This window comes from Pituophis catenifer, unplaced genomic scaffold (genome assembly GCF_029215685.1).
Source record: "Pituophis catenifer annectens isolate HBS135680 unplaced genomic scaffold, rPitCat1.0.hap2 SCAF_1, whole genome shotgun sequence".
In the NCBI taxonomy this organism is placed as follows: domain Eukaryota; kingdom Metazoa; phylum Chordata; class Lepidosauria; order Squamata; family Colubridae; genus Pituophis; species Pituophis catenifer.
In genome coordinates, this window is record NW_027256881.1 from 312,396,724 (window position 1) to 312,685,081 (window position 288,358).

The 288,358-nt window shown below is 39.2% G+C and overlaps 1 protein-coding gene across 2 annotated transcripts; it reads right to left on the minus strand.

The window, feature by feature from the left end:
* Positions 1-10,870: 10,870 nt before the first annotated feature.
* Positions 10,871-185,158, minus strand: BEGAIN (brain enriched guanylate kinase associated). 2 transcript variants are annotated; one of them, XM_070931561.1, is made up of 8 exons: positions 184,973-185,158; positions 184,015-184,043; positions 113,643-113,732; positions 93,319-93,480; positions 83,991-84,057; positions 25,520-25,627; positions 18,355-18,438; positions 10,871-12,241 (listed from the first exon to the last, which is right to left on the minus strand). In XM_070931561.1, exons 1-8 carry the CDS (start codon positions 185,156-185,158, stop codon positions 10,871-10,873), a joined length of 2,097 nt encoding a protein of 698 aa, XP_070787662.1. The 2 variants fall into 2 exon arrangements, with proteins under 2 accessions (XP_070787662.1, XP_070787663.1); XM_070931562.1 differs by lacking the exon at positions 113,643-113,732 and having other exon boundaries at positions 184,973-185,059.
* Between the last annotated feature and the right edge of the window lie 103,200 nt (positions 185,159-288,358).

The window sequence follows — 288,358 nt, forward strand, 5'->3', positions numbered from 1 at the left end:
TCAAAAATACAAAACTAACGATACCTTAAAAACCCAAAGGGTATAATGTGTACTATGTAGTCTTGCATGTTAGAAGGATTTTAGCAAGAAACTCCTTTTTGAAGCCAAATTGCTAGATATTAAAAAAGAGTTTAGCAAGGGAAAGCAGCTACCATAGAAAATTCAAAGTAGCCTAAATAAACTTGTTACAGAATGCCCTGCTTTTCAGAATCCGTTCAGATGGCATTACAGAGAGGATGATTGGAGAAAGACCATCTGGATCAGGAGTGTCAAACTCAAGGCCCGGGACTGGATCCGGCCCATGGGGTGCTTAGATCTGGCCTGTGGGGCCACCCTAGAAACAGCAAAGGACCAGCCCGCGGTATCTCTGCCAGCACAAACGTAGCTCAGGAGAGCCATGTGCGGTCCTCCCAGCTTCCTTTTTCAGCTGCGACGGCCTCCTGCAGCCTTCTGCCAATGAAAATGGAGTGTGTGCCCCCCCAAGCTCTGTTTTCACTAGCAGAGGGCATCAGGAGGCTGTTGCAGCTGAAAATGGAGTTCTGGTGCCCGTTTTCACTGGCAGAGCGCTTGGACCACCACAGACGCCCCAGACATGAGTGACATCAAGCTGGCCATGCCCACCCTGGCCACACCCACCCTGCCCCTGAGGTCAAGCACCACCCTGATGTGGCCCTCAATGAAATTGAGTTTGACACCTCTGATCTGGATCAATTGCATGGATGAGAATGATCATTAGGAAGGGCCTCAATGTAACAAGGGTACATCAGATCTTCTATTCTGAACAGCTCACACAGATTCAGAAAAGCCACAATTCATTCATTAATAAAATTTTTATGCTGCCCATCTCACCAAAGATGATTCTAGGTGGCTTACAGTCTCTCAATAAAAATAGATATAAAACATTGATAATGAATAGAGATCTTAAATTTAACATTCAATTAATCTCCAGGGTGCCACATCCCCATTGGGGCTCCAAAAGCAAGTTGGCAGAGCCATGTCTTCATGCCCTTTCGAAAGGCCAAAAGAATGGACACAGATCTCACCTTGGCAGAACAGGCTCTTCTGGATCTTATAGTTGAAATTCCTTGACCGATGGGGTTTATAGCATGCTCCTTCCGCCGGCATGGGTGGATCAGGTTGGTTCCATTGGGATGAGATGCTTCCTCAGATACACTTCCTTGGATCTATGCCTTATTTGTCTGTTGCAACAAAACTAGCAAACAATTTTATAGTCTTATCATAACACATTGCAAGGAATTATACTGCAAAAGAAGAATATTAAATAAACACATAAGCAAATACACAACGGTGTAGATAAACCTTTACATTCCTTCTACTAAATTCATCAGCTCCAGATGATCTGGAATACCATTATTGCTCATATTGGCTGGGAATGATAGGCTTTCACCCATTAGTGAACATCTAAAGATATCTGGGAAGTTAAGGCTGCTACTAGGAGCCTGATGGTGCAGCAAACTAAACTACTGTTAAAAGTAGCACTTAGCTGCCAGCTGCCTGCAATTACTGCGAGTTCAATTCTCACCAGGCTCAAGGTTGACTCAGCCTTCCATCCTTTCAAGGTAGGTAAAATGAGGACCTGGATTGTGGGGGCAATAAGCTGACTTTGTATAAAATAGAACACCGCTTAGGGGAGGCCAAAAAAACCCTACTAAGCAGGTATATACAAAAGTATGAACACTATTGCTTAATGCATTGTAAGCCGTCCTGAGTCTCCGGAGAAGGGCGGCATATAAATCAAACTAATAAATAAATAATAAATAAATAAATGAATACAAAAGATGAGAGGAAAGTCCTAGCCTCTAATGTACATTCAGCTCTCAGTTGAGACGTGGCCTTGGTCTATTCACTATTCTTCAGCTCAGTCAATCTCATAAAGTTACTATGAGAAAAAAATGAAAAAGACCGAAAGATAAATCTGAAAACGGAACATGATTTTTTTTGGGTGGGGGGAACCACATTAGGGAAGGAGCCCTTGAAAGATACTTTAAAACCAAACAGTTTTTGTAACACTTGATGAAAAGCTGCAAGCCAAACTTTTGGACCATCTCTTTTTCTCTCAAAAGGAGTCTGTGTTCTCCAGTGCCTCTTTAAACTTCCTTCCTTCCTTCCTGATTTTGAGGTGGGTGGACATCTTCATGTCAATCCCAGTTGTGAGTCTACAAAATGAAAGCTGTCACTTACATGGATGCTTTCTGAGTAGAAGCCAAGAGAGCAAATGGAAAAACCCTCAAGGCAGGCTGTCTCCACTAAATGAGGATCTGATGGAAAGGGTACAGAGCACCATCTGTCCTTTAGCAACAATGAACAAGTGGCCATCATTGGAAAACAGCCCATTAAATCTGCTTGCAAATGCCTCCTTACTCCACCTTACTTGGCAACGAATACTTGGTGATTATCAGCTGGTCTAATAAGCAATAAAGCAGAAAGTTCCAATTGTTTCTAAGTAAGTTTAATTGCCGGCATTGTTGCTCAAAATAAATGCTACGATCAAATTACTCGGTCCTTCCTACCATTAATTGGCATTCAAAGACAATGTGTAATGATCCCAATGATTGATTAGAATTTTTTTTTTATTTGATTTATATGCCGCCCTTCTCCGGAGACTCAGGGCGGCTTACAATACGTTAAGCAATAGCCTTCATATTTTTGTATATTTATACAAAGTCAGCTTATTGCCTGCACAATCTGGGTCCTCATTTTACCTACCTTAGAAAGGATGGAAGGCTGAGTCAACCTTGAGCCTGATGAGATTTGAACTTGCAATAATTCCAGGCAGCTGATGTTAATAACAGTGCTTTAGTCTGCTGCGCCATGAATGAGGTGTTCATTTCAGATTTCGGAGGAAACGCAGCTTAAGGTTAAGGCAGGGCAGAGGGGCTGAGATGGCAATGGGAGGTGGGGGGGCAGCCTTTCCAACAAGCAAAGTCAATGGGGGGGGAGCTAGATTCACTTAAGTTAACAACCATGTGAATCACACCTCCCTGCCTAGCCTAACACAACACACACATACATATCCAAGAGACCCTCTCCCCAGGTGAGAGAGACCCAACCCTGACAGAGCCAAGACAGGCAGGGAAGCCAGCAGCACAAACGCTTGGGCAACCCAACCTTTTTTTGGGAGGGGGGGATCTTTGCAAAGAAAAGGAACGCAGATAAGGCAGGTTTAAAGACCCCTCCACTGCAAAGCCAGGAGCATCCCCTGGAAGTCCCAATCATCGGAGATCCTGGCCCCCCACCCCAAACAAGCCAATCTACAGGCTCAGATTCCCACCCCTCCTCTCCCCGTGAGCCACACAAAACGTGCGTTGAGCATCAGAATCCCCAACTCGTGCCTGTTTTGCAAAAGCCCAGTTGGATAGGACCCCCCCCGCACCCACCCTCCCCACTCCCTCCGCCTGTTCCCTGGCGGCGTAAGTGCAGCAGCCCCGGATGGGGAAAGGAGGTGCTGGCCGTGAGGCTGCTTTGCAAAGACGCACCTGTGCTGCGTGGCGCTTCCTGAGCTCTCATCTGTTGGATCTGCCCGGACGCCGTCGCCGCTGCAGCCACTGGAGCCCCTCCGGCGCTGGTGGGGAACTTTTTCAACCTTGGCCCAGCCCCGCGGAGGAAATGCAGCACACATCTCGCCCCCTCTGCTGCCTTTCTGACCTGGCCGGAGCCTGGGAACCCCCGTGGAAAACTCACCGTCTTTGCCCCATGGGTTCCGCACAACGGCCCTCGCAGGTAGACCCAGGGCCCTAGGAAGGTCGTGGGGATACTGGGCCCTACTCCCATGTGTCTGGGGCGGATGGCTTATCCCTCAGTCGAACCGGCTAAGAGGCAACATTCCTCCTCCTGCCAGCCTCGAGTTCAGCTCTGGGCAGCGTCCAGCCAGCCATACCTGGCTTTTCCCTGCAGTGGCCCATGTGGATCCCAGGCAGCGGAACTCAGGCTAGGGAAGGGGTGGGCAATTGTGGCTCTTTTACAACCTGTGGACTTCAACTTCCAGAATTCCTGAGACAGCTTGGCTGTCTCAGGAATTCTGGGAATTGAAGGCCACAGGTTGTAAAAGAGCCACAATTGCCTATCCCTGGCTAGGGTAGGCTGGCGCCGTGTTGGTGGGAGGCGGGGCGGGGCGAGGGGCGGGCGAGCCAGCAATTTAACAAATGATTCGGTGTGTTGCGAGGCCAATAAAATTACAAAAAAACACTGGCTCGCCCGCCCCTCGCCCACCACTATATATTGGCAATAAATAGTGGTGCGGAGGGGCGGGGCAAGGGGCACGGTGAGCCAGCAATTTAACAAACAGTTTGGCCAAACCGCCTAGAACTGGTAGAATCCCACCACTGCGCATACTGCAGGATGTACCAGCTGTCATTTCTGAATAGTCTTCAAGGGCAGCTCTACGTGGAGCAAACTGCAATGATATAATGGTTAAGTGCACCAGGCTACAAATCAGGAGATCACGAGTGCTAGTCAGTAGTGGGTTGCAAATCCCGTCGCTACCGGTTTGGTTGTGGGCGCTTGCGTGCGACGCTTCTGCACAGGCACATAAGCATCCGGGTGGATGGGCAGAGCCTCCTGCTGCCACCGCTATTGGTTCTCCCAACCTGGGGTAAACCAGTAGCAACCCACCACTGGTTCTAATCCTGTTTTAGGCACAAAGTCAGCTAACTGACTTTGGTATTCTGTCTTAGTCCTAGGAAGGAGACATAGTAAACTAGTTCTAAAAACGTTGATAAGAAAATTACAGGGATTTGTCCCAGCCATTTCTAGGAGTCATGACTGACTTGAAGGTACCAATTTCTTATTTTCTTCCAAAGAAGCCAGGAGTGACTGTAATGAGAAATAGGTTCAGTTGGTACATATGGTACATTTATCCAAAGGCTAGGTACAGCTGCTACCTGCTCTTCAAGCAAGACTCATGAGTCCAGATGGAACTCTGAACTGTACCCCAAATGTGTCTGGGGAAGCGCATGACAAAAGCAGCTCTGTGGCATGGCAAGCTCCACCCCTCTGAGGCATTATGTGATATCACAAAACCTACAGAAGCGCAGGGCTTGGATCAAGATGGTGCAACACTTTTGTCAGCCTGATTTCTTTTGTCTCAAGTAAATGCCATTGCCTTTCATCTTAAAGTCCTTTCAATTTATGTCCTTGTGATAGGAGGCTATACTCTTGTTAAATTAAAAAAAAAAGTTTGTTCATTTACATACAGTACAATTTACAATGTATGTAATTGTACATACATTGTACAATTACATACAGGTTTATTCGGCCTTAGACAGAACCATACTTATGATTTATACTCTGGATTAAATTTAAATTGTTCATTGCAAGGTCCAATTTAATTTGGTTTCTATTCCAGGGCCACACATTTTTACCTTTCGCCTTCAATCAAACCCTAATCTACTTTATTATTAATCTCAAATCAGATAGGAATCAGTATATGTTCATTCTCACAGTGATTTCAGCCATATAGTTAGATGGTATGTTCAATATAACAATTTAACTTTCCTAATAGCAAAGCCTCATTTCTTGTATTTGTCCCTTGTATTGCAGAGTACACAAACCCTTTAAGATTACTTATTATTTTCTGGCAACCCTATTAAGGTTCATATTGTAATATATTTAGTTGCCTTTTGGTTTTCTCTCCCTTCATCTTGCAGCATGTATATATTCCCAAATATTACCCATATATTCACACACACAAATATTACATTTTGGATTACCAACTGAGTTTTGATTTCTGCCATGAAATACCTTACAAATCCAGACTGCTGTTTTCACAAAGTGATTTGCAAATTGTAGCCAGTTTGAAAATATATTGATCCAAGAATTAAATATTGACCCGGACAAATTCACAATCAATTCTCATTATAGTAGTCAAGTTCTTTAAGGAAGAGGTTTTCAAAGGCAAAAGGACAAAAAGAAACTGAATCACAGACAAATTGGATAAAATCTATATCTTGATTGAAAAGCAAGATTAGCTGAAACTGTCCTCAAAGGAGGGATGCCAAATTTAGCTTTGACCGGATTGATGCCATAGGAACAGCTTCAGTTGGCAAACTCGGAATGTTTTATAACCATGAACTGAGGCAAATGTTAAATTTAGATTCCCAATCCTGCATGCCTTAAAGCTGAGCTAAATTGCAATTTTGAAATTTTCATAAAACTAGCATTTTATCAGGGAAGGAGAGAGCACTGTTTGTACACATTTGTATACATTTAATAACTTTAGTTGTTACTATTTAATGTGAGATTTTAAATCTTTATCAGAGATATCTATTAGGATTTGATTTATATTTATGATATGCCCTTGTTTAATCTTGGCTTTCTCCCAAGTGATGTGAAAATATGCTTATCAGGGGAAGGCCCTTTCATTGGCAACATCCCAAGGATGAAATGCCTTCCACAGAGAAGTCATAAATATCAGGGCCTCTAACAGGCTGAATTCAGATTTAATCAAAACTGGAGTTGCCCAGTTAAAATCAACTGGGCTTCATTAGTCTGGAAGGCTTTTTTTTAAATAAAACTTTCTGCGACCTTATTCGTTTAAAGTCACACTCTATCCTACTATTTAAATCAGTGGTTCTCAACCTGTGGGTCGTGATCCCTTTGGGGGTCGAATGATTCTTTCACAGGGGTCACCTAAGACCATCGGAAAACATATATTTTCAATGGTTTTACGAATAATTTTATGGTTGGGGGTCACCACAACATGAGGAACTGCATTAAAGGGTCGCGGCATTAGGAAGGTTGAAAACCATTGATTTAAATGAAGGTGACTAATTTATTTATGTAATTTTTTTCATGCCTTTATTATTTTTTTACAAATAACTCAAAGTAGCGAACATATTCCCAACATATCTCCTTCCTCCTATTGTCTTTACAATAACCCTGAGAGGCGGGTTAGATTGAGAGATTGGCCCAAAATCACACAAAAATAATAGTAAACCAATGTATAGCTAAGAGCTTAGCAAACAAAGATGTATCTCCCAGATTTCCTAAAGGCAGAGAGAGGCAGGCCACGTCTGAGGAGATCCCATTCCATGCCACTAAGGACAAAACCTTAAGAGGGGTTCATGCAAAGGAAGACATTCTGTCAGGCAGATTAGCCAGTGTTACGTGGGTTTCATGACATATTTTGTATCTCATTCAGAAGCCTTTGGGCAGCCAATACTTATTTAAAAACAGGTCCTTTTAGAATAGCCTTTTCAAGGATCTATATCAACTAAATCAGTGGCTACAGTCCAAATGTATGGTCTGAACATAGGGCAGCCTTTCTATTTTATTTTAATTAAATTAAATTATCTTGTGAGGTTTCAGCATTGGAAAAAGATGTACGCTGGTACCTGTCCCATAGACTACCTGCGGTTCTCTTGGGGACCATCAGCAGCCTTAGGGCAAAAGCTTAGAAATGACTGGTTTAGAATTAATGGCACTTGGCATTTATAGATTATAGATCAGTTATAGATCAGCTTCTAATTATACCAAGATCTTATCTTGGTCATCTGAACAAATAATAATACCCCTTATATAATGAGTACTAATTGTCTTTCCTTAGAAAGGTGGAATCTTTTTCCCAATGTTTTTCAGCAGATGACAGAAAGACATTTTGCACAGCTGTTTTTTATCAGTCCTTCCACATTCTTTTATGCTTGATGTCCTGTGCCTGATACAAAAAAGAGGGTTTAATTGCTATTTTGTGTACTTTTAAAATATTTGAAAATGACTCACTTTTTGTCATGCAACTACTGTAGACTATTTCTTTCAGCTTTCCTTGTATGCCATTTACATTAAATCCTTTGATCATATTCACAACTCATCTTGAAAACTTCCTGTTATTTTGTTCTTATTAGACTGCATACTAGATGGTCAGCAGTTGAAAAAAGAAACATGGTTTGTTGACACTCCACATACCTATAATATGCATGATTAATTTACACACTTTATTAAGATATTTTTTTCCACTAAGTCAAGTGTGTTGAATGAACCCATACATGAGGACAGTAAGCTATGATTCATGGTTTAGCATATTCTGTGAATTCAGTCTATAAGGCAACAGATCAATTAAGCAACCCATAGTTTAGTATAATGTCTGAACCCACCACCAGAATGTATCTAATTTGAAACAATGACCCTATCCATAAGCACAAATCAAGGCATTATTAAGGAATGAAGATTATATGCCCATCCTGGTTAATGTGCATATGATCTTTGAGAGTTTGTATTCACAAAAACACAATCTTTTAAACTGTTTTTGATACTTAAAGAGGTCTTAATTAAAAATGAAAGAACAAAACAGAACAGTATCACAGAATCGAAGGTGATGGCTGCAGAATCTACTGTGATCAGAGGTAGTATTCCCTTTAGAAGAATTTGCTTGGAAAGGTTTACAGCAGAGGTCTTCAAACTTGGCCGCTTTAAGACTTGTGGACTTCAACTCCCAGAATTCTCAAGCCAGCATAGCTGGCTGGAGAATTCTGGGAGTTGAAGTCCACAAGACTTAAAGCGGCCAAGTTTGGAGACCCCTGGTTTACAGAATTTGTGTCCTAATTATAACAAACAGAGGGATCTGTTTAGCCTCTCTTGAAAACAGGATGTTGGATTTAAAAAATAGCATTTCGCCTGTCCTTTAAGCAAAAGGGTTCCAACGAACCATTCACCATGAACACAATTCAACAATTAATGTTCTAAAATGTATAATTGAATAATTGATACTCATCCATTTAATTATAAAATTAGCTCTGCCCAATAAATTAAGATAAGGTACAGGAAATGGCCTAAGGCCGACAAGGGATTACAGGGCTGAATAATTACTTGAATCAAGATTTCCTTGAAACCTTAATCCAACTCTCTCTGTTATCTCATACTGAATCTCAACTTTAAAAATAATTTTGAAGAACTTCACCAATTTAATCCAATGCTGTTCATTTTAATCAATGACCATACATTCACGGGTTATAGAAACAAAGGAGATATTTAGTCAAACCTTAGATACTGAAAAATGGAAGCAAAATGGTACATAAGTCCATAGGTAGACCAATAGCTGCAGCAATACATTTCATGGTGACAGGAAAAAACAATTAGTGATGAGTGGCAGATTTTAGGAGGCAGCTGAAGAGCTCTAGATCAGAAACAGATCCTAATGCATCCAATTCTTCAAGAAGAAAATTCCTTCTTAATATTAGAGATTTTGCTCTAGTCAATACTGACAATACTGAGCTCACTTACTCATAAGGTACTCAATATTAAGCTACTTTACTTTACTTTACTTTACTTTTATTTGATTTGTATACCGCCCTACTCCCGAAGGACTCAGGGTGGTGAACAGCCAACGATAAAATACATACATACAAAATTTAAAAAACAGAAATAAAATCGAATTAAATAGTTTGGCCCAGACAGATTAAAACCCCAATCAATTTAAAACAAATTTAAACTTTGAGGAGTAAAAATATTAAAATAGTTTAAAAAAAGGGGAAAAAATTAGGCCAGGCTTGCCATATACTTCCTGTATATGATCCTTTATTGGCTGTCTTTAGGCATCTTCCAGATCAATTGCAATTAAAATGTGCAGAATTCCTAGTCATGATAATTCCTGTTCTGAGTGTGCAATTTTACTATATTATGGAGTTCATAAACAGAACTGCATAATAGAAACTGGTAGGCATCTCCAAGTACTGTGCTGTTGTTGAAAAATTGTAGTAAACAGAGGGCTTCCCATGAACATGGTTGCCTGGTTTATAATTTTGCATTTATTCATCACTTGAGTTCATTATAAACATCATGGGGGGCATTGCTTACCATCAGAGGCCATGAGGCTTGGTCTGATGTAGCATAAGTACCTTATGTTTTGTATATAGCTTAACCATTGAATACACAGTAACAACTTCCTGTCAGAACATCTTTTAATGAGAAAAAAATCAAAACATTTTCACTGGTGCCTTTTATTAAGTAATGCAAAATACAGTACTAGTTGTGACACTCCATGCAGTTGAGACGATATAAATGCAAGCTTACAGAAAAATAAGTGACCAAAGAACCCCTCAATTAATTTTGAGGTAGTGTACAGTGTGGGGAAGTTGAAACACAATGGGACAGACAAACCAAAATATCTGTATCGCTTTGTGCATTCATTTCCCCCCAGTTTTTTTTTCTCTCCTAAATACATATGTATTAAATAACTTTGTGGTTTGTTTTGATTCCATTTCATTTAAAAATAGATTTCTTTATAATATCACATTCTTGTATATCTTGCACTGCACACAATCTACGTTTTAAAATCTTATAGGGTCTGATTTGTCCTTGCAAAAGTTTTTCCCTTCTTTTTCTCCCTTGCTCCCTCTTTCTCTTTTAACCCTTTCCCTCCAAGAATTTAGGCACATGTGGCCTCATGCACAAAAAATAAATAAGAAACTTACTTGAAGGGGACAAAAAATGTCACTCAAAGTGCTTGAGAGTACTAAGGATAATCTAATAAATACCATTTTGTTTATAAAAATATATTAGGTTATAAAAGTGGGCAAAGGGTTAGTATCCAAGATGGAAAAGTCATTACTGTATGTGAAAAGTGTCTTGTAATATTTTTCTTTCCCTTTATCAGGTTTTATCATTTTTCCTGCTTAAAACAGTACCGTGACTGTTCGTATGTGAATGTTTCCTCTCTGTGTCTCTCTATATATACATGCACACATATATATGTATGTGTATATGTATATATATGTATAGACATACATGTATATGTATATACATATACATATATAATATATATATTCTCAGAAACCTACAGGGTACTAGACGTGTCAAATGTCATTATAGTTGCTGTTCTGTCTCATTCTATCTCTTTATTGCAGCTTTGGAAGATGTTTCAATTCAGGAGGGTTCCATACAATTGTGCTTTTGTGAGGCTGTCCTTTCGACTTAAGCCTGTACTTCCAGTCCGTTGAAACTGCTGCTGTTTGCTATGGAGGCTTGAATGGCTTCCTTGCTCGATGGAAGACTGATGGATATCTGAAGCCTCCATAGAACTATGGTTGAGGGACTCAGCTGAACTGTTTGGACTAACATCGACGTATTCTCTTTTCAACACAGGACTCCCATCAATGCTTTTGCTACTGCACACCTGGACTGTGATTCTTTCACTTTTTTTGTCCCTCAGTTCTTTTGTTTTATAAGAGGGCAATTTGTCCTGCTTACAACTGGTACTTATATCAATATTCAGGCCACTGTCTGTCCTCAGGAAGCAAGAGTCCACAAGTCTACTTTGACAAATATCATCTCCCTCTGAGAAGCTATCACCTTTGTAACTAGCATAAATGGGACTTGATCGACTGTCTCCTTTCTTTATAGGACTTCTGTAATACTGCTCTGAAAAGCTGCAGGGAGAAAGTCTGCCACTGTTCCTGTAAGAATATGCACCAATATCTTCCACACTAAGCTGTCTCCACTGTCCAGGTAGATCTTCTTCTGACAAATGGGAGTTTCTGCTTTCACTGCGCATCTTTTGTGATGCTAAAGCTTGTTGAGTTGTTATGGCCGAGAAATGATAAGGCTCGCTTGCATAAGGTGACATAGTCCTAGTGAAAGTAGGGGAATTCTCATTGTCATCTGCCAGCTCCATGTGCTGAATAGATTTAGCCTTGGCAAACCTTGGACTCCCCTGCTCATAACCTGAAGATGGCTTTCTTTCAAACATCTCATCGCGGCTGCTCAGGTAAATGGCTTGCTGGGAGGCTGTCAAAGTGCTAGCTTGGGCATTCTCCTTCTCCTCAGACGTTACACTAAAGCTGGAGTAGGAACTAGAAGTAGGTAGAGAGGTAACATATTCTGGAAAAGCTTCATGAGAGAAGCTGGAATGGAAGCCATCTTCTTCAACTGTGCTGTCAGTGGAATTTTGGGACCTCAAGAACCCAACGCCTTTTACTTGCATGTCTACACTCTGCCTTCTCTCCCGCCTTCTTTCCTCAGGGCAGTAAAGAGCTGTATCACTGCAGTAAATGTCGGACTTGTACTGAGGTCTTTGGCCAAGTTTTCCAATAGATTCCTGGAAGGCAAGATCTCTGCTTGATGGGCTTGACATGTGGGGAGAAAGATTGTTTGGATCAGGCTTTTCCAGGACTTTTGCAATGACACAAGTTGGTATGTTATCGGCAAATGATGTATGACACAGAGGTACTGAGAGGCTGCATCCATGCTTTTCTAGGTGAAGGCTGACACGTTCCTGAAATTCAGCTGGCAGCTGAAATAAATATAGGGAAGGAGAAGAAAAATATATAAAAGGGTTGTCAACAGTAAAGCTTATGATCTAGAAATCCCAGTTACGGTACTGAACCCTATAAATGTGGTTTTTAAAGTGAAAGAAAACAATAATAAATAAAAAGGCTCCTATCATGAATGAATTATTAACTCAGATGTTCGAACATGGCAGATTGCCCTGGTTGACTAAAGGAGTTAGCTATTTGTTGTGTGTTTATGTGTTATATGCTGTCCTGCCTCATAGAGGGAAGATGTTTAACATTCAGATGTTTAAATATATGAATATCTTCCCCTTTGTCACTTTTTGATTGATATCAATACACTAATATACCGTACACACCAATTACTGTTAAATAAGACACATTTGCAAATTAACGATCAATATTAATCTTGAGGATTGCAGGTTGTATTTCCACTTACTTCCACTGCCAAAATAAGCTTGCTCTTGTGACATAAAGTTATTCCTCATTGACATGATTGTGAACAATCATGTCAAGCTAGGTTAAAATAGCCACTTAAGGGGAGAAACAGTGCTGCTTATTCCAACTGGCAGAAGCTGACTGGGCTTGCAATTGAACCTGGTTTTTTAATAAAAAAAATACACAAGTAGCAGGCAAGTCCTGGATGCACAAGAAAGATTGTGTGGCATGGACAGTGCTGTCCTCCATTTGAAACTGAAAAGAAACAGGAAGGAAGCAACCACACACAGCAACCTGAAGTGTTCCTTTCAATTTGCCTAACAAGATGCCCTAAATGTTGGACTCGGTAATGGCTCTGCGCATAAAATCCAAATGGCAAGAATAAGACACTGGTACAGCTGTACTACAATAAAGCCAAATGTAGCTTTCAGGAAAAAGCCTTCATCACAGAACCACAATAAATCAATAGGGCAGAGTTCTATGGTAGCTAGAGCTTCTTCTTGTAAAGAAGCTTTTTGCAAGTGTGATGTGCTAATGGAATTGACTTCTAACGAAATGCATTCATCTGGATAATCAGTCACTGTCAACATAAAGGCAAGTTACAGCACTCAGCAAAGAAAGCAAATTAAAAATATTTTGATATGGCCATACTTTTTTTTTTTACAAGATAACTCAATGTCCCTAATCTTCCCCCAAAGCCCAATCTTATGGTATATGAACATCTGCAGCACAGCAGCATGCATTTCACATGCACTGCAACCATACCCTTCATAGGCTATGAAGCCATGAAAGCAGCTGTTCTCGTTTTCTCAGCTGTAATGAAGAAAGAGATGGTGACAAAACATGCAACCTGAAAGGTAATTTAGGGCCCAGAAGTGCAAAGACTCCCATACTCATTTTTTTGTGAGTCCACAAAACTAAGTCTGCAATCCTACAAATAGTTTTGCTTGGGGGAAAAAAAAACAACACACCACTTTAGATCCCAGTGAAACTTCCAGCCTAGCAAATAGGCATAAAATGGTGCTATAATGCAGTGATTTGGGATTGTTTTCAAAATTAATTTGTGAAGGATGTCTATCCAGGTGATTATGCTAACAGTTAAAAAGCAAATAATATTGACTAGGGATGCACAATTTTATTGATGCAATTTCCCCCCCTCTGATTAGATTCCACAGCTGTACTAAATCTCACTGGTGATGCCTTACTTCAGCAGAGTGGGGAAAAGTAAAATCTCCCTTAAACACGTTTAACTCCTAGTAATTTCATGAATAGGTATATATGGTTTCCTTGGCAACAATATGGTTGTGGGTTTTTTCCCCCTCTTGGGATACTTTTTCCAATTCCCAATTTAGCTTGTCGCTTTGAGATTTCCTTGTGGTGTCTTATCCAGATACTAATCAACTCTTCTTCTTTTTTTCCTTATCAGCCAAGATTGATATTTTTGCACCTCTCCCTCCTCTTATGTTTGTGAAAGATAATGTGTGCTCCTTGAGATAATTGAACCCCATAATTACTGTTGTAAGCTGGGATGGTCATACAGCACATCATCACATGACTAGACCCAATTTCATGACTTTGGGGGGGGCAGTTGTAAAGCGAACATGGAAGTCATAAAGTGAATGCCACACTCACTTAAGCAAATGTTGTGATTGTTAAATGAACCTATTGCTCACTATGGGGCAGTTTTGCCAGAAACCAGAAGTAAAGACTGGTTTCAGGGGAAAAAAGCCATAAACGATGGACTCTCAGGGGGCTGCAAACACTGTAAATCCAGGTGGTTGTAGTGATGTAGAAATGTAGTCATGTCACTGCAGGAAGAGGATATCAGAACTTTGAAACTGGGTTGTAAGTCCTTTTTTTTTGCCGGGGGTGGGGTGGGTGGGGGAGGTGGTCCGTCATAAGTTTGATTGATTGTTAATTGACCAGTCATAGTTGAGGGCTACTTGTATCAGTGTGCAAAACAATACCTTAAATTGTAGATTTTGAGGGGTTTTAGGATTATTAAAGAGTTGCAATAAAACACAAAACTTATAGAGCCTTGGTAGCGCAGCAGACTAAAGCACTGTTAAGTAACACCAGCTGTCTGCAATTATTGCAAGTTCAAATCTCACCAGGCTCAAGGTTGACTCAGCCTCCTATCCTTCTGAGGTAGGTAAAATGAGGACCCGGACTGTGGGGGCAATAAGCTGATTTTGTATAAAAAAGAACACCGCTGGGGGGGGGGGGGCGGGGGGCAGGCGAAAGCCCTACTAAGCAGGTATATACAAAAGTATGAAGGCTATTGCTTAACGCATTGTAAGCAGCCCTGAGTCTCCGGAAAAGGGTGGCATATAAATCGAACCAATAAATAAATAAAACTTAAATTTACAGTACTTATTTAGCAATTTTAAATTCCCCCTACCTATCCAAAAAGGTTGAGAACATTTATCTTGACTAATTAGAAGGTATTTTGGATGCCAGAAGAGGGCACATGGTCATCATATGTGGACTGTGACCAAATGTGTGTTCTAGGAGCTCTACAAAAATTGATAGCTAGGCATATACATGGTTTCTTTTCTTTTAATACAACCTGGGATAGTTATTAACTGTGGGGTCCTTGGTGCTCTCTGAGCTTGGTTGTTTTCTTGAAGATGTTTCATTACCAAACTAGGCAACACCATCAGTTAATAGTTATTAACACAATCCACAGGACCTGTTATTACAATCCTTTAACTAAAATGGAAAATATAAAAAAAAGCAGTGTTGTAGTTTGGAGCGCGCACTTCTGAACTGGTAGGGAAGGTAAATAGATTTCACCCCTGGGCTCAGGCTGGTAGTATAATGGGGGAGTAAAGCTCTTCTATTTTTTTCAGAATGGGAGAATAAGGATTATCAATGAATTTGCTTTGGTACATGAATAAATTAAGTTAAATCTTCAACATTTATTCATCTTTGCAGAGTAAAAGTCAGAGACTGAAGAAAAGATTGAACTAGAGGCTGGATTCTTTATTTTTATAGTGTAACATTTGACACACTTTGCAGTATTATTAGCTCTGCATTAGCTGAAGAAGTTTTGGCGAAACTAAATATGTTTATGATTCCTGATAAAGTGTGACAGTATGTCTTGTCCCTGGACCATCCAAGTGTTGCTTTGTTTTATTTGAAGACTTTACAAATCTGGATGGGAAGGAACAGTCTTAGGCCCAATTCTGACAAGACCAAGTGACTGAATATTCAGGCCTTCTGGTCCTGGGGAGCTTCCCTCTCTCATTTTGGGTGGAGCAGCAAACCCCCATTTGAGAATGGTACACAATCTGGTGTATTCACCATATCCATCTAGTGCATTGGTTGCACTTGCTCCTCAACTTGAAGGCCCTTCAGATGGTCACTCATGTCCTAGTCACCTTATGATTGCAATGTTATAATGCATTCAGCATGACATTGCCCTTGAAAATCACTTAGAAGCTATAACTTCTAAGGAGCTGCGGTGGCACAGTGGTTAGAGTGCAGTACTGCAGGCTACTTATGCTGATCACCGGCTGCCAGCAGTTTGGCAGATCAAATCTCACCAGGCTCAAGGTTGATTCAGCCTTCCATCCTTCCGAGGTCGGGAAACGAGGACCCAGATTGTTGGGGGCAATATGCTGACTCTGTAAACCGCTTAGAGAGTGCTAGAAAGCACTGTGAAGTGGTATATAAGTCTAAGTGCTATTGCTATAATTGTTCCAAAATGGGACAGTGTGGGGAGCAATGACCATGCCTCAATATGCCATGGGAAACCACTGTTCCATGAGCTGCATTGGTTGCCAATTGAGTTTTGGGTACAATTCAAGCTATTGTTTACCACCTGTAAAGCCCTCCAGGGCTAAAAGCCTGGTTATCTGAGAGACTACTGATTAACAATTGTTTCTGCCTGTCCTGTACAATATGGCAGAATGGATGTTTTTCATGTTTCCTCGATTAAATGATGTCATCCAGTGTGCTTTCTCTGTTGCAGTGTTACCCTTTGGGAATAGCATTCACCCCAAGGTCTTTACACACTGATGAATTTCAGTAAGATACTGAAAACCTGGTTATATTCTCTGACTTTAGGACAAGATGGTGAGTGAGCCCTGTGAGTTTTTGTTTGGTATTTAGTTGGTTTTGTTGTATTTAGACTTTCCAGAAACATATCATCCATTTCTTTTTTATTGTTTTTCCCCTTTTAATTATGTATAACGCCCAACGTAATCTGCAGTTGGGCATTCTTTAAATGGATGCAAACAAACAAATAAATAAATAAATTCTATGACTTTTGAAATAAACATGAAATAAACATGACTGAGTCCAATATGAAGAATGCATAGCGTTTTTTTAAAAATCATATCACGAAAGTTTAACGGTAAGGTTTTTATTTATCCTTTACTACTTCTTTCTTTCCCTTTTCAAGTTTAATTAGGATTTTTTTTAAAAAAAAAACCCTGCAATTTAGATTTCAAATGAGCATACTGTGCAAATGTAATTGCTAGGTCTTTAACTGACCTGGTTAAGTAGGTTAGGCAAGCACAGCAATGAGATGTCTGCAGGACCCTCAAAAGGCATCCTGGCTGCTCCATAGCAAAATAAAAGAAAACAAAACAAAACAAAAAGTACTGAAATCCCACGAGGTTGCAAGATCTTGCACAAGAATGCCAAAATCAGAATTATATCTAAGTCTATGCATAGGCATATGTCTGTGCCTCTGCAGATAAACATATACACATGTGCCCAGGCATTTCATATGATGCTTTGACAGGTTCCCAGTTCAAAGACAAAACTGCTAATCTCTAGGAATTGCTGAACTATACTGAACAGATGCTTTCCACATATGACAGGGCTCCAACTTCCAGAATCCAAAATTGCCATAATCATCTAGAGGAGTACAGTTGGGCAAAGCTAGATTTTTAGATAAGTCTAGGAAAGTACTTCATGTCTCCCAAACTTGTGAATTAGATACTTTTGGGAGGGTCACAAGAATAGCTAAATGGATATGCAGATATACAGTATGTTATTGGGTAGAATGTCCTTAAATATTTTGTCGCTGCAGGCAAAATACTGAATTTCCCACCATTTACACTGTTACAGTTGAGTTTGGGATAGTCTCTACTCTAGTAATACTCAGGATATCCTTTTCGGCAGACTTTCTGGTAAGAAAAATCCCATTTAACCATGTAACACTATTAAAAGGGGGTGCAGCTAAGTGATTGGATTGTTTTTATGATTTATAAGCAGCCTAGAATCCATGGAAGTTTGTTTACGACAATATAAGCAAATCAAAATAATATACAGGAGACATGGAGCTTCTTGAACATTCTTCATTCTTGCATTTTGGCCTTGCAGCTATTGGGCTCAAACATGGTTGCATTAATATCCACTCATCCTTAGTATTTTGTCATCCAGTTGTTTCGATTTAGGATCCCACCCAGATTCTCTTCTCCATTCCAGTAAGTGAATGTTACTGTCAAGGCATTATATCTTAGTGACCTTCTCATGATAGTTAGTGAATGTGGACTTGCCCTTGGGTTCCTTGGTTACTTCTCCCTCTGCTGCCTATTTCTGGCCTAGGCACTGCATCAGAGCATCCATCCTGCTGTCTCCATCTCACAGTTCTTGCGAAGAAGAATTAGGCCTCGATAGCAAGCACATTGATGAGTTTTATTGATATATTTATTTATGTTACCTCAGAAAGCTTATGCGCCCTGTCGTAATTCTTGCTACACTGGAGCAGCTGAGCAGCTAAATTGCAATCCTTTCTATAGAGCTCCTGAAAAATAACATAAAATGACATTTAAAATTATTAGTTCTATCACAACATCCAAAAAGCTGCCATAAGAGATCTGAGAAAGAACCGAATAAATTTAAAGTTTCATCCCAATGATGATGTGATAACAAAAGGTTTATTGTATTAGAATCCAGACTCCAGGTGCTTTCACATGAGCCTGGAAGGTTGTATTGGACAATGTCCATGCTCTCAAATGTCTCATTTTAAAGGGACAAACAGTCTCCATGAATTTATTGTCATCCTCCCAAGTAGAATAATAATAAATAGAAGTCAGCCATTGACCAAGACAATCATGGCTATATTACATATAGTTATCCAGTGCAATAAAAACACAATTGAATGTCAATGTAAGCCTGTTATTATTCTATCCAGCAATTTCAATTTTCAAAATGAGTATAACAAAGACATTTCCACAAATCCAATTTCATTCTTTTTCTTTTTATAGATTAAGATTTTTGTTGTCTCTATAAATGCTTATTTTGAAAAAAAAATGAAAGAAACACTGATTAAAATCATGGATACATGATTGCATCACAAAAAATATGGGCAATCTTTAATTCAAAGGGTCCCCTCCCCCCCTATTTACTTATGGTGCTCATAAAACTGAATGGCAACAATCTGGAAAGATGTGGGAATACATATTGACTCCCAGGGATATAGGAAGTATATTTCTGCCCTGCTCAGTATTTCCGTCCTGCATTTAATGTCTATTTAGCTCTTATAGCTACTGAACCTTCTAATTTCACCTAAGACTAAGAAAATTGCCCCAAAGACACCTGAAACACTAATTTAATTGAGTGGCACACTCCAAATATTGAATCCAAATCTTCAAAAATGTCTTATGCAAAATGTCTTCAACCATGATCACATGCAAAGGTGATCATGGTTGAAGATCTATCCACTCACATGAGTTCTTAGTTAGGTCTGTTCAAGAGCAGGCAACTACCCATGTGGCTAGCTCATTTAGAGAAACAGGAATAAAAACATTTTGGAATACTCCAATTTTAACCAATTTGGACTTAAATGAATATGTGAAAGTAGTTGGAGTCTACATTTACTTTTTGAGACTATAGGGAAAAATAATTTTACACTGACCAAGACTAATAGCTACATAGGTTAGTGGCTGGTGGGTTATCACATGTAGGAGAACTACTTCAACCATGATAGATTCAGCCATTGTTTCTCAGAATTGGCAGATATATTTATTAGAGTAATTATCATTCATTTCACCCCTGAAGAAAATGAGAATTTTTTATTTTGGCAATTTGGTGAAAGGGGTGATAATAGCAACCTAGCACCTTAATTGCAACATATTTTCAATTCAATCTGCAGAGCTATTGAGCTATTCAAATGTCACTTGTATGGTGGTTTTTCATATGAAAACTGATTTGGCTGAAAAATAACCATGCACATTAAACACATTTACATTTTTTCCCTTTCTTTAGATACAATGTAAAATGTCAGTATTTACAAAGATCTCAGTTTGGTCCAAGAATGCAATTACTTGGAGGAGCCTAAATTAAATTAAGGAAATACACAAAAGGAACATTTCTGCAGAGAGTTGGAATGAATGGCTGAAAAGGCTACTTCCAATTCTAAGACTTACAGATCCTTCCATCTATAATTATTACTTGCTCCTGATCCCCCCCCAAAAAGTCAGTAACCAATGCAATCCTAAATTGCATTAACAGAGGGGTACAATCAAGTTCAAGTGAGGTACTAATACTACTCTATAAAGCCTTAGTAAGACCAAACTAGAGTACTGCGTCCAGTTTTGGTCACCACACTATAAAAAAGATGTTGAGACTCTAGAAAGAGTGCAGAGAAGAGCAACCAGGATGATTAGGGGACTGGAGACTAAAACATATGAAGAATGGTTACAGGAACTGGGCATGGCTAGTCTAGTGAAGAGAAGAACCAGGGGAGACATGATAGCAGTCTTTCAATATTTGAGGGGCTGCCACAGAGAGGAAGGGGTCAAGCTATTTTCCAAAGCACCTGAAAGCCAGACAATGAATAATGGATGGAAACTGATCAAGGAGAAATTTAATCTGGAGACATTTTCTAACAGTGAGAACAATCAACCAATGGAACAGCTTGCCTTTGGAAGTTGTGGGAGCTTCATCACTTGAGACTTTCAAGAAGAGATTGGACTGCTATTTGTCAGAAATGGTGTAGGGTCTCCTGCTTGGGAGGGGGGGAGTTGGACTAGATGACCTACAAGGTCCCTTCCAACTCTGTTAATCTGTTAAATTCTCCTGAGCAACATGGGAACCCAGATCCAGAGGAAGAAATGGACAAAAGACTCCCTTCTATAAATGCAGGAAATTATCAACATCCCAGCTCGATTATGAGCAAATCTCCATGTTTCCAGCAGTTCTGCCATTCTCCACTTGGTTTAAGTGGCTTCTACAAGTCTCCTAAGCAGGTTCTTTAGGAGTTCAGTGACTGTAGAGAGATGGCAGTATGAAAAACTTTTCTTTTGTGAATTTCCTGATAACCCCTATCATGCATTTAATGCGTAGTAAACCTCATTCAATTCAATGAGTTTTGCTGAGCAGATATGTACAATTGTGCTGTTCAAATGATCTTACTTCACATGCACAAAGCATGACAAGCAAAAATATAAAAAAATATTGAGCCACGTTTGAATCAAGTTTGAGTGTTTCTATGTTGCCCTCAAAGTACAGACTGATGCTGTTTGCTTTAATCAGTGTAGCTCTTAGAATTTTTCCATTCAAAAAAAATCAAAACACTTGGTTTTGCTCTGAAAATATTGTTTATTATTATCACTAAAAATGTTGGGTTGATTTACACATAAAATGGGCTTAAATGGTACTTCCATGAAAAATCTGGAGACAATGTCACCTGATATTTTGATAAAATTCATACCTTGTAGAGCAGGGCTGTCAAACTCGTGTCCTGGATGCATCATGTACTGCTCCCCCTTCCCCCGGGTTTAGCAAAGGGGAAAAGTCCCGATATGTCATGTGATGCCACCGTGATGCCGCGAGTTTGACACCGCTGTTCTAGAATGATTCATATAAGATATAAATAGCATTCTGTCTATCATTTAAACATCATCTCTTTGTTTCTCCTGTATAGCTACAGACCCAACTAATAACTTTAATGTGACTTCCCAGCATGATGACACTGGTGTAGATGTCCCAACTGAGTAAAGACCACCAGCATTAAAACCAGTTATTGGCATATGAATCTTTTTCTCTGAAGCACATTCTTTCAATTTTGGTAGAGCTAGAACAATTATAGGAAGGCAGTTTTTGGCAGAATGTAAGGAAAAAGAATGTAAAGATAAGAGCATTTTGATGATGGATCCATCCAATTATATAAGTGGTAGATGTTCTTTTGCTGTACAACCATATAATGAAGATGGTTCGTCTGAATTCCTCCAATCAATAGAGGGTTGGTCACCATCATGTAAATTACTCCTTGCCACTCAGCAGGTTTATGCTTACAGCGATACTCTTATTTTAATTTTATAGGTTAGATTGAGATTGTCATCTGTTTGTGGAAATAGCTTTCCCTGAAGAAACCAAAATAGTTTGGAAGCCAAGAATAATGAGTTACTTGAGCATAGAACAGTTTCTGTCTGCCTTTAACTATGTGTTCTAATGTACAAAGAATATCCACACAAACAACTTGAGTTGTGCATGAAAGCTCTGGTGAATATCTAAATGAATTCTGCATGAAGGCTCTTGTGGTATTTGCCAAAGCATCCCACTCTAAAAATAAGTGGATTCATGATAATGTATAGCAGCCTAACCCTGGCACCTTTATTGGGTTTGTTGAAACTGCAGTTTCTAGAAGTTGCACCTACCATGACATTGAGAAAATATTGTAAGAAATTAACTGAGAGCCAGCAGTTCTCTGCACAGAGATATCACTTATGCAAAGAACCAGCCATTGCTGTCCTTTAAGTTCAGTCTCCACTGAAATCTGAGAAATGTACACAAAAAAAGCAATGGATTTAACCTGCCATGGTTGTAAGAAGGGAACTATACCCTTACATTGACTAAGGGCGAACAATTGTTTAATAACAAAATGGTTGAAGTTGATGAAATAAGAATTTCGGATTCTCATGCTCAATGATTCTCATTGGTACAGAAGGGCTAGATGACATGGCAGAGAACTTCAAGCCTGAGAAAAGAGCAGCCAAGATATAGGAAGAGGAGGTCCAAAATTTGAATCTTGGAACTCTTTCTCTCTCATTAATACAATTTTGACACATCAAAGAGATTTCAGGCACATCTGAGCTTGGCAACCAAGTGAAATCATGTAAACTTGGAAAACAGAATTACAGATGAATTTTAGTCTAAGGAGCCCTGGCAAATGCAATCCACATTCATCTATGGGTTGCCAGACTAGGGAGTCATTTCACATAGAAGAGAATATATGTAGCGTAAGATTGAACAATCAAGAACTTTGGTGCTCTCAGTCCTTGGTTGTTGAGATTGTTGTTCAGAGAGCCCAAAGGACTCCATGCAAAATTCCTACTATACAGAACAGTGTCTTGCATGTCTGTATCTACTGTTTGATTGTTGATCAAACAGCTAATCAGAGTTTCATGATTTTTCTATTAATCTCTTGGTAGACTATTTTCTTCAAGCAGAAAAGAACTTTGAAGAATCTCTATAAGTATTCCTCGGTGATGAAAAGCTTCTTCTGACATGCCATTTTCTTTTCAGAAAAAAGGATGGAGAAAATATTACAGTATTCAATGTGAGTATAATGAGTTGGTGGGGATCAATGCAAAGTAAGAACTGAACTATATATTACATTGAAAATATGGTGGGTCATTGGAACTAAAGAAATAAGTTACAATCTTCAAAGGGAGAAAAGGATATTGCTGAACAGGAAATGGGATAGAAGATCACTGAAGAACATACACGATTCAGAGTTCTGAGAAACTAAAATGAATGTGTATTGCCTAGACTTTAATTTCATCGGAGCAAGAGCATGGATCAGAATGCAGCAGAATAACTGCCATGAGTTAACAAATCTGCTAACACTTATTACTTCCTGCTAATCAATGTGGAGGTTGCAAGAAAGTGCTACAATTTACATCATTAGGGACATCGAACATCTAGGAAGGAAGGGGGGAAAGGACTGTAAACAGAAAGAAGAATATTGCCAAGGAATAACTGGCTGTGCAAGTTATGTTACATTTGACTTCCTAGATCATAAACTTGATGATCATCATAAGTTTCTTGGCACAAGATGAATTATATCTTAGAAGGTCTGAAAAAAAAAAGTGTTTGCCTAAAACTAATGAGCTTGATCAGGACGGCTTAAATTGAATCCTGTAGGAATTAGAGAAGAAAATATATAGTATCAATATCAGATAATGACTTGTACACTAAAAATAAGGAAGAACATTGAAACGTGTCCTAGTAAACCATTAAATAAAAAATCAGAAAGATTGGCTAATAATATTCATGCATTTTATAGTACATGTTATTTAATAATTTAATATATATGTAACAGAAAGCTCCATGATTGGAATATAGCAATGAAAGGATGCAATTAGTTCAAAGAAGTAAAAGCAGTAAAAAGGAATGGTATGGTAAATAAATGCATCCATGCTTGTATAGAAATTGGAGTGAATGAATTCATTTGGTGATGCTCTAAAAAGCATCTGGGTTAAAATATATGGAGGGATGAATAAAAGAAGTACACTATCACCTGCCTAATCAAGGAAAAGATGGGGATGATGCTTTCCAGGAGCAAATTACTCTTCTTTCAAGAAGACATGGGGTGGTAGTGATGGGGACTTTACTTTTCCTAGCATTTGTTGGATAACGAACTTGGCCAAGCATTGTCTTCTGAGGAAATTATTGGTTTTTTTTGCTAGTGGCTTTCTTCTTCGGAGGGTAGAGAAAGGCACAAATCATTAACTTGATACTAACCAACAAGGAAGGCTTCACTGATGAAATGAAAGTCATGAGAACACTGGGGAAAACATTTAATTAAATATTTGCCAATTAAAATTCTGTATAGAAGAAGGTAACCCATTGTTAAAGTTAACTGATCCCATAAAATTATTTTAAGGGAAAGTTAACCTGAATATTGTCAAACAGAGACTATGATAGTTCTGAATCAGAGGCTGGATGCTTTCAGAATAGCAGAGTCGGAAGAGACCTTGGAGGTCTTCTAATCCAACCCCGTGCTGAAGCAGGAAACCCTATAACATTCCAGACAAGTGGCTCTCCGGTCTCTTTTTAAAAGCCTCAAGTGATGAAGCACCCACAACTTCTGAAGGCAAGCTGTTCCACTGGTTTATTGTTCTCATTGTCTCCTTAGTTCTAGGTTGCTTCTCTCCTTGATTAGTTTCCATCCATTGCTTCTTGCCTTGCCTTCTGGTGCTTTGGAAAATAGGCTGCCCTCTTCTTCTTTGTGGCAGCTCCTCAAATATTGGAACACTGCTATCATGTCACCCCAGTCCTTCTTTTCACTAGACTAAACATACCTAATTCCTGCAACCTTTCCTCATGTGTTTTAGCTCGGACAGAAAAAGTAACATTTAGAACAGTAGACCAGCATATAGCATATAATTAGAATTTAATGAAGATGTCAGTAGTTGCTGGCTCCATTTGATACTGAGATCATTGTCTCATTTGTTAGGGAAAAAAAGCAACATATTTTGCTAAATCTTTAATAATAAAATAAGTGTTCTGTACATAAGTGGAGTACAAATAGTCCTTATCTAGTGACCACAATTTAGAGACCAACAATTTGGTCATTAAGCTAAGAAATTTCTCAGTGAAACTATAACTGTACTTATGATTTTACTTCAGCTTTCCTTTCCTTTAGACTGAAAGACTGAAAAGGTTGTAAATGCAAGAATTGGCTGTAAGGTTACTTTTTCATCATGTTGTAATTGCAAATTGTTGCTAAATGTAGTAGTCCCTAAACAAGGACTATCTGTAGTTAATAGCTGAAGATAACAAAAGAGTACCAACATTACTTGCGACATTATATTTCTATCCTATGTCATAATTTTTACCTTCATTTTTCTATGTACTGTAGTAGAGAAAATACTTACATTATCTTCTGATAATTTATCGATTGTCACCTTGGCTTCTATCAAATGGTTATTGAGGGCTATTATTTCGTGGCTTAATGCTCTTTTTTCTTCTTCATAGTGTTGAGCCTGGGTACAAAACAGTTCAATCAACATTTTCCCCTTCTAAAATGAGCTACTGAGCTGTTTTTTCCCCAAAGAATCATTATATGAAAGGTCTTTTCTCTAATATTTCTCCTTTTTCCTGTTATATTTCTTACTAAGAATCATATAATAGAGACTTGAAAGCTGACATTTCAAAACATCCAGGTTTCATATAAATTGATTCTAGTCATTGTTTTCGGGTACCAGTGTCAGGCATGTACAACTGCACTGTAATATTTATATAGGACCTTCAGAAAAATATTCTGTGCTTTTCTTTATTAGTAGCATGTTTAAGCTTCTAATGTGAGAGCATGTTTATATTCTTATGGTCAATGTTTTCAAGACAGAGATACAATTTAAGGGTAATTGTTTAAGTTTGCTTTTATAGATCCATCACAATTATGTAATATACCTTCCACACTTGACCTCAAAATCTGGCCCTGAATGTTCCCCAATCCTCTAGAGCAGATTTTGAAAACATATAAAGGAGTTGCAGGGTGGAAGAAAGTTAGAAGAAATCCCAGCAGAGGTGTGGAAGTTTGTAGCACAATGTAGATTTCCCATTCCTTCCTCAAAAACCTCTGATATATCATATTTTGGCTAATTCTTCTCAGTGTCCTGAGCAGTTTCCTTATTTGTAAGCTTTCAATTTTGCCAAATTAGGGCAGTGCCTTGCCAGAAGTGTTTATATCTAAAGAATACCAAATATTCTCTCAACAATCATTTAAAGTCCACAGTTCTTGATCTTTGCACTGCAGCCTTCAGGGCTCCATGGGATATTTTTAGTTTGTGAGAAAAACACAGCAGTAGCTCACAGTTTTAGCCTACAGGTGCTGTGAAACAATTACTGAGGCACTTAGGGTGCCATGAACTGAGAAAGTTTGGGAACCTCTGATTTAAAACTTTCTTTAAAAAAAAATCCTATAAAATACAAGCAGCAGTAAGTAGTGTGATATTTTGATATACCTCCTTTGGTGCCAGACTCACGTGGCTAATAATCTAAAAAATAAATGTGAAGCAAGCAGGCTGCAAAACAACAACATCTTTACTGAGAAAAGATGCCCTGAACTATAGTTAAGTAAACCTCTTAAACCTTCTCAGAAAGTCAAAATGCAGCCTAGTTGCTTTGTGACTATATGCCCAAAAAACAAAGTAGGATAGACAGGAGAATCTTGGGGAACTAGAAGGGGTAGTGGGGAGTAGCTTCACTTGCTTACTGTCTTGTAAACACAATTCTTTTGTGGTTGACAATATGCATCATGGTACCCATCACATGAAGAGACAAACTTCCATGACAACTATTTTGTGAGATACTATATGATCTGTCTTTAGCATTGCAAATATACTCATAGGCCTTAAAAGACCACCCAAGCCTCTATTAAATTAAAACATTACAAGACATTGTGTATCAAAGCTGACTGAAATAACTTCTATAAGCATGAGGTACAAAGATTTTGTGCTTCATTCCGGTCAGTTGGTGGAGGGACCCATAGCTAGCCTTATTTTCTTTAAATTCGAGTCAACGTGCAATTATTTGCTGGCAGAAGAGCTTCTTCAATTGGGACATCTGCACTATTTTATCTGCCAATCAATTGGGGTAGTGGCTCAAGGCAATTTTTCTTTCGGTACAGCTGGAGAAACAGATGGGAGCGTCAGATGCATCCTGAGGGTTCTGACAAAAACGTCCACAAATTACATCCAGACAAAATACTCATACAATATTTTTTGCATTTATTTCACAATTTTTAAAGTGTACCTAGGAATACCACTCAATGCAACCTGAATATTGCAAATGTGTATCATAACATGGCAAATTAGAGTGTTTGGGTGGTTTGCCTTGCTCTGCTCCAGGGTGTTTTACCTTACTTTTACCTGCTTTTCTGTCTAGGTTTACAGGTGCTTAAAGGTGTAAACTAAGCCGGGAGTGAACTCTGCATGTCTACTGATAAATAATGAAATGTCACAATTGCAATCAATTAATAATAAATTAGGGTTTCAAATTATGCTTTATTCATAGAACAGGTGTCCCTATTTTCATATTAAATTAAGGCCTAAAGCAACCAACCACTTATGGTTTAGCATAATATGGGAGCCCAGTGGTTCCCCCCCCAAAAAAAATCCTTCTCCTCCTCCTCCTCCTCATCATCATCATCATCTCCCAGCCCCCAATAATACTATTGCTATTATTATTTCATCTCCTTTATGCAGCTTTTTATTTCTCTTTGGAAAGAAATGATGGAAGATAAGCAGAAACACCACCACACATATTCCTTTTAACAACTTCCTTCTCTGCAAAAAAGGATTCCTCAGATATACACATATCTTCACTTTCTTTTTATTGCAAGACTGAAACACATTTCTCCACTGCATTGTATCCCTAGGAATACGACTGTCCACTTTCATCAAGCTCCATGACAAAACAGGGAGTTGGATTTTCTCTGATATGCTAAGCACTGTCCCACATTTGTTCTCTGTTAAATGAGATAGCACAGGAAGTTCCAAAGTCCTGTTTTTAGCTGACAATTTCTTATTTATATTATTATGATGAAATAAAGTAATATCATATTTTATTTTGTCTTTTAATGCCGAATTCTTACAGCATTGAATAAAATCGCCAAATCATTTCAGCGTAACAACCAAGTAAAAAAATCAAGGAAAACACCAGAAGAAAAGTTTGAAGAAAAAACAATGTAAAAGACAATATTTTAAAAGACAACTGTTATGGAGAGGCGATAGGCAAGATCCATCCAGCATCATTATTTTTATTCCTTCTAATTGGTTTAGGTATTCATGGTCCTTTACCTCCCACTTTATTGTATCCTGAAGTAAGAGAAAGGTGCTGCTTTTTGAGGCGAGTGGAGGAGAAAACCACATGCTCACAGCAACGCTGTAATTTTTTTTTCATTTTATGTCTTTTTTTTAGAAGGACTTCTTGCTTTGAGAAAATATTTGTATGCTATTCCTTATTTTGATGTTTATCGTAACTAGCTGAGTAGGAAATGTTTATTTGTATATATGGAACGCAGTGCAAAGGTAAAATGTGATTATAGAAATCAAAATGTGACAGACTGCTTACATGAAGCAACACATAAGTGACTTCAAGACTTTATTTTTGGGCGGATGAGAAATTATGCATCCCCAAATTTAACTGGTGGCAAAAAAACAGGGCAGGTCTCTACTGTTTCCATATGAACTATGTAGCATGTAAGTTGAAATGGCAGCAAATTTAGCTGGTTAACTTATTTCAAATAAGGCAATTCCAGTGGAAGACATAAAAAGAAGGGAAACTAATAAATTATTACATGTGGAAAGAACATGTTTTTTTTTTGTCTGTAAAGAAATAGGTATGTCTTACAGGTCAAGCCCAGGATAATAGTTCAGCATGAATGAACAGTGTCTCTAATATCCTCTGGAAATTAATTTGAAATGCTTGACAAAACTGATGCCACTGGTGAATATCTTTAACAGGCATAAAATGAAAATAATTATGTTAATAAATGCAAAGCAATGTCCAGATAACCATAACAATAACAACAGTAGCTTGGTTTTGTGGCTTCACTTTATAAACAGGATTTGCTTGAATGGAGTTCAGGGATGCAATTTATTAATACACACTTTTCTTATGCAGGCTACATGCAATGTTTCTCATGTACTTTTTTGAATACTACTCTAAAATATACACATTTCTATAAAATTTACTTAAGGATTAAACAATATATTCAATTCCTACACTTGGAGCACGTGGATTAGAAAAACATTATCTGGTCCAACTTCTTTCATATGTGTAGGTTTCTACCTTCACATTGCTTTTTCCTTCCAAATGCTATATTTAAAGATGAACAATAATATCATTTCCCACCCCCTTTTTAAAGAAACCAAGGTAATTTGTATTTAGCACTGATTTGCAAAAAAATGCTTACTTTCAGACTATATATTTAGAATAGAATAGAATAACAGAGTTGGAAGGGACCTTGGAGGTCTTCTAGTCCAACCCCCTGCTATACCATTTCAGACAAATGGTTGTACAATCTCTACTTAAAAACTTCCAGTGTTGGAGAATTCACAACTTCTGGAGGCAAGTTGTTCCATTAGTTAATTGTTCTGTCAGGAATTTTTTTCTTAATTCTAGGTTGCTTCTCTCCTTGATTAGTTTCCATTGCTTCTTGTCGTGACCTCAGGTGCTTTGGAGAATAGCTTGATTCCATCTTTTTCATGGCAACCCCTGATATATTGGAACACTGGTATCATGTCGCCCCAGTCCTTCTTTTCATTAAATTAGACATACCCAATTCCAGCAACCATTCTTTATGTTTTAGCCTCCAGTCCCCTAATCATCTTTTTTGCTCTCTTCTGCACTCTTTCTAGTGTCTCATCATCTTTTTTACATCGTGGCAACCAAAACTGGATGCAGTATTCCAACTGTGACCTTACCAAGGCATTATAAAGTGGTATTAACACTTCTCGTGATCTTGATTCTTTTATGCAGCCTAGAACTGTGTTGGCTTTTTTGGCAGCTGTAGCACACTGCTGGCTCATATTTAAGTGACTGTCCATTTCTGCAATATTTTGTACCATTTCAACAGTTGCATAGAAAAATCTATGGTTGGAAGCATTTCCAATGATTTTCCCCATGGAAGGTTAGGAGGTGTGTTTTTTTTTTTAAAAAAAATTATGCTCATTTTTTTTTTTGTATATTTCTTCCTTCAAAAGGACAAGTACTATCAATTTTCAGCAATTGCAGTCAGGGCAATGCAAAATGTCATCACCGACACCGGGACCACTGTTGTCACCAAAAGGGGATTGTAAAAGTTCAGATACAATTAGATGTATCAATACAAGATGCTTGCTTAGAGGCACATAGAACTGGCTGTGGAAAATTTCTACTCAAGACTTTCTCTTCTAATAAGTCTTAATAAGTGGATCTTAAATGGCATATGATGTGCCATATGAGGCTTGTATAATTGTAGTTCTCAAACCATCTAAACCTTTTTCGTGCTATTAAGATGAGAGAAATCATGTGGTGCAGGTTTTTTTTTTTGTTAGTTAAATCTATTAGCAAGTTCCCATGAAAAATGTGTGAATGATTGCAAATTGAAACATTTCAAACTACTTAAGAAAACATGTTTCTGATCCAACTTTCTTTTGGAGACAGCTCTACTGCGACCTCTAAACTTTGAAGAGCTTTGCACTGTTTTATTTTGCACTACATTCCATTATTTTATGTCATTAATATTCATCTAAGCCAGTGGTTCTCAACCTTCCTAATGCTGCGACCCTTTAATACAGTTCCTCATGTTGTGGTGATCCCCAACCATAAAATTATTCCTAAAACCATTGAAAATATGTGTTTTCCGATGGTCTTGGGCAACCCCTGTGAAAGGGTCGTTCGACCCCCAAAGGGATCGCGACCCACAGGTTGAGAACCACTGATCTAAGCAATCATGATCAAGGGAGATCTAAGGGTTTAAAAATGCACCGGGACCTCCAGGTTGCACATCTCTGTTATATGAAAAGTGAGGAACATGATTAGGAATGGTCATATTCCTAACTTGGCACCCAAAATATGCACAATATGAAAATACAGATGTTCCACTGCACTTAAACCAGGAGAGGATAGTAGCTATTAGTACTGGTAAGACCTCGACATATGATCACAATTGAGCCCAAATTTTCTGTTGTTAAGTGATACATTTGTTAAGTGAATTTTGCCCCATTTTGCAACCTTCCTTCCCACAAATTGTTAAGTGAATCACTGCAGCTGATAAGTTAGTAACCCGTTAGTAAAAGTTGTTAAGTGAATCTGGCTTCCCCATTGACTTCGCTTGTCAGAAGGTTGCAAAAGAAGATGACATGACTTTGGGACACAGCAATGGTTGTAAATTTGAACCGCTTTCCAAGCGTCTGAATTTTGATCACATGGCCACAGGGATGCTTCAAAGTTCATAAGTGTGAAAAACGATCTTAAGTCACTTCTTTTAGTGCCCTTGTAACTTTGAACAATCACTAAATGAACTATTGCAAGTCAAGGACTATCTGTAGTGAGTGAATCACTCAAGTTCTGATTCAATTTATCATTTTTTCTTAAGGGGGTTAGGTCAACTGAATCGCTTTTGAAATATCAGATTGAACTGATAAATAAGTATGGGATACATCAAACTGCCAAATCCATTCAAGGGTATCCGATTGGTTTTGAAGGAGAGATTTGATCATAGCACCTTCAGATCAAATCTTTGAAGCAAAGCTTGAGAGAGTCTTAAGCTAAGTAAAACTTCTGCGACTACGTCAAAGGTATTAGCATGGTAATACCATGTGCCCCTACTATCGTCTGGAATTTCATGATGGCCCTATCCAATATTACCTGGGCCAGTGATGGCTAATCTTTTTGCCATTGTGTGCCAAAAGTGGGGGGAACACAGGGGGGGTCGTGTGCATGCGTGCCTACACCCATAATTCAATGCACCCCACCACCCCACGCATGTGCGCGTGACTTACCCCACTTTTGGCACAGTGGGCCTGGTAGACCTGTTTTTCACTCTCCCCAAGCTTTAGAAGCTTTCTTGGAGTCTGGGGGAGGGTGAAAATGGCCTTCCTCACCCCCCCGGAGGCCCTCCAAAGGCCAGAAACAGCTTGTTTCTCGACTTCCAGTGGGCCCGGAAGGCCCGAAAATCAGCTGACCGGCATGTGCATGTGTGCTGGAGCTGAGCTAGGGCAACACTCGTGTGCCCACCGATATGGCTCTGTGTGCCGCCTGTGGCACGCGTGCCATAGGTTTGCCATCACGGACCTAGGCCCAACTTTAATTTCTGAGATCAGTCAAAAGTAGATGCCACAATTTGTTGAGGCTTATGTGGCTAATAATTTTTGGATATTTCGGGGTAGAACTAATCGCAAAGATAAAGCTGAAGCAACCAGTAACTTAGGATATATGGCATCCTTCATAACGATTGACATACTGTGTAAAAAGAAATATAAATATTATTAGAACTTAGAATCAGTATAGTGCCATACTTAAAGCTCTTTGGTATTTTCAGGAAAAAGCAAATCAAATGTGGGTCTGTATCCTTCCAAAATGGAAAAGTATGAAATTACATGTTTCTTTAATATTTTTCTCATTAAAAATCCTCTCCCTGTGCATAGAATGCAAGATAATTGGGGAACATTCATTGATCTACTCCCTATTGGCTTGTGAAATGGTACAGTCCTAAAATATTTTATTGAAAATTTATATTTTGAATGGTAGTGATTATTACTTAATATATTATTAATTCTCGGTGACATTTAAAATTATTTTCAGTTCAAGTTTATGCATGTTTGCTTAAAAGGAATTCTTACTGGAATAAATGGGATTTCTATACCATAACTGGGGAATTATAAAGTCCCCCTATGCAAGATCGAGCACAGTATAACTTGCAAATTAATCCTCCTATATATACATCAAAAGCAGCAGTGCTTTTACATATGAATCCTTTGAGCTCCTTCTCCAGTCTTTTGTAGTCTATTTGATTATAGCAACTAAAATAACTTCTCCAGTAAATGGTGGTTATTTTTGTATTTGTAATTCTATAGAAAGAGCTCTATTTTCAGTTAGACCAAATGGAGAATGCTATATATGCTTCAAGGCTGTTTTGCTTTTGCAACAACATTTGTAGCTTTTGGCAATCGCAGCTTTAATGGTAATGGATTAACAGAAATCTGAAGGTTCACAGGAATGCCATTAACAGCAAAGTAAAAACAAAGGCAAAGGTGCTGATTTTCCAGTTTAAAAATCAGCCTTGATTTCAGAGCTTTATATGCATCCCACAACTCTTTTAATTTACTTTTACTTTCATCTCCATTAAATATATTCCTAGCCTCTCATTAGCATCCTCTGACAACATGAACGTTCTCAAGAGTACATATCTCTGAAGCAGGGAAAATAGAGCAGTGGCCTTCCAGAAATCAGAGAACGACAAGTACTAGCAGCCCCAAATAGGTGAAGGATGAGCGGTGTGTATGGGTTTTTTTATGGTCTCTTATTGTATATTATTCATATTGTCTTTGTTGTAAGCTGCCCAGAGTCCTCGGAGAGTTGGGCGGCATAGAAATACAAATAATAAATAAATAAATAAATAAATAAATAAATAAATAAATAAATAAATGATAAAAGACATTATGTTCAATAAGATTTGGTGTTTCTGCCCTTGCTCCATGATCCGATACTTACACTGGACAATACAGATGCTATAGCAACCTGTTCATTGCACAACAATATTTCACAGCCAATCTGAGCATGACTTAATAATGTGGTTGACTGGTTCTAAGAGGAATGTATGCAGCAGGGCTGGCCAGAGACAAGATCCCACCCTTCTTTTTTCAAATGCTGATTTGAGCTGTCAGACTACTTCTAAGTGTATACCTGTGATGGGCTCTCCTTGATGACTATAATTGTGGGAAAGATTTTGATTACACCTTAGGAGAAGGTGTAGCAGTAAGAGCTATTTGGTAATGGAACAGACTACCTGTGGAGGTAATGGGGGTTTCCTTTGCAGGGCAGTTAAGCAGAAGCTGGATAGTTATTTATCAGTATGGTGTTGGGTTTGATCAAATGACTTCCAAAGCACTTCCAACTGTACAGGCAATGTATTCAATGGGCCAACTGTTACTTAGCCACCTGGCTAAGTAACAAGCTGTTTCCAATGCTGTTAATCCACTGCATGATCATCAGCCAGAAACTTTCAAACCAAATATTATTTCTTGAGACAGGAAAAACCCCAGATCACATTTGCTTTTGCAATAAGAAGAGCAAAGGTCAGTTGAGGCTTCCAGCTAATTAGTGTTTGTCTTTGCAAATACTGATCTTAGGTGACTGACAGATATCACCATCCCTATACTTTGTATTTTTTTAGCATAAGAAAGCCCATTTTAAAAAAAAATGGTGCACAGATCCCACAATAAATCATAATTACAGAATATGCATTTCTTCTGATTTTTAAAACAGTTTTATCTTCTGATAACTTTAATATTTCTAAGCCTAAAGAAAACACTGACATTATTTTTAATGTGGAAATCAAAGACTCACAGAGAGTTATTCCGTCAGAAGAATTCTAAAGGTAATTTGACATGGATTTCCCCAGGAGACTGTTTAAGAGATTTTGGACTTTCCTGGAACCAAAATGATAAAAAGAAAAGGACAATAACACTAAATACTACCAGTTGGCTACCCTTTGACAGTCCTATTCAAAAAACTGGGGCCTGATACACAGATATTTTCTTCTTGGATTCAATATATGAAAAACAGAGAATCATCAATTTGGAAAGGGCTTGGAGGTCTGCTGGTATAATCCCTATTCAAGTGCAGGAAATACAGAGCAAGGTTGTTCTCAATTGATGGCTATTTAGTCCCTGCTTGAAGGTCTTCAGCAGTGGTGGGTTGCTACCGGTTCGCCCCGGTTCGGGGGAGCCGGTAGCGGCGATGGTGATGTGAGAGCAAACCGGTTCGCTCTGACTATCAGCTGGGCCCTCTTGCCCGCCCCTGCAGTATACCTACCTATATTCATTCGTTTTTAGCCCAGCTGACAGGCGCGGCAGAGCAGATTGCCACGCTTCAGCTGTTCTGAAATGCAATGTGCTTGCATAGAGCGCAAGTTTGCCGTGCGTGCGAGCAAAGCAAGCAAAGCCTGTGTGCGAAGCGAACCGGTGGTAACATCGGTTAAAACCCACCACTGGTCTTCAGCAAGAAAGACCCCAATCAATCATTCCCAATTGCTTCCATGATGAAATGGTTTTTCCTAGTAGAAAGTTTTTCCAATGCCACTCATGCCTAAGTTTTTCAGGAATTATCAAGTCTCCCTCAGCTTTCTCCTCACCAAGCTAAGTATACCTAGTTTTTTCAGTCACGAAAATGCCTACACAGCTTCACTTTTCTCTTTTTTACTCACCCCAATTTGTCTACATCTTCTAAATGTGCAGGAACGGGACCTAATTCAGTATCAATAAAGGAGAATATTTGTAGTTTAGGATTGAAATGAGGGGTCCTTGGTTTTCTCTGAGCTTGGTTGTTTTCTTGCAGACATTTCAGTACTCAAACTACCGTATTTTTTGGAGTATAAAACGCACCGGACTATAAGACGCACCTACCTTTTTTGGTGAGGAAAACAAGAAAAAGAAATCTGCCTCTGCCTCACAGCAATTTTGCCTCATTGAAGCAAACAGCAAACAGCCTGCTTTACTTTCATTTTCGTTTTCAGCATAGCTTGATTAGTACAAGAAAAAAAAATCTGCTCCCAGCAATTTACCTCCTTGCAGCAAGCAGCAGAGGCCCGGGCAGCAATAGGCAATGGCAATCCCTGCAGCCTGACACAGCTGAGAGTCGGGGGCAATCAACTTCTGCTAATTAGGCTGTGCTGAAGCTGAAATGGGCTGTTTCTTCTTGCTGCTTGCTGCAAGGAGGTAAATTGCTGGGAGGCAGAGGTCAAAGACGTAGGGACGTAGAGACTAGTAGGTGGGTAGGGCTACATTCGGTGTATTAGACACACCCAAATTTTCACCCCCTTTTAGGGGGAAAAAAGGTTTGTCTTATACTCCGAAAAATACGGTAGGTAACATCGTCATGATTTTGGAGATTTATCTTTGACTTTCCCTTAAAAGATGAGGTTTGCACTACTGGACCCAATAGCGATGCTGGTTAGCTTAATAACATCACTGATAGGATGAGCTTCTTACCAGCTTCAGTTATTAATTCAAGCAGATGCATCCTTATTTGCAAGAAAGTTATAGGTACTCATGCTTAGGCAGGCTTATTCCAATGTATACTTTGTTGAGTGGACCATGAAGGCAATTCAGAATTTCAGCTGTCTCAGAATGAGGGCATAAGAATGGTCAGCAGGACCTTCTGGGTTTCCAACATTATCTACATGTTGAAGTAGCTTCACTGGCAACTGCCTGGACTAGTCACTGCCTTGGCAAAGGTTTTTGGAAATGGTTTGCCACTGCTTTCTTCCTAGGACTGGGAGAGAGTGACTGACCGACCCAAGGTCATCCACAGAGGACTAGAACCCCCAATCTCCTAGTTCCTAACCTGATGCCCAAACTGGCTCTTCAAAGCTGCCTACTCTTGTATAATCCGTTTTGTAATCTTAGATCATCAGAGCAGCACTTTCTAGAGGCCCTGCCATACATGAATTTCATCCATGACCCATTAATCTTTTTTTATGGCTTTATGGTCAATGAGACATGTCTTCTCTACACAAGAGCAAAGAATAAATGCGATACAAGAGTCATTTGCTTTAAATCCCGAGAAACTACCCAAGGGAGATAACATAACCCTGTCAATCCAAATTTCAGGAGTCAGGCTGGGCTAAGACTACTGAGTCCCTGAGAATATCAGTGCCTGAGAATAGATTGAGGCTTTCCAAATTAAAATCTGTGTAACCAATATCAGCTATGTTTGAATGGAAGCTGAAAGAATCTGAATTTAAAATCTGACTAGACACACTAAGATGCTGAAATAACTTATCAGTGACTGCCTCCTATAAAGATGTATTATGTTATGCTGCTGTGTGGCTGTTATATGGACTCTGCTTCCCACATATCTTAGGTACAGATACAGATTAACAGAGTTGGAAGGGACCTTGTAGATCATATAGTCCAGCCCCCTGCCCAAGTAGGAGACCCTACACCATTTCTGACAAATGGCAGTCCAATCTCTTCTTGAAAGTCTCAAGTGATGAAGCTCCCACAACTTCTGAAGGCAAGCTGTTCCATTGGTTCAGAAAATTCTCACTGTCAGAAAATTTCTCCTTATTTCCAGGTTGAATCTCTCCTTGTTCAGTTTCTATCCATTATTCCTTGTCTGGACTTCGGGTGCTTTGGAAAATAGCTTGACCCCCTTTTTTCTGTGGCAGCCCCTCAAATATTGGAACATTGCTATCATGTCTCCCCTGGTCCTTCTCTTCACTAGACTAGCCAAGCCCAGTTCCTGTAACTGTTCTTCATATTTTTTTAGTCTCCAGTCTCCTGGTTGCTCTTCTCTGCACTTTTTCTTGATATGTGACTTGCTCTTCTATCCCCTGTATGAATTTGGGATGGATGTATATGTTTTTCTGGGTTAGTAGGTAGTACAATGGCAATAGCATTTAGGGTTATATACCGTCCATACATACTATTATATACCACAGCACCTCATAGCACTCTAGGCAGTTTACAACATAAGCATTATTTGCATATTGTACCCAACAATCTGGGTCCTCATTTTACCAATCTCAGAAGGATGGAATGCTAAGTCCACTTCGAGACCCATCAGGATCGAACTCCAGACTGTGGGCAGAGTTTGCCTGCAATACTGCACTTTAACCATTCTGCCACCAGGCTCATTGTGCATCATACACAATGGTTCAAGCTGAGTATGGCTGGTATGGATTTTTTAACGAATCAGATTGCAATTAGAACTAAAGCAAGGCACTTTCCTATTACAGTTTAATATTATATTTGTCTTCCTAGGCTTTTTATGCCACTGTTTTAGTTTCTCTGTGTTTCTCATATACTATAATAATTATCTATTCATCCAACAATACCAGTTTTGCCATGGTGTTGGTATTGAAAAATAAAAATAAAATGCACAACATTCCTTTAGATATTTTCAGTGAATTACTTTCCCCACAGAAAATCCAATTAACAATCTCCCTGGTTCTTAATTAGATGCCACCGAGTAAGGGAAAAGCTGAATTTCTGTAGTGAGAACTCATTATACGCATAACACTGAACCCCTTAAATAGTTCTGTGTTTATCATTTCAGAAGAAAAATATGTCTAGCCAAAAACAGAGGAACTATATTACAGCATATAGAGCAAAGTAATAAATAAACTTAAAAGAATAAAAAAATAAAAACATATAAAACACGCAATCCCCAGAATGTTAGAAGTAAATATTTAATGTCAATAAAGGCTTATCTTCTGAAACGATCTCAAGACATACAGTTCCCATGGTAGCTAGGTCTCTCTAAGATGGAGATTTTGCAAAACTCCCATCACTTTGAAAAGGCTTTGCTCCTGGTAGATTTCCACTCAACAAGGTCATGCTGAACAGTTCCCAGGACTGAGGATCTAAAGAACAGAGGATCTAAAGAACTTGTAGGGGGGCATGACTTGGGAGGCAGAGCAAAGAGAAGCAGCTATGGGAATGGTCAGATAAAAGGTACCGGTAATTGATAAAAGATAAAAGGTAACAGCCTGAAGTAGACATGTGAATGGGGTAAGAGGCTCGGAAGGATCCACCCTAGCTGGGATGACGGGAAGAAATGTACCTTCACACTGCAAGATTGATGTCAACTTTGTAAGGCAAACCAGGCAGAAACATGGCCTGATAACCTAATTCTACCTCATGTAAGGTTATAGTAACAGAATTTTGCACATCTGAAATGAGACTTCTTCTCCATTCACCTTCATAGCCCAAGAAACTAGTAGTGTCCTATCTGAGCCACTTGTCCTGCCCATATTACTACTGGGGGCTAGTTACCTGTTACCTGATCATTCCTTTGGCTGAGTCTCTTCACCCTGACTCCAAGGTCAGTCCTACATACCATTACAGTAAGTCTGTTCCCATTACAGGGAATGGCATGGGAAACATTTCAGAGGGACCCTCCCTAGTTTTCAGGAACCTAAAAAGGAGAAAAAATATTTTCAGTCTTGCAAGATTGATGTCATTTTTGTGAGACAGATTAACAGAATAACGAAGTTGGAAGGCCTAGAAAGCCTCTGGAACCTGGGAAGAGAGAAAAACAGGCCTTCCCCACCCCCTGAGACCTCCGGAGGCAGGAAACAGTCTGTTTCCCTACTTCCGGTGGGCCCAGAAGGTTTGAAAATCAGCTGGCTGGTGTGAGCATGCACGCCGACCAGCTGGCATGCATGCTCACGCCAGCCAACTAGAAAATGCAACTAGAAAATGCAAATTTTCTAGTTGAAAATTATTTTCAACTAGAACCATCCGTTGAGTTGGTACTTAAGCAGAACATGCAGCTGCTGCTAATCCACAGTTAAGATGGTATAGATTTGTTCAGTAAATGAATATGACAGCTACTGAGAATCTGAGTATTCTTGGATTCAATTATAGGAGAAAGGTGAGACATGTAACAATATGCAATTAGAATTGAATTATGATGGCCTACTAAATTTTAAAGCTGCAAGTGTATCAGATTTGAAAGTGATTACAAAGAGGGAAGTGAATAAGGACTCATCCCAGCTTATATACATTCTGTCAGCTTTTGAGTTTGGCTGTTTCAGACATTAGGACAATCCAACTTTGGAAATAAGCAAAAAGTGATAGGGGATTAGGAGTATTGCATCTGAGTTTTTTAAAAAAGAGAATACTGTACAGAGGGCTTGTTTTCACTAATATGTCATAGCCAGTGTAGCATGCAACAAATTTCCCCCTATCCCCCAAGTACCACATTAATACCTGGAACTAAAACAGCCTTTGCCACTGTGGGAGCAGAATGGTACATTGAGCTAGGATATATATCGCCATGGCAAATGAAAGTGTTATTGATTTACAGTCTCACGGGATACTGTTAAGCACGCCTACACACAATAGTTTAAAGAGAATGCTCATCAGCCAAATTGATTATTTTGTAACACCAGACAGGGTATTTAAAAGATGCTATTACTGCTGCAGAGGGTTTTTTTGTACTTCATACTGTTAAGTACTACAACAGTTTTCAAAGAAAACATTTTGATTCTGATATAGCCTGAACATTTTCAAATGCTTGAACCAAAATGTAAATGTTTCTATATTTGCATTTATTATTATTAACACAATGATGTGAAATTACAGCTGCCAGTTTTTTAGCTGGTCTTCATATGCATTCCCCCCCAAGAACCTAGTGTGTCATAATGTATCAGTGTAGCATATATGTGGACCTAAGTAGTTTGTCCATTTGTAGTTCAGAGATGCAGGTTTTCTAAGAACTGTCCAATATTTTTTTTGGTTATTATACCCAGTGTAAAATAATAACTGGGACTACCATGGTGGGTTTATGGCATAATCTTTCAACTTTGATTTTTGGATCTTGATACTTTGTGATCTTCTCCAAATTCTTTGCCTTCCATTTTACAATCATCTGGTATTGCCACATAATTATCCACACTTTCTTCTTTTCCACAACTTTATGATGTGCCAACGCTTTATCAGTTTGCATTTGGAATCCTCATGATATTTTAATTGTGTAATTTTATTTTCAACTACTCTTTCAACTCTATGTTTCCACCAACTTTTCAGTAAAGGCATATGAAAGTTTTTACAGATGTTCAGTGAATCATTTTGGTGACTGTGTTATGCTGTTGTTTATCAGCAGTTTGTGCAACCGTCTTGCATGGGTTGAGAATATGATCTACTGTTTCTTTCCCTCTTTCCACAATCTACACTTTGAATAATTTGATTTTTTGTTAGTTCTTGCATTGTTTGCATTAGTTTGAATAGCTTGCTCTTGAGTAGCCAAAATCAAGCCTTCAGATTATTTTTGTAATGGTCCAGTTGTAAGCCGTTGCCAGCTTTTATCTTTATTCACTTTCCCCTCAATCTTTTGTAGAAATTGACCATATAATGATTTTCCTTGCCATTATTATGTATTATTATTTCAATATCCATTTTTTGTTTCCTTTGAACATTCAGTAAGTTCCATTTTTTTTTTATTTGCATCAATGCTTGTTTTTGGCTGTCTTTCACATAATCAGCCAATGAATGCTTTTCTTTTTTGAGAGTTTGTTTGACCTGAAGTAAACCTCTGCCTCCATTTCTGCAGGGCATCAATATCAATATCATTATCAGGATATTGTAGTGAATAGTAATCAGTTTTCTTGTTTTTGAATCCAAACTGTCCACTTCAGTTTGTGTCCAGTTAATAATTCCAGCGGTGTACTGTATCATGGGAATTGATTACTTTGAAGATGTTGTCTTTGAAGATGTTGAAGATATTGTCTTTGTCTTTGAAGACAAAGTTTTTGTCTTTAGCAATTTTCTCACTCTTTGGATGTATTATTTATCAATCACATCTTTAACATGTCCATATTTGATGTTATCCAACTATAAAATGCCAAGATACATGTAATGTAAGCTTCATGTTTCCTGATGGTTTGGCCATTTGGCATTTCAATTCAGTTTATTGTTCATTATTTTACCCCACTTTATTGCTATTGTAGCACATTTATCTATGCCAAATTGCCTTGCTATATCTGTGCTAAAAATTCTTACAGCCACTAGATTTTGATTTCTGATTTTTCATAAAACTTCAGATCATTCATATGCTATAAAGCAAATGTGAGATTTTTCTCAGCAGTTTTGCTGTTTGGTAGCCAAGATTTGCTTTCTTCAAGATAACTGACAGTGGGATCATAGCAATGACAAATAAGAAGAGTGATAAATAGTTTGTATTAGTTTTTAATCTTGTTTAAAAAAGTTTTAATAAAAATTATATATAATTATAAAACATTTAAGGACATTATAATAAAAATAATATATATTAAGTGAAGTTATGTCAAAAACAATTATATAACTGGTTTTTCTGATTTCTGGAGAGCTGAAAAAGGAATGGCATTTGCTTGGCCTTCAGTAAAGACAAACAGGAATCTGAGTTTGGTTGTAGAGGAATTGAGCTCTTACCTTAACAGGAGGTGAGGGACATGAAACAATTAATCAGATTATAGAAGTTAGAAAGCAGGAGAAAGATAGAACAGCAATCCCATTTTGATCCTGTTGTCCTTAAAAAGGATTGTCAATGATGTCAACTCCTATCTTCAAAACGACACTATAGAGCACTGCACACAAGAACAACTAGACACAAGAACAGTTTTTACCTGAATACCATCGCTCTGCCTAGACCCTGGTCAATCGGTTGGAGAAGAAATGTAACTTAACAGTAATAATTCCCTCAACACTGTCAAACTAGTTATTAAGTCTGCATTACTATTAATTTTCTCATCATTCCTATCACCCATCTCCTCCCACTTATGACTGTAATCTTGTTGCTGGTATCCTTACAATTTATATAGACTGTTTCCTAATATGATTTGATTGCTTATTTGTTCCCTATGACTATCATTAAGTGTTGTACCTTATGATTCTTGACCAACGTATCTTTTATGTACACTGAGAGCATATACACCAAGACAAATTCCTTGTGTGTCCAATCAGACTTGGCCAATATTCTATTCTATTCTATTCTATTCTATTCTATTCTATTCTATTCTATTCTATTCTATTCTATTCTATTCTATTCTATTCTATTCTATTCTAATATATTAAGAGTCTCTTAATATATCCTACAAGAATAAAATAACATTCCTGGAATCCCTGCGGTGTCTGTTTCTTTACCTTGCTTACCTCAAAGGATGGACACTGTTAGTTCTTTGGTCCAATCCAAAAGGGATCTTCTCTTGTGATAACAATTGTGATAATAACAAAATATCAGTTATGTTATGAAGTTTAACACCAATAGACAGAAAAGCTGAACTACAAGTAATAATTATTTTCATCCCTATATTTATCCCTCTTCAGGGATACTATTAAAAACAGTGTTTCTTTATCTGAAATCTTGTGGTTGTCTGAGCATTTTTTTTAATGTTTACACAGTTGCTGTAAAAATGTATTGAATAATCAGTGTTGCACAATTATCCATATTCATAGTTTTTCCACACATTTTACCAGCATATTAATTTTGTATGACATCTATCTTGATAATCAGGGTAACTGTTTGTATAGGCAGGAAAACAAGATCTAGTAAGGTCTAAAGAGCAAATTGTGCACATATTCAAGGTTAGGCAATGGGAAAACTGCAGCAATTGATTTTAACAGCAGCTGTTGTGGCTATTTATATCTCACAGAGAATCAAAAATGTGTCAGAAGTTTGAGTTAGAATGAATTGACTTCCAAACAAATTATATGGACATTTATGTCATAGAGAGATTCTGGCTGAAACCTGAGGATTTCTTGGATACCATCTGACGTCCCTCTTGGCCTTGAGGTTTGCAATGTGAACTGTTTTACTCTGGCTTTTCTTAATTGGGAGATATGGCTAATTTTTCTTCTGGTGTGTTGCTGCTTTATTTATAACCAGAAATGCAAACTGCAGTCCATTTTTGCAGAGGTATATTCTGGTGGGCTTTTAAAAAACTTTTTTCTTTAAGAAAAGATCAGCAACGGAATGCGCATCTATTTTTCTTGTAAGATTTTTGATAAAATTTCATCTAAAATGCATTATTATAAATTATTTAAGAAAAAAGAATGCCCTTGATGGCATAGACAGGGCTTTCCTTATGAACAGGTGACATTCTTAGAGGGTGTTTACAAATCCATTTTTAAGCCCAACCAAAAACATGCACAATACTGTTAAATTACATTTCTTCTCTATCTGATTGACCAGGGATTAACCCTAACCTCATGCCCTCTGAGTAGCAACAGTGAATGCCTTGGCTTCTTTTTGCACCTCATTCCTGGATGAAGGCCAAGGGAGTATCCTCCAGGTGATGGTGGGAGTCTGGCTTCAGGGAACTTTTCCAGGGCTAATCCAGTCCTGATAGCCATTCTTGCACCACCATGTTTCCCTCTTTGGGGTGGGTCCATGCTTGCCTTTGCTCTGCTTGGCCAATATCTCTGTTAGCCCCACTCCCTTGAGTGCAGGGACAGCCATCGTCCTTGTTGAAAGACGACTCACACAACAGCACTGCCAAGCATACATATGCAGCATGTTGTAAACTATCACATTTCTGTTGCCTCCTGACTTCCTGAACCTTTTAGGTTGAAGTTTCGGACAGGTCTATTCATATCAACAAAAGTTCGCAACTCAAAAGTTCATATGTAGGGAAAAGTTCTCAGCATACCCATGTTTCCCTGAAAATAAAACCCTGTCTTATATTTTTTTGAACCTCAAAATAAGTGCTTGGCCTTATTTTCGGGGAGGTCTTATTATTTTGGGGCACATGGAGCAAGATGGGGCTCCTTTTGCTGCCTTACCTGATTTGGCCTGTTGTTCCTCCAGGCCGGACTATCAACACAATAGTTTTAAATTGGGGTATTTAAATTTTTTGGGGGTTTTAAATTTGAGCCAATTTATTTAATTATTTTAAATTTTACATTGTTGTTTTGTCTGTGTTTTTAAATAGGCTGTACACCGCCCTGAGTCCTTCGAGAGAAGGGCGGTATAGAAATAAAATAATAATAATAATAATAATAATAATAATAATAATAATAATAATAATAATAATAATAATAATAATTTACAGCTCTGTCTTCCTAACCCTAACCAGAGGAAATGGCGGGGACCGGCTGAGCATGTGTTTAAATATTTTTGGGGAGGGCTTATTTTTTTTGGGGGGGGGCTTATTTTAGAGCATGCGCTCAAAAGCCCGATTGGGCTTATTATCAGAGGATGTCTTTATTTTGGGGGAAACAGGGTAGACCCAAAGCACATGATATCTCCATTACCCATGCTAACTAGGGAATTCTGGAAGTTGAAGTCCATACATTTTCAAGCTGCCAAGATTGAAAAACACTGCTATGCCTATTCCCATCAAGTACCTTTTCTTTTAAGCAGTAGCCAGAGTTCCTCTATATCCCCCTCATATGTAAATTATCCTTGGTAGCCTTCTAAGATAATAATCAGGTATCTTCATTATTCTTTTTTAAAGATCTTCAATATGGCTAAAATTATTTAAGATTCCCCACTCTCCATTGTCTGAAGCTCCCTAAGGAAATGAGGGGAGGGGGGGAAAGCTCTCTACAAGCATTCTGTCCCAACCGAGTTAGAGAGAAAGAGATTCATTAATATAAATTGTTCTGTTTCAGCTTCCCCTTAATTCAAATAGCTTTTTAAATATGTCAGTTTAAAAATCTACAGCCAAATAAGTATATTAGCTAATTTCTAATGCAAATAGACTTGTTAAAAAGGTAAAGGCCATTATGCAAATTGCTGGCTAAAAGTGTGTATCTGTGGGGAGATTTGGCTTCCAAATTTATTTAATATGTTTCTCAATTCTATTCCAGCATTGCTTCCCCAGAATAACCAATAATTTATATAGCCTTTTGCATTTTTATACTGAAGGTTAGTTATTAAATGGAAGAGAGGAACCAGATGAATGATTTAGATTAATCCTTATGCATCTGTAGTGGAAAGTAGTTAGGAGTTGCAGGAGGGAGAGGCTCTTTCCTAGAGGCAAAGAGAAAGCGGAGCTTGGAGTTTCTGATGGGAAGGAAGAGAGCAAGACTGGAGTCTCCCTAGCAATTCCCAGAGTATATTTACACTTATGGCAGATCATTGCTTTAGTCTGGCAAGATTCTGTTTGTAGGCAAACAACAATACGAAAAGTACTCAAAAGCAATTCCACTTGTCATTCTTGGTTCTTTGCACCTGACAGCATCTTAGACATAAATGTTGTGATGTGTCTTATATGAGCTATTTCTTTGGCCCTGGAAGGCTGTCTTAGAATAGCGTAGAATCTACACAGTACATTCAGTGTACATAACCTCTAGCCCATGGGCTTAATCAGATTTGCAAAGCCAATTGAACTCAAAATAGAATTTACAGTGTTATAATCTTCCCGACAGACAAGCATTGCTAATAAATTAAATTTCTCCTTTGGGAGATCATGTGACCAACTTAGGCATGACTTAAACTATGGACCCTTCATAAATGTTCATCCTACAGTTTCTCCTACAGATTAGATGATATAGATGGCAATAATAAAAACAGAAGCACCCTGTTGGTAGGACAACTTGCTTTAAAACACTTACTTGGAACCTATGTTATTATCATTCCAAACATTTTAATATCTGTGCACTATTTCACTGCTTATTATGATTTTCTCTCCATTACTGTGCTGTGTTTACTGTTCATTTTAATTGTTTTGTTGATATAACTGATTTGTTCAACCCCAGAGAACTATGGTTATTGTTCTTTAGAAATATAATAAATAATTAGATTTCTTTGCGTGCTCATAAGCAAGACACACCAGTGTAGTAGTCATCATTTCTTGCTTAGTCCTAGCAGCTCTTATTCAGAAATGCAGTCTCCCTTAATATGGCAGTATTGATCTATGCTTCTATCTCCTTATTCTCAAAAGCTGACCTCCCATGGATGCTTGGCATCCTCCTCCTTTTCCATCACAGCTAAGTGACAGGGACATGGAAACCATAAAATGGGTATTATGAATTACTTTCACTAATGAGTCACAAGCATGACCAGCTGTTAAACTAGCACTGGAATAAAGATAAAAAGCAAGAAGTGCATTTCTTTCAGCTTATGAGCAAAAGGTCCTTTGTTCTTCAGAAACAAATCCAAGCAACTATCTTCACACCAGCTTGCAAATAAACATAAAGAATTCTACTTGCAGGGCCCAAGGTAGATTGAGGACACACAGCTCATTAATTGCCTTGTATCTCAATTGTGGGTGAACATAGTGATGAAGAATGAACCCATTAAGAGCATTTGGGAGGAGACAAGGTAGAGCTCGTGATCCCAGCAAGGGATACATTATAGAAAGCATAAGATTTTTTTGTGCATTACAGAGTGGAAGAGCTACCAAAGTGGGCAGACATTCTTGGAATTTTGTTTTTTGTTTTGCTTTTACTTTTTTTTTTTTTAACCCATGAGGGCTGCAAGACAGAAGCAATCATGCAATGGCATCCTTGGTGGCACTTCCCAAGAATGACTGAGATTTACTCCAAACCTGATACATCTCATGACATTGTTCATTTCTGGGAACCACTTCATTTTCACTGCTGATTTATTTCTGACTTTGTTCTAAACTCTTGGAAAGTATTTTCTTCAACATGGGTGAGACTGGCCTCAAATCATTCATTCATTCTTTCAATTCATTCATTCAATACATTTATATAACTGCCCAACTCACACACAGTGTCTCACATTAATTTCTCAATTTCTTCATCCCTCTCAAGATTCAGAATCCTGTTCTTGGAGCCTGCCTTTTGTCCCAAAGGTAGTTTTTCAAGAGGCAACTGAACTTTCTGGTTTTTCTTTCAAGACATTTCATTTCTTATACAAGAAGCTTCTTCAGCTCTGACTGGATGGTGGGGAATGGAAGGATATATACTCCTTGAAGACAGCTGGTCATTTGCATTCTTTTAGCGAGTCATTAAGGCCACCTGGATGTTTTATCTATGTCATCAGGGTCACCTTAGTAGTGCAAATGGACATGGAACTTTCTTGGAACTGTTGAAAGGATTGTGTTGTAGACTGGCGAAAGATGATGTCATATTCCTCCCCCTCTGTTGAGAGTGGGCTCTTCAATTTTGACATAGATGGCCTCTTTGACCTCTCTTTCAAATCAGAGGTCCTCTCCATCCAAAATGCAGACTTTGCTGTCTTCAAAGGAATGGCCGTTGTCTTTTAAATGCAGATGGACTGCTGAATCTAGTCCTAATGGGTTTGTTCTCCTATGTTGTGCCATGCATTTATGAAGTGGTTAAAAGAAAAACCAGAAAGTCCAGTTGCCTCTTGAAAAAGCACCTTTGGGACAACCATGAACTGGATGACTAAGAATCTCCATAGAGACATTGGAGCCTGCCTTTTCTTCCACCCACTATAGCCACACACATGGTTTTAATCATGGATCTTGAGAAAATAATGTCCCTACAAAATCACCAACGTACTAACATTTACCTTCAAATGTACAGATATTTTAAATGTAGAGGATAAATAATGGTCATTTTACAAGAAAACTTTGGGAGATTCCAATGCTTCTGTCTACATTTAACATTTTTGTACGATACTTTTCCTCACGTTCCTTTCCATCACAGCAAACTCTCTCTCTTTTTTAAAAAAAGCCACCAAATAAAGGCAAACAAATATACTCATGAAAAAGATGGCTGTGAGAAAGGCACTAGCAATTTACTTTACTGATTGGATCGCAATCTTCACATCCTTCAGCTGAGAAAGCGAAACTGAGAACTGACTGGCTAGCAGTTTTCTCTGCAATTGTGGATCAGCTGTTCTGTGAAGGTCAGGGGCACAGAAACACTGTTGCTATGAAATTGCCCTGGAACAGATGGAGTATGAGTATTTTCTCATTCTACTATACAAGATTTTAAAAAATATATTTTAATCCAATTTTACTTTTTGCGTTTTAATCAGACAATTATGTTACCCAATTTTGGTGTTTTGCTGCTGCATTTCAATGACCCAATTTTGAAGGAAAAAATGAGAAAGGTAGGGTGCCACAGGAAGCCTATGTAATAGTGTTAATTCTGTTTTGGGGGTAGGGAAGGGCTTTTTCGATATTATGGGAGAAATAGATGAGAGAAATATTAGAGAAGATATTTACAAACTGAAACTATGCCATCCAGAATTAAATCCGAATGTACAATGGTTTTAAGCTGTATTATATTAATAGTACTCTTGGGGACCTTCTGCTTTGTGGAAAAGCCACTTCGCTTTCACTTATGTTCTGAATTTATTCTAAGAGTACAGCAACTTAGTAGGTATACTTGAAAGTAATGTGTATTGCTTCTATGCTGACTTTTGCCCTCTTCTCTTCCTTTTAAATGAAGTTATAAGCATGTCAGGGCATGGAACAGCTTTCCTGCAATCTATACTGCACTACTGTATGCATATTGATAGCCCAAATAAAAAATACTTGACCTCACCCATCACAGGCCCTATCACAAGACCCTGACTTGATGTAACCCTGACCAGATCTGATCATCACAAGCCCTTATAAACAGAGGAACATTGACACATTGACATCCCCTAAACTCTGCTGAAGATGTTTCCTAGCCTGGTAATGAAACATTCGGAAACCAACGCACAAGCTTGGAGAATGAATCTCCACCCTCATCCTTCACTCGAGTTACAGATATTCACCACTATCATAAAACAATAATGCCACTGTCCTATGGATATTTACTGAGCACAATATAGCTCTCAAATATGCTAATGCATTTACCTTAAGATAAAGGTAAAGGTTCCCCTTGCACATGCGTGCTAGTCGTTCCCAACTCTAGAGGGCGGTGTTCATCTCTGTTTCAAAGCCGAAGAGCCAGCGCTGTCCGAAGACGTCTCCGTGGTCATGTGGCTGGCATGACTAAATGCCAAAGGCGCAGGGAAAGCTGTTACCTTCCCACCAAAGGTGGTCTCTATTTTTCTACTTGCATTTTTTACGTGCTTTCAAACTGCTAGGTTGGCAAAAGCTGGGACAAGTAACGGGAGCTCATTCTGTTATGCGGCACTAAGGATATATACCTTAACAATGCTGTAAATGTCTGCTCATCCCATTTGAGATCAGTGACCTTAATCTGAGGTAGAATGGGGGGAAATGTTGAATTCTCATAACCAGTTTTTAGTTAAGAATCTTGCTAAATTTCCAAATCAGTTTGAATTTTTTAAAAAAGAATAAATAATTGTGTGCTGTTATCTGCATTTATTCTAATATATGCATTATATAATAATTATATAATCTAATATATATTACATGCATGTTTATAAGTATAATATATTGCATTCAGTTGATTAAAATAGATAATTTTGTATTCGCATTATTTACAGAAACTTTTTCCAAATGTATTTTAATAGTAGAAAACACAACAATATTGAGAAAAATGTGAATTTGAATAATATCTGCATTTTAGATTGAGTGCTTCACTCTCTTTTTGCCCATCTCTATTTTCACATAAATTTGCATAGGACAGAAGTTTAAACATTACTAAAATACCCTAGAATTTGTCACAACAACAGGGAAGTGGTAAGAATGTAAGTATACTATCTGTCCCTTACGAGTATTTGCTGAAAATTTCTCCTCTTTTCTAATCCTTCATTCCAAAGCTCTTTGCCTTCTTGCTTTTAGATGTATTGGGCTATATTATTATTATTATTATTATTATTATTATTATTATTATTATTATTATTATTATTATTATTATTATTATTAACACTTCATCAGGTACCCAATGACATATATCAGGGATTTCCATTACCACACAAAAATGAAAAATAATCACAATAATTTAGATAAACATTTTCCCCCAACTGTCATGTTATCTTAACAAAGAAGGCCATATTGTTAACAATAACTATAATAGGCTCTGCTCTAAAATTAGGAATAACAATGTAACAAAATACAGCTTGAAAATGCAGATTAAAGTGGACAAGAGTTTATCCAGTGACTTGATGAAAGAAAAATTTTGGAATGGTCTTCCAAAATTTATATCTACATTCCAGACAGAGAGGACAGCTGGTTTGAAAGAAGGGTCAAAGAGGCCATTAACGTTAAAATTGAACAGCCCTTTCTTACCCAAGGGGAAGGAATACACCACCATTTATCTCCTGTTTACAACACAGTTCTTTTAGCAGTTCCAAGAAGGTCCCACACCCATGTGCATTATTCAGGTGACCCTGAGGGCACAGATAAACCTCCAAGTGGCCTTAATGACTCTCAGAAAGAGTGCTAACAACCAGATGACTGCGAGGGATATAAATCCTTCCATTCCCCACCATTCAATCAGAGCTGAAGAAACTTCTTGGAGGAGAAGTAAAACTTCTTTAAGGAAAATAAAAAAAAGCCTGGTTTGCCTTTTAAAAAAGCACCTTTGGGACATTTGACAGACTAGTAGGTAGCAGTAAAGATGGCCACCCAGATATGATAGTCCAGGCCTCCTTCTCCAAGGAACCTTTGTCAGATAAACTCAATCCATAAATTTAAAATATAGTTGTTCTTTTTTCCCTTTAGAGTGAAAAAGAAGGACTACATACAGCTGTGTAATTAATCATCAACACTTGTATCATTCAGAATACGAGGCATAATTCAAGCTACCAGTTCTGCCTGAAATTCCTATTTGCTTTTTGTACTTTGTGCAAATACAAATGCAAGATTGTTTTTAAATCAAAGCTTCCTGGCACTCACCCAGAGAGGATAAGTTATGTTTGTAGCAGGTGGCTCATTGATAAATATATACTCAATCTCAGAACAAATATGCATATTTAATCCTTCTTAATGAGATTGTTTCTTTCTGCCTTTTGGTGGACTTCTGCATGTCCTTTTCATGTGGTTTGTATTTGTTTGTGTAAGATCATCATCCCACTTGTGGACTGCTAAATTAAACTGATAACCTGAGGGGATCAAGCTGATAAGAATATTTACATTAGGGAGCATTAGCAAAGAGAATCCCTTTGTGCCATGCTTCCTGTTTCTGCTTGATATAATTTCCTCACAGAAACGTAACACACACGTACTATCACATATGGTGGACATGTGTTAAAGCAAAGAAATATTGGATAAAAATAGATGCATGGTTAGAAAAATATTAAAGCTACATATAGATTATAAGCCAGAAATATTTTTGTTAGGTATAATACCAGAAAAGTATGATAAGCAGAATTTGTATTTAATATTACACATTTTGACAGCAGCAAGGACTGTATTAATGAGCCGAGGTGGCACAGTGGTTAGAGTGCAGTACTGCAGCTACTTCAGCTGACTGCTAGTTCAGCAGATCAGCGGATCAAATCTCACCGGCTCAAGGTTGATTCAGCCTTCCATCCTTCTGAGGTGGGTAAAATGAGGACCCAGATTGTTGGCGGCAATATGATATTTAGTATACTGCCTTTGATGTAAGCCGCCCAGAGTCCTTGGAGAGTGGGCGGCATAGAAATATGACTAATAAATAAATAAATAAAATAAAGTATTTGCACAGTATTGAAAAAATGAGGAAACTCCAAGAGAAGAAGCTGTAATTAAAAAAATATTAGATTGTGCAGAAATGGATGGACTGACATTAAAGATAAAAGAAAAAGAAGATACAGAGTATTTTCAAACATGGGACTTATTTTATAAATGGTTGGATAATAGAGGTAGAAATTAGGAATGGGCTAAATATTATGATGTAAACAAATTGACCCAGGCAATACACTGTTCACAAAGCACTTATGTATGTTAAATGAAAATGTATAAATAAACTGTTAAAAAAAAGAAACCTAACACATGTATGTATACATGTATAAACTATTTTTTCATCCACCTCATATTTGGTTTGGTAGTGGCTGGTCAAATTCACAGGCATAGATAAGTATCTTCTATCACTTTCTGATGGGGTCTTTTATGTAGTGATGTCAAGGATGGAACATGGGTCCTTTAGTACATTGCTTCAAGAAAAAAATAACTGATCCCCACCAAGTCAGTGTTTGTCTTGACTGTATTATTCTACTACTACTACTACTACTACTATTATTATTATTATTATTATTATTATTATTATTATTATTATTATTATTATTATTATTTTCTGGCAATTTCAACGCAAGAGTAGGATAACGCTGCCTGGGATGGCGACATTGGAAAAAATGGAATTGGCAAATGTAACAGCAATGGCCTATTACTACTGAAGACATGTGTGGCACACGATCTGATCATCACCAATACCATCTTCCATCTGCCCACTCGCAAAAAGATTTCCTGGATGTACCCACGCTCCAAGCACTGGTATCTTATTGATTATGTCATTGTGCGGAGGAAAGACAGACAGGAGGGTGTAAGGGTGACCAAGGCCATGCCGAGCACTGACAGGTGGACTCACCATAGACTCATCATCTCTAAATTAAGCTTTCACATCAAGCCAAAGAGACGTCCAAAGGGAAACAAAGCTGTGATGAAACGGATCATTAGTAAACTGAGGAACCCCAATACAGCAGCTTCACTAGCAGAAGATCTTGACAACCAACTCTCAGAGCTGCAATTAGAGGAAAATGCTGAGAAGGACTGGGAACGCTTCCAGGATATTGTGCACTCTTCTGCACTAAAGGTTCTTGGACCCTTACACGGGAAACAGCAAGACTGGTTTGACAACCATAATGAGACAACAATGAAGAGATCAAGGCCCTACTTACTGAAAAGCACTGCCTTCATCATGCTTATCAGAACGACCCATCGTCAACAACTAAGAAAAATGCCTTCAACAACATTTGCAGGAGTGTTGTACAGAGCAAGCTCTCAGGAATGCCGTGCGAGACGCAATCAAAACACAGCTACAGCCTTATTCAGCTCTTTTGGCATGCTGGTTTATTCGCATCCGCATCCGGCTACACACTGTGATTCATAAACATGATTGAAATCGGCACTATGTTACACCAAGAATGGGGCGTTTATATAGCCCATCTTTCCATTAACTCATTAGGACCGCGCCCTTGTTTGTTACTACACCCCTCGTTTAGGGGCGTAGACCGCACCCTTGTTTATTACCACGCCCCTCTTTTAGGGGCGTAATTGGTCTTCAGCGTGTTCTGGAAGGTGCTGCCGCTGTGTCCTCCGGAACGGCCCTAATCCCGTCGCACCCGATACCACCACCCCACACCCCGCATACGGCCGCCTTCACCCAGTGCCACCACCACCAAGTATGTATATGTCCCTCGATGCTTTCAGCATGCGTTAGCGATGTCGAGCAGGTTGCCAGGCTCGACACAAGCTTTGCAAGATGCAGGACTCCTGGTTGAGTGCCAAAGCAGATGAAATTCAGCAGTTTGCTGATAGAAACAATGCTAAACGGTTCTACGAAGCCGTCAGATCCTTGTATGGACCTCAGCCCTCATGGAGCTCCCTTCTACTGGACTCTACTGGATAGTGGACTGTCATTACTGAGAAGACTCTGATTCTACAGCGCTGGGCTGAGCACTTCCAATCTGTACCGAACTGCCCATCTTCCGTCAACAAGAAGGCAATGGACAGAATGTCCCAGGTGGATATCAACCATAGCCTGGATGCCCCACCATCAAAGACTGAAACCCTACAGGCCATCAGCCAGCTGTCCAGTGGCAAGGACCCAGGATCTGATGCGATCCCAGCAGAAATCTATAAGAATGGTGGTGCAATGCTCATTGATAAACTCACTCAGCTGTTCCAATCCTTCTGGAATCAAGGATCCATTCCTCAGGAACTGAAAGATGTGTCCATCATACACCTCTACAAGAGGAAAGGGAATCGACAAGTCTGCAACAATCATAGAGGAATATCATTGCTTTCCATTGCAGGCAAGATCCTTGCACCAGTGTTGCTGAACCGCCTGACTGATCACCTGGAACAGTGTCTATTACCTGAGACACAGTGCAGTTTCCACAAAGAGCGTGGCACTGTGGACATGATCTTCGCAGCCCAATAGCTCCAAGAGAAGTGTCAAAGAGCAGAATCGGGAATTGTACACCATCTTCGTGGATCTCACTAAGGCTTTTGACCAGGGGTGAAATGCTCCTGGTTTGGACTGGATCGCCTGATCCAGTAGCGATGGCGGCAGGTGGTTCGGAGAACCGGTAGCAAAAATCCTTGCGGGCCCCTCCCCGCCATGCCCAGCTGAGTCACACGATCATCAGAGGCTTTTTTTTTTACTTTTAAAAGCATTTTTTCTACAATCTCTTCCGACGAAAAAATGCTTTTAAAAGTAGGAAAAAAAAGCCTCTGATGATCGCGCGGCTCAGCTGGGATCGTCAGAGGCTTTTCAAAGCATTTTTTTCTGCAACCTCTTGGCTGAAGAGGTGGTAAAAAAATGCTTTGAAAAGTCTCGGACGATTCCAGCTGAGTTGCCTGATTGGCAGAGAGGCTTTTCAAAGCATTAGAAAAAATGCATTGAAAAGTTAAAAAAAAAAAAAGTTGGCCAGTCACATTACACCCCCCCCCAAGCCACACCCACAGAACCGGTAGTAACAAATTTTACATTTCACCCCTGCTTTTGACACTGTCAGTCACAAAGGTCTGTGGCACATTATGTCGAAGTTTGGGTGCCCTGACAGATTCATCCTGATGGTACGTCAGTTCCACAATGGATGACAGCTCGAGCTTTGGATGATGGAGAAGCTTCAGAGACCTTTCCCGTTACAAACAGCATCAAACAAGGGTGCGTATTGGCACTGATCCTGTTCAGCATAATGTTTTCAGCCATGCAGTGGTGGTATTCAAATTTTTTCCCTACCGGTTCTGTGGGCGTGCTTGGTGGGCAGGCATTGTGACTGAGGGGCGGCACCTTGCTGTGAGTGACATCTACTTGGCCATGCCCACTCAATCACATGACCCCCACCAAGACATGCCCACAGTAGTAAAAAAAAATTGAATTAATACTATATTTTAATTTAATTTAAAGCAGTACTTTACAAGCCTAGAGCTGATTTTCAAGGGTGCACCCCCACTCCCCTATTCAAACACCGGCCCTGGTTCACATGGCTGTGAAAAAGACTTTTAATTTAAAGCAGTACTTTACAAGCCCAGAGCTGCTTTTCCCTCAGCTGGCTCGCTGGAAGATAAGGCCCATGGTGAGGGGCGGGGCTTAATCCCACCACTACTTTGCATTGGTGGGTCGTATCCAGCCTACACGCCATAGTTTGAGGATGCCTGCCCTACTGCATTTCCAACAAAACCAGTATTGTATTTTATCATCCTTAATCTCTTCAATCAGCTCACCAACTATCATGGATGAAAGAGAAATTAACACAGATTTCCAAGGAGAAATTAGAAGAGATTTCCAAAGCAGAAGCATCAGACTTATATCTTCCACACCAATGTGTGTATTGAAGAACTGATCATTCCTCCAAAAGCGGCTCAAAAACCATTATTATACAGATACAAGGCCAAATGCTCCTGAGAGTTACTGGAAATATCATCTCTTTGCTCCTAGCTGATTTTGAATACTTCCAGTTTCTATTCAAGTAGAAACAATACTATTTTCTTGCTGCTGTTTCAAAAGCGGATGCAGTATTAATGAATTGAGCCATCCCTTGAATTGTCTTGAAGGAACATTTATTTAAAAAGAAATGGCATAGATTTTTTTAAAAAGCGTATCTTCTTAAAAATTTGCAGAGGAATGGAAAGGTATGGATTTAAATGCAATGCATGTGAAACAGAAACAAACTGAATTAATACTTCCTCAATCCACTAAAATGGCAGATTAAGTTTGATGTAGAGGTCTGGGATTGTCTATGTTTCTTAAGAAAGAGGTGGAAAACATGTTTTTGTTAAACCCATTCCAAACTAAATGGAGAGAGATCAGTAACTATCCCTACTATAAACTATAAGGGACATTTGGGCTACAGTTAATATAAGAAATATGTGAATGGCTGATAATTCCTGCCAATGTGACTAGTGATTAGGAAAGATGGGACACTCTATTCAATAGAACGTAGCATTAAGTTTTGGGATTTGGAAAACGCTAGAATACCACTTCTGATTATGGCTGCTTGAATTAGCATTCACATCTCATAGTCCTTGATAGTCTACCTTAATGTAGCAGGGGCTGGAAACCCTCAGTGATTTTCACTGCAGATTTTAAACTTGACTTAAATTTAATCTTTGACTTCCTATATCAGTGTTGGTGAACCTTTTTGGTACTGAGTGCCGAAATGGGAGCGCACACGCATGTGCGTGCAGGAAACCGGAAGAGCAGCTGCCTGGTGCGCATGCGCATGCCGGGAAGATAATCATCTGCTTTCCGGTGCATGTATGTGCACCAGCCATCTGGTCTTCTGGTTTCTGGTGTGCATGTGTGTGTGAAGATCAGCTGGTTGGTGTGCATGCGTGCCAGAAACCGGAAGATCATCTTCCTGGTGCATGCATGTGCACCTGGTGGCTGCTCTTCCGGTTTTTGGTGATCCTGTGTGTGTGAAGACAATCTGGCCGGCGCACTGGAATCCGGAAGAGCAACGGGCGACAGCTCAGGTGCCCAGAGAGATGGCTCTGTGTGCCACTTCCAGCATGCGTGCCATAGGTTCGCCATCACTGTCCTATATTATCATTCCAAGTAGTTAATATAGAGTCAAAGATTATTCTCTATCCTGTTGTATGCTGACCTGCTGACATGGGATAATGTAAAATCTATGAACGAGGAAAGGGAAAATCCAGAGTTGCATTTTCCAATAAGATTTTTTTGGTGTTGTTAAGCAAGAAAACTCTGCATAACAATGAGCCAGTTTGGAAAAAAATATGTGAAAAGAATCAGGCTGTTATCCTTCAACATCATTATGGTTGTGCGTAGACTCGAATATAATTTATTCAGTATGCCTTCTATATAAAAACATCATTTATTTTTACTTTGGATAACAAGCTAATATGTTTCATTTAACCAAGCAAACTACATCTGTTTACATAGGCCTTGGGATTTGTCTCAATTTGTTTGTTTCTTGTTTGTTTTTTTCCCCTTTCATAAGCAGATCCCTCTGCCCCTTTCACAATTCTACAAGCTGAAATTGTTAAGAATTTGAATGAAGAATCTTCGCAATTGCAAAGCATTTCGGAAAGTGCTCTGTTCTCAGATCAAAGAAACATGCTGACTCAGTGAGCAATATTAGGATGCATATTTGCCTGTACATCTGGAAGATCATAAAACTGAGAATCCTGAAAGATTTATTGATTTAGGCAAACGTGTGTGCTGCTGTAATTACTGGACTCTCAATAGGTAAACAAGATATAAACATACAGTAAAATGAAAAAAGAATAAATGAGATTAAACAACTTAAAATGCTTGAAACGTGACAGCTTGCAACAACGCACATTTCTAATTTGCCAAGACAGGCCAAAGGTACACTCCCTTCCACTATAGGACCAACAATAATGTTCTCTGGGGCTAGCAATGTTATTGCTGCATTGTCCAGAGCATGAAGCTAAAGACAAAAGTTTGATGATTGGTGAATAAACAAACCGGACAAAAATAGTCATATAAATTGAGTGGGATGTTTCCAGCCATGGTGCACGCATCCACAGAACTTTCCTTAGGAAAGGAGTTAGGACCTTCCTTTTCAGCCAAACATTTGGAAATGAACCAATAATTATTTTACTTGCTGTTTTCAGTTAAGTATTATTTACATTTAGCTACATTGCTGTAGGATGAGAGGATGAGAGGTGGGCTCCTTTTGCTTTGCACATCCTTGGGATGAAAAAACGGAGTATAAATGGAATCAGTTACAAAGTTAAGATGCCTAAGGAGTCTCAATCTTTGAAGTGAGCTGACCACTCAATTTCAGAGTGACAAATTAATTCCAGTTCTGGATCTTTTCTCTGGTTTTCCCCCCTTGAGATATGTTTTTTGATTGCAATACTACAGAACCATAAAATTCGACAGGTTAGAAAGGGCCATGTTATCCAAGCCCATATGCAATGAATGCATGAATCCATTATTTTGAGAGATAGCTATTCAGCCTCTATTAAACACCTCCACTAAAAGGATGCTCACCATTTCCTATGGTAATCTATTCCATTGTTAGACAGCTCTTGAAAACCATTTGATCTTTTTTTCTGATCTCCAATCAAGATCTAGTTCTTATTAACTAAAATCCATTATTTTCTGTCCTACTTCTAGAACAATTTCTGAACAATTCTGCCTCTGCACATCTCATCAGAAAAAAAAATCCCTCTAGAAATGCTTTCTTCGTTCAGAGCTTGTGTTTGACTACTACCCTAGGACTTCCTCTTATAAGATAGAAATATTTGCTATGAAACAATTACTACTTTCCCCATTTTTTTTGTTTTCTGATTATGTCAATCATATCTTCCCTTCCATTGTATGATACATCTAAAGTCTTACTCTTACAGCCAATATAGGAAAAGACAGAAGAGAGACTGACTAAACTATAAATTAATAATAAAAATATGCTTTTATCCCCCCCCTCCCAATTCTCAGTATTTCACCTTGAGTTACTAGGATTTTTAATTCAGGTGGCAGGGTTCAGAAATAAGATCATGTCTTTGCATGATCTTATATTAGTAAAAATTAGCAAAGGAAAGAACATGCTCGATGTGCAATGGAGTCCAGAAAATAATGTATAATATATGCCTAATCACTACCGAAAGGCATTTTATTATTAAATTTTGCATATTCTAAAATAATTCCAGGTACTCACAGCATCAGCTCTCTCCCCAATGTAAAATCTATATTCCTACAACATATTAAGATTATCTGCTTTTTAAATTTCCTTTTTTCTTAACTTGCAGTATTATGCTTACTATATGAAAAACCAATTATAGAAGCCAACTAGTTTTATAGGGATTATTTAATTTAAAATACTTCTGGGATGTACCACTAGAAGTACATTTCTATCCATATTTTGGTTAATTAAAAGTTTTCTTTTGTCCTATTGGCAAGAAGAACATGTTTCTACTATGCTGATTTTACACATTTCTTAATTAGGCTGCTCAATGAGAAGGTATTTGATTTGAACATCGTATTTTCTTATGGAATCTATGGGGGATTCGTTAGGATAAGATTAAACCTATAGAAATCCAGCTATGTTTACTCTAAGGCTCATAAAGGAAGATCATCTTTTAAAGACAAAGATTTATCTGGAAAATATTCTCAGAGCTGGTGTCTTACAACTAGGCCAAACGCTCACGGATTGGACCGATTGCCCAGTCCAGTAGTGATCTTGGCTGTTGGTTCAGCGATCCGGTAGCAATGGCAGAGCAAAGCTCCGCCCATCCACCTGGGTGTCATTACTTCCTGGTTTTAACCTTTTTTTTTACCTTCTGCGCATGTGCAGGTTTTGCACATGTGCAGAAGGTCTGTGTGCACGTGACACTTCTGAACTAGTAAGGAAGGTAAGTAGATTTCACAATGGGTTTGTTTAACAACTGCAGCATTCAATTAACGACTACAGTGTTCACTTTATGACTGCTGCAAAAAAAAAATTGGATTGGTCATGTGATGACCCACATTACAACTCTCATGACTTATTACTGTAATTGTTAGGATCAATTACGGTCATAAGCCGAGAACTACTTGCCCAATTTTCTGTCCCTCCATTGCAGTGGTGGGATTCAGCCAGTTTGCACCACTTAGGGAGAACCGGTTATTAATTTTCTAAGCAGTTTGGTGAATTGGTTGTTGGAAGAAATCATCAGGGCAGAGAACTGGTTGTTAAATTATTTGAATCCCACCACTGCTCCATTGTATTCCGTAAGATCAGTGACCAGAAGTGGAAGGGTAGAAAGCACTAAGTAATGATAGGACAGCATGCATTTCAACCACGACACAGTTGAGGGGAGACGCATGAAGAAAACATTGCCATTATGAAATAACATCTATGCAACATTTCCCAAGCTATCATCTCAGGCACAACGTAACTTGTCAAATTAGGTGATCATCTTGGATACATCCATAATTCCATGAGTATCAAAACATAAGTGTTCTGTGAAGGCTTGATTCTCCTCTATGGAGCAATGGTAGACTATGCATCATTTCTCTCTCTTTTTAAAGTGGCTTGTGGGAATAATGGTAGGCTACAGTGAAATAATAACGTGAGCAAGTTCATTCATCATCCTAATACCTTTACGGTTTGTCTCATAAACAAAGACACACTTTTTATTGCTCACTAGATAATCCTCGATACTGTTAATGAAAAACATTTTAGCTATTTTTCTAATAACTTCTGAAGAAAATAAACTCTTGTCTTTGATTTATCCCCTTCATGATATGTAGTGCTTGCATTATTTAAGGCTGATCATCTTCATAACTCATACTGGAGACAGCTCATTGAGTAAGTAAACCAACAAATGAACATAGACTGCTGAGTTCCACCAAGTGAAAAATCAAGAAATAGTCTTGTAAATTAAGATGGAGCCTTAAGGACAGCATTCTGCTCTTATGGTAGACCGCCAATGGCTATTGGGCATGCTTTGAAGGAAGTCCAGAAGCAAGACAGGCTGTTCTAGTTCTCTTCCACAGCAACTCAGCACAAGAGATCTGTGATAATGGAGATTACATTCATAGGTAGTCCTCGATTTATGACAATTGAGCCCAAAATTTATCTTGCTAAGTGAGACATTTGTTGTGAGTTTTGCCCCATTTTATGACCTTTCTTGCCGCAGTTGTTACGTGAATCACTGCAGTTGTTAAGTTAGCAACATAGTTGTTAGGTGAATCTGGCTTCCCCATTGATTTTGCTTGTCAGAAGGTCAAAGAAGGTGTTCCCATGACCCCCAAGACCCTGCAACCATCATAAACATGAGTCAGTTGCCAAGTAACTGAATTTTGATCACGTGACTATGGGGATGCTGCAAGTTGTCATAACCATGAAAAACGGTAATAATAATAATAATAATAATAATAATAATAATAATAATAATAATAATAATAATAATAATTTTATTTCTATACCGCCCTTCTCCCGAAGGACTCAGGGCGGTGTATAGCCTATTTAAAAACACAAAACAAAACAATGATTAAAATTTAAAATCATTAAATGATTAGGCTCCAATTAAAATCCCAGAAATTTAAAATACCCCAATTTAAAATTATTATGTTGATAGCCCGGCCTGGCGGAACAGCAGGGTCTTCAGTGCGCAGCGAAACACCCGGAGGTCGGAGATCTTACGTATTTCCGGGGGCAGTTCATTCCACAGGGCTGGGGCTCCCACAGAGAAGGCCCTCCCCCTGGGTGTCACCAGCCGACATAACTTGGCCGATGGCACCCTGAGGAGACCCTCTCTGTGGGAGCGGACTTTTTTCAGCATCACTGTAACTTTGAACGGTCACTAAATGAACAGTTGTAAGTCGAGGACTACCTGTATACAAATATACATACATGAAAGTGTTTCATGACTTGGCTTAATGCTGGACCAGAATCTGCATCACATTGCTGAGTATTTCTTCTTCTTCTAAGGAACAAATTCCTACTTCTCTACCTTTTTATCAGGGGTGGTATTCAGCCGGTTCAGACTGGTTTGCCCGAACCGGTAGCAGAAATCCTGGGTGGATCTGTCCCTCCACCCTGGCTCTATGCTATCCTATTTAGGCACATACATGGAAGGTGCACGTGTGAGCAAAGCACATGCACGGAAGGCCGGGCACATGTGTGGAAGGTGTGTACACATGTGAACTGGGCATGTGCATGCACGAAGTAAGCGTGCGCACGCAGGGCAATCTGGTAGTAACATAATGTGAAACCCACCGCTGCTTTTTTTTTTTTTAATTGAAAAGTTTTACAAAAAGTTTACGTATTTCCCCCCTTCCCTACCCCACCCACCCTCTCCCCTTCCCAACCACCCCCCTCCCCCCTCCTCTTCCCAGAACAAATTACAGGGTATAACCTTCAACAATCATGATCAATCCTAGTCTAAATAATTATAACATTCCACATCGCTTATTCCTTCAATTCCCTAATTACCCCACTAACTTAATTATTTAAAGACACACCAAATATCTATATAGTCATTCATAACCTATCTGCAATTTCTTATTCCGGTATTTATTTTGAATATAATCTATCCATCTTCTCCAGTCTCTTAGGTATCTTTCATTTGAATGATCCTTCAAGTATGCGGAAATTTTTGCCATTTCCGCTAGGTTTATAACTTTCATTGTCCATTCTTGGATTGTAGGTAAATCTTGTTTCTTCCAATATTGTGCCACCAACAGTCTTGCTGCAGTTATTAAATTCAAAATCAATTTAGTCTCTATAACTGTACAATCCGTAACTATACCCAGCAGAAACAGCTGTGGTGTAAATTTCAACCTCTTTTTAAGAATATTTTGTAAAGTCCACCAAATTTTTATCCAAAACGCTTTAACCTTTTTACATGTCCACCAAATATGGAAATAAGTGGCATCCTCACAATTACATCTCCAACATTTTGGTTGTACATTCGGATACATATGAGATAACTTTTTTGGATCTAGATGTCATCTATAAAACATTTTATAAAAGTTCTCCCTTAAATTTTGCGCTTTAGTAAATTTCACATTTGTCACCCATATTTTTTCCCAAGTTTCCATCATTATTGGCTGTTCAAAATTCTGCGCCCATTTTATCATACAATCCTTAACTAGCTCTGTTTCTGAGTCCATCTCTATCAATATATTATACAATCTTTTTATATGCATTGGACTTTGGTCTCTAATTTGTTTAATTAAATTTTCATCACTTTGTATAACACCAATTTTCTGGTCTTTTCTCCATCTGGCTTGTAATTGTACATATTGAAACCAAGTTTGAATTATTTTCTCCTCTTTCAACACATTCACAGGTTTTAATTTTAATATACCTCCCTCCATATTGAGGATATCTATATATGTAATTACATCCTGTCTTATTTTCTATGCTCGTGTTCTCTATTGCGTGCCTGGATACTGTCCATATAGGTATCTTTTCATTTAACTTATATTGATATTTCTTCCAGACACGCAATAAAGCATTTCTCAGTATATGACTCTTAAATGCTCTATCCACCCTTTTTTCATACATTAAATAAGCATGCCAACCATAAACCAAATCATGCCCTTCAATATTCAATATCCTTCCATTTGTTAAATTAATCCAATCACTAAGTGCTGATAAAACAGCTGCTTCATAATACAATTTTAAATTTGGCATTTTCAATCCTCCTCTTTCTCGTGTATCCTGCATTATTTTCAATTTTATCCTTGGTTTCTTACCTTGCCATATGAACTTATTAATACCTTTCTGCCATTCTTCCAGGTTGGCATCCTTTTTTAGTATTGGTATCATTTGAAAGAGGAATAAAAACCTAGGTAAAACATTCATTTTTATAACTGCTATTCTACCTAACAAGGACAGTTGTAATTTTTTCCATTTATCCATTTCAGCTTGTATTTTATCCATCAAAACCTTTGCTGATTCCACTGGATGAGTTAAGGTCATAACCAAATCATCTGCAAATGCCCGTACCTTATATTCATAGTCTCTAACTTTAATTCCCTCTATCTCATCTATATTACGTATTTTGTTTAACAACAATTCTAGAGTTAATATAAATAATAATGGCGATAAAGGACATCCCTGCCTCGTACCTTTTTCAATTTTGAAAGTTTCTGGCAAACTGCCATTAACAATTATCTGAGCTGTCTGTTCCTGATATATTGCTTTAATGGACTGCATAAAGCAATTCCCAAATTGCATCCTATTAACCACTCTCAATAAAAATTGCCAATCCAATCGATCAAAAGCTTTTTCCGCATCCAAAAATATAAGCACCAAAGGGATTTGGTTATTCCTTTCCAAATATTCCAATATGTCAACAATTTGTCTTACATTATTTTTCATTTGTCTACCTTGTATAAAACCAGTTTGGTCAGCATGAATCATTTTTTGCATTACTAACATTAACCTATTTGCCAATATCTTAGCAAATATCTTATAATCTGTATTCAATAATGATATGGGTCTATAGTTCTTGGGATGTGTCAGATCTTGATCTTCTTTTGGAATTAATGAAATAAAAGCTGTTTTCCATGAAGGTGGTACCCCTTCACCCAACTGAATTCTATTAAATAATTCTTTAAGAGGTACAACCATCTCCAATTGTAAATATTTATAATACACAGCTGTTAATCCATCCGTACCAGGAGCCTTGCCAGTTTTTAACTGTTTAATTGCTAAGAGGATCTCCTCCTCTGTTATTAATTGATTCAACCATTCTCTTTGTTCCTCTGTGACTACAGAAATATTCTGTCTATCCAAATATCTCTCTATCTCCGCACCTTGTATTTTATCTGCAGTATACAGTCTTGCATAAAATTCTAAAAATGCCTTTTTAATCATATTTTGGTAATAAACCTCTTTACCTTTGTACTCTATTTTCTCTATGGTACGAGATTTTTGTTTTTTCCTCAACATATATGCCAACCATCTACCTGGTTTATTTGCATTACAAAAAGTATTATGTTTAGCATATTGTAGATAGATGTTAGGAATAAGTAGATCAAGAGAAAATAATAAATCATGAAAGAAAAGCTGTTCATGGCAATTATTAATCTCAATGGAATAGCAATAGCACTTAGATTTATATACCATGTTACAATGGTTTATAGCCCTCTCTAAGCGGTTTTACAGAATCAGCATATTGCCCCCAACAATCTGGGTCCCCATTTAACTGATCTTGGAAGGGTGGAAGGCTGAGTCAACCCTGAGCCTGGTGAGATTTGAACTGCCAAACTGCAGTCAGCCAAAGTAGCCTGCAGTACTGTACTCTAACCACTGCACCACCATGGCTCATACAACCTTTACATTCCCATATTACAATGTGCACATCATGGAGAATGTGGATACCAATAAATATTCTTCTCTATCTCTAAAATCTAGAATCCAGAGATATTCAACGAAGCTAAAGATGGAGACAGGCAAAAAGGAGGTTTCATTCATTCATTCATTCATTCATTCATTCATTCATTCATTCATTCATACACTACTTGTCTGTCAAATTTGATTTCTCAAGATGTGGTAATGGCCACCAATTCATGTGGCTTCTAAAGGAAGGAAACAAAGTCAAGACAGATTATTAAGGGCTCCTAGCAATTGTATGTTGGGAATCAGATGGGAACATAATTTGGAGAATGTTATTACATTCATCTCCTGCGTTTGAGTCTCCAAGAAGTACTTGTTAAGGCACAGTGGGAGGAAAGTACAGGCCCACAGCATTCTTGGTTTGATTCAGTACAGATTTTCTTGGGTTTTCTTGCTTTTAAAGCAAGTATGTCTTGGAATATAAATTATTGGGAAGCAAAAATAGTGAGAGGAATTTTGGTGGAATTTCCAGAAAATAAGGTGAAATAGTCTGTTGAGGAACAAGAATGAAAATCAAAGAAAGAATTTTATAAGAATAGCCAAATTATATTTATCCTCATTGTATCCAGGAAAAATAACTTTCTCCTCTTTAGAGTTAGGCTCCTGCTCTCCCCCCAAAAAATTTTCAAGGGAAGCTTTCCAGCAGTTCCTATGGAGAAGAGTGTTAAATGCAGTTCTCACCATCCATAGTCATGAAACCATTTGAGGAAGGCTGGGTTAAATAGGACTTTGACCTGATCAGTCAGGTTCTTATTACTCAAGAACAAGGCTTGTTACACTCTACTTAAGAAGGAAGTTCTTTCATATCATTTCAAAATTTATACTTTGTCCCAATCTTTGTTAGGTGTGTGGACAATATATGGACAACATGTGACCAATGTGTGTGGACAATAAAGGGAAAAACTTCCCCTTCCCCTTGGGATAATTCTAGGTTAGGACCAATCAAGGCCATGTGAGATCAAGATAAGACAATGCTATTCAACACAAGAAAAATAAGACTGCCCAAGCTGTAGCCTGAGGAAATATTAACGTTTTCCAATTTCTTAATCTAGCCTAAAGCCTGGGATTTCCTAGGGATTCCCATCTAAATACCGAATAAATCAAACCCAGAAGTCAACCAAGATTGGATAGGTTCTACTATCTACACATGGAGGGTTTTCCTGGTTCAAGAGGAAAGTCATTTTTCCTGTTCTATCATCCTGAGTATAGCAAAATTAATGCAGTGCTTACTTTGCCAGTGGATATTCCTTCCTCAGTACAAAATTAAAGACATAAAATATCAGTCCTCTATAAATACAAAATATAAAGCATAAATCTTTGGTTATATGGTTAAATTTCTTAATGCCTGTAGAAAAATCCTCTTATATAAATGCAAAGAATGAAATAAAACTAAATATGCACCCAGTGTACTCTGAAATAAGCAGGTGTTTGACCTAAGTAAATCACAGGGGAATGTCTCAGTACTATTATGCAAGTGTCATGTCCTCCCCTTCTGCCCGTTAAAAGGGTCAGTACATTGATACACTTAAGTTTGCTGTATTGCAGTGAATTCTTCCTATTAATCCTCTAGTCATCTACAGTACATAAAATGTCTTTTTGGAACACCACTCCAGAACATAATCTGAAAATGATCATATTCCAATTAATTGAAATAAGTTTAATTAGCATCACTGCTCTATTGAAAAATCATCCAGGATGATGTTGACTAATGAAAAGGGATGCTGATTGACCAATAGAAAAAAGTTAGCATCTGCTCAGCATAATGAGGATGGACGGCTTAGCAAATCAGTTCAAATGTGTCTCATTAATTCACTGCTTCCCAAACTTTTTTCTTCATTACCCAAAACCACTTATCAGAAAGTCCTTTCTACCCAATAGAGATAAAATGCTTTAAGTCAATTTAAATGTCCCTGTTGTGATTGGGTAATGGATCCACGTGTTGTTACCCAAAGAAAAATCACTTTTAGCAATTTTGAGTAATTTACCTAGACTTGGAAGTCTAGATAAAGTCATTGCACTAATTACTCCATTGTTTACAATTTTGTCTCACAGTGTCAGAGTTTAATAGAAAATAAGCAGACATGAGGCTTGCAAATTGATTTATTTTCAAAATAACTCTGAGGTTTGCTGATAATATAAACTGGCTAGATTCCCCCATCATATTAACCCATAGTTTATTTAACAGAATAAGAAGATTTGGAAGGGACCTTGGAGGTCTTCTAGTCCAATCCCCTGCTCATGCAGGAGACCCTATACTATTCCAGACAAGTGGCTGACCAGTCTCTTTTTAAAAGCCTCCAATGATGAAGCCCCTACAACTTCTAAAGGCAAGCTGTTCCACTGGTTATTTGTTCTCACTGTTAGGAAATTTCTCCTTAGTTCAATGTTGCTTCTCTCCTTGATTAATTTCCATCCATTGTTTCTGGTCTTGCCTTCTGGTGCTTTGGAAAATAAGATGACCCAGTGGTGGGCTGCTGCCGGTTCGGACCGGTTCAAGCAAACCGGTAGTTGCGACCTGCGGATGAGTGTGCCCACCTGCCCTGGCACTATGCTGTCCTATTCAGCCGTGTTTAAGCCATGTGCATGCATGCAAGTGGCATGTGAGCAAAATGCATGCATGGAAGGCTGCATGCATGCACAGAAGGCCACGCGCCAGTGGTGGGTTGTCCCCGGTTCACAAGAACCAGTAGTAAAACCGGTGGGAGGCTCCGCCTTTGACCCAGACATCATCATAGGTGATCTGTGCATGTGGGCGCGATGTGAACCAGTAATAAAGGTAAGTAGAAATCCCCCCGTGCCATGCACATGCGCGGAAGGTGCACATGTGAGCGAAGCAATCGTGCGTGCGCGTGCTCACATTTTCAGTGAATTTTGTGTGAACTGGTTGTTAATTCATGTGCCGCCCACCTCTGAGTTGACCTCCTCTTCTTTGTGGCAGACCCTCAAATACTGGAATACTGCTATCATGTCACACCTAGTCCTTCTTTTCTCTAGATTGGGCCAGACCCAATTCCTGCAAACGTTCTTCATATGTTTTAGTCTTAATCATCTTAGTTGCTCTTTTCTGCACTCTTTCCAGTCTCTACATCTTTTTATATGGTGAACAGAACTGAAGGCGGTATTCTAAATGTGGTCTTATTAAGGCTTTACATATAGTTTGTTGAATAAATCACAATTATCTTGGTACCAATAAAAAGAACATACGTAGCTCAGGGTTGAACTGTGGAGTCCTTGATGCTGTCTGAGCTTGGTTGTTTGCTTGCAAACGTTTCACCACCCGAATAAATAATATAATCAGTGCTGAGTTCATACATGTTAAAAATAATTATGGTTTATCAATCACAATGGCTGAATTCTCAATCATGCAACCCCCTCCTCTTGTGGCTTAGTACAATGGATAAACCTAACTATACTTCAGAATTAAAAAATATTAGCTGCATTCAAATATTGAACTTAGTCATAATGAGATTTATTTGATTTTGGTTTACATATTGTTTGAATCCAAAACCCAGACTTATTACACATGCCATTTTCACGTATTTAATAAAGCATAATTAAAATTTTGTTTAACATAATGTTAGGCACATTCAGTCTAAGAACATTTTTTTTCAGTATTCGAATGGAAAAGAACTCGCTGTTGTTCAACAAAGAGTTCCAGTCTTGGGACCTCTGGGTGGAAACATGGCAGTCTTCAGAAAGCAGCAGGAATGATGCAATGGCTGAGTGATATGCTTGAGTTAACACAGCTTCCTCAGACAACAGAAGCTGCTTGCAAGGAAGCCTGAAGGTGACCTGAGAGTAGAGCACCAGCAGCTGTGGAAGAAGACGCCACACTCAAACCTTGAAGAACGCCTGTTCAAAGACGCTAGGCCTGCCCAATCTAATTTCTAAAGCAAGATTAAATGGAACAAACTTGTGTAGTGCAAAGAGACCTTCAGAGAAGCAAAGCCCCTAAAGCTACCTGGATGAATTTATTTATTTATTTATTTATTTATTTATTTATTTATTTATTTATTTATTTATTTATTTACCTTTGACCTGAGAAAGATTAAATTAAAAAGGAAGCAACTAGTTACAAAGATTTAAAAAAGAATTAAATGCAAAAAGCTTACTAGGATTTTGGAATGAGAATATGTTTTTTAAAAAAACAGATTAAAGGGACATTTAAATTTGGAATATTGCTTCAGTTAAAATATTTTTTGAAATAAACAGAAAATATACAGTATATCTCTGTGAGAAAGAAGAATGTTTAAATTTTTAAGGAAGCTGATGGCTAACTGTGTTAAACAAAGAGTTGAATTGAAATCAAATCAAATATTGCATTTTTATTATAGTCTTTAACCAGCCTTTGCAAGAAAAGGAGTACAGTAAAAAAGAAAAAAAAACAGTTTAACAACAATTTGTTACTGGAAAAGGGAAAAAATAATAGGACAGTGATAAATAGAAAGAGAAGAGAAACGTTAAGCTAAGTACCAGTACTAAAAGGGACTAAAATGTTATGGACAGGGGGGGAAATGCCTCTTTTATTTTTTACTTCCCTTTTATGGAATAAAGATCAATGGTTATTACTAAAGGGAGTAAAAGTTACAGAAAGAAAAATATTATTGATAACTCCAGAAGAATGTATTTCTTTACAACCTACATTCACAGAAGGGGATAATATTTTGTTGTCCAGTAAGATTAATATGTGTATAAAATTGAGATATATTGAAGTAAACACAATGGATGATAAAACAGTAAGTACTTTTGCAGAATACTGACACTTAAATGAACTTTTTGTTGAAAGTAGAAAGAGCCAAAATGATGATTTTTAGGCTAGATGATTGTAAAGTATTGAATAAGGGAGCAAAGGTTATGGTTATGTTTAAGAGGAAGGAAAGACAATAATTTTGATTGTAACTGCTGTAATGAAGGTCAGAACTCACTTCTTTGATTATTTTTTCCCCTTTTTTCTCTTCCTTTGTGGTGTCCTTGGTGTTCTATACTCTAAATAATATATTTATTATTTTTCTTTTATTCAAGTAACACTTCTTAAAAAAATATTTAAAATCCACTGAGCTCCAATTTTGAATAGCCCAAGTTTTGTTTATTTCTGTATTAATTTATTCTTAATATCAAATGTTTGGAAATCAGGACTCATTATTTATCTACAGAAAAAACATACATCTATCACTATTTCCAATCTGTTTTCCTGTTATATCTATCTAAGCTCTAGGAGACGCGGAAATCATGTGATAAAAGTCAGGAAAGATGTGATCTAGTACAAGTATGGCATATGCTTTGCTGGTGTGAGTGAGTGAGTGAGTGAGTGAGTGAGTGAGTGAGTGAATGACTGACTCAATATGCAGTCTTTGAAATATGATGTCTGTATAAGGGATCATATGGTCTTGAAGACAAGGGTTCTATCCTTTCTCCTTTCTATCTCCTTTTTTCCTGGGTCTAGTCTCACCTATAAAAACAAGAAAATGAGATTTCGTGAGACTCATGTGAGGGTATATTGGTACTTCTAATTATAGGTTTCGGATGCCATTTTGAGTGGTCATATCTAGAAAATGTTATAAAATTGTAAGATTTATAGTCTGTCCTAATCCTGGCAAACTCTGAGAATGGTCCAATGAGGTCAACAACAATAATAAACAGCTCAGTACAAATATGCGAAAAATGGTATCATTAATAAACAATCAAGAAATCTCTATAAGCAAGCAACAACAAAACAAGCACAAGGGTAAAATGCTTATTAAATTTTCACCTTGAAAATTTATATTCTCTGCTAATTTTCTAGTGATGGCATTCAAAATTTGATTCCCTCTCTCCTTTCTCCATCTGGTATAGGAGCTAAACAGTATTCCAGCACTTATGACTCAGCAGAGAATATCCTCTTGATACTGCTGAAGAAATCTGGACTATAAATTTGATATTTATAATATCAAAGATGAAATATATCTTAGTGTTGCTTATTTTGGTCTTGTCATATTCAGTATTCCTTAGAACAGCCTTCTTCAAGCTGGTTCCCTCCAGAACATCTAAAGAATCTATCAGCTTCTTAAAGGCTGTCACAGAATTTTCCATGACCTTGGCTATAGGAGTCCTTACATATAAATCAGAGTTTTGAAAATGTTAATTAATGAGGTAGATATAATCAGATAGATTAGTCATAGTTCTCACCTCAGCTATGAAATCAAGTTTCAATACAGTTTCTAATTACATCTCTTTATAAGTGCTCATAATGGTCAGAGGTAGTGTATTGAATTGCATAGGCAACTGACAATCCCTTGTGTGACAGCATAATAATAGCATAATGTGAAAGAGTGATGTGCATATTAAACAACTATAAAAAGTGTCTGGCATTTCTATCTATGATCAATTCATATTTGGATACTGCATGTATACACTGAAAGCCTTCTTTAAATTGGCCCCATCCAGTTGTTTTTGAATGGAAGCTCCCAGAATTCTAAGGTCACATGGGAATATTCCCAAAACATCTGGAGGATGCCAGTTTGTAGGAACAGTGAATTGTGATTATGAAATGAATAAGATTGCCTTGCTTTTGGGTACAGATCCGGGGCGAACTGGTAGCAACCCACCACTGGTAACAGGTATAACCAACAGCTAAATTAAACTTCAAAAGCCTCTGTTAACAGTGTCTTTATTGTATTTCACTTGCACAAAGTACACAATAGCTTCTGGTGTACCATAAGTCACCACAATCATTTTCTCTGACCTGTCCAGGATCAAATATCTTCGATTGGTTCTGATTAATAACGCTTTTCTTTCCTAGCATTTGGAGAGTCATAAATCTCTGTTGTATATATCTCCACAGCATTTGTTATACCAAAAGGTTTCCTGTAAATTGTAACATAACATCCCTTAACATTTGTTTTCTGATTGGGTATGATAAATCCATTCCCCTATTTCTTTTTTTAACTGTAATGAAAGTTGAGTTCATTACAGCATTGTTATCTCGATGGGTTTCTAAGAGTTACCCTCCATTGCACATCAAGAATGTCCTGACAAAATATTCTTTCAGTGTATTTAGGCATTTTATGGTTATAGCTTCCTAACCACTTGGTACTTATGTTTAGTATAACTGAGCTCTGGATAGGAGACAAATGTTGGCACTTTTAAGCATTGCTAAGATATCAACAGTTGAACCTGCACTTGTTCTTAGTCCAGTTTCATTATTTCCCAAGTTCCTTTGGATACGTAAGCAGTCATACACATTAATTCTCAAGATTTCTGAAGAGTAATAGTTCTAATAACTTTAGAAAACCCCCACGTTGAAAAAGGTTGTATTATAAAACTATTTAAGCAAGAACTGATTTGAGTATTTTGTCTGTCTCTCTGTCTGTCCCTCCCTTCCTCCAGACCGTCCCTCCCTATAAATTCTACCAGTAAATGGGATTAAAATGAAATATTGGCATTCATTATTAGTGGGGAATAGATTGTCAATAACTCCTGTAACAATTACATAACCAAGAACAGATTTTTCTTTTAGCATTCTGTTTAGTAGTATTGATCAGAGCTTTTCATTACTGCAATGTCAAGAGTATTTTACATCCAGGCTGACAGAAAACAATTTAAATTTTCAAAGAACACTCATACTTGAACTTACATTACTTACAAATTGACTTATGCTTTGTGTAGGTGTTCTATCCTTCACTATACAATAATTTCCCTAGCCATCTGCAGCCAGCATGCCTGCTCAGATTTCAATTAAATCCCGCAGGAAGACATCATGCAGGGATCCTTCCCATGGGCTTTTTTTCAGATAGTAAGCTCATAACATGATATAAATTAGGGGCTATTTAAGCAACTAGCATCTCTGGCAGATTGCGTTTCAACTTGCAATTGAACAGATCCAGTGAAAGAGATTTCATAATTACTGTATCTCTAGGCACCAAGTCCCACTGTCAAAGTCATCTTACTTTTAAGGCTTTTCTTATCATTTGATCAGAATCAGATCTTGACTTTATTCTAATGTGACGTCCTATTACAAATTTGAAAAGGACTGTTTTTATTCCCCCAGGTCTCCTCTTCTCATTCGTAATCCTTTCAGTCTCTTTTCATAGGATATAAAGTTTAGCCCCGATTGCTTTTGTTGCTCTTCTTTGAATCTGATTTAATTTCTTTGAATTCTTGTTAACGCGTGGTGCCTATTAATTGATCATTAGGCCCACTCAAGACCAAATAAAGTAGAATGGTTATTTCCTATGACTTGAAAATAGGCAAAACCAACCTGAAGTCTATCAGCAATGTGACAGACTCTGAATATTTCTCAGTTTTTCAGCCACGTTTTCAGCAAACAAAGTTAAGTTAGAAACAGAGTAAAATCAGAAGCTGTTAGTGACACTGGCCTATTCTCACAACCTGATACGTTGATATGGATAACAGCTACTTATAGTAATTGAATAGATGTAAACATTATATTTAGCTCCAAACCAACCCAGTCTTGCAGAGAATTAAATTAGCTCAATTTAGTCAGCCATGATATGGGAACACTGAAGCCCAATTGATTAATTCAGTGTTTCTCAACTATGGCAACTTCAAGATAGGTAGATTTCAACATGGCTGGCTGAGAAATTCTGAGAATTGAAGTCCACCCATCTTAAAGTTGCCAAGGTTGAGAAATATTGGGCTAATCTGTTTTGTTTAATTAGTTTTCCAAAAAGACGACCAAGAGAAAAAAGCTGAAAAGGCAAAGCTTTCCATAGCTTTCTTTCCCCAGTACTCTCTGCCAAGTCTTATCAATAGAGAAGACACTTTGCAAAGATAGATTGCCTGCAGTGGGCTATGCCATGTCCATTAATAGCTAGGAAAAAGGCTAGCAAAGCCTTGCCAATGCATCTTACAAGAGCACCAAAGAAAGCATGGACGGACGTTTTATTCACCCAATGGAAACTATCTGTTTATTTAATAATTTTATATAGTCACCTAGGCACATAGTAAAAGTACAGAAATCCAATACAAAAAAAAATTGAGCTCAACCTCCTAGAAATCACTTATCAACTTTTGATCCAGTTACTTTAGGTACTGCCAGAACTATTGATAAGGAGATTTGAGACTGCTGGAACAACTCCTAGGACAGAAATCTAGGCAAATCTGTGCCCACAACCAACAATAAATAATGATGGCAATTACAGTCTAACATTATCTAACACCCATGTTTCCCCTTTTGCTTCAGGGCATGGTTCTGTCCTGCTAATATTTGGGCTTATAGAATACCAGCTGAGCTTAAAGAGTGGAACCTTGGAAACTCAAACTTCCTTCTTCAGATCTTCACACTTTGGCCCAGTCCCATTTTCTGACAGCGAGTTGATATTTTGCCCTGTCACCATCTATCTCCTAGCTACCCCATAACACTAATGTGTGTGTGTGTGTGTGTGTGTGTGTGTGTGTGTGTGTGTGTGTGTGTGAAGCTAACCTTATGGCTGTGTAGTATAGAGATAGGTGATTTGATGATTCAACCCTTTCCTCCATTCTTGGGAGACAATGAAGGTGTAGCACCCAAAAACAAAAATCAACCAATATAGTGCAGATTCATGGCTACAATATCTTTATTTATTTATATAGAAAATAGAAGATTTCTTGAAGCAGATATTCCTTCTGCTTTAATGCTCAGGGTTTTTTTTCCTTTTTTTGGGGGGGGGGTTCTATTCCTTTACAGCTTAATTGAAATGAACAATTTGACCAGGGATGTTTAGTGGTTTGCCAACACATGCAGAGTCCTTGCACATGAATTGCCTATTCAGAACTTCCTGTAGGTAGAACACCTGGGAACAATATTTCATTCATTATAATATTGGGTCTGGCTGGTATCCAGCTGAACCTTACATAGACTCACAGTTGTCAATGGGACTTAACTAGAAGAACCAGAGCCATTGGTTTCAGAGTTCTGAATAGGCAGGAACATGAGTTTGTACAACCTTATTGATAGAGATGTTTAAAGATCATGATTTCTTTTCTTCTTTTTTTTTTTTAGGCATTAAAGCCATGAGACACTTCACTGAAGAGGTTGGCAATGGATCAAATGCTCTTTGTTTCTGTTATAATGGCACTAAATCAGCACTAAACAGAGTTAATTATAGAAAATGTCTATGAGGATAAATGTCACTGGCGGAAACAGCTGGTACATCTACCTCCCATTCTAGTTTCCCTTCTAATAAAACTCCACAGCAATTCTCCCTTTCTTTTTTATATCATTCCTTTCCCCAATTTTTGATTTTCATCAATGGTTTATGGTTCAGTATTTTATGGCAACACTGAAGAAGCTTTCTTCTTTTTTGGAAAGCAATTCAGGTGTGGACAAGCTGAACAAGATACGCCAAAACTTTGAAAACATAATTCAGAGAGAGGTTTTTTTCATAATACAATAAGGTCATTTTCTTTTATTAAAAAATTAAGATGAGAGGACTTAAAAGAATAATAAAATGTTTAAAAGTGAAATGTAAATGTGAATGATCTTGCACCAAGTAGAAGGAAGTTGAATTAACAAGAAATTAAAAAAAAACTCACAAATACTATCTCCTCTTGTTAAAACCCTTAAGCAGCATTAAACATAGTAATAAATTAAAATGTCTAGGACAGCAAAATGTTTTTTGTAGCTCTAAAGCATTACACAAAGAAAAGAAAAACATGTAAGAAAGAACTAGACATTATTTTAATTTTGAAAACCTACTGCTGTTCAGAATCATGAGAAATAGGAGCACTTGATATTTGCTGACAAAGGTTGATTGGCTTTTAAACACATATAACTATGCAAATGAACAGAAACAGCATGGATATATTTCAAAATGTAAGAGAATATTTAGGTACCTTTAATGATCCTAATCAGTCAGAACATTGTATCTGCTTTTAAGCAGATGAGGAGTGGGAGACCAGAATTATGAGTCAAAGAGAAACCATGAAAGCAATGGAATGAAATAAATTAAATCAAGCTGCCACACAAAATAATAATAAAAGAATTAGAATAAGGCTAGCTCATCATTTGTCCATAGTTTGAGAAGAATAAATAAAATAATAATTTTATTATTGTATGTGTATACACAGTATACCCATACATGTGTGTACGTGTACACAGAGTATACACAGTATACCCATACAACGAAATTCACTTAACACCCAAAGACCAGGTCCAACACACATAACAATCCCCAAACACCCCCTCACCCACCACAAATTCCCCACCCCTAAACCACCCAAACATCCACACAAGAAAGACCAAGTAATGCTGTCCAACAGCATTGTGGCCCTTTAGTTCATTGTTGAGTGCAATTATAGCTCTGGGATCAAAACTATTCAGAACATGTCTGGTCTGAGTTTTAATTGTTCTGTATCTTCTGCCAGAAGGCAACAGTCCAAAAGGTTTGTAAGCAGGATGGGAAGTATCTCTGAGAATGTTATGCAACTTCCTCAAACAGCGAGATTCAAAGATATTGTCCAGGGCTAGAGCCCGATGATATTCTGGGCAGTTTTAATGATTCTCTGTAAAGCTTTTCTGTCTGCTACAAGAGCTGCTTCCGTACCATGCAAGAATACCGTATGTCAGGACCCTCTCAATGGTGCTGCGATAGTAGGACAGAAGTAGATGCTGAGATAGATTTATCTTCCTGAGCATTCACACAATTGACTGGACTCATGCATAGCGTTAAGTTATTCTTCAGGAAGTGGAAATTATAGGACAAGTGGAAACACCTGCCATTCATGGGGGAAAGAAGGAAGAACCAAATTCCAAAATTGTAGAAGTTACTTAATGGAGTAAGCAGACTGAGGGCCTTGGTGCTCTCTGAGCTTGGTTGTTATTATTTTTTTGTAGATGTTTCATTACCAAAGTAAGTTAACATCATCAGTGCTAGAAGGCAGTGGGGGCCTTGCTTTCATTTTATATACTAGTAGCTTGCTGCGTTAATGTTGGTGGGCGTGGTCTTGGTAGTTCCTTGATTAAGCTGTTGTTTACTGTTAGCTTGTTTGTCTAAGTTGGTAGTTCCCTGATTGGGATATTATTTACTTCTTTACTGTAGGTCTAGTGTTAATTTCGGTGTTAATCTCTGTTCATCTGGTGTTGATTGCTGGGGAGGAGGTGTTTTGGTCTTTTTGTTTCCTCTTTGGCTTTTGGATTGCCTCTTTTGGATGGTATACAGTGCTTAAGAGCCGCAGTGGCGCAGTGGTTAGAGTGCAGTACTGCAGGCTACTTCTGCTGATCACTGGCTGCCAGCAGTTTGGCAGATCAAATCTCACCAGGCTCAAGGTTGACTCAGCCTTCCATCCTTCCGAGGTCGGTAAAATGAGGACCCAGATTGTTGAGGCAATATGCTGACTCTGTAAACTGCTTAGAGAGGGCTGTAAAGCACTATGAAGTAGTATATAAGTCTAAATGCTATTGCTATTAATGGTAGGTTGTGCTTACTGTATCTCTATCTGTACACTAAGCACAACAATATAGCTCAGGAAGAAGAAAGCAATACCATAGCACACTTTCCAATTACATACAAATTAATCAGATTCCAATTCATATAACTGGAGGCCCTAAAGAAACAGGAGGTTTCTCCCAAAGATTCCCATACTGAAATGATGCTTGATGGGAATTGTGGGGCTCATATGGGTCAGTTCTGTTCCTCTGCTACCATCACAGGCACACCTAATTGTTATCACCCATGGTAAAGAAACATGATTTTCTTGCTCTCTACTCAGAAGTCACAAAAAGGACTCCACATAATTGCTAATGAATATATACAGGCAGCTTCATTCCTCTATGACAAGGCAGACTTGGCTCAATCGATGTCACTTCTTCGGTGGAGGGGAAGTGACTTCTTATGGTATATCATGTACATACAGTATAGCTCAAGTAATAGTGAAACACAAAACTCTGCATCTGACATGGGAAATGGGGAAGGCTCAAGAGCTTGGAAAGCCCAGGGAGAACAAAGGCTGATCAAGAGATGTAGCAGACAATTAAGGAAGAGATAAACTTGGAAGTAAAGACTTCCTCAGAAATTCAGTCATATTTGATTCCTGTATTTTTCTTTCACAGGATGGTGGCATATTTCTTTGGGGGATAACTTACTGCCAAGTAAGAAAGACGCCCCAATCTAAGAAAGCTGAATTGAAGATCTAGTGAAAATGCCACCCTGTAAGAACTAGGGGAAGCTAGATGTAGAATTAGAATCTTCCGTTCCTTTACTTTAAAAGGAGCAAGCTATGGTGTCTCTGCTAACCTGTGGTTGGATTTATTTTATTTTGTTATCCTATGTTCTACTTTTGTATTCCAGGCTGGAATCAACTGAGAAGTACTCTTTTAGAATTAGTTGTTGAATAATCCTTTTTGTTTTTTCCATTGTCTTATACTACCTTATATCCCTAATTTTGATATACATAATGACAGACTTGACTTCCTTGCACAGAAGAGCGCGCTCGCACGGCCCCAGTGCCAACCGGTAGTAAAGGTAAGTAGAACCCACCCCTGGGATGAACCCTATTGATGTTCAACCAAGTGTAGCTAAATCTTCACTTCCCATTTTCCCACCCAACATGGAGATTGCTGATTGAGAAGGGACCAGAATGTCACAATTCCGTATATAGAAATCCTAGATTTACAACTACAATTGGGGCCGAGATTTCTTTTGTTAAGCGATGTGTTTGTTAAGTGAGTCACATCTGACATTATAATCTTTTTTGCCATGGTTGTTAAGCAAATCGGGCCTGGTGGCTCAGCAGACTGATAGCATTGTGATTTAATACCAGCTGTCTGCAATTACTGTAAGTTCGAATCTCACCAGGCTCAAGGTTGACTCAGCCTTCCATCCTTTCTAAGGTAGGTAAAGTGAGGACCCAGTTTGGGGGGGCAATAAGCTGACTTTGTATAAATATACAAAAGGATGAAGGCTATTGCTTAACGCATTGTAAGCCGCCCTGAGTCTCCGGAGAAGGGCGACATATAAATCAAATTAAAAAAAAAAAAAATCCAGCTTCCTCCATTGACTTGATGTTGAGGTTTTGGAAAAAGTGGAAAGTGGAAACTAAGTTGATTAAGGGTCTAGAGACAAAAACATATGAAGAACGGTTGCAGGAATTGGGGATGGCCATTCTAGAGAAAAGAAGGACTAGACCCAAATTTTGATCATGGGAGTGTGGGGATGCTGTGATGGTTAAATGCAAGGAACAGTTGTAAGTCACTTTTTTAGTGCTGTTGTAACGTCAAATGATTTCTAAAAGAACGGTTGTAAGGTAAGGACTACCTATACAACAATGCATACTGGGGGTCCCCAACCTCTGGGTCGCAGCCCACTACCGGGCCGTGGACTAATTGCCACCGGGTCGTGTGAGTGGCCAGCCAGTGTGTGTGCCTCCACATACATGTACAGCCCCACAGCATGCACAGGCACATATGCTTACCCCTCCCATAAAATCATCCTCTCTTTCCTCCCTCCCCTAGAAACTGAATGTTCTCTATACAGGAAGTTCTCGACTCAGGACCACAATTGAGCCCAAAATTTCTGTTGTTAAGTGAAACATTTGTTAAGTGATTTTGCCCCATTTTATGACATTTCTTGATTCAGTTGTTAAGTGAATCACCACAATTGATAAGTTAGTAACCCAATTGTTAAGTGAATCTGGCTTCCCCATTGTCTTTGCTTGTCAGAAGGTCGCAAAAGATGAGCACATGACCTTGGGACTCTACAACCGTCATAAATATGAACCAGTTGCCAAGCATCTGAATTTTGATCACATGACCATGGGGATGCTGCAAAGGCTGCAATTGTGAAAAACAATCATATTAAATATAGACTAGACACATTCACCATTTTAAGAATGGGTAATGGCATTTAATTAGCCACTATGAGTTGAAATCTTTCTTTCTTGAGGAAAATGCTTTAGGTATGGGCTCATAAGGATAATTTACATCTAGTCTAGGAAGGTGAGATCCTGCCATAAAATGATATATCATAAATATTTCAAGAATTTGTCATGGCAATAAATCTGTCACACCCCCGGATAAGGTAATTCAAAAAGCTGTGATTATATGTCAAATATGGACGCTATAAATTATATAGAATTGCTAATGGCAGGTGGCATATTCAGCATTAATTTACGGGAGAGAACAATCCAGTAAGAAATGGAATCAGAGACTAACAATGCAATTAATGAATAAATTAAAAATGTAATTTCCTCATTACTCACCAGAGCAATATTACAGTATTTAAAACTGTAATAAAACTGGCTTAGAAATACCTTTTCCAATCGTAATAATCACTGTATACACAATAATGTCAAATGTCTAAAAATACACATTTTCATAAAGGCTGCACCTGGAGCCTTCATTCACTTTTAGCTCAAGAGTTTTCAAAGGAAGTCTTTCATGCTTATTAGTTGTAATGTAGTTCTCTTTACAATTCTTAAAACTATTTAGTAGATAGATATTTACTAGAGTGATAGAAATTGCTTGCCTGGTTTTATTCACAATTCACAGGATATCTAAAACAGCTTTCGACCTTGAATAGATGATTTCTCTGGCAAGGGACACATCATTGCTGTAAGTTTCTAGGAGCATTCCATGTCAGTAAAAGATCTGAGACATATACCAATAACTCTAGAAACAACTGACCTTCTCAACCCCATGTAACAACACCTAAAATGTATAAATTACACCAACTGCATAATACAATTATTAAATTTCATACATTTTCTATTTTTATGTTGTCAAAGTAGCTATTAAATGTAGTGATTGTTTTGTGTTAAAGTGTTGGGAGACAAGAATTTAATTGTTTTCCCTTGGATGATTCCATAAAGCCACATTACTAAAATCTGCTATTAATAATGGAGACAGAAACATATAAATACATTATAGGTCTTTTATGTTTTTCTCTGAATACACTACAGCAGTTCTTAATAATCAGTCATTCCTTGCCAGTATCACATCCTTAAACAATATTCCCAAAATTAAAGTGCAGGCCTATTTGGAAGTGTGCGCTTTATTGAATTCAATGGACTAGGCTCTAAACCAGGGTATCAAACTCGCGACCCGTGGGCTGGATGCGTCACATGCTGCCCCCCCACCCCCGGTTTGGCGAAGGGGGAAAAAGTCATGATATATTATGTGATAACAACGTGACGCGGTGGGTTTGACATCCCTGCTCTAAACCATCATAGGGCTGCTCCATTAATTATGAAAAATGTAAAACAACCAACTTTATACAGCAAAAAAAGTTTGAACTTTTCTTAGTTACATTTAATATCCATTGCAATATAAACATTTTCTTACTATTCAGAAAATGCACACAGACATATATCTACAAACCTCTTTTCTAAAGTGTGATCTATTTCAGAATTTTAAATATACCCTAACTTGAGGCTATCTAAGCATTTTGGAGCTACACTCTGACAGGATGGCATGTTGGAGAGGATTATTACTTCCCCAAATTGGGGATATAGTTGTCAAGTATTATATTCTCCCAAAGAAGGTAACAATATAGATGATATACATAGATTTATAGATAGATACAGAAGATATAGATGTAGACAGATGATATAGACAGAGACATTCGCCTTCTGGCTGATAACATATGCAGTGAATGAGTCTCTGTACCGCTTCCAGTTAATTAGTCCTTTAATATTTAGATTGCCCAAATCCAAAGGAACTTTAAAGAAAATTCTAATAGCCATCTGGTAGTCATCCAGGTTTTTGCAGGCCAGATAGGATACACCTAACTTAATATCAAAAAGTTGTATAATAGGAACCAAGGAAGATTAATTAAATTTATTGCATTAAAAATGGTAATTTCTCCTCTCACCAACTGGAAACTGTGAAGAAGAATCTCCTACTTTAAATTATCTGTTTTTTTAATGGTACAGGACTGTATTTTACATCAAGTTTTTATTGACACCTTATGCTTACTAAAAGATTTCAAGAGAAACAGAAAGAACCCCTTCTTTGAACTGTTTGAAAAGCATATGGTAATTTGTAATATTTACAGTATATGCTTTTATTGCAAAAAAGCAATAGAGAAAATCACTGCCATGCCCATTTCTTAGATAGGCAACTATGAGAAAAAAATAGCTGGTAAATCACTTAAGGATACAGTATGACAGAACCTTATGGCAAATTTAGGCATTTGGCACTTGACTTCCAAGTGATGCATTCTATATTCTACTTCAGCTTTTGTCAACCTGTGGATAGTTTGAGCTGCAACTCTTGGAATTGCCTATTTAGCTGGGAATCCTAGCAGTTGTAACTAATATACTACGAAGCTGTCAACCTTGAGAAAGCAACTCTATAAAGCCTTACTATATATATGTGTGCAATAGGAATAATCACATATGCTATCCCTGTTTAGCTTTTGCTTTGTTTACTTTCATCTTTTTACTTTCTGTAAGATTTTAGACAATGAGATGGTTGAGTGAAGTATTAATTCTTTATATTATATAAAGCATCAGAAAATGAAAAATTGTATTGTCTACTACTTTATGCTATGAGGGGCAACATCCTTTAAGATTATTAACAAGAAGTATTTCCCAAATCCTGTTGCTCAAAATTGTTTCATAAGAGACTTGTAAAGAATAAAGCTGGGATTATCAACTTGTAAAATAAGATACAGTTTGAGAAAACAAAATTCTATGCAATGTAGCTAAAACACATCTTCATGTGCTTTAATCTACAGCTTCCCTGTTTTAAAGCTGCAAATGTTTAGTATTATACAGGAATTCTTTTCTATCCATCACTACTGAAACATTGATTCTGTAACTGGAACAAATAAATATGGTCTGCAACAAAACACTACAGTAAATAGCAGGCATTTGGAGAGGCCAGTTGGACATGCCTATTCCCAGAAAATTCCATTCCATTTCAAACTTTAATTTTTATTTACTTTTCTTGTTTTCTCTCTCTCTCAACCTCAGTCACCATATTCTTTGATTGCTGCATGCTAGGTTATCATTGGACTCTTTGGGGACATCTAATTTTCTCCTGTTCAGATTTACCCCTGCAAAACAGTTCCAAGCAGCTGTACAAATTGCCTTGTAAAATGATGCCAGATGAGTTCATTTTTACAGAACAATTAGAAAAATCAAATGATGACATTAAAACTTTCCTAAATTCATCCTCTAACAATGAGGGTTTTCCTTCATTAAACAAGAAAAATTTATTCATGCATTATAGCAGAAAAATCTTACCAAGTTATAAGTTGCAACTATAAGCACACTTATTAGAGAAGATGTCATAATTCAGTATTGTAAGGCTTACTTCTGAGTTACTTAGTCATAATGAAAATATAAGATTCTTCATTTTCCATTTATTCCAGCAACCAAAAAATCATACAGGTCTACTTAATATGCTGTACTTACCATCCTGTATAATTTATCTTCTAGGTCTTGATTAATTCTTTGTAAGGCTAGGTAGTTGTTTTGTATCCTAAAATAAAGAAGAAATAGTGTAATTTACATAATCTTTGCACTTTCACTTTGTACTTTTTAACTCTAGCAGTTGCAACTCAGTTCCTATTTCTTTATATGTGAGATAGGTACTTTATCTGTGATAAATCTGAAAAGCAAGTTGATGAAATGGCCCAGCTAAAACCCGAAAGACACTGAATCAAAACACCACTCAAATACGGAGCTTTCATTGGCCAATCTTGGGCTGAACACTATCTTTGAGTTTAGGCCTACCTCACAGGATAGCTGTAATAGGCAAAAGAGAAAAGGAAGAGAGAAACACTGTATATATATTATTTACCTGAGAGCAAAGTTAAGAATAAACCTGGAAACAATAAGAACCTGACCAAACAACTGTGGGACTTACTGTTTCCTATTCCTCACTGTGGTGCAAATTCAAAGGCTGTTGTGAAATATTGGACAGTCAGTCTAAAATAAGTTGACCTAGATAAAGAATCGTGCCCTGGTGTATTGGCACTTTTCACATTCTTTACCTTCATGGAAATTAAAAGGGGGAAACCATGTCTATCATTACTTTTGATTCCCTGAAAGTAAGAGGAACAAGCATTCTGAGAATGGCTCCTCTCTGATACTGATCAGGTGTCCAGGATGAGGACAGTTTCTCTTTCTATTCTGAGTTCATTGTCATCTGAGGTCATCAAAAACCAGTAGGAGAGACAAGTTCCAGGCCTGTCCACTAGAGAGCTTTTGGCAGAAGTAAGGAAGAAGCAGAAATGTAAAATTTCCCTCCCTGCTCTAAAGCAAAGCAAAGCCATAGTCATTGTTAATAATAGAGCATATCAATTTAGCCATTATCTATCCACTGCAGGATGAAGGCCTCCTCCGTACGTTTCCAATCAATTCAGTCCTGAGTTTTCTTTTGCCAATTGGACATACAATACTTGCTGATGTCGTCGATCCATCTTGTTTTAGGTCTCTTTCGTGGACATTTTTATCAAGCGGGATCCATTCTATGACTTCCTTGATCCACCTGCCATCAATTCTTCGCATTATATGACCAACCCTCTTCCATTTCAATTTTTTTACTCTCTTGATGATATTGTACACTTTCGTTTGTTCTCTAATCCATGTGCAGGTATTTCTATCTTGTCTTGTAATGCTGAGCATGTATCTTTCCATGACTCTTTGCGCCATTCGTAGCTTTCATATTGATTGTGAGGTTAGTGTCCATGTTTCACTGACATATGTTAGAGCAGGTAGCACACACTTATCAAAAACCTTTCTCTTCAGGCATAGGGGGGAGGCCGTTCTGGAAAATTATGCTTAGCTTGCCAAATGCCTGCCAACCACATTTTAACACATCATTCAATTTCCTTTATTGTATCTCCTTCCATTGAGATCCATTGGCCAAGGTATATGTTACGGTCTACTATGTCTAGTTCTTCTCCAGATACAATTTTTTCCCTTTCTTTATTAAACATAACCTGGCTCTTTTTCAGGTTTATTGTTAAGCCAAATGGTTCTCCTGCTTTGTGCAGCTCTTAAGTGTCTTTGTAGCTCTTATGGGTCTTATCAGAAGAGAACAACATCATCTGCAAATCTTAAGTGGTTTAAATAGGTGCCATTGATTTTTATTCCATCTTTTGTCCAGTCTAGTTTGCAAAGTACTTCTTCAAGGCAGGCTGAGAAAAGGACAGATGATATTGTATTGCCTTATTGTACACCTTGTTCTATGTTGATTTCCACTTTAAGATCATTAAGACAAATTACTACCATTGTTTTTTCATATATTAATTGTAGTAAGTTTATCTAAACAGTGTCTACGCCTTGGTTGAGCAATGCCTTAATTATCGCTTGCTGTAATACTGAGTCCAACGCCTTTTCGTAGTCAATGAAAGTCATGCACCCATTGCACAGAGACATGGTGTACTCATTGTGCTATTCAATGACTTCAATCAACCTGGATGTGATCCATTGTGCTGTAACAACTTCTGAACCCTGCCTGCTCCTTTGGCAGTGATTATTTAATGTTCTCAATCTTCTTTTTGCTATTATCTTGGTGAAAACACTGTAGATGACTGAAAGAAGGCTAATTGGGCAATAGTTCTTTAAATAATCTTGGGCCCTTCAGCATTTTTCCATGCATCGGGTATTTTTTTTCTTCTCTGAAGGACCTGAAGTTTTGCTAGTATCTTGTGTAAACTGTGACCACCAGTTTTCAGCATTTCAACCACAGAGCGTATACAAGACAGAAAAGATCAGAAGCAATTTAATTTTGAATATAAATGTTTAAACCCTGACTTTTAAATAGGGATGGAGAACTTTGACGTAAAACCCTGGAGAATTTCTGGCAGTAAAAATACATTTGTTTGGACTTGTTACTACCCATGTTGCAAGTCTGGGTGAAAAATAATATAAAATGTTAATGATTTTATTATGGGAATTGCCAGCATCATATATAAAACTTGCAGTATAGCTAACTTTCAGGCTGCAGGCAATTCCCTAGCATCTTTCTTGAGGCATCTGTGCTGGGTGGGAAGGAACATTTTGGACTGATTTTTTTAAATTTTGAAGTAAGTGTAGTTGAAAGACTGAAGTCTTGCAGAGGTTTAAAGAGCCCATTTTCTTAAATAACCCTTTTGATTTGAAAATGGTCCCTATAAGAAGGTCAAAAGAAACCTACTATGGACAAATGCAGTTAATAAAGGCTCAGATTAATATAAAAGAAACTAGGAAGAATTGCTGTGTGGATCTCCTTTCACAAATCCCTTGACAAATGGGCTGAAAACATTAGATATTTCACCTCTTTCAGTCCTCATTGGATTTTAAGTGTGGCCTCTGCTCACAAGGAAGCAAGAAGGACATGGATTTTAATCAGATTGCTTTAATATTCAGCTGGGTTAATACAGACTGTTAAAAACCCTAATAGGAATTTCTCTGCCATGATTATACGGAGTTAATTTCGATCGAGTTTCTTTGAAACACTTTCCCCATCTCTTTTGGTAGCTGGGCTTAGCTTCCTTTTCTGAAGTAATCATTTAACAGTCTCTCCTTCATTTCCCACAATCTTTCACATGCAGCCGCATACCATGATTTTGAGAATCAATATATTAGAGTACCTACCCTCATAATGTGCTGCAAAGATTCCTATGCATAAAATATGGATAATTTGTCATAAGAGACATTTTTTTCCATTCGCTCTTGGAATTTACAGGTAAAAGATAGAGAAATATAGTATAGCAATAGCACTTAGCAATAGCATTTAGGTTTATATACTGCTTCACTGTGCTTTTACAGCCCTAAGCGGTTTACACAGTCAGCCTCTTGCCCCCAACAATCTGGGTCCTCATTTTACCCGCCTCGGAAGGATGGAAGGCTGAGTCAACTTTGAGCCTGGTAAGATCCGAACTGCCAAATTGCAGGCAGCCAGCAGCCAGCAGTCAGCAGAAGGAGCCTGCGTCACCACAATTCTATCTATGTATAAATGCTTATTAAGGTAACTTGGAGTTTCTTGTAAAAAAATTTGTAGCGCTCTACATGAGGCTACCTTTGAAGAGAATCTGGAAGCTTCAGCTAATGTAAAAAGCAGCTGAGCAGGCAGTTCTTGAGGGCCCTAGGCCGGTCGATGTCAATCTTCTGCAAGCTGCACTGGCTCTCAGGTTGCTTCTGGCTCCAATTCAAGGTGTTGGTTATCACTTTTAAAGCCCTTCATGGCATGGGTCCAGGCTACCTGAGGAAGCAGTTCACCCTGCAGAGGACCTGGAGGCCCCCTTATGGCATCTAATGGGGGCTGGGGCTCGGAAGCAGCTTGTTATCCCGGAAGAATCTCAGGAAGATAGGGTTGGTGGGCGACGGAGGGGTTTTTCCCCGTTGTACGCATACCAACCTCCTTCCTCCTTCCCCCTCCTGGGACTTTGTCTGCCAAATAAAGGGCTTGTTATCCGCCCTGAGTGAAGGAGTCCGCCCTCTTCTCCACCCCGTTTCCCTCCTTCCCCTTCCCTTCTTTTTTCTCTTTCATTGGGACTTACTAGGATACGATCTAGAGCATAAGACTTTGCCAAGGATTTCTCTCTTTGCCCCTGGCGTGACTCACGGACTGACTGACTGATAAACTATCTCCCTCTGACCATGGCTCAGTTAATTGATGCAACTGCTGAGGGGTTCTTTATTACATCAGGACTTTCGCCATTGGGAGAAGTAATTTTCGATCTATGACCCTTCGAGGGTCCCGCCGTGAGAGGGCGAACTGGACGCTGTTCCCATTGGCTGAAATTGTCAGAACCCTCCTACTGTCGTGGGAGGACAGTAGAGATACCAATGGTACATCAATGAACAATATGGCCCCATGATACATCTTGAGACCCCTGATTAAGTTCCCTTCCTCCATCGCTGCACTTGGAGATGTACACAACTGCGGATCTTATTGCGCTGCGAGATTCCCCCCTCTTGCAGATGTGGCCCTCATCCTTATCGAGGGCCCACCTCAATGACGGGCTTTGGGACCCAGAGAGGTGGCATGTGAAAACTAGGGGGTTGAGGGCTTTTTTATCAAATTTTTTAGTTAAATTTTTAAGGGGGCTCAGGGAGGGGGGAGGGTCAAATTAGAACTCAGGTTGTGGGTTTGGGGGAAAACCCACAAGGGGGAGGGTCGGGGTCAGGTCTGGCCGCGAAGCACAGTGGGGGTGGGTGGGCCTGGGATAGAGGGGGGGGGTTAGAGCTCATCCGGATAGTGTTTTGAATATCAATACTGTGGGTGGGAGGGGTAGATATGGCGGGAGCAGGGGGCCATATCGTGTTAGGGGAGCACGCACTCGCTGTTTACGAGCGATGGTGTGCTCCGGCCCCCAAAGTTCCACCCGTTTCCCAGGTTGCACAGACCCTCAGGGCCCTGGCCTTCGGCTGATGCTGTGCAATGCCAGGTCCGTAGTAAATAAAGCCCCCCTCATTTGTGATCTTATTCAGGAGGGGGGTGCAGACCTGGCAGGTGTTACCGAGACCTGGTTGGGCCAGGAGGGGGGGTTCCCCTCGTTGAAATGTGCCCTCCAGGTTTCCTTGCTTTCCATCAGCCGAGGTCACAAGGGAGGGGCGGGGGGGTAGTGGTCATCATCATCTGAAACCGAGGGAGGCCACTGTCCCTCAGACAACCGGCTGTGAATCCCTCCTTGTGAAATGGGGCCACGGGGTTCAGATGGGTTTGCTGATCACGTACCTGGCTCCCTGCCACGTGGCAGCAGCCCTGCCCGAGCTACTTAATGTCATTGCCGCGGTGGCGGTTGATACCCCCAGGCTTATGGTCATGGGGGATTTCAACCTACCGTCCGTGGGCGAGGCATCTGAGGTGGCTCGGGAGTTCATGGCTTCCATGACAGCTATGGACCTGACCCAGTTAATTCATGCCCTACCCATACAGGGGGAAACACGCTGGATCTGGTTTTTGTCTCTGGACAGTGGTTGAGTGATCTCGAGATAGGGGATATAGTCACCGAGCCCTTGTCATGGTCTGATCACTCTCTCCTTCGTCTCGACCTTCGAACCGCTGCACCCCGCCGCAAGGAGGCGGAGCCGGTAAAATGGTTCCGCCCCAGGCGCCTGATGGAACCTGATAGGTTCCAGATGGGGCTTGGGCCATTCCCTGAGGCTCTGGCACACACCTCGACTGGAGACCTAGTGGCCGCCTGGGATAGGGCGGCCGCTGGAGCTCTGGACCAGGTCATGCCCGGGCCTCTGACCCGGCGCCGATCTCATTTAGCTCTTTGGTTCACTGAGGAGCTGAGGGAGTTGAAGCGCCAGAAAAGATGCCTAGAGAATAGTTGGAGGGCCAGCCGTTCTGAATCTGACCGGACACTGGTAAGATCTCATATTAGGAATTACCTAGTGGCGATAAAAGCAGCGAAATGTAGCTATTTTGCTGCTCTTATTGCGTCATCAGATAATCGCCCGGCCGCCCTGTTTAGGGTGACCCGCTCCCTACTCCACCAGGAAGTGCGGGAGGACCCCTTGGAGGGTAGGGCCGAGGATTTTGTTCAATATCTGTATGACAAAATCACTCAGATTCGGGAAGATCTGGACTCCGACTGGGTAGTCTCAGGGGGAGGGACCGGGGCAGGTCTTGAGAATGTTATCTGGGATGAGTTTGATCCTGTGACCCCTGAGGACGTGGACAGGATTCTGGGTAGACTGAACGCGACCACTTGTTTATTGGACCCGTGTCCCTCCTGGTTAGTGCTGGCTTCTCGGGAGGTGACACGAGGCTGGTTCCAGGGGATTATAAATGCTTCGTTGGGTGAGGGTGTCTTTCCTGCCGCCTTGAAAGAGGCGGTGGTGAGGCCTCTCCTCAAGAAGCCTTCCCTGGACCCGGCAATGTTGGTAAATTATCGTCCGGTCTCCAACCTTCGTTATGTGGCGAAGGTTGTTGAGAGTGTGGTCGCGCAACAGCTCCCCCAGCACCTGGATGAAACGACGTATCTGGATCCGTTCCAGTCGGGCTTCAGGCCCGGATACAGCACGGAAACGGCATTGGTCACGTTGGTTGATGATCTCTGGAGGGCTCGGGACAGGGGGTGCTCCTCTGTCCTGGTCCTGTTAGATCTCTCAGTGGCTTTTGATACCATCGACCATGGTATCATGCTGCACCGGTTGGAAGAGTTATGGGTGGGAGGCATGGTGTTGCGGTGGTTCTCCTCCTTCCTCTCTGACTGGTCGCAGTCTGTGTTGACAGGGGGACAGAGGTCGACCCCGAGGCCCCTCATACGTGGGGTGCCACAAGGGTCGGTCCTCTCGCCTCTCCTGTTCAACATTTATGTGAAGCTGCTGGGCGAGATCATCCGTGGTTTCGGGGTGGAGTACCATCAGTACGCTGATGACACCCAGCTCTACATCTCCACCCCGGATCACCCCAACAATGCCCTTGAAGTGATGTCCCGGTGCCTGGAGGCCGTACGGATCTGGATGGGGAGGAACAGGCTCAGGGTCAACCCATCCAAGACCAAGTGGCTGTGGTTTCCGATGTCCCTATATAGTCAGTTGACGCCATCACTGACTATTGGGGGTGAATCACTGGCCCCCACGGAGAGGGCTTGCAACTTGGGCGTCCTCCTGGATTCACGGCTGTCTTTAGAAGAGCACTTGACGGCCATGACCGGGAGGATTTTTTATCAGGTTCGCCTGATTCGCCAGTTGCGTCCCTTTCTGGATCGGGACTCGTTACGCACGGTCACTCATGCCCTCGTCACCTCCCGCCTGGACTATTGTAATGCTCTCTACATGGGGCTCCCCTTGAGGAGCACCCGGAGGCTCCAACTGGCGCAGAGTGTGGCCGTGCGGGTGGTAATGGGAGCGACATGGCGCTCCCATGTGACACCTCTCCTGCGCGAGCTGCACTGGCTCCCGGTGGTCTTCCGGGTGCGCTTCAAGGTTTTGGTTACCACCTTTAAAGTGGTCCATGGCTTAGGACCTGGTTATCTACGGGACCGCCTACTACCACCAATAGCCTCCCACCGGCCAGTATGCTCTCATAGAGAGGGACTCCTCCGGGTGCCGTCAGCCAAACAGTGTCGGCTGGCGACCCCTAGGGGGAGAGCCTTCTCTGTGGGGGCACCTACCATCTGGAATGAGCTCCCCCCAGAGATACGGAGGATCCCGGATCTGCGCACCTTCCGCCGCGCTGTGAAGACTTTTTTATTCCATGAAGCGGGCTTGGCCTAATCTCCTCCTTCTTTTAATATGTAAATTTTAAATCTGTTTTTAAATTATTGGGGTGTTTTAATTTGTCTGGGCCAAAATGATTTAATTTGATTTTATCTGGTTTTTAAATTTTTATATTTATGTATTTTATTGTTTGGCTGTTCACCGCCCTGAGTCCTTCGGGAGTAGGGCGGTATACAAATCAAATAAACTAAACTAAACTAAACTAACCCTGCTGGAGTTAACCCGCTCTGCTGATGCGGGTAGAAGGGCTATGCTGTGGATTCCATCCGTGATAGAATTTTGGTTCCTGTCCTTTGGAACATCATCCCCTGGAGATGAGAACCTCATCCACCCTTTTGGCCTTCTGAAAAATCATGAAGACTAGCCTGAGACCCAATGGGAATCTGGCAGTTTGGAAGTGGCCAATGGAGTAGATAAAGAGGCTAATGGAGTAGACAAAAACCCACCTCCTCCCAGTGCATACTTTGCTCTCTTTCTCTCCATAACCGTCTCAGATTTTCGGTTATTTTAGTTGAATTTTCAATGTATTTATTGTTTTAATGTTTTATAGTGCATTTTAATTGAATATCTGTAAGCCATCTAGAGTTGCCTCTGGTGAGATGGTCAGCATACAAGTATAAATAAATCAAAAAATCAATAAATTAAATAAAACCAGCAAAGTTGCAACTAGAATTGGAAGTAAATTTTATTGAATTCAGTGAGACTTTGCAGGAGAAGGAGAGGCAGAACTTGGAGGCAGAGTCAAAAGAGGAATCAGACTAGAGTCTCTATGTAGCCATAAATGGACTAAGTCCATTTCTTCTTGAATTCCATTGACCTTTATCTAAAGTCAAAATACTGCTAACCATTAATTGAGTAGATTCCTTTGCACAGGCATGTTTAGCAATAAATCAACTTAATTGGAACTTCATGTGTGGTCCTGATCTTTAGCACCCAACAGTCTCATTCCTTTACACACATAGAGTACATACAACCATGTTGTTAATCTGAAACAAATAATTGAAACATTATACCTACTTCTTACTTCTGATATTCAATCATTCATTCACCATGGCAAATGGTGAAAAAAGGACCATCTTTAATTGTTTATTGAGGAATAAGAAGAGCAGGATCAGATGCAAGATCTTTTTAGTCCTGCATTTAGTTCTATTAGTGGTCAACCAATAATCCACAGCCTAGAAAGGAAAAAATAACTTCCTTTTGTCTATGTAGAATTCCTTATCAATTAGCTTTGTGCGATGACTCTAAGATCCAACATTATTAGAGAGAAAAGAAAGAGAAAAAGAATCCCTATTTAATCGCTCTATCTCATGAATAAGTTTTCATATCTTGATTCTATCTCACCTTACTTGTTCCACCTCCCCACAATTTTAAATGTTGTAACTTTTCATCATAGGGAAGGTGCGGCAATCCTTTGATCATTTTATTAGTTCAGTGCTGAGATTTAATTAATGCCAACATTGAATTCCTTTCTAATTTTTAATGAGTGTCAACATTCTTCACATTTCTGATATTTCACGAAAATAATACGTGCAATTTTTTTTTTGTAATGTCAATGAATTCAGACACAAACCGTCTCAGTTTTTCGGTCACTTTTTCTAGTTCTTCCTGAGCGCGTCTCAGTTCTACTTCAAGATATTGACGTGTAGAATCAAATTCAGTTTCAAGCATTTCCAGTTTGTGAGTTGTGTAAGAAAGACGCTTACAGAGTTCCCCCTTCTGTTCCTGTAACGTGCTAGAAAGACAAAGAGTGCAACAGATTAACACCCCTTACAGACAGCCTAGTGACAGACATGAATTATACAATTTACATAATGTAACAAATATTAGAAGTTTATTCTTATTCCTTGGTATTCAATTAGAGCTGTCATTCTCTGGAGCAAAATTTCAGAAAATGAAAATCATTACCAATGTTTTGGTTTACTATGACTACCTACAGTATAATTCTCCAGTGTGTGAGCGTTAGATTTCTAGTGAATTAGCCTTTTAACTGAGAACTATTAATTGGAGATATAAATACATGGAACTAAGATCTTTTGCACAAATCAAACAAAAATGATGGGGCCAAGTAGAAGTTCCTGCTATGGGTTCAGAGTTCAAGATTTCAAGATTTCAAAGGCAAATCCACCAATTGGATACCATAGTCCATTGGTTATTAGTACTGGTTGTTCTGTTTTATTGCTTGGTCACTATTTTATGTTTTGTATTCTGTATTTATATATAGATGTGTAGATGTTTAATGTTGTATGGGTTTGGGAACTTGTTGGTTTCCTATTTGCCTTTATTTTATATGCCATCTAGTCATGCTGAGTTTGGCAGCCTTATGAATCTTGTAAACAAATAAATAGTAGCTCCATGCTACTTAGGATTGTGAGGAATAATAGAAAGTGGGAGAGATTATCTACTTTTGGAACATTCTTTATTTCCTATGCTGCTATAAAGAATCATCCAATCCCTCTTTTTAACCTCTCCACTTTTTTTTTTTTTTTTTTTTTAGGTAAGTGAAAAGGAAACCAAAAAATTGTCTCACTTTTATATATGGTACAAGTAGTCTTCAACTTACGGCTACAATTGAGCCCAAAATTTCTGCTGCTAAGCGAGACAGTTGTTAAGTCATTTTATGATCTTTCTTACCATAGTTGTTAAGTGAGTCACTGCAGTTGTTAAGTTACTAACGGTGTCAGGTTTCCAAGTGATAAAACCCATTCAAAAAAGAAATATGCAAAGTCCATCTCCCAAAACAAATTTAGAATAGAGTAGAATAACAGAGTTGGAAGGGATTTGGAGGTCTTCTAGTCCACCCCCCTGCCCAGGCAGGAAACCCTACACCGCTTCAGACAAATGGTTATTCAACATCTTCTTAAAAATTTCCAGTGTTGGGGCATTCACAACTTCTGCAGGCAAGTTGTTCCACTGATTAATTGTTCTAACTGTCAGGAAATTTCTCCTTAGTTCTAAGTTGCTTCTCTCCTTGATTAGTTTCCACCCATTGCTTCTTGTTTTACCCTCAGGTGCTTTGGAGAATAGTTTGACTCCCTCTTCTTTGTGGCAATCCCTGAGATATTGGAACACTGCTATCATGTCTCCCCTAGTCCTTCTCTTCATTAAACTAGACATACTCAGTTCCTGCAACCGTTCTTCATATATTTTAGCCTCCAGTCCCCTAATTTCTTTTATTTAGGAAGACATCAAACTGGAAAAGTCTGTTATAATTCCGGATCTGACACAAACCAGAATTACACCACATAATATTGTAAATTGGAAACATCCCACAAGTCACATTCCCCAATGAAAGCAAAATCAACATTGCCTGATGTCTTCAAACTCTACCTCCAGCTCTCAGCAAGGATAGCCTCTGTTCCCATGGGAAAGAAAGTCACCTAGCCAAAACAATCCTCACTATCTATTCCAGTAGTGGGTTTCAATTTTGTTCGCTACCAATTTGCTCGTGGGTGCGTGTATGCGCCGCTTCTACACATGCGCAGAGACGTCCGGGCGGGTGGGCAGAGCTTCCCGCTGCCATTGCTACCGGTTCGCGAACTATTAGCAACCCACCACTGATCTATTCCCTCCTCCCAACCTTAAGAATGTGGCGAGCCCGAAAAACCTCTCTTACATAAGTAAAGAGAAAGAGAAGGAATAAATGAGTATAATATAGGGCTAACTGAAATGGCTACACACGTCAACTTTCAGGTTCGACAAACAGGGTTGCTAGATGAATCTGGCTTCCCCATTGACTTTGCTTGTCAAAGGGTTGCAAAAGGTGATTCACAGGATTCTGGGACACTGCAACCATCATAAATATGATTCAGTTGCAAGCCTCTGAATTTTGATCACGTGACCATGGAGATGCTACAGTGGTCATGTGTGAAAAATGGACACAAGTCACTTTTTTCAGTGCCGTTGTATCTTTGAACGGTCACTAAACAAACTGTTGTAAATTAAGAATTACCTACACCAGGATACTAACAAACCTTTCTGTTAATGGAATTCAATAATAGGATAGGATAGGGAAGAAAAGGATTTAAGGACATATTTCTAAGAGAATGTGGTAACTCTTAGTACATTTTTGGTAAAGTGTCTTACAAACACTGAATGAATTAGCTCAGTTACAGTTATTAAAATAATGTAGTTCATAATGTGTTCAAACTAGAATGTATTATTTTAATAAAAACTATTTATAATTACAAAATATGATTTGGAGGGGGGGAGAGAAATCACTCCGAACCAAAAAACGGTACATAGAAACAGAATCTTTTCTATATATCCCTTTTGTAAATTGAACTGTGTGCACTGAAGTATGTTATGTCAGTTCTGGGTGAAGCCTGCAGGCTGAATCTATGAATGCATAATACAATTATTTGTGAGAAAGTACATGAACAACTTAGAAATGTTGAATGACAAATTGTATGTCTTTGACAACAGTGGTTTTACATATTCTAGGTATTTGCTCATACCCCATACCCCAGCCCATAAATAGAAATAGTATTACGCCTATAAAGTTTATTATTAAGGCTTCTTTGTATTAAAAGTCCTCAAATATAAGAGCACTGGGGGTTAGTTTAGTGTTCAGGTGAGCCCTGTCTTTTCAGCAGCAGCTGAAAAGCAGATGCCTAAAAGGAGTCAAGTAAGTAGGACAATAGCACAGTAGTTCCTTCTCACTGTTTTTCATCAGTGACAACAGGGATTGGCTTCAGATCCTTAAGCAACAGGTTCGCTGCCCCGTTGCTGGGTGGGCGTGGCCATGGTGGGTGTGGCCTAGTTGGCCGCCTGTACCACGGCCGGGGGGGGGCGCTTTTCGCCCTCCCCAGGCTCGGAGGCTTTCTCCGAGCCTCCGGGAGGATGAAAACTGCTTCCCCCAGAGTCTGGAGGCCTCCGGAGGCTGGAAACAGGCCCATTTCCAGACTTCCGGAACTTCCGGGAGGCCCGTTTTTTGCCCTTCCCAGGCTCCAGAGGCTTTTCTCGAGCCTCCGGAAGGGCGAAAACAGCTTCCCCTGAACCCCAGAGATCCTTGGCTAGAGGATCGCATGAACCCTGCTGAATCCCCAGAAGCCCACCTCTGAATGACAGGAATGCAAAGAAAAACTAATAGCCATTGAAACTTCAATTAGTATGCGTAATTCTCTTTTGAACTTTCTAAGTTAGTGGCCATTACTCTCTCTTCTACAATCTTAAATAAGTGCATTGGGTGAACAAATGTTTTGGTTTTGCTGGACTCAAAACTCCTATCATTCAGTTTCATTCATTCTATTTTTATTAAATATTTAAAATGACCCAATAGCTGAAGGTCTGTGTAATTTACAATAAACTACATTAAACAATGCAATTTGAATAAAAACATATACAATGAAATCAGATAATGAGCAAGATGTAACTCCATTTGAATTACATAGCAGCAAGGTTGTAACTGTGTAACTCCCGTATTATTTTACATGCCAAACAACTACAGGTAGTCCTCGACTTACGACAACAATTGAGCCCAAAATTTCTGTTGTCGAGACATTTGTTAAGTGAGTTTTGCTCCATTTTACAACCTTTCTTGCCACAGTTGTTAAGTCAATCTCAGCAATGGGTAAGTCAACCTGGTTGTTAAATGAATCTGGCTTCTCCATTGACTCTGCTTGTCAGAAAGTTACAAAAAATGATCACATGACAGCAATGGTCATAAGGATGAACCAGATGCCAAGCACCTCTATTTTGATCATGTGACCACGGAGGTGCTACAAAAGTTGTAGCTGTCAAAAACGGGCATAAGTCACTTTTTTCAGTGCCATTGTAAATGAACCATTGTAAGTCAAGGACTACCTGTACACAACATTATTTTTGTAAGAATCAGCTTTTTTAATTGCACAGATTTCTGTATATCTGAGTAACATTCTGTTCTGTACTAAAACTGGGTCTTTTATGATATAAATAGCATTAAAAAAAAGCACTATCCACTAAACACTGCAGACCTTGTCTAATGCCAACCTTAGCTGTTTTAACATTTGGAAAGGAAAACTGGATTTCATAAAAACACCCCCGATTCCCTTCTCCTTCTTTCCGATAGAGAGAGGTTCAAACTGTAAACAGCACTATCCCTGAAAAACAGTGTTTCACATTTCATTATAAATCCAGTTTTCACCCCAAGGTTATTATTGCCAGAAATGGTAAATGAAATTGTTTCACAGCCAAAATCACATCATTTCTTGGAAATTAGAATCCAGCTGATAACGTTGAATGTGTTCCACAGTTGGAAGAAGCAAGATTGGGAACAATTGCTTCCCAAAGCCTATAATTAAATTTATACATTGCATTAGGAGCCGTGGTGGCACAGTGGTTAGCATGCAGTACTGTAGGCTACTTCTGCTGATTGCCGACTGCCAGCAATTCGGCACTCCGAGTCCCACCAGGCTCAAAGCTGACTCGGTCTTCCATTCTTCCAGGGTGGGTAAAATGAGGACCCAGATTTTGTGGGGCAATATGCTGACCCTTAAAGCGCTTAGAGATTGCTATAAAGCACTGTGAAGTGGTATATAAATCTATTGCTATTATGTCATGCTTTACTTAACCATAATTGGTTGGCTAAGCCACAATTGGATTAGTTCACACAATACTCTATACCATTAACCATGCTTTTATTGGACTGATTCACTGAATAAAACTAAATCCAACATTACGGCCTTAGAAAATAATTGCTAGTTAAAATAGACATTGTAGCACATGCCAATGAACTTAAGATTTCCTTTTGAGTAAATGTGTATGGGATTTTACTGCACAAAAGCTAAATTACCAATATGGCAGTTGATTGCTTCATACATACAAATGGGATTTAAAACAAAATACTTTATTGTGGATTGGCTCCAAGTTAGATTTCCATTCACTCTGTTCAATGGATCTGTGTTTTTTCTTTCTTTCCTTGAATCAAGCAGCATTTGATAACAACTAAGTGTAATCGGTGTTCAATGGCGTATGTTTGGGGGAAGGAAGAGAAGGGTAAAGCTTTTACCTGTAACATTTTCAAATAATTTTACTTTTATAAGCATTGTTATGACAGAATGTAACCACTGCCTTAAAAAAAAAATCAGCTGATGGTTGGGAGAAGGTCAAAAGAAGGAAATGCTGTTTATCTACCTCTTCAAACACCCATTTCTCTCTGCCTGTATTTGTAAGACAGACTGAACAAAAAAAGACATTTTGTCTTCTTCTACTCATTCATGTCTGATTCTTGGAGACTACCTGGACAGGTTACTGTAGGTTTTTTGGTAAGAGTTTTTAGAGGAGGTTTGCCATTGCCTCCTTTCTAGGGCTGAAAGAAAGTGACCAGTCCAAGGTCACTGAAGTGGCTTTGTGCCAAAGGCATGACTAGAATGCCTGTTCTTCTACCAAGTAATCCATTTTAGTCAAATATGTTTTCCAAACCCAGCCCATGGTATATATGCATAATGTGAACTCAGTTAATTGCATTAATTGAGTAAACCAGTGTTCAATTAACCAGAGGTAATGATTATAACTTCTGGAGTACCTTTCACTATTCCTAGAATTTCTCACTGGTTCATGTGACTGGACTAGAAAGGAGATTTACCCATACTCATAAGTAGCTTCACAGAGAGACTTCTGGTGCACCTGTTTAGGGATGTGAAAATGTTCCATTATGGAAAACTGTGACCCTTGAATGGGCAATATTAAAGATTGGATTGCACTTCAATTTTTTTGGAATAATTAACTTCAAGCAAAATAGCTTGTTCAAAATCAGTTCTATTTCTGAACACCAGAACAACCCTATTTGAGGGAAATGCCCCATGATTAAATATTAGGCTCATGGCAACACCCATTACCTCCTGTTTATCTTATGGGATTTATTTGTTGCCTCAAAGTTGTTGTATCTGATATTTGACATTGGATATTGGGTGACAGCTAGTTAAGAAATAGGTTCTCTCACTCAACTAAAAGATTAGTTTATGTGGCTAAGGGGGGATAGTCTGCCCATCTCTACTTCTAAAAATATTGGCATCTCATTAGCTTTGATCCCTGGATGGAAATAGCTCAAGTTGCTAGCAATTATTGTTTTCTTTTTTGCAAAATCTCTGCAGTAAGTGGAACAAGCCAAGCACATTTGACTTGTGGTGCAGTGGACGGGAAACACCAGGGAACATAATTCAGAGCAGCAGAAATGAAGTCATCATCTCCCTATTGGGAGAGCCTTTTTGCTTTGGCAAGTAGATGAGATGATATTGCTGTGCATGGCAGATGAGCATTAAGAGAGCCAAAGAATGAGAATAATTATGAAACTTAGTCAAGGTTTTCCTTTCCCCCTCCTTTTTTGGATGGAATTACTATTTCATGTTAGCAGTTTCAACAGTAACACAATTTGTGGGACTGCTTGTAGTTTTAATTTAAAGTGAGCAGTTCTCAATCTAGCAGCTGAGGTCTTTTCAAAATCACAATGAACTTTCCCAGTTGAACCTGTGCAATAGAACTATGCTTCATTGAGCCATGAAGGATTATTTTAATATATATAATCACAGAAACAAGATTACTATATGCACAGAGATGGGAAAAAAAATGATCATCACCCACTATGAAGGAACAGTTGGTAAAACTGACAGAATTTGCTGAGATGGACAAACTGACTTCTTTGATTAAAGACAGGACAATACATTTACTGGTGACTGGAAACTCCTTATGGACTTTTTGTGTAAAAATGAACTTGTGATTTATGGTTTTGATAATTACACAGGATAATTATAGAAAGAAGAGAGTTATGGTGCGACTTTAGAGAAAGAGGTTAAAATATAATTGTACTTAATTGCTGTAAAGAATTATTGGAAGCCACTTTAGATCTTTGTACTTTATATCTTTCTCCTTTTTTAAAAATCTTTTTTTCTTATTGCACTTTTTCTTTTATTTCCCTCTTTCCTTTTCCTTTTATTTATTTTAAAAGGTAAAGGTAAAGGTCCTCCTTGCACATACGTTCTAGCTGCTCCCGACTCTAGGGGGCGGTGCTCATCTCCGTTACAAAGCTGAAGAGCCAGCGCTGTCCGAAGACGTCTCCGTGGTCATGTGGCCAGCATGATTAAATGGCAAAGCCACATGGAACACTGTTACCTTCTCACCAAAGGTTGTCCCTATTTTTCTACTTGCATTTTTTACCTGCTTTCGAACTGGTAGGTTGGCAGAAACTGGGACAAGTAACGGGAGCTCACTTCGTTACAAAGCACTAGGGATTCAAACCACTGAACTGCTGACCTTTCAATATTAATTCTTAATATTGCTGATAAAGCTTTCAATGACAAGGATATATGTATGCATGCATGTATGTATGTATGTATTTCTCTTTAGCCAGGTTCTACCTACGTAAACCAAGATATTATGCAGCCCTAGTTCAGTTAAATCACAATTTACTAGTTTCTGGGCTTTTTTTCTTCTGGCAGCCAGCAGACCCTTTTCTGCCCTTTTTCTGCCCTTTTTCTGCTGGCTGCCAGAAGAAAAAAGCCCAGAGACTAGTGAATTGTGATTTCACTGAACTAGGGCTGCATAATACCTTGGTTTACATAGGTAGAACCTGGCTAAAGAGAAATACACATAAAACCTACGAAAAAGAAACACACACACACACACACACACACACACACACACACACAAAGAGTATTGGCCATAATAGCTCCTAGTTCTCTTTTAAAGACATATAAGTAGTTGATCAACACCACATCTAATTTAGATGGGTTAAATGAACTTTTGGTCCATATTCTGATCTAACAACCCAATAAATTTATAGGTCACTCTAAATGTTTCAATTTGGAATGCATACATATTTGCATTTTATACACATTTGCAGAACTGTTCATTGCTATATTTTCTTATGTATTCATTGATACACAATTGATACATGATTCATTTAAAAATTGACTCTGGTATTTTGATCTCAACATATTGAAAGAAAGAAAAAGCAAAGAAAACAGTTATGACTTACGTAAATAATATTTTGCAACAAAAAGGTAGAAATTCAGATTCAATAGATCTTTTGTGGAAGCTAGAAACCACCTACATTTTAATATACATTAAATTAGAATCTCTAGAATGGCATTCACTGTTTAGCATCAAAAGCAGAATTGTTATAACTCTAAAAAAAACCCACCTCATTCTGAACAGTTACTTTCAAGCATTCAGATGTCTTGAATTTGTCATGTACATGCATTCTTTTTCAGGACTAGGGACAGCTCCATGCAGAATAACCCACACCAAATAACTATCTTTAATACACATAATGTTTGAGCAAAATACTCAATGTTCACAAGGAAATATTAGAGATGAACGAATGAAATTGTATTGGAAACAATTATTTTCAGTACAGTATTCAGTTTGCAAATTTCTAGATCCAACATACATTTAAGTTTCAGGAATATCTCAATGCCCAATCAGGTGAGGCAACCCGGTGATCAATTCTTTGAAATTATAGTACCATATATCTCCTAAAGAGACTGAACAAGAAATCACTAATGGGTTCCCCTAATTCTGGAAATAAGTTGCTATTTTGATGACCTTTATAAAGAAAAAAAACCAGAACATTTGTATTATGTGTGGATATCATGATTCACTTACCACTTATTAAATGCTGCCAAGTACAAAGAACAAACTGCTGCCATTAAATTGCATTCCAGCTTCATGGACTGGTTTTGAAATGAATAAAATCATCATGAATGGAATTTATTGTGAAATAATTTGCTGCATTACATTCAGCAGGCTATTTCACTCACTATTCATGAAGACTTAGGGTCAGATTATTCTTGAGAGCAGCACAGCAAGAAGAATGTTCATACGTAAATGAATTATTGCCTTCCTTCTCATTCTGGAAGTAAAAAAAAGGATTTATACAGCGGAGAAAAAAAATTGGGTGGGGATAGATACGAAAGTACTTGGCAAGTATCTGAAGTTTCACAGAAAGTCAAGACATGTTCTCTCTCATATCAAAGTTCAGAATATGATATACCGTAACAATCTTAAATTAAAGGAAGGTAGATTTGGACTGAATGTCACAGAAAAACAATTCAACAGAAGAACTACTTGTGGGATTGGGTGGTAACACCCCTTGTTTGGTAGTGTTCAAACAAAGGTTGGGGGTGATGGATCTTTCACTGATAGGAGGTATGAACTTGATGGTCCACTGACCCCATTCCACTGCATGATTCTATGTCTATTCCCAAATCATCAGTCTTGGGATTTTTGCAGGATTGGTCATTTTTTAATGAAATAACCATGTGCCAGAATTCCAAGGGCACTTATGCTACATAAATATTTTATAGAAGGAACAGACCCTACATATGGAGCTGGCATACAGAGACAACAAAACATTTCCCTAGCTATTTATCATCCCCTGAATTTCATGCAATATCAGTGCTGTGACAGAGCACAGATGTCAAAACTCTGAAAGGTAAGCCAACAATGACCTCATTGTCCAAGAAAATGAGGTTATTGATGGCAAACCAGTATCATATTACGTTCTGTGTTTTCTCTTAGGGCCAGGTAGAAATGCAATGGAAACAGTAGTTTCTACTCTCCCTCCCCTGCCATCTCCTCAGCCCTAAATGAGAAGGTATAACTATTTCCAAGAGACTCTAATCTTCTGATTTCCAATGACCATCTGGGAAGGCAACAGGCTGATAGATCTAGATGTACTAATAGATATTTCTTAATTGTTTTGCAACAACAATGAAACAGGTTCTTGCCTGGATGTACCCCCAAGATTTTTGCATGACCATAATTCATTTCTGATCTCACTCTACCTTTAAATTTGTGAGTGCGTAAACAGGATCAGGATTTTTTTTTTAAAAAAAATTGAGACACAGTATTTTTTAATCACTACTATATAAAGATACATATAAAAAGTAACTTTGAATGGAGTGTGAATGTTAATTTTTAAAAGGTATTAAAACAAGCAATAAAAACCGTTGGGCCAAATTTGGGACTTGGGTGTTGTCTTGAAACTGCCAACTTCTGCTTAGAATAAGCAATATCCAGTCTTTAGCTTTTATAAAAGGAACAGTAGATAAAAACGATCCTAACACAATAAGAGTTCAAAGTAATTCTGAACTGATGGAAAAGATAGAACACACCGGCCAAAGAGTAAGGATTGCTTGAAGTGTGTAGGTGACCCTGCCCTTCTACCTGGTGTTGCATTGTACCCCAGTGAGAAAATGATCAGATGTTCACTGTGCCTTTCCTCAACTCTATGAAATTCCTGCTGATAATGAACAATGTCCCTACTTTCCTTTCTTGTATGGTTTTTTTTTTTTTTTTGTCTCTAAACCACATTTAGACCAGACTAGCCTTGAAATCTTCAAAGACTTCTTCAGGAAGAAAACTGTGCTTTATAAAGCAGGAAATATGATTAATCTATAGCAATAGCAGCAGCAGTAGCCTGAATATTTAAAGTTTTAAAGCATAAAATCTTTGTTAAAAGGCCAGGGAGAGCTAAAGGAATTTCCAGTGGTGTGTTAAAGACTAAGTGAGCCACTTGGCAGAAGACATTTTCAATTTGGGGAAATGCCTGAAAATAATTGCTGTCGTGGTGGATGCAAATCTTGCATGCATAAATATGGCTACTCCAGCATTAGATGGCATCAAACAACAAAAGGCGATTGTTTAGAAAAATGCTGTATGTATTAATGAGCATTAGATATTCATCGTGGTATCTCCTATACTTGATCATACTGTAGCTAGTTGATTATCAAACACAGTACATAGATAGGGAATGAAGAAAAAGCAGTTCATAAATAATATATCTTGCTGCCCAGAGGAAATCAGCAATAAATAGGACTGTTCCAAGACATTTGTTGCTTGAATGCCTTGGCCATTTTCCTACATACAGGAATCCCAATATAGATCAGCCTGTGGCTGTTCAAATAAACATGGCAAGCCAGCTGGGATGGAATGCAGTGAGGAGAGGGATTCCCAGGAGGGAGGGGGTGCTATCCAGAGGAGTAAAGGGCAATTTAAGTGTGAGAGAAAGAGGGTAAAGACAGCCCCTCCCTAATAGTTCACAGAGTATATTGCAAATGCAGATAATAGAATTCTGTCTGGCAAGATTTTGTCTATAGGTGTAAAGTAATAAATAACTCTGCTTTGGCCACTTAATGACAAGGAAGGACTCACTGGAGAAGAGCCTAATGCTGGGAATGATTGAGGGCAAAAGAAGAAGAGGAAGGCAGAGAATGAGGTGGCTGGATGGAGTCACTGAAGCAGTCGGCGTGAGCTTAAATGGACTCCGAGGGATGGTAGAGGACAGGAAGGCCTGGAGGAAAGTTGTCCATGGGGTCATGATGGGTCGGACACAACTTCGCAACTAACAACAATAAAGACCTCAGCATGGAAGAATTGCTATATGTCATTATTGGTTTTGGGCCTGACACCAGCTTAAGGAGATTGCCCCATGTAGTTCATAGGATATAGCCAGCTCTGATCTGAAATGGTATGTAGGAAGGAACTTGGGGCAAAGAGATACTGCCTAGGGAACAGTCAGATAACAGAGAAATAGTCTGCTGCAGGATAGTGGGCAGAGAAAGAAGCTAAGAAGGGACCTTTCCTAGTTTCTCAGGCTGTAAATGAGACAGCAGGAGATGTGTATGTTCAGACTTGTAAGATTCTATTAATAAAGCCTTACAATAAAATAGAATTATCTCATTTGGTCATGTTTCCTGTCTGGTCTACCTGGGAAGGCTGACATATCCCTCCCATTAATAGTTCCTGCTTCATTCTGCCTAATTGCCTGACCTTATTCTTTATCTCACCTGCAAAGATGGAAAATAGTTAAGAGATATTTGCCAGCCTTCTGTTCAAATTAGATTAATCTGATTTACAGCTCTTTTGAATGGAAGAAAATGAAGAGTGTTTATATCTCAGTCATGCAATGGTTCATCTTCAGATATATTTGGAGTTTATATTAGGAAAAAATAATAATTAGGTCACCTTCTGTTTCTAGGTAGACTTTGTCAATTTCCACTGCTTCCAGTGGCAATGGAATGCAACCTTGACCGGTGAAATGGAAGAAGGGAGAGAAAAGAGAAGTATGCATGGAAATTATTTTGAAGGCAACAAGAGTACTAAGGTATTTTTGTATCTTAGCCTGAACAACAGTGCCCAGACCTGTTCACAGGCAACTTTAGGCAGAAAGGACTTTGAAATCCACATTGAATAAGAAGACACATATAAATGATTCTAAACTAATAGCTTTATTTCTATTAATGAAACCCAGGGAAGACATTTTGGTAAATTCTCAATTATTCACAACTCTCCTCCCCTTATGAAGCCTAAAAAACCAAGAGATTATTGTCTTAAGAGTCTTCCTCAAAAAAGGAAAAAAGAAGATGAGACCTGTTTCAGAATATATGGCATGAGAATGTTCCAGGATCAAGAAGGGATGCAGGGTAACTAAAGAACCAGAGTTTTCTATAAGGCTAAACCCAGTAGTGGGTTTCAATTTCGGCCGCTACTGGTTTGCTCATGGGTGCGCATGCGCACCGCTTCTGCGCATGTGCAGAGACATCCAAGCGGGTGGGCGGAGCCTCCCACCGCCACTACCAGTTTACCCGATCTGGGGTGAACTGGTAGCAACCCACCACTGGCTAAACCGCCATTTTAGATGGGTTTGCTGATTGTTCCTATACTCTGGCTATACTCTGGTAATACACTGAATCCAACTACTTTTCTCTAAAATTTACAGTCCTTCATTTTTCATTTTGCTGTGGCATGTTTCCTAATAAATTTTCAAACAGATATTTCTCTTCTTATTAGCATTTGGGATTGCTTTAATCTTGTAGCTTGCTACAGACAGCCAATGTAAACTGTTTTCTAGCTGCTGGGCTTAAACTGTCTTTGACTTTTCGTCTTTTAATTAATTGAAGTGACATTTTCCTCTTTTTGACCTCAGGCTTAAATCTCTGGTTAAGAGGTGGAAAAGGCTGTGGCAGGAGCAATACCAGTGGCCAGAATTCACCAAAGACCTCAGAAAATGACCCTGAAACCATCCAGTAATAGGGAAAGTAAACAGGAACGAACATTTTTGCAATCCTATATTCCTGTATATCTGTTTCAGTGCATATACATTGGAATATAAATATGAATATATAGATAAAAATCTTACATGATGCCTTTGTCAAATTAGGTTTAGCAACTCCAAAGGAATCAATCTTGGAGATCTCCCTGACAATAAATATGTATATGTGACACTTTGTATACGTGCATTTATTTATGTCTGTCTGTCTGAAGCCTAGCTCCAAAAGAAGATCAAGGGCAGGATAAGAAAATTGATAAAGGTTGAATAAGTATTGATTAAAATTAATTGCTTATAAGATAAATGACCCCCACATAGGAATCTCTTTTTATATAAATCAAGAAATATTTCTCTTCTATAGAAATCAGTTTCACAAAGAGAAATATGTAAGTGTGCATACAACCTGTAGTCTAGCAGAAACTACAGAAAAGGAGGAAAAATATATAGGATGGGAATGAGGGAAAGAAAAAGGTGCGAAGAGAAAGAAGAGAAACTGGATGAAGATACAGAAATGGGGCAATTTAGCAGCAAAGGAATGAAGAAAGATAAGTCCTGATTAAGTTTTCAAAAAGGGTTAAAATTCAGCCATCAAAGCAGGCCCTCTATATAAATGACTAATCTTCAAAAGCTTCCATGATTTTCACCAGCCATTTTTATTTCACACCCTATCTATTTGTCTCATCAAATTTGGGATCACTGGACAACTCCCTAATGCCTAATTATATACAACAATAAATGTTTGCCATATTTACGATCAAGTGAATACGGCAAATATTCTTTGTTTGTGTGTATGTATGTGCCACAACAAACTATCCATGGATCTGCACTTCTTCTTTTTTATTATTATTTTTATTATTTTTAATTTCTTCAAATCCAATTTTAAATCCAGTTGTGAAATTTTCTTTCTTGGGCTTTGGTACTCTAACCTCCTCTTTGTTCTTCTCTCTCCATTAACTTTTCCAAGTGCCAATTAGCTGCTCATTTCCACTCCGAGACACCTTTTAAAGTTGTTAATTTTTTTCTTTTTTACCTGTGAGTTGGCTAATCACTCACCCATTGTCTCCTGCACAAAAAACTTAGTCCGGTTGCCCCAGCTTCAGAGTGGTCATTTTTCAATGGCCACCACTCCCGCCGCCGGTTTGAAGAGCAGCCTCCAACCTTTCAAGGAACTTGCCTGTTCCTCTTGGTCGTCTGAGGCACCTCTCCTTCTTCACCATCCTAAAGGACAGTTCTGGTCTGAAGACCCCCCTGACAGCGGTTTGTCCAGCTGGATTTTCGCAGAGCTTGTTGGAACCCGCTATTTTTCCAGCCGGTCTCACCGCAACACTTTCGGTTTCTCGGATCTGGACTTCTAAGTTTGACAGCCATTTCTCCTTGTCTGAACTGGGGATATATTGAGAAACAGCCAAAAGAATAAAATGGATTGAAGGTTCCAGTCCAAATTGCAATTCAGCCTTTAAACATTTGGGCAAACTTAGACAAATCAGTATGCTCTAATTGGGGGGGGAAGTATTACAAGGTGGCAGCTCAGAAATTGGTGAAAGCTATTAAAACTTCAGGTAGTCAGAAAGTGGTGAACCTCCACAGTAGAAATGAGAATTACAAATCAGCCAGTCTGACATCAATACCTGGAAAGATTCAGGAATGATGCTGTTTTAAGAACCTTGAAAACAATACAGTGATTACTAGAAGTATTTGACAGTAGCTTTTCATGACACTCTGATTAGGAAGCCAGTTATTTATAAGATGCATGGTATGCTTATTATGTGGATCCACAGCTGACTTGGAAACCGTTTGGTGAGAGATCATCAAATAGAACTGAATTATCAAGTGAGATGCAGTATTGTCTGGGATGCTACACATCCTCTTCATGACCTATTTTCCTTGTTACCTTTTGGGAGGAGGCTTTGTGGTATCTGAAGCAGAACAACCAGATTCTGTGTATATGTATGTGTATAGGAATACATATATATGAATGTATGTATATATATAGTATGTGTATATGTGTATGTATGTGTATAGGAATACATATACTTTCTTTTGAGAGCAGGCAACAGAATTTTATTTTTAATGTGGACCAGTGTGTTCACAGTAAAAAAAGAGAATCAAGATTATCTTATCTTATCTTATCTTATCTTATCTTATCTTATCTTATCTTATCTTATCTTATCTTACCTTACCTTACCTTACCTTACCTTACCTTACCTTACCTTACCTTACCTTACCTTATCTTACACCTTACACCTTATCTTAAACTTTACCATATCCATCATTTCATACTTGGCCAAGTATTCTTCAACATTTTCATAATTAATGCCTTTGATGAAGAAATGGAAGAAATGCTTATCAAATCTACAGATGATGCAGAACTGGGAGAAGAGTTAATATTCTAAAAGGCAGAAATAAAGTTTAAACTAATCTTGACAGTTTAGGGACGTGATCTGAAAAATAACACAATGAAATTAATAGAGACAAATTCAAAGTTAATCACTTAGGGGGAAAATCAATTTGAAAGATACAGCAGGGGATGCCAGACTAAGTATATGAGAAAAATATATTGTAATTGAAGTGAATATGTATCACTAGCAGGACATTGTTGCTGAAAAGGCAAATGTAATTTTAGATTGCATAAATTATCTAACTTAGACTGCAGAAAGCCAGATGACCTGTGTGCTAGCAAACTGTTAAAGAGTACTATATTTCTTTGCTGTCAATTAATAGTCATCTAGATTTTTACAACTTAGTTATGATAGAAAAATGAATAAAAGACAACTTTCCATATCAAAGGGTGAGTTTCATTTCATTCTATATTGTTCAATATGTGCTTGAATACTGCCTCTAGTATTAGGCTCTCAATGTTGAGAAAGATTCACAGAAATTAGAACATAGGCTAAGAAGATCAAACATAATAAGCAGGGGATTAGAAACCAAGTTTTACTGAGAAAACTGGCATGATAAACTTTCAGAAAATATGACAAAATGATAATACAATAGACATTTAAAGTGAGTGAAGGGATGTCCCCAAAAGAAGTTAAGGCTTTTTCTCTATGGTACCAGAATGAAGAGGCACAAAATTATGGTTTTAATTGAGAGAAAGGATGATTTCAGTATAATACTAGAAAAAAGTTCCAAGGAATAAGAATAATTTGATGGTGAAATTCATTCCAAGGCAGATGGTGAACTTCATTTACTGAATGCATCAAAGGTCGGACGGTTATCTATTGGGGCTGCTTTAATTTGAATTCCTGCTTTGTGATGGGAGTTGGGTTCATTGGTCTACATGCCCGTTTTCAAACTTAAGTCACAGGAAACACTGATTTTGACCGGTGTAATTTCTTCAGGATCTCAGGAAGACATTTTTTATCTGTACCTGCAGATACTGGAGATTGCAATTTAGACATTCTGCATGTGAAGTGTAATGTTCAGCCATTCCACTTTAGCCACTCTCCTGAGATTGTGCTGAAAGATGATCCACAATGTTGATTTTGCTCACCTGGTTTGAGATTTCCAATGACCCTTTGTGGGGTATATATGTGTCACTTACAAATGAATCCCAAGGCAAATGAATGAAGCAGGAAAAAGTATTGAAATATCAAGACACTCCTTTAATCAGATAAAATTTCATTGCTGAGTTGATCTGGAATCTTTCAAATACTGTGCTAATTTTTATTAACAAGATTCCTGATTTTGCTGAAGACACTTTCTTGAGGGTTATATATTTAAGAGAGGTAAAAGTGAAGGCCAGAGGAAGATAAATGATTGTTCTGATTAGAAACTGCAGGAGGATAGCTGCCAAATTAAATAATGACTAAGGGAATCTAAAGTAGACTGGACACTTAAGGAAGACTTGAATTGTCATATTTTAGCCGCTTGGGCTTCTGTAGCACGTGTTTCAATTCAAATTAAATTTGACAGGCTACAAAACAGTTAGGGGGAGCTTGGATAACTGGTTTAATGGACAAAATTTAGAAAGAGAAGAAGTCTTCCACCTTGACTCTGGGAAGCAGGTTGACGCTTGTTTATTGATGATACCCAATTAGATATCTCTATGCTGACCAAGTGATGTTGTCAAGCTGGTTTTGCAATCTCTGGAAGCTGTAAGGGCTAAGATGGGGAGGATCAGAGACAATTGCAACCCTAACAAGACTAAGTGGCTGATATTTGGAGGATTTCCTAAATCTGTGGCTTTAATAAGCTTGCTTCTGAATGGGATGGCATTTCCCAGACAGAGCTGATGGGTGATTATAGACTATTTCTATTTTCTTGAGTCCTGCTTGAAGAGCACTTATAACTAAAAGATCCGCTTTGTGTACCAACTACCTCTTTTTAGATTAGAAGGCCATATTCACTGTCACTCATTTTTTAGTCGCCTATTGTCATTACTGCAATGGATTTTACATGGGACTGCCTTAAAAACTACTTGGAAAATATAATTTACTGAGATACATGCTCAGGGCTTTGGGAATTCCAATGACCAATGTTGGAAGAAAGATACAACACTGAGTATATCAGATTGGGAATTTAAACTTGGAGATTCTGAAGCAATGGCAAAATTAACAGCAAATGCCCACAACAGAAGTTTAACCAAATTCAAGCAAGAATGTTTTCCATATAGACAGTATATCATGTAGCAAGCCATATATAAACACAATATAGTTTTAAGGGAGTCTAAATATTTATAAACACTGTAAATTGATCAGAATATAAAAAAATGGGTGAAGTTAGAAATTAAATATCTATCTACATTTTGCAAGCAGCTCCCCCCCTCCCCCCTTTTTTAAATTAGTGGTGAAATTCAAATTTTTTAACTATTGGTTCTGTGGCTTGGTGGGCATGGTATGGCTTGGTGGGTGTGACAGGGGAAGGATACTGCAAAATCTCCATTCCCACCTCACTCTGGGGCCAGCCAGAGGTGGTATTTGCCAGTTCTCCAAAGTACTCAAAATTTCTGCTACCGGTTCTCCAGAACTTGTCAGAATCTGCTGGATTTCACCCCTGTTTTAATACTTATAAATAACAAGGAAGGGAAGAATGTAATATTAAGTATTAGTCTCAAAGACTGAAACTTTTCTCATAAAATAACTCAGTGCTTTTTCCCATTTATCACTGCCGTATTTAGCATTAACTGTACAATTTAAGCAACACTATATTCATTACATTTTAGAAATCACATTTAACACTGGTGTACGCTTTTCCTCCTCTTCTTTAAAAGTTTAATTGACCTAATTTATCACAGTGTTAACAATTTCTAGTTGTATAAATACCACCATACCTAGTTATCATTGGTATTCTATAATATATTCTTTGCATTTTATAATGCAATAAAATAATTAATTTGAAAAAAAAAAGATTACTTGGAAAGCTGTAGCTGGTCCAGAATGTAGTAATGAGATACCGGTAGTTATGGGTGTGACTCTATATCTATGTAGAACCTCTACTTCAATAGCTGCACTGACTCTCAGTTTCCCTCCGGGTTCAATTCAAGGTGATGGTTACTGCCTATAAAGCCCAGCATGGCAGAGGACTGTTCTATTTATGGAACCACCTTTCTCCAAACACTTCTGCTCCTCCCACAAGAGGTATACTTGGCCTTTTTATTACACAATGTCATCTAATGAGACCCAACAAGCATGCTTCCTCTGCAAAGGCATCCACCATCTGCCTTATGGAATGATATACTCCCTTTAGATTCAGTCCCTGGTAATCTTTAGGGCTTGAAGAGCTGGCTCCTTCTCTATGTAGTCTGTTAGCTGAGCCAATTTTGGTGTTCCTGGCTGTATATTACTGAAATACTCCATGCTAAGCCCAGATTGCCTTCTTCTATTCTAAAGTATGCCCCCAAAGAGCTGTAGAACCCTCGCAATAAAAGTAAGAGGTAAATTTACAGCTTTCAAGAATACTAATGACTATTATAAAGATAAATGGAGAAGTTATCTGAAAAAGGTTCAGTTCACAAAAGGGAAAAGCATTCTAGAATTGGTCATTTTAGAATCAATCATAATTCTTACTTCTTTTAACAGAAGCATAACTATTGAAATTAGAGCTTCACAGTAAGTATAATTTAAATTTTAAAAAAGCCATCAACTAGCTTCACAGTATAATGGCTAAATTCCAGGAACCATTATATTAAGATATTCCTGTTCAATGTTACAAATGTTCTATCCAACTTGCTTCTGGGCACTCAAAAATCTTATGTGAAGTGAACCATTATCTGCAGGGGTCAGACATAGGACTTGAGGCCAGCAAAAAGTTGCCAACCCAATTCAGAAGTCATTACGTAAAGGTAAAAGTTCCCCTGCACATACATGCTAGTTGTTTCTGGCTCTAGGGGGCGGTGCTCATCTCTGTTTCAAAGCTGAAGAGCCAGCGCTGTCCGAAGATGTCACCGTGATCATGTGGCCAGCATGATTCAATGCCGAAGGCGCACAGAATACAGTTACCTTCTCACCAAAGGTGGTCCCTATTTTTCTACTTGCATTTTTTACGTGCTTTCAAACTGCTAGATTGGCTGAAGCTGGGACAAGTAACGGGAGCTCACTCCGTTATGTGGCACCAGGGATTTGAACCACTGAACTAATGACCTTCTGATCAACAAGCTCAGTGTCTTAGCCACTGAGACACCACGTCCCTTTTTCAGAAGTCATTACAGAACCTTTAAAAAAAACTATTTTGATTGTAAGAATAGTTAGACTATATGGCCATGAAACTGATGGTGCAGGTAAACAAATTGGGCTTATTTTCAAAATACTGTCTCCTTTATCAAAGCATTAAGAAAATGACTGGCAAGGGAGATAGGGAATGAAAAAAAAAAGCAATAGCAGAAAGTTATAAAAAAACATTAACTTCATAAAATATCACTCTTTAATTACCTGTCCCAGAGGCTAGGTGAAGATTTTGCGAGCCTGCCCTGGAGTATTCTAGGCTGCCATAGGCAGGTAGGCACCCAGGAATTTCGTACCCTGCAGCATGAATAAAGGATAAACCATGGCTAGGAATTCGTCAAAACAACATCTCTGTGATAACCTAACAAAAATCCTGCAAACAAGCAGCTAATGTATATAAACATATGTATTGAGCTAGTTAAAATTAGGTCCCTGAAAAATATTCAGTGTATGATGGACACGTCAACAAATCTCTTCAAACAACTACCGCTTCATAGGTCAACAAGCAGACAACTGGAAAGAAATTAAACTAAGCATGAAACTGAGAACTAATGGATTATCACCTTCTAACTGAAGATCTTCCCACAAAGTGGATTCTACCATCAATCTAGCTAGTTAATTCTGCTGTCAAACAATGCCTCGGATGTTTTTTCTTATTGTTCATCTGAAACTAGGAGCATTTGCTACAAGCCAAGAGTTCATCAAATAAGTCCTCTTGCTGCATTGGGTTTGCCCAATTTTCTGTGTTGCTTATTTGATCATTGTTGCTATTTTATCAACTTTTAAGGCCACTCAGAGTCATTCTGATTTGAGTGGCCTTGCAAATTGAATGAATTAAAATGAAACTGAATATGTTCTTTGATGTCATGATGCAAACTTTATTCCTTTTATACCTTTGTATCGATTGGCCTTCTGCAGATGCTCATGGCTAAAATTAATTGCACTGCACCTCTAGGTCTGCTCACCAGCCAACCAAGTATTTGTCCTCTTTTATGTGAGTCCACTCCATTTGTCTACATCTGCCTTTCCCAGCTTAGCACTTTCAGAAAGTGTTTGATTAAAATGCCCAAAATCTATAATCTTTTCTACTGTATCTGCAAAACATCAGATTGTAGAAGAGTGGTGTGTATCATACAGTACTGAACACCTCATATGGGTCTTTAATTTTCAGTGCAGAAATGATGACTAAGCAAGTAAGAAACATAACTGTTTGAATCGACTCTTAAAATATGTTGCATGTGAGATTAAAATATATCAATTTGTATGCCTCCTGAAAAGAGTTTGTCATTAAGGTAAAGGTTCCCCTTGCACGTATGTACTAGTTGTTCCCAACTCTAGGGGGCGGTGCTCATTTCCGTTTCAAAGCCAAAGAGCCAGTGCTGTCAGAAGACGTCTCCGTGGTCATGTGGCCGGCATGACTAAATGCCAAAGGCACACGGAACACTGTTATGTTCCCACCAAAGGTGGTCCCTATTTTTCTACTTGCATTTTTACATGCTTTTGAACTGCTAGGTTGGCACAAGTTGGGGCAAGTAACGAGAGCTCACCGCGCTAGGGATTTGAACCGCCCAATTGCCAACCTTTCTGATCGACAAGTTCAGCGTCTTAGTCTTAAAAAGGAAAGGATCATCTTAAAATTGCAACTTGGACATCCTAAAGCTATTATTTTACACCAAGTGTTTATGTTTTCCCCCCCCAAGAGATCAAGTAATTTAATTGGATTCTGTGCATCAATCGGTAAATGTGGGAAAGGAAATGATATCTGGGTTCCTTTTTCCTCCCTTCGCAATTGTAACAATTTGTAAGGAGACCTTCAAGACAGAGACATGAGTGGATCAAGACCACTGCTCCAAAGAAAGGCTGAGGGCATCTTATTTTAAACTGGATCTGGACTTAGATTCTGCATCTCATAAATTGGGCACATCTGGCAGCAGAAGCAGAATGACATGTGAAGCATTGGAAATTTATTGGAGTGAACACAACTGGAACTAAACTTGAAGAAACAAATATACAGACCATGATTAAGACACAGCTAAAGCAGATTGAGTGCCTGACCAAAGGACAACAGGTAAGCAGGCTAAGCAACAGGAACTGCCACGGAATAAGGCACAGCTGTGCAGCACTAGTTTTCAGTCATTTTAATTTTAACTACCTATTTTGTGGAATTTCTTGTATTTCTGCTAAAATAAGCAGATGGCTTTTTAAAAAAAGAATATCTAGCACTCATGATGTTCCTTGGTTTGGGGAATGAAATGTCTGCAAGAAAACAACCAAGCTCAGAGAGCATCAAGGACCCCTCAAAAGAATATCTGCACAGAATAGGAAAATAGAGCCCAATATTTTTTAATGATTAATGTATCCTATTTCTTTTTATGTTTGACTTTTATATTCATGGCTCTGCAGCCCTTCCCCCACCCCCAATATTGTGCATGATGCATAAAACAAATACCCTTCTATTACCACATGCCAGAATAAACCTGCCAGCACTGTCTTACAACAGAGGTAAAAACCACTGGAATATTTCCCAGGCACAATAGGTCTGTATAATTACAAACCACACTACCAATGTTTACTGAAATAAAGTGACATTTCCTCATGTTCATAACTAAGTAAGGCCTTGCTATGATGGCCTATAATCAGGTACGGGGTTGGCTTAAGACATTTTGTTGTCGGAAGTCAAAATCAAGATAGTGTCTTCCCTTAATTCCATTTACAAATTAAACTGAAAGTTGAACCTCAGTAAGAATGTAAATTTAGTTCTGGCAATGGAAGAAACAGGTTATGTGACTTTGGATAGCTTCTTAAACCTCACTGCTGCTGCCATCTTGTAGCATCTGCTGCCCAAGATTCATGATGTGAAATGGTAGGGCTAGAACTGGTTCCTGCCTTACTTCAGGCTCTACTGGCAAGTAAAGGATTCTACTTTCAGACCAAAATAGAAGGATATTCCCATACAGGGAAAGGAAATCCATTACAATGTGAATAGGAATGGGCATTCTTTAATTAATTAATACACAGGTAAGCAGAACTGAACAAATGTTTTTAAATAGAATATTAGTTAGTTAGTTAGTTAACTTTATTGTCATTGCACCTCGTACAATGAAATTAAATGCCATCTTCAGCGTACATCATACATAAGAAAACTATAAAAATAAAACAAAAACACACATCCTTCACTTTCTATACAATTGAATTAAAAACCCCTGATACTGCATTAATATTACACTATACAGTAGAATTCAATATAGTTACTGCTCTGGGATAGAAGCTGTTTTTCAGCCTATTGGTCCTTGTTTTTATTGTCCTATACCATCTGCCAGATGGTTATAGTTCAAAAAAAAGGGGTACCCAGGATGAAATGGATCTTTAAGAATGTTTTGAACTTTCTTAAGGCAGCGGGAGCTGTAAAGCTCTTCCAAGGAGGGGAGAGGGCAACCAATGATCTTCTAGGCAATGATGTTAACCCTCTGAAGCGCTGTCCTGTCTGCCAATGTGCAATTAGCAAACCATATATAAGTGCAGTAAGTTAAAATACTCTCTATAGTGCAGCGGTAGAAGGTCACCAGCAATTTTTCATTCAGTTGTTGTTTCATGAGAAGTCTCAGGTAATATAATCTCTGCTGGGTCCTTCTGACCACTGCTGCAATGTGAGCACCCCAGATCAGGTCCTCTTTTATGATAACACCCAAAAACATAAAATGAACGTTGGCTCACCTGAACGTTCCTTTTCGGGGTGATGCGAAGCAATTCTTCATTGGGATATGCCTTTCTAGTTAATTAGTTTTTACTCTCTGTTTTGTAAATAGTGTACATAGTTAGTATCCACCGTGTCCTGATCTTTTCAAGGACGTCATTAGATATTAGATTTTTTAATTGTTTAATGGGTTTTAGTCGTAAGGTTCTTAATTTTTGGCCAAAGGGTATAATTCTTTTAAATTTTTAAATTTTGTATTGGATGTTTTTTACTTGGCTGTGCACCGCCCTGAGTCCACTAGGAGAAGGGCGGTATACAAATTTAAATAAAATAAAAATAAAATAAAATAAAATAAAAGACAGTGGGACTCGCCAGGTGTTTTGTCTGCTCCTAGTGGCCACGATAAAAAGCTGTATTGTGCTGACCCGGCTCTAGAGGACCTTCTAAAAACACTAACTATGTACACTATTTACAAAACAGAGAGTAAAAACTAATTAACTAGAAAGGCATATCCCAATGAAGAATTGCGCAGCATCGCCATGGAAAACTGGCCACTTGCTCCACTTGGTCTCCATTGATAACCAAGGGCTGGATGTCTATTCCTTCTGTAGTCCACTATAAGCGCCTTGGTCTTATTGGTGTTAAGGACCAAGTTATTGTCTCCACACCACAAAAGCAACCAGTCCACCTCATCTCAATAGGCAGACTCATCCCCCACCCCCACCCCCGGAGATGAGTCCCACCACTTATACATTTCTTTATGATGACTTGAGTGCCTTGTTAAACAGGTTACACAGGTGCTGTCCATGATGAACATTACAAAGCAGGGTCCCCAACCCCCGGGCCGCAGCCCTCTACCAGGCCATCGCTAGTTCCAGAAGTGGGCTGTGGGAGCAGTAGGCCGGTGTGTACATGCCTGCATCTCTACTCATGAGGGCTGGCACACACACAGCTCTACTCACACAAGTGGTGGGCTGGTGCATCTTGATTTACACAAGCCAGTGCACACACGCACCAGCCCACCGCTTGCATTCCCCCCCACCAAGTCATAAAGGTTGGGAACCACTGTTATAAAGGATTATTCTGTAAGTGCATATCCACTCAGTCATTCTATTTCTCATGTTTTTGCATCTTCAAATAATGGACATCATCAGAGAACATCTAATAGCCACTAAACAGAGGATTGTGCCATGTGCAATTAAACTGAACTCATTTTTCAACAACTGCTATTTTGGGGTTTTCCATCTCTCAACATGGAGACCCAGACAGAGAAAACTAGGCTGAAGAGACCATGTTTGAACAGCAGGATTTAATTTTTATTCCATACCTAACCCTATTATTTCCCTACCATCTATAATATATCAAATAGTCTTTGTTATGCTAACAGACCAGCACAAGACATAAGGAAATAATACTATTCTTTACATATAACTTGATTCTCTTTTAAGTAGATTCTTTTATTTCTATGCTACACTATCAGTACACTATAGAATAAAAATCTGCTAGTCTGTAAGCAATCCCTGCTTCTTAACTGCATGTCATACATTCATATTTTGCCCTTTTTTTTGCATTTGGATGTATTGAAAGGTTTCAAAATTGTTGCCTGAAGTATTGCAGAGAATTAAGATACCCACGTTTTGCCCACTGACTTCAATGAGAAAAATTAACTTGATTCTTTGAGGGCATGGGAATGACTTAAGACACCTAAATTGGCCCTTATGCCTAACCCACATCTCCTAATACAGAGATAAAAGCTATACAAATCATTGAAAAAATGCCAGCTGTGCAATAAATGTGAGGAGAATCAGAATCAGCAATAATAATAATAATAATAATAATAATAATAATAATAATAATAATAATAATAATAATAATAATAATAATAATTTTATTTATATACCGCCCTCCTCCTGAAGGACTCAGGGCGGTGTACAGCCAAAATTAAAACATAAATATACAATATCATAGTTAAAATTAATTAAAATCATTAAATAGTTTTGGCCGAATTTTAAAACCCAAAGTTAAAACCCAATTTAAAATCATTCAATTAGACAGCCCCGCCTGTGGGAGCAGTAGGGTCTTGAGGGCACAGCGAAAGACCCGGAGATCAGAGATGTTACAAATATCCGGGGGCAATTCATTCCAAAGGGCAGGGGCTCCGACAGAGAAGGCTCTCCTCCTGGGTGTCGCCAGCCGGCATAACTTGGCTGACGGCACCCTGAGGAGTCCCTTTCTGTGGGAGCAAACTGGTCGGTGGGAGGCTGTTGGTGGCAGAAGGCGGTCCCGTAGATATCCTGGTCCTATGCCATGGAGCGCTTTAAAGGTGGTAACCAACACCTTGAATTGCACTCGGAAGACCACTGGGAGCCAGTGCAGCTCACGCAGGAGAGGTGTTACATGGGCGTAACGAGGTGCGCCCATAACCACCCACACGGCCGCATTCAGCAAGAGGGCTGATGGACCATTATGATTAAACCTTGCCCCTTTTCTAAATGGGTGTGACATCAACACATGCACAAAAAGGTTAGGGCAGCATCCCCAACCTTTCTGGCTTGGAGGGGGGGAGAAGGAATTGTTTTATTTGAATGGCAGGCCCGCAAACTTGCATACGCAGCTCAGAGGTGGGTTTCAGCAGGTTCTGACCAGTTCTGGAGAACCGATAAAGGAAATTTTGAGTAGTTCAGAGAACCAGTAGTAAAAATTCTGACCGGCCCCACTCCCATCTATTCTCTGCCTCCCAAGTCCCAGCTGATCGGGAGGAAATGGGGATTTTGCAGTAACCTTCCCCTGGAGTGGGGAGGGAATGGAGATTTTACAGTATCCTTCCCCTGGATTGGTGAGGGAATGGAGATTTTACAGTATCCTTCCCCTGCCACGCCCAGCAAGTCACACCCACCAAGCCATGCCACCGCTCACACTAATTGACCTTCATGGTCAAGCACAAGTGTCCACTGCTTGTGCAAGTGGAGCTGAGCATGCACCCCTCACACTTGCACAGCCGGGTTCTGAATGGGCCACAGCCCGTTGGTGAGCCAGGGCCTGGGAATTGGGGACCCTGGGGTTAGGGTTTGCTTCACAACAGGCTGACTACCAACTTGTCAATTTTGGTACATACCCACATGTGATACTACTGTTGAGGATTTTCCTGTGACATACTTACTTTCTTACTCTTGACATAATAAATTAAAAATATGCATCATATCCTGCTCTCAGACTCAATGAAATTTTTTAAAGTCTTCAAAATCCACAATTAAATGCATAGCATAATTTTAAGCCCTGATTTTGATTGATAGCTAATATTTTCCTGCGTTCCTTCTTCATATGCTTTTGACATACATTGCTAGCAAGACTCACATAACTTCTCCTAAGACCTAAGTGAAGAAAAAAAATGTTTAAAAAATCTCCCCAAAGGGATTTAATAACTTCCTGTCAGAGATAATCAGTGTTCACTGTGGCTACATTAATCCAATTCAGAAATGTAAGGTTGAGAGATAATGAGCAATTATATGACTTATTTATTTGCCTCATATATTAGAAATATGAAAATGAAGCTAGTGACATTCCAAAATTACAGTGAAAACCTTTTTATCTTTGATAAAAGGAGGAAAGATTCTGACACATTCCAGTATTAATTCTTATCTGATGAAAGTGTGTTCATTGAAAAACCAACAGGAAATATAGCTATACTTTGATGAGCCCATTTTTTGCCTTTGTAAACACAGACATCGATTCAATATATGCATCTATTCTTTTTAAAAAGACTATTTTTATTACTTTGTCTGATGTCTTTCCTGCCAGGAACAACAAAAAATGGTTTATTTCTATAGATAGCTCTGCCAACTGCTGAATATTCTATATTAAAGAAAAGAAATAAGGAAGCTTTTTATTGTGCTGTGGTTGATAATATAATTGATTTTGCTTTTTATCTTCCTATTTCATTACTGACTCTCTATAATTTTTTAATATATACTGTGGTGTAGATTAGAATTTTCCCAGTGCTTGGTAAAAGTAAAGGAAGTTGAGAGCTGCATGAACCTTTGGCAGTCCCTCAGTTATGATAAAGATACAGATCAGGCCTTAGGCCATAACAGTCCTCCCCCCCCCACTTTATTTGGCTAGAAAGGCTGTGAGAAATTGCAGGACCACTGGCTTCTATCCGGGCTGAAAGGACTTCAGTTACCGGTCTCTATACCTTACAAAGTCAAAAGTTTATAACCTGAACAGGCCTGGGAAGAGGTTGGAACCTAACAATAACAAGTTGGAGCTAGGATGTGAAAGTCCAAGAATATGGAGTGAGGGCAAATATGGGGAGGCAGGAGGGTTTCAGATTGGACTGAACTTCTGGAGAGGATTTATTGTTTTTGTCAGCTAGTGTTACCAGCCCATCTTCAGGGCCCCGCTGGCCAAATGCTTTGGCCAGGAATAGATGAAATTCTATTTGCCTATGGGGATTTTCAGTCATCCAGGTCTTGGTTGTCCCAAAGGTACTTTTTCAAAAGGCAACTGGACTTTTTTGTTTTCCCTTGAAGACATTTTGCTTCTCATCCGAGAAGCTCCTTCAGTTCTGACTGAATGGTGGGGAACAGAAGTATTTATATTCCTTGCAGTCATCTGGTTGTTAGCATTCTCTCTGAGAGTCGTTGAGGTCACCTGGGGGATTATCTGTGCCATTAGGGTCATCTAAATCAGAGTGCAAATGGGTGTGGAACTTTTGTGGAACTGCTGAAAGAACTGTGTTCAGGTGACCCTGTGGGGTCTTTTGCCTCCGTGTCCTAAATTACTTCAACAACAAGGTGTAATAGTTAGGGCAACAACCTAGAAACAAGGAGACACTAAGTTTTAGTCCCACTTTAGGCCCCTAGCTAGATTGGTGACCTTGAGCCAGTCACTTGCTCTCATCCCTAACAAGTACAATAGGCAATGGCAAACCTCTTCTGAAATCTTGCAAAGAAAACAACAGGGTCTTGTCCAGGCAGTCACCAAAAGTCAACACTGACTTGAAGGCACACACACAAAATAATAAAAACAAATTAACAACAATCTTCCTGCAGTTCTGGAAGATGAGAAGAAATTGAAGCAATCTAAGGCATCATTAAACATGCTTTAATCTCACTCAAAAATGCTAATTCATCTAATGTTTTATTAGTTTAAAATATTATTTTCACAGATTCAAACAGAGATGAAAATATTCATCAGCATAAAAAAAGCTTCTAATTATGACAACCAAGTTTTATTACTTATACTAATAAGAATTATAACAGTGAGCACATCAACAATTAATTAATATTTGAATCTTGCTTTCACTGTTCAAAAGCTTTCACATGTATAATCTTGTAAGAAAATCAGTAATCCTTTATCCCATAATGAAGCTGGCAATAGGTGGTGGGAGAGACACTGAGACATAGCAGCTTGCTAATGAGAATGCATGGAATACTTTGTCAAAAGGGTTGTTAAAATCAAGATACATTAGATCTATAATTCTCCCATAATTTAATAAAGTAGCTAATTCAATTAAAAAAATGAGATAAATTTAGGTGGCAAGCTTGATTTTTACAAATCCATCCTGATGCCTGATAGATGAATGTACTGTTTTCAAGGTGCTTACAAACAGATTGTTTTTCAATCTATTCTAGAATCTTCCTGGGTATTAATGAGAGGTTAATCAGATTTGTAGCTCCATGAATCCTTCTTTCTTTTGTTTTGTTTTTGGAGATGAGACATAGGACAAAATGTCTCATCTCCGAAAATAAAAATGTCTCATCTCCAGTCACCTGACTTTCATTCATTCTCCAGGGTTTCTAGAAGATGAAGGATTGAGATTTGGCCAATCCATCAATAAGATCTTTCAGTACCCTATGAGGCATTATCTGGCCCTGGAGATTTAAACTTATTTAATTTCAATAAGTATTCCTTAACAATATATTGAATAATAAGCTTGGGATAAGGAGAGCAGTGGCTCACATAGTTAGGAGGCTGGATTAGCCTGCATTCAAAGCCCAGTGCCATGGTATGTCGGGATGAGCTCCCATCATTTGCTTCAGCTCCTGCTCATCTAGCAGTTCAAAAGCATGCAAACTTGAGTAGATAAATAGGTACCATTTTGGTGGCCTAATTAACAGGGTCATGAAAAGAGCCCCCAACTGGGTGTACTCTGGGCAATGGTGATGTCACCAGCTAATCCGTTCACCATCGAAGCACCTCAGATATGGACTGGAAAAATGCAGATGAACCACAGGTGGCAGTACACAGAGGTATGAAAATAATATACCGTAGATATTTTGAATTTTGTTAACCTCAGTGCTTCCGGCCTGGAAATAGCAGCAGCTCAAGATAGTGTCCTAGTCCCACCTGGTCCTCACAATTGCTCAGAAGTTTTAATGAAGACTCAGTCAATTAGGTACATCTATTTCTTTTCTGCCTTTTATTTTGAACATATCTGAAAAATATCTTTTCATTCACTACTCCCAATTTATTCTAAACTTTATGTCTTCTGACATCATCTTTACAGTTATGGGCTACCTTATGTACTCTTCCTTGATCTTTTTGTTTTCTATTTGCAGCCTTCATTATTTTTAGTGTGCAATTTGTACAATCACATTGGACTCTTTTAGCTGTCTTTACTTTACTCGCTGGAATTCTTTATGACTGTACTTTTAGTATCTCCCAACATCATAATCTCCTTTTCCTAACTGCTTCTCCCACCATGGAGGTTTATTTATCATTACTCTATGTTTCAAACCACTTATAGCTAATTTGATCCTACGTACCAAACATAGGAAAATGAGCATTTGCCTGTTGGAGAGTCAGGGTTACACAATGTTCAAGCAATTAAGATCTCTGGTGTTAAAGAGTTTTTGAAATACACTAGTTGTAAAAAATCTCTAAAATAATTTAGGGCTCCAATAGAAAAAAAATATTAGTATCTCAGGGTTGATGATGTTATGTAATTTGGTAATGAAATGTCTGCAAGAAAACAACCAAGCTCAGACAGCACCAAAGACCTCACAATATTAGAGCTATCAGATATGGACTGCAAAAATACAGAGGAACCACAGGTATCAGCACAGAGATATAAAAATAATAATTTACAGTACACATTTCAAATTTTGTTGCTCAAATTGACTAGCCTAATAAATAGCTAATATGAAATCCCTTTGTCTTCCTAAAACAGGCTAAATTTCTTGTTGATGGATTTTATAATAAAGCAAGTGCAGTGCTTAGGTATTGTTATAGCTCAGCCTACATAACTTGATATATTCCAAATATATTGTTCTTCTACATGCGTATCATATATCATCACATTTCAACAGACATCAGTAATACTTTAAAGGCATTCAACACTCTCTTTTCTATGTCAGATGCTTAACTTTAAATGTTAATAGATAACTTGTTCTACAATATCCTCCCCCAAACACGAGTTGAAATTATGTGCAGTGATTACACTGCATATACTAATATAATGCTAATTATTCCTTTTGCAATTACTGTACCTGCGACATTTTCTGGAATGCAGGTAGATAACAATACAAAGTTGATGGTTCAGATCCAATATTTAGGAGCTGCCAAATTGTTCCTGGGGAATAACTGTAGTATGGGCATGGATTGCCTACTCTTCTCTAGATAATATATTGCAAGAGAAAAAAATTGAACTGGTTATATCAAGGACATTCTGATTGATTGTGCCCAACAATTGAAGACCCAAGCAAATAAATTAATACAATGATCCCAAATGGAAAGATTATTTGGTCAGAACAGGGGTGTCAAACTCACGTTGTCATGGCATCATCACGTGACATATCGTGACTTTTTCCCCTTTCGCTAAACTGGGCATGGGCATGGCCAGTGCGTGACGTATCTGGCCCATGGGCCGCGAGTTTGACATCCCTGGGTCAGAAAATAGCATTGTCTTATTCTTGATAGCAATAATGGCTTATGAGGAAATTAAATGGAATACATCAATATATCAAAACACATTTTGCAGATAAATCTGGTGAAGGTTTTAGAATTTAAATATTACTAAGCAATGTTCAGAGTTATTGTTTTAATTTCTAAAAATATAGAAGAGCTTTAAAAATGTACCAGGTGTGAGCAATCACTGTATAATTATTCCATTCTGAGATACTTGAATTACCTTTACTCTCGTTCTTTAAACTATTGTCAAACATGTCTCTGTTTCACAATTTTTTTTAAAAAAAAATCTGTATATCCAGATGAGACTTCATGCCACCTGGGTGGCTCTCATCATGTGTTCATTGATTCTTTCTTTTCAAGCTTATAGAAAGCTCTGCAGTAAGAGGGAAAGTCTCAATGCATTTAAAATTTGGTGGGCAGGGAAGCTTTAGTCTGTATTTTTTTTTAAAAAAACTTAAAATGACTGCCTTAATGTGAAACTCACATCTAAATGTATGTAACTGTCACACAAGGATGGGCCAGCTTTTCTCATGTGTTAGGAAGCTCTTTGAAAGATGGGAACAATTAAAAACTGGTTCACTGCAATCTGAAGAAAAGTTGACAGTTCTGAAGGTTAGGATTGCATGAGAAGGAAACAATGGCTTATCCATTTACTGACGGCAAGATATTTCAAACTGGCTTCTAAATGGGCTATTAGGGAGCTGAGATCACCTTATTTGGCATGATGGATTATCTTTGCATAGGGTTCAATACAAGGAACGTATTGAACCTTTTTGAACGTATTCTTCCTTTTTGGCCCTTCAGCAACTTTTTATATCAAGTGTGCTCTCCTTCTGGACTATGTGAATGATGCAGTTATTCCTATGTCAGATTGATATCGGAAGGTGCCAGCTGGAGACAGCTGCTCCTGGAATTGGGAGCTATTACATAGTGTTATATAGTATCCCTTAGGCTCCATTCTATCTCCTAGTTTTCAATATCTAAATGAAATGCTGGGGGATATTGCTGGGAAATTTAAAGCTATATATGCTATCAATAGACTGATGACTTCCAAATCTATAATATCTGCAAGCAATGGCGTGCCTGCCTGCAGTTGGTAATGAATAAATTAAACCTGAATTGAGGCGAGATAGATATGCCTCATCATGTTCAGGTTACAATTCCAGAGAATTTACAGTATCCTTCCCCTGGAGTGGGGAGGGAATGGAGATTTTACAGTATCATTCCTCTGCCACACCCACCAAGCCAAGCCCACCAAGCCACGCCCACAGAACCGGTAATAAAAAAAAATGAATCCCACCACTAATGTGTATGTATACACTTAACAGGTTAATTAACAAAGTTAAACTTCAGTGGCGTGTGTGTGTGTGTGTGTGTGTGTGTGTGTGTGTGTCTGTCTGTCTGTCTGTCTGTCTGTCTGTCTGTCTACTACAGCTCATTTCCTCAGGTTACTCAAAAAAGGTGCTACCATGCTCTTCATATTTGTCTACCATAAAGTAACAGGGCTGTCCTCCAACAATGTTTGTTATTTCTAAGAAAGTATAATCTCATTCAGAATAAGGAAATTTATCAATCTCCATTCCCTCCCCACTCCAGGGGAAGGTTACTGCAAAATCCCCATTTCCTCCCGATTAGCTGGGACTTCGGGAGGCAGAGAATAGATGCGGGCGGGGCCAGTCAGAATTTTTACTACCAGTTCTCCGATCTACTCAAAATTTCCGCTACCAGTTCTCCAGAATTGGTCAGAACCTGCTGAAACCCACCTCTGATACACTTGTGTGTGTGTTTGTGTGGTGTGTATTAGATGAATCACAGGTCAACTGGTTACATATAAATACAGAAGCTTATAAATCTTAGACCTATTCACAAGAGGAGAAAGCTATTATTGTCGTAACATATTTGTCAGGCATCAAGCTAAAAAACAGGAAACTATGAGTTCTTGTCAGCCTAGAAGTCAGCTGGATAACAATAGCCAATTATTTTCTCTCAGCCCTAAAAAGGAAGGAATGTCAAACCACTTCTGAAAAACCTGGCCAAGAAAATTGCAGGGACTTGCTCAGGTAGTCTCTGGGAATTGGACAACATTGAACAGAAGAAAAAAAAATAAGTGGAAGGAGGGGAGTAAATCTACTTTCTCCATGCACATTAATTTATTTATAGCATGCACAATTAGAGCTTTTTTATAATGGGTAATTGCTAAGGGCAAAGAAATATAGACAAAATTGGTCTATTCCTTGCATGAAAGAAATTTGCTCTTGTAAATTTCTTTGTTTTCAGATGGCTTCTACACCTAATATCACAACCCACCAATATAATACACCTTCTTCAGGATATTCCTCTGACTCTTTAGAATGGACTCCGGTATAGTGCAAAGATTTTGGGTTGGGGTTGGGGGAAGAGTATGCGATGGATGAAAAGGAACTTTGCCTAATTTTTATTTCTATTAGAATGGTTGCTTATATTACATCCACCAAAAAAAAAGACAAAAGAAATTACTAATCTCTATAATATTTGCACGTTATGGAAGAATTCCAATTTGGAAATAATTACCATAATAGAAATTCCATGCAGCTCACTAGAGTGAGGAAAATTGGGACTTGGGTGGTCACATGGCTGCTGTTTTATAACTGCTAACGACCATCTGGCAACCCTGAGGTTTCTCTTCTCCATTTTTACAATTTTGTATAGAAAACATCCAGACCTCAGACACCTTCAAAGAGAGAACTATCCTCTAAAGTAGGAATCACATTGCATTCTTTTATTTATTTATTGGTTCGATTTATATGCCGCCCTTCTCTGGAGACTCAGGGCGGCTTACAATGCGTTAAGCAATAGCCTTCATACTTTTGTATATACCTGCTTGGTAGGGCTTTCGGGCCCCCCAAGCGGTGTTCTTTTTTATTCAAAGTCATCTTACTGCCCCCACAATCTGGGTCCTCATTTTACCTACCTCGAAAGGATGGAAGGCTGAGTCAACCTTGAGCCTGGTGAGATTTGAACTTGCAGTAATTGCAGGCAGCTGGTGTTACTTAACAGCACTTTAGTCTGCTGCGCCACCAAGGCTCTTGATATGATCGTCAATCACTGCCCAAACCATCTTGACAAACAAAATGGAGAATAAAATTTTAAAAAATGGTAACAAAAAGTAGTTTTCCTTTACCTTTTAATATTGGTTTATGGTTCTTTCTGACATGTATTTTTAAAAAGGCAGCAAATGTGCTGCAAAATTCTTCCTAGGTTGGTATCAGGTTGCTTTCTGTAGTTTAGCATATGTTTTCCTCTCAGAGAGCTTGATGGAAATGGAAGATGTAAACCCATAGGATTCAGAACAGGCTGATGCCTTGTTCTGATTGTGTAAACAATGAGCAGATGACTTTACTTCTTTGGTGAAAAAATATGCAGTGAAGTTGCCTATCCCCTGTTCATTCAGATCTGACAAATTAAATGGATGACCATTCAATTCCTAAATATACAAAGCATTGCAGAGTGATGCTGATAGATGTAGAACAAGACTGTCCTGAAACAAAAGGCTTCAGTGTGGAATTCTCATTCTTCCAGCCCTGACATTCCACTAACACTCTCATTCTATTGGCCCTTTCTCAGCCACTTTTGATTCTCTAAATAGGCACATGCTGGAAATGCAGAAAAAATTATTCCTGCTATCTATAAATAGTCCTGGGAAAACTCCAATGGGAACTACTTCCAGTCAATATGGCCAATACTCAGTGGATACACACACACACATGCCTATCTGTCTGTCTGTCTGTCTGTCTGTCTGTGTACATACATACACACACACATATACTGTATACAGACACACACACATTTAAAGTTTCTGAAATCAGAAGCAGAAAATACCTTGTTACATAGGGCAGAAGCATGAAATTAATGTAAACAGTTCTAATTGGAGGGCTTGGACTAGAAGAGCATCAAGGTCCCTTCCAACTTTATTTTGCTAATTCTTTCTACCTTTTAAATGGGAAGAATCATTAAGAAGAGTGCATCAACCAAATAAAATTAAAACATCAATAAAATGTAGGATATCAGAGGAGACGTTTCCTTCTGTGCTTTAGTGAAGTACCCAGCAGTTCCTGTTTTTTTTGAACAAAAAGCAACTCAATGCACAAAAGGCCAAAGGTGATTTCCTTTGTCCAGTATCTCCACTGCATAGACTTTATCTATGTTGAATTTAGTGCTGAAATTTCACCAGGCTCAAATTATCATATTTTTGGATGTATTCTGGCTCTCTCAATAAGTATATACTGCTGGGAAGGTGGAACAAAAGAGAACAGAAGAATCAGCATCAAGGTGGATTGGTTTAATTGCAATGGCAATGTTGGAAGGTCTGAAGGGCCAGGCTGCAGATAGAGCATTCCCCAGGGAAGATTTATCTGTGTGACCTCTAAGAGCAGACACTCACTTGATGGCACAAAATCCACCCATCTATCCCTTGGCAAATTAATCCAGATTGTATGAATATACTGTGGAAAAGTTAGCACCTCTTCAATGAGTAAGAATGAAACTAAAAGGTTTATCAGGGAGAAGGAAAAAGAGAAAGGAACAAATGCATAGGCTTTTATTAAATGTAGCTCCAACAGCATCCACACCTAACTAAGTAAGATCATTGTGAAACATCATCAACAATCTTTTGTTAGCAGACCATGATAAAGCTACATGCTGATGCTAATCCAAGGTTGTATGGTGTTCAGCTGATAGCTCTTAGCTTTTTCATTGTTTCCCAATAGCTGGCAGAAATATGTAGCACTTGAGGGAAATTGTCCTCTGCTTCTGACAAGACAGATGTAATATCTATGCTCCTCTAACGTGCCCCTTAAGTATATTAGAAACATGTAAAAGCTAAAGAAACTAAATGATCCAAGCTCAAATACCTATTCCAGAGAATAGGCTATGAATGCAGATGAATAATAGAAACTGTATCATTTGCCATAGGACTAGGCTGATTCAACACAAAACTGTATTACAAAAATACAACTTTGGTTTCTGTTAACAGGACTGCGTAGAACTGATACCCATTTCTTTAAAATTGAAGGGATATATTTAGGAGATAACTCAGACAGGGTTAAACATCTTGGTAAACTCCAGGTAATCTGATAATCACTGCTCTGAACTGGACCATACTGGCCAGAGCAGAAGAAACTTGAAGTCCAAATCATTAAAAATGTACTAGGTTACTTCTCCTTGATATTAGGGAATTGAAAGAGATTTTTGTGGCTGCCCATGATATAGAGTTTGTATTCATACAAATTCTAAGTATGACCACATTAGCTAAAGACTTGGCAACTGTATTTGCATAAGGTATTACAGTTTGGTTAGTATTAATGTAGCAATGTATTTGATGCTTAGCTGTCATTAAAAAAAAACCCTTCCTCCTTTGATTAATTTGTGGTTCAAAGTATTGTGTGAACCCAGAAAATATTTTCATTTGGTCATCAGATTAATCATGTTGGGCAAGTGTAAGCATAGCCTTTTAGGGACAATATTCTTTTAACAATATAGTAAGCGCACTACTATATTAGTAGAAGTGGAACATTAGCAGAATTCCTAATGTTCTACTTCTACCTATTTTAGTTCATGCCAGATTACTAGTTCAGCTCTAAGATGGTGCAAGCACAGTTGTAATTCTGCTTGTATTCTGGTTGCCACAGCTCAAAAAGTATATAATGACTTGCAGGAAGCATATAAGAGGAGGAATCACAACTCAAGACGGTGAACATACCTAAAACTCCTTCCTTACTCCTATTTTCCTCACAACAACCTTGCAAGGTATATTGGGCTGAGAGAGAGTGACTGGCGCAAAATCACCCAATTGGCTTTTGTGCCTAGGGTGGGACTAGAACTCACAGTCCCCTGGTTTCTACCCTCGTGCTTTAGTCATTAAAATCTTGAACTCCTTAATATTTCACACATTGCAAGGTCCCCCAATCTCCCAAATTTGAATTCAAAATGGATCACCTCTCTGGTGACATCAGGTCATTAGATTTGTCCTTTGGCACATGTTGCCCATGGAACTAAGGACAAATATATCCTCTTCCCCCAAAAGCTTTCTCATCTTCTGTCCCTCTTCTAATAGAGAAACTAGAAAATGAACTCCTTCAAATAAGAATGGCTTTTAAATCAGGTCAGAAGCTGTTTTATGCAACTATATGTCTTCTTTTCTGCACCAATATTTAGGAAAGTATCTTCTCCTGGGCATGAAATAAACGTGGCAATTTCCACATGAGCAGAGTCAAAGACAGTCACTCCAATTCATAACATTACTCAGCACCACCTAGGGACTGTTTATACCACAGCTCCCACTTCTGACTCTTAAATGAGAGTGATGTTTTTGTGGCATTTAAGCCGGCAGAGTCTGTTCCTTCTTTCTCATTACTATTGAATCAGGTTCTTATTTGTCATACACCGTTCAGTTAATTGACCCATAGACTCACTGAGTAGACTGAACTTGGACTTTCACTGGCATGGGGAAAATATTCTTGACATTGCACATAGCTCATGACAATTATAAAACAAACACTGGCAGTACAATTCTTAGACAATGAGAATCACTCTCCATTTTCTCCTTCAAGATGATGGGCGCAAAATATTTTATGTTGCTCAAATAAATTTTCTTTGATAAATTAAAAACTGGGAATATAAACCATGTTCTCTTAGGCCTTTAAACTTTTAAACAATTGAATTTTAGATTCATTATATATATTTAATGAAATTTAGCAGTTTAACAGTAACAGAGTTGGAAGGGACCTTGGAGGTCATTTAGTCCAACCCCTTGCTCACCTGTACTAGGGATTCGAACCGCTGACCTTTATGATTGACAAGCTCAGTGTCTTAGCCACTGAGCCACCTAGTCAGAAATATCTCGTATTATTTGATGAATATTGGAAATTGAATTTTTTTTATTGTTCTTCCCTTATCATGTTAATGTTTCATTGCTGAAAATCAACTAAACAATAGAAACTTAGTATATTACAATAATATTCTTTATCAGGCTGTCAGAACTTAAGAAGAAATATTTAGGGAGTTTTTTCAATGGTGCATAGGCAATTTCTGCAAGAATTAGAATGTCATAGTTGCTACCATGCATATTACTTAAGGTCCCATTTCCATCATTTACAGGCATGAACACTTTTAAATGTATTCCTCTTCTTTTTTCTCTAGAACTTTTCTTGTGTTAAAAAACCAAACAAAGATAAGAAGCATCCCCTCTAAACCAGTTTTCCATGCTCAAGTGGTTTTCTATTCAAATCATTACTTGGTTTGACAGCGCTTTTCAGAAATTCCTTTTCAAAGAATTGACTAGGGCTCCTTCTGCAGAATGATAGCTGCTGCTCAACAGGACAAGTTTAATTTAACAACACTTCATACAACAAGGAATTTCTTGCTTCTCACCTGCTTTTTTTTAAACATTGGTGTGAATAAGTGACAAACAATTGTTCAACATACTTTGCAAAGCTTTATAAACAATACCTCCGGTGTACAACTAATTATTTCTGTAAGTCTTGGAAATTAAAGTAATTAATGTAATGTACTTCAGTATGGGTATGTTCCTCTGGGAACTGAATTTGACTACAATATCTTTTTATACATACATAGAGTGGCACATTTTCTGTAGTCCATGCAGTTGTGCAGTTTCCAATTCAGATTCAACATTCACAGGTCAATTCATCCATACTAAAAAGACTCTATATTTAAAATTTCCAAGTGTACCTGGATTGCTGAATTCATGAAAGAGACTGGAAATTTATCCGATAATCCATTGGCATGGAACATCACTGTCAAACAACTGTTAAAACATAGGTAAACAATTTATGGACTATGAATTACATTAACCCTCCAGCTCAATTTTTGTGTTGCTCAGAACCTTTCAAAATCATATCACTCATCCATTTATATTCTGCCTTTCCTCCAGCAGCTCAGGACAAGGTTTAGCCTAAGATCTCTCACTCTCTCTGGCAAATGTCACTTGTCAGCTACCATACACAATACTTGACCGGACAGATCAATGGTCCAAATCAATGAAAAGCAATTTAATCTGACAACAGGGGCTTTAACTTTATTAGAATAAAAAAGAAGAGATATAGATGTAGATATATGGTGTTGTGAATGAAAATGCATGGTTGCAATAAAAAAGCAAAAAGTAATGACTCACTGTAACATATTATAAATAATCACAAAGTTGATCTCTATCCAAGGGGAAAAAAATCAATTACTGTACTTTATAAAACAATAAACAGACACAAAGCATGTATCTCAACACCGTCGCCCCAACAAATATGCAGGAACACATGAACTTATACAGGTTTTTGGGAAAGAGGAAAAGGGAAAGTGAGTAGATTAACTGGATAAAATTCCATGAAATGCAATCAATTCCAAAATTCTGAAAATAAATATGTGGCTGACTTCTGAACCCTTCCAATGGGACATGATTTGCAAAGCTGTATGTAGTTTTAAAACAGTAGTGTCAGCTTCTTACACCGGAATTATTAGTAAAGTCATTTAACTCTAGATGCTCATTACCTGATCTTTATTTATGTTCCTGTCTCTGAACATGGAGCTTTCTTAAATGGGCTTAAATGTGTATTAAATGTGTATTAAAGATGGATGGAGCTGCACTAAAGAAACCAGCAGGGAGAAACTTAGATAGTGTTATAAGGTTTATAAAACAAGAAAAGTCTAGAACAGTGTCAATTTCATACAGAGACATTGAAGAGAACGCCAAGCTGAACTAAAACTGAATTTGCAAGAAAATGGTTATAATTTGAAGAATGAGGGAGAAATGACACTTTTCAGGGCTTAATCAGAATTTCTGTCTCATCCCTCCATGTAAGACTATAGTATTCCTGTCTCTTTCTCCCTTCTCTTTCATGGCTGTTACATTCACCTTCATACTTAAATCTTGACTACAATCTTTATGGGTAGGGGCAAAGTCCATATTGACTGATGGATTGATTGGCCATGTTTGCTCATCTCACCTTGCCCTGAATATTACATATTAATCATATGGAATGTGCGGGCAAGGACAAATGTATTCATGGTTGAAGCACATGGTAAATACAGCATTGAGTGAGAACCATTTTTCTTAAATCCAATTCATTATTTCTACTGATGCTCACATTATCCTTCTCTCCTTCCTTAAACCCCTTCCTTAAACTCCTTCAACATAATCTGAACAGCTGGTGGAGCTGGACAGAGGCAGAGGAATTAAAGAAAAAGCTTCCAAGGTGCACATTTAGATTTTAAGTTCCTTGGGGTAGTTCCTATAATGCCATACACACTTATAATCAGTGGTGGGATTCAAAATTTTTTACTACCAGTTCTGTGGGCGTGGCTTGGTGGGCATGGCAGGGGAAGGATACTGTAAAATCACCATTCCCACCCCACTCCAGGGGAAGGATACTGTAAAATCTCCATTCCCTCCCCACCCCACTAACCTGCTTTCCAGCTCCATTCTCCTGTGCAGGGCAGCAAAAGAAGACCCAGCCAATCAGCTGCAACTCAATCAGCTGGGTCTCGGAGGCAGCGAATAGATCAGGGGCAGGGCCAACCAAAGGTGGCATTTGCCGGTTTTCCGAACTACTCAAAATTTCTTCTACCGGTTTGCCAGAACCAGTCAGAACTGGCTGAATACCACCTCTGCTTATAATGCTGGAATGCTTTAAACAAATAAAATGGATGAAAATATTGTGGACTGTTCCTGTCTAAGATTTCAGCTTGGTCAGCTTGTCAAAATGTCACCATTTCATTCCTCATCACATACCAGATTTCAGTGTTATTCAATTCTAACCATCGTCTTATGTTCACTGAACTTCACTGAGTTCTTAACAAATGGTCCCACCCCAATGGCCCCTTCCCAGAATGTCTACTTCTGTATACTGTGAGATTTATCATACCTCTTGCTACCTTTCTCTTGGTGTTTGGGCTCAGTAAGGATGTAGAATAAGTTTGCCTTTATTACAAGCCACACTACGCTTTGTAGTTCCCTGCTGCAAAGCTGGATTCCTTACGAAAGAAACACTTAATCCATAACTACTGCCAAGATTATTACTTCAGACCGCTTCTGGTATTATATGCATGCTTCAGCCAAATGATAATAATGAACACCTACATCTGCTGTTTTTAAAGTGACCAGTTAAATCATGCACTTAGTTCTTGTACATTGGAATCAATGGGATTACAGTGTGCTGGCCTTTGGCTGCCTTTGTTCACAGTGCTGCATTGCAAAGTTGCACCAATGACAAACCAGTAAGAATAAACGGTAAGAATGGGGTAATCATATCGTCCCCAGATCATCATGATGTTTACTGTCCAAACAATTGCTGCAATGCAGCAGCAAATTACATGAGCAGAGCAATGCATGGACAAGGGCAATGCCTGCTGCCTCTCTGTGCACTTGCTAAGACTGTGACGTTTTAGGAGGAGACTAGATATAAGCCCCAGAACACCAGGCTGACAGTATTTTGTTTTTTAAAAAATTTCTAATACAGTTTGTTGGGTATACTCTGGACACAAACACAGTGTTAACCGTGCCAGACAACATGCCACAATATGGTTTACATAGCTAAGGCTTATTGAATAGAATTTGCTGGGATTAAATAGCATTTGAGTCATAAATCAGGCTTTATAAACTTCAGTGGCTAGGTTCATACAATATTTAAAAGTAAAAGCAAGCAAGCTTCCATATGGTTTGGTGTGCTATGGGAATTCTGCCAATAACATGACAAAAAGAACCAAAAGGAGAAAATGAAAAAGCATGAAAATTTTTAGAAACACAAGGCTGCCGTGTTGGATAGGTTCATTGAGACTTACAAGGAGCCAATCATATGATAATGGTAGATGTTAGCATCGTAAGAATCATGTGATAATGGTCCACAAATTATGTGGGCAGTGGTACTTTATTGCTCATATGATCCAGCAAATGGAGATTTGAAAATATTGCATAGATCATGGTTCCCCTTATTGCAATGAGTTTATGGGCATGTATTTGCAAGGTAGAGGATGGAAGGATATGAGGGTCATGAACTCTAAACGCGCATGCTCGAAGATGGCGGTGCTGGGTGAGCTCCCGATCTGATGATGGGGGCTATTTGGCCTTTTCGAGGGGTGTAGGGGCGCTAAATCCTCCTGCGACCCCGAGCCCCAGTGAGGAGAGCCCCTGCCCAACCTGGGGAGGATTTTTGCTCCCCTTGTGACATCATGGTTGGAGCGAGGGGCTAGCGGTTTGGGAGAGGTCCTGAAGGGTGCTTGGGACGCCGAGGACGCCGCGGAGCGTCCTCGGCGTCCCAAATTAAAAAAATTTTAAGGGGACCCGGGAGGGAGGGGGGGGGGGTTGTAAATGCGGACCTGGGGGGGTCCAGATAGCAACCGAGCGGGATGATGGGTCGATTAGTTGCAGCAGGAGGGTCACGAAAGGAAATTCAACCGGGAAGCAGGGGGATGACAGGAAGGGCTGTGAAATTGAAATAATGAGTGGGAGGGGCAGGTATGACGGACGCAGGGGGCCATATCAAGTGTCAGGGGTGCGCATACGCTGTTTACGAGCGATTGCGCACTCCGGCCCCCGATGCGTGACTCGTGTCCTGGGTTGTGTAGAGTCTCAGGCCCTGGGTCCGCGGCTGATGTTGTGTAATGCCAGGTCGGTGGTTAATAAAGCCCCCCTCATTTGTGACCTTATTTCGGAGGGGGGTGCGGACCTGGCAGGTATCACGGAGACCTGGTTGGGCCAGGAGGGGGGGTCCCCCTCGTTGAGATGTGCCCGCCAGGTTTCCGTGCATTTCATCAGCCAAGGGCCCAGGGGAGGGGTGGGGGAGTGGCGGTGATTATTAGGGAAAGTCTTTGTCCGAGGGAGACCACTGTTCCTCAGATAGCCGGATGTGAGTCCCTCTGTGTAAAGTGGGGCCGTGGGGTGCAGATGGGTTTGCTGACTACGTACCTGGCTCCCTGCCACGTGGCAGCGACCCTGCCCGAGCTACTCGACGTCATTGCCGGGGTGGCGGTTGATACCCCCAGACTTATTGTCATGGGGGATTTCAACCTTCCATCCGCGGGTGAGGCGTCAGAGGTGGCTCGGGAGTTCATGGCTTCCATGACGGCCATGGACCTGACCCAGTTAGTTCAAGGCCCCACTCACATAGGGGGACACACTCTGGACCTGATTTTTGTCTCTGGTCAGTGGTTGAATGATCTTGGTAGAGGGGACCTAGATATTAAACCCTTGTCATGGACAGATCATTCGCTCCTCCAACTAGACTTTCCTACCGCCGCCCCCCGCCGCAGGGAGACGGAGCCAACTAGATGGTTCCGTCCCAGGCGCCTGATGGAACCCGAAAGGTTCCTGACGGAGCTTGGGCCGTGTCCTGAGACCCTAGCACACGACTCGACTGAAGAGCTGGTGGCCGCCTGGGAAAGGGCGGCCGCTGGAGCTTTGGACCGCGTCGTGCCTTTGCGGCCTCTGACCCGATGCCGATCTCAACTGGCTCCTTGGTTTTCTGAGGAGCTGAGAGAGATGAAGCGTCGGAAAAGACGCCTAGAGAGCATTTGGAGGACTAGCCAATCCGATTCCGACCGGACACAGGTGAGGTCTTATATCAAGACCTACCTAGTGGCGATAAAAGCGGCAAAGTCTAACCACTTTTCCGCTCTTATCGCATCTGCAGAGAACCGCCCAGCCGCCTTGTTTAGGGTGACCCACTCCCTCCTCCGGGGGGGAGTGCGGGAAGATCCCTTGCAGGGTCGCGCTGAGGATTTTGTGCAATTCCTGCACGATAAAGTCGCTCGGATTCGGGATGGCTTGGACTCCGACTGGATGAGTCCACGGGAGGAGACGAGGGCAGGTCTTGAGAATGTTATCTGGGAGGAGTTTGATCCTGTGACTCCCGAGGATGTGGACAGGGTTCTGGGTAAGATTAGTGCCGCCACGTGTTTATTGGACCCGTGTCCCTCCTGGTTGGTGCTGGCCTCCCGGGAGGTTACACGAGGCTGGCTCCAGGGGATTATAAGTGCTTCTCTGAGTGAGGGTGCCTTTCCTGCCGCCTTGAAAGAGGCGGTAGTGAGGCCCCTCCTCAAGAAGCCTTCCCTGGACCCGGCTGAATTAGCCAACTATCGTCCAGTCTCCAACCTTCGTTTTGTGGCGAAGGTTGTTGAGAGCGTGGTGGCACGACAACTTCCCCGGCACCTGGATGAAGCTATCTATCTAGACCCGTACCAGTCGGGCTTCAGGCAGGGGTACAGCACTGAAACGGCATTGGTCGCGTTGGTGGATGATCTCTGGAGGGCTCGGGACAGGGGCTGCTCCTCTGTCCTAGTCCTATTAGACCTCTCGGCGGCTTTTGATACCATCGACCATGGTATCATGCTGCAGCGGTTGAGGGGGTTAGGAATAGGGGGCACCGTTTTGCGGTGGTTCTCCTCCTTCCTCTCCGACCGCTCGCAGTTTGTGTTGGCAGGGGGACAGAGGTCGACCTCGAGGCATCTCGCATGGGGAGTGCCACAAGGGTCGGTCCTCTCGCCTCTCCTGTTCAACATTTATGTGAAGCCGCTGGGTGAGATCATCCGTGGTTTCGGGGTGAAGTGTCATCTGTACGCTGACGATACTCAGATGTACATCTCCACCCCAGACCACCCCAACGATGCCCTTGATGTGATGTCCCGCTGCCTGGAGGCCGTGCGGGCCTGGATGGGGAGGAACAGGCTCAGACTCAACCCCTCCAAGACCGAGTGGCTGTGGCTTCCGGCGCCCCGATATGGTCAGCAGGTGCCATCGCTGACTATTGGGGGTGAATCTTTGCCCCCCACAGAGAGGGCTCGCAATCTGGGTGTCCTCCTGGATGCACGGCTGTCTTTAGAAGAGCATATGACGGCCGTGGCCAGGGGGGCCTTTTATCAGGTTCGCCTGATTCGCCAGTTGCAGCCCTTTCTGGATCGGGACGCCTTGCGCACGGTCACTCACGCCCTTGTCACCTCCCGGTTGGACTATTGTAATGCTCTCTACATGGGGCTCCCCTTGAAGAGCACTCGGAGGCTCCAACTGGTCCAGAATGCGGCCGCGCGGGTGGTTATGGGTGCAACCCGTTGTGCCCATGTGACACCCCTCCTGCGCGAGCTGCACTGGCTCCCAGTGGTCTTCCGGGTGCGATTCAAGGTGTTGGTTACCACCTTTAAAGCGCTCCGTGGCATAGGACCCGGGTACCTTCGAGACCGACTTCTGCCACCAATAGCCTCCCACCGACCAGTTCGCTCCCACAGAGAGGGTCTCCTCCGGGTGCCATCAGCCAAGTTATGTCGGCTGGCGACACCCAGGGGGAGGGCCTTCTCTGTGGGAGCTCCAGCCCTGTGGAATGAATTGCCCCCCGAAATACGAAAGATTTCCGACCTCCGGGTGTTTCGCTGCGCTCTGAAGACCCTGTTGTTCCGCCAGGCAGGGCTATTAACATAATGTTTTAAATTGGGGTATTTTAAATTTCTGGGATTTTAATTGGAGCCTAATTATTTAATGATTTTAAATTTTAATTGTTGTCGTGTTTTTTGTGTTTTTAAATAGGCTGTACACCGCCCTGAGTCCTTCGGGAGAAGGGCGGTATAGAAATAAAATTATTATTATTATTATTATTATTAACTAGGGATTCTATTGGAAAACCCCTGGTAACTGGAACTAAACTAGAAAAAAATACATCTTGCTATTACTATTGTTGGTAGAACAGTCTCCACAGTTAGACAGCAAAACAATATTTCAGGCAGTCAGTTTCCATTGTATCTTCAAATCAAGAAGTCTTTGACTCTGATTTGGCTTATTAGTCCAGCATGCTATTCCTGCCACCCAGTGATCTGTCTATTTAAGTAGTTTTTCCCATTTCAAATTCCATAGATGTTTCTTTAGTTGATAAGTAGAAGCTAAGAAAAGATCAATCTAACAAGTTCTCATAACTTTCCCATAGGGAAAGGGTGCTGCTGCAGAGCTGGCAAGAAGGAAGAAGGTGGAGACTTAAGGAGAAGTCCTGGAACCAGAAGGAAAAGGAGATGGAGGTGGATGAGCACATCAAGAGGGTCTAGAAAAAGTTGGCTGTTAAAGAGTTGTTGTTTCGAAGACCCCAGGACAAGAGTAAAGTAGAGTAGAGTAGAGTAGAGTAGAGTAGAGTAGAGTAGAGTAGAGTAGAATAGAATAGAATAGAATAGAATAGAATAGAATAGAATAGAATAGAATAGAATAGAATTTTTTATTGGCCAAGCATACACTCTCAGTGTACATAAAAGAAAAGATATGTTCATCAAGAATCATAAGGTACAACACGTAATGATAGTCATGGGGCACAAATAAGCAACCAGGAAACAATATCAATATAAATCGTAAGGATACAAGCAACAAAGTTACAGTCATACAGTCATAAGTGGAAGGAAATGGGTGATGGGAATGATGAGAAGATTAATAGTAGTGCAGATTTAGTAACTAGGTTGACAGTGTTGAGGGAATTATTTGTTTAGCAGAGTGATGGCATTCGGGAAAAAACTGTTCTTGTGTCTAGTTGTTCTGGTATGCAGTGCTCTATAGCGTCGTTTTGAGGGTAGGAGTTGAAACAGTTTATGTCCAGGATGTGAGGGGTCTGTAAATATTTTCACAGCCCTCTTTTTGACTCGTGCAGTATACAGGTCCTAAATGGAAGGCAGGTTGGTAGCAATTGTTTTTTCTGCAGTTCTAATTATCCTCTGAAGTCTGTGTCTGCCTTGTTGGGTTGCAGAATCCAAAAGTTTGTGATTGGGACAGGTCTGAAGACCCTCAGATGGAAAAGGACTGCCATGGGGCAAATCTACTCCATGCAAAGAGCTTTCATGGGAAACTGAAGACAGAGGAGAAACTACATCCTGCTAACCAGAGAAAAGCACCAGAGAGAGAATGCCAGCTAGTGTAATTACTCCCTACTTATCTCCATGTAGGAGGACATAGGAATAGCAATATTTGAATTTAGCTAACACATAACAGGTAGAGTTTACCAGGAGCAGAAAGCTTTACTTTGCCTGTTGAGAAAGAGTTTGAGAAAGAGTTTGAGAAAGAGTTCACTTTAAAATGTCTGAGTAGTTGCTTCTACTGTAACTCAAGCTGCTACCGATTGCTTTTTATCGCTGGTCTCTGTTTTAGGAGGAAGAAGAAATGCTTCCTGGAATGGAAACTAAAGGCTTATGTTGCTATGCTTGCTGAATAAAAAATATATATAAAAAAAAAGGGAGGGGGAAAATCATAAGCTGGGTCTGAGATCAAAACCCCAAGAATTCCAGAAAAAACTATGGCAAATTGATTAAAACCACACTTTAAAATGTGAAACAAAATTAAACAATTACACAATTAAAATATTGATATATTTAAAGGCAAAATGTAAAAAGTTGGTCTGTATAAAGGCAAATATTTTAAAGAAGCGCCCAAACATCCTTCAATTGCTGCCTTCTGAATGCTGAGGAAGGAGGATACTTTTTGGGCTGATATGGTCACTTGACAAACTTCCCAATTTCCGGATGTGTCTGATTTGCAAAGTTGTCTGTTTGAGCAGAAAGTTTACCAGGACAATAAAGGGTAGTTCACAGACTTCAAGGTGTTCTGCCCCAGCTACGGACCACAAAGAACGCAGCACACACAAAGTCCGTACAAACCTTAGTTTCAGTGGTGGGATTCTGCCGGTTCTAGGCAGTTTGGCCGAACCGTTTGTTAAATTGCTGGCTTGCCCCACCCCTTGCCTCGCCCCTCCGCACCACTATTTATTGCCAATAAATAGTGGTGGGCGAGGGGTGGGCGAGCCAGCAATTTAACAAACGGTTCGGTGTTTTTTTGTAATTTTACTGGCCTTGCAGCTGCCGGGGGGCTTCAAAGGGCCGCCCTACAGCTGATCAGTGTTAAAAGAAAACAAATGAGTAGACTGATGCCTGCAAAAATAAATGGGTAGACCCAATGGTGGGATTCTACTTCGGTAGAACCGGTTGTTAAGTAGTTAAGTAGTTACGCCAGTGGTTGCCAAAGTGGGCGGTACCATGCCTTAGGGGGGCGGTAAGAGGCAAGGGGGGTGGCAGGGGGCGCTAGAGGCAAAAGATGGCGACGGGGGAGCTAAGTGGCAAGGAGAGTGGCCCCCACCCTTTGGCCTGTGCAGTTACCTCCTTGCAAGCAAACAGCAAGAAAAAACAGCCCCTTTCAGCGTCAGCATAGGTTAATTAGCACAAGTTGATTAGATCGGCCTCCCGACTCTCAGCTGATTTGCTCTCAGCTGTTTTGCACAGGGTTCTGTTGCTAGCTGCAAAGAGTGCTGGAGCAGATTTTTTTTCTTCTACCTATGCTGAAAAAACGAAACTGAAAGTAAAGCAGGCGCTTTGCTGCAATGTGACAAACTGAGGCAGAGAGAGATTTCTTTTTCTTTTTCCTCACCAAAAAAGGTAGGTGCAAACAATAGGAAATTTAGGGCAAAAAAGGAGAGTTCAAGATTTTAAAATACAAAAGAAAAAAAGCTCTATTTAACTAGGGAATTGTAATAATTGAGATACTATTAATTGTATATTTTGTTGAAAGCAGAAATGGTTAAGTTGTGGTTTGGAGGAATATATGGGGGAAATTATTTGGTTTATTATTATTGGTAAATATAATTAATTGATTTGTAAGAAATTGGATTGCATGCAAATAATTGGAATATTCATGTTCATATTGATTAATATACAAAAAAGATAGTTATATAACTAATTGATTTATATTAAAATGTTGAATTTTAATATTACTTAATACTTAATATTAATATTACAACTGTAATATTACAAAATTAACCAATGTGAGGATGGATATAAAAATAGATGACAATGGAAAGGGGTATAATATAGAATAGAAGGGAAAAATTGAATTTGATTAAGATTAGAGATGAAGATGAAAGGTAATATTGGTTTTTTACAAAAATAGATGAGGAATAAATATGGCAAAAAGGAAATATAGAAATTGTAAATTTAATTGAAATGACTAAACACTGTTTAAATTTATGAACCGGCCAAATACTCTGTTCAAAGAAAATACATTGTATGTTTGAATGTGTGTTTCTAATTATTGTTATTTATTCATATTTGTTCTCTTTTATTCTTTAAAGTTTAACAATTCATTCTTTATCTTAATATCTTTATATTTGTTTGGGGTTGGCTTTCTTCCCTTTCATCTTTTTTATTGTACAACAATCTTTCTCCTCAAACCTACCACCTCTCTCTTTTCTTTCCTTCTTACTTTCTCTTCCCACCCTCTTCTTCTCCTCCCTATTTCCTCTTCCTTTCTCCTTCTCCTCCTCTCTTCCTCCCTCTCTTACCCTCACTCCTACTCTAATTTCCCTTCCTTCCTTCATCCCTCTCTATTGCTGTATCCTTTTATGCATATGGACTACTCAGAGGGCTGAAAAAATTATTTCTGAGTGGTCCTCGCACTTTTGACCAGTCCTCGAACTTACAACAGTCCTCACATTTTACGTTTTGCGCCCTATCTTGTCACTGTGGTGAAGAGAAGTAGTGGTGAAATGACTGACACGGTTGTTAAGAATGCCGCAACGGGCATAAATGTGAGGATGGTCATAAGTGCGATGACCGGTCAAAAGTGCAAGGACCAGTCAGAGATGACTTTTTTCAGCCCTCTGAGTAGTCCCTATGCACATAGCCACGCCCACCCGGTCACATGACCAGCTAGCCATGCCCACCCGGTCACATGACCAGCTAGACATGCCCATCCAGTCACATGACCACCAAGCCACACCCCCAACTAAGCCATGCCCACAGAACCCGTTGTTAAAAAAATTGAATTCCACCACTGCTTAGTTTACTAATTAAGGACTACTAATGAGCTTTCTTAGTAGTTGTTCAAACACAAGCACAGTTTAAATCAGTCTTTTCTGAACAAGGGCTGTTAATTTAACTTCATTAACAGCTGACAAGAGTCCAAGGAATAATAACTCAATTCTGAGGCACAGTCTTTCAGATAACCGTAAGCTTACTGTGGTTGGCAGAATGCCCAGAAGCAATTTGCAGGAAAAATGACAAGAGAGAAGCAAGAGCCGATCAGATGTTTCTGGAGTCAATACGCAAAGGAATATGAACGAAGTTGTTTTCTGCAAATTGCCTCAGTCGTTGTCATTCCTTAAATAGGTTAGGGGAGTGGTCAATTAGCCCCAAGCCTTACTCTCGAGGAGACCTCCTCCTGAGGAGACATTCCTGCCTTTTGGCAGCTCTGTGTGCTTGTGCATTGAGAAGAGGCTCCTCCACTTCTTCCTGTTCACTTATGGGAGCTTCTGGAGGTTCTGAAGGCCCTGGTTGAATCCCCGCCTCTGACACCAAATCTTCTCCAGCCTTCTCATTGTCTGACTCGGGTGCCAGCTGCACAGGCTGCTGGCGAATCACCACACTAGCCTTCTTGCTGCTGGAATCAGCTACCAGTTGCACAGGCCTCTGGCGGGCCACAACACAAGGTATGCTATTGTGGCTTGAAAAAACAATGTATCACAAGTTACACTGACATCTTTTTTCATAAATAATAACAGAACTAAATGCAATCCAGGATTATCATTATTGCTCCATCATGGCACCTCAGGAGGAGACCTGAAGCTATGGCTGCTTACCTCCCCTAATTGGAGGTAGGTAATAGCAAGACTACCCCTTTGAGACTAAGTAAAAGTGAGGAGATGGCCTAATCCTAAATGATTGAATTTATCATGTGAATAAACTGGATGATCAACAGACTAATAAAAATAAATCCTTTAAAAAACAACAACTGGACAGAACCGGTCACAAGTCTGAAATGAGTGGCTATACAGTATGTATGTATATGTGTGTGTTTGCGTATGTATGTATGTATGTATGTATGTATGTATGTACCATTTCCCCCAAAATAAGACATCCCCTGATAATAAGCCCAGTTGGGCTTTTTGAGCGCATGGCAGTAAGGCCAAGCACTTATTTCAGGGTTCAAAAAAATATAAGACAGGGTCTTATTTTCGGGGAAACACAATATATATGTATTATGCATATGTGTGTGTGTATATATGTGTGTACCAGACACACTCTCTCAGCCCAATCTACCTTACAGGGTTATTGTTATAAGGAAGAAAGTATTGAACGTGTTTTCTGCCTAATTTTTTTTTTTTTGCTTTGATTTATATGTCGCCCTTCTCCGGAGACTCAGGGCGGCTTACAATGCATTAAGCAATAGCCTTCATTCTTTTGTATATTTTATACAAAGTCAGCTTATTGCCCCCACAAACTGGGTCCTCATTTCACCTACCTTAGAAAGGATGGAAGGCTGAGTCAACCTTGAGCCTTGGAGAGATTCGAACCAGCAGAAATTGCAGGCAGCTGTGTTAATGACAGGGTGCACTAAACCACTGTACTATCAATTATTTGCAAAAATAATAAAGGAGGGATATAAACAAACAAACAACTTTGCCAATTCCCTGTTCTTGCTGCCTGTCAAGATACTGAAATGGTAGACAGCTTTTGCTTTTTAGGATAAATGATTGACAAGGAAAAAGCAGTCAAGAAATGAACTGCAGACTAGTGCTTGGTAGAGTAGGCATAATGGCTTTAGATAAGATATTCGGATGCTGTGATTTATCTATGCCTACAAAGTTCTGAATTATGCAAGCCATGGTATTCCCTATGATATACTGTGGCAGTTTTTCTCAATCTTGGCAACTTTCAGAGATGTGGACTTCAGCTCCCAGAATTGAAGTTGAAGCCCATACCTCTTAAAGTTGCCAAGGTTGAGAAACACTGCTCTGTGGAAATGAAAGCAGGACAGAACGATGCTTTGAAATTTTGGTGGTGTGGAAAACTTCAGAGAATACCATGGACAGCCAAGAGAACAAATCAATGGATCAAATCAACTCTCTTAAATGAGCAGGCTCAAATTATCCTACTTTAGACACATTATGCAAAGACCTATTTCTCTGGTGAGGAGCTTGTTGCTGGGAAAGGAAGAAGGAGGTTCACTAACAAGATGAACAGACTCCGTTACAGTAGTGATGGGTACACTGTTGAAAGACCTGAAGGACCAGGTTACGGGGATATCATCATGAAGAAAATCTAGCAATGTGATTGCTAAGAGTTGACACTGACTGGGTGACACATAATCAACCAATTAATTAATCAATTAATCAATCACAGAATTTTGAAAACCTGACATAGTTTCTCTCTGCTTCTAATTACAGTATACAGCATCAAGGTGGCTTATTTTGAGTTTATTTCTCATGATACACTCTTTCCAGGATTATGCTATCATATTACTTTTATCTCCTAATTTCTCTTAATGATTCTGCTAACAATTCTTGCATTCCTTGATTAAATTTAGCTCTGCATTCCTCGACAGAAGTTTTGTCTTAAAAATATATCTGCTCGTGGATTTACAATGTTTGCTAAATATACAAAAGCAGGTATGCCTTCCTTCTAGTAAGTACATTTAGAAAGGGCTCTTTATATGTGTTATGATGAGGATGAAGACTATAATATTGTGTTGTATATGCCAATCTTTTAGCTATGATGAAAGCAATCTTATTTCAATTTAGCACATTCAATGAATATGTAATGGGAGATCTGAGTGATTTTAGAACTCTTTTCTTCCAATACTCTTAATATTCTTTGGATCTATTTCACATAAATTATATTTTTAGTTGCCAGCAAACTGGCAAAGTTTGGCAAACTAAGGCAAGCTCATACCTTTGATGACATTCAGAAATGTTGGAGGTAGCTGCAACTATTTGTATAATTGCAAAGGCTAGAAAGCATGCAGTTGTAATTGCAAAAATAGTTTCTGGCTAGATGTGAATAGATTCAAAGTCTGAACATTTTTCTGGAATCCAAACAAATGCTTTGTGCAGTGAAATTTTCTATTTCTGCAATATTGAAATCTTTTGACCACAGTTTTGAAAACATTGTTGCTCACCCAAAAGAACAATCCATACTCCTTATACTTGAAACAATTATTTGTCACTGTTAGAAATGAATCATTAAAGTGATGAAACTATAAGCAGAACTTCCATCTGTCTTCGTGTAAATTCAGACTCAACATTCAGCACACAAAACAACTCTTGACATAGGGCTGCCACTCCTACCCTACTCCTCAAATTGGGCCATATTATTGTATTTCTTTCCAATAATAAGGTCCAATTTGTTCTTTGCCCAGCTAGCCACCTGATTTGTAAAGAAGATCATGATGACCAACTATGCTTTGTTCTTATAGCGCATTTGATGGTTGTGATGGAAGCCCATTCAGATCCTATCATATTTGAAGGGATGGTCCTTTTTTCCCTGAGACTAACTCAGCAACTGCTAGGTGAGTTGGTGTAACCATATGGTGTATGTGGCAGAATTGGCAGAATTATGGGCTACAAGAAATTTCCCAGGTTACTTCCATTTGTGGTAACATTTCTATTATGATTTTCATAACACTGTTCTTCGGATATATGTTGATATTCAGATGACAGACACTCATTCCTGTGTTATTTATCAACTTGATTATTATAGTTTGCTCTATATGGGGCTGTCCTTCAAGACCACCTAGAAACTTCAGCTGGTCCAGAATACAGTGGACCCTTAGTAAGTGCTCACTGGCCAATCTTGGTACTACCATGTTACACCTCTGCCGCAGGAACTGTATTGATTGTCAGTGTATTTCTGAGTACAAGGTAAGGTGCTGGTCATTACATTTAAAACCTATATATCTTGGGGTCTGGGTATCTAAGAAGCTGAACAGCCTGTGTCCATCCAATCCAGATGGCCAGAGAGCACTTATTAAGGGACTCCATTTCTAGGAGGTGTGTTAGGAGACACTCCAATGCCTAGCATTTGTCAGAAGCAGCTCCCCTTCTATATACACTCTGACATGCACACATACACAAATGCTGCTTGATAATAATTGTTATAATTTTGTTATTGAGGTTATATAATGATATTTTATTGCCATTTTAATATGTGTAAACCACTTAGAGACTGTGAAGATTGAGATGGTAAGTATATCAGAAATCTAATCTAATCTAATCTAATCTAATCTAATCTAATCTAATCTAATCTAATCTAATCATTTCTAGTAGCAATACAAAAACGTATCTAATTATATTTCCAGGAAATGAAGTCAATTGATTCAATTCTTTTTAAAAAAGAACATTGAGATATACAAATCATTCTTTTCCTGGACAATGACAGTCTTCATTTGTTCAGTTCTGTCCCTACGTAACTGAACATATATATATATATATACATATACATATACATATACATATACATATACATATACATATACATATACATATATATATATATATATATATATATATATATATATATATATATATCTCAACATATGCTACTACTGCAACGCTCTCTACATGGGGCTCCCCCTGGGGTGCACCCGGAGGCTCCAGCTGGTCCAGAACGTGGCCGTGCGGGGGATTATGGGGGCAACGAGGCACTCCCATGTGACACCTCTCCTGCGCGAGCTGCACTGGCTCCCGGTGGTCTTCCGGGTGCGCTTCAAGGTGTTGGTGACCACCTTTAAAGTGCTCCATGGCTTAGGACCGGGATATTTACGAGACCGCCTTCTGCCACCAATAGCCTCCCACCGGCCAGTACGCTCACACAGAGTGGGCCTCCTCAGGGTGCCGTCCGCCAGACAATGTCGGCTGGCGACCCCCAGGGGGAGATCTTCTCTGTGGCGGCGCCCACCCTCTGGAACAACCTCCCCCCAGAGATACGTACAATAACAGACCTCCGGATTTTTCGTCGGGCCCTGAAGACCTATTTATTTCAACTAGCTGGGCTGGCTTGAGTTAAATTTTAAATTGATTTTAAATTGGATTGTTTTAATTTACGGCCAAAATATTTAATTATTTTAAACTGTTTTTAAATTTTGTATGTCCTGTTTTTTACTTTGGCTGTTCACCGCCCTGAGTCCTATTTGGAGAAGGGCGGTATAGAAATTGAAACAAATAAATAAATAAAATAAATAAATATGCCATATTTTTTGGAGTATAAGATGCATTTCCCCCCTCTAAAAGTGGGTGAAAATTGTGGTGCATCTTATACACCGAATGTTGCACCAGCCTTGAGGATGGGGGAAGGGAGTTGGTGCAAAGGCAACCAGCAGCTGATTGGCAGTATTCTAGGAGGCTGATCCAACCCCAATCAGAGGGGTGGGATTCAACCAGTTCGGCTGAACCGTTTGTTAAAGTGTGGTGAATCGGTTGATCCCACCACTGCCTGCCCTGTTTGTCAAGCAGTTCGCCGAGGACACCCTGCTGCCACTTGCCGCGCCGCCACCGCCTGCCATTCTGCTGCCTGCCACCCTGCTGCCCCGCCACCAGTCCTGCCGCCTCACCACTGCCTGCCGCCCTGCCACCACCTGCCGCCCCCCAACTGCCACTGGGCCTGCCACCCCACCACCGCCTGCCGCCCTGCTACTGGGCCTGCTGCTCCATCACTGGGCCTGCCACCCTGCCACCATCTGCCACCCTGTTGCCCACTGGGCCTGCTGCACTGCCGCTGGACCTGCTGCTCCACTGTTACCTGCTCGTTGAGCAGTTCGCTGAGGATGCCCTGCCGCCAATTGCTGCGCCGTTGCTGCCTGCCACCCCACCGCTTGCTGCCCTGCTGCCCACAGGGCCTGCCGCACTGCCATTGGGCCTGCTGCTCCACCTCCGAGCCTGCCGCCTTGCCTCACCATTGCCTGCCACCCCACTGCCACCCTGTCGCCTCACCAGGCCTGCCATACCACCATCACCTGCCGCCCCGCCGGGCCTGCTGTACTGCCTGGACTGCATGGACGGTGAGCCCAGAGACACAGAGAGAGTTATGGCTTGGCTTCCAGCACCAGAGAGGGTGGGAAGGGTTAGGGTAGTGTCATTGGGGCACACGTGGCGAGATGGGGCTCCTCTTGCCATCCATTTTCCCCCTATCACTGGGCATGGCAAAGCTTCCTGATCCACTGCAGCCATCGATGCAATTTGGGAGTGGCAGACTGTGTTTTATTAGCATGGACAGGCATGCTAGAGCCTGCCTGTTTTTCTTTGTAAAGATAACATGGCTAGATTTTTTTTTTCAGGAGGAAAAGAATAACCAATGACCTAAAATTCTCAGCTTGCTATTGTTAGTTTAGGGTGGGGGCGTAATGAGCTAGTGTGGCATGTACTGTATATGGTATACCGGTTTATTTGCGAACCGGTGAACTGAATGAAGTTCTCCTGCATTCTCATTTTTAATATATAGTTCTCAGAATCTAAGCTAGTTTCTGATCATGAGAAAAATCAAACACTTAATCTGTCTAATGCCCTCAAAGTAATTTTAGATTGCAATTCAGCATTTCAAAACAGTATGATCAGTTTCTGGAAATTAAATGACACACCTAGAAAGATCCAGTCTGGAAAGGACTGTATGAATCACTGTTTTAGAATAAGATTTTAAATGTTCAACTTCATAGAAACAATTAAACTGTCTCAAGAAATCATTGATCGTTTATCAACAGTGTTTGGTTTGTATTCTTTATAAAAGCGATGACCTGAGACAACAGTAATTAGGATCTTCTTGCTCCATATCCATTTCCAGTTTTAATGGGAGATATCTTCAAGAATATTTTAGACATGGCAACTGTCTGCCTCTAGCTATACATGCCATTTCTCCAATTATCATTTTTCTCATTATTTCACTCACTATTATGCTATATAGAATTTGCAATGCAATGACTTCCTCTTCACAGTCTTAAGGTACTTAGCTAGTTCAGAGCAATTAGTTCTCTAGTCTTTCCAATCTTTAGACAAATACTATTCTCTCCATTGTGATAATACATAAACAAAGTCTACTGAATACCTAAACTGTTCTCTCTTTCCATTCCGCTTTGGTCTCTTATCATTCAGAAGTTAATAAAGAGAAGAAAAGACATGTCATTTAGTCCTAGACTAGAACAGGCATTGAGACAATATAATGCTACTCCCAAAGCTATTGTATTTCACTTGACTAATATTAAGGTTACCATTTCCTTGCTAAAGAGTTACTATTTAATTGTTTTAATCTAAGGCATTCAGGACTGTATTATTCTGTATCCTGCTTAGAATTGCCACAATACAAGCAAGCTATTTGCTTCACACCTTTAAGTGCAGTAAAATCAAAGGCCTAAGAACAGGATGAACAGGCAGAAAAATCATTGCTTCTTTTTATTTATTGAAAATTTCATTCATTCATTCATTAACTCACTCACTCACTCACTCACTCACTCACTCACTCACTCACTCACTCACTTACTCATTTATACTTTTTTAAAAATGAAGCCTGCTTTGAGCTTCCTTAAGGATAGAAAAGCACAAATGATAGAATATGGTAATCAGGGTAATCAGGCAAAAGTTCTAAAGGTGACAATTGAAGGTATATTCATGGACCCCATACTTGGATAATCAAAGTTACTGATGCAATTTTATAAGAATTATTCGTATATAGATGCTCAGCATCCAGCATTGTGATGTTAAGGTACAAGGTGATTTAAAATAATCATAACTCTATCAGGACATCCCATGTTATGGCTCTTTAAAACATGATTTACTACAAACACCATAATGACTGGTTACATACAACTTGTAAACAATAAACCATGGTTTATAAATTACTAGAAATATATTAAATTATGTATATAGAAAATAGATAAGAAGGAACTTTGGAATATTCCAAATAGCTATATATGGGCCGATTTTGGAACACTTCACATAACACATCATTGAGTTGTGGTATTTGTTACCATAAGACAAAATGAGATGACTATGGTAATTAAGGCTACACAGGGAAAAATGGGGCTTAGGTAATCAATAAAATATGCTAGTCTCAAGCCACTTAGAGCAGTGTTTCTCAACCTTGGTAGCTTGAAGATGGGTGGACTTCAACTCCCAGAATCCCCCAGCCAGCAGCGCTGGCTTGGGGATTCTGGGAGTTGAAGTCCACCCATCTTCAAGCTACCAAGGTTGAGAAACACTGACTTAGAGCATTATACAGACAATTGGTAAAGCTTTGAAGTGTATCTAAAGGTACTTTTTAAAGAGGCAACTGGACTTTCTGTTTTTTCTTTGAAGACGTTTCGCTTCTCATCTAAGAAGCTTCTTCAGCCAGAAACTCCAGTTGCCTCTTGAAAAAACCCCTTTGGGACAACCATGACCTGGATGACTGAGCATCTCCATAGACACTTTGAAGTATACCTTTCAGGCCAGCGATAGTCAATAAAGCTCCTGAAACACAATGTAGAAAGAACCGAGATTTGATCATCCCTAAAGCTACTGCATTGCTTTATTTTCCATTGCCTGACTTTGCTGAATTTGCATCAAGGATGCCTCACACAGTGCGGATCACAATAGTCCAACATGGAAACTAACAGAGCATGCACTGCCATAGTAAGATGAGTATCTGAGGGGAAAAAAGCAGATCTGACAAAACCCCATCAGCTGTGAAAAGCAGTTTCAAACTATAGCATTTATTTGAGATGACAGAATAAGAGGCCTACAATGACACTCAGGTCTTGCCCTTTGACATGATTTTCAGATGGATTCTTGAGAATCACATACCATCTCTTAGTCCATTCTCCCAGATCCTTTCCCCTGTCTAATATTACAGCAATTTAATCTTATTAGAATCAAATTTTAGGCAACTCAATATTAACTAGACCTAGACTTAGCTCTACCCAATCTGAACCAAATAAGATATACACCTGGGTACTAACTCCATGTATATGATACTGCAACCCATTACATTTAAAAAATTCTCCTAATAGGTGCAGGGAGGTGGTGGCTCAGTGGCTAAGATGCTGAGCTTGTTGATTGAAAGGTCGGCAGTTCAGCGGTTCGAATCCCTAGTGCCGTGTAACGGGGTGAGCTCCCGTTACTTGTCCTAGCTTCGGCCAACCTAGCATGTAAAAAATACAAGTAGAAAAATAGGGACTACCTTTGGTGGGAAGGTAACAGCGTTCTGTGCGCCTTTGGTGTTTAGTCATGCCGGCCACATGACATGGGAGACATCTTCGGCTTTGAAACGGAGATGAAACCTAGAGTTGGGAACAACTAGCACATATGTGTGAGGGGAACCTTTACCTTATACCTTATACACAAGGTTAGCTCTTTTTGGAAACCCAGAAACATAGAATTCCAGAACTATGGAAACATTATCCATTGCTATTAAGTGGTCTGAGGCTTCAATCTGAACTGGGATCATGCCAAAGACCAGAGCCTCTGCATCAACACTATCAATGAACAGAATTGAACCCCACTGATAGATAGATGTCTATGGAGATTCTGTCATCCAGGTCATGATTATCCCTATTGCTTTTTCAAGAAGCAATTGGACTTTGTTTTTCCTTGAAGATGTTTCATTTTTCATCCAAGAAGCTTCTTGGGTGAAGATCTGAAGCTTCTTGGATCCAAACTGAAGAAGCTTCTTGGATAAGAAGTGAAACATCTTCAAATAAAAACTAAGTCCAGTTGTCTTTTGAAAAAGCATCTTTGGGATCCACTGGTAGATCGAACAACAAGAAGCAGGATGGATGGAAAGGCCCACTGTTGATCACCAAAAGGAGATAATCACAAACAGTGATGAGTTCATTCTCCATATTGTACTGAGGCATAAACTCAGCTTGATATTGATTCCCATATCTGCTCAAGCACTTCTTTCTCAGTTAACTTCCCTAAAAATAGGAAATTAGAATTTGTCCAGTAATTAGAAGGAACAGAGGAATAAAGAGATTTGAGCAGGAGCTACCGACTAGTAACTTTAAAATCAGTGAAGCCCTGTTTGCTTTAAAGAGTGAAATAATCATCTCCCAGCAGGTTAAAGTAGATCAGTTAACACATAAGAGATTAATTTGAGAAATGAAGAACCCTTCCAGTTTTGCCAATGAAACATGCTTGAAACAACCCAAAGGAGGCATTGCTCCAAGCATAAATCTGTAAACCAAGTTGAAGGGCTTTAATCTGACTGATTTTAGAAAGAAAAAAAAACACATTATACTCTACACAGCATTGAACAGATGGCTCTGCTTGGGAAAGAAGACAGTATGGATTTACTAGACTGTGCAAAACTTCAAATACATCTATTGGATGATTCTCAGTCATGGTTATATGTGAGGCAAGAAACAAAACACCCTTACCATAGCCTTATGAAATTCCAAGCAAAATGCAGTAAAGCATTTATGACGAGCAGAGGAATGAATATGCCTCCGGCAACTCTCAAGTCTCTGTTTTTCCTTTGCAGCTCATCTGAATACCAGAATAAGACACGAGGGCTAGATCTTATTGCTTGAATACAATTTGCAAGGAAACACAAGTAAAAGGCTGCAATTGTTATCTAGCTAAATGCTAGAGGAAGTCAATGCTGTACCAGATCAACCCTGGTCTAACCAGAATGGCTCGTGTGCCTTTTTGAGCCTATTTTGAGGATATTAAACATCCTCATTGTCATCTTGCCAAGTGGCTCACGCAGTTATAGAATGAAGTTAGTTTTAGATTATTAGCCTTTTTAAAATGACATATCAACCCCCTATTGACCTGAAAGTTAGCTGAACTAGAACCTGAAAGAGATAATTCAAGTAGAAACTGGCATATTTCTCATTCCTTGCTCGGGACCGTTACATAATGTTATACAATGTAATTAAAACAGCTTTGCTAGGATGAGGTATCACTGCACTGATGACGTTACCTAGTTTGATAATGAAATGTCTGTAAGAATACAGCCAAGCTCTGAAAGCGCCAAGGAGCCCATGAGATGCCACTATTTACTGGTATAGTTTAGTTAGTATGCAGCAAGTCCCAGGATCAATCCCTGGCATGACATCTAGTACCAATATGATAACATGGTCAATATGATAACATGAAAGATGAGGACTGGACTACAGCAGGATATAAGTCTGCCAGTCAGTGGTATTGAACCCTAATGTGATTTATTAGAATTTAGATTAGTGAATTATGTGAATCCGGCCACTGCCTTGCAAATTCTAATTTATGACTAGGCATATTATGTAAAGGCAGTCAACTGTTCCTTATTTAATAAACCAAGTCCAAGCAAACTATGGAGTAATGTGAATCAGAAAGTAGCCAAGATACTTCAACATAGGTTACTTTGGGTGGTATATGAAAAAGCTGCATGGAATCAACAGTTTGGGTATACTATATAATATATGTAGGAAAATAACTTTGTATATCAAAGAATGGTTTGGCATCAAGATTAGATGTTTAGCATATAGCTAGATCAGGGGTATCAAACTCAATTTCATTGAGGGCTACATCAGGGTTGTGTTTAACCTCGGGGGGGCAGAGTGGGCGTGGCCAGCTTGATGTCACTCATGTCAGGGACGCCTGTGGTGGCCTGAGTGATCTGCCAGTGAAAGCGAGCTCCCAATCTCCGTTTTTGGCTGGGAAGGGCTCCTGCAACCCTCTGCAGCGAAAATGCATGTGGCCCTCCCGAGCTCTGTTTTTGCTGGCAGAGGGTTGCAGGAGGCCATCCCAGCTGAAAACGGAGATTGGGAGCCCATTTTCACTGGCAGAGGCACCACAGGCCAGTTCTTCGTTGTTTCCAGGGCAGCCCCACAGGCCAGTTCTAAGAACCCTGCAGGCCGGATCTGGCCCCCGGGCCTTGAGTTTGACACCCCGGAGCTAGATGAAACTGAGCTAAACATTTAGCCCATCCAACACAGTAACTCTTCAGATGGCCTGCAGCTTTCTTTTACTAAAGATACTAAGGTTTGAATCAAACATGGTTTGCATGTTATCTATACCTGAGCCTGCACAGTATTTATGAAAAAATAAAATAGTAGTCTTGAAATGAATTCTAATATATACATACACGCTGTAGGAAGCTTACAAGACTATGTAGAAAACACATAAATTATAAAACAGCATTAACAGTAAATGGTAAAAACTATAATCCTAACAATGCCTGAGTAAAATTAGTATTCAGCTTCCATGTAAATTAGCTAAGAAGAGGAAAATCATTTTTTTTAAATTTATCCAGTGGCACTTTATTCCATGCAATGGGGATCTCCTGAGGAAAAAAACACCCAGAACATATTTTTGATACGAAATATATCCATAGTATAACTTGCAAATGTTATCCTAGTGAGTACAAGAGCAAGTAACTGCAAAGAAGAATGCAGGGAATTTGGGACTAAGCTACATCAGGGGGGGGTTTATACATCAACACAAATTGAACTTGGAAAGCAATGTAGCTTTTTCAAATGTTCATAATCTAGCACTTCTAGATTGCCACTGGCTGCAGATTGCACTACATTAAGGGCCTGAAACAATTTCCAGACCATCATCAAGATCTTCAGGAGACATTACCAACTTCCGTGTAGGAATCCAATTCCAATTCTATACCTTAAGACAATAAAGAATAGGTTTGAACCTTCTTCTGCATGATATTCCTTCAGCTGCTCATGTTGTGTATCCACCTTTAGTCACTTTTTTCTCAAAAATAAACCCCACTAGTTTACTCATCTCTTCTCATTTAAGATATAAATTTTCCAGTCCTTTATCATCCATCTACTCTTTCTTGGAACATTTCTTAAAATATGTTCTTGGAACTGGACATAGTACACTGGATAGAATATAATCGATGTGAAGTATAGTGGAATCATTTTTTCCTCATGAATTTATTTATTCATCTAATTTATACAGCTGCCCATCTCATGAAAAGCAATTCTGGGTAGTGAACAACGATTATATTGAAAATGATATTTTTGTGCTGGCTAAAATTGCATTTGTCTTTTTGGGAGCCACATTGACCTGCTGATTCATATTCAGTTGGGAACAGCTATAATGCAAAAGTCATTTTCACATGTGCTATAATCAAATGAGCTCTCCTCATCCTATCCCTAATATTTGGTTTCATTCGACACTTGGTTTTAGCCAAAAGGTTGAGAAGCAACTGATACCATTTCACATTTTCTTTCTTTGTTTATTTAATAATGTATTTATTTATTTTATTCTTCTTAATTATTTATTTAATTTGTTCTGGGGGTTTTTTCAGTCTATTTCATCAACCAATGAAGAGTAGTTTGAATTTTATTTCTGCCTTCTATTGTACTGTCTATCCTACTTAGTTTGGTGGGAAAATGGAAAATATCTGCCATCAAATTTGCAAATCTGGTAAGCTTTTCAATATTTTACCCCCTGCCCTTCCCACCAAATCATCTTCTTAAAAGATTCCTCTGTCTGAACCAGAATTTTCTATTTTGGTTCTGGTCTGGTCTCTGTCATAGAAATCATGTTGAGATAATTCATTCAGCTACGTAGTAAATAGTCAAATTTCTTTTAGGTCCTTTACAATTTGGATGTAGCTTCCAGAGAGCAGGAATCGGGTCTTTATTCTAACATGAAATCAAGTTTGTGTGTATAAACTAAAGCAAATCCCTCCTGAAAAAAGAAGAAACAAGTCTCAATCCTGGAAAGAAAGCTTGTGAAATCTCATGTAACTACTGAAGGACTGGCCCTTGGTAGAAGAGTGCCAATATTATTGCTGTTATTCGAAGTCTTTGCTAATCTACTGCAAACCATCTGAAGATAGACTAATAAATACTAATAAATATGAATACAACAAACCCAGGCGTAATTTAAAAGGCAGGCATAATTAAATCCCGTACCTCCTAACAAGTACATTAATTTAATGCTTCACTTTTTTCTAACACTTCTCAAAAAAAAAAAAATCTGGTTACAATTTTCATTCTATTTTACAATGTTCATTCTATCTTCATTTTAGTGGTCCAGGGAGATAATTGGCAAACCTATCGTCTCCATTTTATTTCCCCAAAGACTGAGAATTGTCTATCCATTCCAGAATTTGAAGCCTGTAGCTCATTTTACGTTCCACCTTCAAAAATTCCTTTCTGAGCCTCTAAATCTCCTCTACTCTTTCCCACATTGATCTTGGCTTGCTAAGCATGCTTTGCTGATTCATCATCCCACAGAAATTCCACTTTCCCCTCACTTTTGCAATACATATACAACAATCAATTTGTATGATTGAATAGGAATCCCATCAATGCTGATACACATTTAACATTGCCAAAAAGTTTTTTTTCCCCTTAGTGAGACAGGTATTTCAACTTGTCTCAGTGAAAAATGTGTTTTATGGCTTCTGTTCGTGGGGAATCTGCTGTCCTAAAGCTACAGGTGGGCCCCTGAAAACTTCTTTGTTCTGCTCCTTTTATGTTTTTTCCTAAAAAGAAAAAGAGATGCAACAATGCCTCTGCCAGCGAAAACGGAGCTCGGGAGGGCTGCGTGCATCCCTTCTGAGCTCCATTTTCACTGGCAGAGGGTTGCAGGAGGCCATTGCAGCCCAAAATAAAGCTTGAGGACCTGTTTTCACTGGCAGAGCGCTTGGGCCACCACAGGCGCCCCCGACACGAGTGACGTTGAGCTGGCCATGCTCATCCCAACTTCCCGTGGTCAAACACAACCCTGAAATCGAGTTTGGCACCCCTGCCCTACACCAAAAGAACAAGGGTTTATCATTGGCTTCATTTCCACTGGCTTGATATATATTTATTCCTGTCCTGTCCTGTCCTGTCCTGTCCTGTCCTGTCCTGTCCTGTCCTGTCCTGTCCTGTCCTGTCCTCTTCTCTCCTCTCCTCTCCTGTTTGTCTGTCTGTCTTTGGGTGTAATCCTACCAATTTTCTTTTTTTCCTCTTCTTTTCAGCTGTTTTTCTTGGAGGACCAACTTTGAAAATAGGTCAATTGACTGAGTTTTTAAAAGACAAGCCTAAGTGGAGTTAAACCTTATGTGTGATTACATCTATTTTGGATTATGTTTGACCTCCTACAGGTTAGCTAATTAATTTTTTTCTCGTGTTCCCACAATAGACCATCCCTGTCACTGACCCAGTTAAACCTACTGTGGGAGCAGAGCCCCTGTGTACTAAGCCTAGGCATCTAGATGTTTACACTTCTGGGTCAACACAGGATACTTGATAATTCTCTTTGTCTTTGCAGAACACCAAACAACCCATTGTGCACCTCACTAATCCAATATCCTTAATAGTCAGCCTTTTTTGAACATTCTTGTGGTGTCAACTAAACATGAAAAATAATCTTGCCTTGAACTGGTCTATTTTAAAGTCATTAGCAATGTATTTAATATTCTTTAATACTCTTGATTTGTTAATAAGGAATATTCCAAATTTTATTCCAGTCTCCTTGCACATAATTTAGGTCAACCTTAGTGATATTCTTTCACTGTTTATTAAAAAGTACTGAAAATTTAGAATTATCTAAAGGTTGTTCAGATGCTGATAATAATTTGGATTTTTAAAACATTGCAAATCTATCTTGACTAAACTGTGAAATCAAGATGGATTGAACCAACCAAGCTGACTATACAGGGCCGAAATATAAATCCAGCATATATTGCGCCAGTCAAGAGTAAATTCTTACAACAATATTCCTCTGCATGTGGGCTGCTGGCCTTTAGCCACTCTAAAGCAACACTAGGTGATGAATAAATCAGTCTACAGTATGACAATCAGGGAACAAATGTGCCTTTGGCTGGATCATTCCTAGAGCATATTAATTTGAGAATACCTCTGCATGGGTTTGCCTAAGTATAGCTCTTGTTCATTTTAGATAAGCCAAAAGGACAGAGGCTGTCATTTGAAGAAAATATTGGCAAAGTCATTTGGGGACAAGGGACAGTGTGGTGACTCATCCAGAATATACTTGTGTATGCAGCATGAAAGCATAAGGAGAAAGATGATACAGGGACAGCCTGTCAAATCACAAAGAACTGAACCAGGGACCCCCTTTCCCACTTTAGTTATTATGATCTCACAAATGACGGGAACGCACAACTTGAGAAACGCTGACTGTCCTCCAGCAATGTGCTGTGCTTTTAAATCTCTTGTGGAAGAACTGCCAGTATCTACGGCGATGGCAATAATGCTTTACAAGGCAGATTACAGTCCATGGACTAAACCTATTAAAGGGTTCTTCTTCAAAGGAGACTGCAACCATAGCTATGGAGTTAAATGAATAACTTTTTGTTTTATATTAGGACTTGCATTGGCCTTTAATTGAGGCTTGTCAGCACAATTTGCTAGCTTCGAGTAATTGCTGAGCTATTTTCTCCCCAAGAGATTGTTTTTTATATGCATATGTTCTAATTCTGGTTTATGAATAAGAATGTTCTAAGAATGGAAATACTCATCTTTCCCAAAAGTGGGTGATTCAAAAGAAAAGAAAAAGGAGGAGGGAGGGGGACTGAATGAATACGGCTTAAAGAAATACAGGTCTGCTGCGCCAGTCCGCTTGCAGCAAATTCATGTTAAGAGGAGAGAGATTCAGCTTTAATAATAGTTACACATTGTAAGCTTAAGAAAGGTGGTGCAAGGAAGAAGATAATGTGAATGTGGGTGGCACATTACTACATTCAGTGGTGGCAGTGGTGAAATCCAATTTTTTTTTACTACCGGTTCTGGGGCGTGGCTTTGGGGGTGTGGCGTGACTTGGTGGGCATGGCTTGGTGGCATGGCAGGGGAAGGATATTGCAAAATCTCCATTCCCACCCCATTCTGGGGCCAGCCAGAGGTGGTATTTGCCGATTCGCTGAACTACTCAAAATTTCTGTTACTGGTTCTCTGAACTGCTCAAAATTTCCGCTGCCAGTTCTCCAGAACCTGTCAGAACCTACTGGATTTCACCCCTGAGTGGGGGGATCTTTTTTTCCCAGTATTTGGTTGCTTGCAATTTTAGAAAGCAAAATTGTATTCTTGGAATCTAAGCGTACCTAGGTTATTCAGACATAGGTTCTGTAAGTGCTGCTGCTTATGAATATAAGAGCTGGTAAAGTGTCAGACCATTTACAATTTTTAACTCTTCATGTTCAATTTAGTAAAAAAAAAGAGAGAGAGAGAGAGAGAGAAACTGTTTTTCAAAGGAAAAGAATATGTTAGGAAAATTCTCATGGGTGAGATTCCTATATTAATTACTAGGTGGCTGAAAAGAGTGCAGATGTGTTCATGTCTTTTTTTTTTTTATTATTGTGCTATAATTACTCCAAAGTATGGATCTCTAGCTTCCCAAGCTTTAGTTAAATCGCAATAGAAGATACTTTCTGGATTTTGGGGATTTGGTGGGGTTGGAAGCATGGACAGCCAAGGGGGCTTCAGACTACTGGAAAAAGAAAGCATTACCCATATTGCCTTTTGCCATTTTTAGTAATACAGAAAGCTCTATATTTTATATACTGTAGAGTATATATATATCCTGTTATTTCCAGGAGAAATTGGCACTGAAAAAATCTGACTGTTTTTTCATGTTCTATCTAATCCCCCATTTAGAACACTGATTTTTTTTTTTTTGCGTAAGAATAAAAAAATAAAACCGTGCAGAAACTGAACTCTGTCCAGTATTTGACCTGCAAGATTAAACTTTGTGAGTCTAAGCATTTTGATAGTACTTTGTTAACTGGACTGTCTCCTAATCCATTTACACACTCAATTTAACTGGTCATTTTCTATTAAAGGTACTGATCAAGCCATGTGAAAGTGCTCCTCTTCGTGTGTGTGTGTGTGTGTGTGTGTGTGTGCGTATAGCTACCTAAACCCTAGGATCTTCTTTAATGGCCAAATGTCACTTCCGATTGAAATCTTTTAGGCTAGTCTTCTTAATTTAAAACATTTTCAACTGTGTTTTAGCATTAATATTTTGTGATGTTTTTATTATTTACAACCTGGGTTCTACAGTTGCAGTTATGAGTAAAGTAGTCAGACAACTAATGTTATGAGCCTGCTAAATACAGTAGAATAAATATGCCAACTATGCAGAACTGCTTATTATTAATAAAGACCAAGGGAGCCCATTATCTGACAAGATTATCTTGAGATACTGCTTATTACTCTAAGACATGCAATGGTTTGTTTAGGGATTAGATAGGTTTGCAAATGGGGAAGGGACCAAGAATTAACCATGGTTTATTTTATGACAGTAAATCATAGGTGAAACTGTGGTTTGTATGATGTACCAGGAGGTGCATATAATTCGTTTATGGTTTATTTTGGTTTGTTTTTAAGCAATCTGCAAAGGGGCAACGTGCAATTACCTAAAAGGAAAACATATGATGAATTAGCCAAATAATCCATGGTTATCTTGTGAATCTGCAACACCAAATATCATCTCTTTCTGTTTCTGCATATAATACTTTAATGATGTTTTAACACAACCAGTTAGAGCGCCTGAATATGGTATCCTCCACATCCACTGCATTCATACAAACCAACTGGACTAACAGATTAAATTTACTTCAGTGCTCATGATGGGACAATAACTTCTACCACATCTGAAAACAGCAAGCTAATTTTGAAAGGTAGAGCAAGCTGATTGGAACTCATGGTTCTGTCTTCTCCACAGCATATTTTTGTTGCCATGTATCTGCCAAGATCTGTCATCTAAGGTAGCTATTTAACTCTCCTTGTTGATAGGGATGGCTTTGCAGTTTGTGTTTTGTGTTTGAAGGCCATTTTTCTCCTAAATCTTTAAATGGTGATCTTGCTCATAGACTCAAGCAGAAATCTTTGAATTGCAGTTGAATGTGTGGTTTGAAGCAGTTTGTACTTCAATTTTAAACTGAGATTTAAGTTCACAGATTGGGTGGTCCTGCTTTTTAGTCTTTCTTAACCAATTATTATAATGAAATGTCTATTTTCAAGTCCCTAATCCCCATCAGCCAAGTATCAATTGTCATAAAAACAGCCCTGACTTCTGCAGTCATTTCCTTCCTTCCTTCCTTCCTTCCTTCCTTCCTTCCTTCCTTCCTTCCTTCCTTCCTTCCTTCCTATCTATCTATCTATCTATCTATCTATCTATCTATCTATCTATCATCTATCTATCTATCATCTATCTATTTTGTTGACAACCAACTGTTTTGGGAGACTTATAAAAATACTTGTGGAGTTCTTTCTACTAGGAATCACATTTAATTCTATGTCTGTCATATTTTATCTGCTTTCTCGCTTTTCTTGTACCATCTATTTTATCACTTTGGGAATACTTAACTTGCTTAACGCATTGTAAGCCGCCCTGAGTCTCCGGAGAAGGGAGGCATATAAATCAAATAAAAAAAAAATACTATGGCATTTTATGATTAAGCTAATCAATTTATCTGCTCTGAGTGGAGTGTAAGCAGAAAAGCATATTACACACAAACATATCCTAGAAGCTGAGGATTAAAACTATACATGCAGAGCCTTTGTTCCTACTGAACTATGTAGCTTAATTAGTGTTTTCCCAAATGACCCTAACAATGTTTAGTCTGGAATTATATATTTAGTATTCTTTATATGGAAAGCAAAAAGGACCCCATGTTGAATAAAATATACATTTTAGCTGGTATTATTTTTGCAAATGAAATTCTGAGGATGCAAAAGGCAATTACATGTTAATATCTTAATAAATGATAACTACGTGTTAACTGGGTTGGTTAGAATAAGCCATTCAAACAAAAAACCCGAAGAAAAAATATCAAAGCAAAGAGATGTGCATCTGATATAAACATTGTATTTTAGCAGTTTAAATGGAAAAAGAATGAATTCTGATTCTGAAGCCTGCAAAGAAGTAATTGGCTTTCCTTGCTAGTTATCAGAGCTTTGATGAAAGATGCTTTGCAGAAATAAATCGGATTCGTGCACATTAAATGGTTTATGGATTCGAGCCTCCACAGCTCAAATACAGAGTAAGTTTAACAAGCTAACAGAGATAGGAGAAACAAACTATAATGAAAGAGATATTGATTGGGGGGGAAAAGAAATTTCTGTTCAAAATATACTTGTTAACTAAATATAAAGTTGCTGTCAAAAATCCTGAATGGAGGATGGAGGAAGATCTGTTTGTAAGTCTGGACTTCACTATGATCATAAATTAAGCTCTCATAAAATGTATAGTGGATCCAGACTCTATACTTTATTTTACTGAACTACACTTGACCTAGTTAGACACTCTGAGTGACTGGTGAAGTTGGGTGATTTTACTTGGATTTGGTGTCAGGATATTACACTCTTGTGAAGATGCCAAATACTAGTACCCTATTAATATGTACTATTGTGGTCATATGGCAACAAAAGGCATATGACATCAGCACTCTATCTCTTATAGATTGTTGACAATTTAAATTTTCTATAATGTTACAATACTGCTCTTCTGGGATATTATGGGATATTAAAATGACTCCATTGAGAAGGTGCTTTTTGCATTTACCATATGGCCCAAATGAATCATATATCAAAGGAATAATGAAAGATTTGTGGAGTTTAAAAATTAAAATTCTTTAAAAGTTTTCTTAGGACTTTGATTTTTATGTATAAATCATATTTCTTATGTCAGTAGAAAATTGCACAGGACTAAGAAAGTTGTTGTGATTCAGGATGCCCTTTGATACTTTAATTCAGTTTCAAATGGCCTGAGTAATGAGGCAGGAGGCAGATAATATAGTGTAGACTTGCATTTTGTGAAGAGGTATGGAATAGGGTCACTTTATCTTAAAATAGAAACGATTGTAGATCAAGATTAACAACCAGAGGCACGAGAGTTAAGGCCAAGTCAGACTACCTTATTGCCAATATAAAATTGGGTTTTTTTCTGCCTAAGTAAATACTAAGTAAATGACTGTTGATGCATACTTCCTATCTTCTATAATCCAAAATGATGCCTCTAAAAATGGACATCAGCAAATGGAATGTCTATAAATCAAATTGTCTATATTATTGCTAAAAATAGTGGAAGAACTCAATTATTCCATTAAAGATAAAGTCAGATGTTGACTATGGAACAGATCATGAACTGCTTATGGACAAGTACTAGGTTAAGCTAAATAAGAAGAAAGCCAGTCAGTTTATATGAGCATATACCAAATATTTTTGAGGAGAACATCAAGAGTTGCTTTGAAGTCCACAACCTCATTGATAGAGAACCAAAGAAATTATGGGATGATCTTAAGAGGTTGTTAGGGATGAATGTAAAAATAAATAGCCAAGAATGAAGAAATGAAAGAAAGCAAACTGGATATCAGAACAAACCATGGAAATTGCTAAGAAGAAAAGAGAAGCCAAACCCAAGAAATACAACTGTTGGAAGAGACAAGAAGCAGTATTACAATAACATCTGTAAAAACATTGACATGAAAAAACAAAGAAAGTCTTTTAAAATATATCTGAACTTGGAGGTTCCAACCTTAGAATTTGTATGCTAAAGAACACCAATGGACTGATACAGTAAGTGATTCAAAGCAGATCAAACTAAGATGAGTATATTGAAATTCTGTATCATGAGATGTCAACATCCAAGATACCTGAGAAGATATTACCTACTAAGAAGAAGTACATCATTACCAAGTTGGAAGGCCATAGGAACAAATTGAAAACTCATAGAAATAGGGCAAAATAAGGCAAGACGTTGCCTCTTGAAAAAGCACCTTTGGGACAACCATGACCTGGATGACTAAGAATCTCTATAGACATATGGCAAGAAGAATTAATGATGGTTCTATGTCACCAAATCTGAGGAACAATTTGGTGGCCAACGGTTTGGAAAAGCTCAATCTACATTCCAAAATAAGAAAGAGAGGTTTAACAGAATGTATAATTTATTGAACCAGATCTTTAATGTCACATGATAGCTAAATAATGCTTAGGTTAGAGTCCTACTTGGAAGAAGAGATGCCAGATGTTCCAGCCAGCTTTAGAAAAGGCTGAGGAACCTGAGACATTATTTCAGATGCAGGATGGATAATTGAGAAAGCTGAAGAATATTAAAACAACAACAACCATGTGCTTAATTAATTATTTAAAGGCCTTTGATATTGATCACATCAAGCAGTTGAATGTGTGCCAGAATATCTAAAGGTCCTCATGAGAAACTATATACAGGCCAGGAAGTCACAACATGTACAAATAGACATGGCAAAACAGACTGATTTTGGGTTGACAAATGAGTCTAACAATAAAATAAAAGATAAAGGCAGCCTTGAGTCAAGCTTGATTCCCGATAACTGCAGAGACACAACTACACATTTGTTTTTGGAGATGGTACAGAACTTGTTTGGCATTCCGGTCTGTCAGGACAGTTTTCAACTTCTCAGTCTATGTTGTACCTCTGGTATTTGCTATTGGCCTTTTATCCATCCAATTTCTCCTGGCACTTGAAAAAGTTGGCATTCCTGCATTTCCTGTGTGGATCTAATTATATTATAAAATGTTGTGTTTTTATTAATATGCAGAAGAAACTGTTGTGAAGTAAAGCCTCACCAACTCATCATTCTAGTATATTGGCTGAGAATGTTTGACTGCCTAAAGAACAAAGCAGTATTCCGATTTCTATGAAGGAAGAGAAAGGTGTCATGTGAAATAGAATTGAAGAAATGTAGCTCAAAGGGAATGCGGTGGCTCAGTGGCTAAGATGCTGAGCTTGTTGATCGAAAGGTCAAGCAGTTCAGCGGTGCTGCATAACAGGGTGAGCTCCCGTTACTTGTCCCAGCTTCTGCCAACCTAGCAGTTCGAAAGCACGCAAAAAATGCAAGTAGAAAAAATAGGGACCCCCTTTGGTGGGAAGGTAACAGTGTCCCGTGCGTCTTTGATGTTTAATCATGTCGGCCACATGACCATGGAGACGTCTTCGGACAGCACTGGCTCTTCGGCTTTGAAACGGAGATGAGCACTGCCCCCTAGAGTTGGGAACGACTAGCACATATGTGCGAATGGAACCTTTACCTTTACTTTAATGTAGCTCAGTAACTGAAAGAAAAGGACCCAAAGGAAAGGGAAGGAATGTGGGAAGGCTGCTTGAGAAAAACAACAGAGGAAACACGATCTGAGCAAAAGATTTCTGAGAAAATTCACACAACTTAAGTAGTGAAATACTAAAATTGATTAAGTCCGGACACAGCTTCTACATTCCTATCCCATCGTACAAAGTTTTTTTTTATTGCTTTATTAGCATGAATGTAAACATCTCAAAAGTCAAGTTGTAGAGTTAGAACATTAAAGGTATCAAGAGAAGGATTCTTACTGCAATTCACTTGCAGGCTACACAGTTTACATATAGGAGTGAATTAAGATAGGCCACCTTCTATTCCATCAGGAAGTTGCATGAGCCACTTTTTTTTTAATCACTTCCAGCAGTATGTTTCCAGGGATGGGCTTCAAAAATTATAGCAAGGGGTTCTCTGCCCAGTTGCTGGGTGGGCGTGGCTATGGTGGGTGTGGCCTAGTCTGCCTCCTGAACCATGGCGGCTCCAGAGGCTTTCCTCGAGCCTCTGGGAGGCAAAAATGGTCTCCCCAGACTCAGGAGGCCGGAAATGGGCTCATTTCCAGCCTTCCCGAACTGCCAGTAGGCTCGTTTTTTGCGCTCCCCAAAGCCTCCGTGCGTGACCTGCAGTTACCTGCATACAAAATGGGCCACATGGGGACTACTGGGAGGGGTGGGGTGCGGTGGGCAGGGGTAGGATTTGGGGGTTCTCTGAACTGCACAGAATCATAGCTAGAGGTTCTCCCAAACCCCTGAGAACCCCCAGCAGCCCAGCCCTGTATGTTTCTGTCATGGCAAATGATGACCATGCTACAGACTCTGAACAACCACAGTCTGCATATACAGTGGGGGGTTTAATTTAGGTTTGGTTATTTAATAAAGGCATTTACCAAAACTTTATAAGCAATGAATCAGAGACTGAAATACCTGAAATGCCACATTTCATACCTTTCAATGGCATTTTGAGCATTTTTTCCATACCAAGCCTTGTTGAACATAGCTAGTTGTGATATTGCTTGTACCAGCATTTGCACAGTAACATCAAGAATTACAAAACAAGGGGTTTTTTTTAATTCCTCTTCAGCTGTTTGCAAACCAGTATTATTTCTACACTCTTAAACATGGCTTTAAAATGGCATTGCACTGAACAAGATGCCAACTTTCCAACTATACTTTATAACTATGTCTTAAGCTGATATTTGACCTACAGTTTAGACATTAGCAGTTGATAATTAGTTTCAATGCTAATTTCTGGAGGTCAAGCAGATGTTTTAAAAGCACAAAAGCAGGGTAGGCTATGTGTGATATACATACATACATACATACATACATACATACATACATACATGTGTGTGTGTGTGTGTATGTGTATATATGGTGAGAGACTTATATAGATCTATTTCTGGCTCGTTAGCCATCATCAGTAAGCCACACCCACATCTCATGTATCCTCCTTGTAAAGGTACAATATCTCTTTTCTTACTCTTACTCTTCTCACACATAAATCCTACGAAGAGTAAGAAAATAGACATTGTACCTTTACAGGGAGGATACATGAGATGTGGGTGTGGCTTACTGATGATGGCTAATGAGCCAGAAATAGATCTATATGAGTCTCTCACCTGGCAGCAAGAACTTGCTGGCTGCCAGGAAGGAAAAAAAGCCCAGAATCGAGTGGATGTGACTCCATTGAGCTAGGGCTGCAGAAAAACCTTGGTTACGTAGGAAAAACCTGGCTAAAAGAAAAAACACACATAAATCCTACGAAGATTTAACACTTAATCAAATTGCAACCTTGACTGGTCAATAGAATATTCTAGCTTTGCAGTGTCATCATATAGTATCATGCCAACATGTTAAAATTTTAGTGGCTGACCATTTCTCTCTATCTTTAAGTACAGCTTGTTTTGCAGAACCAGGTAATTTAATTGGCACTGGTTTTTATTATAATGCCTTGACTTGGCTAGGAAAGAAAACTGTCAGTGCCTTTGAATTATCAATGGAGCTGCATTCTGCGTCCTAAAATGGTTTATTATTGCAGATCTTGGTATGAAATATTTAGACGTTTCATAGTTGCTGCTGCTCTTATATTCTATCTGGATTTGAGCAGGTGGAACAGATGTGGTCTTCAGGTCATATAAAACATGGGTCTGTGAAGGTAACTATGCACAGATAGAAAGCTCAGAAAAATAGTATTCACTACATTTTTTTTCTGTCTGCAGGCAAAATCTGTTTCTGACTTTCTTCAACTTTCTATTTTTCTCTTTCCTTCATCTCCTCCTAACTCTGATAGACAAAAACCAAGTGTGAGAAGGTCTGGTATTAAAATAATATTCAGTACACGTACTGCTAAAACCATGGTGTACTTGTTTTCTTTGGACTCAGCTACCTGATCTCAATCTCCTTGTGTTCTATGCGATTACCTGCATTTTTACGGTCGTGATAGCCACAGACTAGAATTGTGATTGCACATATGATGGGAAATGTCCAAGCGTGAGAAACCACTGGAAGTATCAAGTATCAATATGTTCAGTATTCCTGGAAGATAATAGTTTTCTTGGCACAGTTGTTAAGTGAATCACTGTAGTTGATAAGTTAGTAACCTAGTTGTTAAGTGAATGTGGCTTCCCCATTGACTTTGCTTGTGAGAAGGTCACAAAAGGGGATCACATGACCTTGGGACACAGCAGCAGTCATAAATATAAACCAGTTGCCAAGCATCTGAATTTTGATCACATGATCATGGGGATACTGCAAAGGCCATAACTGTGCAAACAGTCATAAGTCACATTTAAGCACCATTGTAACTTTGAACGGTCACTAAACAAACTGTTGTAAGTCGAGGACTACCTGTACTTAAGTTCTTACTGACTGAAGATGACTGCAAGGAATATAAATCCTTCCATTCTCTACCATTCTATCAGAACTGAAGAATCTTCTTGGATGAGAAGTGAAACGTCTTCAAGGAAAAAACAAGAAAGTCCAGTTGCCTTTTGAAAAAGCAACTGGATGATCTAATTCTCACAGTACTGTCGAATGCCTATATATATTTACCCATGTTGTATGGCAGAAGTATTATTATTATCCTTCTTATCTTCTTTACTACCTCTTCTTATTGGTATGATGATGATGATGACTGTGTTACTTTGCTTATACACTGAGAGCTTCTGCACAGGAGACAAATTTCTTATGTGTCTAATCACTTGGCCAAATAAAGTATGCTATGCTGTGCTATGCTACTCTATGCTACTCTACGCTACTCTCTTCTCAATAGAAATAATTTTGCTATTGCCGATCATAAACCACATATATATTGTCCAGTCCCAGCAGAATTATTCCTTAAATATACTTTTAAGAAAAACAGAATCCTTAAAGGGGAAGATTCCAGAGGCAATCCCTTGCCTTCAGGACTGATGAGGATTACAATAAAAAAATGCTGGGGTGATTCCTATTGGGCTGGTGGACTTGTAACCAATTAACAATGGAGCAAATCCATATGGAGCAGATCTTCTGTCTGCTCTGTTGCTGAAACTTGTCAAAATTACAACAAAGCCTCTAACCAGAAGCCATGACAGATTGAGAATAGTCTTCATAAGTTTCTTCCAGATCAGATATGGCACTTTTACAAATATTTCCAAATGAGAATTGTCTAAAAGTTCCCAAATATCTAACAGGCATAACCAAACATAACTGGACTTTAAATATATTCTACTACAATTACTAACTCTACCTCATCTGGGAATTCTAATACGTCATCGCCTTAGAAATTAAATATACTGTATGATTACAGGATTTAACCTCTTACAATATATCTGTTACATGATTAATAGTATACAGTCTGCACTAACTAAATTTTATAGCACCAAATAATACAGGGACAGGTAAATTGAAGGGTTTTCCATACAACAATGTGATCCCGTATGGACAGTTTAGTTACTCTTTGACTTGCAACTAAAAACAAACTATTTATTGCTACTAATTTTCAATTTTTTTGTGTTGGCCAGAATAACAAGTTGGAAAAGCAATGGAGAGCATGGGTTCTTGCATACTTTTAACCGGTTTATTATAGGAAGCATACCGTATGTACTTTCTTTTATATAATGAAGCATTGTGTGTGCATTTCTTCTTTCCCTTCACATTGCACCTGTAAACTGGGAAGCAACAGGGTAGATTGTACATATTCCTCTGTAAGTCATATGACCAGGAGGGAGAAGAGAAAAGGGCTCAGAGTGGAACAATCGGCAATATTCTGGCCACTATCCAACTGCCTCTTTTATTGAGAGAATTTTTTAAATGTCCATTTTCTCTCTCTCTCTCTCTCTCTCTCTCTTTTTAGTTATTGTTCTGATGGGCTGGCAGATCAAAAAACGTACAGATAGACAAAAGTCTGAGGCTTCTTCACATAATTCCCTTCAAATATTTCTTCTGGTGTGGGGTTGTAAAGACTAAAAAAACAAAAGTAAGTGCAAGTTGTTTTTCATCCCCACAAACACAGGTAGTCCTCGATGTACGACGACAATGGAGCCCAAAATGTATGTTGTTAAGTGAGAATTTGTTAAGGGAGTTTTTGTCCCATTTTACGACAGTTGTTAAGTGAATCACTGCAGTTGCTAAGTTAGTTAAGTGAACCTGCCTTCCCCGTTGACTTTGCTTGTCAGAAAGGGGATCGCAAAAAGGGGATCGCAAAAAGGGGATCATGTGATCCCAGGATGCTGCGATGGTCATAAATATGAGTCAGTTGACAAGCGTCTAAATTTTGATCATGTGATCATGGGGAGACTGCAAAGGTTGTAACCAGTGGTGGGTTTCAACATTTTTTACTACCGGTTCTGTGGGCGTGGCTTGGTGGGCGTGGCAGGGGAAGGATACTGTAAAATCTCCATTCCCACCCCACTTCAGGGGAAGGTTATTTCAAAATCCCCATTACCTCCCAATCAGCTGGGACTTGGGAGGCAGAGAATAGATGGGGGGAGGTCCAGTCAGAATTTTTACTACCGGTTCTCCGAACTACTCAAAATTTCCGCTACCAGTTCTCCAGAACTGGTCAGAACCTGCTGAAACCCACCTCTGGTTGTAACTGTGAAAAATGGTCATAAGTCACTTTTTTCAGTGCCATTGTAACTTCAAATGGTCAGTAATGAACTGTTATAAGTCGAGAACTACCAGTATTCACCTCACTTCACAAACACCTCACTGCATTAACAATGCATCTGAATGGCACAAAACAATCTGCAAAAAGTACTGGCCCTATTATTCTGTCATGGGATTCACAGGATTAGGTGTTCAGGTTTGCAAAATGAAACCTGTCTGAGTAGCAGATACATCTCATATGTTTTACATGTGCTAGCAGTTTATTGTAACTTACCACAGTTTGAATGTTATTTATTTATTTGAAACATTAATCTGCCATTTATCGAATAGCTCCAAGAAAGTAAAAGAAAATATGAACAATATGTCATTAATGTTTTTTTAAATAAATTAAACTACATCATAATGTTAATGTTAACCTAATGAAAAGGCTAGAGAATTTCTAAACACTTCTGAAAATTAAAAAAAAAAAAGAAACTAAACTGTTTAGCTAGAGCTTGAAGGGATTGTAACCTATGAAGACAGTCAATAACTTGGTCATTACCTTACAAAAAAGTCATTTTTTGCTGTAACGAAGTATAAAAGGGATGCTTACAGAAGAGTTTTAACAAAATAATACTGCCTATGCATGGATCATGACCATCTGCAGTAAAGGAAAAGAAAAGCAAGCAATAGAATATCATCATGACGTAATCTGAGTCAGATGTCGCAATACAACTTTAGCATCTCTATGATGACATCACTTCATACGTGCTATTACGTTTCTATCATTGTGATTTATTATGGATGCTGTTGCTTCAGACTGAAAAAGACTACAATATGCTTTTGGAGCACACATGAACACTGATGTGTAGTAGTATCTCTCTTCAACTGCTTAAAATAAATGCATCTTTTCTCAGGATCACATGCTAACTCTGCTGTTGAGTGTGTTCCTTGGAAAAGACATATTTCGATGGTTTAAAGCAGTGGTGTCAAACTCAAGGCCCGTGGGGTGCTTAGATCTTGCCCGTGAAGAAACAGTGCATGGGTGGCCCAGGGTACCTCTGCCAGCAAAAAGGAAGTGGTGAGGGCCGCATGCGGCCTTCACGAGCTTTGTTTTCTGTGGCAGAGGGCTGCAAGAGGCTGTCACAGCCAAAAACAGAACCCAGGAGGGCCATATTCAGCCTTCCCAGTCTCCGTTTTCCCTGGTAGAATGCTAGCAAAACAAACCACTAGCAAAAGTGGAATTTGATCACATAAGTGATGTTGAGCTGGCTACACCAACCCCGGCCCTCAATGAAATCGAGTTTGACACCTGGTTTAAAGGGTTACAAGCAGGTGCTATGTAGGTTTAAGGTTTAAGGTTTATTTGGATTTATATACCACCCTTCTCCCAAAGGACTCAGGGCGGTGAACAGCCAAAGATAAAACACATACAATATAAAATTAAAAAAAAAAACAATTTAAAACATATTAAACAAATTTGGCCCATACTAATTAAAACACCCCTTTTTTAAAAGCAAATTAAAATTAAACCATTAAAAAGAGTTAGGCCAGCCCAGCCTGTTGGAATAAAAAAGTCTTGAGGGCACGGCGGAAAGTGCGTAAATCCGGGATCCTCCATATCTCCAGGGGGAGCTCGTTCCAAAGGGCAGATGCCCTCACAGAGAAGGCTCTCCCCCTGGGGGCCGCCAGTTGACACTGTTTGACCGATGGCACCCTGAGGAGCCCCTCTCTGTGGGAGTGTACTGGCCGGTGAGAGGCTACCGGTGGCAGAAGGCGGTCTCGTACACACCCATACATTGGAACCCAAAGGATCATTTCTGAAGCATTGAAGCATTGTCTATCATGACTGTTCTTTAAAGTTTAGGGCACATGTCTTAATCAACCTAATGCTTTTCAGATAGTGTATGTTGGACTATAATTCCCATCTCTAAAAGGTAGCTTTTTATATGGACATTCCCTGGCTTTCAACTCTCCCAATTTATTTTAATGGATTGTTTTTACTCTGGCTTTCACTGTGAAATGTTTTTTTGGGTTTAGAATTTGAAAAGCCACAGAGAATGAGAATTGAGAAATAATTAGAAGTGGTATAAAATGCTTCAAATAAACAAACTCTAGTGTGGCCATGATGGCTGGAGATTATTTATTCATTCAAAATATTTTTCAAGTACTTGTCTAATTACAAAGTACCCAACATTAAAAAACAAGATAATTAAAAATGGAATTAAATATACAACCGATATTTCAGCCAACAACCAATCATAAGCACAAGCTTAATACACTTCGGGTGATAAAATAGTCCATAAAACAAGAGCACTACCCTAAAGACCCATCCTTCTACAGATATCAGCCTTGTTTTCAAAACCAGTGGCAACACAGAAGGCAGCATCTCTGTCTATCTATTTTTACAGCCCAGGCATGCTGGTCGGGGGAATTCAGGGAGTTGAAATACATACATCATAAGTTAAAAACACTGATCTAGAGCATAGGTGTCAAACTTGATCGCCTCACGAGCTGGATGGTAATGTATCAAAACGTTTTTTGCCTCTGCGGAGCTGGGGTGGGTCTGGCCTGCGTGTGACGTATCCAGCCTGTGAGTGCCAATTTGACAAGCCTGAGCTAGAGTGTACACAGTGAAGAAGTTTGTGATAGTACTGAGATTGAACACAGAGGCTTCTTCATGAAAATGTTCTATAGTTAGAATATGATTCTAACAATAGTGTAGTTCAGTGGTGGGTTTCAAAAAATTTTACTACCAGTTCTGTGGGTATTGCTTGGTGGGTGTGGCATGGCTTGGTGGGCATGGCTTGGTGAGCATGACAGGGGAAGAATACTGCAAAATCTCCATTCCTGCCTCACTCCAGGGGAAGGATACTGCAAAATCCCCATTTCCTCCCAATCAGTTGGGAATTGGGAGGCAGAAAATCAATGGGGCGGGGCCAGTCAGAATTTTTACTACCAGTTCTCCGAACTACTCAATATTTCTGCTACCGGTTCTCCAGAACTGGTCAGAACCTGCTGAAACCCACCTCTAGTGTAATTGTATAGTGTACATACATATAGTGTATGTACAGGTAGTCCTCAATTTACTACCATAATTGAGCCCAGAATTACAAAGTTGTAACAGTCATTAACTGTGACTGTGACTGATTTTACAATCCATTTTGAAGTGAATGTCACAGTTGTTAAGCAAATGCCACAGTCATTTAGCAAACCTGTTTTTCCCATTCGGCAAAATATAGTCATGTGACTGCAGGACACTGCAAACGTCTGTATATGGAAGCCAAACTGCCAAATACCCATAATGTGAATCATGTGACTATGGTACGTGTTTGTGTGTGATCATTGTATCTTTGAAATCGGGTTGTAAGTAGTTCTGGGGAGGTCAGTCATAACTTTGAAAGGTTACTAAGCAACTGGTCATTAAACAAGAACTACCTGTACCTACTTTTTTATGGCAATAAAATTCTCTTTCTGTGTTCATTATGAATGGACATCTAATGCACTTTTAAAATGGACAACATTTGCATGCCATCAAAGAGAGGAAGTTTTCAGCCACATACAAAACGGCAGATTTGCTTTCAGCAAGTTACCCAGGTGATCCAATTACATAAATACTTCAAAAAAAATAACACAAACAGCTAAGTTGCAGGTTTAGATTTGGTACAAAGATTTATTAGGTGCAAAATTCACTCAGACTTCAATGAATTTAAAGCAAAGTTCCTTTACTATGGCGACTTTCATCTCACAGTATGGCTTAACTATATTTCTTTTAAGAAGAAGCTTTAGGATAGATGGAAGATTTGGGAAGGAAGAATAATGCAATAAATTTAAAAGTTAAACTACACCTTTCATTTCTGCACTTTCTAGAGGATGTTTGTATTCCCAGGTACAAAATTAATTTAGTTAAATGAAATATAACATGCTTTTTTTGGGTTCTGTAGAATATATGAACTTTCTGATATGCTGACTGTGGACCACATAGCAATGATCTGCTAATGAAGTAGTACTTATTCTGATTCACGTTCACCTATCAGACCCAACATAGTTGGCATATATTTTGTATTTATTTGTACATTATGCAGTATGCCTTTCCAATCGTCTCAAAGGAAATGCATAAAACATTAGGCATGTATTGCCTATCAAATGGTAGTCAACCTCTGATGAGGTACTGTCATCCTTATTTTTACACAAACATTTCAATTTTATTTTAGATGACAGACGGTTACTTTTAATCATATGAAGTCATGTTACCACCTGACTCCTAATTTTAAATAATATTGTTTTCCATAAAAAAGCATACAGCAATGTCTATTTGATCTCACTTCAATCTTGCACAGCTCTGTACCTATTTCTATGCAGACACAAAGCACCCGCTTATGCAATCAAAAAGAGATGATCTTATCTCAGAGAGAGAAAAGAATTTTGATTCAAGCGTAACATCTAACATCTTGTAACTTCAAGAACATTCCTTAACTTTGACAGGGGTCCTGATTTGAAAGGGGTTGTTTTCCTAGATGCTTGGGTTTTGGATAACTTTTCTGAATATTTTCAACATGCTGAGTTTTGTTATAGGTTCAAAGTTCTGGCTCAATTCTTCAACTTTTGAGATTCTTCTTTGTTGAAAGGATATTGCTAAGGAGTCTGTGATGATAAAGTTAAGAAATGTTTTTCTTTGTGCTCCTATCCACATTAACCAGATTTGCCAACTGAAATGCTGCCACAGAAAAACAATAACATAATAGTTGTTATTCTTAGAAAAACATCAGTGTAAAAATCTTGTTTTACTAAAAATGGTGCATATATGAAAAAGTCACTTCTAGTAACATAATTGGCTTTTTAACGAATCTCCCAAAAGGAAGCAAAACAAGAAGTAGATGGAAGGAACAACTATCTATGCATCCCAATCTTTGGTTTCCATTCTCATTCTTTTTCAAAACCTACCTTTCCCTCTCTTTTTTTTTTTTCAAATGGAAAAAGTGCATTGCCTTCTTCTCATATTGGTTGGTGGAAGAGGAGGAAATAACTAATGAGGAGAAAGTTGAGCAGTGCAATGTTACAAGAAACAGCATAAACTAGGGAACTGAAGACCCAACCTTTCTCTGAAAGTCTTAAAGCAACTTCTGCTCCATTTGCATACAAATGGTCCCAGGTTTCAGAGGAACTGTTGGCCATCTCAAAATTTGAGTTAGGCGGAAGTTATCATCTACCCCTACAGGCCACTATTTTATTAAAACATCTTGGGACCTCCATGGAACAAAAATGTAGCTTAAACTAAGAATGGTTAATACAATATATTTGCCAAAGTACAGGTAATCCTTGACTTACAACCATTTGTTTAGTGACCATTTGAAGTTACAATGGCACTGAGAAAAGTGACTTTGGACCATTGTTCACCCTTACGACAGTTGTTGCATCCCCAGGGTCACATGATCAAAATAATCTTTTGTGACTTTCTGACAAGCAAAATCAATAAGAAAGTCAGATTCACTTTACAACCAGGTTACTAACTCAACAATTGCAGTGATTCACTTAACAACTGTCACAAAATGGGGACAGAGCACACTTAACAATTGTCTCATTTAGCAACAGAAATTTTAGGCTCAATTGTGGTCACACTGTGGACTACCTGTGCTCCAATTTGATGAAGTTATTAGAGTAGAATGTCTGTGGCCTGCTAAAAAATATTTTTGACCTTCAAAATATGAGTGGGAACAAACCTCTTTTTAACAATGGGGACAGATGAGCTTTTAAAAAGAAAAAAAAAGCTAATTAAGCTTTTCATATATTTAAAACACCTATTCATATATTTAACTACCCTTCTAAAATAGATCCAGGTACCTGAAACACAGCTCTCAGTTTACAATGCACTTGAGCCCACAGAAGCAATGCATTCCTCTTAAGAGAACGAATTAGGATTAGGATCTGAAAAATAAGTTCCATTTCTTACTCACTGTTCCTTGATTGTCTTGGGGTCTTCCTCAGCCCGAACTACAGTACTTATGCAGGCATTTGTCCGGACACAATAGGGAAGAAAGCACTCATTTTGCTTTGTGGTTCTTGAAGGATGAGTTGGTCTTGGTAGTATTTACATACTATGATATAGATGGGCAACTTTTACCCTAAAACTGCATACATCTAATATTTGGCCTTTGGAGCTGAAAATGAATGACCATTATGAGCCAACTGACAAGAAGTAGATCACTAGTAGCTTCCTGTTATTTATCAGGAAACAAAGTAATCTGGTTTCCCAATCCTAATGGCAAAATTGGACTCTGGGAGGAAAGAGAATGAAAGAGGAAGAGAAATGACATATGTGTGTGTGTGCGAGTATTGTTGTGGAGGTATGCAAGTAACACGAATCTTCTATCAGACAACTTATAAGATCCTTGGTACCAAAAAGACTGCTAAACTATGCACTATTCCAATGAATTACATGAAGAATGCGAAATTATTACGTTAGAAAAAAAGAAGAGTCCTTTTCCCTGTGATTTATTTTTTAACTTTTTCCCTTTTTTATAATCAACTGAAATCCTCACTCAGGTGAAATCCTCACTCAAATTCAGAACTGGTCTACTGAAATCAATGAAGTTTAAATCAGACATGATTAATTGAAGTCAGAGTAATTTCAATAGGGCTACTTAAAGACTACATTGACTTATACATTACATTATAATTTATTGAATAAACCAAAATTGGCTGGGTTCCCACAATATGCTAAGCCATTTTACAAATAATGCATTCCCACACTGCATAAGGAAAAAAACCCTAACTAACCAACCAATCACAGGCATCTACATTTAACTAAAACTGACTTGTTTTAACAAGTCAAAACTGGTTTTGTGTAAAAAGAAAAATTCATGTCTTCTCTATAGTATCATAGAATCACAGGTCAGGAAGAGACTTTGGAGGTCTTCTAGTCACAAAGGCTTTCTGTGGCCTTTCTTGCCACAGTTGTTAAGTGAATAACACGGTTGTTCAGTGAATCTGGCTTTTCCATTCACTTTGCTTGTCAGAAGGTTACAAAACGCCGGGGCACTGCAACCGTCATAAATATGAGTCAGTTGCCAAGTCTCTGAATTTTAATCACGTGACCATGAGGATGTTGCAACAGTCGTAAGTGTGAAAAAAATGATCATGCCGCTTTTTTCAGTGCCATTGTAACTTTGAACAGTCACTAAATGAATTCTTGTAAATCAAGGATTACCTGTATCCAGGAATGCAACATAGCTGGAAAGAAAAAGCTGAAATCTAAGCACCTTAATTCAGGCATTGTTTTGCCAATACTAATCTATTTTAATCTATAACTATTTTCTGGATATCCCCCTCCCCCCCCTTAAAAAGTTTGTTTTACAGGGTTTATTTTAGATGAGTATATTACAGACTCGAACGTTGGATCATAAGAAAGGCTGAGCGCTAAAGAATTGAGGCCTTTGAACTATGGTGCTGGAGAAGATTCCTGCGAGCCCCTTAGACTGCAAGGTGATCAAACCGGTCAGTCCTAGAGGAGATGAACCCTGACTGCTCTTTAGAAGGCCAGATCCTGAAGATGAGACTCAAATACTTTGGCCACCTAATGAGAAGGAAGGATTCACTGGAGAAGAGCCTAATGCTGGGAAAGATTGAGGGCAAAAGAAGAAGTGGACAGCAGAGAATGAGGTGGCTGGATGGAGTCACTGAAGCAGTAGGGGTGAGCTTAAATGGACTCCAGAGGATGGTAGAGGACAGGAAGGCCTGGAGGAACATTGTCCATGGGGTTGCGATGGGTCGGAAACAACTTCGCAACTAACAACAAAATTACAGGCTCAAAGGACTGCTTCTGGCTAAGAATGCTTGTTATATAGAACTATGCTAAGGATCTCAGAATTTGGGCACGAAGATTGTTCCTGTTCCCATGAAATCTAAGAATCAAGGCCTTCCCTGACATTTTACGGAGATGTGCAGATTCTTCGGCAGAGTGGAGCCTGACTATCTCATCTTGCAATTCCATAAATATTTATCTATCTTACTCAGTCCAATATGAATTACTTTTGAGTGCTAGGAGAATGCTGTTGCAAACAATGTTTACTTCTGAAGTGATTACTCCTTGGGGGGGGGGAAATGTCATTTACACTGCCCTCTCTTGTTTTCTTAATTGCCTTGACTTATTAAAGACTAAACCATGAAATCCTCACACTCAATGAATGATTACTGATCAGGTAGGGATAAACATTTAACTAATTTACTAAAAAAATATTTTAAAAAAGTAGTAACAGTTTGTGATGCTGAATCAGAACAAAAAAAAAAGCAGTTCAGTATAAGAGTTAAAGGCAGGGCTATACAAATGCTTTGAAAGAGGAGCTTCAGAATCCCCTAGCATTTATCTGAGATTGGTTTGCTTAAACATTAAAGTAGATGCATCATTTTCTAGGCTCATGCAAGCATTTCAGAAAAAGTTCCCATTAGTCTCCGCTCATGTGGGGAGGAAAAATCAAGTGTCCATGCATCCATGTACAAGTGCAAGGAACAGCTTCGGAAGCAGCTTCACCAGCCGTTAAAAGGTGAGACAGCTTTAATGATTCAAAAGGAAGTGCTCCCACCAGACCAAAGAGAAAAATCTTTACAAAAACCGTTTGGAGTTATGCTGATAATTAACCTTATCAACCAACATTGGGGGGGGAGCCACTGCTGTGATTGGACTCCTGTTATTGAATATTTAAATATATATTAGTGCAAGGCAAAAAGAAATATTGTGCCCCTTTTTACAATTCTCATTCAATTTGAGGAAAAAGAACTTGCTTTAGACTTTTGAGAAGATAAATTTGAGATTATTTTTCATAAAGGGTACATGGTATTCTTGCACCGATATAATTACAAGGTAGCCAAAAGAAAATGTGCAACTATCCTGCCTTGACTGGACCATTCTCTCTCCAGTGGGCGGCAACCTGCCTGGCTTCCCACTTCAGTTAAATCCCAGGGGAAGATACTGGTGAGATCTCCTTGCATTGTGCTATTCAGGAACAGTGTTGCAGTCACTGCTAGGGAGAAGTCCTGATTTTGGGAAATGGCTGGAGAATTATCTCTTTCCTCTGGAGAAATCATCTACCAGATTTCTCAAATTACTTTTTTGGCAGAAAATTAGATAGATAGATAGATAGATAGATAGATAGATAGATAGATAGATAGATAGATGATAGATGATAGATAGATAGATAGATAGATAGATAGATAGATAGATAGATAGAGACAGACAGACAGACAGACAGACAGACAGACAAAGAGATAGATAGATAGATAGATAGATAGATAGATAGATAGATAGAGATAAATAGAGATAGACAGACAGACAGACAAAGAGATAGAGATAGAGATAGATAGAGAGATAGAGAGAGAGAGAGAGAGAGAGAGAGAGATGACAGATTTTCTTGTTATCCTAGGGTAGGGAATCACTCTTGCATGAGAGAGCAAGAGTATAGTACGTAGCTATAACCTTACTTTTCTGATTATTTTCAAACAAAGGACACAAGTAGATGGAAAACGAGAGGAAAAACAAGAAGGCGAAGGATGCCTACATGATTCCTACTGAAACAGCTGTCACATTTCCTTTAAAATGCTCCATACAAGAATCTTTCATCTTTGTGCGATGTCCTCCAACAGACAGAAAAGCCACATGTGTGAATTTAAACAATAGCACTTCTCATTTTTAGCATTAGCATGCTTTTGCTGACAATCTAGCTGGAAATGAGAAAGTGCTAAGTGTTATAAATGGAAGCTCATTGCTAAAACAAACAAAATGCTAATCCAAACACCATCATAAGCCTAGGATGTATCCATGCCCCCTCTATTTGGTGAGGCAGGGCCAAAGGCAAAGTATTCTCAGCAGGGATTTGAAAAGTTAGCTGGAAAGCCAAGTGAGGTGAATGTCTTTGTATATCCAGAAGCAGACTGCCAACTCGTGTTTGAGAGGAGCAATTCCCAGCAGAACTTATGTGCAATCAAGATAACACCCAAAAAAACCCAAGTGCAGGATTTTAAGGACATGTAGTACATTGATTTTCACATTTCGTAATAACTACAGCAAAATTACATCGACACAGGATATAAAAAAAAAAGGGATCTGTGTCTTTGTCGGTTACACCTATGTGAAGATCCATCTTCTTTGTGGAATAACAGAGTTGAACCCCTCTCCCAAAAAAAGTGTTCCTGAAGATTAATTAAGGACAGCAAACTCTAGGGAATGTCGTTTCATCTCTTCATCAATCTGGCTTGCATCAAGCAAAGCTCTCTCATAGTGTTAGCATATTGTTAAAGCCTATTTTCTTTTCACTCCCTTCTATCCGCCAAAAGAGCATATTTGTGTTCCCATCATAAATTACTGGGATCTGAAAAAACATACAAGTACTGGAGATCTAGGCCTTCCTGTAATTTATATTTTTATAGACTGTTTTTTAACAAAATCTCTACAAAAATCATGACTATGGAGATAAGAATCTATTCACTTCAGAAACATTTCTAGCTTAGGAATTATGATTTAAATCCTTTGCAATGACATACTGGTCTCTTTGCCTTGAGAGACATCATTTAGCTCATTCTTTTCAAATCCGTTCCTTTTTCATAATTCAGTGGTGGACCACCTACAATAATTCACTCAAAAATATTGACAAAGTTGTTCTTGGTATAAGTAATTAACATTTAGGGACATCCTGACAAATCATACTGCAATATATTTACTGATTCCCTCAAAGTCCTCTAATGAATATTCACCAAGACATTTTCCATCATCCTGAGAAATTCCAATCTTCAATTCCTATGACTCAAAAGAATAATGAATGAACTTCACATTCAACTACTCTAAAACACTTTGAATGTTCCAGTGATGGCATTTTCCCACAATCACATTAAAAATAAACCAGACCATGTTTTTTCAAGTTAAATTCTAAGAAACAGAATCATTCACATTTATTCAAGAACTCAGCTCTTAGTTGACTTTGGTTGTCTTTTGTTTAGAAGATTTGCCAGTTTAATGGAAAACCTTTTAATACTGAGAAATCCAAAACCGTTGGACATGCTGCCTACAATGCTAAAAATTGGAAGGAATAAAGCTAATAAACCAGACTCCTAGAAAATAACCCTCAATGTTTATTATTTAAACAAAATAAATTATTTTTAGGTTCAAAATTCCACTTTGCTGCTCACATCACAAAACTAGTTTACACCAATATAAATCCGGTAGTGTTCAGTGGGGCTTCTTCTCCAGTAAACATAGACTGAATTGCTTATATATATTTAAAACACTTTGCTAGAGCTGACAACAATTTAACAAGGTCTTATGGCCTTTATCTAAGGTGAATTAGTTACTTGAAGACATACAAGAAATTTCCAAAGCAGACTTAGCAGTCAAGACATGAACTGGAAAAACGTGTCCTCTTCCAATTGTCATCTCCTCCTTGACTTAAAGGAGGGAGTGACATCCAGAAGAAACTTCCACAAGCAGACAGCGTTTTGAACACAGAGAAAGCAACATTTTTTTTAAAAAAAAAAGAGATTGCCATTACTCAAGCGACATAAAACATAAAATCAAATATTAGTGCTGCAACATTTACACCGAAATGAACATTAGTAATTAGATGATTTGATGCAAAGGTTTTTTTAAAAGATGAATGAATATAATAGCTTCACCCCACCCCCCCACCCCACCCCCACCCCCACGGCCCATCCCTTTTCTGGGCATTATTGATCTGGCTTTTCTCACTGAACATGGGGGGGACAGCAGGCTCTTGCAGTCAAACTGAGAAGTGGTGGTGGTGGCTACTGCATTTCTTTAAGCAAGTGTTCCTCACCACTTGGAACAGAAACATTTCAGCCTGCAGAGAGGCAGAGATGCTCCTTTCGCAATTACCACGTTTGCAGAAACACATTCAATAAAAACAAATGAAGTAGCACCTCACTCGTTCCCTGCATGCCATTTGCTCCTCTGGTACACCAAAGCAGGAGGTGCAGCCCACGACAGAGAGCACCAATGCTTAGAAACAGCGAAGGGCTCTCTCATACACCCAAGACTGTTTGCCTTAAAAGAAAGAAATGTGTGTGTGTGTATGTCGAGGGGGGGGAGAGAGAGAGATATTTGGCTTACCTTATTTTCTCCATCTCTGCCGCAGAGGCCTATAAGAAATCAAACAAGGAGCAAGTGAATGGCAAGGGAGCGCAGCTTGCCCAGGGCAGGTTAATGCATAGTTCAGGCTAGATACCCCAAGGACTTGCTGCCGGCCAGTGACTCCCAAGCCCACTGCGAACCGAGGCTAGGTCTTGGGGTGAGCATTAACACGAGCACACACGCACACACGCACACACACACGGGCTGAGAGCCTGAAACTCCAGCAGAACGCAGCAGGCTGCAGAAAAGACGCTTGGGCACCCAGGAGGCCTGAGCAAGCATGGGATGACTCAATGTGGAGCGGCGAGGCAGAGGCAGGCAGAGAGGGAACGGGCTGCCAGTAACAGGTTACTGTGCCGCTCGGATGCCAGGAGAGAGAAACTTGAAATCGCAGGGGCAGAGCCCAGCAGCAGCAGCAGCAGCAGCGGGAGGGGGGAGAAGGAGAAGGAGAAGGAGGAGGAGGAGAAAGGGAAGGACGGAGGGAGGGACGCGGTAGAGCGATTTGAGGCTGCCGGCTGGAACCATCCAACGGTTTAAGCTTCGCTTGGAAACCGGAGATGTTTGGCACGGGCTCTGCGGGCGGACGGGGGCGCGCGCGCGAGTGAGCGAGCGCGTGTCTTTTTTTCCTCGTCACGTTTCCAAAGATCTCGACAGATGGGAGCCTTGAAAGTCGGGCGGAGAGTTTCAATGATCAGAGGTTCTTCCCCCCCCCCTCCCTCGCCGCCTCAATCACACACACTCCTCCTCCAAGCGCCCCCCCCCAAGCCGTCCGCCCCCGTAATTCAGTGCCTTTTAAAATTAACAGCTCTCTGCATCTCTTTCTACACGCTCTCCCTCCCCCCCCTCTTCTTTTCCTTCTCTACCGCTTTCTTTTCCTCTTGCAGCAGCGGCACCGCGCTGCACCAGCCGCCTCCCAGCCCGGGCTGGGATCACACACCTCGGGGAAAGTTTCAGGGCGAGCCGTTAGCCTGAGCCTCCCCCTCTCCTTCTTCTTCCTCTTCTCCGGCTTGCAGCCCACGGACATGGCCAGGAGGAAGCCTCTCTTCACCCACCGGTTCCGCCCGTTCCCCGCAGAGCCGGGGAGGAGAGAGAGCGCCAGGCACACGCAACCCTTTCGCTTCATGTTTTCGCAGCCGGCAGCTGCCGGCTCTCTCTGCCTCCCGCAGCCTGCTCCTAACCTGCCGCTTTCCAGGTGTGCTGGACCAGAACTCCCAACAGCCCCGACCGGCGCAGGCCACGCTCGGCCGGGGATGATGGGAGATGTAGTCCGGGACGCCGGGTGTACGGAACCGGGACATCGGGAAGCCTCGCCGTTAACCCGTTGCTTCCCGGTGAAGCCACGGCTAGAGCGAGGCTCTGGTCTGCAGCGAGGTGAAGTGTCGCTTTATCCACCTGCCTCTTCCCGTCGCCGGATTCTTAGGACAATGACACCCAGGACCTTTTCTCCCCGGTTTTGTGGGTTAGAGAGTAACCTCACAAAGCAAGCTTATCATCACACATTTTCTAAAAGTACCTGGCCTCCCCCCCCCACCAACAAGCTTCGTTCCAAAAAGTAAAAAGATCCCTTACTTTTTAGGTGCTCTGATTGTATATACCTTAGCCTGTGCAACAGAAAGTGCTTAGAATACTTAGAAAGCTAAGAGGAAATAAAGTAGGAAATGAACTTCCATATGGCAACGTTTTGTTGTTGTTGTTTTCCAGTCAGAACAGATCCCCAAATCATTCCTGTTTCTCTAGGATCCATTCACTTCACAGTTTCTATATTATGTGATATCGGTCTCTCCCCCCCCCAAACACCCCCCCCCCCCACAAACCATTGTTGCCTTGGCAGTTCTAGTGAAGTGCATGGAGAATCTATTGATTCACCTCCCCCATTTTCTCATATTGTTTGGTGTGCAAGAATAAACACCCTATCCAAATGTCACATCAATAGGTGTGCCTGATTACCCTAAATCTCAAGAGTAACAGTTGGCATATGTGCTGTGCAACTGGAATGCTCTGCCCCCCACCACCACCGCATCCCTATGGCCTTGTGTTTCCCAAGCAACTCGCATAGGCTGGTGCAACTTCCTGAATCAGCCCACGTCTCCCATGTTTTACACAAACATAGGAGATCAAATTCAGGTACCCATCTGCATCAGTGCACATTCCTATGTCTGTGCATGCTTCATACAGCTGCGAGGAAAGAACAAAAAGGAAGATAAGAGGCGTGTAGATAACAGAAACATTCTTTTTGGCAAGTATTTTATCAGTGATGTCAAGGAAATATACAACGCACATGGTGGTGGACCCACTGTTTGATGAATGGGCCTTACTGGAAGGGGAGCAATCTTCAAAGGAAATCTAGCATAGTAATCTAACCTAGCAACATGTATAACTAATAGGCCTGCACAGGTTGGCAGACATTTGCCTCATCGGTGTTCAGTAACGACATGATGTGCCTTATTGGATTCTTGTAGCTGAGAGAGACCTCTGCAAATGTGCTGACCATACACAAATTCCTCCCTGTTGGAAGGGAGGTGTGAGAAGCAACACAAATTAATTCATTCGGCAGCTTGGCCCTGCTTTTCCGAAGCAGCTTCAAAGGGTTGCTTGGTGAGAAGCATTAGTGATGCAAAGCATCCTTTCTAACTTTGTACTCTCCTAATAATTAGTATACTGCCTCCCTGCCCTATGCAACCCCTCTTGGGATTTGCTTCTAGACTACTGAACTAGTGAGCAGGCAGGAATGCAACTAGAACTGGCCACAAATGGCTTTTAAAAACTCTTCGCCAAATTTGCAGGTAGAAAAATGTCCAAATTTTACTAAGAGAAGAAGAAAATGCCTTAAATGCCTTTTTAAAAAATCACTTTCTTAGGAAATGCAGCCTTCTTAATAGTGCTACTTAGACTTAGAATAACTTTATTGTCACTTTAAATGTACACTAATGGGCATATATTAAAATGAAATTATCCAGAGGGTCAACGTCATTGCCCAGAGGATCATTGGTTGCCCTCTCCCCTCTTTGGAAGAGCTTTATAGCTCCCGCTGCCTTAAGAAAGTTCAAAACATTCTTAAAGATCCATCTCATCCAGGGCACCCTTTTTTTTTGAACTATAACCATCTGGCAGATGGTATAGGTCAGAGGACAATAAAAACAAGGACAAATAGGCTGAAAAACAGCTTCTGTCTCAGGGCAATAACCATATTGAATTCTATGGTATAGTGCAATATCGGGTTTTCAATTTTAATTATATAGAATGTAAAGGATGTATGTTTGTGTTTTTATTTTTATAATTATAATGTACATTGAAGACAGCATTTAATTTTGTTGTACCATGTGCAATGACAATAAACTAAACTAAACTAAACTAAACTAAACTAAACTAAATTTCGTTGCATATAGCTCTCAAAGGGTCACCACCTTCAATATACACTACATAAATGTGACAAAAAAATTATGCATGTACCCACTTACCCACATATATTCTATGACACAGAGAAACAACACAGTCTAGTTCGGCTGTATATATGTACATGGTGAGAAAAACAAATCTTGCCAGTAGCACTACCATTGAAAAAAACCCATTGAAAGGAATGACATCTACCCTTCATATCAAATGAAAGTGTAGTTAGACAGAGAGGCTGCTGAATACTGAAGAGATGACTATGCAGCAATAGATATTTACACATACCCCTTGATCATGTAAAAATGTATTATTGAAATTCCCATTTTTCCCTGGAAGAAATTTCTAAAGCAAATTCTCTTTCATCCTAATAAATAAGAGGTGGAGAGGAAGTGGATAACCACAGGAATAATTCTCTGCCTGACACAAGGCAACTAGGGAGAAACAGATTGAAGAATAGAATTGACACTAAGATGTAACCAGACACTTTTCAAATTGATCAGCTACAACATAATATAGCACAATACAGTAAGGTTAGGACTCAACAACTTAGCACCTCCAAAAGTGTTGGCTACAGCTCCCAATAACTTAGCAATCAGAAAGGTCACAGAGCAACAACATAAGGCTGCATGCTACCCATCCTTGGAATAACTAGTTTCTGCATAAGGTGAGTCACAGTACTGGTCTTATTCAGGAAAAACCAATAGAAGGGAATATATGCAGTTCAGATCGAGTTGTGGAGTCCTTGGGACTGTCTAAACTTGATTGCTGCTTGCAAACATTTCGTTACCTGACTTGGTAACATTTGCTAAAAGAGAATGGGGTTTTCTCTCTGTTTATAGTCTATTCTCAATCTAGCAGTAAACAATAGCCTAATTAAGGAACTACCAAGCAGAAAACAACACTGACAGGACAAGCTAATGTACATAAACAGAGAGCAAATCCCACTCCCTTCTAGCATTGAAATTGTTACCTAGTCGGGTAATGAAATGTCTACAAGTGAACAACCAAGCTCAAAGAGCCCCAAAGACTCCATATTTTTTTTAGGAAAGCCTAATTTCTAAATGGGGATAATATTACACACAAGGAATATTCCATGCATTAGTCAAATCCACAATCTGTAAGTATTATACAGCAATGCTGCATAATACTGCCATTTTTTCAAGTTAGTGTATGTGTGTGTGTCCATGTGTGTGTCTGTGTATGTGTGAAAAATGGTTTGAAATGAATATTCAACTTCCAAAAAGCTCTTCCATTTCCATTGGTTTTAGCTTTTGCAAAGACGTCTTCATCAGATTTTATTGTGCTCCAACACATTATTCCACAAGGAACCTAGATAATAGCATAGAAGCTTGGACATAAAGTTGCTTGTGAACAAAAGCTATCAGGTGCAAATCTTAACATGACAATACTGGATAGTATAGATCTACTGTAAAGTATAGATCTTAAGTAACTCAGACAATAGCTCTGAGTGGCTAAACCTATTGATGGAGGAGCGAACCAAGCTTTGTTATTGTCTAATAGCTCATAAGGGTACATTTAATGGATCAACTCTTGTTCTTGGAGGTTTGAAAGTTTTTTGAGATCACTAATTTATTTTTCTTATAGAAAGAGGTGATATGATGGAATTGAATCCTATCTTGGATGACCCATCTGTAAATAAAACCCTCTCAAAAACTCAAATTTTATCTCTACACATCAAATACGCCTATTTCAATTTGCTTTTCTATTGTAAGATAGGATATTTGGTAAATTGTGATAAATTTGGTAAATTTGGTTAATTGCAATTAGGAAAATTTATGTTTCAAAGTTCAATGAACAATAGTGTTCAGTAGAAGACCTTTGGTCAGTCTAATTCTCTCAATCTCACATGGTCCTTGTGAGAATAAACGAGGTACTGAAATCATAACTTCTGGAATTTATATAGGACCTCCTATTGCTCAGTAATGAATAATAATAGAACCAAAAGTTGTGTAATTTGTCCCTCTGAAAGCAGATCTTGAGGTTTCAAGTGTGAAGTCCAGAAAAATTTAACACCTAAAGCTCTCCAGTTTGAAAACCAAAACATGAATACTTAGATATAATGAACAGCTTTTTATAAATTGTTACCTGAGTACTTCAGTTACAAACTGGCTCACACATGTCTATTCATCATTCAATTCTAGTAGTAGAGACTGGAGGGGGTAAAATGAGATTTTTATATCCATTCAAATGATTCCCCCCCCCATTTCATCAATCTATACAATAAGTAGTTGAGTACTCCACTGATGTGGGTGGGGCAATTTTGTGTTTAGCACTATTACGCCTCCATGGAAGGTTTGGCATAAGAGCTTGTACGTGAAGTAGGAAAATTTGAAGCTGAGGCAACATATATATTCAATTACCATAATTGGTTTAGGAAAAGAAGATGATATTTTTAAAAATAATCTTCTAAAGTAAACACTTTGTATTTTTGCGTTTCAGAGAGTGAAAATCATCTAGGGTGGACATCTAGAGTTACCTGGAAGCCAAGAGCCATTTCTAGATGAATTTTCTACAATGCTTCAGATATATGTTGTCCACAGAACCAGTTCCACATTTGCATTCACATCACTCGGTTACTTAAACATTTAGACTTAACAGAAGGATAGATGGATGGATGAGCTGGCTTCATTAAAAAGCATGTTACAGAAATATTGTGATGATTCATTTACAGATGAAAGTCTACCATGAATGTGCAAATCAGCCCTGATTTTCACAGAGATAGATAATAAGATTTAATATACAAGAATCTGATTTTACAGATTTGGCTTTTCTAATTTCTCAACTATATAGTATTCCTAGGTAGTTTTGTGTTTAGACACTGAGTAGGTACTGATCTGCTTAGCTTCAGCAAAGTATGTTTTCAGACTATTCTCTGGGAATTATTTCAGAGCACACATTTTGCACAACATAGCTGTAGTGTATATCATGTCTGCATAATATGAAGAAATCCATATTTTAATATTTCAAGCCCTAGAGCCATACAGCAATTCTGCACAACATGATGTGTTTTACTATACCAAACTCAGGCCACCAGGGTCATCATAATCTTAGCTTTGCTACTGGCCTGGGATAAAAAAAGCAGATAAGCACAGTGATGCAATTAAGGCAATGTTTTAGGGCAGCAGTCAAGGGTCTCATTTAAACAAATACATTAGAGAGCCACCAAATGCAGCAAGGTTGGTCCATCCATCGTATTTTGAAAGAACTGGAAGCCCATATAAGATGTAATGGTAGAGCCAGTTTGGTCTAGTGGTTAAGGCACCAGGCTAGACAACAAGAGAGCAAGTTCCCGCCTTAGCCATAAAAGCCAGCTGGTCCGAACCAGGAGCATTTCACCCCCGGTTAAAAGAGTCCATCTATGTTAGAATTGAACAACCCTCCCAGAAGGGGAGGAATAAGACACTTCCTATCTGGTGTCTACAACACAGACCAGCAATTCTAAGAAGATTTCACAACCATTTGCATTCTGATTCAGGGTATCCTGAGGGCATAGATAAATGCCCCAAGTGGACTCAATAGCTTCCAGAGAGAGTGCTAACAACTAGCTGACTGCAAAGAAATATAATCATCCCATCTCCCCTCCTATCATCCTATCAGAACCTTCCATCCATTCCTCCCACCCCCACAATCCAGTCTCAACTGTCAGTACCTGTCCTTCCATTCCCTCACCATCACAACTGATGAAGTTTCTTGGACTAGGAGGCAAAAAAATCTTCCTGAAGGGAAAAAACAACAACCCAGTTGCCTTTTTAAAAAGCACCTTTGAGACAACTATGACCTGGGAGATTGAGAATCTCTATCGACATTTTGGAGGAGGAAGGTGTGTTGGATATGTCCGCTGAATTAGGTTACTTGTAAAAATAATAATGGTGGGATGCAAACAAACGAACAAAGGTATGTGGGAATGTAATGGTATATGGGAAAGACCTTGGGAGATATGGCAAAGAGATCAATCATGAAGAAACAGTGTTGCCTGCAACTGGATAGTGGGTGGGACAAAAGTGTCATAAGAGACCCTCCTTAGTTTCTCAGGTTGTAAAAAAGGCAGGTGAGGGAGAAGTGTATTTTCAGACTTGGAAGTTTGATGATGGCTTTACGGAGCAGACCAGATGGGAAACATGGCCAAAGAATTAATTCTACTTTATTGTAAAACTGCATTGGCAGAATCTTATAAGTTTAACAGTACATCCTGCCCCCGGGTCTCTGTTACAGTCTGAGAAACTGGGAAGGGTCTCTTCTGAACTTTTTGTGCAGTTCAGTATCCAGCTGTGGTCTATGCTGACTCATATCTTTGTTTTTTTCCCCATCTTTTGTCACCCTGCAGTAGAATCCTTATGACTGGCTTCTTAATTCATAAATGTCAAAAGAATAATATACAATTTCATTATCAGAGAAAACCAGAACTTAGGGTAATTTGGTGAAATGGGCAACTGTACAAATCATATAAGTAACAATAGCACTTTGACATATCCATAGTGCTTTTACAGCACTATCTAAGCAGTTTAGAATGTGAGCAAATTACCCCTCCCCAACAAACTGGATCCTCATTTTACCAAGTTGGATGGAAGACTGAGTCATTTTTGAGTCTTGTCAGGATTGAACTCCAAGCTGTGGGCAGAGTTAGCTTGCAATACTGCATTCTAACCACTGCGCCACCAGGGGTTAAATAAATCCTCCATGTATATATTTAAAATATTAATCTATGTAGATCTTCAATTAATTTTGTTTGTCGAACAAAAAGGTTTTATTTAATTGGATTAAATAATGGGGAACAATACAATACAATGCCACACTTTTTGAAATGATTCATTTGTGGCAAACTCAGCTGAGTTTGATTTTACAAGATACAAATTATTTATGAATAACATTGGCTGATGAAGTAACAGAATGACAGAAGATTACACAATCAAAGAATTAGTACATAGTTCTACTTGGTATTAAGTTTAAACTATAAATAACATCTGCAGGTGTGCAATATAACGTAGAGATATTACATTTATACTATGAATATGGGCTATTTTTAATTGCATTGTGCCATTTAGGCATAAAGGTTTCTATTCAGACATCTGGTGTATTTATTTTTCAGGCAGAGCAAATCTGGACATCTTGAATTTGTCCTTTTACAATTTCCTATATCCTTGAGATATGACCTTTCATCTTTTGTTGTCATTCTGATTTATCAAAGTGTCACTAGGTTTTAAGAAATGGGAAGATTGGCAAGCACTGTGCAAATGGGATTTTACAAAACTGACAAGAGGACAGAGTTGGCCTATTAAGCAAGACTACAAATATGGCATGTCCTTGCATAGACAGACTCTCCAAAGGTTTGTTTCTAAGGATGCTGAACTGAAGAGCTACAGTTATAGCTGTCCATAAGTAATAATGGCTAAACAAAGGAAGTTATATTAAAATGTCTGCATTATTAAAAAAAGAAAAAAGAATAGACTAGTTTTGTGAAAAAAGCTGGAGAAATATGGCCCAGAAATTGATATCTGAGCCGTAACCATAGTAGGATTACTTTAAAAATAAAGGTAGGAATGAAATATTACTAATGTAGCTGCAGCAGCTACTTTTTGGAATGAGGCATTTTCCCCTCTCCCTCCAAAGGTCAGGGTGGCTCTAACCCTTCTGATGTTTTGGGAGCCTTGAAGACTAGGCTGTTTGCCCAGCTCAGTCCCTTCTGAGTAGCATTGTCTGTGTTTTAATTGCTGTCTATTTTTACCACCTTTTTTTCCCCTTTTTTTTCCTGTGTGGTGGCTCAGTGGCTAAGATGCTGAGCTTGTCGATCAGAAAGGTCGGCAGTTCGGCAGTTTGAATACCTAGCACTGCGTAACGAAGTGAGCTCCCATTACTTGTTCCAGCCAACCTAGCAGTTCGAAAGCACAAAAATGCAAGTAGAAAAATAGGGACCACCTTTGGTGGGAAGGTAACAGTGTTCCATGTGCCTTTGGCATTTAGTCATGCCGGCCACATGACCATGGAGACGTCTTTGGACAGCGCTGGCTCCTTGGCTTAGAAACGGAGATGAGCACCACCCCCTAGAGTCGGGAACGACTAGCACATATGTGTGAGGGGAACCTTTACCTTTACCTTTTTCTCCTCTGTGTTTATTGTTAAGCTGTTTTATTGCTATTTTTTCCTGTGTTTTTACTTTGTGAACTTCCCAGAGTATCCTGAAATTAGGCAGTGTACAAATTTAATAAATGATAAAAATACATAAAACATGAATTAAGTAGAGAGCCAGTTTGGTTTAGTGTTTAAGGCAAGAGGCTAGTAACTGGGAGACTGAATTCTAGTCCTGTTTTCACAAATATTTCAGAAAGTTTTCCTTCTGTAAGTTCAGATTACTCTAGTGAACCAAACAAAATTGTGGTTTAACCTTAGCATTTGAGTTGATACCTAGGCTCAGTTACATCCATCATGAGCTCATGATGATGAAAGCTTTCATTTTGAATAAATGTCTTGTTTGCCACAACATGGAACAATTTGAACTATTCCTCACACTTGTTGGGGATACATTTGGGGATATTTATGGCTGAGTTCCTTAAACAATTTCTAGGGAGTAAGACTCATTGAACACTGTAGGCTGATTCCCCCCTGGGTAGTAACTTGGATAGGATTGTGCTGCAGACTGTAAATGATGAATATAGTCAATAATATCCCTTAAACAGTCTCTATATTCTGCTTTTTGTCTAAGAATAAATGAGGATTTGAATCAGCAAGGACTATCAATCCTCAATAAAGCATTAATATAAAGGCATGATTTGCTAGATACACAGCACAACCTAATTTTATGTTCTTTCTATCCCCAAAATTCATGTCACTTCTTCTAATCAAAATATTGCACGGGTGTCAAACTTGTCACGTCACGTTGCTGTCACATGAGGTTTTGTGACATTTTTCCCATTTGTGGAGCAGGGGTGGGTGTGGCCTGTGCATGACGCATCTGGTCTGTGAGCCGCCAGTTTGATACCCCTGAAATATTGGATGGAATGAATCAATATTGAGGGGATTGCTATCAGACATACAGAATTTCACCAGAAAACCCTTTTACTATTTTTAAATTATTTTTATTTCCCTTCCCTTCATTTCTTTTTTTTTAAAAATTATTATTATTATTTTCAAAACTCTAAGTTCTGCTGAATATGGTATCACCATGAATGCAGCTCAAGTTAAAGGCTACATTGGGCCTGACTTATATTTCTGTCATCAAAGGGTTATAAAAGAAATCTCTTTACATCTCCCCTCATCCCCTACCCTGATTCAGGCTGTTCTGAGGCTTAGCATTTCTCTCTCCAGGTCATTCTCTGTAAACGTAAGAGTCAATTCTAACCCCCACACAAAATGTGTAGCTGTTAAGATTGCAAAGCAGATATTGAAATACGACTCTAGAGATTTCTTGTCAAAAGCAACCTGTATTTATTAAAATGATTGTTGGCTCCTCACAGGTGTCATATCTTCCCCTCCTCCCTGTTACTTTCCCTCCTTCCTGCACATACTCCCATAAAGGAGGAGGGGGGAGGCAAAGCCAAAGGAACACTCAGTGAATATGTGATGCTATTTTTAGAGAGGGGTTTCATCCAATTGCAGTTCAGTAGACTAGTTGTCAAGGCAAGCACGAGAAGATGGTTAAGGTTGAAGTTGTCAATGATTCAGCAGCACCGGCTGTTGCCAATGCTGCTTGCTCTGCTCTGAAGAGTATGTGCATTTGTACAAATCCATGTGATGTAAGGGCCAGAAAGATGAGCTCTTGAAAAAAAAGAACCATGCTCATCAGGAAACCTTGTACCGGTTCTGGGTTAAATCAGAATGATAAACGTTTTACCTGCGATTTAAATCTCTGGCAGTTCAATGCCACCCTGCATAGAAAAATTGACATATGAGGAATTAGGGTTTTGGCAGCAGGGCACGGAGAAAGGGGAATGCAGGTGAGCACAGAGTTTACTTTGGAGCAAGGGTGACAATGATATCATTGGTAGGAGCCCTGGAATAAATGTCAAAAGACTGCAGCAATGAAAATAACAATTGCTGTTTGACTACTATTTTTCATACGTTAGCACAACGGAAGAGAGGAAAGAGGCAAAAGAAATCAAACTAAGGCTACAGAGACCTTTTAAAAAAGAAAATGCAATTTGCACTTTATGCTGCGGCTTTCAGGCGGTTACACTTTCTGTTAAGGTTTGCATTTCTAATCACAAGCTAACATTTCAATTGGCCAAAGTTCATTGGCTAAATTCAATATATGTTACCGGTTAAATGAACATACTAACTAGCAGGCACCACTGAGCTCGATGGAGGCAACTCCAGTCACCAGATAAATGCTGTGATCCCCCCACACCTAATTAGACCTTAGTTTCTGTTGCTTTTTCCTTTTTAACTTCAGTGTTAGCCTGAACATAAAAATGGTGAAAAGTCCAAATTTTTGTTTATTTATAAAATGTATGGGCTGCAAATCTTACCTCAGGGTAGCTCTGGGCGGCTTACAATCATAAAAAAATAAAAACTGTACAAAGATAAAAGCATAAATAAACTACTACATACAGCCAAATACAAAGACCCAATTAAAAGATGGGGAGAGCAGGAACAGGATAGGAGGGAAGTGGGATCAGTTGTTAATCGATCAATCACTTCCACTGTGATGCTACCCCATTGGAGCCCAAGCCAACTGGCAGAGCCAGGTCTTTAGGCTCTTACAAAAGGTCAGGAGGGTTGGGGCCAACCTCACTCTGAGGGGCAAAATGTTCCAGAGGGCAGGTGCAACAGCCTTCTCCTGGAACCCACCAGCCAGAATACTCAGGCCGAAGGGAGCCCACAGCATGCCTTCTCTGCCAGCATGGATGGGACTGACAAATCTTAATGTGGTGAGATGGTCCCTCAAGTTTAGGATTAGGAACATAAGTTAAAATAGAGAAGAAAATGGTGAGCACCTGTCTACCTTAGACGAGTTCAAATCACCAGGACCAGATGTATTATACCCCAAGGTTCTGAAGGAACTGGCAGATGTGATCGCAGAACCACTGAACCTATATCTTTCAAAGATCCTGGAGCACCGGGGAACTGTCAGAGGACTGGAAAAGAGCTGGAGTAGTTCCCATATTCAAAAAAGGGAAAAAAAATAGATCCAGGAAACTACAGACCCATCAGCCTGACCTCAATACCAGGGAAGATTCTGGAAAAGATAATCAAGCAACGAATCAGCAAACACTTAGAAGCAAACAAAGTAATAACCAAAAGTCAACATGGGTTTGTCAAAAACAGATCATGCCAGACTAATCTTATTGCATTCTTTGACAAAGTGACAAAACTAGTGGACCAGAAGAATGCTGTCAATATAATTTACTTGGACTTCAGTAAGACATTTGACAAAGTAGACCATAACCTACTACTTGATAAAATAGAAAAATGTGGGTTAGACAGCACCATCATCAGATGGATTTGTAACTGGCTGATCAACCACACTCAACATGTAATCCTCAATGGAACTGCATCTACATGGAGGGAAGTATGCAGTGGGGTACCCCAGGGCTCTGTTTTAGGCCCAGAACTCTTCAACATATTCATCAATGATTTGGACAAGGGGATAGATGGGGAACTCATCAAATTTGCAGACGACACCAAGCTAGCAGGAATAGTCAACACTTCAGAAGATAGGCTTAAGATACAGAAGGATCTTGACAGACTTGAACATTGGGCGCCATCTAACAAAATGAAATTCAATGGTGAAAAAAGTAAGGTTCTACATTTAGGCAAGAAAAACAAAATCCACAGGTACAGTATATGTGGTACCTTGCTTAATAGTGGTGACTGTGAGAGGGATCTTGGAGTCCTAGTGGTCAATCACTTAAATATCAGCTAGCAATGTGCTGCAGCTGCCAAAAAAGCCAACACAGTTCAAGCTGCATAAACAGACGGATAGAATCAAGATCACGTGAAGTGCTAATACCACTTTATAATGCCTTGGTAAGGCCACACTTGGAATACTTGGTCGCCACGATATAAAAAAGTTGTGAGACTCTAGAAAGAGCGCAGAGAAGAGTAACAAAGATGACTAGGGGACTGGAGTCTAAAACATATAAAGAACAGTTGCTGGAATTGGATATGTCTAATCTTATGAAAAGAAGGAACACTGTGTTCCGATATCTCAGGGGTTGCCCCAAAGAAGAGGGAGTCAAGCTATTCTCCAAAGCACCTGAGGGCAAGACAAGGAGCAATGGGTGGAAACTAATCAAGGAGAGAAGCAACTTAAAAGTAAGGAAAAATTTCCTGACAGTTAGAACAATTAATCAGTGGAACAACTTGGTTCCAGAAGTTGTAAATGCTCCAACACTGGAAGTTTTTAAGAAGAGATTAGATAATCATTTGTCTGAAGTGGTGTAGGGTTTCCTACCTAAGCAGTGGGTTGGACTAGAAGACCTCCAAGGTCCCTTCCAACTCTGTTATTCTAAGTAGCCTGGATCCATGCCATGAAGGGCTTTAAAGGTGATTACCAACATCTTGAATTGTAATCTGGAAGCAGACCGGCAACCAATGCAAGTTGTGGAGCAGTGGTGTTACATGGGTCATTCTTGGTGCCCCAAGAACTACCGTGCTGCACCGGTTGTGGCTTCCAAATGCAAAAATATCACAATTTTTCAATGCAGAGTGGCATTGTACTTCCAGAGATTTAAATAACTAGTTAAAATTTTATAATTGCTTATTTTATGATTACTAAAACCAAAAACAGCAGGTGACTCTACTCATATGTTCAGCAGCCAAATGTACAATCCACTAATAAGATGTCAAGTGATATGGACATGTATTTGAACCATATGGGTGAACTCTATGAGGAAAAGCCATCCTTCTTTGTTAGAAACACTCCCATGTTGAGCCTGAATAAGACTTCCTAAAAGCCTCTATACCAGTGTTTCTCAATCTTGGTAGCTTGAAGATGGGTGGACTTCAACTCCCAGAATCCCCCAGCCAGCAGCACCCATCTTCAAGCTACCAAGGTTGAGAAACACTGCTCTATACCAATCTGCTACCAGTCAGTGTCAGCATCTGCCACAATCTCTTGTCACCAGTCAATAATGAACTACGTGGATATTCTTCCAGGATATGGCTTTCTTATTTTTCCAATGTAGGGTGGATATAATGTAAAAACATAATGTTGTAGTGACACCCTTATTTTTGCAAATGAAGTCAAAGAATTCATGCTCAACCATTGTCCAGTTTCCCTGAAGAATCGTAAACAAATTTATTATGCCGTACAGGAAAACCAGCTCAGAAGCCTTCTCCATAGCTATGTGATTTTAGGGTGTATTTAGAATGTTTTTTTCTCCCTTCCATTCAATTGTGTGATATTCTTAGAGGCAGCCTGGATAAGTCTTTTTCAGAAATGATTTGCCATTGCTTCCCTCCTAGGGCTGAGAGAAAGTGACTGGCCTGAGGTTATTTACTTCGCTTTGTGCCCAAGATGGGACAAATTCCTGGTTTCTAGCCTGACGCCTTAACCACCCAACCAAATTGGGTCTCATTCAGAATGTATTTAAACTAAATATAAAGAAAAAAGTTAAAATCTAATAATCTAATCTAATCTAATCTAATCTAATCTTTCTTATTTAAAAAAAAGCCCTCAAAGCAGTTATTTGAGTCAAAAACACACTCTTAGTATCTAAGACATTTCAAAAAGAAGCACACATCAATCTTGGAACCTCAAAATTGAAACTGATGAATGGCTTTCAAGCATAATATATACTCATGAAATAAATTATACTTATAAAAGGCCAAGAAAAGAAAGCATTAAGTGATTATCCCTTTTCCCCATCTCTAAATGACTCATGAAAACATGGTTACCAGTAAGGAATAATAATAGATGATTATTACTAGTTTTAACTCCTGGCAATTGCCTGGAAAAATCCCTGCAATTTTCTTGGAAAGATTTTGAAAACGTACTTATAGACAGCAGTCAGGATACCTTGCTATAAACATAGGAACCCAGTTGCCTGTGGCCTGCATTACATCTTGGCTCTGAAAATGTCAGTGAAATAGCAGAAAATCTGTTGTCTAGATCACGGTCACTAAACCATGAAGCTCAACACTGGAAGTAGTTTGCCATTGCCTCCTTTCTAGGGCTGAGAGAGAGTGACTGGCCCAAAGTAAGCCATCTGACTATGTGCTTGATGGAACTAGAACTCATAGTCTTCTGATTTTTAGTCTCATGGCTTAATCACTATGCCAAACTAGCTTTCTTAACAGTAGGTTAGAACTGGCAAATAAAGATGTCATCCATAATGGCCAACAATTTGCTTCATGTCTCCCTACCACGCATGCCTCTATAAAGACCATAAGTAGAAAGCAAACAGAAAATGTTCCAATCGCTCAACTATTTTTGAAAGCATAAGAATCATGAATAAAATCATTTTAATGAATAAAAGAAGGATATCTTTTACATTCATAGAATTATATAAATAGGCCAAACTTATGGAATTGTTTTGGTTCCTGATTCTTGTTTTCATCTTCTCCCGTGGAAACATCTGAATAGGATTTTGCAAACTTTCCATTTAAGCTTTAGCAATTAGCAACATTTGTTTGTTTAGAGATTATTGAGGGTCCCTGAAGAACAACGTTGACCAATATTGAATTTGTTAATGTGGATAAAACAACTTACAAGATGCTAGCTTCTGATAATACTAAGATGTTGCTTTAAAGATTAATTAAACTAAAACATATTGAGCTGGCAAAGTAGAATCATGAATAATTCTCCATGACACACTAGGAGGATCGGGGTTTATTTGCTTCCAAGGTTAGCTGAAACTTGATGCGTAGCACAAAGAGCAAAATTCTGCTGACTGAACCCCTGCACTTTTGCTACAGCTCTTGAGTAATTGTTGTAGTCCAATATACTTTGATTCAATAAGTTTAATTACAAAGTTGAAAAACTGTTTTATATTTTTTGGACATTAGATGGATGTTAAGTACATTGGAATGTACTTAACATCCATCTGAACGAGCCCTTGGCCAGGCCAATGAACATCTGGGAAAATGTAAATACACACATATATCCACAGATGTATAGTTCAAGGTATGCAATATTATGCGAAGTGAAAAAAAGGAGAAAAAAGGTAGAAACAAAAGAAATTACAAGAAGGAGATAAGAAGAAAATGAGAAGAGTGTATATGAACATCATTCACTCTACATCTCTGTCCCCTTCTATCTTTCCAAATTATCCTTGTTTGTGTCAATACACCAGTTTACACATTTTCTTTTGTTCTTTAAACTTCTCACTCTCTCTTGTTGAAGATCTCATTAACGCCATCATTCACTCTGCGCTCAGTCTTTCCATCTAGTTCTTCCCCTCAATTCATTTGCTGTTCCTTTCTATAGTTCCTCACTCCTTGGCTTCTTGGGACCAGACCACTTCAGTGTACTTCTTTTGTGCAATCACCTCCCATGCACTTGGCCCAGTCTTCTCTTCCCCATCTATTTTTGCCCCTTGAATCACATCACTTTAAGTTTTGAAGATTTAGATCAGTTAGATGAACAGTATTAGTTTGGGATTATAAAACAGTGACACTAGATTTGCATAATGATGACATTTCAGGCATTTCTATTGTAAATAATCTGTATTGTGAAATCCATCCAACATCTCCTTGGAAAAAATGTAAAACCAACCTCCATTTCCTAAGGCTGCCAAACCACAATAAAATCTGATGCAGAATAATATGCGCAGTGTAGAATATCTGCACAACTGAGGCAACAGTTTCCTAGCAACCATAGATCCTCCAAGAATCTTTCCTTCATAGCCATTAAAATACATGTTAAGTAGAATTGGGCATTAAAAAGAGAATAAAATATAACAATGAGATTCATGCCTAAGAAGATTATGAATAAGATCTTCAGTGTCTGAAATTTGAGCTACAAAATATTTCCATGATTATATAGACAAGGGTGATTTTTATCTAAATAGCATTGCTTATTATATATTGTTTTAATATGCAGCACCCCGTAAAGCATCTTAAAATCTAAGGGTGTCTGTACTCCTCCAGTCTCTGGGCATGATGGTTTACTGGAATAGCAATACTGGAACAGATGGCAGAATTGCATGCAACTTACTAGAGAAGTTAGCAAAGTTCTTGAACTTTGGATGAATAGGGTAGGAGTAGATACTTTTTCTAAGTTCTTTGGATTCTATTTTTTTTTTAGTTTGATTTATATGCCGCCCTTCTCTGGAGACTCAGGGCGGCTTACACTGTGTTAAGCAATAGCCTTCATACTTTTGTCTATTTATACAAAGTCAGCTTATTGCCCCCACAAACTGGGTCCTCAATTTACCTACCTTAGAAAGGATGGAAGGCTGAGTCAACCTTGAGCCTGGTGAGATTCGAACTTACAGTAATTGTAGACAGCTGATGTTAATCACAATGCTATCAGTCTGCTGAGCCACCAGGCCCTGTGAGGAAATTTAGAGGAAAAAATATTAATCAGTTAGCCTGAATCAAATTTTGAGCCCTGCCTTTACACATAACCAGGAGGCACTCTTAATAGGCACTCAGTTATCTGGGAAACTGGGTTCCTTCACCAAGAGTTTTTGAACTGAGAGGACTTCTAGCGACATAAGCCTATAGAGGTCCCTGTTGCATCAGAACACATACATACTGTTGACCCCAACCAACTGGTAAGGAAGCTTTGGAGATACCCTTGGCTTAGTTCCTGTTTAAGAAGAATTAACCTCACCCCATGAATTTAACTAGCCAGGAGAGAGAGCTTACTAAGGGCTTTTATCTAGGAATCTTTCCAGGAAGAGGACTAGCTAATGAGAAAGAAACCAGAACATACTTGACAAATTTAGAAATTTTTCAAGACTCCAAAATCGCATGCAGTCTTCCAAAAGCAATAAGTAAGCAGCATGTGCAATTTTCTTCTGTGTTAGATGTGCTCAAAACCCTGTCTGATTCATTACATAGCTATTTTTTCCCTGAGGCTCACTCTTTATTCTGAAAGGAGTCAGTCTACCTATAGTTCCTTTGTTTAAACTTATTCTTTGAATCCAGCTCTTGTTCTATTAATCCCAAATGCTTCACATTGCTTCTCATAAAGTAAATACTACAAAAACAGACGTGTGCTTGTGTGTCTGATAATATGTCTTAGTGGCCTAGCTAGGACTCTGCAGTTTGACTAATGGCTGTTGATCTTAAATTGCCCTTAAGTGTTTTCCCCCCCTTTCATTAGCAGGAAACGAAAGGTATTTTCCTTTTTTTAAACCTTTCTCTTATATTCCTAAGTAAAGGAAAGGTGGGGGTGGGGAGAGAAGATACTGGCAGGAATACTGGGGGAAACCATCACTGCTGCATTCACCCTAAGCAGCCTAGTGAAGTGGAGGAAGTCCCCAGGTGGAGTGGGTGATACCCTTTATATTCTCTTTTTCTCTTTCACCTGAATATCTAACCCAAAGAATTTTAGCATGAGAATCAGATGGGAGTTTCAGGTGTTATGAATAAACCATTAAAGCTGCTTTCACATTGCTTTTTGTTTCAGTGATATCTAAACCACTGCCAATATGTTATATTCCAGGGCTGAAAGATGTTATTTTTCCAGATGCCATATGGCAGTAGACGATAATATGAAATTCAAGTAGCATAGTTCAATTAAATCTCTGGATGCCGATATATTAGAATTTTTCACTTTATGAGATCATGGACTAGAATATGCTTTTAAGTGGTTTCAGAAATACCTAATTAGATTACTTTTATTCTTTTTTTTTAAGGACTGGGGGGGAGAGATTGGAGATTAAAGTTTAGGCTAGAATTCTGGTTCTAAGGATGGGCTTTCTTTTATGTTGTCCAAATAATAATGGTTGATCTCCTGGTGTTACTTGCTATGTAAACATACAATTTATATTGATATTGTTTCCTAGTACCATGTTTTCCCGAAAATAAGACCCTGTTTTATATTTTTTTTTTGAACCCTGAAATAAGCACTTGGTCTTATTACCATGTGCTCAAAAGCCCAATTGGGCTTATTATCAGGGGATGTCTTATTTTGGGGAAAACAAACAGTGGATGACTTGATTGCTTATTTGTACCCTATGACTATCATTAAGTGTTATACCTTATGATTCTTGACAAATGACAAAAGACAAATCTTGTCTTTTTACATACACTGAGAGCATATGCACCCAAAACAAATTCCTTGTGTGTCCAATCACACTTGGCCAATAAAGAATTCTATTCTATCTATTCTATCTAATGGAGTAAATAACAGTGTCTTAGGAGATAGGGAAAACCATCAGGAAAGTTTCCCTTTCCAGCAGAGAGGGAAAAGAAACGAAATGTTATTTCCCCAAACTACAATCCAGATCAGAATTGTTTGTTGCTTCCATCACTGTTTTTTAGCACCAGGTAAGATGATGAGGTATCTCATTACTGATCTCCATCAACTCATCTTGCTTGGTCTTGAAATAGAGTTCATGCTGTGCATGAAACAAAGATAAAAATCTGACTTCCATCTTCCTGTACCTCCTGCTATCAGAACTCTAAAATACCATTCTCTGGTGGAATTACATAGGATTTCCAAAAGTAACCTTGTAGCAATTTCTGCCCTTATCTCTAAATTACCTTGTCTCTTGATTGTATAACAAGGAGCATTTCTCTGTTATTTTTGATAAAATGCTGATAAAAGACACATACCTATAAAGTAAGAATATGATACTGCAGTAGACTATCCCATTGCCAATGACATGAAAAGTGAGTGTGGCATTGAGTTGGTGGAAAAGAGGTTTGAAGGGCCAAGATATTTAGAAAATTACCCAAAACACCAGAAAAGACTAGGCAGTTTAAAATGAAGTATTCTGGAAGTCTCAGAATATGTTCTCTGTTGCAGCACCTCCCCCCCTTGCAAAACTATTTTCCCCAAGATATATCTGGCTTCCATCCTGGCTTTAATCAAAAGAGCTCTAAAAAGCTACATCTTTACCCAGGACTCGGAGTGGAATGGATGGCAGATTGTCTTTTAATGGTTGCTTTTCTTGTGCCGTTTGGGTGGAATTTTTAAATACTTTTAATTGTATTGCATGATTATTTATGCTATACATTGCCAGAGTAATTTTAAAGTTGGGTAGATTTATGCATTTTAAAAATAACCAATAAAAGGAGGAAATTGTTGCCCTTAATTTCAGCTTTTGAATTAAACAATGGCATTAGTTTTAACTGGAGCTTCTTGGATTCCAGCTAACATTTAGGTATTATACAGTAATTTGGTAACAGTTTTCAGAGAATGGATCTTACAAGATGAATCCATGCTGTTTAATTCCGGAGCATTGTCAAAAATTATGATGATGGATTATCACGGGTCAGAAGAAAAAATAAATCCCATCACCATTCCCTTTCTTCAGATGTTATTTTAAAATAACAATCCAAAATATCAGAATGTATCTTTTAATTTACAATTGATTTATGCTAGCATTTATTTCCTATGATACTCTATAACATGATGGAATAGATAGCACAACGTTCCCCAAGGTCAAAAAGTGAAAAATAGTAAGCTACATTATCTTCTCAAATGCTTATGCTCTCTGACAAGCGAGAAAGGTTAGCATAGAGAATACATATGCTGTTATCTATTTCTTATTGTGCTTTTTAATCAACCAAGAATACATTGCAATTGCATTAGATCTGGAGTGCTATATCTTATGGCAAGTATTCAGACAACCACTAGAGGAAATCAAAGAGATATATGTGACTCTTACCTGCTTTCATCCAGTTTTATGCAGTCGGCATATAAGTATCCATAAATTAACTATATGCAGTGATTTTGTGCTATGAAGTCAGTGTCAATGTTTAGTGACCATATAGAGAGATCTCAGATGAAAGTACTCTAGAAAGTACAGTATTGTTATAATTCTGATTATGAAGAGTATTTGCTGGGTTTAGAAGTTAATTATAGAAAATTCTCAATTCCTTGTAGAATTAAGAGTTTTTTTCAAGTGAGACTGGTCCATCAGGGAAACCTGGTCTACCCAAACATGGGATGGAGCATATTAATTCCGCTTTTGCCTTTCAGCCTCAATCCAGGAGCCTTTTCAGGCAGTCGCTTCTGCGACAAACTATTTTGTATTAAATTTAAATTTACTGACAAAGAAATAAAGGGAGACTAGTATAGTTATTCCTTGTAGAATTGTTTCTGGGCGCCACTGGGACCTATGTTTTATTAAGTCATGTGTGCATTGCATCTTCAATGTAATTGACTATTGAGATAAAATGCCAAGTATTTGTAATCATGAAATATTCTAGCTGGGCTTCTATCCAGCTAGTCTCCTCCAGAATAGTTAGATTGTAGCTCCAAGCATCCCTTGAACATGGCCAAAAGCCATGCTAGATGAGCTTGAAAAAGAGTTCTCTGGAGGATACTATGTTAGTGAAAGATAATTTAAGCCCAAGTTTTCATAAATATTCAGGATACATGATGTAGTTGCCACTAGAATAAATATATAAAGAAATGGACATTTCAGCTGAGGTTTTCTAAAACAGATCATAGTCCTTCTAGTTTGGCAGCCAGGTGTAGTTGTTCTCCTGTGAGATGCTACCTTTTAATATAAAGCAATAAAATAGATATGTACTTTCCTCTATTGCACAAATAATTATTTAGGGAACTGTGAAGGGCTTTCAGAAACTAGCAGTTCTCTTCTTGTGCCTCTAAATTGTTACCTTCTGCTCTACTGCTTTCCATCTGCTTCCTCCTTTTCTCACACAACTAACTCTACCAGCATATCATTCATCCAGTTTACCTGCTGGTTGTTAGCTCAACCCTTGACAATGGGATGCTTCTGAATTAGTTGCATTTTCTCTATTATTAGGAAGATGAAACAGATAGGAAATTATGTATGCTACCTTAAACATCAGTTGGGGGAAAAAGATAACTCAATCTTCTGACAGTCTCTAGATGTGTTGAACTAAATTCTACTCATTAGTCACAGGGCATACAGTAACCATTGAGCGTTTTGAAAGAGTTGCATTTCAACACATTCAGAAAGCTTCTGTTTGGGGTTGTGTATTAATTCTATAAAGGCAAACAAAATCAGAGTCATTGTTGACCTGATTTCAAGTGAATATAAAGAACAAATACTTCTTTGAAAATTAAAACCCAATAATGCTGAATTAATTCTAAATAGTAACTTGGAATTTTCAGGAATAGGGATCCTCTGAAGATGTTATAACCAGAATAAAAGAAGCTGGATTAAATAAGTTATTCATTGAGACACTGGAATAGTTGAGAACTCTACAGATACAGAACAAATTAGGTAAGCATATTCTATTAATAAAGGTAATATTTTCCTAAAGACTTGTATGGGGAATTGCTATTGTAACATCTATGTAATATTAAAACCTTTTATATTTTTATATCATAAAAAGATTCAGCAACCATCCTCTTTTCTTGCAATAACCTTCAAAGGGGAAAAAAAGCCTATGACAGCCTAACTCAATCTCCTCCTATTAGTGGCAAATTGTTTATGGAGGATGAAATGGAAAAGTTATCTGAGGACGATGGGAGTTGTAGTTCATACATTTGGAGGCAACTGAATTAGGCAAAACCACAATTTACGTCTTCGTATCAGACATCAAAGTACAAGTCTGTAGGGGTGGGTTTGCGTTATATGACCAAACAGATAATCTCGCAAATTATCCCACAGTTACTTACGAAACTCTCTTCATCGAGAAAAAAAAAAGTCTGATGTTGATTAGTTTGTACATGAATGTTCATCTTTTAATAATGTCTGTTACTCAACACCTAATTTCCTAATTGATCAAGTGTTTAAAGGTTCAGATAGTCAAGAGGCAAACCTGTGTCCTCCATTACACAGAGGCATGGAGCATCAGGGAGCATGAGATTTCCTGTATATTATTAATTTTGCGATAATTTAAAAGATTTTCAGTCCTTCAGATCTGGTCCTTCAATATATATCATTAATAAATGCCATCTATGTGCCTTGATTCTCCTCATCATAAGGTAAAGGTAAAGGTTCCCCTTGCACATGCGTGCTAGTTGTTCCCAACTCTAGAGGGCGGTGCTCATCTCTGTTTCAAAGCCGAAGAGCCAGCACTGTCCAAAGATGTCTCCGTGATCATGTGGCCAGCATGACTAAATACCAAAGGCCCACAGAACGCTGTTACTTTCCCACCAAAGGTGGTCCCTATTTTTCTACTTGCATTTTTTATGTGCTTTCGAACTGCTAGTTTGGCAGAAGCTGGGATTAATAACGGGCGCTCACTCCGTTATGTGGCACTAGGGATCGAACCGCTGAACTGCCGACCTTTCAATCAACAAGCTCAGCATCTTAGCCACTGAGTCCCTCATCTCATCATAAGACCTAGTAATTAGGAAAAATCAAGGAATGTGATGTCAACATGTTCCATGTTTCATGCACACTCCACTGTAATAGTTTATGATAGATTCCCTCATGAGAAAACGAGAAAGTGTTAAGACGATTCTCTCTAAATATAGCCCAGCAAAGATCTATTGAAAAAGCATTTCAAACCCCCCACCAACAATCTGCAGCATTTTGAGGCACGACAAAAAGCAGTGTTGAGGAAGGGGGTTGAAAAGGAATCTAAGTGTCAAAAAAGCTTCATTCCATTTTCCTGAAATATAATTATCTTGCCTACTGCTCTTGCATTGAAAAGGTGAAACAGAAGGCCAAGGAGAATTGGCTTCCCACTTCAGCTTGCTAAGCAAGGAGAAGTGGGCAGGGTTGCTTCAGGTGATATATAATCCCTTCTTTGAGGAACATGGTTGGAATAGCAAGATTTCTATCTAGAGCTCCAATGGGTCTTTAAGATTTCTTTCAGAAGATGTTAACAGAAGGAGAAGGGGTAATGAAATACAGAGACTACTGTTAGTGTGGGGAGCCATGGAGATGACCTTGGAGAAGCCATCCAAAAGCTGTAAAGACAAGAATAGGTGCAGAAGCATGCATGAGACTAGGGAGGAGGGAAACTATTAGAAAAAGACTCAAGATTGGCTGAATCTCTGGGGTATAACCAGAAAGGAAGAGAAAATGCAGTCAGACTTGCAGGATACTGTTACTGTTATATTCTTTCTGTGTACAAGTAGTCCTCAATCAGAATAGAGCTGGAGGTCTTGTAGTCCTTGAGGTCTTCTAGTCCAACCCTCTAATCAAGTATTACCTTCTTGTTTTTTCTTTTGTTTGAATTTCTTCTTTTTTTGCCAAGTGAAAAGTCTTCAAAAGAAAAAATCAAGAAGGTCCAGTTGTCTCCTAAAAAAGCACTTATGGGATCCCCAACAATGACAATTGCATTTTATCCCACCTTAATATATGTTTTTAAACTTCATTCCATGTCTTAACATAATTATTTTGAAATCACATACTGTTCATTTTTGTCAAATGCCAATTATTTTACTTTCTTCTCAATCTTAAAACCCATTTTATTCATCCATTCTATTTGATCTTGCAGCTTCAATTTTTTGTTGGCATTTTTGTATTCGGTTTGTTAATCTTGAAACCAGCTAATGCACCAAATTCTTTTAGTTTTTCCATTAATAATTCAAATCCATTTAAGGGGTCTTCCAAGATCATCATGAAATTATCTGCAAAAGTTTTCAGCTTGTCTCTTTTTAATTTTTTATTCCCACTATCCTCTCATCTTGTCTGATATCTCTACTCAAAATGTCAAATCATGGGCCTGGTGGCTCAGCAGACTAAAAGCATTGTGATTAACACCAGCTATCTGCAATTACTGTAAGTTTGAATCTCACCAGGCTCAAGGTTGACTCAGCCTTCCATCCTTTCTAAGGTAGGTAAAATGAGGACCCAGTTTGTGGGGGCAATAAGCTGACTTTGTATAAATATACAAAAGTATGAAGGCTATTGCTTAACGCATTGTAAGCCGCCCTGAGTCTCCGGAGAAGGGCGGCATATAAATCAATTTTTTTAAAAAAAGAAGAACCAAAATAAACAAATGGAGAAAGACAAGAAGACTTTTACATTTTACATGATTTTGTTAGATTTCCATTAACAATTTGTGATTTCTATTAAATATACATCCACTTCACTCATTTTATGAAATTCTCTCCAAAGTTCATATCTTCTAAAACTTTAAATAGAAAGGTCCAATACAGATTTATCAAATACCTTTCTCTGCAGCTAAAAAAATTAAGGCACCTTATTTTTAATTGTGGTGTTCCAAATATTCTAGAATGTCCAACGTAGTTCTCTCTTTCAGGTAAAAATCCATACTGTTAATCATGAATGAATTCTTGTAAGATTATTTTCAGTTTATCAGCTAGATCATTGTGAACAATTTATAATCATTATTCAATAATGATACAGGTCTGTAATTTTTTGTTAAACCCAACTCTTGTCCCTCTTTAGATATTAGTGCCATATTAGCTTCTTTCCAAGTTTCTGGCATATTTCCATCCTGTACAATAGAATCCATTGTATTTTTCAAAGTTTGTAAAAGTTTATCCTCAAAATATTTGTAATAAGAATTCAATAATCTGCCTGGTCTAACACTTTTTTTGATTCAATCCAGGGGTGAAATCCAGCAGGTTCTGACAGGTTCTGGAGAACCGGTAACAGAAATTTTGAGCAGTTCGGAGAACTGGCAGCGGAAATTTTGAGTAGTTTGGAGAACTGGCAAATACCACTTCTGGCTGGCCCAGGAGTGGGGAGGGAATGGGGATTTTGCAGTATCCTTCCCCTGCCATGCCCACAAAGCCACATCACACCCACCAGGCCATGCCCACAGAACCAGTAGTAAAAAAAACATGGATTTCACCACTGGTTCGATCTTTTGTATAGCTTTAGAAACTTCCCATATATTTATAAAGTACCTCATAATCTGTCTTTGTTTCTCTGTAAACCTTTATAATTTTTTTAAAAAATTCATCTATTTCCTCCAAAGAAATATCATGCTCTTTATACTACTGATGAAATGTTTTTGATAGCATTGTTAATATAATGTGTCCTCCTTTAAGTTTCAATATCATTTTATTTTCTGCTTCTTTTCTATTTCCCTACTTTGTAAATTCAGTTTTTTTGCTTTACATAGTTCATTTTTTTAGTTCTTTTACTGAACATACAAAAGTTTAATTTTATGAGAAATACTAATGAATAGTATTATCTCTGCTAGAATACTTTTGCATTATACAATTTTTGTATAGTCTCCTCTGCAGGTTCTATTTGGATTCCTTCCAATTCTCATTTAATTTTTTCCAAAAATTCTCTTACTTTTTGAACAGAATTCAATCAGAATCTCTCCTGTTTAAAAGTCAAGCCTAATTTGTCCCAGTAAAAGAAATCCTTTTTTGATTTAGTCTTTCAGTCAAAATGTAGCATTCTTTTCTTTTAGTAGAATTCTGACAAGGATTTTTTTTGGGGTGTGTGTGGATAATTATAGCTGCATTCTCCATCTTCAATCCTGTATTGAAATGCTGTTGCAGAACGTAATCCTCACAAAATGCACAAAAACATCCCCTGAAATATTTCTTGTTCTCCCAAATCTTGAATTTTATTCTGTAAATTTTATCTGTCTTTGCCTTTGTGTTTTCCCAACCAAAAAATGTCAACTAAGGAGAAATTTCAAACAGCTTGCCTGCAAAAGTTGTGGATGTTCCATCACTGGAAAGTTTTAAGAAGAGATTGGACAGCGATTTGTCTGGAATCGTATAAGATAGGTTCTCCCGCTTAAGCAGAGGCTGGACTAGGAGACTCAAAGATTCTTTCTATATTCTTGTATAATTCTTCCTCTAGTATTTTCATGAAAACTCTGTAGGATAGTTCCAAATCTCAAACAGAATTCTTTCTCTCTCAATTCCAATAGAACTATGTTAGCTATCTCCAATTTTCCATCTATAACTCTTTTATTCTCCAAAATTTCCACGTTATCATTAAGTTGTTTTGTACCTCCAGACATGTGTTTTATAGAATTTTCTATTGTATCAAGACTTTCATCTATTTTTTTTTTCAAAAGCTGTAAATTCAATCTCAAGTGAGTCAGGCAATTTGTGATCAAGATGATCCAATTTTTTTTTCTCTGCAGGCTGCTCTAAGGATCCTCTTCTATCCTCTAATTGTGCAGCCTTATGTGATGTCATTGTGTTACAATCCAAAAAATGGAAGTATTAAACAAGGTTAAAGAGAAAAACAAATTTCCCCCTTCTTCTTTTCTCTTCTTGTGTTTTTGATGTTGTAATTGCAGGTACATGTCACATCTCGATCTCTGTCATTACTGGAGTACTCAGATTACTCAAATTGCTTTTATCTTTTGCTTTATAAATTCCACCAATTGTCTATGGCTTTTAGTAAAAAGCAAATAACATTCACACATCTCCTTAGGAAGACCTGAGTCAGTTGCCTAATTTAGTTAGTTATTCCCAATACAGTTTTATAGAAAACTTAATCTTTCTAAAAACAACATTCCCCTTTATCCATTTTAAGCTTTCTTATATCATTGCTTTTTAAGCTTTCTGACAAATATTCTTTATACTTTAAGTCTTTAAATCTTCTTTTAATTTTGTAATCCAGAAAAAAAAATGAGACTCACCAAGAAGAACACTTATTTGTTGTAAAAGGAAATCTCTCTCAATCTGTAAAATGTCTGCCTGGTCTTATTGTGCACATAGGCTACATCAGAGCTGTGAATATAGATGGAGTTCCACATTGTTCTGTCCCCGTCTCACACACGCACACAAACAGACAGCCGGGGGTTAAATAAACTGACAGACAACCAATTCTTCCGATAAGAAGCTTGGCAGCAACCCAGTAGCTGCTTGCCAAGAATTTTACTCAATAAACAAAATACACACAGTCAAGAATTATGCAGTTCATAAAATAAATCCAAGGTCGATAATGTTGTTTCCAAAGATGCAATGTGACTCGATAGTAGTTAGTTTTGTCCGTCACAGAGTCTGAATGGCCACCTCACCCCCTTTTATACCCTGTGGGGTGTGGTCCAGTGACTCAGCTTAATCTCTGGCGTGCCTTTTCTTCTGTTGAGCGCGCTTATCTCTGCGACGCTGCCGAGGATCCAGCCAAGACTCATTTCCCTCATCATTGTCCACCTGTGGCTGCATGGACGTGCTTGGCCCCGGCCCTATCTCTTGCCCTTCGGCGGACACCGAAGGCATTGCCAGAGAGGAGGGTCCTGGGGAGGGAGGCCTTGCCAATTCCTCTCCTTCACTCTCGGAGTCCTCTCCTGCCGATGACACAGGCTCAGATAACGGAGCCACAACACACATTCCCCAGCTGCTCAACTTGTGAGCGAACCACAAACATTTCCATTTCTTTAGTTTATTTACAGGGATCAGCTGCTTGGAAAACATTTCTTAAACATGACTTATTTCATGATGTCTTCTTTGTCCAGAGAGGTTTTGGCATCTAGTGTTGGGCCTTTGGGTGCCAATCTCTGCTGTCTCTGCTTCTTCAAATATGACTACAGCACCATTAATTTTTTACTGGAAGTTTAGCCATTTCTAAAAAAACCTACAGTATAATTAGGCAAACATAGTAGTACAATTAAAGCATTATTTTTATTTATTTATTTATTTTATTTAAATTTGTATACCACCCTTCTCCTGGTGGACTCAGGGCGGTGCACAGCCAAGTAAAAAACATCCAATATGAAATTTAAAAATTTAAAAGAATTATACCCTTTGGCCGAAAATTAAGAACCTTACCACTAAAACCCATTGAACAATTAAAAAATCTAATATCTCAAAAACAGGGCGGGGGGGGGGGGTTCACGCCAGCCCTGCTTGATGGAAGAAAAAGTTTTTAGGGCGTGGCGAAAAGCCCGGAGATCTGATATCCTCCGTATCTCCGGGGGCAAATCGTTCCAGAGGGCAGGTGCTGCCACAGAGAAGGCCCTCCCCCTGGGGGTCGCCAGCCGACACTGCCTAGCTGACGGCACCCTGAGGAGTCCCTCTCTGTGGGAGCGTACTGGCCGGTGGGAGGCTATTGGTGCTAGATACCACTATCAGCAATAGTGCTTAGACTTATATACCGCTTTTACTTCATAGTGCTTTTACACCCTTTTCTAAGTGGTTTACAGAGTCAGAATATTGCCCCAAACAATCTGGGTCCTCATTTTACCCACCTCAGAAGGATGGAAGGCTGAGTCAACCTTGAGTTGTTAAGATTTGAACTGCCGAAGTGCAGCTAGCAGTCAGCTGAAGTAGCCTGCAGTACTGCACTCTAACCACTGAGCCACCTTGGCTCTATACTAAGGTGCAAGACATACTAAGGTTAAGAAAATCAGAATTACATTGCATGGTATTATGGAAGGTGTAACTAAAATATTTTGTTATTAGTAGCAAGCTAGCAGAGGACACTCCCAAATTTGTTCCATGTCCAACACTTACTGTTGAATTGTCTCTCAAGCCTATTGATGAAACACCACTTGGGAGAAGGCCAGGCTGTATAGTAGATACTCAAACCAGGTTTTCAAGACTTTATAGTAGCTTTTATCCCTTAGGCAAAGTGCTCACTTTGGCTAATACAATTGTAGGATCAACCCTGTATCTTTATATTTCTCTTTACATGACTTGAAGCAAGGAAGGAGATTATAATTTTAAACAGAAGGTCATGAAGCCCTTGACCAAAAAAGAAAGAGTTGCATGTTAACTGAATGCATGTTATTCCCCAGGCAAAGTAAAATTCTATTTATAAATGTTTTCTCCCCTTTCATCCTTCACTTTGATTAGTGTTTATGGCCATTCTCTCATGCTGTGCAAGCCTGACTGCCAATCATGGTACTTTTGCTTCATTGCATACTTTATAGGTTTTCTCCAATTTCATTGCATTCTGTGACAGTGATTCAAAATGCTAATTTGCTGGAACAGAATTTGTCTTTTGCGTTCTTCTCCTCTGCAGTGAGAATTGCAATAGTCATGTGAATAAGAAAACACTTTGATAACGTGCATTTTATCAATTTTTGCTGGACAGGTTTCCAGACCTCTTAGATTATTTGGGGAGATAATACTAGAAAGTAATAGACTGGATTTGCTTAACTCAATCATGAATTGACCAACCATAACCATATCTAGGTTGCAAGAATCTGAATAACCACTAGATGGCAGCAAGGAGGTACAGAAAAATCTAACTCTTGACTACCATGGTCATCTGGATGTTTGCAGCCCAGATAAAATATTTTCAACTGGACTGAGTTTAGCCACTTCTGAGTTGATTAGATATTTAAACTTAAACAACTTTTCAGAGCAGCAGATGCAAATTTGACTCACAGTTAGTCAATGTTGTAGCAGAATAGTAGGCAATCCTAGTCCCAAATCATTCTCACAAAAGGCAGATCATTCTCACATAACTCAGAAATTATAAAGCAAGACCTGATATACTCATAGGAAAACAAGTTTTGTGTAGTCCTAGACTGCCAAGCCTGAACACATGAATTAGACTGGTAAAGTGACAAACCTCAACAGTATGAAATGGAGGTAGAAATGTAGGCTTCTGTTCCAACCAGTAGAACTGCAGAGAACAAGACTATAGTTAATGAAATTATGGGGGGAAATACTTTATACATTGTAAAAACCCACTTATCATGTTAGGGGTGAGTAAAACATAAACACACACACACACACACAAATAAATACTCCAGAATGAGAGAACTATTTTACTGTAGATCACGGGTGTCAAACTCGTGGCATCACATTGCCATCATGTGACATTTCGTGATTTCTTTTCCCCTTCACGGAGTTGAGGTGGGCATGACCTGCACGTGACGCACCTGGCCCGCGGGCCGCCGGTTTTTGACATCCCTGCTGTAGATCATGAGGTCTGATCTCTTATTTTCCAACTGTGGAAATGTGAAACTGAATAGCAGGATAACAATGTCCATCTGAAGACAGCCTCCCTGAACTTTTGGAAGCCAGGGATGATGGGCAAAATCAAGGTACTTATTCATCCCAAACATTTCTGCTGCCTTCCACATTCCCATAAGACTCCTAAAAACAATCAACAATACCTAAGAAGATCCTACTTTACAGAAATACAAAATAACAGAGTTGGAAGAGACCTTAGAAATTTTCTAGTCCAACCTCCTGCTGAAGCAGGAGACTGTATACCATTCCAGATAAATAGCTATCCAGTTGCTCCAGTGACTGGAGCACTCACAACTTCTAGAAGCAAGCTGTTCTATGATTAGCCTCTTTAGCTTTTCTTGTCTACTTCAGAAAGAAAAGAGAAAGATAATTCCCCACAAAGACATACAGATGACTTGGGGAGTTATATTGGTAACACATAGGCCTAGCTCTATTTTACAGTAAAAGTAACTTTCCCTGGTTTAGTCTGTAGTCTTGATCAGGGTGTTTAAGCAACATGTTCTTCCCTGTGACCTAGCTAAGAAGTAACATTCGTGTTCCTTTAATTTAATGCCAGGAAAATGAATTGTGATGCAAATTCCAGCACAGATCAAATTTATAAGGATTCTATTGACTACCTCAGATCAATATGTTATAGGAAAACGTAGACAGCTTGAGTAAGAGAGGCATTTTATATAGCCAGATAAAATATTACAAAAGCACTTTATCACTGTGAAGGAGGTTTTCAGCAAAGCAAGGATATTACCCTTGCTACATCAGATCGTACACTATACGATAAATCAATTTCATAAAATAAAAGAGTTACACAATTTAGTAATATGTGGGTGCTCTATCCTCTAGTTTCTCATAATGTATTAAGTATGATAAACTCTCACCAAAGACAAAATCCATCACTGGCTCTTAGCAATATAAAATTTGTGCCTGATTTATTTTGCATATATTTCAGGAATATGGAAAGCTTGATGTTCAAACATGTTTAAAATGTGCCCTGTGTCAAATCCTATAATTTGTTATGGCTCAACAGTGCCCCCTGGAGCATCTGGTAAATTGGCACCATCCTGGAAAGTGGGAATGGTGCAGACCTTTTATTTCCTTTACCAACATTTATCTTCAAAGTATCAGGTCCTTCAAATGTTGTGTGTCGTGATCCTAACGATCAGTTAGGACACAAGCATCTACTTACAAGAGCTGAAAGAAGCAGTTACTGACAGAGAATCTGGGCACAATGAGGTCCACCAGATCATAAATAATCGAAAGTGACTGAACTTACAACAGCCTCTTTCAGAGGAAGGAGTTGCTGCAGAGACAGGCAGCCAGCAGAAATCAGAGTAGCATTGTATGTGTGTGTGTAAATTGAGCCTTGGATATAAATGTTTACATGGAGGCAAATAAGGATACACAATGATATAATGGCCAAAAGCTGCAACTTACAACCTCGTGTAAGAGATGTTAGGATGGAAGTACATAATTTATGTGCATTTGTGTGATGATGTGGCAATAGCAATGGCACTTAGATTTATATACCATTTTACAGGACTTATATACCACTTTACAGCCCTCTCTAAGCGGTTTAGAGAGTCAGCATATTGTCCCCAGCAATCTGGTTCCTCATTTTACCGACCTCGGAAGGATGGAAAGCTGAGTCAACCTTGAGCTTGGTGATGCAACCTGGTATGTATCATCACACCACCACACATATTCCATTGTTTTAGAATTATCACAATTTATTTTGAAGGCCACTCCCTCCCCACATCCTTTGGTGCCTGATTGATGGCAAAAGAAGGGATGATGTCTTGAAGCTTTGCCAGCATCCCCGTGATGTGAGGGCTTGTGAGATAGAAGCCTCTTCTAAACCGAGTGAGTGACAATGTTGTATACCTAAAATGGTGATGGGATGGTGGTAATGCTGGTGATGGTAATGACTGAAATTTACCATGGCTGCCCTGTCCAGAAGACCCCATTGCCCTAGTTAGTGCAATGGTAATTTGTGGAACCAATGGTAAAGATTTGATTGCATCAGTAACTGAGTCAAATATGTTAAGAGAACAAAGCCCTTCCATTCTTAAGATTTTCACAAAATGTCTTAAGATTGTATTGGGCAAGAAAATCCAAAATTTCTCTTTATTCTCCTCACCCCCCAAAAATATTGTGGAAGTGTTTGCAATTCCTCAAGTAGGCAAATTAAAATACTTTAGGAGGTTTAAGAAGCTGTTTTTATTCCTTCTCCTCTGAGAAACATGGTTAAAAAATTACTCATTATTTGGGCAGCATCACCCCTTCTCCCAGGTCCATAATACTAACTCAGCTACTAAACATTTAAAATTCTTCTCATTTTAAGCTAATTGAAAAATGCCCCTTAATACCATGAGCTGGTTCACATATTTTAGTGACATCAACTGCTGTAAAATTGAATATATCTGAAAATTAATTTGTATGACTATGTGTGACAGTTGCTTTATTATTCATGTCAACATGCTTCTTTGAGACTCAGAAATTAAAAGCTGGATCTGTTGTGGAATGGTGATGAATCTGAAAGAAGTTTAGATAGTCTCTTACCTCTTTTGAAGTAAGAAATTCTTGGACAATTTCTAATAGAAGTAAAATCAATAAAACTTGGAATCAAAGTTTGGTTCAAATTTTAAGAATTTTAATTTCATATCCCAATTAGTAACTAACATTAAACTATGGCCTCCTCTTTAGATATAATGGTTTTGTTTACAACACATAAAACACAGTCTGATTTCAATCTGGCACAGCTTGAGTTATAAACCTAGCCACTATGTTTCATAAACCATGGTTTATGGCTTACTGTTTTTATGAACCAATTAAGTATTAGCCTTAACTGTTGAAACTGAGCTATTGGATGGTACATGAATTATATATGTCATGTACTGAAGCTGTTTATTTTAATTTTACTAAATAGAAGGATTTTTCAATTAGGTAAAATGTGAACCTTTTACAGACTTTCTCTTATTAGATACATTAAAAAAAACCACCTGACATTTCTGAAACAATTGAATTGCTTTTGGTTGCTCTTGGTTTTAATATATGACATACTCTTTTTATTCATTTTAACTTTTAAATAATGATTATTTTTTGAAGCAGCAATGTGCATATTTATAATGAAAAGCATAGTATTAATTTAAAAATATTTTAGTTATTCCCATGGTAGTTAAAGAAAAGAGAAAATTATGTACATAACTATCAAAATATTTGGTGGTGCTAGTTTCTCACTTCTTAACATTTTCAAAGGAATTGTGTGCTTCAGGCAGAAAATAAAGCAGAAAAGTAATGAAGAAAAATGATCTGTATGTTTGAATATATGATATGAATGAATAAAAAGTTGAGGGATGGGAATCCCAAAGCAGCCCCATATTAATATAGTCATAAAGTGGATGAAAATACAATTCTTGAGAAAAGAATCAACTCATCTTAGTTGAGTAGTCTAATCATAAGAATTGAAGATACTATATTCCTACTAGCTACAATACCTCTAGCAGATTGAAAGAGAAATGATCAGAGAGAGAATGTAGGCCTGATTGGGCCACAACAGCATCTTAGAGTGTACTGATCTGTCAGTGATTTACAAGCTAGTAGGGCATAGCATTAGCTTTGTTCAGAAGTGAGCAGGAGTCAGAGTTGATTACGTGGGAAGTAGTTGCCTGTTGACTACATTGTTGGATTGCTGCACATTCTGTACTAGTCAGAAAAACAAATATTTAATGGCAGCCTTTTGTATTGTGATCATTATCATTATTTTCTTTATGCAGTATTTTTCATCTGTAACTCAAGGTTATAATTTGGAATAGAGCATATCACTCCTGAATTTTTAGTGACTTCAACCAAGAGTTTTGTTCTGAGGTCCCTTCTGGCCTAGAGCAAAAAGTTAGAGACATTTTATAAAATAGATAAATACTTATAACATTGCCTAGATTTAGTGGATGAATGGATGAACTAGATATTGAAACAAGAAGTATTTTCTACCCATTTATATTTACCAGTATGAAGGCTTTTCTCTAGATGTTTTCTCTTAATCATAACAGTTTATTAATGTAAATGCTCAGCTTAAAATCAAGTTTGTGAATGATCTGGATTTATATACTCTCAAGGCCTCCTTGCTTGTACTTCCTGTGAGATAAGATCCTTAAAGGAGATAGGGAAGATGTTGTCAATCTCATGCTTATTTTTCAAGTAAATAAAAAATAGATTATAGGCTTAAAAACAAGGATTGGGGAAAACCTCTGAACATGATATCTTCATTGGCATCCTTCAGTCTCAAAAGACTATGGTATCGTGCTCTGGAAAGAGATCCTAAAACAGCATCTAGTGTGACTAAAAAGGCCAATTCGAGAATGGCAATCCCTTCCACACTGAGGGCAGATACATTCTGTCCCCTACCCAACCCCCAGATTTTGATGGTTCCGGGACTGCCTCTTTGCCTCAGCCTGCCGAACAAAAATGTCTCTTCAAATTGGAGAAGGCCATGCTGCGTCTTTAGCCTCCAAGCTGAATGATCGGAGGTCAAGGTTTCCCAGTTGTTAATGTCCATTCCCAGGGCCTTTAGGTCCCTCTTGCAGATATCCTGATATCGCAGCTGTGATCTCCCTCTGAGGCCCTTTCCCTGCACTAATTCTCCATACAGGAGATCTTTCGGGATCTGACCATTAGCCATTCTCACAACATGCCCAAGCCAGTGTAGATGTTGCTGTTTCAATAGTGTATACATGCTAGAAATTCCAGCACATTCCAAGACTGCTCTATTTGGAACTTTGTCCTGCCAGATGATGCCAAGAATACGTCGGAGACAACGTATATGAAAGATGTTCAACTTTCTCTCCTGCCATGCGTAAAGAGCCCAAGACTCACTGCAATACAAGAGTGTGCTCATGATGCAGATCTATAGACCTGGATCTTCATTCCCTTGCCTCTGAACATGATAATTGATATCCAATATCTATAGATCACAATATAGCAGAAACCACTTGTACTTCTTTTATGTACACTGAGAGCATATGCACCAAGACAAATTCCTTGTGTGTCCAATCACACTTGGCCAATAATAAAATTCTATTCTAGCAAGTTTGGCCTACATGAAATTTCCTGTGAACATGTGAAGACATACTGAGCAATCTTTAAATCACCTTTTGATTCCATCAAAGGACATAAAGGATCATGCCTTTATGTCCTTTTAACTTACAGTGTTCAGAACAAACTCTATAGCTCTATAGCTTTGCTGGCTGAGGAATTCTGGGACTTGAAATCCACAAGTCTTAAAGTTGCCAAGATTGGAGACCCCTGCTCTATATTGTGCATGTGAGTTTTCTTCTTACTTGCTATATTACATCCCAGGGTATAGGCCTCTGCTGGCTGCATGGATAAAGTTAGGCACTTGAACTCATGTTTTGACAAGCTCATTTATACTGGGCTGAAATTGTTCCAAAAAAATAAATAAATTCTGATTATGTTTGATAACTTTCTGTTTATCTCACTGCCTCCTTCCCCAAGAGACATTAATTTTGAAGCATATTTTCTGATACTTTGTGATAACTAATTAATATTAGTTATTTAAACTTGTTTATTTCTTTTGAGTAGCTAATGTGTACTTAATGTTTTTACGTACACTGAGGGCATTGTGGAGGATCAAAAAGTGACCTGGTTGATAAAAATCATTGGGAAATAAATTGGAGATTTTTCTCATCACCTTCAAGCACATTTCCCCTAATTTTGCAGCCTATAAATAGAATGAGGAGGCTATATTTTATTCAACAGTATCCCAAATCAAATTAGCATGCATATTATGAAATGCTTTTAAACTGGCTTACCACCAGTACTTTGAAGCAAAGAGGCAGGTTTCCTAGTAGGCATTTCACAGCTGTACTAAATAAGGCTTTCCCAAGGGAGAGTTGCTCTTACTTGACATGGCATTTCATTTCTATGTTGCCCATAATGTCCAAAGGCAGATCTTGTACCCACAGGGAAAATATTTTTTCCCTCAGGATATACATACTTCAGGGACAAAATCATCACTTGCCAAGCATTCCTGGTCCATCTTTCCATTTGACGTTGGGATTTTGTGCCATTCAATCTTCTACCTTCTGACTCAAGGGTACTTTTGGGCTTGACGGTGTGAAAAGCACTCAGGCTCATGGGGTCAAACATTTGGAATGTAATTTCATTAAGAAGCCAAACTCAAATTCTCACTATGAGAACTTGAGTTTGGCTTCAATCTTTTCTTCTACCTCACATCTTGAGGATCCTTGGCTTCTTTTGTTATGTGACTTCTTTTGTCTTGAGGGCTTTTGGCTGGGGTTCTCTGTTTTGATCAAGCAAAGATTGGTTGCATTGGTCAGCCAAAAATGCTTCAGATGATGGATCTTTTCACTCCATTTCTGGTTATGATTTAAGTTTTGAGCTTGATAATCTACACCTTTGTCTTTATTTATTTATTTATTTATTTATTTATTTATTTATTTATTTATTTTTATTTCTATACCGCCCTTCTCCCGCAGGACCCAGGGCGGTGCACAGCCAAAATAAAACATTGTATACAAAATTTAAAAAACAATTTAAAAACAATTAAATAATTTTGGCCCAAATAATTTAAAACAACCCAAATTAAAACCGAATCAATTAAAACTGAGAGGACGGGATCAAGCCAGCCCAGCTAGATGGAATAAGTGTGGTTTTAGGGCCTGACGAAAAGTCCGGAGGTCTGATATCGTGCGTATCTCAGGGGGTAGGTCATTCCAGAGGGCTGGTGCCGCCACAGAGAAGGCTCTCCCCCTGGGGGTCGCCAGCCGGCACTGTCTGGCCGACGGCATCCTGAGGAGGCAAAGCTTTAGCAAAGCTTACAATTGTTGATCTTGCACAGCTCAAACATCATTATTCTAGAATTACAGGGTTTTGAATAGTGGTCTATGCAGTATACCCAAAAGCTTGCTTTCTGCTTCAGAAGCATGTAGATGGGCAGCAGCACTGCAGAATCATTCTTCAACTAACCTTGTAGACCAGGGGTGGGTTCTACTTACCTTTACTACCAGTTTGCAACGGGGCTGTGCATGCATGTGAGCGACGTTCGCACACACATGCTTCTGCGCAAACACAGAAGCTTCCTGATGATGTCTGGGTCGGTGGGCGGAGCCTCCCGCTGGTTTTACTACCGGTTCTTGCGAACTGGTCCGAACCAGGGGCAACCCACCACTGTTGTAGACCCTTCTTTTTTGGGGACTTTGCCATGTGCCACATTTTCTGCCTTAATATGACAACAACATAATGTATTTTGTATGTATTAGAATATGACCTATCATTAGTAAAGCAACATCCCCATTCTTCTTTTATCCATGCTAAATGGCAGAATGGTTATTGATTCTTCTCCTTTTTATACTCTTAGTCTAACTGTTCCATCCCACCCATAGTTTGCAGTATCTAGCAGTTTAGATCAATTGTGAACCTGCATCATATTAATTAGATATATAATTAAATGGTTTCATTGTATACATGCATCCAGGGTGTAGAGAAATCTGGGGTTGCATTGATCCAGACATATGATATATTCCCACCTCTTGAACTGTGAGCTTATCTAAAGTGATGTGAATCAATTCACACTAATTTCTGGGGCAGTTACCCTGCTGTGTCATTTAAAAAAAAAATCAGATAACAAAGAACATCACCTGATGGTTTGACATTTCTTTCCAATGCTGTCCATTCTATCAGAAAAACCATACAAATCTAACAGGATCCATCAAATCAAACAAAATTAGTTTTAACACATAATCCAGTTCCATCACTGCAGCAGAGAATTCTTTATTGGTGTGCTTTCACGGGTACCATGGAAAGAACACACATAGTGAAATATTCGGGAGAATAGAAGATGTATGAGTGCCTGCCGTTATCTGCCCAATATTCAAGTGCCTCAGGGCAAATTTACTTTGCATTGTGTGGTGAAGGGAGGGCAGACATAGATTTCCTGTTGCCTCCCAATATCTAGTTGTGTTGGGTTTTTATCAGATTCTATCAGTCCTCTGAAACATCTCTACGTGATCAATATTACACCCACAGTGAGATTTGCCTGGGCCATTAATTCCTATATATTGTTAAATGTCAGTGCATCGTTAGCATTTTTATTAACAACAAAGTAGGAAAACCATGCAGAGCACAGCTTCTAAGATTCTTCCCAAAGCTAAATAATAGTTCTACTCTGGGCCATGAATTTGCTTATTTTATGGACTACATTGGATAATTTTTGGAGAACATTTTTCTCTGCAGCCCAAAGCTGGATCTAGCTCATTTTTCACTTGATCTTTCTTTTGTTAGTTTTACCCTCCCCACACATCAAATGTGGCCCCATTCTGTTCAGTTTTTCAGAAAATTATCCTCCTATGGGCAGGCAGCTATATAGAGTCTTAAGCTTTCCATAATTGCTTTCTAACATTATATTGAGTTTGAAAGAATAAAAAGGGTGCCTGTACTGGAGAAATATAAGATTTTTTTAAAAAAAGAAGAAAAACATCATATCCATTTCTTATGCTATATTGAATAATATTGCTGCTACATTGTTCTATTTACTAAGCTTTGTACATTGTACAGAATACTACATTTGTCCCCTTTGGGGTCTGAAATGTGCATTGCTGGATGTGTGAAAAAAGGAAGCTGCATACTTTGAAATCTGCATCTCTCTTGTGTCTGTTCTAGTAGTTCATATCCTGTTCAACATCCATTTAGTTCAAAAGAGCAGAGATTTTCAAGATTCCACGGAGTCAATTCCATACTGTTCTTTTTTATTGCTATGATTCCACAGTATTTTAAAGAGAATATCTCCTACATTGTCTAACTCAAAATTATTGAAAAGAAAAAAAAATTGTTTCTTTTCAACTGTGAAGGATCTTAATATGGCATTCACACAGGTGTCAGGGTTTGGCATCTTCTACTGAATAGAAAATACTTTGATGAATAGATACAGAAAATGTTTATCTGGTAACATTTCTTGCATCCTTTAGGTTTCTGACCAGGTTGTATGGGTGAAATAAACAGATGCAGGATAATATTAGAGAAGATGCATTGTGTGAGACTGGGAAAGAGTTTGAGGGTTAGGTTTTGATTGCTTGAAATTCTGTCTCACAATTGTGTGGTGTCTGACAATTATCAAAAGTGGTCTGCAATTATCGAACTGGTTTCCCATTACTATCTTTTGGCATGTTTTTCAATTTCCCAATCTACTTAGACCAGAATCCTAGCATTTCTTGATAACTTTCCATCAACTAGACGCAAACTTACTTAATTTGGAAATATGTTTTTTTAATGCCAGAATCACATCTATAGAGTTACTGCATACAGGCAGTCCTTGATTTATGACTGGTTGCTTAGCAACCATTCAAAGTTATAATGGACCCCCCAAAAGATACTTATGACCCAGACTTTTAGTGGACCAGAGAAATGCTGTCAATATAATTTACTTGGACTTCAGTAAGGCATTAGACAAAGTAGACCATAACCTACTATTTGATAAAATAGAAAAATGTGGATTAAACAGCATCACCACCAGATGGATTCATAACTAGCTGACCAACCACACTCAACGTGTAATCCTCAATGGAACTGCATCTACATGGAGGGAAGTATACAGTGGGGTACCCCAGGGCTCTGTTTTAGGCACAGAACATCTTCATCAATGACTTGGACAAGGGGATAAATGGGGAACTGATCAAATTTGCAGACAATACCAAGCTGGCAGAAATAGCCAACACTCTGGAAGATAGGCTTAAGATACAGAAGGATCTTGACAGACTTGAACATTGGGCGCCATCTAACAAAATGAAATTCAACAGTGAAAAAAGCAAGGTTCTGCATTTAGGCAAGAAAAACAAAATGCACAGGTACAGTATATGTGGTACCTTGCTTAATAGTGGTGACTGTGAGAGGGATCTTGGAGTCCTAGTGGACAATCACTTAAATATGAGCCAGCAGTATGCAGCAGCTGCCAAAAAAGCCAACACAGTTCTAGACTGCATAAACAGAGGGATAGAATCACGATCACGTGAGATGTTTTTAAACACCTAGCAATCTTAATAAAGACAAGAGAATGCATACTATCTCCCATTCATTGACTGAATGAGATGACTCTCAAGGCCATCTTGTAGACTGAAGGCTTGAAATGAATTTGTATGGTTTTTCAGTATACCATGAAATGAAAAGAATCCTCTTTGTGTTTGTCACTGTATGCATGAGGTCAAGTTTCTCTTTTTTGCCTTGAACTGGGCTTATGTTTAAATTTTCAAAAGGGCTTTGTTTTCCTGGGAAGTGTCATAAGTAAATGAAATCTCCTGTAGCAATAGGAGAGGAGCTGCAACTGAGGTTGTTATGACAACTGGAAGTTTCCAATAGAATTACTCAGAAGGATGTTTTTGTTTTGTGCTGTTAAATGTTCTCTGTAGTTATATTGTATAACACATTTATCTTCATCATACTGTTAAGCATGCAGTGATACTGGGTGGGTCAATAATTGAAAGTGAACAACTTGGTATGTGGTCCTAGAGACAGTGAACCACATCTAACACCAAAGATGGCATAGTCCTAGAACTAGTAGGCCTTACAACCCAGAACCGGTCAATCTTGCCAGGGTTCATCTGAAGCTGTTGTTCCTCATTCAGATGTTATCAAAATTCCCATTCATTCCTCTCTCCCTCTCCCCCGCTTTCTCTATATATTCTTTATAGTATATGTATGTGTATATATATATTTGTTTTCTGAGGTTTTCGCGGGTGTTTGTATGTAGGTCTTTGGTTATTCGGGTTTTCTCCCACGTAAAATTGGAGGTGTCTTGGCAATGTTTCGACGAAGTCTCATTTGTCATCTTTAGGCTGGTGTTTTCGGCTTCGTGCTTCTAGGAGCAATGTGTGTGATCGCAGCTGTTTCTTCCTTTTAACTGCCACTGGGGGTGTGAACTGATTGGGTGGGAGCTTGGCTGTGTTCTGATTGGGTAGAGGTGTGTTCTGATTGGTTGGGGGTTTGGCTGTGCTCTGATTGGCTGGGTGTATGTTCTGTTTAGGTGGGGGCTTGGTTGTGCTCGGGTTAGTCTGAATAGCAGGGGGATTTAAGCTGGTGATCTGTGTTGCTGTTGTTTGGCTTCGTGTTCATGGCCGTGCCACCTCTTCATGGTGAGTGTCAGTCTGCTTCATGTATGGATTGGAGGGGTTTAAAGTGGCTAATGATGCAGCTGTGGTCTGGCTTCTGGTCCGTGGTCGTGCCTTATCATCAGTGTGGGTTTGAGTCTGCTTTCTGCGTGGATGTGTGGTGGTTACATCCCGTGTGGCTCTCGTGAGTGTGGGTCTGGTGTCATTCGTTGTGTTAGGGACTCGTTTGTCAATAAGGGCAGGTTTCCAAATGGCTGGTAGGCGGGAGGTATCATCTCGTTTATTCATGCTGTGTGGATGTTTTTCTATCTCAATGGCTTCTCTGATTATTCTGTTGTTAAAGTATTCAGTTTTGGCGATAGTTCTGGTCTTTTTAAAGTCAATATCATGTCCTGTGGCTTTGAGGTGTTGGACCAGGGAAGAAGTTGGTTCCTCTTTTCTGACTGAGTTCTTGTGTTCTTCAATGCGTGCACTTATTCTTCCGTTGGTTTGTCTGATGTATGTGGTGGGGCAGGCGGTGCATGGGATTTCATATACTCCTTGATTTTCTAACTCAATTTTGTCTTACAATTTTGTCATACACCCAGCCAATCAGAGCACAGACAGCCCCCCATCCAATAAGAGCACAGCCAAACCCCCAACCAATCAGAACACACCTCCACCCAATCAGAACACAGCCAAGCTCCCACCCAATCAGTTCACACCCCCACTGGCAGTTAAAAGGAAGAAACAGCTGCGATCACACACATTGCTCCTAGAAGCGGGGACAACCATAGAAGGCAGACAGGAAGTTGACCATGCTGCGAAGGTTGCTGACATAGGAAAAAAGACAGTCAGAAAGTTCTTCCCATCCAAAACAAAGGCTCATGTGGTAAGTCACCTGGTTTGTTTGGCACTTGTAGTTTTTAATACTTGTGCCTCCCAGAACCAATTAACGTCAAGTACCAAGGTACCAACTGTGTATGTATTTTAATTATTTAGGCATTTTGACATTATTTCGTATTCTAAATGTAAACATAAAAAATTCTCACCCTGAAAAATAAGGATGCTACTAACTACTAGATCATACCTACTGAAGTATCATCTTTGGAGACTGAATTTGAGAAGGACTAGGGTGACATGATAGCAGTGTTTTGATATCTCAGGGGTTGCCACAAAGAAGAGGGAGTCATATTATTCTTGGTCTGAGGGTAGACCAAGAAGCAATGGGTGGAAACTGATCAAGGAGAAAAGCAACTTAGAACTAAGGAGAAATTTTCTGACAGTTAGAACAATTAATTAGTGGAACTTGCTGCAAAAGTTGTGAATGCTCCAATACTGGAAGTTTTTAAGAAGATAACCATTTGTCTGAGGTGGTGTAGGGTTTCCTGCCTAAACAAGGGGTTGGACTAGAAGACCTCCAAGGTCCCTTCCAATTCTGTTATTCTATTCTAATTAAGTGCATGGGTTAAGTGAATACATATTTGGAGCTGTGAAATTGTACTTTTAAATGTTTATGAGGCTCTTCTAGAGAAATAACATCTTACAGTCAATTGGGAAAAAAAGATTCCTCCTTGCAAAGACCAATTTTAGAAGGTTCCTTGGGCTTTCAAAAGTGACATGGGAGCCTCTAACTGGAAACAATATACTGTAACTTCTCATGTCAATGGGAATTCCATATTGACTGAACAAAACTTTCAAATTAAGCTAGAGTTTCCCCACCCTTCAGAATCTGTCTTGGTTCTCACTTTCGAATCATCTGGTGCAAGCTGACTTTTGATTGTTTGCCTGAATGGGCTACATTTCAGATTTCATGATGTGAGCAAAAATAGTAACTGTGTTGGGGGGCGGAAATGGGCAAAAATCATTTCCAATGACTGTTTTTCTAACATGAAAAGAGGAAAATAACTGAAAGGGGAAAAAACATTCAGTGGCTTTCTAGGTTTAGGTTTAGGTTTAGGTTTATTTGATTTGTATACCGCCCTACTCCCGAAGGACTCAGGGCGGTGAACAGCCAACAATAAAATACATAAATACAAAAAATTTAAAAACCAGATAAAATCAAATTAAATCATTTTGGCCCAGACAGATTAAAACACCCCAATAATTTAAAAACAGATTAAAATTTACATATTTAAAAAGGGAAGAAATTAGGCCAAGCCCGCCTGATGGAATAAAAAGGTCTTCACAGCACGGCGGAAGGAGCGCAGATCCGGGATCCTCCGTATCTCCGGGGGGAGCTCATTCCAGATGGTAGGTGCCCCCACAGAGAAGGCTCTCCCCCTAGGGGCCGCCAGTCGACACTGTTTGGCTGACGGCACCCGGAGGAGTCCCTCTCTATGAGAGCGTACTGGCCAGTGGGAGGCTATTGGTGGTAGTAGGCGGTCCCGTAAATAACCAGGTCCTAAGCCATGGCGCGCTTTAAAGGTGGTAACCAAAACCTTGAAGTGCACTCGGAAGACCACCGGGAGCCAGTGCAGCTCGCGCAGGAGAGGTGTTACATGGGAGCGCCATGTCGCTCCCATTACCACCCGCGCGGCCGCACTCTGTGCCAGTTGGAGCCTCCGGGTGCTCCTCAAGGGGAGCCCCATGTAGACAGCATTACAATAGTTTGTAATGCTTTGTTTAATTCTAAACAAAGAAGATACGGTATTTATTTCAAGTCTCCCTATAGGACTGTAGACAGTAGTGAGAAATGCTGAAGAGTCACAGCATAAGCAATTGGACTTTGATATACCTGATTCTCATCTTTGGCACCTGAGTAATTTCAGGTGCTGTGCTATGCTATTATTGATGCTCACACGGCACCTATTAACAATGAACTAAAAATAGCAGAGGCGTATATCCACTTGCTACAGGTATTACCTCCTACATTTTGACAGCAGAAGCAATTTCCTCCAAATGCCCCACTTCCACAGTGAAAATGAGCTCTGAAAGAGAATTTTAAGCATGTCTTCATTTGCCTTTTACACTAAGCTTTATGGGGAATTAAAATTAAAATAATTTTTATTTTAGACTAGGCAAGAAGGTAAAATAATTCTCTGCCAATACATATTGCCTTTTTTTCTTTGCTCTGCAATGAAGTTTTACAACTTAACTACAATAGCAGATTTTTTTTTTGTACTGGAATGATGAACCTTTGTACTTATCTGTCAATTTTATCCATTTTTTAAAATAATATGGTTGCAAATGCATTTTCAACAGAAAAGTAGCACATACTTCCTGAACAACCATAAATCAGTTAAATAATATTAAATTCTATTTAAAAGGTTGAACTCAACATTTTGAGACTGAGCCTCCAGGCTTTGCAGTCTCTTCACACCCCATGTAGCTTACATACTTTGTTGCTGTTGTTGTTAGTTGTGAAGTCATGTCCGACCGATCGCAACCTCATGGACAACGTTCCTCCAGGCCCTCCTGTCCTCTACCATCCTCTGGAGTCCATTTAAGCTCACGCCTACTGCTTCAGTGACTCCATCCAGCCACCTCATTCTCTGACGTCCCTTTCTTCTTTTGCCCTCAATCTTTCCCAGCATTAGACCCTTCTCCAATCAGTCCTTCCTTCTCATTAAGTGGCCAAAGTATTTCAGTTTCATCTTCAGGATCTGGCCTTCTAAAGAGCAGTCAGGGTTGATCTCTTCTAGGACTGACTTGTTTGTTCACCTTGCAGTCCAAGGGGCTTGCAGGAGTCTTCTCCAGCACCATAGTTCAAAGGCCTCAATTCTTTGGCGCTCAGCCTTTCTTATGGTCCATCTTTCACAGCCATACATTGCAACTGGGAAAATCATAGCCTTGACTATACGCACTTTTGTTAGCAGGGTGATGTCTCTGCTTTTTAGTACGCTGTCTAGATTTGCTTACATACTAAAAGAGTATAATTTTATAACTAAAACTTCACTTGTGCTTTAAACTGTTGTATGTATTTTTGTACAATACAAAAAAAATTTTTTTGACAGTTTTAAATAGTTTTGTACTAAGTCTTTCTCATAAAAGAGTCTCAGGGAAAATACTTTCTGTATGCTCTGTTAGTTGCTAACTTGCAAATAAATCTTTCTTCTGAATTTAAATAGAAGAGCAGTGGATATTCACGGAGCTAGAAGCAGCAGCATTAATCTTCTAACAAAATGAATCTGTCAAGCTGCTGGATCCTGCCTTCCAAGATCCATCCTGAAGGCAGCTATTATTGTGCTGCATCAGGACAATATTGCTTGAGAGGCTTTCAGTATAGCATCTCCATTCTTTCTTTATTAAGCTCTTTTCATTCCTCTGCTCTTACATCCTGCCCAAGACTGTTTGCATTGTTGTTTCAAAGGTGCTTTTTCAAGAGGCACCTGAACTTTCTTTGTTTTTTGTTGAAGATGTTTTGCTTCTCATACAAGAAGCTTCTTCAATTCTGACTGAATGGTCGGAAATGGAAGAATTTATATTCCTTGCAGTCATTTGGTCATTAGCCAAATTTCTGAGAGCCATTGAGTCCACTTGTAGGTTTATCTGTGCCCTCAGGGTCACCTGAATAGTGTAAATGGGCATGGAACCCTTTTGGAACTGCTGAAAGGACTATGTTGTAAACAGGAGTTAGGTAGTGTTGTATCCTTCCCTCTTTGTTGAGAGAGAGCTGTTCAATCTTTGACCCCACTTCAAACCAATAGTCCTGCTTGTCCAGAATGTGGACTTTGCTGTCTTCAAAAGAGTGGCCTTTGTCTTTCAAATGCAGATGGACTGCTGAATCTTGTCCTGATGGGTTTGTTCTCTTATATGGTGTCATGTGAAGTGATTGTTTTGTTTCTTCAATGTACAGATCTGCACATGTCTCATTGCATTATAAAGCATATATCCCACTGCTCAAAAACACCCAGAGCCAAATGTCTTCAAGGAAAAACAAAGACAGTCCAGTTGCCTCTTGAAAAAGCACGATTGGGGCAACCATGATCTGGATTACTGAGAATCTCCATAGGCACTGTTTGCATTGTTGTTGACAAAACATCTAGGGGAAGACATTAGAAAAGGCATTTTTTGTTGCAGGAGTAACTTGTGCCACTTCCACAGATAAGGACTGTCTCACTAAATTCACCATTTTAAAAACTATAATATATATCATTAAGCCAATCTTGAATAACATAGAAAGAAAACTAAAATTAGATCTCTGCTATGAAATATATAGCCTATAGATTATAGCATATAGAAAATATAGCTCTTAGCAGAAACATTTAAAAATCCTTAAATCCCATTATCTCCAGTAATATCATGTGAACTAAGATATACCAATGCCAAAGTAGGATTTGAATAAGGGTTGTTGTGAAGGAGGGGAGAGAGAGAATAAAGACTAGACAAGCCACATCTGGCTACTAAAATGAAAAGGGTGATCATTAGATTTGTCCTGAAACTTTCAGTGGTATCATGTTCAACAAGTTCTTAAATTATGTTGGAAAAACATTTCTAGAAATGTCCATCAACATTTATTTAAAGAGTTTCTAGGCTGTTCTTTAGCAATAAAACTTATTAAGATGACATAGTACAAAATGATAAAATTGCAAGTTATAATGATAATATAAAATGAGAGTTGGTGCAGAATTACAGTGATTGTTGCAAATAATTTAATTCTTATTGAAATGAACTGTTTCAATCCATCATTTTTTAATAAAAGAGAAAAAAATAAGACCAAAGACATTTTGAAGGATGTGTCTTGATTTTGGAAATGGGATTGGAAAGGGAGAATTGGGATTGAACAGCATAAAACAAAAGTCCCAATGAGTTCAAAAGATTTCATTCTGAAGGGTCAAAGGAATTAATCAATGACTCAAATTTTGGGTGGAACAGCTATTTCACAAGCTATTTCTCTTTAAAAATGAAGTGCTGTTTTTCTTCCAGATGTAATTAAAACACAGGTACCTTAAAATTGCAACAGCAGAGAAGTGAAGAAAACCAATAAAAACCACTTTTGAAACTACTCATAGCAAACGGCTGGAGTATGAGATCAAATAAAAGAATCTTTCAGGGAAATTTGTGGGAGGTGGAATAAAAAAGTCAAGATGTTGGTGGCAAGCATCATTTTTTGACACATACCCTCATGTGGTTATTGATTGTGTCTTTGCAGTGATTCACGGTTGGTGCTAAACCTCCTTGTGGAGGGCATTACATAAACCATGTTTGAAAAAAGAACAGACCTCTCCTTTAATTAATTTCTTAATTAAATTTTAAAAGTATAATGGGTGCAAACACACACACACACACACACACACACACACACACAGAGAGAGAGAGAGAGAGAGAGAGTAATAAACATTTAGCTGGGTATCATGAAATAGAGTTTCAAGTCTTCTTCAATTATTTAGCTATGGAAATAGATTGGGAACCTATTCAGTTGTTTGAAAATTCTTAGGAATAACTTATCAACTTATTGACTTTTTTTCCTTCTGGCACAGACCTTTTATGCTCCAAGCCCTTGAGAGATAATTTTAAACACCTAACTATTTTGTGCTGTTTTTCATATCTCATGACCTTTTAGTTTATTATGTTTTGCTTTTTGTACTTATGTTTTAATTTTAATGCTTCTTGTAAACTGCCTTGGGGATTTGATTGAAGGATGGTATAAAAATACTTGTAATGATGTGAGTACTTACAATTGCTGTTACATCTTACTAAATTCAAGTCAGAAACAGAAAAGCTCCTCTGAACCATAGGACAAACAGGCAGAAGATTGGCAGAACACTTCCATGAACACCAGATAGCAGTCAGAAGATGTGATGAAAACTCTTTAATTTCACAACATATGACAGATTTAACCATAGTTTCAGCTGGGAAGCTGTGACCATCCTAGACCAAGCCAAGTCCAAAAACCCTAGGGAATTTCTGGAAGCCTGGCATTCTGACAAATTAGCCATCAATAGATACATAGACATAAACAATATCTACATACTATGCAAATGAAATGATCCACAAGGCAAAAAGAGAACCAAAAGGCCAAAACACCTCCCTACCAACAATCGGCACTCAGATGACCATAGATTAATTCCAGGATTAATATCAGACCAACAATCAAGTAAATAATACCCCAATCAAAGAACTACCAAACAAGCCGATAGTAAACAGCCCAACTAAAGAAACTTTAAGACCACTTCCATCAAAATTGATCAGACACATCACTAGAATATAAACTGAGAGCAAACCCCACTCCTTATTAGCACTGATAAAGTTGCCTAGTTTGGTAATGAAATGTCTGCAAGAAAACAACCCAGCTCAGAGAACACCAAGGATACCTCATTTCAACCCTGAGCTACAAATATTCTCCTTTATTGGTTTTAAACACTGGAAGTTCGAGATTCCAAATAAAAGGGTCAACTCTACAAAGAGAGGGAAGTTTTTGCTGCATACAATTGTCCTCTGAATGAGGACCAACAAGTACAGGGAAGGAACTGGGCGGAAAGAATGTGTGTTTCTTGCTTCTCCTCTTTGTCATATGTAGAGCTTCTTCCGTATACCGTAGATGTCTGAAGAAACATCAGAACTGCTATAAAGGCCAACAGTGTGGGTGCAATTCATATCAGATAAAAGGAAATGCTTCTTTACACAAATAGTGATAGCTGCTAACTTGGGTGATTTTAGGAAAGGATTAGATACATCCATGCTAGTTAAGACTATGACTTTCTACTAGTCACTAAGGCTATATAGTAATGTCTGTACAAGGGTGATAAAAACATACATTAGAGGCAGTTAATGCCTTCACATTTTAGGGGTGGACAAAATGGTGTCCTAGTTAAGCTTTAGGTATAAGTCCTGAATGTCTTTTTCTTTTATATACAGTATATAGATCTTAGAGAACATGTTTGTAGAACATTGTTCAAATCATAAAATGTAAATGTCTACAAGAAAACAATCAAACTCAGAGAGCATCAAGGACTTTCAATCCTGAGCTACAAATATTCTTTTCTATTGATAATTTAAAACATTTTATTTATTTATTTATTTATTTATTTATTTATTTATTTATTTATTTATTTATTTATTTATTTATTTATTTTGATTTATATGCCGCCCTTCTCCGGAGACTCAGGGCGGCTTACAAGGTGTTAAGCAATAGCCTTCATACTTTTGTATATTTTATACAAAGTCAGCTTATTGCCCCCACAAACCGGGTTCTCATTTTACCTACCTTAGAAAGGATGGAAGGCTGAGTCAACCTTGCCATTCTGCAAATACTCAGGTAAACAAGCATGCCTTAAATTATAATTCAATATTAGGTAGTGTGAAGTCCAGTAGTCATTCTCTATTCATTCCCTGGTTCCATAATGAATGCATCAGAAGTCCCCTATTTCTAGTCACTAATCTATGAGCTAGATCTAGTTGCAAGAAGCATGAAAAGGCTAAATAAATTTCATTGTGTTTGATGGGAAATCAAGCAAAGTGAATAAAGGCTTGAAACCCAAACCTTTAAAAATATTTTTGTAATGTTGCATTACAAAATGTTTCTGCTGTTCCCTGGTGCTGATTTTTAAAAATGTTTTTTTTTTTAAGATTTATAATTGTATTATATTATTGTAAAGCAACTGGACACTTGTTTACAAAAGTAATACAATAATGACAATTACTTTTGTAGCCGCGGTGGCTCAGTGGTTAGAATGCAGTACTGCAGGATACTTCTGCTGTCTGTCGACTGCCTGTAATTTGCCAGATTGAATCTCACCAGGCTCAAGGTTGACTCAGCATCCCATCCTTCCAAGGTGGGTAAAATGAGGGCCCAGATTGTTGGGGGCAATATGCTGACTCTGTAAACTGTTTAGGGAGGGCTATAAAAGCACTGTGAAGCAGTATATAAGTGGTATATATAAGTGCTATTGCTATTATGTTGTTGTCTGGGGCTGAAAAATAGATATGGGTGATGATCTTGTATGTGTATACATCATTCTTAAACTATGTTTGACTGTGTATATCAAATGGTGTTACACTTAAAAAAAAAACAGCATGGTGATCAATGCCGAAAATGTAAATTTCCAACCTTGAAATGCATTAATCATGTTCAATTTCACTGAAGATTACTACAATGAATTAGATAAATAAAGCCAAAGGACACCATCCAACAGGATAAGAGTTGGAAAGGACCTTGGTGGTCCTCTAGTCCAAGGGTGTCAAACTCATGTCATCATGGCGGTGTCACATGATGTATCAGGACTTTTTCCCCCTTCACTAAACTGGGCATGGGCATGGCCAGAGCATGATGCATCTGGCCTGCGGGCTGCAAGTTTGACAGTCCTGCTCAAGTCAAACTCCCTTGTCAAGCAGGAAACCCTATAGCAAACAAACGGTTGTCAATATCTTCTTCTTCACAACTTTTGTTGGGGATGTAATAAGAATAATGTTTATTATTTCTTTAAAATGCATATTTTTACAATATTCCAAAACCAGGTTTTGGGAAAAAAAATAGTGGACTATATAAATGTGATTATGTGACAAAAGCTAAAATTCTGGGAGGATACTATTCTTTTGAACTACATATCTAGTCCATGGAATTTGACAATTAGGCAATATAAATGGATTCTCCATGTCCTTACATGGCCAAAAACTGATATTACAGCAATGGAAACATAAATGTATGGCTCTTTCACTCAATGGATTGAAGAACTGATTGCACTTGCCACGTATGAGTGGATTGCCTGTAAACCTAGACTTTGTATAGACAAGTATAATGAAATATGAGACCTATTTGTACAAACCATCCTAGGTTAAAAATAGTTGTATAGATATATCAGAAATATGTACATCTTAAATAATACTAGAATAAGATAAGCATACATAGAGCTTTACCTGTTTATTGCTATAAAATACAGACATGTTTTTATATTTTTTAACTTTTTGTACTGCTTTTAATGCATTTTTCTCTTTAATATTTATTATTATTATTATTATTATTATTATTATTATTATTGTTATTTTGTTATTAATTTAAAAAAAGTAATAAGAATGGTTTTTTTAAAAAAAGTTTTTTTTTCTCCATGCTGAGGGAGAAAATAGTTCAGTATGACTTGGAATAGGTGCTTTTTGAATGTGTTCATATAGTTTAATGCATCTACTCCTTTCCTATAAAAACTCCCTATAAGGGTTATGCCCCTTTATTTCCCAACAGCTTTCTTCACTGTAGCTTAAGAAAAGCTGGCATTATATTATCTTGTATCAGGTGTGAAATCCTCAAAACAGTTTGACTGTTTTCCTTGAACTCAGTGTTTAGGGATGTATAATTAGGGTTGGGAGTGGGGAATGACCCTGCACAGGGGTGGCATTCACTTACCTTCTCTACTGGTTCGCTTCGTTCACAAGCACCAGTGCCGCACATGCGCAGGACCTTCTGCATATGCACAGAGTGTCAAAAATGGGACATGATGATGTCAGGGCAGGTGGGCGGAGCCTCCCACCTCCACCACTACTGGTTTGCCCAAACCGGATAGAACTGGCTGAATACCATCACTGATTCTACAACAGGGCTGTCAAACTCCCGGCCCACGGGTCAGATGCGTCACATGCTGGCCATGCCCACGCCAGGTTTAGTGAAGGGGAAAATAGTCCTGATACGTCACGCGATGCAACCGTGATGACATACCCCTGCCCTACAAATAAAGCTATTTTAATATGTAATAATAGTTTTTTTTTTATGGAAGTATTTGGCATGGAAACGCAGCATAGTGCGATAGTTATCTGACAATATTTATTTATTTATTTATTTTATAAAATTTGTATGCCGCCCTATCTCCGAGGACTCAGGGCGGCTCACAACGACAATCGACCAAGCGACTGTTAAAACCAACAAATATACATAAAAAATCAAAAAAGTATTTTAAAAATTAAAAAATACTACCCCATCAGTCCAAGCCGGGGGACATAAATAGTTAGGTTTTTAATTCACGGCGGAAGGTACGAAGGTCAGGGGCCAACCGGAGCTCCAAGGGAAGTTGATTCCAAAGGGTGGGGGTGCTCACAGAGAAGGCTCTGCCCCTGGGTGTCGCCAGCCGACATTGTCTAGCCGACGGCACCCTGAGTAGGCCCTCTCTGTGAGAGTGTACCGGGCGATGGGAAGTTGATGCTGGTACTGTATATCAAATACAAACTATTTGATATACAGTAGTTTCTCAGGGAGCAAATATGGAAGATGATTTCAACTGGTAGAACTGAACTCTAGGAGACTGTCAAATTTGGGGGAGAGAAGTGTTTTTTTCTTCTCTCTGAAGTGATAATCGAAAGGAGAATGTAGGTTTTTTTTTTTTTTTATGTGTATAGAATATAAACAGCCCTCAACATTTTATTTTAAGAACACAGGCTTGTAAGTGGTTTCAAGAACTCATTTTCCATACTATTTTGGTATAAAAAATGTCAATGTATTGTTTGATAAACACTGTTTACCCACATCTTATTACAACATAGTGTGACCAATTCATCATCTGTCCCAATGTTATGGAGTGAACGAATCTGTGCAGATTTTACTGTAAATCTGTGCCTGAAGTTAAATTCACTTCACTCTGTCATCACAACCATAACCTGAAAGATAAGGTACTCTTTGACTACACCTTCACAAAATAATGAAAATAAATTAACTATTAACTGCAGACTGGTTGAAAGTTGATGCCTTCAGAAAAGCCACCAAGCTGATTTGTCACATTCCAAATTCTTATTTTTATTCTATCCACAGTCTCAACACTAGTTAGTTTTGTGACTATGGTTTTTTTCTGTGGCTAGCAGAAGTTTCATTTCAGACAACAAGATCATCTTCCACAATAATTCCCTACAAACATATATATTCAGTTCAAGATTTGGATTTAGGGCTGCATAGAATCATAGTGGTAGAAGAGGTCATTTAGGCCCCTGATTCCAATTCCCAGTTCAGAGTAGAAATCCAAACTAAAGCCTTCTTAGAAGATAACTGTCTAGCTTCTGCTTGAACATCACCACTGAAGGGGAGACCTCTCTCAGTAATTGGTTCCCACTGTCAAACTCCTCTTATTGTTGAGACCTTTTCTTAGCACTTAGCTGAAATTTGCCTCCCTTAACTTTAAATCATTATTCTCTATCCTGCATTCCAGGATAATAGAAAATAGATCTTGAGTCTCTGTGTGACATTTCTTTCAGTTTCCCCTTCAGTCTTCTCAAGGCTAAATGTTCCCGTTAACCAATATGGTTACTTTATAATGGATTAAATGTTGTTTCTGGTAGAGAAATCTGAAAATCAGCTGCTTGCCAAGTAACAATCCAAAATCTAATGTGTTTCATGAACAAAATGGGAGTTAGCCATAAAATGGGGGGGGAGGGGAAAGAGAGGAAGAAAGTTAAATTTGAAGAAGCAATTTACATGAGAGATTGTGACACTTCATTTTGTTGTTCAGTTAAATCTTGTCTGACTCTTCATGACCATGGATCATAGCACGCCTGGTTCCCCTGCCCTCCACTGTCCCTGGATTTTGCCCAAACTCATGTTTGTTGAGTCAATGACACTCTCTAACCTTCTCATCCTCTGCCATCCCCTTCTTCTTTTGCCTTTAATTTTTCCCATCATCAGGATCTTTTCCAATGAGATTATGACACATGGATATTACCAAACTGTAACCCACAGATTTATCAATAGTTTGAGTGCCACATGTTGCCTATCTCTGTTTAAGTGATTCATGAGATAACAAAAACATATCTGTTATTTTCTAAATCAGTTGATTCCTTTTTAAAAAAATGGATTCGTTCAATCAAATCAGCTTGAATTGAAGTTATCAGCCAGTACTTATTCACTAGCTAAAATTCTATTCTAATTATTAGTTGTGCCTAACAACCACAATTGTCTTTATATAAACAAGGATGTTGACTCCATCCCAAACCATGTCTATTCCAGGGACTTTCTACATCCATTATTTCTTTGTGTATTTTCAAGAATCTACAACTGTCCTTCCAATAAATTGTTCAAAGCAATAAATATATGAAATGTACAGTCCAAGAAAATATTGATTACATAGATGTGAAATGTACATACCATTACTGAATAAAATTGATGGCACACTGATAAATTGAAGATGCCTGTAGTTGAAAAACAATAATTGCTTGGTGTTTTAGCCCCAAATTAGTATATATTTTAGCATCTGCAGAATGTACATCCTGGAAGAAGCAATAAATTTGATTAGGAAGTTACAGAAAATAGTCAAACCGGTGGAGGAAGCCTCTGTTATCTACACGTAAAGGCAATTCTGAGGGAGTTTTTTTTTAAATCATTTTTTTCTTTTTCTGAGACACATCAACTGGAAAAAATACTGTAAAAAGATACTGTGCTATAAAAATAGTGTTTTTAAAGGGGATCTGTACTCTGAGCCATCATTGTGCCCCGAAACAGCTGCGGGAGTATCCTCTGGTACAAAAATGTTGGCAACTTGCCAATGCAAATAAAATCATGCTTAACATTTTTTCACACAACAATTATTTCATCTCTGCATCGCAGCAAATATTGGTGGCTTTGAGCAGCAAGGGACAAATGCCTGACATGATTGAGCAAACAATTCGCTATTATATAATATTCCAGAAATATTTAATCTAAACAGCTAAAGTATGTTTCTATCATTTGAATCCCAGCTTTCTAATTAATAAATGGGGTGGGGGGGGAGATGTTGAATTGCAACTCCTTCCTTGCACCTTGTGCTCATCAAAAATGACAGGGCTGATTTTGTACTTGACAGCCAATCACATGTATGTGATGCACATTCCATTTACAATGAGATGGAATTGATTTTCTCCATGACATGCATTATGCAAATGAAAGAACCAGAACTCCACCCTCCCTTCCTTCCCAAACCTTTCTTTGATGCTCTTAACACTTTATTATAAAGCATTACACAAAATAGTTTTCTCTTGCTGTGGCTATAGGAAACCATGTCTTCCTAATTTGCTATCACTGTACTATGGTGCGTTAAAATAATACCTTGTTAAAAAGCAGCAGCATCTCCTGAAAAGTAGAATCAGGCATGTTAAATCATATTAAAATAAACAATTCGGATGTCGTATTGCAGTAGTATGATTCCCATACCAAGGCCTATTTTCCCCCTATGGTACAGTTCTAAATCCAAATGCATGCTCTGCAATGAAGAAGGGAAAAAAACCCACAATACTCACTTTAAAAGGATTGCTTATTTATACTCTCTTTTTCTAGTGCCTGCAATGTTAGAGTCAGAAATACCAGTAGTTTATTAGGTACATTCAGCTTCAGCAGTTCCTGGTATATATTTTCACATTGGGTAGTTTGATGTTGAAATGGCATCTCTATTTTTGGCCAGTTGCGGAACAAACCATTATTAAAGGTTGCTCACTTTTTAAAATGAAAAGAAAAGGTGATCAATGCTTTCTCATGATGTTGCAAATTTTAATAATATCAAAGAGAGGGCTCTTTAATTATGATTTTACTTTTTGGTTCTTGCAACTGACGCTCATGACAATGCTATGGGTGGCAGGACAAAGTAAATTAAGGTACCGTGTTACTTTGTGGCATGCCCAAATCCATCATTCCTTCTGTACAAAGACCTACTAATGGCCACAAGGAGATGATTGGTTATGGAAAGGGTCAAGTTATGGTTGTCATTAATTTGGACTAGTATGTTATTCCAGGCGTGAGCCCCAATTACAATAATAGAATGACACCTTGTTCTGAAGCACTATAAAGAAAATCACTCTAAGAAGTTGGAATCTTTTTGTATGTGGCACCCAGTCATGCCCACAGCAATTTTTTGTGCACATAAATTCCCTGGACAGTGTTTGGCACCAACAAATGTCAAACTTTATGAAAATGTAAGCACACATGTCCTCACTGGGAAGAGCCATACTTCAGTGGCAGAGCATATACTTTGTATGCCAAAGGTCCAGAGTTCATTCCCCGCTATTACCACCTTAGAAATTCACATGGTAGGTAATGGGGAAAGGGCTTTGCTTGAGATCCCGGAACGCTACAATCCTTCACCAGGACAAATAATACTGACCTAAATAAACAAATAACTGCCATGAGGCAAAACAATTTCACAAGCTTGACTTAATTCTATCAACATAGAATTGCATATAATAGGCATTCCCCATAATCTGCCGAATAAAAAAATATCTTGTTCATTATGATGAGCAGATCAAAGGACATATTTGTTTATGGCATCTTCTCCTTAAAAACATAGCACCATGTATGAACATTAGGTTAGAAATAGGATGATTCTATCCTCCTTCTTGAAGCTTGGGACTCCTAGTCCCCTCCAGATAACTTGCCATTTACCATCTCATACAGAGAAAGAAGAATTAGCTATGTTTTCCTCTGCCTCATAATGCTCCTAAATACTTACATGTTATGATGGTTGGGACAAAGATCCCTGTCACTCTTATGGGGAAGATATTGCTTAGAGCAGCCCAATCTGAGCTGCTTGGTGGCTATCATTTATAGTTCCACATTTGGCATGTTCTTTGTCTTGTCAGATAAAATTTGTTCCTCATCTGTCATTCCCTCATTAACATCTTTTTGATACAGAAGCAGACAACTTTACTGACAGTGTTGACATTATAGTTATTAATTTCTGGTTCTATACTTCAAAGATCTCCTTTAATATTTCTGACATTATAATGCTTTGTTTCATTTTGTAAATCCTGGTTTGTATTTTATTTGACGGTGATAACCAGCACCTTGAAGCGCACCCGGAAGACCACGGGGAGCCAGTGCAGCTCGCGCAGGAGCGGTGTTACATGGGAGCGCCATGCTGCTCCCGTCACTACCCACGCTGCTGCGTTCTGGACCAGCTGGAGCCTCCGGGTGCTCCTCAAGGGGAGCCCCATGTAGAGAGCGTTGCAGTAGTCAAGGCGAGAGGTGACGAGGACGTGAGTGACTGTGCACAGGGAATCCCGATCAAGAAAGGGCCGCAACTGGCGAATCAGGCGAACCTGACAAAAGGTCCCCCTGGTTACAGCCGTCAGATGTTCCTCCAAGGACAGCTGCATATCCAGGAGGACTCCCAGATTGCGAGCCCTCTCTGTGGGGGCCAACGACTCACCCCCAATAGTCAGTGATGGAGTCAACTGACTATATCGGGATGCCGGGAGCCACAGCCACTCAGTCTTGGAAGGGTTGAGCTTCAGCCTGTTCCTCCCCATCCAGACCCGCACAGCGCTCCATGGCATAGGGTCTAGCTATCTTCGAGACCGCCTGCTGCTACTGACGACCTCCCATCGACCCGTGCGCTCCCACAGAGAGGGCCTCCTCGGGGTGCCATCAGCCAAACAGTGTAGGCTGGTGACCCCCAGGGGGAGGGCCTTCTCTGTGGGGGCACCTACCCTCTGGAATCAGCTCCCCCCAGAGATAAGGAGAATCCAGGACCTCAGTGCCTTCCGTCGTGCCCTTAAAACCCATTTTTTCAAGCAAGCCAGGCTGGCTTAAGAAGAAATTTTTAAATGTTTTTAAATGTTTTAAATGTTTTAATTGGTAGTGAGTTTTAATTGGGCCAAATTTATATATCTTTTAATTGTTTTTTAATATTTGTCCTGCATGTTTTTTAATTCTGGCTGTACACCGCCCTGAGTCCCCAGGGAGAAGGGCGGTATAGAAATTCAATAATAAATAAATAAATAAATAAATAAATTTCCTGTTGCTTAAAATCTTTAGTCCCCTCTAGTTTCCAGTTTCTAAATTCATCACTTATCTTTTGTCATGACATGACAGGATAGTCAAACTTAGTCTGTTTTCCCATGTAAAGGCTTTTATTTTTATAGTTAATTCCAAAATCCTATAGTAAAAATCAGTATTACAAATTTATCAGGACCCTTAATATTTTTATGACTTTCTTAGATCAAAATCTTATTTAACATTTTTAAAAAGTTCTTAAGTTTATAACTAATTTTTATTTTCTTTTTCTTCAGAATTGAGGATTTTTCAGATTTATCAATCTGAAAGTCTCTAACAGCTTTAGGACACTAATAAGTAAGGTTTGCAAACTTAATGTCCTTTAAAACAGGGGTCCCCAGCCTCTGGGCTATGGACCAGTATCAGGCTGTGGCCTGTTTGGAACTGGGCATGGAAGCAGTGGGTGAGCATATCTCTGTGCACAGATCCACTTGTGCAAGTGGTGGGTTTGGATGCCTGCCTCTTGTGCAAATGGAGCTGTGCACGCATGCATATTTGCCTGCCACTTGTGCAGATTCATCCCCTTTCCTCACCGGTCTGCAAAGTCGGAAAGGTTGGGAATTGCTGCTTTAAAAGTCTTCCCTGTAGTTGTGAGCAAAATGGGTAATCCCATAATCTCCCTGCACCCAATCCCATGGAAAATGGTTGTTCTGCAGTCTCACATCTGGAGTACATGTGAGCAATTTCCTATTGTCTTCTTATCCAGACAGTTCCAAGGAATCAGTTTATTCACTGATTCCTTGGTCCTTGCCACAGTTGTTGACATCGCTTTTGAAAAGCCATCTTTAGTTCACCATACCTCTCCATACCTCACTTGGTGGCTTTCTTTGATAATTCTATGAATTTCTTTTATATCACAGGAATGAATTTTACTGCAACTTTATGGGTTCTCTGTAAAGATGGGTGTGTTTTGCTTTGCATAAAATGATCTTTTAACTGAAGATACGGTTTATGTAAACATCTGTTTAGTCTACTTTAAAAGAATGGATCATAAGTAAGGATAGTTGGCAATCTAAAATTGATGAACAACAATAAGTAGACTGAGTAACTACCTAATGTTCCTCGTAAGAGTTTTCCCAACTATGTTAAATAGTTTATATTTTTATTTAGAGTAATTATTTTTATGTATTTCATAAATCTCAGATTGCCTTTTTAATGTGTGGATGGTCATCTTATCTGTAAAAAGGAAAAGGTTATTACACTTTTTCCTGCATAACCTCTACTTGGTTACTCTGGAAAATAGATTGCTGAACCAAAAAACCCCCCTTTGCTCTTTTGTTTAAAAAGGCAAAAGAAAAGGGGGAACCAATGAAGGATCTGTACATAGAAAATTAAAAAAAAAAACTCTTGAAAGATGATGCAAACAGAGCCTGGAGTGCAGATATTAAAACTACATCATGATAAATGGTGCCATTAAGTTTCTGTGACAAAGGTATTCATAATAAAACATCTGGACAAATTATCTCCAAAAGGAGAGAGGCATATTATTATAACATCTTTGCAAGCTCCTTTTCAAATATAATACATTCCTTCTCTTCATTTATCTTGCTTTGAACATAGCTGCTTATCGTCACATCAGTCACACACAACTCCCAGCTGCCTGGCTACTGCACACCTACACACATTTTCTGACAGTTTTCATTCATTTCACCTTATAGTGTAATCAGAATTGCTCTTTGAAAAGCATGAATTGTTTAAGAAGCTGATGGCATTATATTACTGTGATTTTTCCATTGCCCCATTTTTTATAATCTCCATGTGCTAAACCTAGGATAATATTTGCAATTTAAAATATTTATGTGTCTTATTTTGGAATTTGGAATTGCAATTCTAAGCATATTTACCAATGAATTAAGTGGAACTGAATTCTGAATGAACAGTAAACTTGGCTTTAAGGATTGTGAAAACATGCATTAAGCATTCTATGGAAGTAATTCTAAAGGTCTTTAGATAGTCTGTGATATTATTTTTAATATTTTAATATTTATATATATATATATATATATATATATATATATATATATATATATATATATATATATATATATATATGTTTTCTCAGGTTTTCGCGGGTGTTTGTATGTAGGTCTTTGGTTATTCGGGTCTTCTCCCACGTAAAATTGGAAGTGTCTTGGCGACGTTTCGACGAAGTCTCATTCGTCATCTTCAGGCTGGTGTTCTCGGCTTCGTGCTTCCAGGAGCAATGTGAGATCGCAGCTGTCTCTTCCTTTTAACTGCTAGTGGGGGTGTGAGCTGATTGGGTGGGAACTTGGCTGTGTTCTGATTGGATGGGGGGTTGGTTGTGCTCTGATTGGCTGGGTGTGTGTTCTGTTTGGGTGGGGGCTTGGTTGTGCTCAGCTTAGTCTGAGTTGTAGGGGGATTTGAGCTGGTGAGCTGCATTGTTGTTGTTTGGCTTCGTGTTTGTGGCCGTGCGAGCTCTTCATGGTGGGTGTCAGTCTGCTTCATGTATGGATTGGAGGGGTTTAAAGTGGCTAATGATGCAGCTGCGGTCTGGCTTCTGGTCCTTGGTCGTGGCTCATTATCAGTGTGGGTTTGAGTCTGCTTTCTGCGTGGATGTGTGGTGGTGACATCCTGTGTGGCTCTCGTGAGTGTGGGTCTGGTATCATTCGTCGTGTTAGGGACTCGTTTGTCAATAAGGGCAGGTTTCCAAATGGCTGGTAGGCGGGAGGTATCGTTTCGTTTGTTCATGCTGTGTGGGCGTTTTTCTATCTCGATGGCTTCTCTAACAACAGAATAATCAGAGCACAACCAACCCCCCATCCAATCAGAACACAGCCAAGTTCCCACCCAATCAGCTCACACCCCCACTAGCAGTTAAAAGGAAGAGACAGCTGCGATCTCACATTGCTCCTGGAAGCACGAAGCCGAGAACACCAGCCTGAAGATGACGAATGAGACTTCGTCGAAACGTCGCCAAGACACTTCCAATTTTACGTGGGAGAAGACCCGAATAACCAAAGACCTACATATATATATATATATATATATATATATATATATATATATATATATATATATATGTTTTTCTTCTAGCCAGGTTTTCCCTACGTAGCCAAGTTTTTTTTTTTTTTACGTAGGGAAAACCTGGCTAGAAGAAAAACACACATAGACCCTACGAAGAAGTAAGAAAATTGATATATATATATATATATATATATATATATATATATATATATTCCACATTTCTTTTCTATTGAGGTTCAACCGATGTGTTAAATGACAGCCAGAACATGTTGATTAAAGATAGGAACAAATCTGCCAAATTGATAGAAAATGTCATACAAACAGACAGTGGAGTGAAAGACAAAAGTGTAATTTTACACTTTTAGAAAAAAAGAAATATCTTCTTTGCAATTTGAATGAAAATTAGTCTTGTGCTTCCAAATCAAACCCTACACTTGTTATGTGTTCCTTTATTGGGAAAAAAAAACATGTTTGTATACAAATGACAGTGGGGGGGGGGGGACAGATTTGAATCCCAATCAAGATCGCGTGACTTGTTTTATTCCTATAATATGGTTGCATCATTCTGTACAATTTGAAAATGAAAAAAGCCAATCTAGATTAGCTCCTATACAAATGCTATTTACCCAAGCAGGTGTCACTCGCTGGGAAGAGTTCTGAGGCCACATAGCAATCAGACATTCTGGGTGCCAGTGAAATTTCTGATGGGGATAAACTTCTGGTTTTCTCTTCTGTGAAAAGGTATCAAAGAAAAGGCCCTTCCAGAAAGTGGAGTTTCTCATTTTTTTTTCCAGATGGGCCCATCTCCTTGGATTTGCAGAAATATGCCTAGTGTCTGATGGCAGTCTCTTAAGAGCCTAGTCGAGCCTTCCAGAAATTATGGAACCAGCTACATTACAAATGACTGCTAAGTTTCAACTGGCTCTTGGTAAAGTAATTTCTTATTGTTTTATTAATAGAGAGCTTTATGATTAGCACTGATAATGTTATCTAGTTTGGGTGATGAAACATCTGCAAGAAAACAACCAACCTCAGATACCCCTCATTTCAACCCTCCACTACAAATATTTTCCTTTATTAGTAGAGAGCTTTAGCTGGTCTCCTTCCACCTTGAACCAGCCATTATTCTGATACAATCTAATATTTGCATAATGCCTTTTCCTACCTTCCTTTGCTAAATATGCTACCTTTCCTTGTTAGAGTTAACTATTCCATTTGTACTGAATTTATTCTGCCTAGATTTGGTTAGATCAGGCACCCATTGGCTTTCCTTGTGAATTTCAGGGAGCCTCCCTTGCTTGAATGTGTTATGAATGGGGTGGCAGAAATTGAACAATTCCCAACTGTTATTCCTGGCATTTATTTGAAAATGAATAAAGACAATAGAATTGTGGTCATTATTTTCTGTTTCTTTTCTCTTTGCTTGTATGTTTTTAAATAAGGCATACTTCCATAAGGCTGAAGTTCTGCAAATTTAGGGCAAGTGAACAGGATGCCTGTCAATTACACAATAAAATCTAGGATTTAACAGCAGGATATTTTTTTCAATCCCTTTTTTTTTATCTAATTTAGAACACAGACTGACATCTCTTGAGTTGAGAATGTGGAATGGATTGTTGTTAGATGGTTTCTCTTGCTATTTACAACTCTTGATCTCTTACAATTTATATAAAATGCTACCTTGTTTTCCCCTCTTGGTTATTAGAGCAAAGTTTTGCCATATCCGTGTCTTGCAACATTTGCCTTTTTGGTGAAATCATATAATTAACTTTATGCGGTATGATTAGAAACCACTCTGACTTTGTAAGATTGTAATTAGATCCCAAGGGAACATTGGATACAGCAAGAAAATTTATTCCAGTGAGATAATTGGTGGTAAAGGACCGTGTTTCATTTAATATTTTTTTTAAAGGGGGTTTAATGAATGGGCAAGAATTTTTAAGATATGGATATTCTCTTCTGCAGCCTCTTCTCTTTAAGCATCTTTGAATGATGGGAAAAAACTGAGTATTTTAAGCATTATCTTCCATTTGAAAGAAAAATGTGCCAAAAGTATCTTTTCTAACAGTTTGTTTTTATCCTTATAACCAAAATATATTATCCTGAGGAATATAGAAGAAATCATGCAATGGAGAGTGCTATGTAAACTCACCATCAGGCCAAGGTTTGTGTGTAGTGGTCTGTTTTCTTCCAGCATTTTGGAAAACAATAGACCGGCAATAAAGAGTCAGAGCTCTTTTTTGTTGGGTATCCACAGAAAATTGGGCAGAAAATTATTCATTGTCAAAAAATATGCTTTTGCATTTAATACGACATAAACTCTATCAAATCCAGCTAGAGATGGTTGATAATGTCATTGCCTCCAGCTGAAATTGGCATAAGTGGAAACAAAATGAACTTCATGATGATTGTGCCAGCAATTTGACATTTTTTGCCTCCTATCTTTCATGAGGTGCTTACAGAGCTGGAGAAAACTAGTGGCATCAAGGCTATGTTTTTATCTAATTGGAGCCTTAGTTCTAAGAGCTCTTGAGAACTGTTTTGATTTAATCATGACATGAAGCTAGCATTCCAGACTAAGGGGAATCCTGTTGCTGGAAAAGTAAATGGGGAAGAGGCAAGTTAATATTTGTATGAAGAAATAAGAAAGGATGTAAACCTGAAAACTGTGCCTTTTCTTATCAGCTGCTGTTGAGAATGTGCTATTAAGGGGGACATTTTTCCTTTAAAATAATGATTAGTGAAATGAATGTCTTGTATCCATTCTTATTCAATTAATTACCCTTTAGGGTTTTTAAAAAATAGAATGAGACCCCTTTATTATTTATTCTTAATAACTATTTCTACATAAGAGTTAAAATGGAGGAAAAGGAGTCAGTATTATAGAAACTTTGACTAAGTGTAGTGTCTTAAATAGGATCTCTATTTTGATGTGGGACATCTCATTCTGAATAAAATATGGTTGCATCTTTTAAGATTTTTAGAAGATGGTCAATTTAAAACTCAGCTCAAAAATGTCTCAAGCACAAAACAATGAGTTTGGTTCAAAAAAATGTCAACAGACATGGAGAATTTTAGCATTATCCATATCTGATAGGAAGGGAAGCTAAATTCTTTCCATCCCCCTTCCAAAATCATCCTATGACTCTGTTGTAAGAATTTGAACAAAAAAATTGTCCAATACAAGCTGTATGGACTTCCTTTGAGGAATGTTTCGGTGGGAGAATTTGGGAGCTGAAGTTGGAGTTGAAGACCACACGTCTGAAACTTGCTGAGGTTGAAAAACACTAGATAATGGGGTGGGCTCTACCTCTTCCCCAATTTTGTAGTATTTCTTTGGGAAACCTTGGGTGTCTCTATGTGAAGGTACCTCCACTTCTAAAGCAGAAACTCAGAACCTCATTTCACAATGTTGGCTGGTTTGAAAAGCTATATCAACTCATTTGTGTGCTTCATACCATTTTCATTGAAAGTGGGGGTGGGGGACACACACAAATTTTTCCCTTTGTGGTGCTGTCATTCTGCAGAGCTTGTCTATTTTTTTTTCCAGTTGGTGGCAACTTTGTTTTGTAGATCTCATGTCATTATCCAGATTTTCAACTGACATTTCAAAGGAAGTTTTAAAGATGGTATCCATTGTAAGTCTTAAAAAATATTCATTTGATGAAGTGTTTTTTGTTATAAAACTTCATGCCACAATAAATATGCACAGTGTCATAGGAATTTCATGGTTCTTTTTTTTTTAAATCATTATTCAACAGAATATAGTCTACATAAAAGTGTTCACTTTTGCTTTGAACTATGATCCATAATAACAGATTGAGGGCTTAGAATTTCTCACTTTCATCTCCATTTCCTGAATTACAGTTATACTGCCTTACAAAGAATGAATGGGACAAGGCACAAATATTCAGTAACTGATACACTCATTACTTTCATGCATTCTTGTTTACACATAATACATTAAGAATGAGCAGTAATGGTCAGAAGGTGATTGAAAATAATCCCATAGGTTCAGAAACAGGTGCTAATGTACAGGAATATCAGCTGGCATAATGATTTTACTTTATGTACTGAATGATATAATTAGCATTGCTAAGGAAGAAAAACATAATTAAGCACTTTGACAGGTTGTGTTTAAGGAAAAGATGATCTGGAGTCAGGCTGAGGAATATTACCAAAAATAATCTAATGCCAAAAATAGTTATTACTGTATTAATCTTCCATACAGCCTGCTTAGTGTGCAACATCCTTTATTTTGCAAATTATTTTTTACAGTGCTGAGAGGTAGGACAGAATACATGATCAATCTAATTTCATAAATGACGTTATTATTAGCACATCATTTAACCAGTAATTATGCCCCTCAACTGGAATTTTAGCAGCAAAGTCAATCCATTTATTTATTGGTTTTCCAAAGCACAAGAAAGCAAAGTCATAAAAAAGCAGGAAGAAAAGTTTCCAAGCTGCTTTGGCTATGAAAGGTAATCAGCAGTTCTCTAGGCCTTATTCTGTGGCTCACAAAATTCTTTCTCAAATGAAGTAAAATAGGTGATGGCGTGCCTATTTTACTAAACAAGCAAATAAAAAAATCAATAAAGTGTGCCTTGCCACTGTACAACATCACTGCCGTACCCTAAAACATTGTTGAACAAAAAGAAACTGCTTCCCATTGTGACAATCCTGTAGTGGATTGGGAGAGCCATCATTCTTAAGATTTAATTTTAACAAAAGATCATTAAAGTTTGGGTTAGAATTAGAGTGAGAATTATTGGGAAACAAACATTGCCAATCTGGGTCAATTCAGTAAATAAATTTTCCTTCAGAGGGTGGAGGAATGCACAAGAGGTTATGCTACCTGTGATTTGATGCCAGCCAATAGAATTTAGTAGACAAAGAATGGGAACTTGGAGAGAAAGTGACCACATGATGCTGGAAATCCTGATATTACATGAAATTAAAGCTGTGTATAATCAAGTGGGAGTGATATTGGGAGATGGGGGAAGTGACAGCAAGGGGAATGGTTGGATAAGAGGCAGCTTAGCCCACAGTAGAATGTGGGCATATCAAATGTCTCAGAAGGAACCCTCCCTAGTTTCTGCAGGTGAGGCAGCAGTCATGGGGAGCAGGGGGAAGAGATGTACTTTCAAACTTGCAATATTCTGTTAACACAACCTCACGATAAAGTAGAATTACCTCATATGACCTGCCTTGCAAGACTGACATTAGCTAATTGGGGGGGGGAATCCCAAAATGGGTAGGAGTGCCTCAAAAAAAAGTGTTAAGTCCATGCTACAAATAATGCCAATATGAATAGGAAACCATGGAAGAAAACAGAAAAATCAACGTAGCTGCAGAAAACTCTTTAGGAAAATGCGCGTTTTCTCATACCTCATACTATCACAAGACCCATCACAAAACCCTCACTTGACACACCCACACCTGAAGCCCTTATAAATAGGGGAACACTGACACTGACATCCCCTAAACTCGACTGAAGATATGTTACCTAGCCTGGTAATGAAATGTTTGGAAACCAACCCACAAGCTGGGAGAACGAACCTTCATCCTCAAAATTTGAATTATAGCTGGGAGATTGTTGTGCTGTGGATAATTGAAGCCAGCAAATCCTGCTCCAGCAAAAATAATAAAAAAGTGAGCATAGACCTTGTTCATTGCTGAAGTTATTTGTGTCCCTAATCACAGCTTTAAACACAGGAGAGGTTCCAAATTAAGTCACTATTTCTTCCTAGGGAAGGCAACCACAACCTAATAGCAAAAACAACAAAAAACCATACCTGATCAAGTGCTGTTTGAATATATGGAGAAGCTATGGAGTCCACAGGTAGTCCACAATTGAACCCAAAATACCCATTGCTAAGTGAGACCGTTGTTAAGTGAATTTTGCCCCATTTTACTATCTTTCTTGCCACCGTTGTTAAGCAAATCATTGCAGTTGTCAAATTTACAGGACTGCTGCATGAATCTGGCTTCCCCATTGACTCTGCTTGTCAGAAGGTCTCAAAAGATGATCGCATGACCCCAGGACACTGCAACCGTCATAAATATGAGTCGGTTGCCAAGTGTTCCAAATGTTGATCATTTGCTCATGGGGATGCTGCAACGGTGTGAAATATAGTTATTAGTCACTTTTTTCAATGCCGTCATAACTTCAAATGGTCGCTAAATGAACCGTTGTAAGTCAAGGACTACCTGTAGTACCTCTATCTAACTAAGTAGTAGCATATTTTGACAATTTTGTCTTCTTCCTAATTCTTTACTAGTTTCACCCCAGAAAAGTTACAGCAGATTGATGTGACCGCGTAAATGCATGGATAATAAAGTAGAACTCATTGCTTACCGATTTTGGCAATAGATTTTCTTTAATTAAAACAAACCTATGAACTAGAGCAGCCATTCAAATCTGAGATGCTAACAATATTTCTCAAACCTGGCATCTTTAGGGCATCTTTAAGACTCCCAGAATCTGGAATTGAAGTCCATATGTCTTAAAATTTCCAGGTTTGAGAAACACTGTGCTAAAATAACTAAGGATGAGAAGTAACCAGAAGTCCCTTCAGTACATGATTGTCAGCCTTGCAAGTTAAATCAGACAGGAAAATATGGCCAGAAAAGGTTATTCTAGTTTATTTGAAGGTTATATGAAGAGAATCTTGCAAACCTGAAAATATATTTTCCTCCCCTTCATTTTTATAGCCCAAGAAACTAGAGAGGGTCCCTTTTGAGCCTTCCAGCCCATCCACTTTCCTGCTGCAAGCTAATTTACTTTTTATCTGACCATTCCCTTGGTTGTGTTCCTTCACCCTGTTTCCCAGAGTCGTTCCCACATACCATTACAATGGTCAATCTCCCCCCAGGAGTGTAAGTCTAAAAACAACTGTTTAAGATACTTATGTATTCAAGTGTTGAGGTCAGTGGTGGGATTCAAACAATTTAACAACCAGTTTTCTGCCCGAATGACCGGCTGGGTAGGCATGGCTGGGTGGTCATGTGACTGAGTAGGCATGGCCAACTTGATGTCACTCACGTCGAGGGGCACTTAGCCTCACCCAGCCACTCATGACCATGGGGATGCTGCAACGGCCATAAGTGTGAAAAACAGTCATAAGTCACTTTTTTTTTTGAAATTTTTAAAAAGTGTTATTTCTTATACTCGTAATGTAAATGTACATTCTCTTATACATAATTGATCATACATATACATATTTTTCTTAAAGAAAGCATAAAGGCATAAAAATAAAGCATTTTAATTACAAAAGGGGAAAGGAGAGGAAGAAAGGACAGGGGACAGGAGTAGGAGAGAAGGTGAGCAAGGGGGAAAAGAGGGGAGGAGTGGGGAAAGGAAGGGGAAGTAGGACAGAGGAAGAAGAGGAGGAGGGAGAAAGTAGGAGAGGAGAGGAGAGGAGAGGAAGGAGGGAAGGGAAAGGAAGAAGAAGGAGAAGAAGGTTTGTTGTGAAAGGAGGGAAAAGAAAGAGTAGAAGAGCAACCCCAAATGTAAATAAGTCACTTTTTTCAGTGCCATTGTAACTTTGAGTGGTCACTAAATGAACTGTTGTAAATCAAGGATTACCTGTACAAAAATTCAAAAATCTTCTTTGCTTGCAAAATACCAATCATTAGATTAGAAATGGGGGAATATGCACTGAAGATCAATGAGTCACAGCTGTCATGGAAACCTAAACCATTCTGTCTGAATACCTTCCTTTTCCTCAGCAATACCTGCAACCCAGAGTTACAAATCAGGCAGGGTGCCAGAGCACATTGAGGAATTAAAATAGTTAAAATACAGCCAACTCTTGCTCATAAAGTGAAACCCTTTAGCAGAGAGGTCATTTAAGCTCTCCAGAAAGTAGGTGGGCATATTTGGGCTATAAAATGCTGAGTTAAAGACAAATAAACAAATTAACATCTTGAGTGAGGGCTAATCCTATTCTGTCTTTGTTCAGACCTTGCTGCAGGAAATTTTTGCCTATGAATATAGCTATCTATCTTGTTATCTCTTAAGTGCTGACATCTGCTGTGGGCTATTAAGAAAGATAGGAGCTGCTTTCTCCCTCTAAGAAAACATGTTTCTCCATTTCTCATCCAGGGATATATTAAAAAGGAAGAATATATTTCTCAAAATATTTCATTCTTCTAGGAAAGGGGTGAGTGCTACCTTTCTACAATTGGTGCCATGTTATTATGCCATATTATCATGAGAGCAAACTATAACAAATTGGAAGGAGGGTCCACTTATTATCAATGAGCAATCGTGTAGCTTGGCCACTCTCAAGCAATGCAAGGGACTCCTGTCCCAAAGGTGCTTTTTCAAGAGGCAAGTGGACTTTCTGGAAACCAAGAAACCTTTAGGACAACCATGACTTGGATGACTGAAGAATCCCCATAGACAAGAGACTCCTGGGCTCAGTGAACTGACAAAGCAGTTTCCCACCCAGGAGAAGCTATCATTAGATCCATTTGCACCACTTAAAGATACCAGCTGGTTTCACTCATCTCACAAGATATCCTAAGGTAATCATCCAGATTTAAGGAAAAATCACATGCCCTCAGAAAGGCAGTAAAAAAATCAGACAGAATGCCAAGCTTGCATCCTGCCTCTCAGCCATTTCTTCTATGGTTATGCCAACCCTTCTGTAAATAGCTGTTCAAGCTCCAAAACTAAAAGTACCACAAAAAACTCTGGGAGGGGGATGACTCCAGAGAAGCTCAGCTATAGACAGAAAGTCTGGGCGTATTGCCAAGAACCATTAAGGCTGTTAGAGGCAGTTTTTGAAAACATTTAAAGCAGTAGGGGCAGCAATGAAGATAAAGATTAGGCTAGAAATACAGGCACATTAGAATCTTTCCTTCCTGCGTTCCTTGCAGGATTAGCCCTGTAAAGTGAGAAAAGATTTCTTCCAACAACTGCTCAGAAAATTAATATATGGTTCGGGAGAACTGGTGCGAACCAACAAGAGCCCACCATTAGTTGGGCCCAAAAGATAAAGTTCAAGAAATGGGATGGCAAGACAATATTGTGCTGGCACCTTTTAAACTATAGACTCCTCTTACATATTATTTCATGGGAGCTGATCACAATAAAAGGAATGTTTAAAAAGTCCAGAAACAACCTAAAAGGGCATAATACTGTAAAAAAATATATATCATGTAGTAGGAACTCTGAAAACTTGTCTTCCAAAGTGGTTGAAGATAAGTATTCTAATAAGATCTTCATGCAATTCCTAGTTGTTTACATATAATAGCAACAAAATTATTTCTTTCATGTCTGAAATATATTGTTGAAATGAGGAAAATCTAGACTAGTAACAGGAGTAAATTCTGATGCAGAATGACTCTGAGCTCCATTCATTGCTGGTATTCAAAATTAAGTTTTAAACTTTAATGCTCAATTGGTATATTCTACTACAAACTCCAGATGATGGATTTTGAGACTTTAGTAAAAGAAGGATTAAAAAGTAGATTTCATAATGCTGAAATCTACTCAGTCCAGAGCCAATGTTCACATGAGGACAGCTGAATTATTTTAAAACAGTATTGGAAGAAAAATCTGGTCCAGTTCCAAGACAGGAGAAAGATGCTGGAAATAAAATGGGGGCAGGCTGCAGGAAAGGAAGTCTCCATTTATTTGATAGCCAAAATCTTCAGTGACATCAGAATGTTTCTGGGGTGGCTGACAAAATGGGGTTGAGAGTAGGTGGGCTTATATATATTATTTGGGGCTTTGTGATTGAGATGCCTGTTCCTGTGTAAGAATATGTCCTTTAATATTTTAATGGCTGTGGCCAGATTCCTATGGGATCGTGTAGGAGTCATGGCTGGCTCTACAGGTAAAAGGAGAAATGCAACTCCTAGGTGTTTTGTGTGTCTGAGCTAATCTTGTCATCTTTGGCTCCTTACCTATTGTGTTGCTTATTTGGAGTTTCTGATTGCTCATTGATTATGTGTAGAGTGGCCTAGTCTTTCTGAAAGGATATAAAATCTCCATTCCTAAAGACTAGCCTCTTCAGGTTTCTCTTTGAGGCTGTTTTCCTATGGCAGGAAGACTGGGGCTGCTTTCTGCCTCTAAGAAGATATCTCTCCTCTTCTACCCCAGGAATAATATTCTATTCTGCCTTTTTTTTTTAATATTAAGAATCTTTTATTCTGGGGAGGGGGAGGCTTCCTGCAATATGCTGCAGATTGAATTCTGGGGAAGATCGTTCTAGCAACCAACATTTTTTGTCATGACGTAAAAGAGTAGGAAGTTTCACACAAAATGTATTTGTTCTACCTTGATTCCCGTGGCCTTGAAATTTCTCAATATTTTCTGCTATCCTATTTTGAAATATATTAGAGCACAGCTGGAAATATATGGCTGGATCTCCCAAAAGTTAAAAATAGGTACATGGACCTAAAATCATGGGGCTGGTCTGTGATCCTGGGGTAGATAATTAATTATTTTCTCTATGACCCTTGACTTCAGTCTAGAAAATTCTACATGGAGGGGAAAAATTGCTATCTTTGACTTTTTTCCTTCTAATGTAGCTCATAAATTTGTGAATAATATGAGTTAGGAAAATGGTATAAAGAATACAGTGAAACTTAACTCCCACAGATATATTTTGGTCTAAATTAAGTACCCCTTGCAGCTGCTTTCAACTAAAAAAAGATACTGAGAATTAGAACATTCAATCAAAACTCAAAGCAATATTGATTGACAATTATTGTTGCCAATGAAATTCACATGTTCCAGACTGTTTTCCCAGTGGGAGACTTTTGATTTCTCACTGGAGGATTATTTTATTATAGAGAATCTTGAGACAAATCTCACATTTCTTATTTTTGGAATGTTATCAGATATTTATTTATTGCTTTGGTGGTGGTGGAAGCTAGTTCATTAAAAACAGAAACATTTTCATCTCCACCCTGATTAGTATTTCTTTCTTAGGCTCAGTTGCATGTTGAGAAATTTGAACATTTACTCTATGCAGAAAAATAGTCAAAAGCCAGCTAGTGCCAAATGATGGGAGGAATAGCACAAAAGAAGGCAAAATTGTTACCTCTAGCTTGGCTGAAACATGTCATTTACTTGGAGTGAAACTTGTATTGACGTAGAATGTCACATTCTTTTCTATTAAAAATTTTCCTGCTACCTTTGACAGAGCATGGTGATCCTACTAATTTCAGCCTTATGCTTCATTCTATCTGGGTGTACTTTTGCTATTTCTCAATTCCAAGTGTTCTTCTATTTTCTTAGTCAACCCACTCCTTCTGTTCTGTTTCAAGAAGAACTAAGTAGTATAATTGATAGCACCTTGGTTTGAATAATGCCAATTTAATGCAATCTTCAGTCATAATTTTCCTTATACTGTAGATTTTGTTCATGTCCCAATAAGTTAAGCGAGGAATTTTTTTTTTTACTTCATTATCAACAGGAAGAAATGAAGACAAAGACTTGAGCAACAGGTTTTTTATTATATGATAATAAAAGCTATGTGTCCTTCTCATTGGAACAAGAATTTGCACAGTCCACTTTTTATTGGAAATAGTGCCCAGTTCCTTATAATTACTAGAAACAAAGAAAATGCCCAAGGCATTGGTTCTTTTTTTTTTCTAGGCTTAATTTCCAATGGGCAGTGGCTTTAAAGTTAAAAACATTGTATAATGGTTTCTATCTAATAAAGATTTTTCCTCAGTGCCAAGCAAAATATTAGTTGCATGTTGCATCTTTTTTGTTGTTCACAAAAAAGCCCATAGGAACGGACCTCTATATAATAGAAGAACAATTTTAGGAATGATCAATAAACAAAATGTCTTTCAGTTATGATCAATGTGTCTTGACCTTGAGCAGTTTTCATCAGCAAATAGTTCCTAAAAAGTAACAATACTTCTGCACCTTTCTTGGTACAGGTAGTCCTCGACGTAGGACCAAAATTGAGCCCAAAACTTCCATTGGTAATCAAGTTAAGTTAGTTTTGCCCCATTTTATGACCTTCCTTGGCATAGCTTAAGTGAATCAGTACAGTTGTTAAATCATGGTTGTTAAATGAATCTGGCTTCCTCATTGATTTTGCTTGTCAGAAATCAGCTTGGAAGGTCACAAAAGGTGATCACATGTCTCAAGGACACCGCAACCATCATAAATACCTGACAGTTGCCAAATGTCCAAATTTTGATCACATGACCATGAGGATACTGCAACTGTCATAAGTGTGAAAAACAATAATAAATCATTTTTTTCAGTGCTATTGCATTTTCGAACAGACACTGTAGGAATGGCTGTAATGTTAACCCTAGCCACTCACTGCCATCAGTGCAGTATTTATCCATTACTCTCTCCTTCCGCTGCACTTCTTAACCTGACTGGTAGTTCATGTGCTCAGTAGAAGGATGAGTTTTCGTGATGGCCTTGTAAGCTCACTAATAACCAATAATCTTTTAGCTGGGCTATTTCTATATTTGGGTCAAGCACTCTTTTGAAAGAACATTAGTTGTGCTTATTGAACTGTGCCTCATTATTTCTTATTACAACTATAAAAACCATATTCTGAGTTTGCCTTGTTGTTGTGTTGTGATGTGATATATAGGGAAGCCATTTTTACATAAATTTGCTCAAGCTTCTGCTCTGAGTGCATACTCTTAATTTTGCCATCAGTCTTTGTTCCTAAGTTTGGTTTCCCAGTCATATTTAACCATATTAACTAACAACAGTAAAGTAATCATCAGTCAAAGAAATATCCCATCACTATCATTTGACAGAATAACAATGAAGGTGTTGGAAAAGGCATTCAGATGTTGTCATATATCTGTATCTACTAAGATCAAAATTTGGATTTGGGAGAAACCGGATAGAAAAGTCTTGATGCTTTGGAACTCTGCTTTGGAAAACACTCCTGAGAATATCATGGCCAGCCAAGATTTTTTTAAAAAATACAACAAATCAATCCAGAGTTCTCCCTTGAGGTACAAATGAACAGACTGAAATTACTGTATTCTTGACACACTATGTGAAAGCTTAACTTTCCTGAGAAATACATAACACTGGAAAAGGTAGAACGAAAGAAAGGATAACTAGCAGGAAGCTGTATAGACTCAGTTACAGTTGTGATAGCTAGAAGATCTGAAAGGCCAGGTCAAGGACAGATAATCCCAGGGAAAGTCTGTGTGGTTGCTGAGTTGATAGTGACTTGATAGAACTTAATAAATTGATTCAGTAGTTTCAGGATGACTGTTGTATGAGGTAGGAGAAGGGTAAGAAAAAAAATTCCTTCACCTCTCCTAAGTGGCTGTGGGGTGTTTCTAGAAAAGAAAGCAAACTAAAAAGATTTCCGAGTGTTGGATACATCATTCTATCCACCAGTAATATCCTGTTGAATATTTAATAAGTAGGTTTGTTGGCTCTATTGCTGATGCCATGTCATTAGCTACAGAACAGCTGATTGGCCTGGTAGGCATGGAGGTTCATTCTGCTGTCAACCAATGTTCATCATTCCAGAAAATGTAACAGTCAATTCTTGTAAAGTGGTATGAATTGCCTCCAGGACACCACAGCTGTCCACCAATCTGTTTTTTAAAATGTTGCAGTATAAAAGTAGAATTAGTGGTGTCCTACTCTCTATCTTCTTTTCTGCTGTTGTTATGTGCATAAAATCATTAAAGCTGAAATAACCAAAACTTGATTTAGAACAGTGCCCTGGAAAGTTCTGTGCTTAAAACTTAAAACTTTTGATAAATAACTATATTCAATAGGTAATAGGTAATATAAATTCTTCCCTGTTATTCATGTCTCTTTGTCCCCCTTATTGCCAGCTTTTCCTGCCATTTTGCTAATTAACTGTTTTAGTTTATTTGCTGGTGTTACATAAATACATAATCAAGCTTTATTTTTGCGAACTGATTTGAGTGTTGGACTTGACTTTATCTGGATTGAGTGCAAACTAAATTGAAAATTTAGATCAACAGTGCTGACGCCACTCTAACAGTTCAAATTATGTTTCCAATGATGCAGGAAGTGAAGCTTAACCCATGTTCTATGTTTGTACGATATGACTAAATGGGTGAAGTACTTTAATCCCAAACCCTTCTAACTCTATCAGTGAATCAGTTACAAAATTGGCACAACACACTAATTCTGCTGATGATCCAGTTAAGAATATAATCTGAACACTACCAGGTCTCTGAATCTCAAGTTCTATGCAAAATTAGACAAAATCCTCCAAAATGGTTCCCCCCCCCACATATCCCAGTAATGGGCATTTTTGTTATTTCACTGGATTTAATAGCATTTGTCAGGTCTGCCAGGTTCAGTTTGGCACCTCCCCGAGTGGATGCAGCCTGAAGTGTGCTTGTGTGTATGTGTCTGAGTTGTCGAATGTGTTCGTGGTGGAAGAGAGAAGCCTGGTGTCGGCTTAGTCTGATGCGGGGGCAGCATGGGAGTATAAGCGCTAGGCCCAGCTTTGCCGGGTCTTGTGGTGCTGTGAATGCAGATAAGCATCCTTATGATGCAGAATGAAAGGAAACCAGTGACTATTCATCGGTTGAAGCTAGTGGAATTTGGCAACTGTTACTGTGGTACAGTGATCCGAACTGAGGCTGGTAGATGTCTTTTGGAAATGGAGATAGTAGATAAGTATTAAGGCCATTTCTTGGTATGCAGCCCTCTCATCCCAAGGACGGACGCTGGCTGATGTCGTTTAGACAGACCAAGCAAAAATGGATGATGGATGCTGTGTGGAAATCCATGAATGGAAGCTGGGGCATGATTGTGGATGGACTGAGTGTGACTGTGTGTGCGGATGGGTGGTGTGGAGCATCCCAGAGTGGCTGCAGCCCACAGTGTGCTTGTGTGTAAGTATCTGAGTTGTTGAATGTGTTCATGGTGCAAGAGAAAAGCCTGGTGTCAGTTTAGTCTGATGTGGATGCAGCACGGAAGAATAAGCCTTGGGTCCAGCTTCATTGATTCTGGTGGCAGCGTGAATGCAGCTAAGCATCCTTATGATGTGGAATGAAAGGAAATCGATGGATATTCACTGGAGGAAACCAGTTGAATTTGGCTGCCGGGTCTGAGGTACAGTGTTCCATCCCGAGGCTGTTGGGTCTTTTAGAAGATGCATGTTGCAAATGGGCTGTCCCACTCAGTGTACTTTGCTTTGTTTGCAGCATGACCCTGGGTAGTCCGGACTATTCCTGGATGGAAGCTGACAACGGAGCATCGATGAACAGAGGGCAATAATGGTCAAACTTGAGATGGCTAACAGAAAGGCAAGTTCCATGGAAAGTTTCTAAGTGGGATGGGAAGATTGTAGCTAATATACTGTCGTCATGTAGTTTCCCTCCAATATGTACTCCCCCAAGCTGTTCTCTCAATTGCCTTGAAAATTTGCAAACAAGTGCTTGGAATTATCCCCCCACTGAGTTATAGAAAATACTATTGTGTCCTGGAAGGAATCAGGCAGTCCTGTTTATAGGCAAGAAGGAATCCAGTTGTATGGAATAATAATTTGCTTACTATGCTGGCCCCCTGCATACAGCCATTTCATTCAATGATTGATGACGTATCACCAAGGTGGTGTCGATGCTTAACCCCTTGATCCAATCTGTTCCTCTGAAATTAAAGAAAAGCCTTGGAAAATCCTTTTCTTGCTTGAGTTGTGCCAACCTCCTTGGGAACTCTTTCCATTTGCATAGCTGATTTCTGATTTCTGCAGGCACCTCAGTGGATCCGTCTTGCAAGTTTCAGGTTAGCCCCCATTTAGTGACATCTGAGCAGTGTTCCCCAGCTCATCCTTATCTCTGCAGAAGGTTGAGGTTTCTTCTTGGGGACAGGATTAGGACAAGTGAAACTGGACCTTTGAAAGAGGGTTTCCTCAGAAGGGGAAGGGAAAGAGGCTATTCCTGCTAAAATGGGGATATTTGGCCAATACTCCAGAGGAAGCGAGCCCTACTCTGAATCTGCTCCATAGGCTCACGAGGACGTTTTTGCAAAGCAAACCTAGCAACTTGCCTCCAGTGAGGTATAGCCCAAGTACATCCCTTTTCCACCGCTTGCTCTTTATTTATTTTTTTTGTCCCCCATTTCTCATTCTAAGGGCAGTCCTCCTCCCAAGGCTCAGGGTTACAGAGTAAAACCCACCCAGAAGGCCCTTGGAATCATTTTCCAATACCGTCCCCAAACATCACCGAGGGAGGCCATGGAACATCTTTGCAAAAGAGAAACAGAACCTGGTTACCTAGATTTATCTGGTTATTAAGCCAAACTCTGTGTACAGAGCGGTATCTGTTCCCCTTTTATGCCATGATTGTGTTTGTTGGGGCACAGTCATTGACAGCTCCCAGAACTAAAGTCCCACTTTACATGCAGCACTAGCCAATCCAGCCTGGGTAAGGTCTCCGTCATTAATGTCCTTTCTTTGCAGAAAGTTTCTTCTGCCAGTTTCTTCAGAATGGAACTTCTTCAGCAACTAAAGTCAACCCAGAGGAGCCCAAAGGTGGAGCGGAAGAGATGGGATGGAAAGGCAAGTTCTCTAAAAGACTTGCTGAGTGGAACGGCACATTTGCAGCATGTAACCCTCTATCCCCATGGCCTGAAGCAGGCTGACGTCCGGAAGACGAACCTAGCTAAAGCTGGCCATTGGACGCTGTGTAGAAATCCATGACTTGAAGCCGGTGCATGATTGTGAATGGATGGAGTGTGAGTGAGAGTGTGGATGGGTGGTGTGGACCATCCTAGAGAGGATGTAGCCCGCAGTGTGCTCATGTGTAAATGTCTGAGTTGTCGAATGTGTTCGTGGTGGAAGAGAGAAGCCTGGTGTCGGCTTAGTCTGATGCGGAGGCGGCAAGGAAGAATAAGCCTTGGACCCAACTTCATTGGGTCTGGTGGTGGAGTGAATGGAGCTAAGCATCCTTAGGAAGCGGAATGAAAGGAAAGCGGTGGATAATTATCGGATGAAGCCAGTGGAATTTGGCAGCGGTTGCTGAGGTACAGCGATCTGGACCAAGGCTGGTGGATGTCTTTGGGAGATGGAGATAGTGAATAAGAGGAAGGGCCCTCCCTACTCAACATGCAGTCCTCAACGGAACTACATCCAGATGGAGGGAATTTAGCAGTGGGGTACCCGAAGGTTCCGTTTTAGACCCAGTACTCTCCAATATCCTCCTAAACAATCTAGATGAGGGCATTGAAGGGGAACTCATCAAATTTGCAGATGACACTAAGCTGGCAGGAATAGCCAACACCCCAGAAGACAAGCTCAAGATCCAAAAAGATGTGGACAGACTTGAACACTGGGCCCTATCTAACAAAGCAAAATTCAGCATAGATAAAAGTAAGGTTTTACACTTAGGTAAGAAAACGCAACTTTGTAGGTATAAACTAGGCGAAACTTGACTTAATGTCAGTAACCAAAAGAGGGAGCTTGGAGTCCTAGTGACCAATCACTTAAATATGAGACAACAATGTGCGGCGGCAGTAAAAAAAAAAGCCAACGCAATCCTAGGCTGCATTACTAGATGGATAGAATCAAGATCAGGTGAAGCTCTAATACTGCTTTACAAAGTAAGACCGCAGTTGGAATACTGCATCCAATTCTGGTCACCACAATACAGAAAAGATGCTGGCACTCTGGAAAGAATGCAGAGAAGAGAAACCAAAATGATTAGGGGGCTGGAGGCTAAAACGTATGAAGAACGGTTCCAGGATTAGGGTCTAGTCTAATGTCTAGTCTAATGAAAAGAAGGATTGGGGAGGCATGACAGCCCAAAACCAATGGAATAGCTTGCCTTCAGAGGTTGTGGGCGCTCCATCACTGAAGGTTTTCAAAAACAGAGAGGACAAGCGTTTGTCTGGCATGGTATAGAGTCTCCTGCTCGAGCAGGGGGTTGGACTAGAAGATCTCTGAGGTCCCATAGAACTCTATTATTCTATATTTTATGAGGAGGCTAGTAGAATTTGGTAACAGTTGTTGGGGTACAATGTTCCACAAGGAGGCTGATGAAGATGGTGGATAAGAGTTAAGGCCCTTTTTTGGTACGCAGCCCTCTCATCCTGAGGACGGACGCTGGCTGATGTCGTTTAGACAGACCAAGCAAAAATGGATGATGGACGCTGTGTGGAAATCCATGAATGGAAGCCGGGGCATGATTGTGGATGGATGGAGTGTGACTGTGTGTGCGGATGGGCAGTGTGCACCATCCCAGAGTGGATGCAGCCCGCAGTGTGCTTGTGTGTATGTGTCTGAGTTGTCGAATGTGTTCGTGGTGGAAGAGAGAAGCCTGGTGTCAGCTTAGTCTGATGCGGGGGCAGCATGGGAGCATAAGGCCTAGGCCCAGCTTTGTTGGGTCTTGTGGTGCTGTGAATGCAGATAAGCGTCCTTATGATGCGGAATGAAAGGAAACCGGTGGATATTCACTGGAGGAAACCAGTTGAATTTGGCTGCCGGGTCTGAGGTACAGTGTTCTGTCCCAAGGCTGTTGGGTCTTTTAGAAGATGCATGTTGCAAATGGGCTGTCCCACTCAGTGTACTTTGCTTTGTTTGCAGCATGACCCTGGGTAGTGCTGACTATTCCTGGATGGAAGCTGACAACGGAGCATCGATGAACAGAGGGCAATAATGGTCAAACTTGAGATGGCTAATAGAAAGGCAAGTTCCATGGAAAGTTTCTAAGTGGGATGGGAAGATTGTAGCTAATATACTGTCGTCACGTAGTTTCCGTCCAGTATGTACTCCCCCAAGCTGTTCTCTCAATTGGCTTGAAAATTTGCAAAGAAGTGCTTGGAATTATCCCCCCATTGAGTTATAGAAAATACTATTGTGTCCTGGAAGGAATCAGGCAGTCCTGTTTATAGGCAAGAAGGAATCCAGTTGTATGGAATAATAATTTGCTTACTATGCTGGCCCCCTGCATACAGCCATTTCATTGAATGATTGATGACGTATCACCAAGGTGGTGTCGATGCTTAACCCCTTGATCCAATCTGTTCCTCTGAAATTAAGAAAAGCCTTGGAAAATCCTTTTCTTGCTTGAGTTGTGCCAACCTCCTTGGGAACTCTTTCCATTTGCATAGCTGATTTCTGATTTCTGCAGGCACCTCAGTGGATCCGTCTTGCAAGTTTCAGGTTAGCCTCCATTTAGTGACATCTGAGCAGTGTTCCCCAGCTCATCCTTATCTCTGCAGAAGGTTGAGGTTTCTTCTTGGGGACAGGATTAGGACAAGTGAAACTGGACCTTTGAAAGAGGGTTTCCTCAGAAGGGGAAGGGAAAGGGGCTATTCCTGCTAAAATGGGGATATTTGGCCAGTACTCCAGAGGAAGCAAGCCCTACTCTGAATCTGCTCCATCGGCTCACGAGGACGTTTTTGCAAAGCAAACCTAGCAACTTGCCTCCAGTGAGGTATAGCCCAAGTATATCCCTTTTCCACCACTTGCTCTTTATTTATTTTTTTTGTCCCCCATTTCTCATTCTAAGGGCAGTCCTCCTCCCAAGGCTCAGGGTTACAGAGTAAAACCCACCCAGAAGGCCCTTGGAATCGTTTTCCAATACCGCCCCCAAACATCACCGAGGGAGGCCATGGAACATCTTTGCAAAGGAGAAACAGAACCTGGTTACCTAGATTTATCTGGTTATTAAGCCAAACTCCGTGTACAGAGCGGTATCTGTTCCCCTTTTATGCCATGATTGTGTTTGTTGGGGCACAGTCAGGGCCATTGACAGCTCCCAGAACTAAAGTCCCACTTTACATGCAGCACTAGCCAATCCAGCCTGGGTAAGGTCTCCGTCATTAATGTCCTTTCTTTGCAGAAAGTTTCTTCTGCCAGTTTCTTCAGAATGGAACTTCTTCAGCAACTAAAGTCAACCCAGAGGAGCCCAAAGGTGGAGCGGAAGAGACGGGATGGAAAGGCAAGTTCTCTAAAAGACTTGCTGAGTGGAACGGCTCATTTGCAGCATGTAACCCTCTATCCCCATGGCCTGAAGCAGGCTGACGTCCGGAAGACGAACCTAGCTAAAGCTGGCCATTGGACGCTGTGTAGAAATCCATGACTTGAAGCCGGTGCATGATTGTGAATGGATGGAGTGTGAGCGAGAGTGTGGATGGGTGGTGTGGACCATCCTAGAGAGGATGTAGCCCGCAGTGTGCTCACGTGTAAATGTCTGAGTTGTCGAATGTGTTCGTGGTGGCAGAGAGAAGCCTGGTGTCGGCTTAGTCTGATGCGGAGGCGGCAAGGAAGAATAAGCCTTGGACCCAACTTCATTGGGTCTGGTGGTGGAGTGAATGGAGCTAAGCATCCTTAGGAAGCGGAATGAAAGGAAAGCGGTGGATAATTATCGGATGAAGCCAGTGGAATTTGGCAGCGGTTGCTGAGGTACAGCGATCTGGACCAAGGCTGGTGGATGTCTTTGGGAGATGGAGATAGTGAATAAGAGGAAGGGCCCTCCCTACTCAACATGCAGTCCTCAACGGAACTACATCCAGATGGAGGGAATTTAGCAGTGGGGTACCCGAAGGTTCCGTTTTAGACCCAGTACTCTCCAATATCCTCCTAAACAATCTAGATGAGGGCATTGAAGGGGAACTCATCAAATTTGCAGATGACACTAAGCTGGCAGGAATAGCCAACACCCCAGAAGACAAGCTCAAGATCCAAAAAGATGTGGACAGACTTGAACACTGGGCCCTATCTAACAAAGCAAAATTCAGCATAGATAAAAGTAAGGTTTTACACTTAGGTAAGAAAACGCAACTTTGTAGGTATAAACTAAGCGAAACTTGACTTAATGTCAGTAACCAAAAGAGGGAGCTTGGAGTCCTAGTGACCAATCACTTAAATACGAGACAACAATGTGCGGCGGCAGTAAAAAAAAAAAAGCCAACGCAATCCTAGGCTGCATTACTAGATGGATAGAATCAAGATCAGGTGAAGCTCTAATACTGCTTTACAAAGTAAGACCGCAGTTGGAATACTGCATCCAATTCTGGTCACCACAATACAGAAAAGATGCTGGCACTCTGGAAAGAATGCAGAGAAGAGAAACCAAAATGATTAGGGGGCTGGAGGCTAAAACGTATGAAGAACGGTTCCAGGGTTAGGGTCTAGTCTAATGTCTAGTCTAATGAAAAGAAGGATTGGGGTGGCATAACAGCCCAAAACCAATGGAATAGCTTGCCTTCAGAGGTTGTGGGTGCTCCATCACTGAAGGTTTTCAAAAACAGAGAGGACAACCGTTTGTCTGACATGGTATAGAGTCTCCTGCTCGAGCAGGGGGTTGGACTAGAAGATCTCTGAGGTCCCATAGAACTCTATTATTCTATATTTTATGAGGAGGCTAGTAGAATTTGGTAACAGTTGTTGGGGTACATTGTTCCACAAGGAGGCTGATGAAGATGGTGGATAAGAGTTAAGGCCCTTTTTTGGTACACAGCCCTCTCATCCTGAGGACGGACGCTGGCTGATGTCGTTTAGACAGACCAAGCAAAAATGGATGATGGACGCTGTGTGGAAATCCATGAATGGAAGCCGGGGCATGATTGTGGATGGATGGAGTGTGACTGTGTGTGCGGATGGGCGGTGTGCACCATCCCAGAGTGGATGCAGCCCGCAGTGTGCTTGTGTGTATGTGTCTGAGTTGTCGAATGTGTTCGTGGTGGAAGAGAGAAGCCTGGTGTCAGCTTAGTCTGATGCGGGGCAGCATGGGAGCATAAGGCCTAGGCCCAGCTTTGTTGGGTCTTGTGGTGCTGTGAATGCAGATAAGCGTCCTTATGATGCGGAATGAAAGGAAACCGGTGGATATTCACTGGAGGAAACCAGTTGAATTTGGCTGCCGGGTCTGAGGTACAGTGTTCCGTGCCGAGGCTGTTGGGTCTTTTAGAAGATGCATGTTGCAAATGGGCTGTCCCACTCAGTGTACTTTGCTTTGTTTGCAGCATGACCCTGGGTAGTGCTGACTATTCCTGGATGGAAGCTGACAACGGAGCATCGATGAACAGAGGGCAATAATGGTCAAACTTGAGATGGCTAATAGAAAGGCAAGTTCCATGGAAAGTTTCTAAGTGGGATGGGAAGATTGTAGCTAATATACTGTCGTCACGTAGTTTCCGTCCAGTATGTACTCCCCCAAGCTGTTCTCTCAATTGGCTTGAAAATTTGCAAAGAAGTGCTTGGAATTATCCCCCCATTGAGTTATAGAAAATACTATTGTGTCCTGGAAGGAATCAGGCAGTCCTGTTTATAGGCAAGAAGGAATCCAGTTGTATGGAATAATAATTTGCTTACTATGCTGGCCCCCTGCATACAGCCATTTCATTGAATGATTGATGACGTATCACCAAGGTGGTGTCGATGCTTAACCCCTTGATCCAATCTGTTCCTCTGAAATTAAAGAAAAGCCTTGGAAAATCCTTTTCTTGCTTGAGTTGTGCCAACCTCCTTGGGAACTCTTTCCATTTGCATAGCTGATTTCTGATTTCTGCAGGCACCTCAGTGGATCCGTCTTGCAGGTTTCAGGTTAGCCTCCATTTAGTGACATCTGAGCAGTGTTCCCCAGCTCATCCTTATCTCTGCAGAAGGTTGAGGTTTCTTCTTGGGGACAGGATTAGGACAAGTGAAACTGCACCTTTGAAAGAGGGTTTCCTCAGAAGGGGAAGGGAAAGGGGCTATTCCTGCTAAAATGGGGATATTTAGCCAGTACTCCAGAGGAAGCGAGCCCTACTCTGAATCTGCTCCATCGGCTCACGAGGACGTTTTTGCAAAGCAAACCTAGCAATTTGCCTCCAGTGAGGTATAGCCCAAGTACATCCCTTTTCCACCGCTTGCTCTTTATTTATTTTTTTTGTCCCCCATTTCTCATTCTAAGGGCAGTCCTCCTCCCAAGGCTCAGGGTTACAGAGTAAAACCCACCCAGAAGGCCCTTGGAATCGTTTTCCAATACCGCCCTCAAACATCACCGAGGGAGGCCATGGAACATCTTTGCAAAGGAGAAACAGAACCTGGTTACCTAGATTTATCTGGTTATTAAGCCAAACTCCGTGTACAGAGCGGTATCTGTTCCCCTTTTATGCCATGATTGTGTTCGTTGGGGCACAGTCAGGGCCATTGACAGCTCCCAGAACTAAAGTCCCACTTTACATGCAGCACTAGCCAATCCAGCCTGGGTAAGGTCTCCGTCATTAATGTCCTTTCTTTGCAGAAAGTTTCTTCTGCCAGTTTCTTCAGAATGGAACTTCTTCAGCAACTAAAGTCAACCCAGAGGAGCCCAAAGGTGGAGCGGAAGAGACGGGATGGAAAGGCAAGTTCTCTAAAAGACTTGCTGAGTGGAACGGCTCATTTGCAGCATGTAACCCTCTATCCCCATGGCCTGAAGCAGGCTGACGTCCGGAAGACGAACCTAGCTAAAGCTGGCCATTGGACGCTGTGTAGAAATCCATGACTTGAAGCCGGTGCATGATTGTGAATGGATGGAGTGTGAGCGAGAGTGTGGATGGGTGGTGTGGACCATCCTAGAGAGGATGTAGCCCGCAGTGTGCTCACGTGTAAATGTCTGAGTTGTCGAATGTGTTCGTGGTGGCAGAGAGAAGCCTGGTGTCGGCTTAGTATGATGCGGAGGCGGCAAGGAAGAATAAGCCTTGGACCCAACTTCATTGGGTCTGGTGGTGGAGTGAATGGAGCTAAGCATCCTTAGGAAGCGGAATGAAAGGAAAGCGGTGGATAATTATCGGATGAAGCCAGTGGAATTTGGCAGCGGTTGCTGAGGTACAGCGATCTGGACCAAGGCTGGTGGATGTCTTTGGGAGATGGAGATAGTGAATAAGAGGAAGGGCCCTCCCTACTCAACATGCAGTCCTCAACGGAACTACATCCAGATGGAGGGAATTTAGCAGTGGGGTACCCGAAGGTTCCGTTTTAGACCCAGTACTCTCCAATATCCTCCTAAACAATCTAGATGAGGGCATTGAAGGGGAACTCATCAAATTTGCAGATGACACTAAGCTGGCAGGAATAGCCAACACCCCAGAAGACAAGCTCAAGATCCAAAAAGATGTGGACAGACTTGAACACTGGGCCCTATCTAACAAAGCAAAATTCAGCATAGATAAAAGTAAGGTTTTACACTTAGGTAAGAAAACGCAACTTTGTAGGTATAAACTAAGCGAAACTTGACTTAATGTCAGTAACCAAAAGAGGGAGCTTGGAGTCCTAGTGACCAATCACTTAAATACGAGACAACAATGTGCGGCGGCAGTAAAAAAAAAAAAGCCAACGCAATCCTAGGCTGCATTACTAGATGGATAGAATCAAGATCAGGTGAAGCTCTAATACTGCTTTACAAAGTAAGACCGCAGTTGGAATACTGCATCCAATTCTGGTCACCACAATACAGAAAAGATGCTGGCACTCTGGAAAGAATGCAGAGAAGAGAAACCAAAATGATTAGGGGGCTGGAGGCTAAAACGTATGAAGAACGGTTCCAGGATTAGGGTCTAGTCTAATGAAAAGAAGGACTGGGGAGGCATGACAGCCCAAAACCAATGGAATAGCTTGCCTTCAGAGGTTGTGGGTGCTCCATCACTGAAGGTTTTCAAAAACAGAGAGGACAACCGTTTGTCTGACATGGTATAGAGTCTCCTGCTCGAGCAGAGGGTTGGACTAGAAGATCTCTGAGGTCCCATAGAACTCTATTATTCTATATTTTATGAGGAGGCTAGTAGAATTTGGTAACAGTTGTTGGGGTACAGTGTTCCACAAGGAGGCTGATGAAGATGGTGGATAAGAGTTAAGGCCCTTTTTTGGTACGCAGCCCTCTCATCCTGAGGACGGACGCTGGCTGATGTCGTTTAGACAGACCAAGCAAAAATGGATGATGGACGCTGTGTGGAAATCCATGAATGGAAGCCGGGGCATGATTGTGGATGGATGGAGTGTGACTGTGTGTGCGGATGGGCGGTGTGCACCATCCCAGAGTGGATGCAGCCCGCAGTGTGCTTGTGTGTATGTGTCTGAGTTGTCGAATGTGTTCGTGGTGGAAGAGAGAAGCCTGGTGTCAGCTTAGTCTGATGCGGGGGCAGCATGGGAGCATAAGGCCTAGACCCAGCTTTGTTGGGTCTTGTGGTGCTGTGAATGCAGATAAGTGTCCTTATGATGTGGAATGAAAGGAAACCGGTGGATATTCACTGGAGGAAACCAGTTGAATTTGGCTGCCGGGTCTGAGGTACGGTGTTCTGTCCCGAGGCTGTTGGGTCTTTTAGAAGATGCATGTTGCAATGGGCTGTCCCACTCAGTGTACTTTGCTTTGTTTGCAGCATGATCCTTGGTAGTGCTGACTATTCCTGGATGGAAGCTGACAACGGAGCATCGATGAACAGAGGGCAATAATGGTCAAACTTGAGATGGCTAATAGAAAGGCAAGTTCCATGGAAAGTTTCTAAGTGGGATGGGAAGATTGTAGCTAATATACTGTCGTCATGTAGTTTCCTTCCAATATGTACTCCCCCAAACTGTCCTCTCAATTGGCTTGAAAGTTTGCAAAGAAGTGCTTGGAATTATCCCCTCATTGATTTATAGAAGATACCATTGTGCCCTGGCAGGAATCAGGCAGTCCTGTCTATAGGCAGGAAGGAACCCAGTTGTATGGAAATACATGGCGCTTACTCTGGCTGAGGTTGAGGTTTCTTCTTGGGGACAGGATTAGGACAAGTGAAACAAGTGAAAGAGGGTTTCCTCAGAAGGGGAAGGGAAAGGGGCTATTCCTGCTAAAATGGGGATATTTGGCCAGTTCTCCAGAGGACGCGACCCCTACTCTGAATCTGTTCCATAGGCTCATGAAGTTTTTTGGAAAGAGACCTAGTAAATGGTTTGGAATTATCCCCCCATTGCGTTATGGAAGATATGGACCATCCAGATTGGATACAGCTGCTGTGTGCTTTTGTGAAAGTGTCTGATCTGTTGAATGTGTTCGTGGTTCAAGGGAGAAGCCTCTTTTTCTAAGATGGTATTAGTTGAAATATGTGATTTAAGATTAAGAAATAGGTGTTATGGCAAAATAGAATATATAAAATTTTGTTAAAGATGACAAAAAATTGTACAAATTGATGACCGGATCAAAGCTCTGTTCCTAAAAGATGTAATTTGTATGTTTGAAAAAAATAAAAAAATAAAAATTTTGCAAAAAAAAAAAAAAAAAAAAAAAAAGGGGAGAAGCCTCGTATAATCTTATTTTGATACGGTCCAGCATGGAAGTATCAGGGTTGGATGGAAGGCCTGAGGTAGCCAGTGGAATTTGACAACAATTTTTGGTTTCAACACCTTTGGGGGGTATTTTCCAGTAGTATCCCAAGAACTGTAGTGAGAGAGGCTATGGAACATATTTGGAAAGGAGAAAAAACATTGTGGTATATAAGCATATCTGGTTATTAAGCCAAACTCCATATCCTGATCATTACCTGTTCCCCTTCCTGATTTATGTTGGTTCAGGCCAGTCAGGGCCATTGACAGCTCACAGAACTGAATGCCCTTCCCATGTTGTTGAGATCAAAAATCCTATATTGCTTTAAAGGATTTATTGTGACATGACCTTCTGCAATCAAGAGTGTTTCATTCTAGGTTCCATCGATCAATCAGATTTCATTTTTTCCCCATTCTCTTGCAGTAGGCTCACCCATGTAATCTTTTGGAAACTGCAAAAAACATCACCTTATATTCTGATTAATTTAACAAAATACTGAAAGAATTTCAATGCATCAACTCATGCAGGGTTCCACAGCCTGTGGCCCATGGCCCACTACCGGGCCGTGGCCTAATTGCCACCAGGCTCCATGTGTAGCCAGCCGAGGCACATACATTCACATGTGCACTCAGTCTCGCTAGCGTACTCACACAAGCTTCATCACAGGTGGTTGCGGTGCCACATGCATGAGGATTATCATGGGCGGTTGCTGCCCCAGTCGTTCATACATCATCGCGGACGGTTGCGAATGTTGTCATAGGTGCTTGCAGCCCCTTTGCCCAAACATCTCTGCAAACGTCATGGGTGCTCATGCATGTACCTTCACAAATGCTTGCCTTTCCCACAATATCATCCTCTCTTTCCTTTTCCCCCTGCTCCTGGCTGCCAACCCAGAAATGTTGGGGAACTCTGATCTAGTGGGCAGCAAATCTAACCCTTGAAGTCTTAGACACTTCATAATACTGATGTTTTGAAACTGCTTTTCTCTGCTGTATAGTTTCATTGTAATAAAAGTTTTCATTGACAATAGTATTTATTCTTTGCAGCATATAACAACCACTACCACCAGAATAAGAAAAAAAACACTCAAGGAAGTCTAGGTCTAAGCAATGACCAGAGATCATTTACAACTTCCCCCTCTTCTATATCTAAGGGTCTACCACAAAGAAGAGGGGATCAACCTATTCTCAAAAGTAGCTGATAAGAAGCAATGGATGGAAGCTAATCAAGAAGAGAACCAACCTAGAACTAAGGAGAAATTTCCTGATGGAACAATTAATCAGTGGTATCACTGGCTTCCAGAAGTTGTGAGTGCTGCAACACTGGAGGTTTTTAAGAAGAGATTGGACAACCATTTGTCTGAAATGTTACAGATTTGAGCAGGGGTTGGATTAGAACACCTCCAAGGTCCCTTCCACCTCTGTTATTCCCCTCTTTCTTTTTGCAATTCCACATAAATCTATAATGTCTACATATGTTCTGACAATCCTCTGACAACCCCTGGAAAGGGCTAGGAGTTTGAAAACCCAGATTTTAGTTTACTTTCCTTTATGGAAGCTATTTGAGACTTTGGGTGAATCATTCTCTCTTGCAGTGTAACTATCTCACAGAAGTGTTGGAGAGGAAAATAGGAGGAAGAATACTGTGTATGCTGTCCAGAAAGCTTGAATGAAAGGTGGAATGTAAATCCAGTAAATAAGTAAACAAACAAGTAAATCCCTCTACTGCAAGGGCCTTTCTCTTGGTGTGAACAGTGGACTAATAATATTAGTTTAATGTACAGACTCTGATTTCATTTTCAACTTGGGTTAAAAACATACAATTGCTCTGCTCACAAAGCAAACTGTGCCCATCAACATAGTACTGTGGTTCATAAAAACTACTGAGAAAACTATTGTTTTTCTCACTGTCAGACTTGATTTTGTTTTAGTCTAGCATGTTGTGCAAATTCAGCCAAGGGATTGGCAAGTTTCTCTGTGGACAGTGCGGTGTGCCAAGGATCTGATCTCCGTGATCAAAGGAAGTTTGAAACCTCTTTGAATATATAGTTGTAAGGCTTTCAAAATGGATGCCAGCTCAGAAAAGAGACTTCACAATGACTATAGGTATTTCTTGACTTATGACCATTTATTTAATGACCATTTGAAGTTATGATGCTGAAAAAAGTGATTAAAAATTGGTCCTCACATTTATGATGTCCCTGTGATCATGTGATCAAAATTTCCTGCTTGGCAACAGGAATGTATTTGCAGCAATTACAGCATCCTCTGGTCATTATTGTGACCTTCCCAGGGTGTTTCCGAAAAGGAAAGTCAATGGGGAAAATGAAGTTCACTTCATGACCATATGATTCACTTTATGACAATGACAAAAAAGTGGTAAAATTAGGCATGATTCGTTTAATGATTTTATCGCTTAGTAATAGAATTCTGGTCTATTACTGGCTGGCTGGGGGATTCTGGGAGTTGCAGTCCACCCATCTTCAAGCTTCCAAGGTTGAGAAACACTGCAATAGTGGTTGTAAGTTGAGGACCACCATACTCCATTGTTTCAGGGCATAATAACAGAATCTTAAAAGCCTGACAGTGTTTTTCCCCTCTCCTCTTATATTCAAGAGAATCAAGATGGGGCAATCTTTCTTAACCCTCTTCTCTTTCAGGACCAAGACATTTTAGCCACTTTTGCATTTCTTCTTCAAGGTTATCTCTGTACTCCTCTACATGTAGGGTTACGAGACATCTGGGAAAAGGAGAATGTGTCTTCCTTTTTGTCCTCATGTTCTCCATCCAGCAGACATAGCCTTAAAATCAAATGTTATCTGGCTTCTCAAGTACAGTATATGATCATGAGCAACGTTTCCTTATGGCACAGTACTTCTCTAATAAGTGCTAACCACAAGTTAATAAGCTTAGCCTCTGTGACCTTACTTAATTGATTAATACTGCTCCCCTGCGTGAGCTGGGGCCTGCAATTGGCAAGACCTTCATCAGTTAGACTCTGAATGCTTTTGTCTCTACCCTGGCCCTAGCATATTCTTAAGATTGAAAAATCATCTTTCTGAGGCTAGAGAAAGTAATTTCACATACATGTAGGATTAAGCATTTGTTTCTCTTTTCTTGAAGTTTTTCTCTATCATTTCTGTCAGAGATTCCAAGAAATTTGAAACAATTAATCTGCTCTCCTTTCCCCCCATTTGTCTTCCTTTCCAATTGTCCATGTCCTCCTCTGTTCAGATATCTAGTAACTCCAGCTACACTTATCCAACATCCAAATTCAAATGTGCCAATATTCTCTATCCTGCTTCTTCAAAGTCCAAATTTGGTTCTATAGAGTGTCACGGGCAAAATTATCTCCTATATGATTCTGGCCTTTGTAGGTATACGAAGTATTGCCTCAAGGGGGCAAGGAGGGGGAAAAACATCTAAAATCCCCAGGATGCAAAGCCTGTAGATGTTCTTGGATAGGGTTATTATTATTATAATTAGCCATGATGGTAAAAAATGAGCCATTCTGAAAATTGCTTTCTGCAGTGCCTGATTGTTCCATCACACCCCAAGTCTTCAATAGTAATCCATGTGGAACAAAGATACTTCATAGCAGTGAGTAGAGTTGGAGGAGGAGGCTGACATCCGGTTTCCAGTATGCTATAATTTGCTTGACAATAAAACTGTTTGAGAATAGTATTACTAGAAGAAAAACAGTGGCATTCCATGATTAACATTACAATTACATTCACAAGCTGTTTTCCTCCCAATGTTTATTCAGGAGGCATGTTCAATACAGCTGGGAATTTCATTGTTAACTGATGAGCAAAACAGCCTTGCAGTGGAATTAAAAAAAAAAACAAACTTCAGGCTCAAGAATTTGAATATTTGCTGGCTGCAAATTAATATGGGAATGAAACACCTGCTAAACCTATACACGTGGTGGGGATGTATAGAAAAGCAATGCTGTTTAGACAGGACTGTATCACTACTATTGAAGTTTCTCCCAGATGCAAAGTCTTTGGAGGTTCCTTCTGCATCAAAGGTGGTCCTACTTTTGGCAAATTGACATAGCTCCCTAAGTAGGTTTTTGTGCCACAAAAAGGCAGGACATCAGTGGTGGTATTTATCCAGTTCTATCCAGTTTGGGAAACCGGTAGCAGCTGCGGGAGGCTCCGCCCACCTGGCCGGACATCATCACGTCCCGTTTTTGACACTCTGTGCATGTGCGCGCTCCCATTTGTGAACCGGTAGCGAAAGTAAATGAATATCACCCCTGCAGGACATGGTCAGTTATTTGTTTCCTGTTGCATATTTATTAGCTTCGACCTCTCAAATAGACTCTCAAACAGTCTGTTACAGACAGCACTTCTTTTGAACCTGATTGGGAAAATTGAGGTAATCTAAATTTCCTTAGTTATAATTTTATCAAATTAAGCCAATTCTTTATTTATTTTTGTTTTTCCTATTTGTTTTCATTGCAGAGTGCTTTTTGTAGAAGACCCAAGAACTTGTCATTAATGTATAACTTCTATGTTTTTGTTCAAATTTGTATCTTTCTGAATAATCGTAATTTCTCAATTTTAGACAAATATGAAAAAGAGCTCCTATTTTATTGATAAAGTGACATCAAGGCAGTATCAATGCTTAGTGACCGATGCTTTCTGAAGCAATCTATCTTTACCTTGGTCATTTAGGTGTAGTAATTGCTCTTGTAAATTCAAATTGCTTCTAATCATATTCTTATTCATTTGATTTTTCTCAGTACTATGAATATCCCAATGGAGCTGAATCTTTGTCTAAAATATGATAGTTTGAGCCTGGTCAATCATGCCTCAAATGAAATAAAGAAAATTATTCTATAGGTCATCAAAACCAGACCAAGCCAAACCAAACTCCTAAAACCCACAAATAAACCCATAGCAATCAATGCTTTTTTTAAAAAAAGGTGTCTGATTCCCAGATTCATTTCCGATCAAACTCTATTGATTCAAGCTTTATTAATTACCAGCATTTGTATGCACATATTCATGTGACTCTAGATAATTTACAATGTACTGAATAACAACAAAAAGGCAAATAAAATTCAACATTTAAATAGAATTTTCCATTCAGAATATCCTATAGAACAGGGCTGTCAAACTTGCGCTCGCAGGCCGAATGTGTCATGCGCTGGCCACGTCCACACCAGTGGTGGGTTGCCCCCCGGTTTGCACCAGTTCTATAGAACCAGTAGTAAAACTGGCGGGAGACTCCGCCCACTGACCCCGACATCATCAGAATGTTTCTGCGCATGCGCAGAAGAGCATGCGGCCCCATTGTGAACCGGTAGTAAAGGTAAGAGGAACCCACCCCTGGTCTACCCCTGGTTTAGCGAAGGGGAAAAAAGTCCTGATACATCACGTGATGATGACGTGACAAAGTGAGAATTTGACACTCTGCTATAGAAGATGATTGCTTTAAAATGACAGCTCTGTGAAGGACAAAACAGTGGAAATAAATCTAATCTTAGAGATCATGCTGTTTTACAATGAGGAGCTGCTATTGAGAATGTCATTTCCTGGGTCCCACTCTTCCAGTCTCTTGTGGAGTGGGCACCATGTCATTTTTTTCTCTTAGACCATATAAGGCAAGTTGATTTTACAGGGATTAGACAGCCTTGAAAGTAAGAGGAGCCCAAGCCATATAGGTCTTTGTGGGTAACCACCAGCACCTTGAATTAAACATGGAAGGCTGCTGGCAACCAATGCAAAATAAGTGTTACTCTGTTTAACTAGCAGGCACTGCAAGCAAGCAGTTATATACTGTGCCATCTGCAACTTTTGATTTGCCCCATGTGAAACTGCTAACAGCAGTTTAAATGACCAATATTTTTCCCTTTTTCAAACTTAATGAAGTAGGAAATAATATCTCTGTACATTTATATATGTTGCCCAAATATCCAATACAGTGTGAAAACTACATTTATTATGTTATGTTATATAATTGGAAATGATGAAATTTAAGTACCTCTTCTAGTTCTGTATTTCTTGATTTCAAGGCCCATTCCCTCCTGCTGAGTTGAACTGTTTTCTACCCATGCTTGAGTCAACAGAAAGCTCTATCAATATGAAGTAGTCATCTCCCTTGCTGATCTCTGTCCTGTTTCTACTGTCTCTGTTTCAAAACAGACTCTTTCTCATAGATAAGGGGTAACAAAGTCAAAAAAGCTTTATTCAGATTGAAGATGCTCTTGGATAGGGCCTTGACAAAAGGAGGACAGTACTATAATGTGGATACAGCTGAGGACTCATAGACCAGGAATGGTGATAACATCATAGCTACATGGTATGAAAATGATGTTATATGGGCATTGTGGGTGTGTGAGAGTGTATACTGTACATGATAAATTTATAGGCCACTTAAGTTCAAATAATTTCGAATGGCTTCACAAAATTAGAAACACTGAAATATATGTAAGGCAGTACAAAACATCACACATAACTGTATGTGTTTAGGAGGAATCACAAAAAATCCAACATGTTTTTGCAACGCCAAAAGAAATCAATAGCTGGTGCTTGGAAAAACAAGCAGGTTTTTAAAGTTTGCCAGAAGGCAGACATGTTGGGGACTATGCAGATCTTTGCAGAGGAAAAAAACTATTCCAAAGGGCAGATGCAATAACAGAGAAAGACCACATCTTACATCCAACTAAACAGCATTGATTGATTGACAGCATCCAAAGCAAGCTAACTATTGGAGTGAATAGGATGGAATGACAGACAATTTTCAATTAGCTAGACTGTATGATGCTTTAGGACTTTTTAGATAACAACAAGCAACATGAATTGCAGCTGGAAACCAATTGACAACCAATGAACCTCAGATTGTAGGGGTGTTATATGGATCTAGAGAAGCTTGCCAATTTATGCTCATAAAGCTGCATTCTGGACCAGCTGTAATTTCCAGGGGAACTATATATAGAGTGCCTCATAGGATTCATTCAGTGGTGAGATTCAAGTCATTTAACAACCGGTTCTCTGCCCTAATGATTTCTTCCAACAACCAGTTCACCAAACTGCTCAGAAAGTTAACAACTGGTTCTCCTGAAGTGGTGCGAACTGGCTGAATCCCACCACTGGATTCATTCCTCTCCATCCAGGAACGGACAGAACTGCTCTTTGAAGAAACATTGCACTGATTGTCTCTCTTGTAGGAACTGCAGCGGGGAACTGCAGATTCATGAGTTGTAGAAGGCTATGCACACACAAATGGTAGCCAGAGGTTGGCTAAAAGTATGTAGCTTTCTCACTTGATAGTGAACAGATATCTAAGTAGGGAGCCCCTTCTAATGTATCTTGGATATTGACTTCTGTTCTGTATATAATTTCAGTATATTCCTTCATTTTTCTTTGATCATCTTTGAATTAGTTACTGTCTGTCCATTAGAGTCCTTTAGCATATCATCAATTCAAGGTTAGTACCTTCTGAGTTTGGAAGGAGACTTTTGTTGCCTGTTCCCATCTTTGATATCTTTACAGATATCATTTTAACGCTACTTCTTGTCTGTTCTCCTTTTGACATTTTGTTAAATTTCATTTTGAGATTTTTGTCTTTCTTGGCTTTGGCTTCTCTTCTTAGCAATTTCCACTCTTTGTTCTGACACCCAGTTTGCTTTCTGAACTTTGGCAGTCTCTTTTCATATTCAACCTTAATTATCTCTTTAACTTCATTCTACAGTTCCTCTGGTTCTCCATCAATGGGATTTAGGACAAATCTTCAAGGTACTTCAATACAAATAGTTTGTCGTGCAATGATTTTAAATTGACTTTTTCAAAAAGAAAAACAAATCACTCTTGGCAAAGTATTCAATAAGACAAATATAAATAAGAAATGGAAGCATCACTAATTGGACACCAGAGTTTAATGACACCGGGCTACGGACCCGTCAGGAAATACTCATCAAGACATGTGAGAAATTGTGTTTTAAATTGTAATTACAAAAATGGCAACCATGAAATTAATGGGACTTCTGTTTTTTATACTACATGAATATTATATCGGTAGGAGAAGAAGAGTCAGAGCCTGAGGCTGGAGTCAAAAGAGGAATCAGCCTGAAGTCATTACGTACCCACAAGCAATCCAAGTCCCATCCTCTTGAATTCTGTTAACTCTTATTTAGCACCAATTTAGTACTGACTGTTAGTTGACTAGATTCTTCTGTATAGGCTTGAGCAACAAACCAGCTTAAATGGAACTTAATGTGATCCTGATTCTTTGTGACTTATAATATCAGGTTAACATTTTGTACTTATTACTAAAATATATTTTCATATCTCTATGCACTTTTATTTTTTCTTACAGAAGCAAAGAAAACCATAGGGACAAAACTAACCTTCGGAAGCTATCCAGGTCACATCCTATCATTTTCCCAAAGTTTTAAACATGATTTAAATAAACTCAGAATATTTACATTCATGGCCACCGTGTATTATATTATTGCAATTTCAAACTTTATACTGCACTTTAGTTTGTGTTTCTTTCCCAATAAGTATCCTTTGAGTATATCCACAAGACCCACTGGCAATGCATTCTACTCTGAATTAGTTCACATTATAATATCCTCCCAATAAATACATTTCATTAGCTTTCATTCCCATGTGCAATGGAATTTTCTACTTTATTTAGCTATACAAGAGCCATGGAGGTGCAGTGGATAGAATGTAGTATTGTAGACTAATTCTGCTGACTGCCAGCAGTTCGACAGTTTGAGTCTCACCAGCTCAAGGTTGACCCAGTTTGCCATCCTTACGAGGTTAGTTAAGATGAGGACCCAGATTGTTATGGGCAATATTCTGACTCTGTAAACCATTTAGTGAGGGCTGAAAAGCACTGTGAAATGGTATATAAATCTAAGTGCTATTGCTATATTGCTTTTCTTTTTTTAAAAAATCCTTTCTGACACTTGATGGCAAAAAACATTGTAAATAATGTAAATGAATGCTCTGGTTGCTGCCTGGTGATATTACTATAAAACTTTTCTGAATGTAGAAGTGTAGTGAGTTTGAGGAATGAAAGGATATTGGCTGTAAAAATGCATATAAAAAGATTAGGTGGTGATAGCCTCTGTGGGAGGGCCTGATGCTTAGACTACAGAAGTGGTATATGATCTGTTTTCAAATGGAAGTAAAATATTGAAGCTAAACAGAGGAGCTGGAAAGCAAAGGAATGATGATAATTTCTCCCAAGGTGGAAGACTTCCATGGATTGTAGAAGCGCTGCAAAAGATTATAGAATGTCAGTAATGTGCATTTTGGAGACAAAAGGATAGGGAATAGAGCAGTGATGGTGAACCTTTTAGACACCGAGTGCCCAAACTGCGTGAGCACACATGCCCAAACTGAAAGGCGTGTGTGCCCATTTGCGCACACAGGCATGAACATGTGCACATGCACAGCAGAGACCCAAAGACCAGCTGGCTGACGGGAGGCAGAGCATCACAACACTGGCAGTGCGGCAAGAGGTAAGATCTTTTTCTTTCGTGAGCTTCTGTTTCATCGTTTGCAGGAAAACAGAAGCTCATGAAAGAAACACCATGGAGATCTGACCTGGGGCGACAGTGCGCATGCCAGCAGAGAGGGCTCTGTGTGCCACCTCTGGCACGTGTGCCGTAAGTTTGCCATCACAGGAATAGAGGGAGAATTAAAGTTTAGGTAAGGCTTACTTTGTGTATAACTCTACATTCTGTTTGATAAACATTATCAATTACATCTGAAGTGACTGGGTTTAATTGTGGAATTAAAATAATGGGTGATCTATTGTTTGCATCAATGTATAATAGCTGGAACCCCTAGGATAGCTTAACGGGACCAGAACCAGTGTGTTAACATTACAAGGAGGAAAATTCAGGCTTGACAGCAGGAAGAACTCCCTGATTTTACAAATTGTCAGCTTGTGGAACAAACTGTATATAAAGCAGCGAGTTCTCTTCTGCTTGAAGTCTTCAAAAAAGGCTACATGGCCTTCCACAATTTGTGTGTGTGTGGTAGAGGGGGAGGGAATCCTGCCAGTTTTTGACTTCTGGTGAGTGTCTGGACCAGTCTCTGTAGTTTTCTTGGCAAGGTTTCTCAAACGTATTTTGCCATTGCTTGCTTCCTAGAGTTGAGAGAGAGTGACTGACTGGTTCAAAGTCACCCAGAGGAATTTGTGCCTAAAATAGGGCTAGAACTCATGGTCACCCAGTTTATAGCCTGTTGCCTTAATCACTAGATCAGAGTCTACACTAAACAGGTGACTAGAATCAATAATCTCAAAGATGCCTTCCAGTTCTATGATTTGATAAACAAGGCGTAATCTTAATAGCACTGAGGGATTGGCTAAATTAGGGAAAGTGTTACAAAAAACAGGAGGACATTGAAAATATTTCTGGCATGAAGAATAATTACATAATTTAGTGATTTAGGGACTAATGTAACCCTATCAAAGATTAATTTGGATATATCACTATCTCTCAAGTCCAGATTTCTGTTCATTAAATTAAAAGAAGAGTGAGAATCAATTAGAAAAGAGCCATAGTACATTTTTTTAATGTATGATTACTACTATGAGACTATTATATGCACCAGAATGGCAAGATTCTGAAATGCCCACAAGGGGTAATGCTTAGTAAAGATGACAGAACTGGCAGAAATGGTGAAATTAACTTGTTTGATTAGCGAATGATCAACAAGTACATATATTTGAGACTGGAAGCCACTTATAGGCTTTTGGCTGAAAAAGAGAAAAAATGTAACGATTATGGGCCAGAAAATTAGAAAGGGTAGCTGGCTGAAAGAAAGAAATTATGCTGTAACCTTAAAGAGAGGGAATAAAATATCCTTTCCTTTCCTCTATTTTTTCTTATTTATTCACTACTTTTCCTCATTTTTTTTTTTTGGTTTCTTTTTAAATATTTGTATAGTTTTTATCTTGTTTTAACTCAACGTGGCAAACACACAAAGTATTTCATCCTCCTCCTACTTTCCCCTACAACAATCCTGTGAGGTGAGTTAGGCTGAGAGAGAGTGATTGACCCAAAATCACCCAGCCAGCTTTCATGCCTAAGGCAGGCCTAGAACTCATAGTCTTCTCATTTCTACCCTAGTGCCTTAAATCAATCTTGAGAGAGATGTTATAAATTGAGATTAAGAAAGTGTTTTAAAAAATCAAAATCTGTCAGGAACTGACATACAAAGGGATGAATTACTATTGCTATAAGAGCTACACATACTATACAGATATTCCTCAAGTTACGACAGCTCAATTAGCGACCATTCAAAATTATGACACACACCCCTCACAAAAAAAGTACTTATGACCCAGTCCCAAAGTTATGATGTTGCAGCACCATAGTGGCCATTCGCCTGTACGACCAACCACAGAGAGACTGCAGCATGCCCCCTGCTTAATTCCCCCTTCCCCTATCCTGCTTGGCTGAGTCTCCACAGGCAACTGAACCTGCTTTGTATAAAGACTGTAGAGATTCTCAGTCATCCAGGTCATGGTTGTCCCAAAAGTGCTTTTTACAGGAGGCAACTGGACTTTCCTGTTTTTTCTTTTGAAGATGCTTTGCTTCTCATCCAAGAAGCTTCTTCAGTTCTGACAGGATAGTAGAGAACTTTTTTTCTTGAAAAAAAGTCTGCACAGCAGAAAGTTTTGTTATCCAATAATTAAGCAATTTGCACTAAAATAAAAAGGGTCTTAGACACTTTAATAATCATGTAAATTGGTGAAAAAAGTTTATAAAAGCTCCATGTGCTAAGAGTAACAATTACAGATAGTCCTCGACTTACAACAGTTTATTTAGTTCAATGTTACAACGGCACTGAAAAAAGTGACTTATGACCATTGTTTCAAACTTACGACTGTTGTAACATCCCCATGGGCATGTGATCAAATTTCAGATGCTTTGCAACTGACTCATATTTATGACCTTTTGCAGTGTCCTGGGGTCATGCGATCACCTTTTGTAACCTTCTGACAAGCAAAGTCAATGGGGAAGCCAGATTCACTTAATAGTCGTGTTACTAACTTAACAACTGCAATGCAAAGATCGTAAAATGGGGCAAAACTCACTTAACAAAGGACTCACTAAGCAACAGAAATTTTGGGCTCAATTTGCAGTCGTAAGTTGAAGACTACCTACTCTATGTTGATTTTTAAATTTGGAAGGAAAAAAACAAACCCTCCCTGAACAGAATTGCAATGCTAATAATGCAGATGGTAAAACTGACTGATTTTTGTTGATTAACAGATCTCTAATGTGGGGGATTTGGGAGCCGTCTCCAGAAGGCAGAAGTGAAATGGCTGCATTGCTTCACTTTGCATTGCTCTGTGCGTCATTCCAATGATAAACTGGACATGCTGGAAAAGAACTCAGTCAGTGATATATGCTAGGTTGTCTGGCAGGTTTGCTTAAAGTTTCACAGATCAATGCAGCTTTTTTTTAACTGCGTCATAACTTGAAAGTACCTCACTGGCACTTTAAAAGTAATCTTGTTAGGGTATATCTTCTTCGACTAATGTCTGTGGCTACACATGAGTGGCAGAATTAATTTAACATCATGTCACATAAAATTCTTCAGACAGCACTGTATTTTTAAAAAGTCAGATATTTGTTAAAATGTTGTTATAATGAATCCTCCCAGCTTTTCAGCTTTTCAACTACAGAGATTTGCGTAGCCAAGCAAGTACCCAACATGAATTTTTCTATTGGTAGCCTCATCCTCGAGGGTTTCTATATCTATGCATCAGGGGTGGGTTCTAAATTTTTTTAATACTGGTTCTGTGGGTGTGGCTTATTTTATGGGCATGGCTTGATGGTCATGTGACAATTCTTTAGGATTTAGCTGAGGTACTGGTCTACCAGGCTTTTAACTGCTTGCAGAGCTGTACCGGTCTACTCATTTGTTTTTGCAGGCACCGGTCTACCCATTTATTTTTGCAGGCACCGGTCTACTCATTTATTTTTGTAGGCACTGGTCTACCCATTTATTTTTGCAGGCACCGATCTACTCATTTGTTTTCTTTTAACACTGATCAGCTGTAGGGCGGCCCTTTGAAGCCCCGCGGCAAGAGTTTAAACAGTTTTTTCCCCTCTAGCCATCAGCTGGGACTCAGGAGGCAGCAATAGATTGGGGGTGGGGCCAAATAAAAGGTAAGAAGAATGCAGGGGTGGTGGGGGGGTGGGGGGGGCAGAACCGGTTCGGTGACATCATATCGTCACCGCTACCGGCTCGGCCAAACCGGGCGGAACTGGGAGGAACCCACCACTGCTATGCATGTGAAGGGAGAAGAAAACATAGAATCATAAAATTGGAAGGGACCTTGGAGATCTTCTAGTCCAACACCCTGCTCAAGGCAAAAACCATATGCCTTCCTAGTCAAATGGTTATCCTGTCTATTTTTGAAAACCTCCAGTGATAGACCACTCATAACTCTGGGAGGCAAGCTCTTTCCAGTGATTAATTGTTGTCTTTGTCAGTAAATTACTCCTTACTTCTAAGTTGGATCTCTTTTTAACAAGCTTCCACCCAATTACTTCTTGTTCTGCCCTCTGGTGCTTTGGAAAATTAGTCAGTCCCCTCTTCTCTGTAACAGCCTCTGAAGGACTAGAAGACAGTGGTCATGCCCCTCCCCCAATCTTTGTCTTTGATAGGCTAGACATACTTAGGTCCTTCAACTGTTCATACAGTTTGCAACCTTGCACGCAAATGTGTAAAGCCATCTGGCTGGAGCCCCTTTGAATTTGATGCACCCGGGGAAAAAGTTGCCTCACTGATGAGCCTCTTGTATTACTATAACACACACACACACACATATGGAATAGGTTGATGCTACAATAAGGGGTGTGACAGGCATGCAGTGGGTTTATGTGTTATACTTCTCCAATAAGGCAATACATGTGACTAAAAAAATAACTAGTTCAAAGTTACTAATACTTTGTACTTTCTAATACTGCCCACCAGGATCCCCAGTGGCACAATGGTTAGAATGCAGTAGTGCAGGCTAATTCTGCCCACAGCCTGGAGTTTGATTCTGACAGGCTCTGTAAAAAAGATGTCGAAACTCTAGAAAAAGTACAGAGAAGAGCAATAAAGATGATTAGGGAACTAAAGGCTAAAATATATAAAGAACAGTCACAGGAAATAGGTACATCTAGTTTAATGAAAAGAAGGACTACAGATGACATGATAGCAGTTTCCCAATATCTAAGGGCTGCCACAAAGAAGAGGGGGTCAACCTATTCTCCAAAGCACCTGAAGGCTGGATAAGAAACAATGAATGGAAATTAATCAAGGAGAGAAGCAACCTAGAACTAAGGAGAAATTTACTGACAGAACAATTAATCAGTGGAACAACTTACCTCCAGAAGTTGTGGGTGCTCTAACACTGGAGGTTTTTAAGAAGAGATTGGACAACCACTTGTCTGAAATGTTATAGGGCAGGAGTGTCAAGCTCAAGGCCCGGGGACCGGATCTGACCCGTGGGTTTCTTAGATCTGGTCCACGGGGCTGCCTTGGAAACAGCAGATGCCTCTGCCAGCCTCTGCCACACAGGGCCTCCCAAGCTCCGTTTTCACTGGCAGAGGGTTGCAGGAGGCCATCACAGCTGAAAACAGAGCTTGGGAGCTTGTTTTCTCTGGCATAGTGCTCAGGCTGCCACAGGCGCCCCTGACATGAGTGACATCAAGCTGGCCACACCCACCCAGGCCCCACCCACTCCAGCAGCCCAAGGTCAAACACCACCCTGATGCAGCCCTCAATGAAATCAAGTTTGACACCCCTGATATCGGGTTTCCTGCCTGAGTACGGAGTTGAACTAGAAGACCTCCAAGGTCCCTTCCAACTCTCTCTCTTATTCCGGGCTCAAGGTTCACTCAGTCCATCCTTCCAAGGTTCCATCCTTCCAAGGTTGGTAAAATGAGGACCCTAGACTGTTGGGGACAATATGCTGACATGGTAAACCACCCATAGAATGTTGTATAGCACTATGGAACAGTATATATGTCTAAGTGCTATTGCTAATACTTACTTATAGCACATACATAGGGATAGAAAGAGAATGAATGAATGGTGGTTTGGTTAGTATACTCAGTCTCAGTGAACAACAGTAACTTATTGGATTTATATGTTGCTCCACAGTCCTTGACTCAGGGCAGCTTAAAGAAATTATATTTGCCAAATGATGAATTAAGAGAATGCTGTGAAAATATCAGGGTTTCTGTTGTTAAGGGGCAGTTCAAATCAGTTGGTGACAATGAATTTAGAGGACAAAAGAATACTCTATAATCCCAGAGTTTCATACCTGATTGGCACTTTTCTGGTTGTGGCTTCATTATTGATATTCACAAGACAGTTTTGATATTCTTTTGTGAAACTCTCTGAGCAAAAGAGTGGTATAGAAATAACAGCAAGTACAAGCTCTGCATCAGTGGTGGGTTCCTCCCGGTTTGGCCTGGTTCGGCCGACCCGGTAGCGGTGATGAAATGACGTCACCGAACCAGTTCTCTTTGTTCGGGAGCTGGGCCCTCCCCCCCGCCCCCCGCCCCCCCGCATTATTCTTACCTTTTATTTGGCCCCGCCTCCAATCTATTCGCTGCCTCCCGAGTCCCAGCTGATCAGCTAGAAGGAAAAAAACTGTTTAAACTCTTGCCGTGGGGCTTCAAAGGGCCGCCCTACAGTTGATCAGTGTTAAAAGGCAGTGTGGTGCTAGACCAGTGCACTCAAAAAACAAATGGGTAGACCGGTGTGCTCCAAAAACAAATAGGTAGACCGGAATGCTCCAAAAACAAATGGGTAGACCGGAACGCTCCAAGAACAAATGGATAGACCGGTACAGCTCTGCAAGCAGTTAAAAGCCTGGTAGACCAGTACCTCTGCTAAATCCTAAATAATTGTCATATGACCATCAAACCACGCCCACAAAATAAGCCACGCCCACAGAACCGGTAGTAAAAAAAATTAGAACCCATCCCTGCTCTGCATGGCATAGCACCAGACTTCAATAGGGATTGTCTTGCCAGAACTGAATCTACCCATCTGGCAAGAACATCTCAATTAGGCTGCAGTATATAAGACAGGCAATATTCAGCTTTACAGGAAAGTGGGGAAAGGGAGACAAT

Excerpts from the sequence above, each read along its gene's own strand:
- BEGAIN (XM_070931561.1), bottom strand. The coding sequence starts at position 185,158 with ATGAAGCGAAAGGGTTGCGTGTGCCTGGCGCTCTCTCTCCTCCCCGGC. Across the intron at positions 113,733-184,014 it reads GCAGAGATGGAGAAAATAAG|GGTACGAAATTCCTGGGTGC; the intron begins GTAAGCCAAATA and ends TTCATGCTGCAG. Across the intron at positions 25,628-83,990 it reads AAGATAAATTATACAGGATG|GCTCAACACTATGAAGAAGA; the intron begins GTAAGTACAGCA and ends TTTTGTACCCAG.